Source organism: Garra rufa, chromosome 10 (assembly GCF_049309525.1).
Source record: "Garra rufa chromosome 10, GarRuf1.0, whole genome shotgun sequence".
Classification (NCBI taxonomy): domain Eukaryota; kingdom Metazoa; phylum Chordata; class Actinopteri; order Cypriniformes; family Cyprinidae; genus Garra; species Garra rufa.
The window spans coordinates 41366145-41654502 of NC_133370.1; the positions used below are offsets into that span (position 1 = coordinate 41366145).

Sequence of the window (288358 nt, forward strand, 5' to 3'; positions counted from 1 at the left end):
TGCGCCACCTGGCCCGTTCTCGAAGACTTACTTTTAGTCATTATTTGGGTAGCACACATATTCTGAATGCCTTCAGCAGAATTCAAATTAGCCATTTTAATCTAGATTAATCTAGATTAAAAAAAAATATCTATGCCCACCCCTAATATATATATATATATATATATATATATATAGTAGCTACAGGCACATATTAACTAAAGAAAAGAACAAAATGCATTTTTCAATGTATAAATATTTATCCAGCCCAGTGCAACTACAACTAGTCCTTATGTAACTAGTTATCTTCTCATGGGTCACTTTGAGTATCTGACTTTGATCTAATCGAACATTCTAAACCAGTTCAATAGAAAATTCCAGAATTTAACACCAAAGACACTTTCATGAGTATTATATATAAAAAAAAAAACTGTGGAAACTCTGAATCCACCTGTCAAACTCCTATCAAAGCCACAAGAGAACTGAACTTTTGGCCTTTTGGGTTATTGGTGCACCATGCTGATGGCGGCATCAAGCTTTAAGGATGCTTCAACAGCAGGGACTGGAAAACACATGCAATGAAAAATGAGCAGAGCTACAGAAAAATGCTAGAGGACAACATGCTGTGATCCCGATGAGCACTTGGAGCTTCCAGGACAGTGACCCAAACACATAGCAATCTTAAGGTTTCAGATGTTTAGTGTCTTGGCATGGCCCTGTCAATCCCAAAATCCAGTCCAACTGCGCATCTGTGAAATGACTTTTAAAAACTGCATATTGGAAACAAACAACTTTAATGTCAAAACATCTAACTTCATTTAAGCAAGTATATTTGACCCTGGACCACAAACCCAGTCATAAGGGTCAATTTTTTGAAACTGAGATTTATAAATCAACTGAAAGCTTATTAAATAAGCTTTTCATTGTAGAATGGTTTGTTAGGATATGAAAATATTTGGTCGAGGTACAACTTTTTGAATATCTGGAATCTGAGAATGCAAAAATCGAAACATTGAGAAAATTGCCTTTAAAGTTGTCCAAATAAAGTTCTTAGCAAAGCAAATTACTACAGTTTTTTTCAATTGCTAACAAGCATTTACCAATACTTAAAGTACTTTTTCTAAACTCTTAACACAGCAAAACCACATTTTGTTGTATAAATACCAACTCTACATTTCAAAATGCTGAATACCCTTTTCTACATATACCAACTCTATCAAAACACAGCAAACCCAATGCAAAATCAAGTCATTCAGGGCAAAACATTTCTTGGCAACATACTCTCTAAAACTGAATGAGTCATTACTTTATAGAACGTACAATAGAAAAAGATAGGGTCCACTATGCAGAAATTCAATTGGAACCTTGATTGAAATTGCTTTCCAGTGGTTGGGGGTTGGATGTGGATGGTGCCCCCATGGTAGCTGATGCCAATGATCAACCAAAATGCCAACATACATGGCCTTTGGTTAGTATGCAAGCTTGTTTCCAGCACAGAAAAAAAAAAAAAAAAAAAAAAAAACGGTAATTGTGACCTTTTTATCTCACAATTCGGACTTCTATTTTTGGAATTGTGAGCTTACATCTTGCAATTCAGACTTGATCAGAATTGTGACATACAAAAGTCACAATTACCCTTTACCCTTAATATTCTGTGGCAGAAATGCTTTTGTAGGTTCCACATATAAACAAACATAAAAATGCACGGTCCAACACACATTCTTACTCCTCTCCCCTACCTCTTCTTTTCCCTTTTTCTGATCTAACTACTCTTCTACCTCCTACAACTATTTCTCTCCCTCTCCTAGGCATTATTCTTTGTGCATCCACAAAACCAATTCGAAGAGGTCTTTTTTACTTTGTTGATGTAATGGAAAGAGCTTCAACCTCTGACTGTTCTTCCAACTGAGATTGGAATCAGCTATTTCTAAATATTTCATTTCATACTTAAAAATGTTTATCAGTTGTTACGGTATTTTATGTAGAGATATTTTTCAATAATTTTGAGCTGCTGTTGTTGCAGAAGTAGAAGCTTCATACTGTATTTAAGGTTTGGAACATTAGGTCTTCATTTCTGACATGCTGTGTTTAAGCAATTGTGAATATGACTAAAAAGACCCATGATTTTGGTTTTGGCTAAGCTTGTATGAATAGAAAATGTATGTATTTTAGAAACATTGTAATTGACTGCATATTGTGTGAAAACAACACAATTTGTGTTAGTGGTATGGTCACATCAGACTGATGTTGTGCTAATTGTGTTTGAAAATGTGACTACAGATCGGACAAAAGGATGTTAGCAATTGAAAAAAAAAACTGTACTCAAAAATAAGTTTTAATATATAATTTTGAAAATTTACAAAATATTTTCATGGAACATAATCCTTAATATTAATGATTTTTGGCATAAAAGAAAAATAAATTATTTTGACCCATACATTTTATTGTTGGCTATTGCTACAAATATACCTGTGCTACTTAAGACTGGTTTTGTGGTCCAGGGCCACATATGATCAAGAAACTTAGAAATGCACTTGATGGCTTCTTCATGGCATTATTAGATATAGATTGGCAATACAAGCCTTAATATTGTGGTGTTCTATTTTGAATACACTGCAGTGTTTTTCGTTGAGTTTTTGTTATGAATGATTGGCAACACATATCATGTTTGTGGTGCTGTGATAGATGAGTAAATGCACAGAGAGACTTTGGCTGAGTGTTGAATGAGGAGTGCTCGTACCGGAATGGGCGTGGATGAGTTTTGGCTTTATAAACGCTGCGAATGGGCTTCAGCACGGACCTCACTTGTTGAGTGATCTCTAGGAGGACAGTCTAACGCGAACCCGACACACCTAAAGACTCCATTCGATCGGCAAATGACAACGGCAATGATGAAAGGATTTGTGCTCTTCGTTTGTTTGTTCTTCACAGTTGTTCAGTCCATCACATGCGAGGCGAACAGGATAGATGCGCGCAAAAAGCACGAAAACGACGTGGCGCACCACAGCTCTGCCATAACAACAGGTAACATGTAATATTTTAATTGAACTGAGTATAAATATAATAATTTGAGCAGCAGCCAGAGTTTGATATTCAATTTAATGTAATAATAGTTACCGTGTATAACAAAATATAAATATTTGCGTGTATCCATATATTATTTATTCTAAAAAATAGTGATATTAAATTTGAATGATTTTATATAATCATGTTAAATTATTTTAAAATATATATATACATATATATTTTAATTGAATCTAATTTTAAAAAACAAAATCTAATAATTTAACCAGCAGGCTAAAACTAAAACTAAAATTTAATATTCATTAGACTGTAATTATAGTGACTGTATGTAACGTATATAATTATATGTATCCGCATATAATTGTATTATTTAAATAACAGCAAATTATAATAATTGTATGTTATACAATTGTTGTAATTGTAATACAATATAGTAATTTAACCATTAGTCTAAAACCAACATCTAATATTATATTATAGTTTACTATAATGATATTTACAGATAATGTTACAGTTACTGTACATAATATAACGTATGTAGTTGACTCTACTATCCTTCTTTCAAGTTAAAATATTACTTTTTATAATATACTAGACAACTATATACATATAGTACCCTAACCTAAACCATTTTAATATAAATTTTACAATAATAATATATAATAAATATTATAATGTATATACTTATACATATTATATTATAAAAAGTAATCGTTTTAATTAAAATAAATTAAAATATATTAATTTATTAGTCTCAAACTATAATTTAATATTAGGTTTATATAATTATATAAATATAATATTAGGTTACTGTTGCAATTACTGTGTATAATATAATGTATACAGTTATGTATCCACAATACATTTTTTATTAAAAAAATATATATATTTCGATTTATGTAAAGATTTAATCATCAGAATTTAATTTTCATTTAGTATGACAGTTATTGTTTATAATATATTGTTGTATAGTTGTATAAATTGATAACCAGCTGATTAAATGAGTATAAGAATAGGCATATGTGACCCTGGACCAGAAAAAAAGCTTTCCATTGATGTTTGGTTGTGGACAAAATTTGGCCAAAATACAGCTATTTGAAAATCTGGAATCTGAGGGTGCAAAAAAATCTAAGTACTGAGAAAATCACCTTTAAATTTGTTCAAATGAAGTTCTTAGCAATGCATATTACTAATTACAAATCAAAAAAATACCTTTTGATATATTTACAGTAGAAAATTTACAACATATCTTCATAGAACATGATCTTATGTCCTAATCGTTTTTGGCATAAAAGAAAAATAAATAATTTTGACCCATACAATGTTTTGCTGGCTATTGCTACAAATATATCCATGCTGCTTACGACTGGTTTTGTGGTCCAGGGTCACATATAAAGTATTATTTGTATCCACTACATTTGTAATAAAATGAAAAAACATTTTACATTTACCTGATCTGCTTAACTTGAGCTTTTTATTTTCAATCCTTTTTATTTGTTTGTAAGCTGCTGTGGTTTGCAGTGTTTAAATGTTCATGTGTGTGTGTGTGTGTGTGTGTGTGTGTGTGTGTGTGTGTGTGTGTTCCGCTTGATAAAACACCTGTTTGGCCTGAATCCACTGACGAATTAAGATGTTTAGTGATTTCTGACATTTCATCGTTTACTACTGAACACATGACGTTAGATCATTCACTTGCCACCTGACGACGTGTTGCTTTTCACACGTACTGTTATCAGGCCAGTATAAACATGCTTTGCGAACACAAAGCCTTCTTTTCTTCTCTAGGATTTGCAGCTAGCGTCAACGTCACTAATGAGGCTTAAAAGAAAACCGATTTCTTAGCATTTTTCCACGCACAGTCTCACTATTCAGTAGCCTGCACTCCACAGCTCCAGTGAAAGGCTCATTATTTGCAGCAGGCGTCTCATGTGAACAGGCTGACGAGGAAAAAAACGTCCACAGTCTGTTTCAAGTGCCACCTGGGTGGAATGATAAAATGTGAACTCCCTAAAAACCACAAATGTACAAATGTGTTTGCATCTGTGCGTCCCAACAGGAGCGTGGAATCAGGAGAAGCCAAAGAGACTCTTTGCCAGGACTCGCTTTCTTTCTCAGCAGAGACATCACGTGGTGGTACGTTCCACACATCACACCGTCTCCTTAAAAGTGGACGCTAATACAACAAACCCAACATTGTTTGAATGGACGAATGCACATCTGTCCTTTTGCAAGAGCAGGAACACAATATTCCTTCTTGGAAATCGAGTTTATCCTTTTTACATTAGAAACCTAAAGTAAATACAAATGTATTAGTTGTACTTCATTCTGTTTCTCATGAAACTATGTGTCCTCTAGAGACCTAAGCCCAGGCCTGAGGCCGTTTCTCCAGCCCAGACTCCAGCGCGGCGCTGCGCCGGTCTGATGGAGAGCTGCTCCTCGCTCACTCCCTGCTGTGACCCGTGTGCTTCCTGCCACTGCAGGCTCTTCAACACGATCTGTCACTGCTGGAGAATCGGACACCTCTGCCCCAAGAAGACCTAATGACCCCAAACGCGCATGTGTATCGGTGCTTCTCAGCTGCTTTTATTTTAGGACTGCATATTGGACACCAAAAGAAAGTCATGATAAAAGATGTTGTTTGGCTAGTTTATAATCTTTCTTGAAGTTTGATTGTATCTCGTTCCAAGCTTTTAATAGACATACAAACCTCTTTTGTTAGTTTCTTGATGATGACACGTCTAATTTGACTACACTCTTAAAAATAAAGGTGCTTTAAAAGGTTCTTCACAGCGATGCCATAGAAAGTTCCACAAAGTCAAAGGTTCTTTAAAGAACCATCTCTTTGTTACCTTTTTATAATCTGTAGAACCTTCTTTCACCACAAAGAACCTTTTGTGAAACAGAAAGGTTTTTCAGATGTTCTTTATGTAACTATTTAGACAAAAAGGGTTCTTCTATGGCATTGTGAAGCACCTTTATTTTTAAGAGTGTAGCTTCTACCAAGATTACTAAAGGATTACTCCACTTCCAAAATAAAAATTTCCTGATAATTTACGTTCACATCTTTCTTTTTTCAGTCGCAAAGAAATTAAATTTTTTGAGGAAAACATTCCAGGATTTTTCTCCATATAGTGGACTTCAATGGTGCTCAACGGTATCTAGTGAAACCATTGGTTACAATCTAAAAAACGGTACAATTTATATACTTTTTAACCGCAGATGCTCAAAAGCAGTTCAATACAGTTAGGGTATGTCGAAAAACTTCCATCTCAATTTCTCCTCCAACTTTAAAATTGTCCTACATTGCTGCAGAAGTACCGAACCAGTGTTTACAAAGTGAACATGCAAAGAAGGTCAACACCCTTCAAAAAAAGGTAAAACTGTGATATAGGGCGATTTTGAAGTTGGAGGAGAAATGAGATTGAATGAGAGTTTTTCGACCCTAACTGTCTTGAGTACCCATGCGCATGGCAGAGCTAGACCAGATGAGCATTTGTAGTTAAAAAGTGTATAAATATAATTTTTTAAAAGAAAATGACAGATCGTTTCGCTAGATAAAACCCTTATTCCTTGGCTGCGATCATTTAGAGCTCTTTGAAAACTGCATTTTTAACCTTCAATCTGTTAAGCACCATTGAAGTTCACTATAGGGAAAAAAATCCTGGAATGGAGTAATCCTATCATTTGTTCACAAATACCATAGAGTTCATTCCTTTGGCATTAAAAGAATATTCCATACAACTGGCAAGATGCTGATAACCACAGAAGTGAGTTTGACTCATCTAATTTTCGTTAAAACAAGCAGAAATTGAGTTTGCTTTGTGGCACTACAGGGGAAGTGAATAAGGCCTAATTTGAAGTTTTTAAAAGCAGAAAAGCGAAGCTCTTTTATTCTTTTTCTGTTAAAATGTTTGTTTTATTAGAGCTGTGAAGCTGTTGAAATGTTTTTAATAGTCATTTAAAGTTATAGAGTTGTTAAACTGGAAATAACTGTAGACAGAAAAAGTTAGCGATTTTTTTTTTTTTTTCCCAGATTGAAGTCATCTGGAAATTAATCAACACACAACCGACTGGCTCTGTTCAATTTTTTTGTGAATTGTAAGTGTTACCCATAACGTTAGCTTTATTGAAGAAAATGAGGGACAAGTGGAGGCTTGTATGCTGTTAAAGCTGGAATATTCCTTTAACAAATAAACAGAAACAATGCTGGTTACTCTTTACAATAAGGTTTCATTTGTTAGCCACATTAACAATGAAAAATCGACTAAATCATTTATTATTCTTAATTAATGTTAATTTCAACATTTACTATTAACTTGTCTGTTGATATTATTTAGTGGACCTAAGATTAATAAATACTGTAACAACATGTTCATTAATGCATTGTCTAACTATAACTTATGGGACCTTATTGTAAAGTGTTTTTTTTCTTTCAGACTTTCAGTTGCACCTTATGTGAACCACTGTTATATAACACACATGCAGCTGTGAACCAGCAAGATTTATACCTGTGCTTTTACACACTCTCATACTGCAATGTAGCACGCCATGGATCATACATGACATTGACTGTACAGTGAATGTTTAATGTCCATATGACTTGAGTTATTCGCATTCTTTTTGCACCATGACACTATTGCGACTTGTTTGCTGAATGGAGATGTTATTACAGTTAACTCTTGTAGAATTCATGCTGGCAAAAGTGTGATTTTTGTTATTATTCTCAATACTTTTCCACTCTTGTTAAGCAAGGGGCATATACTGTTTAACTTATACAGAATTAATGTAACAGTGCCTAAAAAAGCTTTAAAGAAGACAAGTCGTTTTAGGTGCAGTAAATGTGAATCTAATGTTATACTGTGATCTTTAAGATGCTTATTTCTACTGTGATGATTCCATTGTCATGTTTCTGATTTCTACACTAAAAAAAAGACTATGTGGATGTCAAGCAGATGCTATTGTGGATGAAAAGCTTCTTTGAGAAAAGTTGTCATCATTATATATTTTTATTCACTTGTCAGGTCATATTGACTGAATATTATTAGACAAAAATTAAAAACATGTTCAATGTCCTCTCTACAAATTTCTTTGTAATAAAAAACATTTAGAACTGCATAATGGTAACTTTAATTTCCTCCATATAATATTTCATCTGAAGAGATTTGGAGAAATTCAGCATTACATCACTTTCTCACCAGTGAATGGGTGCCGTCAGATTGAGAACCCAAACAGCTGATGAAAACATCACAGTCCACAAGTAATCCACAAGCTGTTTTTAGTAATAAATACATCTGTCATTAAAACTTTTTTCAAAACTTCAAACCGTTGCTTCCAACTAAAACAATTCTTTTATCCAAAAAAAAACAAAAAATCGCTTTCTCCAGTGAAAAAGTCATCTTGTCTAAATCTGGAGAGAAATATGGACAGATCAAGCACTGTTTAGTGAAAACAGTTTAAAAGAGTTCTCAACAAATATGTCAGCGAATTTTGATGTGAGAAAATAACAGGTGATGGATTTTTATTATGGATTATTGACCAGAAGAAAGAGCTTAAAGTTAATATGCTTTAATGTCGCATTTGTTTCTTATAAATTTACAGCTTTTACAGTGATGTTTTTTATCAGCTGTTTGGACTCTCATTCTGACAGCACCCGTGCAGTAATATAATGCTAAATTTCACTATATCTGCTCCAATTAAGAAACAAACTCTACATCTTGGATGGCCTTAGGGTGAGAAAATGTTCAGCCAATTTAATTTTCTGTTTGAAATATTCCTTTAAACTCTAAAAAGCATTTACCATTTGGTTTGGTGCCAGGACTAGTAAATCTCCCTTGAATACTATTTAAGCAGAGCTTGATTAATTACAAGTTGTGGACATGAATGTGTACATTATGAAAGAGACAGTGTGTGTTGCATTATTATTAGAACCAAATGAATAAAATTCTGCAATATCGGATATACGTAGTTGACTTGTGTTGTAGAGTGCATAGCTAAAGTCAGTTAAATATAGATATAACTAAACAAGCCTAAAACTAAAATTTTAAAGAGGTGTTGATAATAAAGGATGCAAATCAAGCAGCATTTTAAGAAAATAAAATGCTTAATCAAGCATAAATAAAATCAAACTGCATTTTAAGAAAATGCAAAAAATGCATTTTTGTTGTAGCAACAGAAATAAGAACTAACAAAAAATAAGTATACTTCAAGTTTGTTTTATTTAATAAATGAAGTAAAGATCTTAGATTTTATGTTTTAAGTATGTAAGTATAGTATATGAATATCAATTTACTAGTAGTACTTGTAAGTATACTATTTACTTATGGGGACTAAATTGTCTCAGTTTTAGTTTATTAAAAGGGGTCATTGGATGTTCATTTTCCACAAGTTGATATGATTGTTTAGGGACTTAATGAGAAATCTATAACATACTTTGGTTAAAATTTCTCAATGGTATTGTAAAAAACATTATTTTTACCTTGTCAAAATCAGCCCTTTTTAGAGTGAGCTATTTTGTTGCATGTTCCTTTAAATGCTAATGAGCTCTGCTCGCCCCGCCCATCTCTGCAGTGGGATGATGAGCCGTAATGTTTACTTCAGCCACATTTAGCCACGTTTAGCTGCTTGTTAACTAGCACATTATTAAGAAAGGCCATTTGCAAAGATGCAATGTCTTGTAAGCAATGAAGGTGCTTTATAGTTTGATGTAAAAGTGAGCTTAAGAGTCTTAATTTTCTCCCAACATGAGTCACTGAGCAAGCAGTGGATTAGTTTTGTTTTTGATGGTAAAGCACCACCAAATACACACACACACACACACACACACACACACACACACACACACACACACAAAACAGAAAAGAGGGGTGGAGTGAGCAGTAGCTCATTATCGTTTAAAGAGCCATGCATCGAAAGGTGAAAAAAACGTCTTGTTTTACATCACCATTGAGGAATTTTACCCAAAATATTTTGCAGACATTTCATGAAGACCCTAAAGAATCATACCAACTTGTGGAAAATGGACATTCGATATCCCCTTTAAGGACACTGTTCTGTGGTATCTGTCTGAGCTACTCCATCTATATACAGTGCCCACCACAAATATTGGCACCCTTAGTAAACATGAACAATGGCAGCTGTGGGAATAAATCCACATAGTTTATCCTTTTGATCACAAAATTCTAACCTTTCATTGAAGTAAAACAATGGAAAGTCTCATTATGAAACAAATGTTTTTCTCTAGTTCACATTGGCCACAATTAGTGGCACCATGGGGTACTTTTTATCCCTGTTTGCACCAAACCCATATTAAACGTTTGCTGTCAAAAAGCTCTTTTTTAAATTTTTATCTGATCATAAACGCCAGTTCTGTTTGAAGCTCCAGTCGTATGTGACAACTGAATATGCTGGAGTTTGTTTTTGGATGGGCGAGCAGGATTTTTCTTGAAACTCTCCTAAACAACATGTGGTGATGTTGGGGCTGTTTGACATTTTTAGGCTTTCTGGCCCTAAAACTCAACTAATCTCTGCAAATCTCCAGCTGTGATCCTTGAAGAGTCTTTGGCCACTCAAACTCTCCTCATCATGCATTAGGACGATATAGACACAACTTCTTAATTATTTCCCTGATGGTGGAAATGGGGATTTTCAACGTTTTAAGCTCTTTTCTTACAGCCACTTTCGATTTTGTGAAGCTCAGCAGTCTTGTTCTACAGATCAGAACAATATTCTTTTTTTTTTACTCCTTTGTGGTGGATGTTTAAGGGAATTTGGCCTTTGTGTTCCTCATATTTATAATCCTGTGGAACAGGAGGTCATGGCTGGACAATTCCATGCTTCTATTACACTGGTGTGCTTAAAAATGTAAATATGAATATACTTCAGAGATATTTTACTCATAAGAATTTCTAGAGGTGCCAAACACTGTGGCCAATGTGCATTGGAAAAATTCAATTGTTTTACTTCAATGAAAGTTTAGATTTTTTTTTTTTTTTGGAGTATTTTTCTGAATAAAAGATTAAAAGAATAAATGATCCAGATTTATTTTCACAGCTGCCTTAGCTCTTATTTACCAAGGGTGCCAAAATTTGTGGAGGGCACTGTAATACCACACAAAATCTGAGGTCTGGTAAACAAAGACTCCTCTGTGTCCCTAGATTGCGGGTAAAGCATAAAAGGGACAGAGCCTTCGCTATTGCTGGTCCTAGGCTGTTGAACAGCCTCTTGGCTTATATCAGATCAAGACAGTCTTTAACTGCTTTTAAATCTTCTCTTAAAACCTTTTTTTTTTTTTTTTTCTTCAATTCTATCATGAATGTGTGGTTTGCTCTCTGTGTTTGATGTTTGTTTTGTTCAGCACTTTGGTCAATCACGCTTCTGGTGTTAAATGCACTATGTACATAAAAATGTATACTTTTCCCAAATATATTGATCAAAATACGTACAAATATAAGTCAAATATTTTGTATATCACTATAAGCCAAGTATAATTTTTGTTTATTAGTACTGAGAATTGGTCCCTAAACTAAAGTGTTACCAAGGTTTTTTTGTTTTTTTTTTAAAGGCTTGGAGAGAGACACATCAACAAAGTAAAGGAGGAAGGAACCATAAAATCCTTCTTCACTTTGCCATCTATTAATATTCCATAAACTTTTTATGAACTCTAGTTAAGTAAGTGCTCTTTGATTGTGAATATTTACAACCATCCATCCCTGATCCTTTTACAAACTACGTAATATTTAAAAATAAAGGTTCACATTAATTATCTTCAGCATGACAGAACTAGTCCATAGATCTGCCTTCCCGAGGATTATAAATTTCTGTTATGGTGTTCTTCTGCAAAAATGCACATTTAAGTTTTTATAGTGATTGTCAAGGCTCTGATCTTACATGACACTCAAAAGATCATCACTCAAAGTAAAAGGAACATTTTTGCCATTCTTCATGTCTGCAAAACCTGTCATGCATCCTGCTTTAAGGAGTAACAAGAGAACACAAGCCAAACTCAAGCCTCCCACATGCGGTCTTCATGCAGATATAACTCACTTATGTGTTTGGATACCATCACTTTATTACAGAAATATCTATGAAGCTTTTATTGGCAGGGAATCAAGTACAACGCAGAGAGCTAATGCATATTTAAGCTTACAGAGGAGGATATTAATTATTACAAGTTATCATAGGCAGATGATTAAGATCACATTTTTGAAAAGCACATCCATAACACAGTGAAGTTGTGTAGTGTCCAAACTTTTTCATCTTTATTAAACTGCTGATAAGTTTTTCGTTATATTAAAATGAATGTGGCAAATATACCTTCAAACGTCAAAGTACAGTAAAAAGTACTGAATAATAGAAATTAACTACATATACTTGTGAAATTATTTTGTGGAGCTGCTTGTTAATTAAAAACAGCTTAGTTGTTGTTTATACTCTAGTAATTAAAACAGTTATCTAATATGTAATATGTTAAAAAAAGATTAAATAAAAACACTAAAAAGATTAAATTATACCAATGTACCAATTTCTAACTTTACAAATGGAATTAGAATTTTGAACCTTTATTTTCTGTCATTAATAAAAGATTCTGTGTTCTTGGTTAAATGAAATGCTGTATATTGCAAATGTGGAATGCTTCATGTCTTCACTGAAGTCACAGCATCACTGCGGTAAACCAGACACCACTCTTTACACTGAAATTAAAGGACAAGAATCATTAGTGTTGTGAATACTCAATCTGATATAATCACATCATTATTCACATGGCGCAGCTTATTGGTTCTAGTTGCATGAGCAGCCAATGTACTTGCTGCTCAATATTTAAAAACTTAAGCCTAGTTCAGACTGCATGATTTTAGCCCCGATTTTGACTCGCCGACAGGTTTTGAGAAATCGCCGACAAATGCCCGAAATCACAGGCAAATCGGTGCTCGTTCACGCGAGTGACAATCACACAGTGTGAACTATCAAAGACGCGATCTAAGAGACACCCGTGAGATACTTGGCATGCTAAATATCTGGACCTGTCGGCGATTCAAAATCATGCCGTGTGAAAGGTGATCTGACTGAAAATCACATCGGCGATTACCTACAGCCAATGAGACAGCAACATCCAGGCCAGCGGGAAGTTGGGGGAGGAGTTACGAAGGTATAGACCACAGTATCAACAAGAATAGCTTCGGCTTCTTTTCTTTTCGCTGCAAATGAGTGCACATGCAATTTGTATGACAAGCTTCTTGCGGGGTTCCATTTTTTTTTTATAATACCAGTCTCATGTGAGAACTTGCACGCCTGACCTCGCGTTGTTTCCATGTCACTTCTCGCGTGTGTTTGGTTGTGAGACGTAGTTCGCGGACCGGGACAAAGTTGTCGGCGATTCTTCCTATTGTAAAGTCATGCAGTGTGAAACCCCCTGTCGCCGATCCATCGTGCAGTGTGAACACAGCAGCGACAGAATGCTACCCCAGATAGTCATGCAGTGTGAAAACATCTGTGACGCGATTGCTTTGAAAATCGTGCAGTCTGAACTCGGCTTTAGCCAGTGCTTGCGGTAGCAGTTGCAGCAAGCTTCAGAAATCCTCCACCTTCCCCAGCTCCACCTGTATAAATCTGCTACAGGCTGATTTTATGTATGTTCTAGTTGCACACAATAAGTTCACTATAGGAAATGCTTCGTTTAAAATTAATTATGGAATAGTTCACCCTCAAGCCATTCCAGGTTTATATGACTTTCTCCTTTCAGATAAACACAATCAGAGCTTTATAATGGCAGTGAATGGCTAGTGTTGTTTTGAAGAGCAATAAAGTCGTCCATCCATCATAAAAAGTACTCCACATAGCTCCAGGGGCTTAACAAAAGCTTTTTTAAGTGAATCGATGCATTTGTGTCAGAAAAATATCCATATTTAACACTTTATAAACCGTATTTATAAATCTGTACCTTCCACTAACTGTCGTACATGCATTCACGAGAGAGTGGCGTTCGAGTGAATAACGTAGGACATAGGCGAACGTGGTGATGAATGAGAGGTGACGAAAGTGGAAATGCAGAGAAGAGAGCAAAACAATACACCGGTTACAAATTAATAGTACAAAACGAGGACTTGTCAGAGAATTTTGAAGAGTAGGAGAAGACAGCAGAGGTTTCAGATTCTTACTTTGGAGTCGAGTGCTTGGTCTCTCTGCTCTCTCAATCTATCTACAGTGCATTCAGTGGCATTTCTCAACTGTCTCGCAAAGTTTAGTTCCCATGGCAATGTTAAGATTGTGACTAACGCTCCTTGTGAGGGGGGAAGTCCCCTCAGCTGCTCCACAGTCTGGGACTTCTGGAAAACAGAAGTCCTCTCTGGTTAGCACTCAGGGAGACCCGAGGGTAACAGTACGACCTTTTTCGCTAGGCCAGTCCTCACAGATCTCCCACTCCTCCACAACATTGCATGCCATTGAGCTCCGAAAGTAGAGTGCTGGCCATATTGCGGTAGTCCAACGATTTTATTTGGGGCTCCGGAGGAGGATCAGATGTCAATAATAGTATTGGAGGGTTCAGATGCTTTAGAGGATGAGGACTTAGCTGAGCTACCTCCTGGGAAGAATGCAAAGTCAGGGTCTGCCTCTGAAATGTCTGCTATGCTTTCCCAGGCAGCCGAGGCTTTGCTGCCTCCTCCTATCTCACTACCCTTAATGATAGGGCCAATAAGGGTTACGTGGAGATCCTCCAGGCAGAGCATGTAAGGGATTGCCCACGCTTCCCATCCCTATAAGCTTATGTAAGCTTTGCCTGCTAAGACTTACAGTGCCACTGGACAGGCAGCCTCTGCCTTGCATGCAATGGCCATCCTGCAAGTCCTTTAGGCCAAAGCAGTAAAGGAGCTGCATGAGGGTAGTTCCAAGCCAGGGTTGATGCAGGAACTATGCAAGGCAACCAACTGTACGCAGTGCGGGCCTTGGCCAAGCGATGGCCACCTTGGTAGTCCAAGAGCAATCAGCAAGGTCCTGGCTTAACCTTGCTGATATGAGGGACCCCGACAAGACTCGCTTTCTTCACACCCCCATCTCACAGGCTGGCCTCTTTGGCCTTGCAGTTCTCAGCCATCCAGATGCAGACAGAGTCCATCAAGCATGTCCTGCACCGGCGTGATACCGCTGCCACCAAGTTGCCATGCACTGACCTCCAGTCTAATTGTTGCCAAGCGCGTCCCCCTGTGGCATGACAAAGCCCATGCGCCAGGCAGCTACTGACCCCTCCAAGTGGGAAGCAAAGCGGCCCTGACATGGGCGACCCAGAGATGGAGGAGACTGCTCTTTCCCAGGAGGTGGTGATGGCACCGCTCCTTCCCCTAGAGGAGAACCAGGTGGAGAATCTTTTGTTGATATTATGTTCTGGCTCACAAACAAGTGCGCATAGTTTCCGAACCGCTGCTTCTTGGGAAGCATGTACTCGTTTGTATAGACACCATTGCGGCCGCTTCGTATGTCAACCATCATGGAGGTCTAAGGCTTCCGTCGCATGTCTTGCAACTCACCAGCCATCTCCTTCTTTGGAGTCCAGGGGATATTAAATGGACGCTTTTTCCCAGAGAAAAGAGCCTCCATCCCCAGGTGGTCCAGCTGATATGGAGTTGATTGGGGGACGCTTAGGTAGACCTGTTTGCTCTCACTGAGTCCTCCCACTGCTCGCTATTTTACGCTCCCTGACCAAGGGGACCCTCGGCATGGACATGCTGGCACACAGTTAGCCCCGGGTTCTACACAACTATGCACTTCCCTCAGTGAGCCTCCTTGCACAGACCCTTCGCATCCATAATAAGCATTTTGATAGGAAAGGATGGCGAATATGAGAAAACTAAAAAAATGCATGCGTAAATCGGACTCAGTGTGCAATGACCTTTAGATTTAACTGATCATGGGTCGAAGTAAAGAGAGATGACTAAAAAATAGACCAGGCTGGAGGATTTGCTGCTCAATCTTGTTGTCACTGACAAATATTTATAATGTGCTGCTCCCTTTACACAGAGTGCGCGTTATCGCAAAATCGAAAGTAAAAGTAAACAGCGCAAGCACTGCATATTGAAAGTGCGAAAATTGTTTACAATATTACAATGTTTGCAGGTGCGGCCAGTAAAAAAAATATGGTGCTCAACTAAATATTGTACAAATTTTGTGATTGGCTATGTAGTGTGGGGCTCGGGTGGGCCAAGCTTCTGATTGGGTGGGCCAGGCCCACCCTGGTCCCCCCGTGAAGCCGGGCCTGATTCGTGGAGAATTTAGTAACGTCAATGATTCTAATAAGCTCAGGCCGGTCGCGTTCGCCTCGCGCCCGCCCAATTTGTGATCCGCTGTGTAAATCCTTCGGCTGGCCGACCGGGAAAAGTCACTGCCACTCCGCCCCTGCTTAATGACGTCAGTTGTCAGTTGCGAAAAATAAAATAACCGAAATTAACATGTCTATTTCCAATGCAGTCAAATAAATGTTCATCAGGAAAAAAAAAAAGAAAAGAAAATAACAATACAACTGCACCTGCTTATGAATATCTTTTTTGCTATTCGTTTGAACCATAATTTCAGGAAAGAGGAATCATTGAACTATTGTTAACAATGGTATTTGTGACCAACGCCCCCTAGAGCTGGCCATGGTGTTTGGCTACAGAATGTTGTTCCTTGCACCACCTGGTGGATATTATATGAAGCGCAACAATGTTTTAAAAAATCAGAAAAGGCGCCTGCAGGGGGATCCGTGATCACGCGTGCCGAATTGCAGGCTGCCACGTGAAAATAGATGCATTTTTAATGGCCAGATCTGTATTAGACATCTGCAAAGCTGCGGGCTGGGCAACACCTACCACCTTCTACGTCTGTTGGGTACTAACAGGTAAATGATGGGAAGACAGGCTCAGTGTCTCACCTGCAGCACCATTCCCCCTTAATAGAAAGCTAGAGATTTATAGAGTTTTAAATATGGATAACTTTCTTACAAAAATGCATCAATTTGCTTCAGAAGGCCGTTATTACTAACCCCAATACCACCATCCCACCCCCTTCCAGAGCCGTGTCGAGTACTTTCTATAATTGATGGATGCACTTTATTTTGCTTAAAAATTTCACCAGCCATTTACTTCCATTATATAACTTGTCATTTGAAAAATGTCCTGCCATTATAAAAAAGGGATGACATTTTTTCAAAATAACGCCGATTGTATTACCCTGTAATGTATTATTCAGTAGGACTGAATTCAAACCGTGTGGACGGACCCAACTAATATAAAAACAATATGAATGCAACAAAAACTAGATACTTTTTCATTCAGTTCAGTTTTGGGTGAGCCCTTTTTTCAGCTGAGTTTTTCTTTTATAAAGGATTAAAGTGTGAAGAGTAACTACTAATATAAAAAGGATGTGGGAAAAATATTACAAAACTTGATAATTGACTAAACCATTTTTGCACACTCTGTTTAACATGAGACCTGCTGTTTCACTGTGATTTTATGGTGCTTTTTTTGTTGATATCCAGGAAACGTTAAATGTTAAATGATCAAATTAACACCACAATATTTGTTAGATACACAATGTCATTGTATTTATTTATTTACTTTTTAACCTAACCGTGCAGCCATAGTGGTTATTTATTTAAAATACAGTTATAAATTTCACTGCGTTTGCAGGAATACTGACCACACTGCACTGGCAGCTCCAGTGGAACATAGTTTCTATGGCATAGATGAATATAGGCAGAGGCCAATTCGCAAAAGGCTGGTCTGGGAACATCTGCACGCTCATCACATACACACTCCAGTCCTTCACACTCCCTCATGAACTGCACAGGGTCCACCTAAAAAGGACAGAAAATGCTTGTATATATGAAAACAAACAAAAAAAGACCACTCATAAATGCAATATAAAAATAAAAACAGTGTGACAGAGAGAATTCTTCATCTGAAGTTCATTGTGTTGTTTACTATTGCATTCTTTCATCCTTTTTCATTTCCTCACTTCCCCCAAGGAGTGGATGTCTTTTGATCAATCTAATCAAAGGGATCTTTATACACACTGGCTTGTAATAGTTAGCACATGTCATGGAGTGAAAGGGAACAGAGTACAGTAGTTACCACTCTGAAACAGGGGCTCAGAGGAGAATTTGTGGAGGAGAACAGAAATGTGCACGACAGGGAGTCAGCAGTGACATTCTGACAGATTTCAGCCTTCCCAGTGATACATTCTGAATCCACCTAGAGTGAGAAGCATAAAAATATTACATTAGATCCACACAGTCCATGTAATGGAATAGGTTTTATTTAGTCACCTGCGTGACATTCTTCTCTGTCACAGAGCACATAAAGCAATAATGTTTTAACGAATTGACACTCTTCTTTGGTGCTTTTTGGAGCTTGTCACTGCTGATAATATAGTATGTCTTCAAAAAGAGTGTGAACATTCTTCTGTCTCTCATTTTTTTGTTCAATGGAAGAAAGGAAGTTTGATTTTGAAAAATCAGGTCCTAATGACATGAGTTGACTGGATCATTCTTACAGTTTGGTGAAAGAAACTATATTAACTATATATATATATATATATATATATATATATATATATATATATATATATTGTTCTTATCAAGGGGAGAAAATGTCTATATAAGAAAAATAACTAAATATTTGGAATATTTTAAATGTTTAATAGGTGATCTAGGAAGTTTGTATATACAGTCAAGCCCAAAATTATTCATACCCCTCGCAAATTCTGACTTAAAGTTACTTTTATTCAACCAGCAAGTTTTTTTTGACCAGAAATGACACAGGCTTCTCTCAAAAGATAATAAGATGATGTACAAGAGGCATCATTGTGGAAAAAAAAATATTACTCATTTTTTATTTACATTTGAATAAAAAGTGGCATGTCCAAAATTATTCATACCCTTCTCAATAATCAATAGAAAAGCCTTTTTTTGACTATTACAGCAATCAAACGCTTCCTATAATTGCTGACCAGCTTTTTGCATGTCTCCACTGGTATTTTTGCCCATTCATCTTTAGCGATGAGCTCCAACTCTTTCAGGTTGGAGGGTCTCCTTGCCATCACCCTGATCTTTAGCTCCTTTTTCATGATGTTGTTTACTGTATTTAGGTTCCCTGGTCCACCGGCTAAAAAAAAAACTAAAAAAAAACATTAGGTTCCCACCACCATGTTTGACAGTGGGGATGGTTTTCTTAGGGTTCAAGGCTTCTCCTTTTATTTACACAAAATGAAGGCAACATCATTGTGGCAAAACAATTCAGTTTTTGTTTCATCTGACCATAAAACAGGAGACCAGAAGTCTTCTTTGTCCAGATAAGTATTTGCAAAGGGCAAGCAGGCTTTTGTGTGCCTTATCTGGAGATATGGTGTCCTCCTTGGTCTGTGTCCGTCCGACTGTCTGCCTTGAGATGTTGCCACCAGCAGAGCCCAGATTCATCAGGATGGCCTTGGTGGTGATCCTTGAATTCCTTTTTACCTCTCTCACTATCCTCCTGGCCAGCACAGATGTCAATTTTGGCTTCAGACCACATCCTCTGAGATTTTTCACAGTGCGGAACGTCATGTATTTTTTTAATAATACTTTGGAACTTCAAAACATTTAGATATGGTCTTATAGCCCTTTCCTGATTTCCTGACACAGTCACAATGCACAGCCGCAGGTCCTCAGTGAGCTCCTTTGTCTTAGCCATGACTGTTCACAAACCAACAGCAGAGAGCTTCTGTTTTTTACCTGTTGAGTTGATTAAAACAGCTGTTCCCAATGAATCAAGGTAATTAGGATGCTTTAGAACAGCTTGGACTATTTGGAATGGTATAGAACTTTGGATTTTCCTATAGACTGTGACAGTTTGCAAAGGGTATGAATAATTTTGGACATGCCACTTTTTGTTCAAATGTAAATAAAAGCTGAGAAATATTTTTTTTCCACAATTATCTTTTGGAAGAAGCCTGTGTCATTTCCGATCAAAAAAAAAAAAAAAAAAAAAAAAAAAACTTGCTGGTTGAATAAAAGTAACTTTAAATCAGAATTTGCCGGGCTTGACTGTATATAGTATTTTCATCCATAAACTATGCATAAAAATGATATAAAATCCACCAAACTGTAAGAATGACCTAACTATAGCTTTATGTCTATATCATAGACTGTAAAAAAAGATGGACTACGCATCTCCGCTTCATTCCATATAGGAAAGTGAACAGGGGCGGAGCGGGGGGGTGGCTAATTGGGCTTAAGCCCCGAATGTTTTGTCAAAAGCCCCGAATCTTTTAGGTTTTTTGCGCAATTTTCCACCGGACAAAATTGCGATTGTTAACTCATGATTTCTGTTATGTCTGTGCGCACCAATCTTGCACTTCTATCTACTCCTCAACCAGACCACCTAAGACTTCGGGTTTTCGGCATTATGTTAAGGAAGGTCTAATCTCGGGAACGCACAAAAAAAAATCCAGGAAAACATTTACTATCTCTTAGTGTTGTGATCCCATGACCTGAGAAAATTGCGCTAAAACACTCACTGAGTTAAAAAAACTACTTGTTTAAAATAACTTCAACTTTGTTTCATTTCCTCTTGTAGGCTCTACTGGGTGATTTTTTTGTTGTTGTTTTTGTTTTTTTACTGAGTACCCTAACTATCATCATTTTCCCAGATAGTGTATAGATTTTTAGGCATTCTATTATCTCAAACAGCCTGAAAAATAGTGCATTTAGCTGACGTAATTGGGAAAAAATCTACACGGGGAGCATGCCCCCGGACCCCCCTAGGTTTGGGCTAAGCCCCGAATGTTTACATCGTCTGGCTCCGCCCCTGAAAGTGAAGCCAAAACGTCTCTATATGGCCGCTACCATCTTGGGGGAAATTACGGCTCCAAAATCATTTGGAGCCAGATTCTGCGCAGTATAGTCGTGAGGTGGAGCCGCGGTAGCAAAATCCCGCCCAAACTCCCGCAGACCCAATCGCACGATCACAATCATGACACCACACCCCGTTTTTATAGCATAAAATAACTACCTAAAAGCGAACTTTTTTGAAAAATGAACACTTGAACATGAATCAGCATTATAAGAACTACCTCACACGATGGAAACCATCTTTGGAAAAAAAATATTTGAAGTTTAATTCGATTATTTAGTTTGGCTCACGTCCCATTAGATTACATGGAGAGGGCGGGGTTCATGACCTATACTGCAGCCAGCCACCGGGGGGCGATCGGAAACTTTTGGCTTCACTTTTCGAGACTCGTGCGGCACACTTGGTCTATATACAGTGCCTATAGAAAATTATCATACCCTGTGAAAACCTTTACCTTTTGTCCCATTACACTCTGGAAAACAAAATAAATTAAGATGAACTTTTTTGAGCTGTATGTACACATTATAACCCTCATCATTAAAGTAAAAATATCATTAAAAATTCTGGAGGATTATTAAAAATGAATAAGTGAAATGCCTGGTTTAGTAAAGTGATCAGCCCCTCTAGAGTATGCCATTATAAACTTGTTCAGGAACAAGCAATCAACTTTCAGATTAAACACCAGCCTAATTGCCCCATGTGACATCAGTAGTGGTGGCGTTGATTACTTCAGAATAAAACAAGCTGTTTCTTGAATATTCCACTAGTAGTGCATGATATGGCAAAGAATTCACCATGGTTGGGAAAGTGCTTTTAAAGACCTCCGGGATAAAGTTGTAGAGAGGCACAAGATAGGAGAAGGCTACAAAAACATTTCAAAGGCTCTAGCTTTCCCTCGGAGTACTGTTCAGAGCATCATAAGAAGCGAAAAGCATATGGCACCACATGCACGTTGCCTAGATCAGGCCATCCGTCCAAAGTGGATGACAAAGCAAGGAGGACATTGATAAGAGAAGCTACCAGGAGGCCAAAGGCAATTTTGAAGGATTTACAAGGCTTTATGGTCTGTTCACTCTGCGCATGTGACAACTCCCATGCTTTATACAAAGCTGGCCTGTATGGCAGAGTGGCACGAAAGAAGCCTTTCTCGTTTGTGCTTTGCAATAACACATTTGAAAGAGTCTGATACCCTCTGGCAAAAGGTGCTATGGTCTGATGAGACCAAAATGGACCATTTTGTACTGAATTCCAAGTGCTATGTTTGGCGAAAAGCAAACACATCACACCACCCAAAACACACCATACCTACTTTGAAGTATGGTGGTGGCAGCATTATGTTGTGGGGGTGTTTCTCTTCAGCTGAGTGTGGGCGATTGGTCAGGATTGAAGGGAAAATGGATACCAAGTACATCCAAATTCTTGAGAAAAACCTGTGCCCCTCTGCTAGACAGCTGAAGATGGGCAGGTCATTCACCTTCCAACATGGTCATGACTCTAAACATACTACCAAAACAACAACAAAATGGCTTAAGGATAAGAAGGTGAATGTCCTTGAGTGGCCAAGTCAGAGCTCTGACTTCTATCCAATCGAAAATCTGTGTATGGATTTGAAAAGAGAGCAGTCCTTTGCAGCTCACCACAGAGTTTGACTGAACTTGAGCAATTCTGCAAGGAAGAATGGGCAAATATTCCCCAATTAAGGTGTGCAAAGCTAGTACAGACATATCCAGAAAGACTGATGGCTGTAATTAAAGCAAAAGGTGGCTCTACAAAGTATTAAATCAAGGGACTGATAACTTTTCCAACCTTGTTATTCTAATTTTTGTTTTGTTTTGTTTTTTTATTAATTTGCAGAACTGTTGTGTTTTTTCTTTAATTGGTTTGATGTTGTAAGATCAAAATTGTAAATGGAATTTGGAATGGGGTTTGATTTCAGGTTGTATGACAAATAAAGTAACTATTTTAAAGTTGTATGATGATTTTTCTATAGGCACTGTGCATACTATTTTATGATACATTACAGGGGGGGTGTATTGAGTGTACACAGTGTATTGAAATATAAAGCAAAATAATAGAAACAGTGCTGTGGTTTGTGCCTGGCTGTGATATCATATGCTGAACAGGTGTACATTTCTCACAAATTCCTCTTGCTACCTGCCAGCTGTCAGTAAACTGAAGCACACTCTGTGTGTGAGAGCCATCTGGCAGAAGCAGCTCGTTAGCTGCTTCATTATCATTGGTTCCTAAAAGACCAGTGGACACACCTGAAAAACAGTTTAATAAAATAACGTGTTAAACCATGACGCATATTAGAGCGATTCACCACAGAGAGCTGAACTTTTTGTAGGCAGCAGCGGTTTTAAGTGCAATAAAATTCATTAACACATAGCGTTACAGCATATTACCATTTATAGCAGATTAAAACATTGACTGCTCACTTTTTAAAAGACCTTGGTTCAAACAAATTTTTCACATAAACTTTTTTTCCATAACCACTTAAAAAAAGTTCTATTTGTAAGCTTTCAACTAAACCAGCTCAGAGATCAATCATGGCATTAAAAAAACTGAAAAACAGGGGGATAAAGACAAAGAAGCAAAACTATGTATTTTATCCTTTAGCTAATTTATACCACGAAGGATTGCAAATGATGTAGTAAAATCAGTAATAACAAGTTCAAGGGGCCCTATTAAGCTCTTTTACAAAGTCTTTATTTTGTTTTGGGGGTGCACTAGAACATGCTCTCATGCTTGGTGGTTCAAAAAATACATTATTTTTCCACATAATTTACATTATTACAATAGCTTTCTCCTCAGGCTGGCACAAATGGCTCGATTAGTTCCGGGTTTGATGAAGGCCCGCCTTCCGAAAAACTAAATCTGTTGTGATTGGTTAGCAGTCCCACTGCATTGCAATTGGCTAACAGCTTAGATAGCGTTTCAGTATTGCCACGCCCATTCTCAAAGCAGCAAGTTCTGTGTGTGCAAGCTAGATTAAAATGATTCTTATGTTTTAAATATAGATATTTAATCCATATTTAATGGATACGGCTCGCTGAAGCATCCCAGAAGTGGCTGTCCATGCTACATCGCTAAAGTTAGACAAATTCCCCACCTCTTCCCTCCCCACAAATTCGAATTTCCGTTGGCGTTTTTTTTTTTTTTTTATAAAATTCTAATGGACTGCGTTGTGACATCATAGCATCCAAAAAACAAACGCTGTAGTCCAAAGGATCCATTCGGTGTAGTTCTTATTTTTTTTAAATGAAATATCTCCCTTTGGAGTGGACTTTGAGATTTGTAACTTTGTAAATGTTTTTAATGGCCAAACATACACACCACACACTGGCTAAAATTCAAAAAATGAAGAAAAAAAAAGCCTAATAGGACCCCTTTAAGACATACTGTAGTAAAAGACATGTTCAGTGAAGACATTATTAACGGTTTTTATAATATACTATTTAGTGTGTGTATACATTCCTACATGCATGTTGTATGAATGTTATATACTGTACATGAGTCATTCCACGAAACCTGTACAATTTGAGTCCCTCTGACCTTTTTAGGTGTATTTTATCTATTGGGTCACCAAAATCTATTTTTAAAAGTTTTTTTGTATTAATTGAAATATCTCCTATAATAAGGTTTAAAAACATAACATACATTGTATCTTTATATTAGAAATGATCTTATTTTTTTATCAGTTGACACCACCTATTTTGTCATGTCCCTCATGGCCTTCTTTGAAAGTGTACTTGGGATATAAATAATAAAATTAGAAAAAGGTCCATAAATTTTGCCATTCTCATAAATATCTACATGTGCTGTTTTGCTGGTAATGTTTTTTTTCTAAGTAAATTCATGATTATTCATTAAAATCATATTATTTAGTTCCGTACCTCAGTAACCCAACAACCCCGTTACACTAATCATTCTCCCACCCAAAAAATAATGAACTGATCCTTATCATTAACAGGAAGTGACATCATATAAGTCTTCTGAACAACATTTTTAGTGGACACAGGCAAGTTACCACCTTCTTTTATAACTATAACTTATTAACAGAGTTGTGGACTGGAGTCCATGACTCGAGACTCGACTCGGACTCCAGTCCCAAATTTGATGACTTGTGACTTGACTTGACATAATCAAAAAAGACTTGGGACTCGACTTAGACTTTGACAGCAATGACTCGAGTCTTGACTTGGACTTGAACCCTGTGAGACTCAGCAAGTCTTTACTTCTAAAAAAAACTTCGGAGAGTTCTGATCAATACAGGCTGGTTACTGAAGCGTATGATCACACTGGTATGATTAGCGCAGCTTTTGGCACTGAGCCAGAGAGGGACTTGCTAAGTGAGCGTTTGTATTTATCCACATAATAGGATATTTAATGTTTTAGGGGCCGTTCACATGTCGCGCCTAAAAACGCCTGAAAAACGCTATGCGTGCCACTATTTCTTTCTTTCCAAACCGCTCTGTAGCTTTCGCTCCTGCAGCGTCTGCCTTTGCTAAGCAACCATGACCTGCACTCTCCATAAAGACGCGGACGTTTCAGCAAAGTATAAATGGATTTCCAGCATTAAAATCGCTTACAGTTGCTCTGCTATTAAATTTATTTAAAAATGGTTATTCCCGTACAGCTATGATAAGTTGTTTCTCCAACTTGGCAGTGCTTTCAATGTAGTGATGGGTCGTTCTTGAATGATTTGTTCATTTTGAACGAATCTTTAATGTGACTCGGGAAGAACGAGTCGTCTCGGGGAGTGATTCGTTCAGTTGCGCATGCGCAATTGCGCAACTATGAACAAACGACTCAAACCCAAAGACTCGAGAGATGAACTAATCAATTCTCTTTCCGGCTCAGGCAGCATAGGTAAAGCTTATGGGGCTGTCACGTGATGAACGAACGACTCAAACCCGAAGACTCGAGAGATGAACTAATCAATTCTCTTTCCGGCTCAGGCAGCATAGGTAAAGCTTATGGGGCTGTCACGTGATGAACGAACGACTCAAACCCGAAGACTCGAGAGATGAACTAATCAATTCTCTTTCCGGCTCAGGCAGCATAGGTAAAGCTTATGGGGCTGTCACGTGATGGACGAATTCCACAAACCCGGACAGATAGAGGTGAGGGAGCTAATCATAGACTGAAGACCCAGGTAAACAATGAATTAACCTTTTCTGTTTCTAATAGCATTATAGTTTTGTTTGTATTGTGATCAACGTTTGTACAAGCAGTACATGTGTTATGGAAGTAACATGTAGCTTTTTAATTATATTTTGGTAAAATGAACGAAATGAATGAAATGACTCGAAAAAAAGATTGGTTAATTTTGCTGAACAAGACTCAAAGATCCGAGTCTGTAAAATGATCCAAACTTCCCATCACTATTTCAATGTTATTAAGGGAAAGGATGAAGCGGACTAGTTGGTTCTTGTCACATGACCTGCGGTCTTTTGCGTGCTCAAGTTTGTTATTTCAAATTTCATAATGGAAGCGACGCGCTCGCAACGCGCTCGCAACGCGCTCGCAACGCGCTCGCAACGCGCTCGTTTTTTTGCATCGAGATAAACATCTCAACTTTTTAGACTCTTAGTCTTAGTCTTAGTTCCTCCCGCGCATCTGTGCACATTGGGCAACAAGCGATCTCCATCGGTCTCTGTCAGCGGCGGGGTTCTCGGCGTCTTGCTGTGTCAGATTTAAAACTTGGAGGTCTTCAACGAAGGTCGACCTCCATGTCTTCCGCGGTCTTCCTCTCTTTCTCTTGCCACCAGCTGGCGTCCACTGCATCGCAATCTTGGGGAAGCGATGTACAGGGAGGCGAAGAGCATGCCCCGCGAGCTTCAGACGTCTCTCCGTGACGACCTCCTCCAGCCTCTGACAACCACTGTGCGCCTTAGGACTTCGTCGTTAGTGACGTGATCGCGGTATGAGATTCTCAAAATTCTCCGCAGACATTTTTGATGGAAGGTATTGATCTTCTGGGTGATGCTCCTGGTAGCCTTCCAAGTCTTGCTGGCGTAAATGGCGGTGGGAACAACGATAGAGGTGTACAGTCTGATCTTTATAGCAGTGCTAATTGAGGATGATGACCAGACTTTGGACATCCGTTGAAAGACGCCGGATGCCTTGCCAATCCTGCAGAGAACGTCTCGTTCAGTGTTCCCGTCACCTGAAATGATGCTGCCAAGGTATGTAAATTCTTTGACCTCTTCAACGGTTTTCTGTCCAATCGCGATTGAAACTGTTGCTTGCTTACTGGTTTGCATCACCTTTGTCTTGCCCTCGTTAATTCTCAGACCGACTTTTCTCGCTGCTTCATCAAGACTGTTAGTCATCTCCTGCATGACTGCTTCTGCGTTCGCTATCAGCGCTATGTCGTCGGCGAAATCCAGGTCTGCCAGGCGGGCCTGGTCTGTCCAGAAAATACCCATGTGTGGAAGCGCTACCGCTCTTCTCATAACGAAATCAATTGCCAGTAAGAAGAGGAAGGGCGACAGGATGCCACCTTGCCTCACCCCGGTCTCAATGCTGAAGAAGCTGCTGTTTCCTTCTTCTGTTTTGATGCAGCACAATGAATTTCGATAAAGACTCTGAAAGACGTCTATATATTTCGCCGGGATACCATACACCCTCGCGATGCACCATAGGGAATCTCTGTGGATACTGTCAAACGCCTTCTGGAAGTCGATGAAGTTAACGATAAGAGACTGCTGGTACTCTATCGATTGTTCGACAACGTTGCGGAGAACGAATATCTGTTCACTGCAAGATCTTCCTTGACGAAAGCCTGCTTGCTCTTCACGCAACATCTTGTCCACTGCTTGCTGCAGTCGTAATAGTAGAACTATGCAGAACACTTTGCCTGGAACAGACAGTAGAGTAACTAAAAAGTTGAAATGTTGATCTCGATGCGGCGCGGACGCGCCTGGAAAAAACGAGCACGTCGCGACCGCGTCACTTCCATTATGAGCTCGCATACCACGCATCTACATTTGAAATAACGAACTTGAGCACGCAAAAGACGCTACATGTGAACGGCCCCTTAGACATTTAAATCACTATAAACCACTTATTATAATAATAATAAGAAGAAGAAATGCCATGTATATAGAAACAGCCTAATAATTGGCTAAACCTATGTATATATTTTTTTTTCCACGTGAAATATGTAGCCAACATATAAAGTTTACTCTATTCTTCCTGTTTACCAGCCACTCACTTTCATGTCTTTAAAGAAATAAATTCATGATAAATTAATGTCTGTATTACCTATTAGCAAGTGATTAAATATTTGACTCAACTGATTTATTAAAATTACTGAATCTTTAACAAATGAAACAGTGGACTTAAAATAAATTATTAATTCAATTAGGCCTATATTTGTTCACAAACAATGATTAATTCCTCAATAAAAACCACTAATTATTATAGCCTATCTTTTATAATTATACCTACTATAGACTATTATTGACTTTAAATTTACTGTAGCAATTAATACAGAGACACTAATTTGGGCAAACAGCACTAGTGACTTGTTTAGGACTTGAAGCTTAAAGTTGAGGACTTGCAACTCAACTTGGACTTGCCCGTCTTGACTTGGGACTTGAATGCAAAGACTCGAGACTTACATGTGACTTGCAAAACAATGATTTGGTCCCACCTCTGCTTAGTAATTTTGTGATATTGTGGTTGTCAAGCTTAACGACTCAACTCTGTTACATCAAATAAAGATAGAAAACTATTACTTGTGAAAATGATCTTTGATATTTTAACAATATACATGATTTATAATATATCAATATCATGCATGCCATGTGCTCTCCTGTTATTCACTACATTTAGAGCAAAAAATACAACCCCGTCACACTCAACCCTGTTACTTATTTGATCCTAACAGGGTTGTGAGATGAAGTTATCCAGTAATTTAAATTAATTATTAAATTTGATCAAAAGTCTTATACCACATGCATATGTTGAATGTAGTAATGTCCATGTTAAAGCTGTGCATGTGTATGTGTGTGTGTGTGTGTGTGTGTGTGTGTGTGTGTGTGTGTGTGTGTGTGTGTGTGTGTGTGTGTGTGTGTGTGTGTGTGTGTGTGTGTGTGTGTGCACATGTGTGTCTCAGTGTTAAGTAATTCAATTGCAATTTATATCTGTTGTCTTTCTTGGAAACATTATGAAATACAGTGTTTATAGAAAATCTTACATTAAATTTTTACAACTAACCCCGTTACCCTAGTATCAACCCCATCACACCTACATTTTTATTTATAATTTTTTAAGTCTATGAAAAATTAATTTAATGTTTGTTGAACTCTGAAGTCTGACATTTTCAGAGCAATCATAAGAATACTGATTTTAGTTTAAATTCTGAAGTTAAGCCACTTCTTTGATCAAATATTTTAGGATTTACTATAGCACAAATGTGAGATTTTATGTAACTTTCATATTTGCAAATACTGAATTAGTGTGAGGGACATCTGATTAACAGGAAAATTTTGATTTTATCACAAATAAACTTTAAAATCATATTCAGAGAGCTTCCATAGTGTCCATAACGGGGTTGAAGACTAATAGTGCCCATATCTTCAAATAATGACCAATAATAATAGGGATTTAATGCGTGAGGTGGGAAAATATGTTTTTCTGGAAGTTAAATATGTTATTAATGTTGTGGGGGTGTTCAGAAAAGTAATACATTTTGGTAAAAAAAATCAAAAAATGTGTAAGTCCAAATCGTACCAGTTTTGTGGAATGACTCACATACTACCATTCAAAAATGTGTATGTTTGTATATGTGTGTGTGTATTGTCAAATAAATCATAGCACACATACAGTAGCATAGAGCTCATAAGTTCTGAAAGTAATGAAGCAAACAAAGCTAATGATCTTACCATGAAGCCATCCATCCAGGATCACACTGCAAACTTCTAGATGAGGGTCACATGATACCCGAAGTCCTCTTTCATTGGACACCTCAATTAGGTTCACATCCTTTCGGATAGCCACTTCACGGTTAGTGTATGGTATATGTGCTATGTGGCAATTAATTATCACCTAGAATACAAATTTTGTATTACTCTATTAATAACATCATATGCATTTTTGAAACCAATATTAGACTTCATAATAACACATACCTCTCCATTTGGGTGAATTACAATCTTTGTGTTTTGCATTTGCAACATAAGCGAGCGACGTTTGAACCTGTCAGATTTGAGAGCAATGCTGAAGGTGTGCTGGATGACATCAGCTGCTAGAATGAAGTCACAGGAAGCTGGGAGTTTGAGGAGTTGTCCATCGAATGACACCAAATAGACATCTGCCACTAGAAATGCCTGATCTGGACAGAGGAAATAAAGTACAAAGCGAGATGTGAGGAAATGGACATATGGAGAATATTCACTTAAAAGGTCACCTAAATTAATTTAACTTTGGGGTACAAACAACATTGTTCCCCACTGACTTTCATTATGGACAAAAAATAAAAATAAAAGAGATTCTTTCAAAAATACCTTTCGTCATAGAAGCTTGTAAGGACATGGGGTTGATTAAAAGACGACTGAACTAATTTCTCTAATTGTCTCGTGAACAGAAAAGGCATATGAAGTAGGAAAACCTCAGTGGTCTACATTAACTCAATTAGTGGTCTAGAGCTGAAAAACATGTGTTAGACATGAAGGCCTATGAGGCAGACAGATTCTGAAATACACAAATAACTCACAGTTAACGGGACTGTCCATTATCTTCCTCTTCAGCCGGTAGAGTTCTGCTGTGGGGCTCACAGCGTTCAAGGCCAGTAGAGGCTTCAGGACAAACTCCTCCAGAAGAACTTCAGTCACACCTGCCTCCTTCGCCTTCAGCCAGGGGCCCACAGGAAGTGGCACCCTAAAGATCACCTCACCCTCACTGGAGTGACAGACAGTTGTGGAAAAAAGTTTGCAATTATATTCTGTGCATTTCTGTATGAATCACACAACTGTCAACCCTTTTTAATTGGATATTAAAGTTAGAAACGATTTTATTGTAGTTAATTGTGACCATTTTTCACCTTCCCTCTGGCCCTTACAATAATATGGTTCATTTTGGTTGTTCATGATCTTTTGCATATCTAAACCTTTTCCAGTAGTGACTGTATGATCCATCTTTTCACAGTGACGAGAACTGTGGGATGCAACTATTACAAAAGTTTTAAACTTTCGCTGATGCTCAAGAAGGAAACACAATGCACAAAGATTTAGGGTGTGGAACGTTTTTAATAATAATAAATTGTACTTTTTTTCTTCTCGGAAAAACATTCTGTGGCTAAATAAGAAAAAGCCACACATTTTTATTCTGTTCAAAAGTTTTCACCCCCAGTTCTCAATGCATATACAACCAGGGCTGCCAGGTCCCAGAAAAATTCCCAGCCCAAAGCTTACTCAAAACCTGCTTTATTCCATTAATGCACTTTAAAATAAAATTTTTTATTTGATTTATTCTATGTTTTTGACTTTAACTAGCCTTGTTTAGGCTATAGGTAGTATGTGCATTTTTAATAATTAAATCTGTATTTTATTTTATTATATTATTGTTTTTTTCTTTTCCTCTTTTTCAATTTAATGTTCAATACTTTTCATGATAAATTTTTAAATTAGGGCTGGGCGATATGGCCAGAAATATTATGACTTTTTTTTTTTCCATATCATCATACTATATCAATATTTATCAAAATATTTATTTACCATCAATATAATGGCAGGAAATGCTTTCCACGTGTTTGTTAGATCCTGAGATCCTGAGCCTTTTAATTGTTATTTTTCCCTAAAATCTGTTTTCCATTTTTTATTTTGTTTTTTTATAATTTAATACAAATTTATCATCAAAAATCGTGTCAAATTAAATGGATAAATAAAACTTAAACCATTTTTAACAATTAATGGTTTAAAAAAACATAAGATGCTGCAAGGCAAAACCTTGTGTTTGACATAAAAACATGGATGAAAAAATATCTTGGTTGAATGACATTCCTTACAAATTACATTAATAGTATTACTTTGAGATTCAATATGTTTCTGTTAAAATTTCTTCCTGTTTGCCGTTACGAATTTCAAATGAAACGGTGACTTGCATGCTCATGTCCTCTTTTAGGGAGACGCAGACGCTGAAATCACTGTAAGCTTCACATGTGTTTGAGTTTGTGTAGTAGATGCATATGCAGACTTACAAGTCCCACCCACATTTCGAATCTGATTGGCTGATAAGAGAACAATTAGGTATTAGTATTAAGCTATTAGTACTAAGAGTAATATTAGGGCGATATCAGAACTACAACAGCCGTTTCACAGTTTACAATTATAGCACTCCGCCTGCGGTACTTCTTACAGCAAGTGTCATTTTGGACGCCCAAATACACTGTAATTTTATAAATAAAAGTTTTTGTGTCATGGAATGTAGATTTAAAAGGCTTTAGGTGAGAATGTTCTTATTTGTAGTTCAAATTTGCAGTTTGTTAAGAAAGACAACATCTATTTGTTGTATATGTGTGTCGCCGTTTTCAGACATGCAGGCTCCAGATCATCAGCGTCTGTTCAGCGCTTATGAATCCGCCCGAGAGCAGTCTCGCCTCAGCCAGATCTTCTGGAATTTACAGCTGGCTCTGATGTCTCTAAGCATGAGGCATAATTTGTTTTGGGTAGCTCTAATGGTCTCAACAGACTTTTGTCTTTTTAAACTATTATTTGAATCAAGAGAAGATAGTTCTGGCAAAATCTAATTATGTTTATGGAAATTTAATGTTGTATGTCAGAGCCCTGCTTGTGTACGTTTGACTGAATTGCCTAGCAACTTTTATGATGGCTGTTAATAATATTTTATATAAAAATAGTAGTATTTAATACTTTATTTTACATAGATAATAGTAGTATTAGTATTGAGAAAAGGTGTTTGTGTTCGTGATGGTGATTTTAGTTACATTGTTCCACCATTAGATGGCGAAAAGAGATTGTTTTTAACAGTCAGCAGTAAAGACTTTCATCCTGAAAAATAAACATGGTTAGAAACTGAAGTTATTTTTAGTTTCAACAACAGCTTGATGCAGCTATCAAATGCACTGAGCAGTGCTGTCTTCAGAAATCAGACTTAACAGGTGAAAGGACAATAACATAATGACCAAGGTGAGATTTGTGAAAAAAAGCAAAGTGGGGGATACTTTCCCTCTCCAGGGTATCCCCGCCGGGGATAAAAAATAATTCAGCAGAGGCAGGGATGCATAGACCAGAGGGGCAGAAATCCCACCCATCTCCCTGGAAAATTGCACCCTTGTTACGACAAAGATAACGCCTTCCGCCGCGGACATTTATAGATGCAGGAAATCACAGTCGCTCAGTTCATCTCTCTCTTACAATACTTTACCACACACAATACAGTGAGCTTTTAATACAGTAATACAATAAGATTTCAATAAAGCAACTCAACATTCCTTCATTGCTAGTTCAAAAGTGACGTTTAAAGATTTGAATCCATGGCGGAAGGATAGAGTTCTGCACGAAAGAGGGTTTTAAAGACTGTTGTTGTTTCTTATGTACTGACACACTTGTGCTGTCGAACTGTTGTATAAACGCTATATTACACACGTAGACGTGAGATATGGCTTTATATTGGCACGCTGTGAATACCTAACACCGTGTCTACACCGGACGCGACACTTGTCGCGCCGCGTCAGCTAAAGTCTGTCTACACTTGACGCGACAAAGTGACCGTTGCAAATCATTTAAACTTTGTGTGAGCACGTCATAAATAGAACGCGGCAGCAGATTACTGTGGGGGATTTGCCGTGTCGCGCCGCGCCGCATCCAGTGTAGACAGCATAATAGGTTCTATTGTATTTTGTCGCGTCGTGTCCGGTGTAGACACGGTGTGAGGCACTCTGCCTGCGGCCGTGCCGATATACAGCTATATCTCACGTCTACTCATGTGATATTGCTCATATTTACTGTATATAGGTATATGACCCTGGACCACAAAACCAGTTTTAAGTAGCACGGGTATATTTTTAGCAATAGCCAAAAATGCATTGTATGGGTCAAAATTATCAATTTTTCTTTAATGCCAACAATTATTAGGGTATTAAGAGGAGACACTGCAGGCAAAATGTTGTTTTTTCATGCACCTATCAAGTTTGAGATTTTGGAATTTTTGGTTTTTCATAAAATGTTTTTTAGACTAGTGTAAAGAAAACATCCAAAAAATACTGTTAAGTGTTTCTTTTATAGCACTTTATCTATTTGTGTCAACAGATTTCAAGTGCAGTGTATATTTTTAAAGGCCATTTTCTCAAAAAAAAAAAAAAAAGTTTAAAAAAGTAAATCTCCACTTCAGCAACACTTACATACACTAAACTTTAAATTTGTATTCCTGTCTATATCCTGAAGGTTTTTACAGAGGATTTGTTCATATATAATTAGCTTGATTTTATACAACATTTTAGTTTTTTCTGAATTATGTTGTGACGAAATGAGATACCCAAAATTCCCGCCGTAAAAACTTTTGACTCTAATATGTCAAAAATATTAAACAAGAAATTTGAAACTGGCTTCATCCAGTGTTTAGATTTTTGTACTAGAAATGTGTGCAAATTAGCGCATATTTCATTAAATAATGCCTCGTTTGCAAATTTAAACCTAACATTTTAGAAAACTTGTAATACAAAATATGTTTGCAATTAATAAAGTAATCAATCAGCTGGGTAAGTTAGGTGATAACTATTAGTTACTGTTTTGCCCTATTCACCTGCAGTGTCTCGCCTAAGTAAAGATCATGTCCCATAAAGATATTTTAGTAAATTTTCTCTGTAAATATATCAATACATAAATTTTAATTTGAAATATGCATTGCTAAGAACTTCATTTGGACAACTGGCGATTTTCTCAGTATTTTTTGCACTCTCAGATTCAAATAGTTGTATCTCGGCAAGATATTGTCATATCCTAGCAAAACATAAATCAATAGAAAGCTTTTATTCAGACTTAGATTTATTCAGATTTAGATTTTAGATTTATTCAGCTTTCAGTTGATGTATCTCAATTTTAAAAAATGTACCCTTAAGACTGGTTTTGTGGTCCAGGGTCACACACACACACACACACACACACACACACACACACACACACACACACATACATATTAGTGGTGGGCATAGATTAATTTTTTTAATCTAGATTAATCTAGATTAAATCTTGAAATTAATCTAGATTAATCTAGATTAAAATGGCTAATTTGAATTCTGATGAAGGCATTCAGAATATGTGTGCTACCCAAATAATGACTAAAATTAAGTCTTTGAGAACGGGTTTCTCAAGCCAGGTGGCGCATTAGACCAGGGGCTCATCTCCTGTTTCCAAAATGCATTACAAACTGCTTGACAATTGCATTTACAACACAATTAACTATACAAACTTGTGTAACCAAGTACTTCTGCGCAAAAGGCTGTACGACGTGCGCGTTCCCGTAAAATACACAGGCGCGCGGGTATGGATAGCCTATCTGCGTGCATAGTCTTCCAATAAACTGCGTTGCTTTTAGAAGCGTCAATTCAGTTGTTGCATATAGTTTAATGTCTTTATTTCGGGATTATCAAAGTAAATTATAACTCAAACTTGAGATTTTACTGGGGCACAGCAGATTTTCACTGGGGCACGTGCCCCAGTAAAAAGGGTCTAGCAACGCACGCACCTGCCCTGAAGCGGCTTCATAACTGCATCCATATTTGCACGTCTTATTTGATGTGGTCATTTCACAGAAGTTGAAGACTTGTTCTCGCCTCCTACAGTGCAATTCAACTAGATATACGTCATCCGCGCTAAAATATCAAGGTGAAAGTCATCATAGCTTGCGTAGTTTAGACCCAGCTCCCAACCCAACTTTGAGAATAGATTAACGGCGATATTTTTTTTATCGCGCGATATGAGTCTCACGTTAACGCAGCACGTTAACGCCGATAACGGCCCACCACTAATACATATATATATATATATATATACACACACACACACACACACACACACACACATATACATATATATATATATATATTTATAAAACAGTTAGTTCCATTCCTCAATTCTGATTGGTCAGCAGCTGTGTCGTATTCATGATACGGCACGGCTATGGCCGCTTCACTCAACGGTTTTGTGTATCATTGAACCTCCTTAGCAACCACCCTTAGCAACGTAAACAAAGCTTTAGCTTCGCGCCGTGCCTAACAACGCCCTTCAGCCGTGATTTATTCACGATACAGCACGGCCTCTCGTACATTTTTTTTATCTAGATTAATCTCACTGTAATCTTGGAATTAATCTAGATTAAAATGGCTAATATGAATTCTGCCGAAGGCATTCAGAATATGTGTGCTACCCAAATAATGACTAAAAGTACATCTTTGAGAATGGGTTTCTCAAGCCAGGTGGCGCATTAGACCAGGGGCTCATCTCCTGTTTCCAAAATGCATCACAAACTGCTTGACAATTGCATTTACAACACAATTAACTATACAAACTTGTGTGACCAACTATTCCTACACTGCATGTACTTCTGCGTAAAAGGCTGCGCGACATGTGCGTTGCAGTTAAATACACAGACGCGCACGGGCATGGATATCTGCGTGCACAGATTTCGGTTAAACTGCATTGCTTTTAGAAGCGTCAATTCAGTTGTTGCATAAGATTAATGTCTTTATTTCGGGATTATCAAAGTAAATTATAACTCACGCGCGTGCCCCAGTAAAAAGGGTCTAGCAACGCCCCTGCCCTGAAGCAAACCCGGCGGCTTCATAGCTGCATCCATGTTAGCACGTCTCGTTTGATGTGGTAATTTCACAGTAGGCATACACACAGGTTCGAAGACTCGTTCTCGCCCCCTACAGTGCAATTCGGCTAGGTATACAACCGCGCTAAAATATCAAGGTGAAAGTCATCATAGCTTGCGTAGTATAGACCCAGCTCCCAACCCAACTTTGAGAATAGATTAACAGCGATATTTTTTTTAGGGCTGCACGATAGATCGTTTTAGCATCGTCATCGCGATGTACGCATGCGCGATAGTCACATCGTGGCAGTCACGATGCAGGGCAAAAAAAAATGTATGTGTGTCTGATTTAAAAATGTACTTTCTATATTTCTAAACTTTCTATTCACGGATCTATATTTGTCTAAAATAAAGTAATTAACTCATGTTTAAAGGTTCTTTAAAAACTACAATGTACACGTTGCTTCACCTACTTCATGCATGCAGTCTCTGCGTGCGCATGACGAAATGAGCGCGGACGGGAGAAAAGCGCCGAAATGGAAGATTTGGTCACAAAAAGAAACGCAACGTCGGTCATATGGAAGTATTTTGGATACAAAAAGGATGCTGCTGACCAAAAACAGGTGCTTTGTCGGGAGTGCCTGGCAGTTGTTGCCACAACTCGCGGAAACACTACGAATTTAAGGGACCGTTCACATGTCGCGCCTAAAAGCACTAGGCGCGCCGCTTTCTCCTTCTTTCCAAAGCGCTCTGTAACTTGAGCTCCAGTGGCGTCTGCCGTTGCTAAGCAACCATGACCCACGCTCTCCTAAAGACGCGGAAGTTTCAGCAAAGATAAATAAACAAAGATAAATGGATTTCCAAAACTAAAAATTGCTTGCAGTAGCTCTGCTGCTAAAAAAATGTTATCCCTGTAACAGCTATGATCAGCTAGCTGTTCTTCCACCTTGGCTAAGCTTTTAATGTTTTTCGTGAAAGGAAGAAGCTGATTTCCCTTTCATCAGGGTAAAAGTAACATTCATTATTAATTTCATATTAGAGCCTTGATTTGCCTGAATTGACAGTGAATAAGGTGAGTCAAACTGTATATGAAACTACCCAAAATAAGCTTTAAAAAGTATTTTATTTCAGGGTTTTGATTATACTGTACTTTTACATTTTTTTATTCTTTGAAAATGCTTACAAAATTACCCCAATTATTCTTGAATTATTATTTGATTTTTAAGCAGTTCAAAACAACCTGATGAACATAAATTAATTTGTACACATCGCAATATATATCGCAAGAAAAAAATATATTGCAATGTAATTTTTTCCCAATATCGTGCAGCCCTAATTTTTATATATATAATATATATATATATATATATTGTGACCTTGGACCACAAAACCAGTCATAAGGTTAAATTTTAAAACCAACTATTCCTACAACTATTCCTATTTTCTTGTGAGATACAACTATTTGAATATCTGGAATCTGAGGGTGCAAAAAAATTAAAATACTGAGATAATCACCTTTAAAGTTGTCCAAATTAAGTTCTTAACAATGCATATTACTAATCAAAAATTACATTTTGACATATTTATAGGAGGAATTTTACAAAAAAATCTTCATGGAACATGATCTTTACTTAATTTCCTAATGATTTTTGGCATAAAAGAAAAATCAATAATTTTGACCCATACAATGTATTTTTGGCTATTGCTACAAATATACCCCAGCGACTTAAGACTTAAGTGGTCCAGGGTCACATATAAGCTGTAGGTTAAATTTGTAGAAACACTATTAATAAAACTAAACAGAACCAAACAGAACAGGCATACATACACACTTCTAAACACACCGCTTTAACACAGATTAAATGCTCCAAATGTATATAGTGTTTTTAAAATGGATTGCAATATTTGAAACATTTTTTGCAAAACAATGTGTTTTGGAATATGTATGTGTGCTAAAGGCCACTAAACTGTATGATTTATCTGAACTACCAAACTAGTTTCGATTACCACAAACACCCACACACCCAAAACAGACATTTCTTGTACAGAAAAAATAAAATGATACAGGTTTGGAACAACATGAGGATGAGTAAATAATGTCAGAATCTTTCATTTTATGTGGTGGAGGGGTGTTGTATGGTCCAGTTGTTTCGGCTGATGTGTATGGGATGCTTCTTGAACAGTCTGTTCCAGATCACACCGCAGCATTTAAATCAAATTGAGCTCAGAACTTTGACCATTTGGCCATTCTAATTTACGCATTTTGTGGATTCTGTTGTTGATTTACTTCTGTGTTTTGGACTGTGGTCATACCGCATGAGTTTTAGATCACGGCTTGACAATCTGTTGTACAACTTAAAATTCATTGGTCCCTCAATGACTATAGCAGTCCAGACCCTCAGGCATCAGATCAGCTCCACATCCCCTCTCCAGACATATGCTTCACAGTTGGGGATGAGGTTTTAGTGTTGGTATGCTCTGTTTTTAACATCCCACTGTGTATATTTAGTAAACAGATTAACTTCGCCCCACTTGCCCACAGTATATGCTTCAGTAGTGCTTAATCAAAAATCAAAAAAAAAAAATTAAACTCTCTTTCTATGAGGGGCTTTCACATCGTAGTTCTAAGAAATCAGTTCTAGGAACTAGCCAGCATAGTGGTTCCTAGACAACCAATTATTCCCCTTGGGCCTCTTTCCTGCTTGCATTCGCACCGGCAGCAGGAACTCTGAAACAATGTCCAGTGAATGGAGGATGCTGCGATTTGAGCTGTTGTGTGTCGTGGGTTTTGTGATAACGGCGATGGAATGTAAACGCCAAATTTACCAGACTGAAAGAGGATGCAAATCTGACTAAATCTTAAAAAAAAAAAACTGCAGTGTTACATATTATTAAGGCTGAGAAAATAACACAATGCTGCAAACAACAGGTAGCTAAATTTACTGATAAAATATGCATTATTATTTCATTTTTATACCATTAATAATTATTTATTCATACTTTTGTGAAAAAAATAATAAATCTGAAATGTAATATGCAGAATAGCAATGCAATATGTGAAATGGAAGTGCATTTCTCAAAATGTATTTCTTACATTTTCTCATACATATGTGCAAAATTTAGTGCAAAATGAAAATTCAATTCTATAATTTTAATTTACCATTTCCTACACTAGTTTTAAAATGCAAATCAAAAATGTATTTTAACACTTTATAGGTTGCAAAAATAAAATGAAAACATATTACCCAAATTGATTCAAAATGTTTAACATGTCTAAGCTAAAACTGTAGCAAAATTATCATTTAAATGCTGTTTTTGGGACTGCATTTTTATTATAATACCACATGATAATTGTATTTCACAATGCATTCTGAGTCAAAGGTACAGCAAAAGGGTAGTGAAATGGTGATTTAAATTTCTTACATTTTTCTTAACTGCACCCTTGTGGTCTTTATTATTATTTCAATATCATTATGCCTCAGTTAGCTGTATAAATTAAGAGTTGTTGTTTTTTTTATGTACAGATGGGTTGCTGCTGTGTATTTATGTTGTTTTGTAAATGCATTGTCTGCTGGTTTATTTAGCTACTTTTCAGTACACACATTAAGTATGCCACTTAGTACTGTAAGACTTTAAATGTTAAAGTGCAACGCAATGTTAAAATGGTCAGCAACACAGCTACAACAAATAAAATTGATAATGGGTGTGCTAGATTTATAGTGTGTGAACAATCAAGCATTGACAATAATCAGTCGTATTGGCCATACCGAGGGGTCCCCAAATAAAATTTTGCTTAGGGACCCATAAAGGCTTGAATATGGTAAGTGTTTGGGGACTCACACCACATATTTTTTTCAAAACCTGAACTGTGTCACGATCTCTATTTGTTTAGTTTCTTTGCCTTTTGGTTTCACTTGTTCATATTTTGCCTGTGCTTTTAGTCAAACGTTTTTCAAGCTATTTTGTAGGGGTTTTTCTCCAAAGAAATAACAATAAAAGATTATGCCAAATTACCTAATGTTTTCTTTTTAAAAATGTCTTCCTTTGATTCACTTCAGAAAATAATTTATTTAAAATAAATTATTTACATTTCAGAAATTGTGAACATGCTCATTTTAGAAGAGGTGCATTCAAGTCATATTTATGAATTAAATATTATAAATAAATAGATATGACCAAAAAATAATTGACCCAATGACCCAAAGTTTAATAAAGAAATATATAAATTAATAAAATCTTATAACTCCTAGGCCATTTTTCTAACAAATAAAAAAAAAACTTTTATAGTTATGACCAGTTCTGTTTTAAAATAGTTTATGAAGAAAATGGAACAATTTTACAATTAAAAAATCCTAACTAATCTTTTTGTATATTGTATATTTTATCTATTATATAACAAACAACTAAAATCTCATGGGGCCTTTTAATATTGCTTTTTATAATGAAGGGCTTTGGTTGAGAATGACTGTGGTCAAAGAGCTGTGTGTGTGTGTGTGTGTGTGTGTGTGTGTGTGTGTGTGTGTGTGTGTGTGTGTGTGTGTGTGTGTGTGTGTGTGTGTGTGTGTGTGTGTGTGTGTGTGTACCTGGTATTCATCACGTTGTGGGGACCAAATGTCCCCACAAGGATAGGAATACCAGTAGATTTTGACCTTGTGGGGACATTTCTCAGGTCCCCATGAGGAAACAGGCTTATAAATAATGCACAATAAGGTTTTTTGATGAAGTAAAAGTATGCACAATCTCCTGTGAGGGCTAGATTTAGGTATAGGGTAGGTGTAGGCCGATAGAAAGTACGGTTTGTACAGTATAAAAACCATTACGCCTATGGAATGTCCCCATAAAACATGTAAACCCAACATGTGTTTGTGTGTGTGTGTGTGTGTGTGTGTGTGTTTACTTTATACTTTAATTTGATAGTCCCAGATATTCTCCTTGACTATAAATAACTTTGAAAGTACATGTCAACTTATTCTATCCTAACCTAACAGTCTACTAAAACTCTACTAATACTTTAAAGGGGCTATATGCAACTTTCTGAAATTTAAACTCGCGACTGACACCTGTGGCCAAAAAACAAAACTGCTCTTCCTTTCTGCTCGCTCTCGCAGCGGTCGTACGTGCACACTTCACAAGTCATCCGCTGCAAAGATGTCAACATTATGTTTACAGAGGTAAGAACAGTCAAATACATATATTGTAGGCTAATTGCTGACTAGCGGTGGTGGCAGAGTCATCTGAAACGTTTAACATGAACGCGCTTGACGTCACATCCGCAGACAGCGCGCGAAAAATCCGACCCGACAGAAAATAGGAAAAATAGGATACAGGCTTATAGGTACACCCACTGTGAGCTGACATGGTGTCAGTATGCTCATCAGGAGATGTTTGAGTCATAAATGGTCAAATAAAAAGGCTATTGTTACGTTTATTTTTGGGAAAAAGTTACATATAGCCCCTTTAATAAGAGTTAGTTAAGAGGAAGCCTAGATATTGTATGGCATAATATAACATATGATGTCTCTTACTGAAATATGTTGAAGAAAACCCATGAAAGATTTAAGTTATTGAAAAAATAGATATCATTTTATATGGCTAAAGTGGAGAGAACAAAGACGCTTCGGAAGTTTTATTCGTCCACAGGCATCTTCCGATTGTTCTCTTCTTATCGCTAGGAAAAGCAGTGAAGACTTATATCCCTTCTCTTGTTGCCCTTCAACTGAAAATTACAACCAAAAAACGTACAATAGCAACAGGTAGCGCCATTAGCTCACTGAGAACAGGCATTTCACGTCATCGAAATAATGGCAAAATATGTATAATGTTGATTTTTAAAATAACGTAAATCTTTCATGGGTTTTCTACTACATATTTCAGTAAGAGACATCATTTACGATATATTAAGACATACAGTACAAGCCTTAATACCTTGGGTTCCCTTTAACATGTAGTTGCAAAGATACTTGTCTAAACATGACCATCAAAATACATTTTGTTAAATGTTTTTTAAGGGTTACTTCATGTCGTTCCAGACCCGTAAAAGCTTCGGAACACAATTTAAGATATTTTGGATGAAAACTGGGAGCTTTGTGACTGTCCCATTGACTGCCAAGTAAATAACACTGTCAGGACCCAGATAGGAATAAAATAGTCCATTTGCCATCAGTGGTTCAATCACAATTTTATGAAGGTACAAGAATCATTTTTGTATGCAAAGAAAACAAAAATAACGAAAAAGTAGCACCATCTCTGTTTGTGTCCAGGGGATACTCTCCAAAATGGCGCTATGGTGACATGGAGGAGACGAATTGTTGAATAAAGTTATTATTTTTGTTTTGTTTGTGTACAAAAAGTATCCTTGTGGCTTCGTAAAATTATGGTTGAACCACTGATGGCATATGGACTATTTTGACCATGTCTTTCATACTTTTCTGGGCCCTGACAGTGTTATTTACTTGCGGGTCAATGGGACAGCCACAAAGCTCCCGGTTGTGTTCAGAAGACAAGCAAAGCTTTTACGGGTTTGGAAGAACATGGGGGTAAGTGAAAAAATGACAAAATTTTAATTTTGGGGTGGTTAAACGAACTTCAAGAAGCTAATTGTATACACAGTCACACAGACATACCCAAGGGGACGACATACTGGCACCCCAAACAGAGGGTGAAACACACCAGCCAAGTTCAGTGAACAACAGTAAGCAACACCTGTGGTGTTCAGATACAACAAACAGTGATGGGCCATGTTTCTGGCAGATTTACTACGCACCTTTTGGAGAACTTGTACATTAGTGCAAGCTGTCTTCTGACACCCACTAACATGGCAGCCGATCGGGCCTCCATCCACTGAAAGGTCTGCTGGCCCACCTAAAAACATGACATGCATACTCTTATTAATTGTATGCCACTCGATCAGGAGTCCAAGAGTACGTTTACATGACTATGATGTACTAAAACTGGAAAACTACTAAAACACTGTGTTATGCATGCCAGGCCAGTAGTTGGCGATGTCGCTTTGTAAAGAAACTTGCTCATGCCTATAGACTGAATATGTAATATTGCTATTACAAATTAGCATTTTGTAGTTTACACTTGTAGTGTTTTCAAAAACTTGGCATGTTTGCAGAAGTTTACAGCCCCCCAAAATGCATTGTTTGGCAATGAACGTATAAAAAGTTTTCAGTTTTTAGCTGAAATTGGTGTCATGTAAACACCCCTTATAACGGCAGGAAAACAGATAAATGCATCTTTCTTGCCATGTCCAGTGCAAAGATGGCAACATGCAACACGGTCAGCGACGGCGCCCTCAGGTGAGGATCGTGAAGTATTGCAGGCAAAAGCTCCGTCAGCTCTCTGGTCCACAGCTGTACTCCTTGCTGCCAAGCAGTGTCCAAACGCACCCCTGTCACATCGTGATACGCTCCAGCTAAAGTGGCCAGGGGTTCTGGGAGAAATTAAACCTACAATAACACTAATACACACTGACAGGCATTTTTAAAGTGAAAGGTGATGATAGGAAACCACAGTTGTTCTGGTGCATATTTGCGACTGATTTACAGCGCTGTCAAGATTCAATCATTCAATGATCAATCATTGATAATGTGACCTCACGTTTCAAGAGATAATCATTTAAACATGCGCTCATGTTTTAGAAAATAAAAGTATGTGTTTTCTATCATTCACTTAGTGCAGATCAAAGGAAATTGAGCTGTGATTGTAAATAAAATCACCAGGGTGAATTACTAGTAACATATAAAACTTGATAGGGCAAACTCACTCCTGAGCTCTTGCTGGATCTGTTGAGATATGAGATGCAGGACATGGAGCGTGTGCGGTAGGCTCTGTGTGAGCGCATGTCGGAGCGGGCCGGTGGTCCACGCTTTCCACAGAGTTCCTGCTCTCTGAAGCAGCAGAGTCTCGGCTTGTTGGGTCAGAGACAGTGGCCCCTCACTCAGCTCCAGAAGGAACATACTGTCCCCTGCCTAGAAGACAGACAGCATCAGTCTGAAATATGATACTTGATTAACATGATATTTGATATAGCATCCTTTTTGTAGATGGAAATATTTTTTTAAGGCAATTAAGACTTGCGGCATTTTTACAGCAACATTAAGGCGCGGTCACACTGCACTTTTCGTTCCATTGACTTCCATTCATACGCATGCGAATGCGTTAGACCGGAAACGCAAGCCCATGCGAAATATTTTCGCATTCCGCTGAGTTTGAAAGTTCAAACTTGGTGAACTCTGACCAACGAATTCGCATCACATGACTCTGTGTGACCAACAGGAGATCGATACATCAAAGCATTACCTCTAGCTGAATGAAAAGAACCTTAAATTTAAACATTTAAAAGTGCAGGACTGCGGTAAAGTGTAGTAGATTGTATGTTTTTACATTTAAATGTATTATTAGTGTCATTTGCTGAATTTCACTTTTAAAAAAGAAGCTGGAGAGCATGACGTCATATCACGACCGTTGCAGCAGCATCCGAAGGAATTTTGCATGCTCAATGTCTAGTGTGACCGGGGCTAAATACACAACTTGGAAAATAAAATACTGATACAATGCCACATTGTTTGGCTTTTGGTTGTAATTTTCAGTCAAAGAGAAGCTATGTATGTTTTCACAGCTTTCTTAGCAATAACAAGAGGAGAAAAAAAATGGGAAAACGTATGCAGACGAATAAAACTGCCTAAAGACCCACATCTTTGTTTTCTCCACTTTAGCCCTGATCATCATCATTTCAGATTAGGAGCGTGGATCATGTATCATTCAATTTGTTCTAGTTTTAATTTAAATCAAATGATTTGTGATATGGCTCCAAATTTCCTATATAAATCAAACGATTCACACTCCGATCTGAATAACGATTTGCGAACCCGCTGCAAAGTTCCGATCTGAATCAAATGATTTGCAATCCGCACTTAAAAGTCCCGATCTGAATAATGATTCCTGAACCATCATTTCAGATCACGACTTGGAATGCAGTTCGCCAATCATTCAATTTGCGAAATGATTCACAAACCCGCTCTGAAGTTTCGATCTAAATCCGAATTCTTGATCTGAAAGCAAACGATTCACGCTCTGAAGTTCCAATCTGAATAATTATTTGCGAACCTGCTGTGCAATTCAAATCTAAATAAAATGATTCACAATACGCGCTCCAACGTCCCAATCTGAATCAAAAGACTTGCAAACCCACTCTGAAGTTACGATCTAAATCAAATGAATCAAATGACGACGCAATGGTTTAACCAATCGGAGCGGTTCCAGTTTAAATGATGCACTTAATTTTTCAATGGCTTTCAAATTTAAAAAAAATAAATAGATTAAGTCAATAATGATTCGCAAGCCATTATTTCATATCAGGACTCGAGATCATGAATCATTCAATTTGCAAAATGATTCACAAACCTGCTCTAGTTTCAATCTTGATGATGATGCTATGCGCTCCAAAGTTCCAATCTGAAGAACGATTTGCGAGCCCGCTGCGCAGTTCCAATCTAAATCAAATGATTAGCCATCTGCACTTAAAAGTCCCGATCTGAATAATGATTTCATTTCTGAACCATCATTTCAGATCAGGACTTGGAGTGCGGACCAGCAATCATTCAATTCGCGTAATGATCACGAACCTGCTCCGAAGTTCCAATCTAAATCAAATGATACACGATATGCACTCAAACAATTCGTGCTCCGAAGTTCCAATCTGAATAATGATTTGCAAACCGAAGTTTTGATCTAAATCAAATGATTCGCAATACCCTCTCTGAATCAAAAGATTTGCAAACCCACTCTGAAGTTACAATCTAAATCAAATGATTTGCGATACGCAATTTGATGTCCTGATCTGAATCAAATGACTTGTGATACGCGATTCAGTTGGAGCACTTTTGCGACGCAATGGTTTAACCAATCAGAGCGGTTCCAGTTTAAATAACTCGCTCAATTAATCTGTTCCTTTTTTTGCGTCTTCAGCTATGTTTACACGACACTGTCAGTACTACACTGTTAGCCACTACTGGCTAATTTTATGACTAGGGATGCACCGATCCTTATCGGTCGATAACTTGCGCGTTTTGTCAGTAAAGCCGGTTCTGTAATCAGCGGTAAATGCCATCAGGTGCGTGATTTCACGTTGAGCCGTATATACTACACACAGCCGTTGTTCACTGACGAGCTGCGCACATTCACGTCGGTAAACAACGGCTGTGTGTAGTATATACGGCTCAACGTGAAATCACACACCTGATGGCATTTACCGCTGATTACAGAACCGGCTTTACTGACAAAACGCGCAAGCATTATCGGCCGTTTCGTATCGGTGCATCCCTATTTATGACATTAACGGAAAGTTTTTTGAATTGTTGCGTTTTGCGTAAAAAGATAAGTGCTTATTGAAAAAATAAACACTTATTTCATGATACATTGTCTTTCAATATCTCAAGCACTTTTCAAGTACCTCTTTGGGAATATTGCTGTTTTCAAGGGTTTTCCAGGCCTTAAATTTCAAAAGTCAAATTCAAGAACTTCAAGCACTTTAAGCACATTGTTTGAACCCTGATAAGGAAATTCCTTCAGTCCTTTTATAGTACTCTTGTGGAATAAAGATATTTTAAAGAATGTCTCAACTCTCCATGCAATAAAAAGTCAGTGGTGTCCAAAATAACACTAAACCCCATAGATGTTCACTGTATAGGTTAAAAAATAAACACAGACATTCTTCAAAATATCTTCTTTTATGGTCCACAGAAGAAAGCAAAGCATAGCAGGTTTGAACCACATGAGGGTGAGTAAGTGATTTTTCATTTTTCGCTGACCTAACCCTTTAACATAGTCCAAATTTGTAGCAGGACAGCCTGTGAGATATAGCAAACCTGTCTTCTGAATGTTAACAGTAGATGCTGAAGTCTCTGAACTCTGTCCAACAGTTTACTCCTTATCCGGGACCCCAGCTGCTGGAGCCGTGCCTGTAAAGATACAGTATCAATCCACACATTAAAAAAACAATGTTTTACAAGCTATCTGGCAGATTTATACAATGAGAGAAACTTCATAACTCTTTGCTGTCCTCACCTCCGCGGCCCACAGGCATTCCCTGCATCCCTTAGCTTGAAAGAGCAGACTCTGATTGGCCGTACCAACAGAAATAAGGGTAAGGGTCTCATTCTCAATGCCACGACCGCCTCGCTGAGCCTCCAGGGTAAACCAGTGACGTCCTTCCAAACAGAACGCCGCTCTGATATCATCTGACGTTTCTGACAGCAAGTAGAAAGACATACAAATGTTATTCATGAGAATACAGTTGAGGTCAAAAGTTTACATACACCTTATCTGCAAAATGTTAATTATTTTACCAGAATAAGAGGGATCACACAAAATGCATGTTAGTTTTTATTGAGTACTGACCTGAATAAAACATTTCACATAAAATATGTTTACATATATTCCACAAGAGAAAATAATAGTTGAATTTATAAAAAATGATCCCGGTCAAAAGTTTACATACGCTTGATTCGTAATACTGTGTTGTTATCTGAATGATCCACAGCAGTGTTTTTTTTTTTTTTTTGTGATAGTTGTTTATGAGTCCCTTGTTTGTTCTGAACAGTTAAACTGCCAGCTGTTGTTCAGAAACATAACAGCTTGTTTGCGTCTTTGTACAGATATCAGAAAGATCCCATTGTAAGGAACAAGTGGATAGTTAAAGGGGTTCTATTATGCTCTTTTACAAAGTCTTTATTTTGTTTTGGGGGTGCACTAGAACATGCTCTCATGCTTTGTGGTTTCGAAAAATGCATTATTTTTTACATAATTTACAATTATTACAATAGCTTTCTCCCCAGCCTGGCACAAATGGCTTGAATAGTGTCGGGTTTGATGAAGGCCCCCCTTCAGAAAAACAAAATGTGTTGTGATTGGTTAGCAGTCCCACTGCGTTGCGATTGGTGAACAGCTTAGTATTAAAGTGATTCTTAAATATGTTTTAAATATGGATATTTTTTCTTACAAAAACACATTGGTTCGCCACAGAGCCCAGTGAGGCACTTTTTATTATGGATCGATGCACTTTATTGGACTTGTTTTGGACTGAAAGAGAGAAACTCCAGTCTATGCCGTTCTTAAGCTTGGGAGTGCCAGGATCATTTTTAATATAACTCCGATTGCATTCGTCTGAAAGAAGGAAGTCATATACACCTAGGATGCATGGAGGGTGAGTTTAATACGCTACAGTAGTGTTGGTCCTATTGTCAGCCTGCGATCGCTGATACATGATACTATCATTATTGGCTAGTGAAGCTATCTACACTGTATAATGAATAAATATCTTACCACACACTGCACATGTCTACGGCGCGGCTCCGACGCGGCAACTGATGATTGTCACTCTAGTCAATGCTTGTGTTTACATCAGCCGCGGCTCCACATGCGTTTTGACCCTCTATACCGCACACGCCAACATAGCGGCTCCACCACAGCGACCAGAGCAGTTTGCGGACACTTTAGTCAAATGCTTGCATTTATACCAGCCGAAGCATCCCAGAAGCGGCTGTCCATGCTACCTCGCTAAATTTAGGCTAATCCCCCACCTTATCACTCCCCACCTGCCAACGATACTTTCCGTAGGCGGGGTAGATCTTGAAAAGGGATTTAAAAAAAAAAACTAAATATCTCCCTTTGGAGTGGACTTTGAGATTTCTAACTTTGTAGATGTTTTTTATACCCAAACATACGTACCACACACTAACTAAAATTCAAAAAGTGAAAAAGCATAATAGGATCCCTTTAATTTTTCATGGCATCCCTGATTATGTTTGAGGATTGATCTGAGCATTTTGTTTTGTAAATGAGGCACAGTGTCATGGAGATTTCACAAAGAAACATTTGTTGAAAGATAAAACGGTACTAGAATTGACTGCAGCTGCATCACAATCATATCATGTATCAAAGGACAGTACGTTTTTTAGGGTTAACTAGCACCATCACCTGTGTCGTATCCAGCAGCAGCTCGAAGGCATCGTTTTCCCAGCGCCCCCTCCAGCCAGAGCATGTCACTGCGATCTAGTTTTGCATTAACCTGGATCGCCACATTCCTGCCTGAAGACAGGGAACTGCAGGCCAGTTCCACACTCCAGTTTCCTACTTGCCACTGTAAATCACACACATTTGTTTTGGTATCAAGCTGAGGAAATTCCATTGTCTTTGATGGTTTTATAGTAAGCTTACACACTGAAATAACTAGAACCTCCTTCAAAACTTTAAGAAAAGTTAAAATTACTTGCAAAAATTTGGGCATTCTCTCATAATGGAACTATGAACACTTTCAGTAGCAGTTTAAGTACCTCTGTGATCAGCGAGTAGTTGGAGCGCTGACTGCTGCTGATGTTTCTCAGTGACAGTGTGAAGGTGTTGTGCTGAGGGTGTCCGGACACAGACACACGGCTGTGAGTGTACAACAGCTCCTTGCCTGAGTTCACTCTGTGAGATCCAGACCAAATTAAAGCCTGTGAGAAATTAATTAAAGCCTGATGTTACAATGAATGTTACTGCTGAACTGAATGTTTCAAAATGTAATTGTAATGATCTACCACAATTTTGAATCCTATTCATTTTCACGCAATATTAACGGTTGAGGTCTTGAAAGAAATTAATCTAAAAGAGCCGGTTGCATAGGGTTAGGGGTAAAAAAATAGTACTAAAATGTATACAGTTGAGGTCAGAGGTTTAAATCCTGCTGTAATAGTTGCATATGAGTCCTCACTATCACTAAACAAAAAAACACAGCTGTGGATCATTCAGGTAACAACACAGTATTTAGAATCAAGGGGATGTAAACTTTTGAACAGAGTCGATTTTATAAATTCATCTTTTATCTCTTGTGAACTATATGTAACCATCCTTCATGTGAAATATCTTATTCAGGTGATCCCACTTATTTTGGTCAAATAATTTACATTTTGAAAGGGGAATGTAAACTTTTGATCTCAACTGTACTTGCAGTAAGTGCAAACTAAATGTAATATTTTCTGGCACTTAATTGCATGTCATTTACAATTAAATGAATATGTATTAGTTTAAATTTGTATTAATCAATTTGTACAAAATTTTAGTGTTTGACTTAAGTAGGTACCTAAGTAACCTAGGTACATCTTTATGTTTAATTTCATAAGTACTATGAATATGGTTAAAGTGTACTGTTGAGTGTACTGACAGTATGTTTTATGGTATTGAAATATATATGTTGCATTTAAAGGGATATTTCACCAAAAAATGAAAATTACCCCATGATTTACTCATCCTCAAGCTATCCTAGGTGTATAAGACTTTATTCTTTCAGATGGAGTTGAATTAAAAAGTGTCCTGACTCTTCCAAGTTTTATAATGACAGTGAATGGCTGTTGAGACTTTGAAAGTCCAATGAAGTGCATTCATCCATCACAAAAAGTGGTCCACATGGCTCCAGGGGGCTAATAAAGGCCTTCTGAAGCAAATTGATGCGTTTGTGTAAGAAAAATATCCATATTTAAAACTTTCGTCTGTATGACAGTTAGCAGAAGCTACAGATTACAGTTATTATATATATATTATATATATATTATATATTATATTATATTTTTCCTACACAAACGCTTTACTTTAGAAGGCCTTTATTAACCCCCCGGAGCTGTGTGGAGTACTTTTTATGATGGATGGATGTACTTTATTGGACTTCTATTGGTCAAAATCTCAACAGCCATTCACTGCCATTATAAAGCTTGTATTCAACTGAAAGAAGAAAGTCATATTATATACACCTAGCCAGGCTTGAGGATAATAAGTAAATTTCATTTTTGGGTGAACTGTCCCTTTAAATATGTTTGTAAATACACATTTGTAATGATTAAGTTGCTGTTATTTACATGTGCTTTAGAATGTTAGTCAACACAATAAAATAAGTGCACTTTTAAAAAACATGACAAAAGATTATTAAAACATGATTTAAAATGCACTTAAAAGCAAAGTTAAATTACAAAGTGCATTTTTATACCATAAATATTCTATTATTTGCAAGTACAGTTTTTTAAAGATATACTTGTAAGATTTGAAATACTCTAAAAGTGTACATTCAATACAAACTGAAGTTCATGTCACTTCTAAAAAAATAAATCTTTAAAGCATTGTGTAACGACAAGAGGATGAATAGTAAAGGAACACTGAATCTGAGTGAGTATGTGATCTCACAGGCTGTGGAGGACAGAGGCCGATCTGAACATGATGTTCCAGACGATCCCTCAGGTTGGTGTGTATCTGAGTCAGAAGAGAGTGAGATGGACAGGGAGACGGAGAGACGTTTTGGGCCCCCAGCTCCACGAGGAGTGTGTGCATTCCTTTTACTCCTCCCTAAACAACAGACAACAAAAAAGAAAGATAATTTTAGATCCCAAGATCATAAATAAAATCAGTACAAAAAAGAAGTTTTCAATGCCTCAAATAATCCCCACCTGGTATTTCATGCTTTGTGTTATCCTCTTGTCCTTCCACTTGAGCTCTGTGTTTTGGGAGTAAGCCTTCCCCTCCCGAGCTACAGCAACACATCCCTCCATCTCCACTAGGTGAAGCAACGACTGTATCTGACAAAATACATACAGTTGAAGTCAAAAGTTTACATATACCTTGCAGAATCTTCAAAATGTTATTTTACCAAAATAAGAGGGATCATACAAAATGCATGTTATTTTTTATTTAGTATTGACCTGAATAAGATATTTCACATAAAAGACGTTTACATGTAGTCCACAAGAGAAAATAATATTTGAATTTATAAAAATGAACACTTGATTGTTAATAGTGTGTTTTTGTTTAGCGATAGTGATAGTCCCTTGTTTGTCCTAAAAAGTTAAACTGTCTGATGTTCTTCAGAAAAATCCCTCAGGTCCCACAAATTCTTTGGTTTTCCAGCAATTTTGTGTATTTTAACCCTTTCCAACAATTACTGCATGATTTTGAGATCCTTCTTTTCACACTGAGGACAACTGAGGGACTCAGCAACTATTACAGAAGGTTCAAACACTCACAAAAGCTTCAGAAGGAAACATAATGCATTAAGAGCCAGGGGGTGAAAACTTTTGAACAGAATGAAGATATGTACATTTTTCTTATTTTGCCTAAATATAATTTTTTGTCATTCAGTATCCTTCAGAAGCTACAGAACGAACTTACATGTTTTCCAGAAGACAAAATAATTTAAATTTACCCTGATCTTCAAATTTCTCTTAATGCGTCACGTTTTCTTCTGAAGCATCAGTTTGAACCTTCTGTAATAGTTGCATATGTCCCTCAGTTGTCCTCTGAGCAGTGATGTAATGATGCTGAGCAGTTATTTTAAATTGTAATAACATTATAACACATAATGCTGTTTTTACTATAATTTTGAATAAATACATGCAGTCTTGCTGAGCAAAAGAGACTTCTTCTCAAATGGCATTATCATAACAACCCTAAATCTTTTTAATAGTACTCTTTGTAAGCCATCTGGACATTATTGCGAAATAAACCTTGACAGGGTGAGTTGGATTTCGTATGCCCCTAAAGGGGTTCAATTTGTGATAATGATTGCACATTATCCTAATTATTACTTAGCTGCTTAGCAAAATTAAGTAATTACAGATAATAACAGTGTTTGTAAAATGGAAGTTGAATGCTGTGGTGTACCTGTCCTGGTGAGAGAAAGATACAGGCCTGCCCTCTGCTGGAATCATGATGCCAGTGCTCACTCAATGTTACAGAAACATTTACAGGCTTTCTATGCTCCCAAGAAAGACGGGCCTATAGAAACACGATACTTGTATTACATAGATTTTACAGATTCGATCTTAACAACTATAAGAAAGAAAGTTCAGCCTAGATGAAGTGTGGCAAGTACTACGGAGAGATGTATTAGAGAGTGGATTTGTATAGAAAGTACTGAGGAGGAGGCTTTGCAAATGTGGTGATTATTTGAGATCATAAAGAGTGAGAATAAATGAGCAGCTGTGCACCTGGTTGTTGTGGTCATGCCTGTGGTCAAGTCTGTTGGATAGGGCATGTATGTGAAAGTGAGTCAGTGTTGAAACAAAGGGTTGTTTCTGTTCCAATGGATCCGTTTGTCTGCTCACCAAAGTCCAAGAGCCTTGAACTTTGACCTGAACACAACACACATGAGAATTACACTACCAGTCCAAAAGTTTGGACACACTTCCCCATCAAAGAGAATGGGGAAGTGTGTCCAAACTTTTGACTGGTACTGTATATCTGAAAGATGTAATAACAAATGCCCAAACCACAACAGAACCCCTAAAAACCTCTGTCTGGCTTTACCTGATCATGGCGTTCAAACAGAATCCAGTCGACACTTAGATCACCTAGTTTTCTCTGAGTGTCATTCTCTACTCTAAGATCCAAACCCCAACCCTGAGTCTTTCCTATAGTAAGAAAGACATGTCAGCATTTCAGATTACAGTTTCTTGATTATACAACTGATGCCATGTGTGAACAGATCAGCAACTTTCTCTCCGATAGCAAGCAATGTGGCATATTTACCTGTCAGTTCTGGATAACTTTGTGGCTGTGTGACATCTGAGAAGTCGGTCTCTATTAAAACCTGATTCTCCCACTGTGCTCGGTGCGTGAGAGTGTGTGACCCTCTTTTTCCACCATAACGTGTCCTCACTGTCAGATTCCTGGGAAACAAGTGTAGCTAGAGGTACAGAAATAGCGCATTATTCAAAAGTATCGCATTTCATGTACCGCTAAGGTACGGTCACATTACTAAAACCATTATCCATTATTGTCCATTATTAGAAATGCAGTGATGCATGAAGCATTGCTTACGTAGGTGGTCGAATTTGTGTATTTTAACAGTGTTTGTGATGTAATTGTCATATGTAATCATGTAATCAATAAAAAGTAACTGTAGATTTGATAATTACAAGTGCTTAATTTTTGTAGTTGGATTACTTAATATAGATTACTGTAATCAGTTACTACCCAGCACTACAAATTAGTACAATTTCTGGTCAATTTTAGATGTCAAAAAGGTCCATTGTTCATTGTCAGTAGTGTAGTGAAAAAAAAAAAAATATTTGAGTGACTAACTTGAACCCAGTGCGAAATCTGAGTGGGAAAATATTTCACCCTCACTTGAAATTCCAGATTGTGTGGATTCCTTCTAAAAGCATTTTGCTGAACATCTGTAAATGTGACCGTACCTTCAGAAGAGATATAATACTACAACAGACAGGTAATTCCACTACCTGAGGTATTGAGTGATTGAACACCAGAACTTGTTTAAAGCCTGAGTTTGTACTGGAGATCTCCGCTTCAAAATCCAAACCTGAACCGCCAACCAGAAGTTCTGCAGTACCTTTAACTGAAGAGCGTGAGTGGCTTAACTGTAAGGAAACAACATGCAAGGCATTCTAATTAAAAACAACCATTTTCAGATATGCTAATTGAAAGCCACTTTGAGAAATGTGCATAATGTTCATAATGAGGTCAAGTGACAACAATCTAGCAGATTAAAGATGAATTTAGTAGTTTGGTGCCAGGTTAGGTTTTATTTCACATTAAGAAATGAACTCTAAAATCAAGTGAAAACTGTGCTCATAATAATGTACTCTTATATGTTATATCAGCTCATGAATTATCATAACAACAGTTATAACACATTATAATACTTGTGTATTTGAGGTTATAACTTTTAAGATTATGATTATTTATAACCCACAATGGACGGCATATTAAATCTACTTCATTTATAATGGACTATATCATATTACACTTATTTTTTACATTATTATTTTGATGGTCCCCCAAGTCTATTGACTATAAGCAACTTTCCAACTACATGTCAACTAACACTCCTGACTCAGGTTAAGGTTAGGCTAGATAGAAGGTTCAAATACTTCCAAAGTTACTTATAATCAATCGATTTGTATCAATAATACAAATGTGTCATTTTACACATTCATCTGATTTGATACCTGATCTCATGGCTCTTTGAGAAATATTATTATTATTACTTATAAGTGGTCTTTGTATACATTAAGTAAAGTGACATACGTAACACGGCAAGATATGAGACTTATATATATATATATATATATAATTTTTACTTATTTGTGGTTATAGCTTTTAAGAGTATTATTACCTCCTCATAGTTATAACGTAATTATAAGGGTATAATAATACTATAACCTTAATACTATTAACTTAATACTATAACCACAAATAAGTAAAAATTATAATACATTAAAACTGTTCTTATAAATACTCATGAGGTGATACAACATACTATGAAGTTGTTGTTTTTTTATAATGCATTATGCATTCATTATAATGCCTTAATACCCTTATAATGTATTAGAAATACAGGCATCATAGAAAGTATTACCAAATCCTGCTTAGCAATGCCCAACTGGATTCTTTTTGGTTGAACAGGTAAGGAATAAATTATTGTGTAGATCGCACTCTAAAACTGACCAATATCAGTGTAATTTACTTAGAAACGGTTTCTACCTGAACTCATGACCAAAATTTTTACCTGTGGGAAATTTTTCACAAGATGCGAAATACATACCAATAAGTATATATCACTGCAGTTTCCAACAAAAATCAACACTAGAGGTGGTAAAACAGCGAGAACTTGTAATCGTTTTCGTACAACGTTAATTACAGCTCCATATATTTCGCTTTTTGGACGTAACAAGCTTGCTTGGTAACTCGGCCGGCACAGAATTAGACTTAAAAACCATGAATCGAAAAACAAGCTAAAACGGCATGATTGTGTGTGTTTTTATGTCACATTCGCTTTTGTTCTTACTATCAGGTAGGTTCAGGTGTAGTGCAGATGGTACGATATTTTAAAACGGCACAGAGCATTAGAGTTATAGCGCCATTCAATGGAGATTTCAAGTCAGAACTGCGGTGACATGTAAAAAACCAACGTCACATAAAACATACCATATGTACGTTCATCTGTTCCGGGGGAAACACTCTTTTAGCGCCACTCATTGGACATTTCACACTGAATATATAATAAAACGTACATGGCACTATGTATTTTGCATATTTGCGAAAACCTTCCCAGAGGTACTTTTTCGTCTTGCGATGGCAGTGCAGCATTTAACACCACTGTGGTATCACTACGTTAAGTACATGAAGAATAGCGATGCAAATGCTAGCTAGGGAAGTACTGAATGCACCTTTAAACTGTTTGGAGTACTATTCCTTTCAAAAAATTACCACGGTAATTAAAAAACATTAAATCTGATTGTGACATACCTGTGATTTTGAGTGAAACTCAAATGGCAGGTACGGATGTAAAGCTGATATGTTGTGGGAAATGTTCAACAGTAGTCCAACGCTAAAAAAGTAGGATAATTAGTTGGATTAGTTACATTTCACCAATAAGACAAGATAAGAGAGACAAAAAAATACATTTTGTGATATTTCCTACAAGACTACTTTACCTGGAGGTATTGTGGTGACCTTGAAGATCAAATGAGAAAGCTGAACTGCTGGAGTTATAAAGACTGGTTCTGATTCCAACCTAAACAAACACAGGACGGGTTCAGATGTTCCTCACCATATGATACAAACACAATCCAATGTTCATAATGACCACTGAACCGTTCTTCAAAAGTAGGAAACGCTCTTGAATGTTCTCACCCACGTACCTTCAGTGAGTCTTCCTGGTCTTGCCCAAAGCAGGCGCCCAGCAGGTGGCCTATGTCGATCCCCTCTGTGCAGTTCACCTGTAAAAACAAGCCTCCGTGCCTTCAGTTTGCTTTGCTCGTAGGAGAGGAGTGTGGAATCAGAGGCATTTCCCTTCATCAACATGGGAAATGACCCAGAGTGTAAAAGGGGTTTCTGGGGCATCCATATGGATATTAATGCATACTAAACTGATGCTTGCTTATTCTTCAACAAGTGATTATTTCTCTGTGTTTAAGTGATCCACATTTAACCTATAAGGTTTCAGGACTAGCACATTCATCTATTCCACTGCAAAAATCTGCTAGTTCAGGAGTTCCCCGACTTACTTTCTTCTGTGAAACTTAGTTCACTTTCAGAATAAAAATTTCCTGATAATTTATTCACCACCATGTCATCCAAGATGTTGATGTTTCATTCTTCAGTCACAAAAAATAAGGTTTTTGAGGAAAACATTCCAGGTTTTTTGTCCATATAGTGGACTTCTGTGGCCAATGGTTTGAAGGTCCAAACTGCAGTTTTATTGCAGCTTCAAAGGGCTCTACAAGATTCCAGCAGAGGAATATGGGTCTTATCTTTCTTAAAACAATGAAAATGTACAGTCAAGCCCGAAATTATTCATACCCCTGGCAAATTCTGACTTAAAGTTACTTTTATTCAACCAGCAACTATCAGAACTTATCAGAAAGTTTGTATTCTGGAAGTGAATACACTTCTCTTTTAAGATGTTTTAACAAAATGTCTCAGTTAACACAATGGAAATCAATGATAACCAGATGTGTTCTTCTTCTTCAACAACATTCTTGATAATATCTTTTGTGTTTCACAGAAGAATGAGGGTGAGTAATTTCGTATTTATTGTATTATTATATTAAAGGGATAGTTCACCCAAAAATGAAAATGTGATGTTTATCTGCTTACCCCCAGGGCATCCAAGATGTAGGTGGCTTTGTTTCTTTAGTAGAACACAAACAAAGATTTTTAACTCAAACCACTGCAGTCTGTTAGTCATATAATAGCAGTCAATGGTTACCAAATGTTTAAGAGTAAAAAAAACATACACAGACAAACCAAATTAAACCCTGCGGCTTGTGACGATACATTGAGGTTGACACAAAACGACTGGTCTGTGCAAAAAACTGAACAGTATTTATATCATTATTTACCTCTAATCCACCGTTCTTCTGTCCTGAGCGTGTTCACCTAGCTGGCGCGTGGGAGTAGATGCACGCGTGGAAGTAATCTGTCACGCGTAAACGTCACTCATTGTTTACATAGTGCATATTAGCCTCTCAAAATGGTAATTACTTGTGCTTATCCTGACTCTGGAAACCGATTAAAAACTAAATGATTATGTTTACTTGTGCAAACTCATCTGGGAGTGTTGACTATTTTTTACCAACTACATTGCCAGATCACGTTGATGTGTCACACGCCGGTTGTTGTGAACGCACTCCATAGAGCTGAATGTTCCAGTGGATCAGAGGTAAATAATGATATTTAAATACTGTTCAGTTTCTTGCACAGACCGATCGTTATGTAACTCAAGACCTCAATATATCGTCATGAGCTGCAGGATTTAATTTGGTATGATTTTATTATTCTGTGGTAATTTGTAAATCTTGGATGCCCTGGGGGTAAGCAGATAAACATCAAATTTTCATTTTTGGGTGAACTGTCCCTTTAAATAATGGTATAAATGAAGTTGTTTAGCAGAATAAAAGACTGACTGTCATACTCATAAAAAGACAAAATACCATAAAAGCCCCATAAAGTAGTTCATATGACTTATTACTCATTATTCGCTGAACATCTTGACTTTCGTCAGCTCAAATCTTGTGAATTCATTAATACACAGCAACTTCTTTGTTTGCTTACAGCCAGGAAGTTCAGCCAATTCAATGGCATAGAAGAGGAACAAGGAGGAAAAGAAACTGCACAAACACTGCATTTGTTCTTGTGTGTCAGCTGGTGTAAATGAGATCTGAGATCTATGGGAGCCTTTCAGCGATTCACAATCTCTGAGTGATTCTCTAACCTGAGAGTGTCCAGTAATTTGTGTGTTGTGGTGTGAACTCTGCTCCAGTGTGGCTGTTAGGCCGCTGGCTCCTGCATGCAGCTCTAGCTGGGCACAGACGCTGCTATCATTCCAGTTCACATTCACACCTGCGCTGCTGTTCAACGGAAGCCCTACTCCAATAGACAAAGACAGAAATGTGTTACACTCCACTACACAGCCATAACAAGAGTTTGCTAATGTTGCTGAACATACCTGCAGAGCAAAGCCAAGGGGAAGAGGGCGACAGCTGGGTATAAAACCTTCTGCTCCCACAATGTGATAAATTACTGCTAATGTTTACACACAGTGACTCTTCCACAGCAACTAGGCATAGTAAGGCACTAAGATCTTCTCCAGACTTCCTCTCATGCTGATGAGTCAGTTCCAACCCATATACAGCATCATCCACTACTACAGTCAGCTCTCCTGCACCACAAACACACAACAACATGAGAGTAGCAAGCCCTAACATGTACAGTGCTGCTTGAAAGTTTGTGAACCCTTTAGAATTCTCTATATTTCTGCGTAAATATGACCCTAAAACATCATCAGATTTTAAATTCATATTTTTTTTTCCTGAAAGTTGACAAAGAGAACCTAATCAAACAAGCGAGATAAAAATATTTTCTTTGTCATTTATTTATTAAGAAAAATGAACCAGTGTTGCAAAAGCTTTCAGTATCTGGTTTGACTCCATTTTGCTGCGGTAACTGAAGGTAAAGTTTCTTGTAAATGCTGATCAGTCCTGCACAATAACATGTAGGAGGTTTAGCCCATTCCTTAGTGCAGAACCACTTAGCACCTATGAACTGCTTGCTTAGGTCTTTCCACAACATTTTAATTGGATTAAGGTCTGAACTTTGACACTAACTTTGTTCTTCTTTAAACATTCTTTGGTAGTATGACTTGTGTGCTTGGGGTTCTTGCTGCATGACCCACGATCTCTTGAGACTCCTGATGTTTTCCTTTAGAATTTGTTGGTATAATTCAGAATTCATTGTTCCATTAATGATGGCAGGCTGTCCTGGCCAAGATGCAGCAAAACAGGCCCAAGCCATGATTCTACCATTATGTTTCACAGATGGGATATGATTCTTAAGATGAAATGCAGTGTGTTCTTTTCTCCGAACATAATAACTTCTTATTTAAACCAATAAGTTCTATTTTGGTTTCATCCATCCATTAAACCTTTCTTCAATAGTCCTCTGGCGTCTCCACATAATCTTTAGCAAGCAATTTTCTTTTTGGAGAACAGTGGCTTTCTTCTTGCAACTCTGCCATGCACACCATTGGTTTCTTAGTGTTCTCCTGATGGTGGGCTCATCCACATTAACATTAGCCAATGTGAGAAAGGCCTTTAGTTGCTTAAACATTACCCTGGGAACTTTTGCAACCTTGCAGACTATTACATGTTCTGCTTTGGAGTGATCTTTGTTGGTCGACCACTTCTCGGGAAGGTAACAGTGGTCTTAAATTTCCTCCATCTGTAAACAATCTGTCTGACTGTGGATTTGTGGAGTCCAAACTATTAGAGATAGTTCTGTAACCTTTTCTAGCCCGATAAACAACATCAACTCTTTTTCTGAGGTCCTCAGTAATATCCTTTGTTTGTGACTTGATTCACTTCCACAAACATGATCAGACTTTGATAGATCCCTGTTGTTTGAATAAAACGTGACATTTGATAGTCATTGCACTGATTGAAAACACATCTGCACAGATGGACTCTAATTTCACCTTTAAATTAACTGCTAATCCAAGAGATTCACATACTTTTGCAGTGCACAGATATGTAACACTGGATAATTTTTCTTAATACATAAATAATAAAGAAAATATTTTTCTCTCACTTGTTTGTTTGGGTTCTCTTTGTCTACTTTTAGGACTTTTAGGTGAAAATCTGATGATTATTGGGTCATATTTATGCAGAAATAAAGAAAATTCTAAAGGGTTCACAAACTTTCAAGCAGCACTGTACATATGAGACAAACACATTCAATTAGATGCTGTATTTGAGCTGTGAACCATGTGTAAAGAAATGAATAAATAAACTTAATTTCGTCCCAAATTTTTGGTTTTAGTTTTGTTCTAAGTCAACCTCCCTGAATGATATTAAACTTTCTAAAACTCAACTTGTTTCACTGAAAAGTGAATTTGCACACTGAGTAAATGCATCAGCACATTAATCTTGGATTTACCTTCAGTTAGACCCTTCGACTGAGTTAGTACTCCAACCAGACTAGCTGAATTAGGTAAAGAAGCAAGATCTTGTATTGAATTGAAAATATCTGCTGAAAGAGATAGTTGCAACTCTTGATCATCCGGTAGAGCTCCACTCAAGTGAGCACTAAACGTCTCTTCTTTCTTTTTTACTGTACACTGCAAGAAAACACTAAAGAAAAAAGATAGATGTTAAAAAAGAAATGGAAAGAAAAGGGTAGCAATAAAAAAAAATGATGATGAGGCACAGTGAATATTTCATCCCACACTCAGACATAAACGCTGATATCTGTTTACCTTTCCGGGGAAGAATTAGCACTTAAATGAATACGACCATCAGAAGTGACCCCTGGGAATAAGGTCTGATGAAAACCAGTATGGAAGCCCACAGTATTAATGCCTTTTTCCACCTTGTTGTCTAGAGTAAAGTGAAGTGTTGCATTTTTTTCATTCGCCTTCAGGCTGATAGAACTGCTGATGTTTCCAAGAGGAGATACTGTTATCGCTGCTTGTGCCTAGAATATCATAAAAACAAGCAAAACACTCAACATCAGCTCATACCATCATCAATAGATCTCAGAACTAAGAAATATGCCATTAATTACTTGCAAAATGCCAGTTTATATGGTATTTACATGGTAATTCTTGGTGTCAATTGTTACTTTCCCATCAGAATGATATTCAAACTCGCTGTTATTCCTGTGACTCCGGAGCACCTCAATATCTAGGCTGACAGAGGTCGGGAAATCCAGCTGGAAAAAGACTCTTTGTTTAATTCTACTTACAAAATTGTAAAGGCACAACACAACAATGCTGTTAAAAAGTCTGAATTTGATTATTTTAATAATAAATACATTAAAAATTGCCCTTATTGTAGTTTTTGTTCATGACAGGCCGCTTTTATGGATGCATTTTATCACAGCAATGTACTGTATATTGTCAAGGCATTGTCAAGGCATTTCGCATGATGGTAAACTAGAACAGAGTACTAGACATTTGCTAACTTGATTACAAAGATTACAGGCAAGTAAAAATAAAGTATGCATCATTTACCTGAAACAGCTGGGACAGGTTGGCTTTCATTGTAATACCTTGCTGAGATGTAGTTAGGTCATGAAGTTGTATTTGACCAAAGGCTGTAAGTATTTCATCATTTCCAGTCCACAGCCTGCCCTGAATTTCATGAGCAGTCTTCACAAAAAGGTGAAGATGGAACATTGACAGGAACAAAGACAAAATGTTGACCAATTTTAAAATTACGATCCTATATAAGATTTAAAGTGATATAACGTGGCACTGTTCTGAGATACATAAAATATTTCTGTCAGTTTACCTGATGGTTTTGGACAGTGACACAGATCTTTGAGTCTTGGGGAATTCTCTCAGTGCTGAAAGACTGGACAATTGATGAGCACACCTAAAATAAACCACAGTGTATAAGTGTATCATTGGATCATTCATTCAACTGATTTGTTCAAAAAAAAAAAAAAACACTGATTCATCCTTCTCAGGCTAAATACTTTCTAGACCTGCCTTTCTTGTGAGACTTTTGACCTCCTCAGCATTGAATGCTAGAATGAGTCTGTTTAGTAGGTCCACATGGCTTCATCATAATGTTTCAACCCCACAGTCATAGCACAAAAATACGAAATTTTAAATTAATTTTAAAACTTAAATATTAAATATAGACGCATATTACAAATGTTATAATAACTGACTTGCAGAGCAGTGAATGACAACTGTCTGTGGTCTCCCATTGGTTTATCTATTGGAAAGTTTAGCATTATGTGAATAATCTACAACAGAACAACAGAAAACATATGCTTCCATCTCCAAAAACATTTTCGTCTTGCATTACATAATGAAATTGATCAAGCTCCGTGCAGATTCATTTTCACTCATTCTTTTTCATGTTCTGACTTTTTGATTCAGTGACTGAATTATTCACTCAACCATTTATTTAAACAACACCGATTCATTCAGGAACTAAATAAATGATCATCTTTATGTTTTATGAGTGAGTCACTGAATCATTCACTCAGTTAATTCGTTCAAACAGTACTGAAAAGAAATTTGATGTGCATTAGTGAGTCATTGAATCACTTACTCAACCATTTAAAAAAGTAATTGAGGAACACAACTACTGTGTTTTTCAAAACTGTTAATTCTGTTTTGGTTTTGTTTGGAATTGTTTTCACTGCTACAACAAAAATAGACAAAAGCAACTGGCAATATTGTGTCTAAAATGAAAATGTGCACCCTAATAATATCTTGTTTACTGAACTGTTGTATTATACCTGTTAGCATTGCGTGTATGGCCTTAGTATTTACATCAAATTTTAATTAAGCTAGCCAGTAAGCTCACATACTCTGACATACTGCCAGGACTTAAAGGGACAGTTCACTAAAAAATGAATTGCCCCAGGATTTACTCCCCCTCAAGCCATCCTAGGTATATATTATTTTTGGCAAACACAATCTGATTTATATTAAAAAATATCCTGGCTCTTCCAAGCTTTATAATGGCAGTGAATGGGTGTTGAGATTTTGAAATCCACTCGGCACTTACTTTTACAACAGTTAGCAGAAGCTAGAGATTACAGTTTATAAAGTTTTAAAAGATATTTTTCTTACACAAATGCGTCAATTCGTTTCAGAAGACATTTATCAACCCTTCAGAGCAGTGTTGAGTACCTTTTATGATGAATAGATGCACTTTATTGGACTTCAAAATCTCAGCACCAATTCACTGCCATTATAAAGTTTGGAATAGCCAGTACACTTTAAATATAACTCTGATTGTATTCGTCTGAAAGAAGAAAGTCATATACACCTAGGATGGCTTGAGAATGCGTAAATCATGGGGCAATTTTCAGTTTTACTATTCCTGTAAGCTTAATTCTTGGGTAAATATGTTGGGTGACTCTACCATAACAGTATGGCTCAATCCCAATTCTACCCCTTACCCCTACACTTAGCCCTACCCCTCCGTTTGGCGCGTTCACGTGAAGGGGTAGGGGTGTCTCATTTCTCTTTTGGTTGGAGGGGTAGGGGTAAGGGGAAGGGCCAGATAGCCCTCCAAACGAAGATTTTTCAGGACCTCACTTCAAACGAAGGGCTAAGAGAAATTTCCAACATGGCTGCTCACTCGAGCAAGCAGACTCGTAAATATAAGTAATTTTTGCCTTTAATAAGGATTTTCATGACAATGTTTCATTATATGTATATTACCTTCAATCTTGTGTTTGTGTTTATGGTGTTGTTTTGTAAATAAACGTTTGCAAAAAAATCGCTAAAGTTTGCTAGCAGATAGCACTGATTGCACGATCTTACAAAATATATTTTTATGTCATATACACTTGACTGCATGTTAGAAACATGAAAGACCAGTGGCACGGCAATTTGCAACGGTGGTGTAGTGGAGGGTGTACGCAGGTATACGGTGTATACACACTTCCACTTTTTAAATCCCCTCTGATGCGCATTATTCAGTGTCCTGCATTCGCCAAAATCATGGCAGTCCACCACATCCAGTCATGTGAATAAATGTAAATATTCGCTCAAAACACCCAATAAAGGCAGTGATGATGCAGTCAGGACCGTGGAGCCGGCTTGCTTTGAAATGTATTTAATGATTGCGCCTAATGCACCTGCGCCCGATACGTCTTCCGCACCAGTAATTTAAATCAGTACATAATAAAAAAGATACCTTACAAATAAAAAGAAGCTGATTTTTACGATCAGAAATTTCTTAAACCAGTGAACCCCTGTAAACATTTTAGTCCAAGGATCCAGAAAACGAATGCGTTCAAATAGAAAGTTCAAAACGAAATTCACAAATGAAGCATATATACTTCTCCAGGCACCACTACACTGATTAGCAATTTGCCGCGCATGTGATAATGCGTTGTTTGTTTTGCTTACGGCCACATGTGAATGAACGGTGCGTACACCGTACATTTGTACTTTTTGCAACATGACAACATTTTGACATCTTGGAATGAGTGATAAACATCTGCGCATGTCCTCTGACGTAACATTAGGAACTAGCGACAACGTATGATGACGTATCACAGTGTTGTAGTGGTGTCCCATTTCTTAGGGGAAATATTTTAGCCCTTCCCCTTTACACTTTGTTTCAAGGGACAAGGGGAAGGGGCGAGGGGTAGGCGAAGGGGTAGAAAATAGAATTGGGATTGGGCCTTTATATACTGTAATACAGCCTATTAACATAACTACTACACAGTGTGTTGATAACTTTTAAACTCACATATGGCTGCTGTGGCTGAAAACCCAGAGTAAGGACATGAATAGCCTTTTTGTTTCCATGGACAAGAACCTTTGACTCCAAAGTGTAAACCTTCTGATGTAGATCACTTGTGAATGTCTCCTGGAAGATGAGACTCTGAGGGAGAAACTTGAATGGTTGTCTGTTGGAAGAAGCAAACATAAAATGTGTATGGATATAAAGTAACACAGCACTGTGGATAAAGTCTTAAAGGGGTCCTATTATGCTCTTTTACAAAGTCTTTATTTTATTTTGGGGGTGCACTAGAACATGCCTTCATGCTTGGTGGTTCGAAAAACGCATTATTTTTCACATAATTTACAATTATTACAATAGCTTTTCCCAAGGCTGGCACAAATGGCTCGGTTAGTTCCAGGTTTGATGAAGGTCCGCCTTCCAAAAAACGAAATGTGTTGTGATTGGTTAGCAGTCCCACTGGGTTGCAATTGGCTAACAGCTTAGACAGCATTTCAGTCCTGCCACGCCCCTTCCCAAAGCAGCGAGTTCCGTGTACAACTGTGCAAGCTAGATTAAAGTGATTCTTACATTGTAAATATGGATCGCTAAAGGAGGCTTTTACTGACCCCTCCGGAGCCATGTGAGGCACTTTTTATTATGGATTGACTTTTTTTTTTACTTTTACAATGGAGAGAAACACTTCTATGTCTATTTCGTTCTAAAGCTTGGGAGGAAGGAAGTCATATACACCTAGGATGCATGGAGGGTGAGTAAATAATACGCTACAGTAGTGTTGGTCCTATCGTCAGCCTGCAAGATTGCCGATACATGGTATTATCATTATTGTGCTAATTTATTTAATTATTTACATGCCCGAAACCAGCTCCAGCATAACGCTAGTGAAGCTATCTACACTGTACGATGAATAAATCTTTTACCACACACTGCACATGTCTACGGTGTGGTTCGATGCGACCACCGATGATCGTCCCTCTAATCAATGCTTGTGTTTACATCAGCCGCGGCTCCGCATGTGTTCCGACCCTGTGTACCGCACACGTCAATGGCGCGGCTCCAGCACGCCTACCGGAGCAGTTTGCGGACAGCCAATGCTTTAGCCAATGCTCGCGTTTATATCGGCTCGCTGAAGCATCCCAGAAGTGGCTGTCCATGCTACATGGCGAATCCACCACCTCGTCCCTCAAAACACACCAACGATTCGAATTGCCGTAGGCGGGATTTATTTGAGTGATATTCTAATGGACAGTGTTGTGACATCATAGCATCTGGAAAACAAACACTGTAGTCCAAAGGAGCTGTTCGTTGTAGTTCTTGAAAAGTAAATTAAAACTAAATATCTAGAAAAGTGGACTTTGAGATTTGTAACTTTGTAGATGTTTTCTATGCCCAAACATACGCACCACACACTGACTAAAATTCAAAAGGTGAAAAAGCATAATAGGACCACTTTAATGTTCCTACTGCTGTCACCATTATCATTATTGTCCTTAGTCGCTTTCATATTCCAGACAGACCTGAAGTTTAACTTCCATCTTTTCTGGTAAATCTTCTTTTCCTTCCGTATCTCCTCTATGGCACCCTCCATCTGTAGCTCTGCATAAGGGTTTTTGAGATCCGACAGGGTCATTGTCATCATCAAAAGCCTCTTCTTTAGCTTCTGCTCAGAAAGAAAACAATAATAAAGTCCAAAACAGCTAACATTCCATGTGAATGTGAAAAGAAACCTGGTTTACTGGTACCTTATCCAGAGTACTGAGAACTGCCGAGATATTGAGGTCTTGCTTGCCATAGCCTGAACTTATTTCCAGAGTCTTCACCTGCTTGCCATTGACTACAGAGATTTGCCCGTGCAAAGCTGGTGTCCAGGCTGTGCTAATGGAGTATGAAGCTTTAATACCACGCTTGCCAAGCAAGTTCCATCCACCAACCTTAAAGACACAATACACTTAAGATCGTGCACTTATCCTGAAGTTTCTTCAGGGAGTCATATGAACATTTCTACAGCTAAACAGGGTTAGGAATGAGGTACCTTAAGAGAAATAAAAAGTGAGAGGTGATAGATGGTATACACACCTTAATATAACTGACAGTTGGTGTAAAAAGGTGTAGCTGGCCTTGTCGTTCTTTGCCCCTGTCCTTGTGGAAACCCTCCACTGTTACACTTCGGATGTTCACCAGTTTCCGTGTGGTGACCTCAGAGCTGAACTGTGTGATGCCACGCTGGGGCTGAGTTAGTTTTTGAACTATGTATACGTAGAGCCAGGGGGTATCCATGTTGAATGAAGCTATGGATATAATATATACAAATGACAAGTACAGTTTTACATGAACTAGCATATTAACATGAACTGTATGAATTCATTGCACTCTTTCAAATGGGCCCTTTTCAATAAAATCCAGGGATGCACTCCACGTCAACAATAAGACAATAATTATTTTTATATTTCAGCTAATAACTGATAAATTGCTAATTTTATACTGACTTGTCTAAATCAAAGCCCACCACAACCCATATAGTCTGAGGTATATCTGGTATTTCGACTTTAATTTTTTTTTTTAAAGCTGCTTGATTTCAAACTTTTTTAAAAGAAACTGGGAGAACTGATCAATTTACGACGATTTTTTCAATATTAAAGAATTGCATGTTCTTCAGTAAAAATAAAAATGCTTTTGAGATGAGAAAATAAATATTTTAATCTTGATTTAGTGTAATAATTTAATATATTAAATATTAATTTAATATAAAATACTTAATTAAAATACTTTTAAGTTTTTCTATGCCACCTTGGAAGGTGAGAATCACTGGTCTAAATAAAGCTCAACTAAAACACTAAAAGCTACATTTAATCACATTATCCCCCAGTTTCACAGACAAGGCTTAAGTCTAGTCCCAGACTAAAATGTAAGAAACTTGCACTGACTGATTTTAAATTTTATAAATGCCTTTGTTTTGGCTGAACAGGATGAACACCAGTAATGTTTTTTGTCTAAGGCATGTTTATAAAAAAATACTTAAACGTCCTTATTTGACCTATGGCCTAATCCTGTCTTAGTCTAAGACCTGTATGTAAAACCAGGCCTAAATGCTTCAAGTGAATTTAGTATCACAACAGTGTAATGTACATTATGAAATATGGTTATTAATTTTGAGACTAGCTGAAGAATACTTTTTAAAGTGTTGTTCAATATTAATATATAGATTAACTAGATTAACTTTAGGTGAGCTTTAGATGACAGTAAATGTAAAAAATGTGGGAAATTATCATGTACAGTTAAAAAATCAATGCTGACCAATGTTATAAAAAGAAATGGTATTGATGTATTGTCTATCTCGAATATCTACAACAAATGGGAGAATGATTCTGGTTAGTGACCATCAAGGGGATATATATTTACACACCTTCCCACTTTTGAAGGGAGGTCTTTGTTGACACATCCTTCCAGTGAATGCCAGCTACAAGAGGCATCTGATTATTGTAGTTGATTTTCAGGTGGGTGCTGCTCTCAGATTTTTGTTTCTTGAAATAAGAATGCAGAAGCTGAGTTCTGTAATTCAGTCCTCTGTCTAGAAGTCGCAGACTGAGCTGGAAGAGGCAATATACATTACAATAGAACATATTCATAATTAAGACCACAACTTAAACATCTGATAATATGTGAGAACACATTTGATGTACATAGTCTACAGTGGAGATCAAAATTAGAGAGCAACCTATAATTTCCTAAATTTCCTGGTCACTGGTTAGTCCTATTTGAAGTAATCACAACAGGAGTAAAATGACCGTTTTAAGCATATTTAATAAATTAATTGTATTCTGAAGCTTTTGAAGCTTTTGAAGTTGGAGGAGAAAATGAAATGGAAGTGTCTTGAGTTCATCAAGAGCTAGACAAGACAAGCATCTGAGGTTAAATAGTATATAAACTGACATTTTTTTAGTAAATAACTGATTATTTTGCTAGATAAGACCCTTTTTTCTCAACTGGGATCGTTCAGAGCCCTCTGAAGCTGCATTTTAAGACTGCATTTTGGAAGTTTCAACTCGGGGGCATCATTGAAGTGCACTATATGGAGAGAAATCCAGAAATATTTTCCTCAAAAAACATAAATTCTTTATGACTGAAGAAAGAAAGACATGAACATCTTGGATGACAAGGGGGTGGTAAACTATCTTTACATTTTTGTTTTGGAAGTGAACTTCTCTTTTAATCTGGCACCTGGTGCTAATTTCCTTAATTATATGACAAACCCTATTTTAATTGGTAGCATTCCTCCAATTTTCACTGAGATTGCAAGATGGTGGACTGCTCTAAGATGACTGAAACCCTGCGACAGGAGGTTGTCCAGATGAAGACCACAAGGATGAGCCTTTCAGCCACTGTAAGGGAAGTTGGCCATTCTAAATCGGTGATTTCTCAAATATTTCAGGTTTACAATGACACTAATTCATAAAGTCCTCGCCACCTAAGACAAATGCACAAGAAGACAGCGCAATGGGGAATTGGCTTCAGTGTTGAACAGGGTAAGAATCGACACTGCCCTCCAAAAGTTTGGAAACACCCCTTGTAAAGTGTGGTTTTGGATGATATCAGCATAGTGTGAATCATCTTTGGGCAATCCTTCAGGAGGCTTGGAGTAATATATCAAGTCAATGTTTGAATAAACTGACAGCTTGGATGCCTAGATTATCCAGAGCTGTAATAGCTGCTAATGTGGGATATTTTGATGAATCGAAAACTTTTTTTTTTTTTCTATGTATAAACTGTTTATGTAATAAAATATGTTTTCGTAGTTTGTGTTGTCCCTTGTGTGCCCCAGTGCAAAATTATCACAAATTAAAAGGATACATGACAATATTGTCAAAACCCCCACTTTTCTAGGGCATTTCCAAACGTTTGGAGGGCAGTGTATCTTGGCACATGAAAAAAGGCTAAGCTCAGCTTTGCTGAGGAGTTTGTTGTGTGTAGAGAGGAAAACTGGTCCAGAGTTCACTTTAGTGATGAGATCAGATTTTAATTTATTTGGGTCTGATGGGAAACATTTTTTCTGTGTCAAACTGAGGAAAGATTGAAGCCCAAGTGTGTAAAGAAGTGTCATGGTTTAGGGGATGTTTTCTGCAACAGAGTTGGGCCTCTTGGCAAAGTGAATGCAAATGTTTATCAGAACCTCCTTCAGCAACATGCAATACGTTCCCTCAAGCATCTCCTAATAAGCCTGCAATTTTAATGCAAGACAATACTCCTGTCACACTGCAAAACAGGTAAGCAGTCCCTAGAAGCTGAATTAAATAACGAAATGGCCAGGCCAGAGTCCTGATGTAAATCCGACTGAAAATCTCTGGAAAATCCTTGCTGACAAAGTTTTGGTTAAGAAACCCACTACATTTACCAAACTACGAAAGAGAGTGGAAGAAGAATGGACCAAACTAACATTGTCATGTATCTGGTCTGTCTTCTCATCATGAACTCTTGCACACACATTCTGGACTGCAATCCCCATAAGCCACTGCACCAATCACTGCACACAGCTGCTCCTTGTTTCCCACTGAACTGATTGCTGCACACACCTGTTTCACATTTACCCACATGCATTTAAGCCACTCACACACACAGCCACCTTGCGAAGTTTTATTGTTCCTATGGTCGTAATTCTAAGCGTTTCTTTCTGTGTTGGATTTCCCGTGTATGACTCTGGACTGTGTACCCCGTTGACGATTCCTGCTACCTGCCATTGCGACCATTGCCTGAGTATCGAACTGTTTACTGGATTTCCTACGTTGTTCCTGTCTTCCGGTGATTACTCTTGATTGTTGACGATTCTCAATAAATGCTGCAACTGGATCCGCACGTCTCTGACTCTCCTTGTGACAAACATTCCTTTAAATTTTGAGCGATGAAAATTAACAGCATTTCAGAAAAAAATCAAGCATTTATAGATTGTTCTCCAATTTTGACCTCAACTGTAGATTCAATCTGAATGGTTTAGTAAAGCTGAACCTCCACAGTGTAACTGGTAAGGCCAGGTCCAGACTGGTTTCTGAGGGACTGATTGAAGAGGATCCTGTGTTTGTTGCTGCTCTGGTTCCACTGCTTTCCATAGCTTACATCAAGTGATGACTGAATGTGGATTGGGCTCCGTTCATGTTTAAGGTGAATCTGTTGGTGGAAACAAAGTTGCCATATATTTGCATATCTATCATGAATCAAATTAGAATCAATTGCAGAAAGTTTTTTAAACCTATGAAACCAAAGAGTACATTTGTATTTGTGAGACAATAAATTTGACCTTGTGGTTTATGTTGGTGAAATGGGAACAGTGGAGTTCATGTGCCGCTGTTATACTGTACGTCTGGATTGGGTCAGACTCGCTGTGGAGGTTCTGGGTCATGTGACATTCCTGCATGTTCTGTGAATCCTCTGAAAAACAAGTAAGTGAATGAAAAGTCTGTTGTGTTGTTGTCTTAAAATGATTGCGTTATTTGTAGAAATCACTTACCTTGTACACCATACCTGACCCTCACAGCAGAGTTCCACTCTGGGCCCTTTTGCTTCAATAACCCAAGAGCTCTGAAGCTCACAGCACTCGGCAAAAGAAACCCGGCATCTATAGAATAATGTCTTTGGCCGTCTTCCAGACTTCTCTCTAGCTGCACTGTGAAGTGAAGCAGAACATAAAACTGGCGGCAAATCACATCACTGTAAATTAAGTTCAAAAGAAATAGAGCACAACTTTATGGTTCTGAAAAATAAAAATCCCATTCATTTTATCAAAAGAGGAATTGAGTTTTAAGATGTATAAATCTTTCAATGTTCTTTCATAGATCTAGCATAACCTCAAATTTTAAGCAATGAAAAATTCATATTTTGGAGGAAACTAATAAGTGATTTCTACTTCTTAGAACTCTACACTGACAAATCTTTTAAATCCCTATTGAATGGATCTACCATAACCTCCATTTTTAAGCAATGAAAAATTAATGTTTTGGAGAAAACAGATACGAGTGACTTTAACTTCTTAGAACACTGACAAATCTTTTAAATCCCTACGGAATGAAAAATGAGAAAATGAATGAAAAAAGTACCTTTGGAAAAAGTTTTATAAAATTCTTGCCTGAGAGCGATGCGTCCTTATTGAATACATTTTTAAGCAAGGCCTGTGTTATGAACTTCCTGCTGCGAGCATGTGTGGTGTTGACTGAGAGAGAGAATGGATGCCCATCTGCTACTACTTTGGCATCGAGATGAAAGTGGGATCTCGTCTCTGAAGCAAGATTCGCAGTCTCCAGTAGTCCCTAGGGCACAATGGTGAATGATTTAATGAATCATGTACTTGATTTAAACAAGATTCTTGAAAAATATAACACAATAGCTTTTAATGAAACTTTGAAATTACTAAAAGCGGATGTTCTTCTCACTTACCTTGATAAAATAATGGTGGATATTGTCTATGAGTAGTTCAATTCTGCCTGAATGTTGGTTGTTTAATTCTTCAAGCTGCGCTGTGATAGAAAAGTATAGAAAAATATTCTAAATATTAACAAAAACTATTTTATATTGTCAGTGCAATTGTATTGTATTCTAGTTTAAAAGCTGTCCATAAGGAAATCTGTTTTGAAGTGGTTTTGAAACCTTGAATGAGAATGTTTTTCAGAGGATGTATTATTTTCAGAATCAGCCGTTTCGGACTGAGATTGACATCCAGGGACACATCTCTAGGGATAGTGGATTGCGGTGTACCAAGAAACAGAAGCAGAGTGGCTTCCAGTGGCATCCAGGAATTACGCTGTCAAAGATCCACAAGAAGCACAGACTAATGAGAATGGCATTTTAAACCTTTTTAACTTATAGACATTTATCAGATATGTTCTCTACCTGGGGTACAAAAGTATAGGCTGCCTCCAAGAGGTACTGGTTGAGACCTTTGTCCAGTTTTTGCAGTCTGAGAGTAAAAAGAACTGGACCCAGTGGTGGAAAGCCTTTTCCCATCAGTGTCATGGGATAAGTGACATCAGAGCATAACTGCCATCCAACCATCTTAGACCCTGCAAAAAAACCATACGAATATGTCAACACCAAACGTCATTTTGATCTTTCCACAAAGACAAATGTAAAGAACTGTATATATGTGACCCTGGACAAGAAATAAACAGTCATTAAGTAGCACATTTGTAGCAATAGCCAACAATACATTGTATGGGTCAAAATTATAGATTTTTCTTTTATGCCAAAAATCAGTAAAGATCATGTTCCATGAAGATATTTAGAACATTTCCCACCATAAATATATAAAACTTAATTTTTGATAAGTATTATGCATTGCTAAGAATTTGATTTGGACAACTTTAAAGGCAATTTTCTGTTTCTATTCTTCAATTTTCTATTTTTTTACACCCTCAGATTTCAGATTTTCAAATAGTTGTAGCTCAGACAAATATTGTCCTATCCTAACAAACTACATCAATGGAAAGCTTATTTGTTCAGCGTGTAGATGTATAAATCAATTTTTAAAATTAACTCACATGTTTTAGGAGTACAAGTGCTCTTCTCCTTGAGATTTCTTGTAGCTATAAGCTCCTCCTTACTGTCCCCGCTCACACGAAACATTCTGGAGCTATTCAAGTAGACAATCAATCGATAATTTTAGAGTCAAGATAAAACAACAGTTTATGGGTTAGTCACCAACTGTCTGAAAATTAAGAAAAGGAAAAATGTTTAAGAACATATATAATAGAATGTACTCCTAGTATTCAGATTGATTTCATAGGGTTTTAAACTATTGTCTTTCAAGAATAAAATTTAATGTTCTGTGGTGAAAGTATTACATACATAATAACATTGTGATTACACATTAAATACATGTAAGTGTGTGCTTCTCAATTATTATTTTAAAAAATTTAAACAACCTTGTTTACAAAGCTTATGAATAATTATTAAATTTACTAAATTTACACAAGAAATTTTGATGAATATATTTTTGGCAGTGGCTATTTGCACTGTAAATAGCGATAGATGCTATTTACACTAAGTGCAAATAGCTATAGATTATATTTATCTATTATATGTATAATACTTATTCCAAATAGACTTAATTATCTGCACTCGTAGTACATTAAAACAGTATGCAGTAATTGCATACTGAGTGTAAATTATAGTTTTAATTCAATATATTATATGGTACTGCCTTATTGGGACAATATGCCCTCCCTATGTCACGACCACACACAAAGGGAGAAGGTGAGTATCTTTCAAGGTATTTATTAACAAACGTGCACAGTTCAACACACGTGCAAACGGGTGAATAATGTCTCTGTGGTCAAATCTTCAAACAAACACAACAGGTGAGTTCAAGTTCATAAGGATCATAGCGTTAGCAATAGTCACTTCCCTTTAACACGATAAACGTGTATCACAGGAGAACATCAGAGCAATCCACGAGGAGCACAGGAGAACATCGGAAGAATCCACGAGGAGCACAGGAGAGACAACAGGAGGGGGAGAAGATCCACAGAGAAACATCCATGCAACTTTGATACCAGCCGATGAGTGAGTGGCAGAGGTAGGTATATAAAGGGTGTGGTGATTGCCGGTGCAGGTGACGGTGATTAGTATTCTGGTGATGGTTCACGGGTGTGCTGTGGTGGTGATTGGCTGGTTGGTGGAGGATCGTGGTGATTGGGGCTGAGGGAACGTGCAGAGGGTGTGACATCACCCCCTCCTCCACGGGTGACTCCTGGCACCCAAGAACGGCGACGGGGACGACCACGACCTCTGGGAGCTGGGCGTTCGGGATGTTGGCGGTGGAATTCCTCGAGGAGAGTCGGGTCCAGGATGTCGTCACGGGGTATCCACGATCTCTCCTCGGGTCCGAACCCCTCCCAGTCCACTAGGTACTGGAGCTGGCCGTTCCGCCGCCGGGAGTCTAGGATTTCTTGGACTTGGTAGATGTTATCTCCAAGGATCTCTGGCGGGTCGGGAGGAGGAGGTGACTCCGACTCTGTGGAGGAAGGGAACAGGGGTTCAGTGTGGCGCTTGAGTAGGGAAACGTGAAACGAGGGGGCGATTCTGTAATGTGGAGGTAGGTTTAGACGGTAGGTGACAGGGTTGATCTGTGAGTGCACGGTGAAGGGCCCTATGTAGCGGGGACTCAGCTTCCTACTGGGCAGCCGGAGGCGTATGTCTCGAGTGGACAACCATACCTGGTCCCCGGGGAGGTAAACTGGGTTGGGTAACCTACGGCGGTTGGCATGTTCCGTATGCCTCCGTACTGCCCGCTGGAGATGGACGTGCGCTGAGTCCCACACCCTCTCGCTCTCTCGGAACCAGTGATCTACCGCGGGCACCTCGGAGGACTCTCCAGTCCATGGAAACAGAGCTGGTTGATAACCTAGAATGCATTGGAATGGGGTTAGACCAGTAGAGGTTTGACGGAGGGAATTTTGCGCATACTCAGCCCACGGTAGATACTGGCTCCAGGTGTTTTGATGTTGGGAACAGTACGTCCGAAGGTAGCGGGAGATTTCCTGTATTTTCCGTTCGGTCTGCCCGTTCGTTTGAGGGTGATATCCGGATGACAGGCTGACTGTGGTACCCAGAAGTTGGAAGAAGGCCCGCCAGACCCTGGAAATGAATTGGGGTCCCCGATCGGACACGATGTCTTCTGGGAGTCCGAAGTTCCGGAATACATTGTGGAATAGTGCCTCTGCGGTTTCTAGTGCTGTGGGGAGACCTTTGAGAGGTATTAATTTGCAAGCTTTCGAGAATCGATCGACTACCACTAAAATTGTGGTGTAACCCTGAGAGGGGGGCAGGTCTGTGGCGAAGTCAATGCCCAAGTGTGTCCAGGGTCGGCGGGGAATAGGTAACGGTTGTAATTTACCTTCGGGTAAGCGGCGTGGGGTTGTGTTGACGGCGCAGACCGAACATCCTTGGACGTACCGTTCCACTTCCCTGCTCATGTTGGGCCACCAATATTTCTGCTGGAGGAGCGAGAGGGTTCGCCTGCTGCCAGGATGTCCTGAGCCGGGGGACGTGTGCGTACTATCCAGCAGAAGGGGTCTGAGACGGCTTGGGACATAGACACGACCCGGGGGAAGCTCCGGTGGTGCAGGTTCCTCGAAGGTGGCGGCCCGTATATCTTCATCCAGCTGCCATAGTATGGGTGCGAGAAAGACAGATGGGGGTAGAATTGGATCAGGATCGTCAGAGGTAGGTTCAGGTGAGTGCATACGTGATAGGGCGTCTGCTTTGGTGTTTTTGTGGCCGGGTTGGTAAGTAATGTGGAAATTGAATCGGGCAAAGAATAATGACCAGCGAGCTTGGCGGGCATTTAGTCTCTTGGCGTTCTGAATGTACTGGAGGTTCTTGTGGTCGGTTATTACGGTGAAGGGGAACTGGGCTCCTTCCAACCAGTGCCGCCACTCTTCGAGGGCGAGCTTTATGGCCAGCAGTTCGCGGTCTCCAATTCCATAATTCTGCTCAGCTGGGGTAAGTTTTTTGGAATAGTACGCACACGGGTGGAGGGATCGGGGTTCATCAGACCACTGGGACAGCACGGCTCCTACGCCCACGTCCGCCGCATCTACCTCCACCACGAAGGGCCTTGAAGGGTCGGGGTGCTTGAGGATGGGAGCGGTGGTGAACATTAGTTTTAGACGGTCGAAGGCTTGCTGAGCCTCTGGAGTCCACTGTAGTACCCGGCGACCTCCCTTTAAGAGGGAAGTGAGTGGAGCCGATAGGAGGCTATAGTTCTTTATAAAGCGTCGGTAGAAGTTAGCGAAGCCTAAGAAACGCTGAAGCTCCTTCACCGTCCTGGGCTCCGCCCACTTGGCCACTGCGTCCACCTTGCCGGCTTCCATGTGAACTCCCTCCGCAGTGATCACGTATCCGAGAAAGGAGATGGTGGGCTGATGGAATTCACATTTTTCTAATTTTAGATAGAGTTGGTACTCACGGAGGCGTTGGAAAACCTGACGGACGTGGTCTTGATGTTCCTTTAGGTTACGTGAGTAAATGAGGATATCGTCAATGTAGATGATTACGAATCGATGGAGGTAGTCGCGGAAGATTTCGTTCATGAAATTCTGAAATACGGAAGGACTGTTAGCCAGGCCATAGGGCATCACCTGATATTCATAGTGACCGGTGGGGGTGATGAAGGCGGTCTTCCACTCATCTCCTTCTCGGATACGGATCAGGTTGTATGCACTGCGGAGGTCGAGTTTGGTGAAGACGCGGGCTTCCCGTAGTTCCTCCAAGGCAGCTGGCACTAGAGGAAGTGGATAGGCGAATTTCACCGTGGCGTCGTTGAGCACCCGGTAGTCAATGCAAGGTCTGAGCCCACCATCCTTCTTGGGGACGAAGAAGAAACTGGATGCTGCTGGGGACGTGGAAGGTCTGATGAACCCCTGTTGGAGAGCCTCCTGGATGTAATTCTCCATGGCTTCCTGCTCAGGACGTGAGAGGGGGTAGATCTTCCCGTGGGGTAGTTTGGCGCCTGGCAGCAGGTCGATACTACAGTCCCAGGGCCGGTGCGGTGGTAGTTGTGTGGCCCGTTCCTTGCTGAAGACATCGGTGAAAGACTGATAGACGGGGGGAATGGTGGTGGCGGATTGAGTGGCAGGGCTCTCTATGGTGGTGGCGTGCAGAGGGATAGGACGGTATGGAGACTTTGCATCTGACGAGGAAGGATGGTAGCCGTGGTCCTCACACGTTGCGCCCCACTCCAGGACCTCTCCTGTGCTCCAATCTATGCGGGGTTGGTGCTTAATGAGCCATGGTCTGCCCAGGATGACATCCACGTTGGCTCGCGGGAGTACTAGGAGGGTCAGATGTTCCCGGTGGTTGTGTTGGGAGACGAGGGTCACTTTTCTGGTCCGGCGAGATATCTTACCATCGCCCAATGGTGAGTTTTGGATTGTGGTTATGTGGTATGTGACCTCATTTTGAACGGTGGGAATTCGATGTTTAGCAATGAAGTGTGATGAAACAAAATTGCCAGCCGCTCCGGAATCCACGAGCACATAGATGGGGAGAGTACGAGAGTTTACTATTAGTTTAGCGGTAATATGGGGTAAGAGAGACATGGCCGGAGTAATAGATACGGTACTCACCATTGGACGAGGCGGGCGGACTGGACAGGCACTGATGAAGTGAGAGGCTTCTCCACAATATAGGCACAGATGATTATTAATTCGTCGTTTCCTCTCCGCAGGATCCAGGCGATAGGAGTCAGTAATCATAGGCTCCTCCGCGTCTCGTTGGGGTGACGGTGTTCGGAGTGGAGGGAAGCTGGGTACAGACTTTGTAGAAGGACACGCTGAGAGATGTTGAGAAATGCCTACTGCCTTCTTAATAAAGGTTTCCAGCGGTACGTTGTCATCGTAAATAACCATATGCTTGCGGATCTGGGGTTTAAGCCCCTTACGGTAGGCTGCTAGGAGAGCTACTTGGTTCCAACCACTGGTGGCCGCTAGGGAGCGGAAGCGCAGGGTGTATTCATGGATATTGGACGCACCTTGATTCAGAGTGATCAGCTCGTCGTGCACCGAAAGGGGAGTGAGCGCAGCTCCAAACACGTCCTTGAAGTGGGCAACGAAAGCATTATAGGAGATTAAAGCGTCGCTCCGTGAATTCCAGAGTGCGTCTGCCCATTGGAGTGCCTGTCCAGTGAGGAGGGAAATCATAAAAGATATTTTAGAAATTTCGTTAGGAAACTGGTGTGCGTTGGCTTCAATATAGAGGGAACTTTGCAGGAGGAAACCATTGCAACCACCCGGGTCTCCGGAATAACTCATGGGGCGAGAGAGGGGCGTGTTGGAAATCGTCGTTGGAGCAGCAGGTAGAGATTGACGAAGGACGTTTACCATATCCGCAAATGGATCGGGGGTGTCTTCGGTGATAGCGGCACTCGCCTCCATGAGTGAAGCGGTGAGTTAATATTTTATGGGCTGGTATCCTGTCACGACCACACACAAAGGGAGAAGGTGAGTATCTTTCAAGGTATTTATTAACAAACGTGCACAGTTCAACACACGTGCAAACGGGTGAATAATGTCTCTGTGGTCAAATCTTCAAACAAACACAACAGGTGAGTTCAAGTTCATAAGGATCATAGCGTTAGCAATAGTCACTTCCCTTTAACACGATAAACGTGTATCACAGGAGAACATCAGAGCAATCCACGAGGAGCACAGGAGAACATCGGAAGAATCCACGAGGAGCACAGGAGAGACAACAGGAGGGGGAGAAGATCCACAGAGAAACATCCATGCAACTTTGATACCAGCCGATGAGTGAGTGGCAGAGGTAGGTATATAAAGGGTGTGGTGATTGCCGGTGCAGGTGACGGTGATTAGTATTCTGGTGATGGTTCACGGGTGTGCTGTGGTGGTGATTGGCTGGTTGGTGGAGGATCGTGGTGATTGGGGCTGAGGGAACGTGCAGAGGGTGTGACACCCTACACCTACCCTAACCCTAACCGATAATTTATTTTCAACTCTTCAATTATGTCCTTGTATTTTTACTGAAAATAAATGCCTTTCTGATATGATATGAGATTTGAAAAGGGAGAAAACCAGTGTTGACCATCCAATCACACATTGGTGGGCGGAGTTAGTGTAAATAGCCTCTGCCAACAAGGCTACAACAACTACATTACTAACTAATAATAGGTTTACTGAGGCAAAAGTTGTAGTTACGAGTGAATGTGTTTCCCTACTAAAGTGTTACTCTAATAATATATCAAAATGTATTATATAGATTTGTAAGAACATGTAAAAAATGTTCATACCTGAAGCTCAGTACATCCATGACATCTTCTGGAGTATTAAGAACCACCTTCAGACTCTGTCCATGGTGCAAATATACAGCCCCATCCAAGCTGGTGAAGGTTTTGAGTTGAGTGGCCCACTCTAATCCCGCACGGCCGAATGCTCCATCCACTCCAGCTCTCACAGAGATGGCGACCAATGCACTGTGTAAAAGGACAAACAGGAGATGACTTGCCATCATGACTTTAACTAGACAGCACACTGACATTTTCAAAACTTCATCAGACATACTTTGGTTTGACATAGCCAGCCAGCGAGAAATGTGACCAATTCTTATAGTTAGCGATGCCCTTAAGTCTGAGGGAAAACAGAGTGGACATGTTGATGCTCAGCCTCATGGGTAATCCAGAGAGAGATGGTAAAACCAAGTCCTCTGCCAGAACAATTGGCCTTTGGCTGATTTTAATCTCCTGACCCTGAAAAGGAAAGAAAAGTAAAAAGTAAAAAAAAATACTATAGACATACCAATAACTAAACAACAACTACTTTATGGTAAATAAGCAGTAATTTAGGAGTTTATTGAGGTTAATAGTTAGTTATTAGTGAGAATTGGACCCTAAAGTGTGACCAAAGTGGGTATTAAACCCATAATACTCCTTTACTGCTTGACAAAAAATGTCTTACCTTTAACAGCTTGACAACAACACCAGCTGTACTTAGTGACAGCTTTCTCTGATATGCATAGAGATCATCACAGGTCATAAAAGTGAGGTCCTTGCCGAACATCTTTACATTCATCCAACATCGGAAGCTACTGTCTCTTTTCCTCTGCTCTGTGAACTTAAACAGAAATATTGGTCTTGCCTGATGTGGAGCCAAATAACAGACACAAAACCACTATCCGCAAGACTCTCACCTTAGTCTTGATGGAACTTAGACCTGTGGACAGACAGCCATCACTGCCTCCTTGTTCCTCGTCCCTGTTTCGTCCTTTCTGTTCATGTCTCATAGAGTCTGTTTGACCCTTAGGTCTGGAGGGATCAGCAGATGCTAGAGAATGCTCCTCAAAGATTTTCTTCAGAACAGGCTCTAGGTTTTCCATTCTTAGGCTAATCTAAAACAATTAAAATAATTACTACCATTAAACTAAAATATATGCTGCTTCAAAACTAAAATAGTTAAATAGCTATTTGTTTTGTTTGTTTTTTTAGCCAACATTAACCAATTTTTCACATGGCCTAGACAAGTGGTTGGGTTTACTTATTTAACTCTGAAATGGTATGTATCTTTGACTGAATATTCAATGAGAAAAAATACAGAAAAATACATGATTTTAGCCCTTGGTTAGTGGCAATATATGACTCAGCCCCCAAAAAAGGAAAAAATAAAATTAACTATAAATATAGCTGCAAGCAGCAATTATGGGGCCAAGCACTAGGTAAGCAATGCAGCATGCATCAGAGCAATAAGTAATTGAAGCCATTTTAAAATGTTGATCAAATGGATGAATCATAAAAATAACCACTAGTATTGTGATTTAATGGGTTATCACATTTGTTATCAAATCAGTGTGGTGTGTTCAGTATGAGGTGACAATGATGCATGCAAAGTTTGGTGTCAATATGTCAAAGCTTTGCAGAGATAAAGCCTCAGCCATTTTGGCATCATGGCTCAAATTTGTTGCATTGCTATACAAAAATGGTTTCGTGTATCGACGTAATCCATAACTTTGTGTCAGCACTGTCTGAAGATGATCCGATTTTGATGAAAATTGGATGAACGGTCTAGGAAGAGTTTGAAAAGGTAGGTTTCAACATAAGTCCAAATTGCGGACAGGAAGTTCTCTATGTTCTCTAAGTTATCTATGTTGCCGGCATGACCCAAGGAATATTTTGAGACCAGTTTGATTATAATAGGTTTATGCAATCAAAAATCATTAGTATTTTTGGAAATTTCATAATTAATGGTAATGAGTGATTTACTACTCTTGAACAATATGTGGCACTGTTATTGAAATGATGTTGCATGGTCAGTTTGAGGTGACAACGGCACACAAAATTTGGCATCTTTCCAGAAAATTTGTTGATGCGCTAACTGAAACCCGTATATATATCGACACGAAACGGTTTGACTAATCAACTTGAATTCCACAATGTTTTGCCAGCATGGTCTGAAAACGATTTATGAAAATTGGACTAATGGAGGAGTTCGAAAAAGTAGGTTTTCAATATTAATCAAAATGGAGGACAGGAAGTTCATCAAATTATGGCATAATTGGTATCAATGTTCTCGGCATTATCCAAGGAATATATCAAGACCAGTTTCCAGTTTCATTACAATATGCTAAATTAAACAAAGTTATTACAAATTTCATTATTACTTTTGCCACTTAACTTTATGAGTACAGTCAGGCCATGGTGTCGAAGGCACATACAGAGTTTCATAACAATACATAAATGCATTGTAAAGATGCGATTTTCTAGTCCAATGAGATTAGGAACTACTGTACACTTCCATTCCGGCGTAATAGTCAAGGAAGTTTGCTGCTGTAATATTGACTCAGCAGGCGCAGTAATATCATGCAGCACCTGAAATTAGTTCCCAGCTATGTTAGCATTTGCACATCTGCTGCATGATATTACTGCGCCTGCTTCGGCCATGTTACAGCAGCAAACTTCCTTGACTATTACGCCAGAATGGAAGTGTAGTTCCTAATTTTATCGGCCTAGAAAATCGCAGCTTTACATTTTCCACCGGTATTAGAACACGATATAACTACAGAAGAGTCAAGTTTTAAATAGGACAAATATCGAAACTCGTTGTTATTATTAAAGTTATAAGCAAAAACAGCAATTTTTCATATCTTCTGACCACTAGGTGGCACTGTGCCAAAACACTGCAGGTAGCCTCGGGTCATGCTTGTTATAACACACACCAAATTTGGTCTCAATATGCCTAACCATTTTGGAGATATAGCATTACGTCCATTTTTGCGTGCTTTTCATAGAATTCCTTTGCGTGTTATTCAAGAACAATTTGACTAATCAACTTGAATTCCATAACTTTTTGCCAGCATGGTCTGAAGATAAAAATCAGACAAACTGTCTAGGATGAGTTTTAAAAAAAGTAGGTTTTTCGAACAATTAAAAAACTAAGCCTTACATTTTTTAAATTTTGGACTTCATTCGACTCAGCATGAGCCAAGGATTCAGATATAAGATTCGGATACAACAGATGCCTATGCAACTTCGTTGCTTGGCCCCTAACTATTAACTATACACCTGCACAGCCTAAATATAGAGGTCATCAAAAATTTGGTCCCTGTTTTTGATGACAGAACATGATCCTCATACAAGGGACCTACTTACTAAAATTTAAAGACAGCTCTATATTTTCCATGTTTAAAACTATGAAAGCCCGTTTCTGCCACAAAATAAAAAATAAAAAAAAAGGTAATTGCAACTTTTAGCATTTTTATTTTTTCTCAAAATTGTGTGATACAAACACACATTCGCAAAGAAAAAAGTCAGAATTACGAGTTTATATCTTGCAACTCTGATTTTATAACACAATTGTGAATTTATAATTTGAAAAAATGAAAAAGTCTGAAGTTTATAAAAAAGTCTTTTTGATATGAAAAGTCACAATAAGCTATATTTATTTTTATTCAGTAGCGGAATGGGCTTCCATATAAAACTACAGATTGAAAAACCCCTCATCTAACTGTCCTCATGCAAAAAAGTAATTTCAGATGTAAAAGCAAGTTACTGCAATATGACAAATGAATATGAAGACAAACCATTTTTCATTAGAATAGTGCTCACTGATGAACAGTAAGACTAGGAACAGTATAGTAAACAGTAAATGGGCTCAATTTAGATTCGTTTTGTGGAAAATACAGATTTCATTTTCACCTCTAGAAGATTGAATGCTCTGCCCAAGATGTGAACTGTCAGATTTGCCGTTGCATAACGTGGAAGAAAAGATTCAGGGGAGAAAACTACAGCTCCCTCGATGTTAGCAGCAGCCACTCCTGTAGAAGACATACAACTCAGACATTACAAAAAGGAGAAAATCAGTGTTATAAACAGAACATTATTGTAAACAGATGGAAGTGTTACATTATTTGTAGTACCTGTGTCCACTGTGTAGTCCATATGTGAAGAATATTTCCATGGTTCAGCTTCAAAGTCTTTACTTAAGATATCATCTGGTAATGACTCCATCAGGTCTTTTTTTAGAGGGTCTTCTGTTTTCTGGATGTTAAATAGATGACTCCAAACATACGACCCAACTGAGGAGATATCATAGAGAATGTGTACAAATGTGTCTCATTTTACAGTCGAAGAGTGTTAGAAATATGAAAGTTGAAAATATGCAACATCTTCCACTGCAAAAAATATTAGTCTCATTCTCAGGAAATGGTGACCACTGATGTAGCCAATATTTTATTGTTATTAATAAATAAAAACTGTTATTTAGACAAAAACAAAATCAAAATTGTTAGTTAATTTAAAATTCAAAAAGTCATTCTTTCACAAAAAAAAAATGTAACTTCAAAAGCACCTCATGTTTTTTTGGATACATTTTTGTTTAATTATATTTATATTAAATTGTTTTTAGGGCGATATTTTAATGAACATTTTTGCAATGGGTTTCAACACCCAACCCCATTTTAAAGACTTGGTACTAAACATGTTTTTATTTTTTACTTCAGAAATGTGTGATTTATTTTAAGTCACACCAAACAGAGTAATACTACCACAATTTACTATTATGTATCAAACTTACAGTGTTGAAATAATATAGCACACTTAGGTTAGTAATAATAAACTATTTGATAACTTAATACCTTGACTAGACTTCTCATTACTTAATGTTGTCTTCACAATAGTGAAAATCTCCTGGTTTGGACAGTGCATGAGCTGTTGATATGCTGCGATTCTGACCTCCACATTCTCCTGCTGGCTTTGAAATGCCTGAGTAAGAGCTGTCCTCTACAAACATAAGAAAGAACATGCCATAATAGACATAACATCAGTGCAAGCAGCACATGCATGCATGTCCAGTGCTATATGTCTCTTAAACTGTACGCTGACGCTCACATCATGATGGCAGGGGATTCTCCTGAATGCTCGTACAGCCGCCAACCGAAGTTCCAGTGGCACAGACTGATTCTGCACACAGCGGCTCAGTGTGGGGATGAGATCTGATACAGCCGCTCCTGCATTCTCCACTGCTTTTAACACATGCAGCAGCTGCACAACAGACACAGAACAGTTTAAAGCAATATTCCAGGTTCAGTATGTGTCAAGCTCAATTATTTGTGGTATTATGTTGGTTACCACAAAAATGAATTCACTTGTTCCTTGGTCCTTTTCTACATAAAAAGCAAACATCTGGTATACTAAAAGATTTTTCTTGTTGTCGGTATTAATCTATATTATGCCATAACCATTCTACCAATTGGTGTTTACTGATTTACTATTTAGGCGTCTTTTTCTTATGAGGCTAAATTCGGACTGTCTCTCCTTTTCAAGCTAGAACCGCCAAACTCATGTCAGATGTTCAGACTGGTCTGACTAGGGTTGCTATATCTTTTTTAAAGTAATTATGGTTTTTGTAAACTGGACAATCCCACAAGCTTTTACTGAGGGTGTCTAAACTTAAAGGTGCCATAGAATTCATTGATACAATATTTTAAATTGTTGTCTGATATCTATATAGAAGGTATATGGCATAGGAAAGGACAAAGCTTCTTCAGAAATGGTTTTACAGGTCCATTTACAACCCTAGGATTTGTCCCTAGAATGAAACGGTCTGTTATTACATTATCTGGAAGGTTCATGAACAATAATGATGAGCTCTGCTCTGATTGGCTGTTTCACAGAGCACTCATTTCAGAAGCTCGCACATGGAGGAAAATATATATTTATGCTGCCTTCATGTGCTATCGTAATTATGGTAAATACCAAAATCCGACATCGAAATTGCACATGAACACCCACTCACGTTGTAATTTCCACTGGAAAGCTCGAAATTTTTTATGATACCCGAGTTGCCGAGATGGGATAAACTTTGACCTTTCAACATGGCGGACAGCAACGAAACTATACTGAATGGTAAACATTGCATGATGTTAAAAGTTAAAAAAACTTATATAGGCTATATAAAATATATATACTTATATAGGCTTATATAAAAACTTATATAGGCTAGCTAAAACAAAACCATTAGTTAGTATTGTCTTTTAGTATTGTCTAGTAAACTATACTATTCATGATCAATAAGATATACAGCCTATCATTTAGCATTTGCGTTTTGATGCATCCTCTTCTTCCTGTAGCAGATGCATTAGGGAGTTTATAACCGTTTTAAAACTTTTACCCAAATAGCATGTGAGGACAAATTCCGAGTCCGCCATGTTTCTCTTCACTACGACAACAAAAGCACCTGAACACGACACACTGGTAATTTCCACTTCACAAGTGGAAAGCATCATCTTTTCCATATCACATGAAGGCAGCATTAATCACAGAGCTTGAGCCGCTATTAATATGTGGTTCATTGAAACTGCCGTTTTGAATCCACAATCCTTTTACTTTCATTTTTGTGAGCTCTGTGTAATGTGATTCTGCAGCCACAGTCCTTACTTGCCACATAAGTTTAAATGCTTGTTAGTGATGCTCAGGATCTGTAAATCATTTGCCATCATCCCCACAGTCATCTCTCCAGCTCTTTCTTCTCTGAGTGAAATCTTATGTGCCGCAATGTAACAGACTACCGCTAGCAGTAAAGCTAACCATGTCCCTTCAGTGGCTCGTCTTATTTTAATAGATCGCCTTATTTGTTTTCCTTGCCTTTCTGAGTAAGGTACAGACACCAACCCATCCCTGCACTTAATATCTCCTGCACCAACCCTGCTGAAAAAAAAAAACTGCTAATACCAGCCTAGGCTGGTTGGCTGGTCTTAGATGGTTTAAGCTGGAAGTAGCTGGTTTTAGCTGGTCTCCCAGCCTGGCCAGCTAAGACCAGCCTGACCAGCCTGCCCAGGCTGGAAAAGTGGCCAAAACCCCTCTAAAACCAGCCTGCTTTCCAGCTATGACCAGCTAAAACCAGGCTGGTTGACCAGCTAAAACCGGCCAACCAGCCTAGGCTGGTTTTAGCTGTTTTTTTCACCAGGGAAGCTGAAACATAACATTTATTCCCGTGATCTGCCATTTTCGTATTGTCCTAGCTTTGTTTTTTTCTCAATAGCCTACCTGCAGAACTACTGATGACTGGGCTATGCAAATGTTGGGGGCGCAACTAGGGGTGAGCGGGGCACAACCTAACACAGGGTTAATTGTAACACGCGTGGTTTAAATATTTCCACACATGCTAGCATAACCAAATTTACTAGTCAACACCTCTTGACTGGCAAGACGGCCGCGAGCGGAAACCCAAACAGTGAAAGTGAGTTGTTCAAAAACTTTCTTTTTAGTAAACTCTGTGTACACAAACAATGTTCTCAATGCTCGAGTTCAAGTGTAGAGACCCAGGCGATACTTCAAGCAAAGTTTCATGGTGTGTCGAGCCTTCTTAGTGTTGTAAAAACATCGATTTTGATGCGCTCAAAGTTATGCCCCTAGTACTCCCATTCACCGGCCACTGACCACAAAACGAAATCACGGTCAATCTCAAAAACGGCTCGTTTGTCGTAATTATGCTTTTAGATATAAGTTTGTCTCGTTTACAGTAAAAAAAAAAACAGCCCAGGTTGCATTTTGCATCCAGGTTTCATGCTGAAATGTGCTAAATCGTGCTAACAACAAGTTAATCCATGCTATATTGTGCTATATCATGCTATCAACATGCTAATTCATGCTAGCAACATGTTAATTTATGCTAAAATTTGCTAACTGCTAGTAACCTATTAAAACATGTTAGCAACATGTTAAATCATGCTAGTAACATGCTAAAACATGTTAGCAACTTGTTAAAGCATGCTAACAACATGCTAAGTCATGCTAAGACACATTAAATCAAGACAACAACATGTTAAAACATGTTATGTTAGCAACATATTAAAACATGTAGGCAATTTGTTAAATCATGCTAGTAAATTGTTAAATCATGCTGGCAATGGGCTAAAACATCCTAGCAGCATGTTACAGTTTTTTACAGACGCTAGGACACATTTCTCAATACTTAGGTCACTTTTGCAAAACTCTTCACACAGTGAGCACAACAGAAGTCTATGTGGGCTAAACTGAGGATCAGTTATCATTGTTTTGGCACAAAATGCATTCAATGACTACATCTCTCAAATTTCATGAATTCTTTTCTCACTCAGACACAACAACTGCCAAAAATCTTTGTACGTACAGGACATTTTGCACGTGCTTACATACTGTTTTCAAAACTGTTAAACTTATGTTCAAAACAATAACATAATGCAAAAATGAATAAGACAGCAAAATTCAACAGCAATATTTTATTGAAACATCTTTCAAATCTAAAAATGCGAGTAGATTAGCATTACTATTGTATCTGTATCAGTGGATGATGTGTATACAAATTCTTGTATTTTGGAATTACTTAGTGCAAAAAAATAAAAATAAATAAACAACGAAATATTGAGGAATTCTGCATCATGTCTGATTCATTCCAGTACCATATATGGCAGTTATAAACAATATATATTGCAGTTATAAACAGAGATGTGTCCTTGTTTTACACAAGAAAACACTGTGTAATGCTACATGTTGTTAGTGTTTTTTAGGTCATTGTTTTGTGGGTGACAAAGTGTGTTTGTCGGCTGTCAACCTTTGCCAGTGTTCTGGAAGAATGAGTTTATTTGAGACCTGAATAAAGTGTTTTGGTAGTTGTAGTGCATTTTGAATGTGAATTGAACTGCTTTGCCAAGCTGAAAGTCGGTTAGGAGAATTGTGTGAAGAGTTTTGCAAAAGTGACCTAAGCATTGAGAAATGTGTCCTAGCGTCTGTAAAAAAAAACTGCAAAACATTGTGTTAAAATATGCTAGCAGAGTGTTAAAACATGTTAGCAAAATGCTAATTCATGTTAACAGTGAGTTAAAACATGTTAGCAACATGCTTAGGTATTTAAACAATGGCTAGAACATTTTAACTACAAAAATCTTCAAATCTGCAAACTTTCAAACAAGGCTTTGTCAAGCCAACATCAAAGTTTGTTTACTAGTATAGTATAGTATTGAACCTTGAATAGTCCTTTAATTAAGTTGTGTAGGATACCTCTGCTGTCTGATGGTTAATTTTCATTTTTCTACTGTACCTCTGTGATCTTCAAATGATCATCCACTTCACATCCTGCCTCAAGACTTTGCTTCAGAACATGGACAAACTGTTGGACTTCAGCGATTTCATTACATGGACCCTGTTCTTGTTGACAAAAACTCTGGACCAGTGAAGACACAACCAGTAGTGCTTTTGGTCGGATAAGAGGTATCTGCAGCAAAGCCTGGAAGAGAAAAGACCAGCAAATCCACATGACAACTTGGTCACACTCTGTTTAAGACACAACTTTCACTTTAGTAGTATAATTAATATAACTGAACCTAAACACGTACACTGAGGTGACTAATCAAGGATGAAGTGGGGTGGGAAGCAAAACTGATAGTATTGAGGAGAGGTAGGACATGTTCCTGGTCAACTTCTTTGTTGAGTATGAGGTCTTTAGTGACAAGGACGCAGTCCTCAGTTCCACAGGCTGACAGAGTATCTGCAAGGGGTTGCCTGCCATGACACCAAAATCAACATTACCATAAGAAATAAAAATATAACATAAATTAGAAATGTGCTGTAAATGTTGTAAAATTAAATCAAAAGTTCAGTGTAATGTAGTAATTACAGTCAAGCCCGAAATTATTCATACCTCTGGCAAATTCTGACTTTTATTCAACCAGTAAGTTTTTTTTGTTTTTTGTTTTTTGACCGGAAATGACACAGGCTTCGCCCAAAAGATAATAAGATGATGTACAAGAGGCATCATTGTGGAAAAAAAAAATTTCTCAGCTTTTTTTTACATTTTAACAAAAAGTTGCATGTCCAAAATTATTCATACCCTTTGCAAACTGTCATAGTCTATGGGAAAATCCTAAGTTCTATACCATTCCAAATAGTCCAAGCTGTTCTAGAGCATCCTAATTACCCTGATTCATTGCGAACAGCTCTTTTAATCAACTCAACAGGTGAAAAACAGAAGCTCTCTGCTGTTGGTTTGTGGACAGTCATGGCTAAGACAAAGGAGCTCACTGAGGACCTGCGGCTGTGCATTGTGGCTGCTCACAATTCAGGAAAGGGCTATAAGACCATATCTAAATGTTTTGAAGTTCCAGTGGCTACAGTGCAAAGTATTATTGAAAAACACAAGACGTTCCACACTGTGAAAAATCTCAGAGGATGTGTTCGGAAGCCAAAAGTGACACCTGTGCTGGCCAGGAGGATAGTGAGAGAGGTAAAAATGAATCCAAGGATCACCACCAAGGCCATCCTGATGAATCTGGGCTCTGCTGGTGGCAACATCTCAAGGCAGACAGTCCAACAGACACTGCCAGTGTTGGGTGTAACGCGTTACAAAGTAACGCGTTACTGTAATAATATTACTTTTTTCAGTAACTAGTAGTGTAAGGCATTACTCGTCTGAAAAAAGTAATATTATTACAGTTTTCCCGAGCTAGTTACTTGCGTTACATTTGCCAGTAGCACCTTCATCACACACAAGGCACACGACAACACAGAGAACAGAAGGGAAGGGGAGGGGGGCGTGAATGGAACAGTGATTGGTCTGGGTTTGGCACGAGGTATCATTAAATTATCACCGATTGGTCGACACCCGGCAGCCAGCAGCAGAGCGGCACTTGCAAATAGAGACCTGCAAACCCGCGGGACCCAACGCAACAGAGTGCGGCGCGGGACAAAACTTGATGGGCAAGTGCGTGTGCTGGTGCGGGCGGGTAGAGACTCGTGTGTGTGTGTGTGCGGGATGCGGGAAATTAAAATGATTCGTGGGACTTCCGCAATATAGAAATATCTAAACATAAAATATCTAAAAAAACAAAAAAATGTTATTCATCTATTGCACAAAAGCAGCAAGAACAACATATATGATTAGTAAGCGCAAGAATAGGCAGTTTCGATTTAAAATCGAATGTTTTAAAATGTAGCCATCTGCTGATTTTTGGAACGCATCGCCAATCAATGGTGTTTAAGATAGAATTCACTCACTGCTCAAAAGTTTTGAACAGTGCTGAATATTGCGTGCTTACGAATCACAACACACAAACTGTAGACATTTATGAAAGATGAATTGTGCATAATATCCATTGTGTTATAAGAGCTTTATGAGATCGCGTATGCACTGAGATGTCAGCTTTAAAGGAGCTTTGTTTGTTTGCATTCTGCCGTGGATGCACGCAGTAGGTCATGTTTGCTTTTTTGTTAAGAATAACAGTGGTTTGTGTAAGAAAAAAAGTAACTAGTAATATAACTAGTAATATAACTAGTTACTTTCTCCAGGGAGTAATAAAGTAAAGTAAGGGATTACTATTTTTGAGAGTAATATGTAATATGTAATATATTACTTTTTTGAGTAACTAACCCCAACACTGGACACTGCACACCGCTGGGTTCTCTCATGCAGACCAAGGAGGACAACACTTCTCCAGATAAGGCACACAAAAGCCCACTTGGCCTTTGCAAATGCTCATCTGGACAAAGAAGAAGACTTCTGGTTTTCTGTTTTATGGTCAGATGAAACAAAAATTGAATTGTTTGGCCACATTGATGTAGCCTTCATTTGGCGTAAAAAAGAAGAAGCCTTCAACCCTAAGAACACCATCCCCACTGTCAAACATGGTGGTGGGAACCTAAAGTTTAGGGGGTGTTTTTCAGCCGGTGGACCAGGGAACCTAATCACAGTAAACAGTACCATGAAAAAGGAGCAATACATCAAAATTCTCAACAACAACATCAGGCAGTCTGCAGAGAAACTTGGCCTTGGGCACCAGTGGACATTTCAGCACGACAACGACCCAAAGCACACAGCAAAAGTGGTGAATAAATGGTTAGCAGACAAAAACATTTACATTTTGCAGTGGCCCAGCCAGAGTCCTGACTTAAATCCAATTGAGAATCTGTGGAGGGAGCTAAAGATCAGGGTGATGGCAAGGAGACCCTCCATCCTGAAAGAGTTGGAGCTCATCGCTAAAGATAAATGGGCAAAAATCCCAGTGGAGACATGCAAAAAGCTGGTCAGCAATTATAGGAAGTGTTTGATTGCTGTAATAGCCAATAAAGGCTTTTCTATTGATTGTTGAGAAGGGTATGAATAATTTTGGACATGCCACTTTTTGTTCAAATGTAAATAAAAGATGAGTAACAATTTTTTCCACAATGTAGCCTCTTGTACATCGTCTTATTATCTTCTGGGAGACGGCTGTGTTATTTCTAATAAAAATAAATAAATAAATAAATAAAAACTTTTTATTACATAAACTTGACTGTATGTAATAATTGTTGAAGGACCAACCAGTCATCTCTACATTTGAAGGAGGCCTCATGCCACAAGTCTCTCAACTGATGGGATGACAATGCTCTCAACTGGAGCACCAGATTCAGGAGAAGCTCTGATTGCTAAAAGTGATAAAGAAAAGTGAGAGAAACTTGGTATCTTGAATGAAAGAGTCACTTTAATACTGTAAACTGGTGTCAGACCTGTTGCTGATCTGCGAGATGAGCACACAACCTCCTCACTGTGTTGGAAACCTCTTGAACTGATGGTCCACCGTGTCTGCCTGAGATTTGGCCATCAGCCTCAAACACAATACTGGTGAAGTAACCGCTGTTCTGCCCTGAATTGACAGAGAACATGATTATAATTTACATATTCCACTTTTATAACCTTTTATAACCTTTTATATTTCAACATTCAATTGTATTTTAATATCCAGTTTACATACTTACGGTAAGTAAAGTAAAGAGAGGCTACTTTTATGGAAACTGACCAAAGCATTAAAATCTAAAATTCTTGCATAGCAAATGAATGCATAAATCGCTTTAGCAGCATACTGGACATTATTTTAATAAAACAACATAGAGCCATATAGTATGACAGTGTTTTACTGCCACATTAAAAAATGTCAAAATCTAAAATTTCAAGAATAAAGTCATAATATTTTGAGAATAAAGTCGAAATATTTAGAGAATAGAGTCGAAATTATGAGAATAAAGTCTTATTTTTTTGAGAATAAAGTTAAAATGTTTAAAAAATAAAGTTGAAATTACGAGAACTAAAAAGTAGCAATTAAAGTTATAATATTTTGAGAGTGATAAAAAGTAAAAAAAATAAATAAATTTTAATTAGAGATTGAAGTCATAATATTTCGAGAATAAGGTTGAAATAATGAGAATAAAGTTGAAATGTTACGAGAATAAAGTCGAAATATTTCAACAAAGTCTAAATGTTTCAAGAATAAAGTAAAAATTATAAGAATAAAGTCAAAGTGTTTTAAGAATAAAGTCAAAATTCCCAGAATGAATTTGTAGCAATTATATTTCGACTTTATTCTCGAAACATTTCTACTTTATTCTCGTAATTTTTACTTTATTTGTGAAACATTTCGAAATTATTCTCGTAATTTCAACTTCATTCTCGAAACATTTCAACTTTATTATCGTAATATCGACTTTATGCTTAAAATATTTCAACTTTATTATTGAATCATTTCAACTTCATTCTCTCAATTTCAACTTTATTCTCAAAACATTTCGACTTTATTCTTGAAATATTTTGACTTTATTCTCAAAATATTTCAACTTTATTCTCATAATTTCGACTTTAATCTCAAAACATTTCATTTTAATTCTCAAAACATTTCAACTTTATTCTCGGAATTTTGATTTTATTCTCATACATTTTGAATTTATTCTCATAATTTCAACTTGATTCTCGAAACATTTAGATTTTATTCTTGAAATATTTTGACTTTATTCTCAAAACATTTAGACTTTATTATCGTAATTTTGACTTTATTCTCGAAACATTTAGACTTTATACTTGAAATATTTTGACTTTATTCTCAAAACATTTAGACTTTATTATCGTAATTTCGATTTTATTCTCAATACATTTCAAATTTATTCTCGTAATCTTTACTTTATTTTTGAAACATTTTTACTTTATTTTCAAAACATTTGACTTCATTCACGAATCATTTAGAATTTATTCTCATAATTTTAATTTAATTCTCGAAACATTTCGAATTTATTCTCAAAACATTACACTTTATTCTCAAAACATTTGACTTTATTCTCAAAACATTTAGACTTTATTCTTAAAATATTTGACTTTATTCTTAAAACATTTACACTTTATTCTCAAAATGTAGACTTTATTCTCGAAACATTTAGACTTTATTCTCAAAATGTAGACTTTATTCTCGAAGCATTTCAACTTTATTCTTAAAACATTTGACTTTATTTTCGAAACATTTAGACTTTATTCTCAAAATTTTGACTGTATTCTCGAAACATTTCGACTTTATTCTCAAAACTTACAATCTATTCTTGAAAATTTTGACTTTATTCTCGAAACATTTAGACTTTATTCTCAAAACATTTAGACTTTATTATCGTAATTTCGACTTTATTCTCAAAACATTTTGAAGTTATTCTTGAAATATTTCAACTTTATTCTCAAAGTATTTCAAATTTATTCTCAAAACATTTAGACTTTATTCTTGAAATATTTTGATTTTATTCTCAAAATATTTCAACTTTATTCTCATAATTTCGACTTTAATCTCAAAACATTTCATTTTAATTCTCGAAACATTTCAACTTTATTCTCGGAATATTGATTTTATTCTCATACATTTTGAATTTATTCTCATAATTTCAACTTGATTCTCGAAACATTTAGATTTTATTCTTGAAATATTTTGACTTTATTCTCCAAAGATTTAGACTTTATTATTGTAATTTTGACTTTATTCTCGAAACATTTAGACTTTATTCTTGAAATATTTTGACTTTATTCTCAAAACATTTAGACTTTATTATCGTAATTTTGATTTTATTCTCAATACATTTCAAATTTATTCTCGTAATCTTTACTTTATTTTTGAAACATTTTTACTTTATTTTCAAAACATTTGACTTCATTCACGAATCATTTAGAATTTATTCTCATAATTTTAATTTAATTCTCGAAACATTTCGAATTTATTCTCAAAACATTACACTTTATTCTCAAAACATTTGACTTTATTCTCAAAACATTTAGACTTTATTCTTAAAATATTTGACTTTATTCTTAAAACATTTACACTTTATTCTCAAAATGTAGACTTTATTCTCGAAACATTTAGACTTTATTCTCAAAATGTAGACTTTATTCTCGAAACATTTTGACTTTATTCTCAAAATGTAGACTTTATTCTCGAAGCATTTCAACTTTATTCTTAAAACATTTGACTTTATTTTCGAAACATTTAGACTTTATTCTCAAAATTTTGACTGTATTCTCGAAACATTTCGACTTTATTCTCAAAACTTACAATCTATTCTTGAAAATTTTGACTTTATTCTCGAAACATTTAGACTTTATTCTCAAAACATTTAGACTTTATTATCGTAATTTCGACTTTATTCTCAAAACATTTTGAAGTTATTCTTGAAATATTTCAACTTTATTCTCAAAGTATTTCAAATTTATTCTCAAAACATTTAGACTTTATTTTTTAAATATTTTGACTTTATTCTCAAAGCATTTAGACTTTATTTTTTAAATATTTTGACTATTCTCAAAGCATTTAGACTTTATTATCGCAATTTCCACTTTATTCTCGAAACATTTTGAAGTTATTCTTGAAATATTTCAACTTTATTCTCATAATTTGAACTTTATTCTCGAAACATTTCGACTTTATTCTCTAAACTTTCACTTTATTCTTGAAAATGTTTACTTTATTCTCAAAACTTTTGACTTTATTTTTGAAACATTTCGACTTTATTCTCTAAACTTTCGCTTTATTCTCAAACATTTTGACTTTATTCTCAAAACATTTAGACTTTATTCTTAAAATATTTGACTTTATTCTCGAAACATTTTGACTTTATTCTCAAAATGTAGACTTTATTCTCGAAGCATTTCAACTTTATTCTTAAAACATTTGACTTTATTTTCGAAACATTTAGACTTTATTCTCAAAATTTTGACTTTATTCTCGAAACATTTCGACTTTATTCTCAAAACTTACAATCTATTCTTGAAAATTTTGACTTTATTCTCGAAACATTTAGACTTTATTCTCAAAACATTTAGACTTTATTATCGCAATTTCGACTTTATTCTCGAAACATTTAGAAGTTATTCTTGAAATATTTCAACTTTATTCTCAAAGTATTTCAAATTTATTCTCAAAACATTTAGACTTTATTTTTGAAATATTTTGACTTTATTCTCAAAGCATTTAGACTTTATTATCGCAATTTCGACTTTATTCTCGAAACATATTGAAGTTATTCTTGAAATATTTCAACTTTATTCTCATAATTTGAACTTTATTCTCGAAACATTTCGACTTTATTCTCTAAACTTTAACTTTATTCTTGAAAATTTTTACTTTATTCTCAAACCTTTTGACTTTATTTTTGAAACATTTCGACTTTATTCTCGAAACTTTCACTTTATTCTTGAAAATTTCAACTTTATTCTCAAAACATGTCAACAATATTCTTGTAAATATTCTTGCGATTTATTCTCAAACTATTATGACTTTAATGTTGTAATTCTAGATTTTTTTGTTTACGTGGCACTTAAACGACTTTGTAATATTGAGACCTGACTTCTGATTTGTATCTGTATGCAAATACCACATAATTATTCAGATAACTACAGAGTCACATATTGCATATTAACTTCACCATTTCAGAATTCTTGTATTACATTAAGGACATAATCTTTATAATCTTTAGAGTCCCAAATGGAGATCAATTGCACATTTTTATTATAGAATCAGATTCATGATTTGTGAAATTAAATTTAGATCTCTATTTGAACAAGTCTGAAAGATTTACAAGAACCTAATGATCCAAAGAGTTGGCTAAAATGATCCATTTATGAATTGTTTGTTGCTATTCTTATGCATATAGTTTACATTTCCTGCAGACTTTTTTAACAGTTTGGAAATGTTATTAAGTTTATTAAATAAAGGGCTCAAGAGAGGTGTAGAAAAGATTAGTTCTCTTGTTAAAATGTAGTCAACATAAATATTTATGCTCAATTAAAGTAGAACTATAGCATTAATATAGTGACATGATCAAACGGAATTGACAAAATCAAAAGCTTAGTGTTACCCAAATCCATTGGAATCACTTCAAGGGTTCTGAGGAGAGTTAGGCTTGAAACAGTTTTAGTTTCTGTTGCTTCTAAGAGGCCTGGCAGGGGAACCAGTGACACAGTTTCTGTACAGTTGACCTTCTTCAGCATTGTTCCATCATAAAGCTGGATGCATGCAAGGCCGGCGCTCACCGTCTAATCAAAATAAAGAGCAACTCAAACTAAAGGAAATTCACACTGGGTCAGTTGCATGAATGTTGGATATAGTATACAAAAAGTGGGGCCCACCATGCCCTCCCTCAGGGGGACAGAGTGCTTCCAAAACTGATCGATTCTGTCACTGAGGCACTGCTGGAGATTTCGGCTCTTCACCACTGACGGACCCCTCTGTTCATAAGAACTCATACATGTCCCATACACATCAGTCTGTAGAGAAATCATAATTCAACATCATTAATATAATGCTAGTGCTCATACTTAATAGAGTCTTTAAATATTTTTGAAAAAAGATTCTTATGCTCACCAAGGCTGCATTATTTGATGAAAAATAGGATAGTAATACAGTTATATATTCTTACAATTGAAAAGAACACGTTTCTATTGTAATATACACTACCAGTCAAAAGTTTCTGAACATAAGATTTTTAATGATTTTAAAGAAGTCTGTTCTGCTCACCAAGCCTGCATTTATTTGATCCAAATTACAGAAAAAAAAACATTTTGAAATATTTTTACTATTCAAAATAACTGTTTTCTATTTGAATATATGTAAAATGTAATTTATTCCTGTGTTCAAAGCTAAATTTTCAGCATCATTAATCCAGCCTTCAGTGTCACATGGTTCAGAAATTATTCTAATATGCTGATTTGCTGTTCAAGAAACATTTATTATTATTATTATCAATATTTAAAACAGTTGAGTAATTTTTTTAGGATTCTTTGACGAATAGAAAGATGGAAAGATTCGCATTTATCTGAAATAAAAAGCTTTTGTAACATTAAACACTATTAAATAAAAGCTTTTTTTAGAAAGAAATCATAGAAATTTACACTTTTATTTAGCAAGGATGCTTTATATTGATCAAAAGCTATGATAAAGTCATTTATAATGTTACAATAGATTTCTATTTCTATTTCACTTTCTGTTCTTCAAAGAAACCTAAAAAAAATTCTATTCAGGTGTTTTCAAAATATTAGAATGATTTCTGAAGGATCATGTGACTGAAGTAATGATGCTAAAAATTCAGCTTTGAAATAGCAGTAATAATAAATTACATTTTAAAATATATTCAAATACAACAGTTATTTTAAATATTTAAAATATTTCAGATTTGTTTCTGTTTTTGCTGTACTTTTGATCAAATAAATGCAGGCTTTGTGAGCAGAAGAGACTTCTTTAAAAAAAAAAACAATCTAAATGTTCAAAAACTGTTGACAGGTAGTGTAATTTAAAATGTAATTTATTATGCTGTGATGCCAATTTTCAAAAATCAATTTAATATACAGATTTGGGGCTCTATTATTATTATTATTATTAGTGTTGAAAACAGTTGTGCTATAACATTTTAGGATTCTTTGATAAACATTTATTTGAAAACTTTAAAGTTTATTTATAAAAGAATTCTTTTTAACAACATATGTCAACTGTATGCAAAAAGTGAGCATATGATTTTATACAAACAGGCGTGCAAAGTGAGTTACAGTTCTTCTCACCTCTCTGACTGTCTCTGTAGCTCGCCCAGAGTGAGAAGTCTGGAACATGCTCAGAATGGACCTCTTGATGTTGAGGGTCCACACCTGCTCAGCCTCCTGTGGGCAGAGCTTTGTGACCTTTCCCCCCTCGAGCCAGAACCGCAGGGGGTTCTTCTCCAATGACTCTCTGAGAAATCAAAACACCAGATGGACCTTCAACCTCTTAACACTCATAGCTCTCTACAGCAGCAATAGTGTGTGATTACCAGTGATGTGGCATCAACTGAATTCTAATGTTATTTAAAATGTTTGTCACCTAATTATTATATCTGACACCTTGAAACATATTATTTATGATTATACCAAATTGCATGCAATTTATTTGTAATAATTGGATGCAAACACAGAAAAGGTCTTGTTAGAAGTATTAAAAAAAAACTTAGATTACCTTATGTTCTTCAAGCGTAGCACCGAATTGTCTCTTTTCGATGAGCTCTGCTTTATTTGTATGTTCCTTAGCTACAAAATATGGATGACAAGATTATTATATATACATAGTTGAAATCAAAAGTTTACACACACCTTGTAGATTCTGCAAAATGATAGTTATTTTACCAAAATAAGAGGGATCATACAAAACGCATGTTATTTTTATTTAGTACTTACCTGAATAAGATATTTCACATAAAAGACGTTTACATATGATCCACAAGAGAAAATAATAGTTGAATTTATAAAAATTACCCTGTTCAAAAGTTTACATACACTTAATACTTAATACTGTGCTGTTACCTGAATGATCCACAACTGTGTTTTTGTTGTTGCTGTTGTTTAGTGATAGTTCATGAGTCCCTTGGTTGTCTTGAACAGTTAAATTGCCTGCTGTTCTTCAGAAAAATCCCTCAAGTCCAACAAATTCTTTGGTTTTTCAGCATTTTTGTGTATTTGAACCCTTTCCAACAATGACTGTATGATTTTGAGATCCATCTTTTCACACTGAGGACAACTGAGGGACTCATATGCAACTATTACAGAAGGTTCAAACTCTCAGTGATGCTCCAGAAGTTAAATGATGCATTAGGAGCCGGGAATGAATTCAAATTTTGGAATCTGAAGATCAGGGTAAATTGAACTTATTTTGCCATCTGGGGAACATGTAAGTACTAAATGAGCAGTACTAAATGAAAAAATATATATTTAGGCAAAATAATAAAAATGTACACATCCTCATTCTCAGTGGTGTAATGTAACGAAGTAATAATAATTCATTACAGTATTTAAGTATTTTTGGGGAGTATCTTAGTTTTTATTTTTCAACCTACTTTTACTTTTACTCCACTATATTTCCTAATTAAAATGTATGCTTTTACTCCGATACATTTCCCAAAGCATATTCATTACTTACTACAAAATAGTCAGAAGTCAGCAACTCATCTCAGTCAGAATTGTGAGATGTAAACTCGCAACTGTGAGAAAAAAGTTTTTTTTTTTTTCTTAATTTTGCAAAACTGTATGAAAAACAATTATCTCACAAAAGCATTGCGTTCTATCTAGAAAGTGTATGCTCACAAAAATATTGGGTCCCACTTTACATTAGGCGGCCTTAACTACTATGTACTTACATTTAAATTAATCATTTGATACAATGTACTTATTGTGTACATACATGTTTTTACATTGTATTTATATATTTTTAAAATCCTATAAGTAATTACATTTGTAATTAATTTTTGCAATTACCACTGTTAAACTATCCCTTACACCCTAACCCACCCTTAAACCTACCCATATCACCAAACCTGTCCCTAACCTTACCCATATCCCACCTTTATAGAAGCAAAAGTGTTTTGCAATGCAATATGACCACATTAAGTACATTGTACTTATTTTTTGATGCAAGTACATAATAGTTAAGGCCACCTAATATAAAGTGTGACCAAATATTGCCTTTCCCTCAAAAACATTTTGCATTTGCACTGAAATTTAGTTTTCTTTCTTTCACCTCTTTATTTCTGTCACACAAAGTTTTTGTGAGCAAACACAAAGTTCATAAACTCATAAAAAGTCAGAATTGTGAATTTTATCTTGCAAAAGTCAGAATTGCGAGATAAAATTCACAATTCAGACTTTTTTCCCGCAAATGCGAGTTTGTATCTCGCAATTCTGGAAATTCTGGCTTTTTTTCCCAGAATTGTGTGATAAAAAAAACTCAATTCTGACTTTTTTTCTCTGAATCGGCTGATAAAAACTTGCAATTGCGAGAAATAATGTCAGAACTGCAAGATATAAACTCAGAATTCTGACTTTTTTTCACAGAAATTGATGATATAAACTCGCAATTGTGAGGAATAATTTTCCTCACAAATGCAAGTTTGTATCTCACAATTCTGGCGTTTTTCTCTGAATTGGGTGATTTAAACTCATAATTGTGAGAAATAATGTCAGAATTGCGAGATATAAACTCAGAATTCTGACTTTTTTCTCAGAAATTGATGATGTAAACTCGCAGTTGTGAGAAATAATTTTCCTCACAAATGCAAGTTTGTATCTCACAATTTTGACTTTTTTCTCTGAACTGGGTGATATAAACACAATTGTGAGAAATGAAGTCAGAATCAGAATAAACTTGCAATTGCAAAAAATAATTTGTATTTACTTGTACTTGTTACTTTTAATACTTAAGTACATTTAAGATAAAAAAAAATACTTTTTATACAATAAATATCACATACTTTAAGACTTTTACTCAAGTAATATTCTAAATGGTGACTTCAACTTATACCAAAGTCATTTTCTGGTAAGATATCTGTACTTTTACTTAAGTATGGCTTTCAGGTACTTTATACACCACTGCTCATTCTATTCAAAAGTTTACACCCCTGGCTCTTAATGCATCACTTTTTCTTCTGAAGTTATAGTGTGAAAAGGTGGAGTCAGTTTTGATCCCTCTTATTTTGGTAAAGTAATTAATATTTTGCAGATTCTGCAAGGTGCATCTAAACTTTTGACTTAAACTATGCATATGTAGAATGACTGATAGAACAGAACATACCTTTAATATTATTTCTGGACATCCTGGTCGGACATCAATGTCAACAACACAGTCCAAAGCTAACTGACTGCCTCCTGATGAAGGACCTTTCCATGCACCGCTTATGGTTGTACTGTATCTATATGTGTGCCTTTGTCCTTTCTGCACATCTGTAAACATAAGTTAGATATATATTGATATTTCTTGACCCAGAAGTGAGTTAAATTAGACAAAACCTTGAAAAATTCTGTTTTAAAACATTGCATATGAATAGCAAACATGTTTATTAAAATTGTTTATATGTATATACTCTTACCTGGGCAAGTAGACTTGCAAAGTTGATCTTGGTGCAGTCTGTGGCAGTCAGCTTGTAAAAAAACATTAACAAGTTAAAAACCATCTTGAATGTATAAGTACTAACACTTAAAGAAAACTTTGTATAGAAACAAACATACTTAACCTTCTATAATATGTAGAATTATCTATTTGCTCTTAGTAATCAAAGGGAGGATATTAAAGAATATGATATTAAACACTTACCACTGAAAAAGATGAGCAACATAATTAAGCAGAGATCTTGGAGAACTAGACAAACCGGAGACATTGCCATAAGTGATTGGATCAAAGTAATACCCTGCACTTCATAGGAGAGACCATTACTAGGAAAAAATAAGCACATAAGTGAATGGATAGATGTTGAGTTAAGCCTTTGTAAAAACCCACTGGACACTCAGACACCAATCACAGGACAGATGCCCACCAGGGGACCATCCAGCTAACAAAATCCCGCAGCATACCAATGGACAGCTTGAACGGAGCCTTTGCCTTCTCATAACATGCTCACGATTTTGCAGGAATTTAGTTAGAGGTTTTGTTAATGTAATTCTTTTATAACATTATCTGCATCACATTTGTACTTTCAAATCCTCCAATTTGCCTCATTCACTTCCATTGTAAGTTTATACTTTTTTAGCATTTAAAACCCCTTTTAATGTTTTATTTCTTTATTTATTTTCTGTGAAATCTTTGATTTTAAAATGAACAACTATAGTTATGTTAGTATAATTTCAAAATAAATACTTACTGGACTGACTGAGGAAAAGTAACTTGATTATCCACACATCCATAATTTTTCAATTAAAGCATCAGATACACTACCGGTCAAAAGTTTGAACTTTTATATATATATATAAGTCAGATAAATGCTTGGTGAGCAGAATTCTTAAAAAAAAAAAAAAAAAAAAAATTATATATATATATATATATATATATATATTTTTTTTTTTTTTAAGAATTCTGCTCACCAAGCATTTATTTGATCATATATATAGCAAAAGCAGTAATATTGTGAAATATTTTTACTATTTAAAATAACTTCTTTCTATTATATATTTAAATGTGTAATATATTTTAATATATTTTACAATGTAATTTATTCCTGTGATCAAATCTACATTTTCAGCATCATTACTCCAGTCTTCAGTATCACATGATTTATTATTAATTATGATGAAATATTTAAAACAGTTGAGTACACTGTTTTTCAGGATTCTTTAAAGAATAGAAGGATTTTTTATACTTTTATTTGGCATGGATGCTTTCAATTGATTAAAAGTGATACTAAACACATTTAGAATGTTACATAAGATTTCTATTTCAGATAAATGCTGTTCATCTAAATGTTCTATTCACCAAAGAAACCTGAAACAATTCTACTTAGTTTTCAACATAATAATAAGTGTTCCCTTCCGGAGGGAACTCTACGCTGCGTCCTGGTGGACACTTTGGGAACTGCCTTCAGCGTGACCGGTTCTGAAACGAGGTATAGAATAACGACAGTGAACTTGACACTGGCCGGCGCCAGCCCGTGACGTCATCAGCAGGTGCCTGCTTAGTATAAAAGCAGGTGCCTGAGAGCACAACACCATCTTTTTGTCTTCAGAGTCCTTCGTTCTAGCGAGTGAGTATAGCGATGCCTAGGAGTAATCTATTTAGGAAGTGCGCGGATCCGTGTCAGAGAAGTCTGACACCTGATGACGCGCACGACCTCTGTGTAATGTGTTTGGGTGTTGAGCACGCGCGCTCCGTTCTTGAGGGAACGGAGTGCGTCCATTGCGAGGGTTTCTCTATGAAGAAACTTCGCTCTCGTCTGGCCCTTTTTTCGAGGGAATCGGGCCATCCATCTACCCCACGCGGCTCCGGCCCCGCGGCAGCTGAGGCTGCTCGGCGGCTGAGGTCCTGGGGTTCTCAGGTGGAGCTGGCTGACGAGTTTGAGAGAGGAGTAACTCTCTCGCGCCCGTCAGCCGGAGATGAGGAGGCGCTGCTAGCGGAAGATGTGTTGTCTCTCACATCTTCCGATCCTGCAGCGAGTGCTCTGCTGGCTTTGAGCCAGGGCGAGCAGGAGGCTGAGATGGAACAAGATGATATCTCTGAGTCCATACAGCCCCCTTGCCCCGCATATGAGGAGCTAGTGTCTGTCATGGACCGCGCGGCTACCCGTTTAGATCTACAGTGGAAGCCCGCTGGGGAAGAGGCCGCTCTGGGCAGGCTGGACGAGCGGTTTCTTCCCGGCTATGACAAGCCAGCTCCCGCGAGCCTCCCATTCCTTCCCGATCTCCATAAAGAGATCGAGAAGGCATGGGACAGGCCATATTCGGCCCGCATTTACCGACATCAGCATGTGAATTATGCTGATGTCGAGGGAGTGCTGGAGCACGGATATGCGTCGATGCCCCCCATCGAGCAGACGTTCGCGAACTATCTCTCGGGGGGAGGGACATCGACCCTCAAGGCTCCGACCCTGCCTTCCAAGCCGCTTAGAGAAACATCGCGGCTGAATAGCAGGGCATTGGTCTGGGGCTTTCCCCGGAGGAGGTGGCCGAGCTGCGCCACACCACAGATCTCTCTCTGAGGGCCACCAAGCAGACAGCGACCGCTGTGGGCAGGTCCATGTCGGCTATGGTGGCCACAGAGAGACATCTGTGGGTGAACCTGGCGGACATCGAGGATAAAGAGAAACGCTAGAGTCTCCTCTCCGGTGCCCCTCACTTTCGTTCGGCCACCTGCCCTTTCTTTCCCCCTCACAAGACTCTGGGGCTGGGCCAATGATGATACTTCAATCTGATGGCCCAGCAGGTGAACTATAAAGACACTTTTTATAAATAAAAATGTTCAACTATGTATGTGTATGTTTCCTTTTTTCTGCCAGCTTTGCTTGGGTGATTTTTATTGCAGTGCTTGAGCTCTTCTTGAGCTCTACTGCCACCAAGTGCCGAGTGTAGCCAGGTCTCCCCTCGTTTAAAAGAAAAACAGTGTGCAGAGACCTCCACTCGTGGAAAATCCCTCATGGGTTAAGCGTTGTCAGGTTTTTAAAAAAAAAAAAAAAACCTCCGCTAAGAGTAAGCTTGGTACAGAAATGATCTAACATACATATACATACAAATATGTAAAAAAAAAAAAAAAAGCCCCGCTTTGAAGTAAAAATCCTATATATTTAGCTGATAGGCCCTTTCTGGGCCTCGCTAAAATTATTCTCTGGTATTGTGACTGAAACCCAATCTGCCAGAACTGAGTGTAGCAGGCCTAGAAGGCCTCCTCTCTGTGATATCCTCTATATAGGGATATATAAATACTTCTTAGCGCTGAATGTAGCCAGGTCATTCTTAGACCTCCATTCATGAGAGCTTTTTTACTGGATTGAGTGTTGCTAGGCTCCCTCTATGTGAGGTATTTCTGTTAAGCCTCCACTTTCCAGAAATACAGGCCGAAAAACACAAGGTTAAAGGCAGCTTGTGAACCCTTTTTCGTGGACCTGTCACTATAAGCGTGGAGTGTAGTAAGGCCTCCCTTCCCTGAGAGGGTGTGTATACCAAGGCCTCCACTCGATAGAGCTTCCTCAGTTGAACGTCGTCAGGCTTGTTACGCTCGAGAGAGCTTGTAACCATTAAAGCCTCCCTCACTGAAAGCTCCGCTTCCGGGTTTTGCTATCGCCCGGGAATAATACAGGTGTTTTCCTCGCGAAACGCTTAGAGCACCTTCTCAAAACCACGTTAGTGGTGTCTGCTCACACAATGGTTTTGAGCATTCCCTAAAATCCACACGAGTGGTAAGTGCACTACAAAAATAGGCACTTTACTAAAATCCATATTTATGGTGAGGATCCCTCCCGTAAAGGCAGGGTCCTTCTTCAAATCCCTCACGGGTTGGACCATGCAGGATAAACCTCCGTGCCCATTCTTTGAGTTGGTTCCAAAACCCTTAAGTTTTTTCAACTCCTTTGATAAGCACAGTGTAATAGGTCTCCCCTCTGTCACAGCCAACAGTACTGAGACCTTCACTCTCACAGTTATAGCAGCTAGCAGGCCCATGAGTGCCTCGCTGACTATTTTTTGGGGGAAGTGCAGTCTTCCACTCACCAAAAACTAGTGTTGTAGGCTTCTCTCCCTGGAGATGTAGTCTCGGAGCCTCCACTACACAGAGCTAGATGATAAATGAGAATTTTTCATTATTGGCGCTGACTGTGAGTATCTGCCTTTTCTTGAGCGTCGAGTGTAGTCAGGCCTCCCCTCGCCTAGAGCGTTTCCTGAGGCCTCCACTCTGAAGAGTTTCCCTAGGGAGAGCGTCGTAGGCCTCCTCTCGTTTTAGAGAGTCTTTCTGCTGAAGCCTCCCCTCTCCAGAAGCTCCGCTTTCAGGCTCTGCTATCGCCTAGAGACTGCAAATCTGGTGATCCTCGCTATGCTCAGGGCACCCATTCAAAACCACATTTTGTGGTGTTTGCTCACGCAAGTCTTTGAGCACTCGCTAAAATCCACGTAAGTGGTAAGTGCACTACTTAGGCACTTCACTAAAATCCATACTTATGGTAAGGTTCCTCCCGTAAAGGCAGGTTCCTTTCTGAAATCCGATACGGTATGGACCACGCAGGGCATTCCTCCGTGTCCATCTTCTGAGTTGGTTTTTTCAAAAACCTTTTAGTTTTTCCAACTCCAATCCAGATAGCACTGCTAGCAGGATTGAGTGTCGATGCCTTTCTGGCCTCCACTCTCCAGAAGAGCTCCAAACGAAGGTAATTCTGTCGCACAGGCTAGTCAGCCTCGCGGATGACCTTCAGGTTTAGAGCGTAGATAGGTCATAAGACCTCCGCTCTCAGAGTTCTTCTTTGCTAAGCACGGAGGTGTGTTAGGCTCCCTCCTTGAAAGCCTCCACTCTCCAGACTCCATTCAGGTAGTACTGTCGCATGGGCTATTCAGCCTCGATGGACACCTGCAGTGTTGAAGTGTAGCAGGTCTTGGGACCTCCACTCTTAGAGTCCTTCTGCTGCTCGCAGAACATTGCCAGCCTGAGTCCTTCGTTGCCTCCAGAGACTCACTAGAAATAGGCGGTCCGACTGCACAGGCTATTCAGCCTCACGGACCACCTCTAGTATTGGGTGTAGATAGGTCACGGACCTCCATCCTTAGAGTTGTCCTCTGCTGGGTGCAGAGTGGTACCAGGCTTCTTCTTTTTACCAAAGCCGCCACTTTGCAGAAACTCCACTCAGGTAGTTCTGCTGCACAGGCTATTCAGCCTCGCTGACTACCCTCAGTGTTGAAGTGAAGTGGGTCACGAGACCCCCACTTTTAGAGTTTTTCTTTGCAAGACACAGAGTGCTTTTCTGGCTTCCTTTGAAGCAGTCACTCCTCTTAACTCCCTGTAGGTTGTTCTGCTGCACAGGCTACTCAGCCTCACTGACTACCCCCAGGTTTTGAGTGTAGAGGTGCCGCGGCACCTCCATTCTTAGAGTTGCACTCTGGAAGGCACAGAGTGTTGCCAGGCTTCCTTTCGGCGAAGCCTCCACTCCTCAGAAATCTCCATAGCCGAGCTAGCGTGGCAGGTCACTGGGCCCCAGCGACTCTCGCTGAAGCAGGGGTGATTTTCCTTCCTGACTCCTCATTCAGTCAGTTTGATCACCTATCCCTCGGCATGGCGGTGTTGGTATAAACGTTCCCAAAGTGTCCACCAGGACGCAGCGTAGAGTTCCCTCCGGAAGGGAACGTCTAGGTTACGTATGTAACCCCTGTTCCCTGAGGACAGGGAACGAGACGCTGCGTCTCGTTGCCATGCCTCGGGCCCTGCTCAGACCTCCGTCCGACAAAAAGATGGTGTTGTGCTCTCAGGCACCTGCTTTTATACTAAGCAGGCACCTGCTGATGACGTCACGGGCTGGCGCCGGCCAGTGTCAAGTTCACTGTCGTTATTCTATACCTCGTTTCAGAACCGGTCACACTGAAGGCAGTTCCCAAAGTGTCCACCAGGACGCAGCGTCTCGTTCCCTGTCCTCAGGGAACAGGGGTTACATACGTAACCTAGACGTTTTTTGAGCAGATTTAAAATGTATTAAAATGTATTTATTAAAAATGATTTCTGAAGGATCATGTGACTGTAGTAATGCTCTTAAAAAATCATCTTTGAAATCAGAGGAATAAATTACATTTTAAAATATATTCAAATCGAAAACAGTTTAAACAGTAAAAATATTTCAAAACTTTACTGTACTTTGTATCAAATAAATGCAGGCTTGGTGAGCAGAAGAGACTTATTTAAAAAGCATTAAAAATCTTACTGTTTAAAAACTTTTGGCTAGTAGTGTATGATACATCAGGTTTTTAAAGAACGTATCTCTCTTTAAAACTTACAATTAAAAAAAGAAATCATAAAACTAAGCATCTAAATATCATCTTATTAAGACATATTGGGTCAATCCGTGTCAGCTCAACCAGAGGTCCCTGGCTCAAATTTTTGATTTTGTTCATATTTATTTTGAAGAAAGATAGACGTGATAGTACCCCTCCACCTAGGAGCGCCTCCTGGTGCTCTCAGAGGAACCTACCCGTAGATTGTAATCATCAATAAGGGAGTGATCCAGGATGTCCCTAGCCGGAACCCAACTTCTCTCCTCCGGACCGTAACCTTCCCAGTCCACCAAGTACTGAATTCCTCGTCCCCTCCGTCTCGAGTCCAGAATGCGACGAACCGAATAAGTAAGTTCCCCGTCTACGAGACGCGGCGGTGGGGGAACAGGGGTAGGCGGGTTAATGGGTGAATGAAAAACGGGTTTAATTTTGGAAACGTGAAAGACGGGATGAATTCTCCTGTACGCCGGAGGAAGTTTGAGGCGGACTGCCACCGGGCTAAGAATCTTGGTGACAGTGAATGGGCCTATGAATTTGGGTGCTAATTTGTTAGAAACGGAGCAGAGCGGAATGTTACTAGAAGAAAGCCACACTTTTTGACCAACGACGTATACGGGAGGCTTAGACCGGTGGCGATCGGCCTGAACCTTGGTGCGAGCTCTCACCTGGAGAAGAGTCTCACAGGCTCTTCTCCAGGTGCGCTGACACCTCTGGACGAAGGCGTGGGCAGAGGGAACCGCGACTTCGGAATTCAGACTGGGAAAAATAGGTGGCTGGTAACCTATACTACACTCGAAGGGTGAAAGGCCCGTGGACGAAACTGGTAACGAGTTATGTGCGTACTCAACCCATGAGAGCTGTTGGCTCCAGGAAGACGGGTTCTGAGAGACCAAACACCGTAAGACCCTCTCAAGATCCTGATTTGACCTCTCAGTCTGCCCGTTGCTCTGAGGATGGAACCCAGATGACAGACTAACACTCGCCCCCAAGAGATGACAGAACTCTCTCCAGAATCTGGAGGTAAACTGGGGACCCCTGTCGGAAACCACGTCAATCGGGAGGCCATGAATGCGAAAGACGTGATTCACGACAGTAGCCGCTGTCTCCTTGGCAGAAGGTAATTTGGGTAAAGGAATGAAGTGGACCGCCTTCGAGAACCGGTCCACTACGGTCAAAACAACCGTGTTGCCCTGGGAGGGTGGGAGACCGGAAACGAAATAGAGTGCGATATGGGACCAGGGTCTCGAAGGGACCGACAGCGGCTGAAGTAACCCTTCTGGGGGACGATTGGAAGTCTTAGCACACGCGCAGACTGAACAAGCCAAAACAAAATCTCGGGTATCGCGGGCTATAGATGGCCACCAAAACCTCTGTCTAACTAGAAACTTGGTACGATTGATTCCTGGATGGCAAGCCACGTTGGAACAATGGGCCCACCGGATAACGTCTGACCGTAATCTCTCCGGCACAAACAACCGACTCGGTGGTCCCCCGGGCGGGGGCGTTACCCCTTCTAAGGCTGCGCGGACCTTAGCTTCCACCTCCCAAGTGAGAGTAGAAATAACAAGTCTCTCCGAAACAATACGCTCGGGAGTGGAAGGGCGTTCTGAACGATCGAAAACACGAGATAACGCGTCGGGCTTGATGTTCTTAGACCCTGGGCGATAGGAGATGGAAAAATCGAAACGACCAAAAAAAAAAAGAGCCCACCGAGCCTGCCTGGAGTTGAGACGTTTGGCGGACCTGATGTACTCGAGGTTCTTATGGTCGGTCCAGACGATAAAGGGTACCCCCGAACCCTCTAACCAGTGATGCCACTCCTCCAACGCTAACTTGACCGCCAACAGCTCTCTGTTACCAATATCGTAGTTTTGCTCGGCAGTGGACATACGATGTGAAAAAAACGCGCAAGGGTGCATCTTGTCGTCCGAGGAAGAACGCTGGGATAGAACCGCACCTACCCCCACCTCTGACGCGTCAACCTCCACCACAAACTGGCGTGTGGGATCAGGGGCAACAAGAATGGGGGCCGAAACGAAGCGGCTCTTGAGGTTGGAGAATGCAGCGTCAGCCGCATCCGACCACCTGAACGCCGTTCTGGAGGAGGTTAAGGCAGTCAGAGGCACGGCTAGTTGGCTGAAATTACGAATGAAACGTCGGTAGAAAATGGCGAACCCCAGAAACCTCTACAGGGCCTTGCGGGAATCAGGGGTTGACCAATTCACCACAGCCTTAACCTTGTCGGGGTCCATGCGTATTCCCTCGGACGAAACGATGTACCCTAGGAATGGAACAGACTGTGCGTGAAAAACGCATTTCTCCGCCTTGACAAAAAGCCCATTCTCTAGCAGCCTCTGGAGCACTCGCCTGACGTGCTGAACGTGTTCCTGGAGAGAAGAAGAAAAAATCAATATGTCGTCCAGGTAGACATAAATGAACTGATCGACCATATCTCTCAGCACGTCATTAACGAGGGCCTGAAAGACCGCGGGCGAGTTGGACAAGCCGAAGGGCATGACCAGATATTCAAAGTGCCCCCTGGGGGTGTTAAAAGCGGTCTTCCACTCATCCCCCTTCCTAATGCGGACCAAATGATAGGCATTGCGCAAATCCAATTTAGTAAAAATAGAGGCTCCCTGTAACCTCTCGAAGGCTGAAGACATCAAAGGCAAAGGATAAGTATTCTTTACCGTGATGTTATTCAGCCCTCGGTAGTCAATACAAGGTCGCAGGGAGCCATCCTTCTTTTTGACAAAAAAGAACCCTGCCCCCGCGGGTGAAGAGGAAGGACGAATGAGCCCGGCTGCCAGAGAATCAGAAATATATTTCTCCATGGCCTCCCTCTCAGGAGCAGAAAGTGAGTATAACTTGCCCTTGGGCGGAGACGTACCTGGCAGTAACTCTATAGCACAGTCATAGGGACGATGCGGAGGGAGAGAAGCGGCTCTGGACTTACTGAACACTTCCTTCAGGTTGAGGTACTCCTGGGGCACGTTTGACAGGTCCACTGACTCCTCCTGCAACAAAGAACAAGACACAGATGGACAGGCAGACATAAGACAATTGGAAAAAACAGGTCTCCCCCACGAAGAGACGGAATTCTGGCCCCAGTCCACTTTGGGGTTGTGGTGAGCCAACCACGGGTGCCCCAGCACGACCGGAATCAAAGGAGAGGTGGTGAGGAGAAAGGCGATCTCCTCCCTGTGGTTACCGGAAGTAACCATAGTGATGGGCACCGTGGTGTGGGTGATGCATGGAAGTGATTGTCCATCTAAGGCGTTGACAGATATCTTGGACTGGAGTGGAATGATGGGAACCTGAAGCAGAAGGGCAAAATCACAGTCCATAAAATTACCTTCTGCTCCGGAATCCAGTAAGGCCTAGCAGTTCTTGAAGTGGGTTGCCCACTGAAGTCTCACCGGGAGGAGAGTCATGGACGATGGGTTGCTATGAGAAAGACCACCCGACAGTAACCCACGTTCTACTGTCGGGCTTTGTCTTTTAACGGACAGTTAGCTAGGAAGTGTCCCGCCGAACCACAGTACATGCAGAGCCCCTTTGATCTTCTACGATCCCTCTCCTCCCGGGAGAGCCGAGCTCTACCGACCTGCATGGGTTCTTGATCGAACGCGGGGCTGACCGTGTTGCCCGTCGCGTTGATGGAATGAACAGGAAGCTCCGGCGGTGAAGAGAGACGCTTCAGCTGATCGCAGCGCTGGAGGCGGGAGTCCACCCGAAGGGCCAGGGAAATGAGTCCATCTAAGTCCACAGGAAGCTCGAGGGTGAAGATCTCTCTTTGAACACGGTCAGCCAACCCATGCAAAAACATGTCCCACTGCGCCGCCTCGTTCCACTTGCACTCAGCGGCCAGTGTGCGGAATTCAATGGAGTAGTCAGATACGGAGCGATCCCCCTGTCGTAAATCCGCCAACACACTGGCCACCTCGCGTCCCATGACGGCGCGGTCGAAAACCCGTCTCATTTCTTCTGACAGCGTTTGGAACGAGGCACAGCAGGGATGTCGATTCTCCCACACTGCCGTCCCCCGCTGAGCGGCCCGACCAGAGAGTAGTGTTAACACCAAGGCCACTTTCGACTGCTCTGAAGCGAAAATGATGGGCTACAGTGAAAAATACATAGAGCACTTAGTTAAGAACGCTCTACAAAGATTAGGCTCACCCGTGTAGACTTCTGGCGTGGGTAGGCGGGGCTCGTTGTTGGTACTGCGAGCCTCCGGAGCGGGCGGGGGAGGCGGTGGTGGGGTGGGCGCAGTGGGCAATGTCAGTTGTTGAATCTGGGTGGTGAGCTCGGATACCTGCGTCACCAGAGCCTGAATGGCACGTCCTGTAGTCAGCATCTGTTCCTCTTGAAAATCCATCCAAGCATTGGTGGCCGACAGGAAATTTCCCAGCGTGGGTGCATCAGCTGAATCCATAATTGGTCAGATCGTTCTGTCAGGTCTGTGAGAACAGAGAGACAGGATTCACAAGCGTGATGCAAGTAAAACAGTTTATTAAGGAACAGAGTGAAGAGAGATAGGTCAGATGGCTGGAGAGTGCAGGTACTGAAGACTGGTGACGCAGGATCAGTGGACAACCCAGGCGGAGATCCGGAGCAGAAGCGTCAAAGCCCAGACGAGCGAAATCCAGCAAAGGGAGACCAGGAGGGAAACAGGAACGATCCGAACTGGAAACAACACCAAACGATCTGACAATGGGGACAGGACAGAGCTGATCTTAAATAGAGGTGGTAATGAGCCGCAGCTGAATCCGATCAGCTCGAGACAAACAGCCACACCCACACACACACACAGACACCTGCGCGACACACACACACACACACACACACACACACACACACACACACACACACACACACACACACACACACACAGCAAAAGAGGAGAAAGTGATCTCATAAACCGTGACAACTTGACTCTGAATCTAAAATTGCCATTTTGACCTCCCTCTACAAAATAGTGGATTACTAAATATAAAATATTCATCTATGGTATTTAATATTTTGGCTTTCATCACTATACACGTCTATCTTACCTCAGAATGAATATTAGAAAAATCTCAAATTTAAGCTAGAGAAGTTTTTGAAATTTGGTTGATTTGACACGGAATGGCCCTGCTTTATTGGTAAAAATAGAGTGACAACTGAATACCTTTAGTCTTTATTACTGTTCTTTACTGCATCTCAGGTATTTGTTCCATAATATCGTATGTCATACTACATGAGCCATTAAGAGTATAATACTCAAAAAAAACAAAAACTTGCAAACTTTTATTGGTTTATTTTACTAATATCTCATATGTCAGGTTTTACAGGGTTAAATCCTTTAGTATGAGTAATAGTAAGATATTTTAAATAGTCTATACATTAGACACAAGTTAACTGAGAACCTTTAAGGAAAAGAAAGGTTTGTCCACACTCTCAAGTACATTTTACTGGCACCATCTGCTGGGCTAGCTGTGCAGTTAAGGGTCAGTTAAGGGTGCCTGGGAGTAAAACAAAAACGTCTTGAGTGCAAGTGCAAAATTTTCTTAATCAGTAACTTTTTTATTTTATTTGCAGACCTTAGTTTTACTTCCTAAAACAAACGTCAACATAAGAAACAAAGTTGCATAAATATTGTAACTTTTCTCAAAAGAATATTGTATTGTAATTGTGTCTAATATTGTGAACCCAACGTGTGTCTGTATGTGTGTTGTGCACCATGAATTACACAGACAAACACACATAAAGCAACTATGCAGCCATTATATTCACTGACCTACTAATACCATATTCCATCATTCCTTTCATTCCTCCACAGCACTTCCTATTTTTCCACTGCACCTTTAAGTAATATGTTGGACAAAAAAAGGGAGGAGGTCATCATGCATGATTCACAGCATCTGTTGGAGCTTTTAGGTTGCCCTACTTTATATGTAGTGACTGTAAATCGCGTGATCCTGCTGTGTTTTGCATGGCTAGTTGTTCTGTGTAAAATACTCTTGACGCCAGACTCCATCTGGTCTTTGGGTAAGCGATTAAAAGGCCTGTATTGATGGCCTTAGTCTAATCTAAATTCATTATGCGCCGGTTTATGCATAGTGGATGTTGTTTGGAAACTGCAGGAAAGTGGAGGATTTATGTTTTAGGATTAGAATGCCACTTCAGAGATCTTCAGACATCTTCTTGAGAGATGAATGGGTGTAAATGGGGCGTGTCGTGACCAGCCCCTATCTTTGGCGTAAACTGAAAAGAAATAGCCTAAAAAAACAAGAAACAGACCAAACATTGAATTCCATGAACTAAGCACTGCTTGTCCACGAGGGCTGGCTTGCCTTGTAGATTAAGTTCCTATGGACTTATCAAATATCAAAATGAAGTGTACGCAGTCTTCCACTTCTTCATTCATAGTATGTCACCAACTGATAAGAATTAATTTGAGTGACGTTAGATGTGTTATTATCCCAGTCCTATCTTAAACTCCAGAAAGGTCATTATTCAATTATTTTGGCTTACTATTATATGGTCTATGGTCCACGCCCGTATTGCGCGTCAGTCACCACGTCACTTAGTGCGTGTTGGTCTTTGGCGAAATTACAGATCGTACTACGGCAAAGTTCGTGTATGTGTGTCGATTAAGGTCGTGAAGTTGCTTGGTAACCTTCCTGGAGCGTCCTGTCACGCATTATAATTAATATTCATGAGCTCGCCGTGATTCGTTTATTCGCGTTCTGAACACCGCCTACTCACCCAGATCTGACTTTCAGCCAATCCGTGGAGAGTACTCAGAGAACGGCGCGTTACGTAATAAATATTCATGAGCCAATCCTTCCTCGTAGTAGGATCACTAAACTCGCTACCGGGGGCGTGGCGTGGGCTTTGCCGGTTCTAGCAGCAGACACAATGAAACGAGGGGCAATGTAGGACACCACGTTGGGGCTTGAAACGCAGACACGCCGGTAGCGTATTGTTTTGTTTTAAACTTCTTTTCGGATATTTTTTATCGTTTATTTCACTTGTTTTGTTTGTGTTTACTGTAGATAGATAGCAGAGGCCGCTGCTGATGAGAAAAAACGAGTTGAAAGTCTTTGGAGAAGAACCGAACGGGCTCAGGAAACGAGGCTTTCCATCATAAGTTTTGCTTTGTCGTTCAACGCAGTCGCGATAAAATGTCGTTCGCCTATTCGGATTATCTGGCTGCCGAGTGTCTGGTGTCGATATCCAGCGGTCCCGTCCTCCATCGACCCACCCCGGTGTCTGGTGCAGCTCAGGCCCCTCCTCGGGGCCTTCCTGCCGGGGAGCCAGACGGGTCGAGCGAGGACAGGGAGGTACGGGAGACGCTCCGGTTAGAGGGGGCCAACATGATGACGGTGGCGGAGATCCTCACCGACCTGCATGGCAAGTTTCGTCCTATGTCGGCCTACTCCGAAAGCAGCAACTCGTCATGCGGAGAGAGCGGCTACACCACGTTGTCTGACTCCACCACCCCAACACCAACCATGACCCCCTCTGCAACCCCTGTCCCGGGACAGTACAATAACACCCCTCAGCAGATTTGGGGAGGAGGGGGCGCACCCCGCTCCCCCACCAAGCGTCACCCCTGTACTTTCGACGGGTGTGACAGGGTGTACGGAAAATCATCCCACCTGAAAGCGCATATCAGGACCCACACAGGTAAGCTGGAGCACATGGGAGGGGATGGTGGCTATAATGCTGCATTTATCATTTTGTATTCATTCGAATGTATACAAACAGAATTTTACTGTTAAAAGTACTCTATCTATGCGAGTATAGCTCTATATTTAACCTTACGCATTTATAAATACGCACAGTATGAAATTAACGTTATAGTTTTACAAACTGCTCACGTTGCGTGTATAGGTTTCAAATTTCACTGTTAGATAACCAGATTATGGAGAGTTTTAACCACCGCCTGTGTTTTATTATAGTTCTGGGTTAGAGTAACTTTTAATTATCGGCCGTTTGTTTGTTGACTGTCAGGGGCTCCTTCTGTCAACTCTAACCAACGACCCTGGATAGAGACATTAAAAGTGATTTTGTGGATAATAATGTAATTCACTACTCGTTAGTTTAACAAAAGAGTGGAAAACTTCCAACTGTGGCCTCCGAACAAAGAAAGTTTATGAACAAAGGAAGGAGCGCGTGAGGGAGGACCGAGTATAGTAGTGTAGTGACGAATCTCATATTTGCATATGAACGGCGCTCGGGCACAGAACGCTCGTGTGCGCGCCCGTTTACGCGCAGGTTCCCATTTAAATGCACTTTCTGTTATTTGACTACAGCTAAAAGGGCTATTTAAGCCACACACCTGGCCTCTCTTCATGGGGCCTTTACAAATGGTCTATTACCAACTGTATTTGTTCATGAATTGAAGTGGTACTTGGAGAAAAGGTGATAGCTTGAATGGCAAGCAAAACTAGTACACTACCCTAAGAAATCTTTAGTAGCCCACGGTATACTAATGATATACTAGTACACTGATAAACATTAGTGCAGTAGTTCGTACACTCCCAGAATACATCATCTAGTATGGTACAAATTAAAGGCTAGTACACTAATGAAACACTAGAGGTGCATTCCATTCAACCGTAATAAGTGCCCTGTGAAGTTGACTTTACGGGGTATTCTGCCATCTTATGTGAGTTTCCAATCTCAAGAGAGTCCCCCAAATACAAGCCACATCTACACGTTATGCATATTAATACAAAATGTGCGTGACTGCAAAGAAAAAGCATGAATGTTGACTTTAAGTGTTTTCAGGTATATTTTATGTTTCATGTGTTTGTAAAACAAAATTAGACTTTGGAGTCCTATTAAGTACACAATAATGACTATTAATGAAGCACAACAAATTACAGCTACAAAAACTATCCCCAAACAGTTTCTCTTAAAGTCCCCATGAAATCAAAATTAAAGTGTTTGGCTTTTAGTATGAATATGTTAGCCTAGATAAGCTAGTGTGCTCCAAAGCAATACAGGATGTAAGCATTCTAAACTTGCAGTTGCTAACTTCCACCAATATGGATCAACAATTTAAATGACATCACCCTGCACTTCAGCTTCTCATCAGAATTTATGTCCAATTAAATGCTCTCTTGAATCTGAAGTGTCCCGCCCCCTACACTACAAATAGATGCTGAAACTGCAACTGAAATTGGTCACTTGTTCACAAAATTTGTTTTTTTCTGTTCGGTGAATGGCATGAAGTGCACTATAGGGATGGGGAACGACGCAGTGTAAATATTGTTTCCATCGGGGTGAAAGAAGTCTGGTTTCACACACACACAATCTGCTCCGGTCCAGGGGTCCGTTCTTCGTACGTCGCTAACTCAGTTAGCTGGAATGGATTGTTGTGGATTTGTCCTGATCTTGGATTGTTTCGCTCTTCGATGCGCATCTCGGACTTGCTGTCATAGCAACAGGTCCGTAAGCTTAAACCTGCTCGGGAGCAGGTTTATTTCATGTAAACAGGATTTAAGCTGCGCTCCTGGCGGGTTATGATTGGTTGAAATGGCGAGGTCACATCTGATTGGTTAAAGAGCACGACTGACGCGTACTGACTCACGTGGGAAAAGAAAAGTATCTTGCAAGGAAAGTGTAGAAAATAATTACAACGACTCACACGAATGATGACCACAGCTACACACACACACACACACACACACACACACACACCACGATGTCGAATACGGCTTTACAGAGCTCAAACTAATTTAAACAAAACGCTATTGGCTATTAAAAAAAGGGGGCAGGGCTGTTTGATATGTCTCGCCCTATCTTCTTGTTTTAGTTAAAACTACATCAACCTATAGAATAACGCAGGTTGTTTTAAAGGGATAGTTCACCCAAAAATGAAAATTTGATGTTTATCTGCTTACCCCCAGGGCATCCAAGATGTAGGTGACTTTGTTTCCTCAGAAAAACACAAATGAAGATTTTTAACGGAAACCGGTGCAGTCTGCCAGCCATATAATAGCAGTGGATGGGCACTTTAAAAGTAAACAAAAACATGCACAGACAAATCCAAATTACACCCTGTGACTCGTGACGATACATTGATGTCCTAAGACACGAAACGATCGGTTTTTGTGAGAAACTGAACAGTATTTATATCATTTTTTACCTTTGATACACAGCCATGTCCATCTGTCATGAGCACGAGCTCAGCATCCGGCTCGTTACGTGTGCACGCGCTCTGGCGTAGAATACGCAAACGTCGTAAGGGGAAATCAGTGAAAAGTCCCAGATGAGTTTGCGAAAGCAAACGTAATCTTTTAGCTTTAAATCGGTTTGAACAATCAGGATAAGCACAAGTAATTACCATTTTGAATAGCCGCTATACCCACAATCTCTTTGCTCTGTGTAAACAATGAGTGTCGTATACACGCGACAGATCGCTTCCGGCGTTTGCGTATACTACACCAGAGCGCTACACATGTCACGAGCCTGATGCTAAACTCGTGCTCAGGACAGATGGACGTGGCTGTGTATCAAAGGTAAAAAATTATATAAATACTGTTCAGTTTCTCACAAAAACCGATCGTTTCGTGTCTTAGGACATTAATGTATCGCCACGAGCCGCAGGGTGTAATTTGGATTTGTCTGTGCATGTTTTTGTTTACTTTTAAGGGTCTGGTGCCCATCCACATCCATTATTTGCCTGACACACTGCATCGTTAAAAATCTTCGTTTGTGTTCTGCTGAGGAAACAAAGTCACCTACATCTTGGATGCCCTAGGGGAAAAGCAGATAAATATCAAATTTTCATTTTTGGGTGAACTATCCCTTTAAAGCTCTTCAGTGGACCTTCAAATAAAATTACTTTAAAAATATATATTTTGTAACTAGAAAACAAACAGATAAGTTTTGTAATTTTTGGAATACGATAGGTATGCCTTATAGCAAGGTGGCAGTTGGAAGCTAGAAATAGTAGAAAGACCGCAGTACATGCGACAGTGTTAGTGAATCCAGAGGCAGAGGCTTTGGTGATCATTCCCTATTTGGTTATTTTATTATGGGGTGTAACTTGTAGTAGTATCTCCGGATGCAGTCAGATACTGATGTTCAGTTCGAAGTGCTTTGGCAATGGCACAGAGAAGTCAAAGTGGAGAGGGAGTTTTACCCACCAGTCATTGCGCATCCCTTTAGCACTAAAAAAAGTTTGGATAAAATAAAGCTGAGTTGAGGCACCAGCATTATTATTAAGTTCAATTAGTCCCACATGTGGGATATGAAGTGCATCAGAGGCAACATTTGCTGTAATTATTGTGATTATGGACAAAAGACAAAAACATTGTCATGTTGTCATATTAAACATGGCAGCAGACCATTATCACTCAGTTTAGCGCTTTAAAATATGACCATTTATTTGAATTAAATGTGTAATAAATGTACATGTATGTACATTTTAAATGTAATATACACATTAATTTTAAATGAATATTTGTGACCCTCTACCACTAATCCAATCTTAAGTCAAGTTCTATGGAGATATTTTGTAAATTTCCTACCGTAAATATATCCAAACTTAATTTCCGATTAGTTAATTATTAATTTGGACAACTTTAAAGGTGATTTCCTCAGTATTTTTTTTACACCCTCAGATTCCAGATTTTAAAATAGTTGCTTGTTTATTTAGCTTTTAGATGTTGTTTAAATTCCATTTAAAAAAAAATTGACCCTTATAACTGGTTTTGTGGGTCAGGGTCACATATGGTAATTGTTATTTATTTACATAAGTATTTAATGTCGTCATACCTCATACACCTTTAACATGCATGACTGTATATACATTTCACCTGAGTGTGATGATGTTAAAAGGTGTTCAAAATTACACATTTTGTCAAGTAAAGTGGACTTCAAAAGATATCCAGTGCTCAAGGAGCAGTAAGCACTTCATAGGCCTCTTGTCAACTGGAAAAAAAATGACTAAAAACAAAAGTTGTTTTAAGTTGGCTATTTTGCCATCCAACACACTTTTTAGTTGTGGTATACATCTAAATTACATGCACACTAGTGTTTTAAAAAAAAAAAAAAACTAATTAGAATATAGTAATAATAAAAATAAAGATGTAAAGTTATTGTTATTCTTATGACAGTAATAGCCATACATTGTAAAACAATTACACTAAAATAAATAAAAATGAATGTTTTATAGGTATATAAAACAGCAGGGAACTTACAATAACTTCTTTTCTTAATTTCTACACTTGAAAGAGATATTTTGAATTTGGACTGCGCTAACGTTACCCATGTAAAACGGTAGCTGTCAGTAATTCATACTGCAATTTGGTGCTTTTATTTTGACAGAAAACTCCAGCTTCATTGTAAACAGGCTTACAAAAAAAAACATACAGTAAAATGGTGTAATGATCTGCCTCGAAATTAAAGTTAAAATGCATTCCTAAATGCGTGCTAAATTCACTGCACATGCAATAAACAAGTTTTTGCATTTTTATTTACTGTAAACAGAAACGTTGTTAGTCGTGGAAAACATCAGATTAAGAGGTGATTGCTTGAACAAAGTGAAGCAAAAACAGACTTGATGAAGGGATTAAGGTAGTGTTGGGCGATATGCTCAATTTTCATATCGTCCTATCGTCAGCCTGTGAGATCGTCGATACACGATACTATTGTGCTAATTTATTTAATAATATGTAAATGTGTCAATATGTAATAAAGTCCTTATTCGTTTTGTAAGGGTAGTGCATGTGACTTGTGACACAGTTGTGCGTGTACAGAGCGCTGACGGTAGTTCTGCCAGAGTTTACTTTCGTTTTCATTCTCTGCTATCTTCAGGGAGCGGTAAATGTGCGTGTGTGAATGTAAATTAATGTATCTTTCTTTACCTGTCATATTGCGATAATGTTACCGCTGTATGTCTGATCTTTGTCATCAGTTCATGTTGTAGTTCAGTTCATATAGAATGTGGAGAAGCGATGTGCGTGTAATTCACGTGTATATGTTTAGCGCCGTTTTATCGCATCGTAATTCTAGGTAACGCATATAGGTGTTACTGAGGTGAATGTTTATGTTTACTATATACAGACGGATTCTGATATATTGTATTTATTTCAGCCTAAACCACATTTTACTACCTCTGTTATCCTAATGACTGTCACTTAATCTATGTACACTGTATGATGAATAAATCTCTTACCCATTTTGCTTGTGTTTATACCGCGGCAAGTTTCTGAAGCATCCTAGAACCGACTCTCCGCGCTGCATCGCTAAAGTTAGGTGCCTTTTTGACGGATAATGATAATTATCGTCAAAGGCATCAGCAACAGGCGATATCTCTGACTATCGTCGATACACGATACTATCGTCTATCGGCACAACCCTAGATTAAGCCATATTGTGTTATCGGTTTTAGTTCGTTTGGCACGTACTGTGCCAAAGCATAATGGCCCAATTCACAAATTTTAAAGAACTTTTATGTTAGAATATTTTTAAAATTGCTGTCTGAGGTTCATCAATTTGTATGCTTTATATCTAAAATGGTAAATAGTGCAGGTGCCATGCCATTGCTAACTTTATAGTGCACTTGTGCATTTTATACACTATTAGTATAAGAGTTGTGGATCATCCCTGTTTTCTGTCCAGGTGAGAGGCCCTTTCCATGCACCTGGCCCGACTGCCAAAAGAAGTTCGCCCGTTCCGACGAATTGGCCCGACACCTGCGTACCCACACCGGCGAGAAGCGTTTCCTGTGCCCGCTCTGCGACAAGCGTTTCATGCGCAGTGACCACCTCATCAAGCACGCTCGCCGGCACCCCAACTTCCACCCCTCCATGATCAACCGCAAAGGTTTGGCTCAGGGATCCGCTCCGACCCAGTCCATCATCACCGCCGCCACCTCCTCCTCAGAGTACGCCAGCACTGCCGTGTAGACGCCCCCTCAAAGGGGACCCCTGTCTTCTGCACTGTGACCACCTTCTCTCGGACGCTGCAGCTTGACTCGATCACCGTGCATGCTGGGATCCTCTTAAGCTCAGTCCTCACATCCACAGGCCAAAAATGAAGAACTTCACCACGTCTTCCTCCCAAACCCCTTAGCCCAAACAGTGACGACCAAAACGGGCGAGAGGGACACAAACGCTCAAGCACATTCCCGAGTCGCGTGATTAAACGATCGCATGACCGACAAGTGATGCCGAACGCAAAATTGCTCTTAAATCGCTTGCTTTGGGTGGAATAGATTCATCGGAAAATTGTGTAAAATACTTTTTCGGATGCATGCAGACGAAATGGCCACCAGCGGTAGCACAATAATTTTCATGGGTCGTCTTGGTGTATCACTTGTCAGCCATGTTTTAGAATCCTAAAAAGGATGCGTCACAGTTTAAGGGAAAGTTTACCTGTTCTTTGTCTTTTTACAGTCGCTCTATCATCAAAATGTTCACAAATCTGTCTTTTTGTATAGCCAGAATGGCGAATCCTTTCTGGTTTTGCATGTGCACACATGCTGTATGACATAATAGCCAGAATTAAGTATTTGTGTGTTACTCATGTGCAGTGACCTTATGCATTCTTAAACCTCGTTGGCTTTGCTAAACTTTTAAGTTGTGATGTCAAGATGAATATGATTCTTGACTCCCTCTAAAACCAAACATTGATTTAACCGAAATGGCCAGTGCGTTTCTTCTGGGTAGATACACTGCCTGTAATGCCGCATTTCCACAGCTTTCCCTACTGAAAATCGTAATAAGTTATTGTCATCTTAATTTTCTTTCAATTAGTAGTATCAGCATGGCAACTGAAACAGTCATTTCTTTTAATTAATTAATATTATTAGACCATGCATTTATTACTATGTTATTATTTTCCGCTTGGAGGAACTCTTTTGTTTGTTCGTGTAACGTTGACATGTTGGTACATGTAGCAATGTGTTTAATAGTAATGTGGATACGTGTAGATAAATATCTATGCTTGCAGCTTCAATGGTAAAGATGTTATTATATGAACTACTAGAAGTAATACACCTTATATTGTGTGTGACAGTACACGCTTGAATAGAATAGTGCTGCTTGTGTGCGAATGTTTGCGCATTGCATTCGTGTGTGTGTGTGTGTTCACACAGGAGAGTCGGGAAACGTTCTCTCTCCGAAACTGTCCCGCTTGTGGACCTCTTACAACTATCTCAGAGAACAAAAAAACACATCAGGAAACTCAGAAAGCCTTAAAATCCTTTGACTTGTTTTGCACCATTGTTTACTGTCGGATATTTTCTACAGGTATGCCGTCAGGCCTCGTTCTTCTCGACTAAAGAAATACACATGCAATATTGCACTTTTTTCTTACTGGTATTGTCAACGATGCTAGTCGTCTGCTAGTGTGATGGGTTTCACTGTATAGATGCTACTGCATAGTGCTCAACTAAAACGAACACTGTGGAAGGCGATAAAGACCTGTCACAATAAATCAATACATTCGTCTAAATGTGCACCTTCGTTTGAGTGCTTAAACCAGTGTGAGGAAAATGGACTTGATTTTTGTAAACTTTAGTGAACTTTTCACTTTCGTTTGTATTTTGCTTTACATTTGGAGTGTAACGGATACGACAGATCTGCTCGCAGTTCGTCTGGTCTCAAAACTACAGCTGTTTTTAATGGTTCGCCGTACCATTTCCTAATCATGCAATATTCAGAGCGCTTTAGGTAACTGCTGGCAGTAATCTGAAGCGTGATGACAACTGATAAGTTCTCAACCACATTAACAAACCAAACCTGAACAGTATATAAGACTCTGTCAGTTCTGTAGCTCATGAAATGATGTGTTCCTCACAATTCTTGTATGTCTGGCCGGGATTTTTGTCTTTTTCTTTGTTGTGTCGTCTTTTAGTAGTTGTTTTCCTGTAGCGAGCCGTCTCTGGATCTGTTGACGGCATCAATGGTACACTGTGTTAGGCTGCGGCGGGCTTTGTGTGCGATTCTCGACAGACTGAGACCTTTGTGATCGCGTCTTTTGATTTTCACTCACAATGCCCCCTTTTAGCGATCCGGGTTCAACTTTGCATTCGATATCCCTCCCATTGTACTCGCCACGTTTGCAGCTAGTACTCTGGACAGCCATCACAAACCACTGGATCAAGTCTTGATTTTTATTGTTTTGTGTGTTTTGTGGTCTTCAATTTCAGTTACTATCTTTTGTATTTGATTTGATGTACTGGAAAGTTGTTTTCTTATGCTTTGTATTGGTTTACGTACTGTAGATGTCTATAAACATAGCTTTCTAGATGGCTTAGCAATCGTATAGCGGAGAAACTGCGTATTCCATAGTTCCTTCGGGAGAAATGCTGCATCGTTTGCTGTGTTCGAGGCATCTGACCTCTGCGGGTCAAACTCAAGTGAACTGAGATGTGTATGTGTGAGTGCGGCTGCTTTTAATCATGATGCTAGATTGAGAATATGTAGAGTGACGACTTTATTTTGAGAACTGCTTTGTTGCTTGGTGTACAATCTAGATCTTGTCCATCAGTTTTGACACACTAAAATGATTATGCACTGATTGGCGGATTGTCTGTAGCGATCACACTAAAGGATGTCTGATGAGATCTCCTGAGGTCTCGGTCTACAGCCATGCCTCATATCAGTGAACCGATGGGTTTTGTCAATACAAAAGCTTCCATGTTTCTCCTCAGGTGATAAAACGTAATGCTGAAAACCTCTGTCCTTCATGAGTGGGACCTAATCTTAAGCGTTCTTTTCATTCTTTGTTTTGCTTTATTCTGCCATTTGTTTTTATTTATTACATGCTTTTGTTTTGGTGTGCTTGAAAATATCTTTTTTTTTTTTTTTTCAGTACTTTATTTTATGGTATGAGACTTGATTAATATTTTGATTTGATTCGTTGTTTGCCTCCAACAAAAACAAACTAAAAACCTTCCAGTGCTTTTTAAATAATAAATAAATGGATTAAGAATTATTTTGTGTTTTGGTGTTTATTACTTTTAAATGAGAATACTTAAACTCATCATATCATGTGTCCTCAAGTACATACAGGACATTTAAGCGTGACATGCTGTACTTCATCTAAAACATTTTTATACCCAACCAGATGTCCCTGGAAGATAGACATGTATAGTAATGAAAGCCAAAATATTAAATGTCACGGGTGTATATTTACAGCATAATCCACTGTTTTGTAGTGGGGGGGGGTCAAAATGGCAAATTTAATTTTCAGATTCAGAGATTAAGAGCCAAATTACAATGGGTAAGAATTATGGCAGAATCATAATGTTATTCTTACACAGAGATTGGTAGGTCTGTTAGTAGAATCTCTTGACTTTAGCAAACTTTGTTGCATTATGTGCCAGTGGTGATCATCCAAAAATGAGGAAACATACGGTGGCCGACAGAGGCCAACGCGCTGCAAACAAGAAAACACATGCAAACAGAAAAAAACGACAACAAATTAAGAAAACATCTTCATCAGTTTGACAACACAGGCGCTGCAAATCCTCGCAACGCAAACACAAATACGGAAACGCGCTGCAAATTCTCACAACACAACCAAACTCAGAAACGCGCTGCGAACCCACGAGGGCGCTGCAAACTAACAAACGCGCTGCATATAGCACGGTCCACAACGGAAATGTTTCAGGGGGACCTCAAAAAGTGACGAACTCATCTGGGACCTGATTATTTATATCACTATATTACCTGATTATTTATATCACTATCACCTTTAAGTGATACTGTACTGTCACTAAAAGGCGATAGTTCACCGATAACACCTCTGCTCTGACCAACAGCCACTGAAAAAATAATCAGGTCCCAGATGGGTTCGTCACTTTTTGAGGTCCCCCTGAAACATTTCCGTTGTGGACCGTGCTATATGCAGCGCGTTCGTGTGTTCGCAGCGCGTTTCTGAGTTTGGTTGTGTTGTGAGAATTTGCAGCGCCTTTCCGTATTTGTGTTTGCGTTGCGAGGATTTGCAGCGCCTGTGTTGTCAAACTGATAAAGATGTTTTCTTAATTTGTTGTCGTTTTTTCTGTTTGCATGTGTTTTCTTGTTTGCAGCGCGTTGGCCTCTGTCGGCCACCGTAGAAACAGGACTTTTCAAGTTTTTACTCCAAAGTTTGTTTGTGTAACTCGAGAAGTATTAAAGATATCTTAATGCCCTTTTGGATAATGGGTCCTAACAAACTTGTAAAACAAGTAGCGTCTGTATACAAAGTGACAAACATTTAGTTTTTAACCACTGAAAATAGGTAATATTCAACAATCTGGACAATGGAGCCTCAATGAGATCCTTATAACTCTGAGACTGATCAATGTAGGGCCTTGAAAATGAAGATTTCAAAAGAAATGTTTATTAAAGGGAGGGTCCAATGCCGTTTCATGCATGTTAAGTTATTTACACTGTTAAAGAGTTGGATTCTCATGCTAAACATGGCCAATTTTTCAAAAAAAAAAAAAAAAAACTATTTGGACATATAACAGTATTTCTATGACGAATATACACTTCCGGATTTCTTACAAGTTTCGGAAAGTTTTTTTAGATCATGGTTCTTCATGATGTCCTGAAGTGTGGAACTCTTTGTATGGGCATTTCTCCCAGAGGAGAGACATGCCCATACACATTCACCAGAGCGAGAGCCAGAGCGTGCCCATCAACGCGCTTCATTCGGCTGCACTGCTGCGCGGGACTTACTCGGGAAGAATGTTTATAAAGTAGTGTGGTTTTGGTTGTAAGGCAAAGATAATGTTGCTCAGCTTCCCGAAGAACCCAGCGTTACGTGAACGGTGGATGCAGTTTGTTTTTCCGGGGCAGAGTTTTGCAAGTATGTTTGTTGACGAACGTTTTATAAACAAGGCCCAGTTCGATGCTGGATTTGCACATCGTTTGATACTGAAAGATGAAGCGGTCCCAGCTATAAAAGATCCCGGTCATGATTCAGAATTGCAGATGGTAAGTGAAACGGCATCAAATGTCTGTGTTTGGTTGGCATTCGATGCGCGTATTGTCAATCTTTAGCTCTGCCCACAGAGCGCCTCCAGGAGCTTGGCTGTTTTCGAAGAGAATCGTAAAGCTGTGTCTTTCTTTTATAAATATGATAAAACTAAAGACTTTTTAAAGATGTGAAGGATGCAGTACTACTCTATAGGTACTCAAGATTAACATAAGATTGGGTGAATGCCTCCTTTAAGAACTACTGTAGAATTTAAAATCAAATTGTGACATATCTAGTTATGTGACACATCAACATTATTTTATTCTTCAGACTTTCTTCTTTAAAAGAAAATAAGTATATTTTTGCAAAGTGACCCACATTTGGTTTTTGACCACTGAAAATGTGAACAATTTTAATGATTTACTCCTGAAGTCATACTGAAATTCCAATATCTCTGGAAGTAAACCATACGGGGCCTTAAAAATGAAGACCCAATATCTAAAAGACATGTAAACTTTGGAGTAAAAAAAAAAAATGAAAGTGTTGTTTACCCAGTTTTGCATGATCACCAAAGATTGTGAAAGTCAACTGATTTTGCTAATAGACTTACCAATCTCTGTGTAAAAATAACTTTATGATGCTGCCATCTTTATTTTTACCCACTTGTAATTTGGTTTCAAATCTCAGGTGAAAGTTGCCATTTTGCCCCCACCCCCTACAAAATAGTGAATTACTCCGCAAATATTCATCCATGACATTTAATATGTCGGCATACCTTTCTTCAGAAAAAAAAATATGCAAAAATTGAGCCGGGGAGGTTTTTGAAATTTGCTTGATTCGACATGGAATGACCCTATAATTATTATGCATGTTTTTTGACCTAAAAACCTACATTCTAATTGAATGCAACATTCTATGTTATTGGTATTTTATGCACACATTAAATATTATTGTATACATAACATTATATATTATGGGCAATTAATTTCAGAATTTCTTAGTATTTGATTTGTTGTACCATTACTACAATAATAGCAGCGTTTGAGGTGCATGTTTACCAGAATGATTTAAGAAAGATCCAAAGAATGTCTACTTGTGCAACAAGTTAACACGATCAATGCCACACATTTGTTTATTTACCTGATCTGAAATGTTTTTTGTCACATTTTCTTTGTAACAAAAAAACATTTTTCCATATTTTCAACCCTACTGCATGTAGGGAAAAAAACTAGAATTTTGTCAGTAATTTTCTCTTAACCATACGAAGATTTATTGTATCATCATCAAAATGTGGAAGAATCACCATTAGTGATTAGTGACCATTAGTGTGCAAATTGGTACAAATGCTTTGCTAGCTTTTTTTTGGACCTTCAACCTGCTGATCCCCATGGAAGTCCACTATATGGAGAAAAATCCTGAAATGTTTTCCTCAAAAACCTTAATTTTTTTTCGACTGAAGAAAAAAAAAAAAAAGTCATGAACACCTTGGATGACATAGGGGTTAGTAAATTATCAGGACATTTTTATTCTGGAAGTTAACTTCTCCTTTAACCTGTCATCTGATTACATTTTCTTAAGACGTTTGACATGTTCTTTATTAATTGTGCAAGAGCTTAATCAGAGTTCATCTCTCGGGCTGCTCTCAGAGATGGGCGTTGGGCTCTTATCACCACGACTGCGGTCTCCACGGATGTGATGGCGGTCCCAATCAGTGGCCACAGTCTCATCGTCCCAGATGGTGGAGGTCTCGGTGTCGCTGAAATACCCTGGTTCCCCAGTGTAGTGCGTGGGAAAGAGCAGCAGGGGTTGCACAGAGAAAGCCTTCAAGTTCCTTTGTTTAAAATGAGACATGTATTCCTTCCTACACAGGAAATATTGGAGTTAGTTCTCACTATTAACTAGTTGCTTATTAGCATGCATATTACTAGCATTTTAGCTGTTTATTAGTACTTATTAAGCACATATTACTGCCTTATTCTTTATGACCAAATTTTAGATCCCCTAAACTTAACAACTACTTTAACTAACTACTAATAAGCATATATTATTATTTGAATTAGACCTCAAACTAAAGTGTGACCACTGTCTCTGTAATGGATTTAAAAAAAGAAACTGAGCGCATGTAGGCCATGCCCACACCGGGGGGAAAAACAAACCAATGCTATCGACTGACTTTGTATTACGGGACTCTGACTCCTTGTCATTTCTGACTTACAACAAAAAAACAGAACAATGTCTAAAAGCTGCTATGAGACAAGGTGTACAGTAAACAAGCTGAAAAACACAGAACTACTTTTTTATAAGCTGTCGACCCACAAAAACTTTTAATTTTTAATTTTTAAGGACACAAATAGTTGTAGATGTCAGGGTATTTCTCGTTGGGCCATTCAGTTGGATCATTTCTCTAACTAAAGGAAAGTAAGGAAAAGGAAGCACTGATAGAGACCAATAAAATTTAGTTTCTCAATATATCTTCTCCTTACAGGGTGGTGAAATAATACTTTGACATGGTTAAAAATAATGAAGGTTTACTGTCGCCGTTAAATTTCCCTCCAGCGGATGTAGTTCTGAGAGTAATATGACGCATTTGCGCTCTTGTTTTTTAGGTCGACAGCTTATAAAAAACAGTTCTGTGTGTTTCTAACTTGTTTACTTCACACATTGTTACATAGCAACTTTTAGACATTGTTCTGATTTTTGGTATAAGTCAAAAATGACAAGGAGGCAGCTTCGCGCAATACAAAGTCAATGGAGAGCATTGGATTGTTTTCAGATTATAACGCGTGTCGCTCTGTCTCCTATGCAAAGTGCAACTTAGAATACAATAAATGTGAAAAATACAGTATATGTCAATGATTTGCAATTTAATGGAGAGATGGAAATCTCTTTGAGTCTGGAACGACGTGACGGTGAGTAATTTATGACAGTATTGTCATTTTTAGTTGAACTGTCCCTTAAAAAAATGTTAATTACTAACATCGTCCAACACTTACTTGGGGTGCTTGTTAAACATAACTGGCAGAAACTCATCCACGGGCAGCATCTTGCTAAGTGGCTGGGCCTCCAAAAGCATCTTTGCCCCCTGCAGTGAAAGGGCATAGCCAAGCGTCCAATAAGAATAATCTGGGATCACCAGGTTCTTCACTCCCTCCACCCAGTGCTCTGGATGCTTAATTTGCAATCGTTTACGCCCCACATAACTTAAAGAGAAGAGAAAAGAGGGCAAAGACAATGGGCACTAATGCAAATTTCTAATTATCAATTAAGCTTTTTATATTTTGTTAATGAAACATTTGTGGACCTCAAGAATACCAGTGACCACTTTGTGGAAGCTAGTGATGGATCCATATAAAGAACTGAAGAAGTTCTTGACCATAATAAAGTGATCATAATAAAACCACAGCTCACATTAAGTCCCACTGGAGGTCTGATTGTTTCACATCCTCCATGATGGTGTTGAGGCGGCTCTTGAAGTTGTGCTCAAACCGGACATCATCCTCCAGTACAAGCACCTGCTGTTGCTGGAGCTCCACCACCTGAGGGCGACACACAACAAAGAAAAAGTCTTGGGCATAAAATTACTCAATTTAGTGTTTACAGCATTGAAAGCCATTTGGCATTCATATTATACTCTTAAAAATATAGCTTTCAAAGGGGGTCCCAGCGATGCCATAGAAGAAGCATTTTCGGTTCTCCAAAAAAACTAGTTTTCTTAAAAGAACAATTTTTGGCTTAGTGTAAAGAACATTTTAATAATCTGAAGAATTAATAAAAGGGTTCTTCATGGAACCATAAAGAACCTTTATTTTTAAAGGGATACTTCTACCAAAAATGAAAATTACTCCATGATTTACTCACCCTCAGGCCATCCTAGGTATACATGACTTTCTTCTATCAGACAAATTCAATCAGAGTTATATTTAAAAATGTCCTGGCTCTTTCAAGCTTAAAAATGGCAGTGAATGGTAGTCCAGATTTTGAAGTAAAATGAAGTGTGTCCATTCATCTTGAAAAGTACTCCACAATGCTCCAGGGGGTTAATAAGGGCCTTCTGAAGCAAAGTGATGCGTTTGTGTAAGAAAAATATTCATATTTACAAATTTAGAAACCGTAATGTCTAGCATCCGCTAACTGTCACAAAACCAAGTTTAGTTTTACAGCAAAGGAAAACCAGTCTCCTCCTATATTGACATCCTCTGACATTTTTCTTTACAAATCCTCGTTGACTGGTGTTTTTGTCATATACACCCGGCTTGAGGGTGAGTAAATCATGGGGTAATATTACATTTTGGTGAACTATCCCTTTAAGAATGTAGTTTGCATTTAACTGCAGCATACACAAAAGTCTGTTAATGTTTCAACTGATTGTAGAGTATGCTTTGCTGTGTACCTTTTTCCAGATGTTGTAATGACTAAGGAAGCAACCGATTTCACCCTTAGTTAGCACACGATCAGAGTAAGGATCTTTATAACCAGGGAGCATCTCAATTCCCAAAGCTCTTAGCTGAGTTGAATTCAGTGCTCTAATAGAGAGGAGAAACAGGATAGAGTCATATTTGATAATGGCATGTGGTGTAACAGAGAAATATACTTTGTAATTAAACTTTGTAAGAAATGAAGGACAAAAGACTGAACATTGACATAATGTAACTGGTGCAAAAATGTGGGTTATAATATCATACTTGCCATCCACCGCTTCAGTGAGGGTTGCGTCTATGCCCAGCACCTCCAACGAGCGCAGCATACGATCTCTACGATCGTCCCGGCGCTTTAGATTAATCAAATAGACCTTGCAAAAGAGGAAGATAAGAGTATTGCATTGACACAGACTGAAGATGCAAAGTTTTGCAATATTCCATAGTTAGTTGTCAGTATCTATACCTGATTGAATGCCATGGTGTCTTTAGGTTTGAAAGCAATGTGCAGAAAGCGTGAAGTTTCCATTTTGAAGTCAACTGAGAAAGATAAACTTTAAATTATTTGTCTTTTAATCACAAGGAAACATTTCTGGTACAAAAAGGTCATAGTAATTAAAGGAATTAATGATTGGTGTTCACTGGATAATATATTTAGAATGATAATAGGGGTCGTCGGATGCAAAACTCACTTTTGAACATTAATGTGTGTTGGCAGCTGGTGTACACAACCACCCTACAATGATAATAATCCACCCAGTGGTATTTTTTTAATCTTTAATTTTTTTTTTAATCAGGTCATTCTCAGGTTCTTGTCGGTGTATCGAGGCCACTCCCACGATAGTTGATTGACATGAGCGCCTTACCTTAGACCTGCCGTCACCGAGCTGAAACAGTGACTCAGGTGCAGGGGAAGACAAGAATGTCTCAGATTGAGCGATTGAGGTGTTCTGTTGTTAGATGTAATAATGAACATAGCAGTCGTCATTTACTCCAGACATCTGAGCCACTGAAGACGCAGAGAATTAATGTTACTTTTGTTTTGAAAGGAAAGCGCCGATCCCGATCTACATATGCGTCTTACGTTCGTGCGAATCATTCCTGATGCAGCTTCACCCACAGCAGAAGTAAGTATAATTAAGCAATAAGGTACGAGAGGCCGTGCTGTATCATGAATAAATCACGGCTGAAGGGCGTTGTTAGGCACGACGCGAAGCGGAGTGCCTGCAACCCCTTCAGCCGTGATTTATTCATGATACAGCACGGCCTCTCGTGCATCTTTGCAAATGCATAAAATAATTTTTATGCATCTTTGCAAATGGCCTTTCTTAATAATGTGCTAGTTAGCAAGTTTTGCAGCTAAACACGGCCAAAAAGTAGGAATTACGGCTCATCATCCCATGGCAGAGAGGGGCGGGATGAGCAGAGCTCATTAACATTTAAAGGAACATGCAACAGAATAGCTAGATCTAAAAAAGGGCTGATTTTGACAAGGTAAAAAGTGTGTTTTTACACTACCATTGAGAAATTTTAACCAAAGTATGTTATAGACTTCTCATTAAGGCCCTAAAGAATTACATTAACTTGCGGAAAATGGGCATCCGATGACCCTTTAAAAGGAAATAAAAGAATTTTAATTGAAGGCCCAGTTCTCCACATGGTTAGTCAATTATTTTTGTACTAACTTCCCATTTTATTGAAAGTGAAATGAGCACTTAAAGGAGAAATTCACTTTCAGAACAAAAATTTACAGATAATTTACTTACCCCAGTGTCATCCAAGATGTTCATTTTTTCAGTTATAAAGAAATTATGGTTTTTGAGGAAAACATTTCAGGATTTCTTTCCATATAGCGGACTTGATGGTGTCCCTGAGTTTAAATGGAGCTTTAAAGGGCTCTAAACGACCCCAGCTGAGGAAGAAGGGTCTTATCTAGTGAAACGATTGGTTATTTTCCAAAAAAAAAAAAAAAAATGGCAATTTATATACTTTTTAACCTCAAATGCTCAACTTGTCTAGCTCTGCGTCAACTCTGTGTATTCTGTTAAATGACAGTTAGGGTATGTCGAAAAACTCTCATCTCATTTTCGCCTCCAACTTCAAAATCGTCCTACATAAGTACTGACCCAGTGTTTACAAAGTGAATGTGCAAAGAAGATCAAACGCTCTTTACAAAAAAAGGTAAACCTGCGATGTAGGTTGATTTTAAAATTGGAGAAAAAAATGAGATGGGCGATTTTCGACATACCCTAACTGTAATGAACCATAGAAGTCCACTATATGGAGAGAAATCCTGAGATGTTTTCCTCAAAAAACATAATTTCTCTATGACTGAAGAAAGAAAGACATGAACATCTTGGATGACAAGAGGGTGAGTAAATGATCTGTACATTTTTGTTCTGGAACCCGTGCTAAATGTGCCAGAAACTGTTAGGATCAGGTTGAAACAAGCAGGGAAAGTCATTTTGAGCTTGTTTGTTGGAATGTGTGAGAAGAATATGCAGAGCTCTAGGTGCTACACACAGTGGGAAAAGCACAACATTTTATTGTTAGTTCATCTGGTGTTTTGAGTTTTCAAAGTACAGTGAACTCTTTTAACGTGCAGATTTCAAAACAAAGTCAAGCTAATCTAAAGACAGGGCCAGAAAGAACAGAGAGAATGTGTGAGAGGTGTCACAAAGGAGTGAAAATCCTCTCTTTCCTGTGAAAACGATATAGAAAGGCATACAGTGAAGTGTTTGTGTTAGCTGGGTATAGAGACAGAGGTAGAACAGGAAGTGGTGAATAGATGGCCCACACCTCTGCTTCACAGTTTATTCACTCACAAATACACTAATACTGTATTTAACATCACCTCAGCACTCATTTACTATAGGCCTACACTCTTAAAAATAAAGGTGCTTAAAAGGTTCTTCACAGTGATGCCATAGAATAACCATTTTTGGTTCCACAAAGAACCATTCAGTTAAAGGCTATTTTAAAGGACCATCTCTTTCTTAACTTTTTATAATCTGAAGAACCTTCTTTTGCCACAAAGAATCTTTCGTGAAACAGAAAGGTTCTTCAGATGTTAAAGGTTATTTATGGAACCATTTAGACAAAAAAGGTGTACATCACCAGAAAGTCCCTCAGCTTTCTGAGTGACCTGTAAAAACCCTTGTCAGATGTTCACATTGTTTTGTGATTAAGCAGATTTAGTGATACACACTCAGTGCCTCGGTGACAGTGTGGCTGAAGCTCTCCACCTCCTCCTCCAGAGTCTGCTTTGTAATCAAAGGCAACGGCAGGTAGCCATAATGCTCTTTGTTACATATGAACATCTGCACACCTGTAAAGAGAAACATCTAAACACTTAAAAAGTCGTGTGGCATCATTAACACATCATTTCATACATATTATAGTAGTAGTGGCCTGAATGAGAAAACAACTCAAAATCAAAATCTTTGAACCAGTTACTGTGGCAAACATGAGTGAAATATTTTGAGTCAAAGTTAATATACTAAAACAATAAAACAAATATAACAGATACAAGAGTGGCCAATAGGCTCCTTTTTAAATAGCTTACTTTCATACATTAGAGTATAAGTATAATGTAATTGTTACCTGCTTGTCTTGCAGAAAATGCAAAAGCCATGATATCATCCAAGGCCCAAAGATAGTGACGGTGCACAGGGTAAAAGGCCAGGGCTGCACTAGCACTGCGGCGCAGGTCTATCAGCATTGTGGAGTGAATCATGGGAACCGGATGGCAACCGGTACGATTCCAGTTCCGAATAGGTACATAATGTGGTGTTCGCTTATAATACCCCTGCAGGGAAAGATTTAGTAGAGCATGAAAAAAATTATAAAATGCTCAAATACATTATGCAAACAATAAAATACAATTCAACTATTTTAAAAACTTTTACACATGAATTAATTCTGTAACACTTAAAGGAGTAGTTCACTTTCAGAACAAAAATTTACAGATAATGTACTCACCCCCTTGTCATCTAAGATTTCAGTTCATGTCTTTCTTTCTTCAGTCGTAAGGAAATTATGTTTTTTGAGGAAAACATTTCAGGATTTCTTTCCATATAGTGGACTTCTATGGTGCCCCCGAGTTTGAACTTCCTAAATGCAGCTTCAGAGGGCTCTAAACGATCACAGCCGAGGAAAGAAGGGTCTTATCTAGCAAAACGATTGGTTATTTAAACAAAAATACAATTTATATACTTTTTAACCTCAAATGCTCATCTTGTCTAGCTCTGTGTGTACTCTGTGTGGAGATTAGCTAGATAAGACCCTTCTTCCTCGGCTAGGATCATTTAGAGCCCTTTGAAGCTGCATTTAAGCTGCATTTTGGAAACTCAAACTCAGGGGCACCATAGAAGTCCATTATATGGAGGGAATCCTGAAATGTTTTCCTCAAAAAACATAGTTTCTTTACGACTGAAGAAAGAAAGACATGAACATCTTGGATGACAAGGGGGTCAGGACATTATCTGTAAATTTTTGTCCTGAAAGTGAACTACTCCTTTATTTATTATTATACTACAGTTAGTTGCGGGTTTCTTCTGCAGGTTACATTGATACGCCAGTAGGTGGCGACAAGTGACTGTATTATGGGTGAATCACTGAACGGTCAATCAGTCAAACGAATCGTTCAAAAACACTATCAAGGAGGAACTCAGTCAGGAATAAAACGCGTTTCTGTGTGGCGCTTGATCCTGCTTTGGCTTGTTGTTTCCATTGATGGAGCAAAATAAACCGTGGAACTTGTCAAAAATGTAAGTTACTCAGTATTAACTACTGAAATGCTTTATAAAGAAAAGTGTGTTCGACTTGTCCGGACACTTCCCATAGTGAAGCACAAGCGGTTTTTGCCGACAAAGTGGATTAGATTAAATGCTGATTAGTGAAATATCACAGTCAGCAGCGCAGAAGTGCACTGCTCTTCCAACAAAATAGACAAGTTTATAATCTAATCCATAAACACTAAACATTTTTAGCATTATTAAAACTGCACACTGAGTGACTGATACCATCTTTGTCATGGAAAACACGGTTCGTACTGAGTTCGCAGTTTTAACGTGGACTATGTTTGCTTAAATGTATTTTCAAGATCTGAGGTAAATTATCTATTGTTGCTTTCAGTATGGCTATAAATGTCACGCGATATTCAACCTCACGTTAGACACTTTTAGCATTGAATAAAGCACATAATCAGTACCTGATATGTGACCCTGGACCACAAAACCAGTCTTAAGTCGCTGGGGTATGTTTGTAGCAATAGCCAAAAATACATTGCATGGGTCAAAATGATTGATTTTTCTTTTATGCCAAAAATTATTAGGAAATTAAGTAAAGATCATGTTCCATGAAGATTTTTTGTAAAATTCCTACTGTAAATGTATCAAAATGTAATTTTCGATTAGTAATATGCATGTTAAGAACCTAATTTGGTCAACTTTAAAGGTTATTTTCTCAGGATTTAGATTTTTTTGCACCCTCAGATGCCAGATTTTCAATTAGATGTATCTCGAAATATTGCCAAATATTGTCATATCCTAACAAACCATACATCAATAGAAAGCTTATTTACTGAGCTTTCATATTATATATACATCTCAGTTTTGTAAAAGTTAACCTTATGACTTGTTTTGTGGCCCAGGGTCACATATTATAAATGCCATCCCTGCTGAAAAATCCAGCTAATACCAGCCTAGGCTGATGGCTGGTCTTAGCTGGTTTAAGCTGGAAGTAGCTGGTTTTAGCTGGTCTCCCAGCCTGGCCAGGCTGGTCAGGCTGGTTTTAGCTGGTGGTTTCCCAGCCTGACCAGCTAAGACCAGCCTGACCAGCCTGGCCAGGCTGGAAAAGTGGCCAAAACCCCTCTAAAACCAGCCTGCCTTCCAGCTATGACCAGCTAAAACCAGGCTGGTTGACCAGCTAAAACCAGCCAACCAGCCTAGGCTGGTTTTAGCTGTTTTTTTCACCAGGGATAGTTTGTATGTTGTTGTTCCAGCCGCGACGTCACAGAAATAGAAACCGTTTAAAATCATGGCTAGTCAGGACAAAAACTCCTAACAACATGGAAAATATTATTTTTATGTACTTAGGAAATTCATTTAAAAACTTGTAATTATTGTACTCACAGTTGTGAAAATGTTAAATACCCTTTGAAAATAACAGATTTGTTAAATACAGTTTTATTTATCATATGTTTTCCTATTGATTGTTTTATTTTTAATGTGTTGTTCTAAAGCCATAGTTTTGTTATAATATACTAATATGTTGCTATTTGCAATAGTTATTTACTATTGTATTGAAACATTACCGTATTTATCCTCAAACATCACTGTAAGTATCAGTTATGATATTAATACATGGAACCCACAACAATTAAAAACCAAAACATTGTCCCTGTTTTTTAATTCGTATCACAAGTGAGATTTCAGTGATATTTTGACCATGCACTGAACTAGGTAATGTCCCCGGTTTTCATTTCAGAAATCTGGTCACCTTATGCTTGACAGCTAACAAATGATTGAAATGTACATGTGGCAACAAGAAACACATGTAATTTAATAGCTTATGTATAGCTTAATACAGTGCCTGTATGTACAAGAAAGCCTTCATTATTAAAATATCAATAAAGTGGCCAGTGCAGTGCTCCTTCACTTATGGAGTGTTTTCACAATGCGTCACCAGACATAGTGGCCGTGTTCTAACAAATAACTAAATGTAACAATGCCAAAGAACGAAACTAGCATATTTTGCTGATTATTGCTGCTGAAAATTGTCAATTATTGTCATGTTTTAGGCTGTACTAATTGGTTGGACCAGGATGAACATTTGGAGTACTATAGACAGAAAATACTTAATAGGAAAAAAACTATATGAGGAACAAAAGATGTTTGTGGTTGGCCAAACTGAACCAGGATTTCCAGCCCAAGAATCTTGACAACATTCGTGTTTGTTCTCATCATTTAAAGTCAGCTTGGTGAAATATTAGGCTAATATCTTCATTAATACTGCTTGTATCTTTACCACATATTAACTTTAGTTAGTGGATCATGAACCAAACCAACCACCCACAAGGTGAATCACATTACAGACTTTGATTTAATGCAAATCAGAATTTGAAAATCAGCAAAAAAGCATCCATATGTGCATGAATCAAAGTCATTGCAATGACAACTGTAGTGTCCTGTACCTGTGAGGTCATTCCACACCAAAAGTTGGAATAGAGTGTTCTTGACTCCAGCATTGGAGCAACCAGTGTCCGATTCTCAGCAATCAGTTGATTCAGCACTTGTGTGTTTGTCAGCAGGTTATCACTGTCTGCAAACTAGAGGACAAAATATTTTAACAATCATACAAAATAATCATTCAGCTCAGCGGTGTTCAACTCAGCGGTATTGACGATTATCGTGATATTTCAAAAATGAAATATCGTTATCGTGTTAAGTATAATCAATCAGACGGTAGAAGGCAATGGATTGTGTACAAGTTTTGAGCATGTTGATCATTCAGAAGCCATGGAAGTTTCTATATCAAATATAATACAGTAGGCAGTGCTTTGCATAATCAAATCAATTTTACACTAGGCGCTTATTTCAATAGGGCTGTAACGCCATATTCTCATCAAAATCTGAGAGCTGTTTAAGGAGTAGTTCCCTTTCAGAAAAAAAAATTACATATAATGTACTCACCCCCTTGTCATCCAAGATGTTCAAGTCTTTCTTTCTTCAGTCGTAAAGAAATGTTTTTTTTTTTTTCTGAGTAAAACACTTCAGGATTTCTCTCCATATAATGGACTTCTATGGTGCCCCCGAGTTTGAACTTCCAAAATGCAGTTTAAATGCTGCTTCAAAGGGCTCTAAATGATCCCAGCCGAGGAAGAAGGGTCTTATCTAGCGAAACGATCAGTTATTTTCTAAAAACATTTACAACTTATACACTTTTTAATCTCAAACGCTCGTCTTGCCGAGCTAGACAAAACGAGCATTTGAGGTTAAAAAGTATATCAATTGTAAAAAATTTTAGAAAAAAAAAAACATCGTTTTGCTAGATAAGAGCCTTCTTTCCTCGGCTGTGATCGTTTAGAGCCCTTTGAAGCAGCATTTTAGAAGTTCAAACTCGGGGGCACCATAGAAATCCATTATATGGAGAGAAATCCTGAAATGTTTTACTCAAAAACAATTTCCTTACGACTGAAGAAAGAAAGACATGAACATCTTGGATGACAAGGGGGTGAGTACATTATCTGTAAATTTTTGTTCAGAAACTACTCCTTTAAAGGTACCATGCGATTACTCTACTTATTTCAAACATTAAAGGTGCCATAGAATGGAAAACTGTATTTACCTTGGCATAGTTGAATAATAACAGTTCTGTACATGAATAATTTTTGCCCATTCCTATGATATATACCTTCTATGTAGATATTAATTTAAAATATTGTATCAATGCATTCTATAGCACCTTTAAATATGATGTGATAATACAGTCAGTACAGAAGGAGTTGTAGTCTTACCAGGATGTAGTCTGCCCACTGAGCTCTGGCCGATGTGAGTGCAGCCTGCCTCAGCTTCATCACATGGGTGAACCGAGACTCCATCCAATGCTTAGGGCCCATTTCATCCACATAATAACTATATAAAAAAAATTAAACAAGAACTGAATGCTTTACACAGGCACAAAATGGTTCTCCTTTGGTGATTATACATCAGTTCTGTACAACATTATAAGTTATGGTACTTATGTTAGATAGTAAGTTCCAAAAGAATGGTTATGAAGATATAGTGCTTTGAAATATAAGGTAATGTCATGTGTTTTCACCTCTCCTCCTCCTCCATGGTTTGCAGATGTACTGAATGATACAACTGCTCCACTCCAGAGAGCCATTCATGCAGCATTGCAGTTGTGTTGTCAATATTGTGGTCGGTAGCGGCCCTGACAAACAGAAAGTTCATGTTAGGACCAGAATTAACCCATGTTGCATTTTATTTTTTCCAACATGATCGTCTTGTCATTCAAAACATTTATTCATACACTACCATTTAAATGTTTGGAGTCAAAAGCATTAAATGGATCAAAAGTGACATTAAAGACATTTATAATGTTACAGAAGATTTCTGTTTCAAATAAATGCTGTTTGAACTTTCTATTTATAAAAAATAATTATTTATTGTATTAAAATGAAAATCGACTTCGTTCAAAATCATTGAAAAATCTTGTTGATCCCGAACTTTTAAAATGCCAGTCAATGCCTGAAACTGTTGCACAAATTAGACATTAAAGCAAAAACAACTTGCAATAATAACAGTTTGTTTTATTACTTCCATTAATAGTTTGAAATAAAGATAGCAAGTGATATACTTAAAATAAGTCCTTTATGTGTTTTGGTTTTCAAAATGGTTAACAGAAGTAAAAAAAAAAAAAAAAAATCAGTGAATATCTTTTATAATATTAATGATAAGTTAAATAATACATACGTTTATTAAGTTCATTAATTATTTTTAAATCAATAATTATTAACTAATTAATCATTAATACAAATATACTTATAAACAAAGAAACCACACAAATTATTATAAAAATCAATTATATTAAAAAAAAATATTATTGTTCACATTTTTGCCATTTATCGACGTGACAACTCCCTGCACTTTCTCCTTCATTTCTCCTTTTGCCCATTCACACATTCTTTCACTTCACTGTTATATTTACTTTTCAAGCTTGCCCAGATTTTTCAGACTGATGTAATTTTAAGTCCAGAGCTTACTTCAATGTGTGGTCAAATACAAAACCACTGACACATGTATTATATATCTTAGACTGTGTGATAATAGTACTAGCACTTTATGGTAACTTTCAGCAATAAATCATTAGAAGCATGCAATGCTTAATAAATCAGCAATATCAAATGTGTGCAGATACAAAAATGCATTTATCAAAGTTTATATCAATATCAGACTATCTATGTAATGTCATGTTAAGCTTTGTAAATACTGTATAATAATCAGGGCTGATATTAATGTAAGTTTTCATTAAGTGTTACCATGATATGTCCATTCAGCTTGATACATCTCCTTATTTAAAAAAAAAAAACAAGCTATTTTTCATAGAAAATAATTTTGAAATCAATTTTGAAGCATTTGAAAGGATATATTCCATCAACATGACACAAAATCGTTTACCAGATAGAGATGCGGTCCTTGGGATAATCCAGCCTCTCGATACATCCCAGATAATAAGGAAGACTGTGTTCGCTGTTACGGGCCAAAACCGCAATGACTACTTTAGGCTTGAGTAGAGGTGTTTCATTCAGGACAGGCTCCAAGTCAATGAATGTATAAATAAAGCCAATCCATGTCTCTAATAGTAACAGTCCGAACAGAAGCTTTCCAGATGCTCTTAGGTCCGTCATAGTGTCTGAATGTGCAGAAGCATGCCGTACTATAGGATACCAGTGAGAGAGGTGAAGACACACTGACTGGGGAGGTTTGAGTTTGCTCAGCCTATATGCAATGCAAGTACACTCATTTGAGTGAAAGAACTGTAAAAGAAAACAAACTTGGATGCAAATAAATTAATAAAATAAAACATTTAGTAGTGCAATTATAATATTGTATAAGCTATAAAAATGGTTGAGTTAGTTGAGTTTTTGTTCTTAAAAGGGAAAACATTTAAACACTTTAGAGAAAATGTAAAAATAATTTGAAGAAAATAGCATAATAAAAAACATTTCTATTGGAATAATAATGATTTTACATCATTGTTTGTTTTTGTATGGTACCTTTTATACTTGTTTTATCAAACGTTGTATATATGTATATACGTTATATATATTATATATTTATATTTTATGTAGTTTAATGTCTAATGCAGTTTGAATGTTTTATTTTCTAACTGTAAAAAAAAATTAAAAACATTTTCAATAAACAGCAGGTTCCCAAATTGACAACTTGCCTGTATATAATATGACAGTGGCTCAATGTGTATTCAAAAAGTTGCATTACTAAGGACTGACCAGCAGATGGAGAAAGTGACATGTCTTTAAAAGTATGTTTCATATTAATAAATTATTCATGTTTTTGTACACTGTCCAGAGTATTCATATTTTCGTCATATGTAAAATACTTTTTGTGTCTATGGACTTAACAGCATAGTCATAGTCAGTCAGGTAATTACTAATTAACTTTATAAAGAGATGGTTGAAAAAAATGAAATTGCTGTCATTATTTACTCATGTCGTCAAACCTTATGTCTTCATTGGTCATTAAAACTGTGACTTTCTTTCTTCTGTCTTTTTATTTCTTTATCTGATTACCAATATTCTTCAAAATACCTTCTTATTGTGTTCCACAGAAGGAAGAAGGTCATGTGGGTTTGGAACAACATGAGGGTGAGTAAATGATGTAAAAAATAAGTAAATGATTAAAAACTCACAAGTTTTAGATGTTTTTATTTATTATTTCTTTGTAAACAATGCATTGCACAAGCCATTCTAAATTTCTTAACCCACGACTGGAAAACATTACTGTCTAAAAGTATTTTCCTTTATTTGTGATCTTATCTGCATAATTCCATCTCCCATATTATGCCCATTATTTGCATCAGTGCTTGATCCAGGAATGTGGAAGAATCCGGATCTTGGCTTTGCTGTCACGGGTCATGAGGCGTGTAACGTGATCTAGGGTCAGTCCAGCAACAATTTCTCCATTGACTTCTAGAATCTCATCTCCAACCCCCAGGAGTCCAGTGTAGATGTTCTCTGTTGTACTGTCTCCAACCCGTTCCACATAGATACCTATAAAACCAGCATAAATGATTTTGATCAAGTAACTTTAAATCATTTGATTCATGGAGGCAAAAGTAGGAAAACTACAAGTCGAACCTGAGTCAGGTCTTCCTTTGCCCCTGGAGATGACAAAGCCAAAGGGTCCATTGTTGGCAGGTCTGATAAGTTCTATCAGTAAAGTCCCATCGGGAAAGGCCTGCACCAGCCGCCCCAGTGGACCTGCTGCTCTGGAATCTTCTAGTGATTCCTTTATGTTTTCTTCCTTCTGAAGCACCCTGAAAAACAGGTATCAGCAGTCCAATCTAATATTTGACATATCAAGTATGGTTTTACAGCAGAATCAAGAGATCACATAGCCAAGGTTTAATTCTTTCATGCTAAAATCGTATAGAGACTTTATGACATGCAATATTACAGACCTTGGTGCCAAACTCAGTGGTAGTGGTAACTCTCCTAAAATAGTGGAACGTTCAAACTTCCTCTTTGGGGACTGTAGGCTCTGGACAGAAGATGCTTTACGTAACTGAGCCAAAGGAGACTCCTGGTGGCAAAGAGCAACATCACAGCTTTGAAACACAGTATTCTTATAATATACATTTTTACTGTGTTTAAACCTTTGTCATTGCATGGACATTGTAGTTTAGAATGTTGGCACACCTAACATCTGTTTTGGTGTCACTAAGTACTTTTATTGCAGAATGGATGAAAACATGAAAACATCTCATATTTCACCTCAAAATCAAAAGAAAAAAAAATACACTATTATTCAAAACTTTGGTTCGACCTAATGTTATTGAGTCAGACTTGTAAAAGGTTGCTGGTTTGAGTCTCAGGTCCAGCAGTAATTGTCGGTGGGAGTAGTGAATAACTAGCGCTCTCTTTTACCCTTAATACCATGACTGAGGTGAGACCCTTAAGCAAGGCACCGAACCCCCGGGTGCTGCAATATAGCAATATGGCACTGCACTTGGATGGGTTGAATGCAGAGCACAAATTCCGAGTATAGGTCACCATACTTGGACACACGTCACTTCACAATTACCTGAAATCTGATGACCTGCACCAGCTCATCAAGGACTCCATGGTTGTCAGGTCTTGTTGTACCTATCTGGATTACTCACCTGACTGAACACCCGACCTGTGATACTTACATAGTTATGCGCAGTCTTCAGTCTTTCTCAGTAAGCAACTGACAACGAATTACCAACACACCGGCCATGGGACTGTGCCATTGACCTTCTGCCTAGAGCAACCTTACCGAAAGAGAAAATGTATCCCCTGTCCATCCCGGGGAAGAAAATAATGGAGTATATAGAGGAAGCTCTTAAGCAGTTGTTTTTTTGTCACTTCACAGACATCTGTTACCCCCTTCCTCTGATCCCGGGCAGCCCTGGAACAATTACATGGAGCTCACATCTTCTCCAAGTTGGACCTGCAGAGTGCCTACAGCCTCATCCAGATACGTGAGGGTGCCGCTTGGACAGAACCATCCTACCCCCGTGGTGGAAGCATCGACCTGTCCTTGAAAGGGAAATCAAGGTTGGGGTGAGAAAGGGTAGGAGTGGTACAGAAATCTTCTTTTAATTCTTTGGAGGCTAAGGTGGCTACAGAGTTTCAGGACAGAGACTGTTACAGAGGAGTGAGGTGAGTGAAGAACTAATCTTACTTAAATTGGAAATGAATCGTCAATAAAAGTTAGCAAATTCATGGAAGTGTTGGAGATCTTTGACCTGAGAGGGTTGAGGCTAGTCCTTAACTGCTTGGACCTACTTCTCGTCCATCTGAATGCTGTGCTCATTGATGACATATCAAAGGAAATGGATGGCTTCTGGTGGAACTCGCACTTCTCGCACTTTAGAAACACTTCTTGAACTTCAGAGTGGAAGACTCTCTTCGTAACACCTTCAGGCCACTACGAGTACTTGGTTATGCTGTATGGGCTTGCCAACTCATCCTCCATATTCCAAGGATGGCTGCTTCGTCATCATCTACATCTATACCACCGGGGTAGGTGCTGTTCTGTCTCAGCGGCAGGGTGAGCCTCCCATACTTCATCAATGTGCCTTCTATTCCAAGAAACTGTTTCAGGCAGAACGCAAATATGATATCATTAACCGCAAACTTCCTGTAATCAAACAAAGAAAAATGAATGGAGACACTGGATGGAGGTAGCCAAACATTCATTTGAGGTCATCACAGACCATAGAAACCTGGAATATCTTTGTGAAGCAAAGAGACTGAATCTTCGCCAAGCACAATGGGCATTCTTTTTCACCCGCTTCAACTTTACAGTATTCCATAGATCTGGACACAATAACCAAAAAGCTGATGCTCTTTCCCATATACACAAACCACAACTGGATATCTTACCTCCAGCCATCATCCTCAGTCCCATTCTGTCAGGAGTTGCTCAGTGTGTGCCATCTCAAAGGTGCCTCATCAACTGTCTGCCAGGAAGCTGGTCCCACTACCTATTTCCCTTAGACCCTGGTCCTATACTGAGATAGACTTCCTCACAGACTTACCATCTTCAGAATCCAACACCTGTATCCTGGAAATGGTAGACCGCTTCTCAAAGGCCTCCAAGCTAATACCCCTCTAGGGTCTGCCAACTGCCTTGGAGACTGCAGAGATGCGTTTACAGTATGTTTACTGGCACTTTGTTTTCTGTTTTCTGGCACAGGTTTGTCATTGATTCCCAAGGATATCGTCTCAGACAGAGGTCCTTAGTTCATTTTTTGAGACTCAGTGCACATCCCCCTACAGAGGGCAGTTCTGAAACAAAAGATCCAGGCTCATGCCAGAAGAACTGCTACATTGTAGTACCATCTGGGACAAAATGTCTAGCTTTCCACCAGGGACATCCATTTTCGACTGCCCTGTCGCAAGCTAAATCCCTGATGCATTGGTCCCTTCACCATCCAGAGGCAGCTCAAAGTTACTTACTATCTAAAACTTCCTCCTCACTAGGATGAAGGAAACCTCTACTAAGTCAAACACCATTCTGGACTCCCGACAACAGGGCAGCCGTCTAGAATATCTCGATGACTGGGAGGAATAAAGCCCATAAGAAAAATGCTGGGTCGCTCATGAGGACATCCTTGATCCATCTCGACTCACTGAGTTCCACTACAACTCCACATCCCAATCGCTCAGTGCCCAGAGGTAGAGGCCATGCCTGTTGTCATCCACCTTGGTAATCTGGAGCTGCCCGTGGAGGGGGTACTGTCACAGTGTCCTGACAAACCTCTCAGCTCCACCTACCAGTAACCAGAATTCTGATCACCCGCACCAGCTCATCACGGAATCCTACATAAGCACTTAGCAGTCACTTCACAGTTGTCTGGTCTCGTTGTTCCCTACAGGACTGCTCACCCGACTACCTACCTGTGATTCCTGATTTCATCCAGTTTTCAGTTTTCTTTGATTGGCCTACCATCCGTTCTTTCTTCCTGCACCTGTGAATTTAAAAGGACTCTTACCTTCAGCTAAGTTACATTTTTTACCTATTGAACCAGTCACTTACCTGCTTGCATTGCTTGTGTTCCTGCCAATCTGTTATTAAACACCCATTTTGGAACATATCTGTGTTCTTTTTTAATTGTAACAAAGGCTGCTTTTATTTGATTAATAATATGATCAGTAAATGATCAGTAAAAACAGTAATATTGTGAAATATTATTACAATTTGTGAAATATTATTTAGAATTATTGTAATTTAGGACTTTATTGGTTACAATCACATCAGAATATAACAAATACTAGTATGGTGCAGAAAATATTTTGCCATATAAATAACAGGTTTGTCATTGATTTGTTATATAGAAAGAATGAGGTGGAATATTGTCATGAGCGTAATACCAAATAAAATGCATATTTATTGTGATTTTAGTGTGACATATGACCCAGACAGGTTTTGTTTTTACCCTACTGGTATTAAGGCTAATTCACACTGCAGAGAGCGACTAACACAAGATTCCACGACCTGACAAGCAGCGATTGAACATGTTCAGTCGGCCAAAAAAAGCGGCAATCAACAGCAACAGACATTGATCTGACAAAACCCGATAAACATCTCTGTTACTGTTGGTTAGTGTCTGACTGTATGAATTAGTCTTAAGTATTCTATTTTCTATAACCTTTTTCCCCCAGCAAGTAAACTCAGTTAATGTGCATCTTATGCCAATTTGCCTCTTTAAATAGAAAGCAGTTACTTCTAGTTTGTTCTGTTCGGTCCACAAGTCCGTGTTGTAAGTCTGCAGATTTATTGTGCTCTGCAGATGAACCACATGATATGTTTTGCAATTTCATTATACAAAGCCAGAGATACAGTCCAAATGATCTCTCATGATATTGCAAGGGTGGGGTGCTACTGTTGGCAGACTCTGTAACTCTCTCTTTCACAAAGAAAAGAACTTACTGTGTGGAGAGACTGGAGAGAGGGGGTCCTCTTCAGAGGGACTAGGCTTCTGTGTGTAGGACTTGAAGAGGCAGAACTGTACCGGGCAGCGGGAAAACACAGGTGTTCCATGCTGTTGGACCGGCTACCCTTCACCAGTTTACCCATACTGTTCAGTCCCATGGATGAGAAAAAGCGACGGAGAGATAGCTTAGGCCGCCCTTCTCGCTCCCCTGCTCTCCTACACATAGGAGAAGGAATGAGTTTATAATAAAAGCTGTAAATGACTACAAGATGTTTAACTTGTACTTAAAGTTAAGTAAACTCTAATTCTACAGGTCGAGCAACATAAAGCAATACTACCACTACTACCAATACAAATTATGTTTTACCCCACATCAGTGAAATGGAGTGATGTGACAACAGATGTACCATACTAATCTACAAATGTGCAGTTACACATGTGAAGTGTAGACAGCAGATTGCAAATTTGCGCATTGTGAATGTAGTCACAGATTGCAGATTTGCCCATTGTAGTTGTGGTCATGCCATATACTGATTTACTAGTTCTAACTTATCTAATTTTAAAGCAGGAAACTTTAAGGACACTCCTTCAGGTGAATTTTAATCTCTGTAGGAACCTTTGTTTACTTTATAATGGAATTGTCAACATGTATATAAAAAACTACAGTTATCTCTAGCCCATAGTTAAGATCACACTTTCTAAATAAGGGATCTCTTAAGATATAGTTTACCTAGACATAGCTACACTATCATCCCAGTGTATTTCAGCTTTTCGGTGCTCTGCTCTCAGAAGTTCTGCCCTCAGGTCTTCTGCCTTGGATGTACCCATAGCTCTCAAAGCTGGGCAGCAGTCTGAAGGAACAGGTGCTGTGCAAGTGCTTCTGGGATCCTTGCAGACACCCTCACCTGCCAAATGACCTGATGCACAACAAATGAATGAGCAAAGCTTGTTGGAGTTGGCATCAAGAAACCAGTTCTGAATGAGAATGTTTAAACCTGTTGTTCATGTAGATCAGGGATGGGCAACTTCGGTCCTAGAGGACCACTAAGGAGCCCTAATCAAACACACCTGCCTGTAGCTTTCTAGTGATCTTGAAGACATTGATTAGCTTGTTCAGGTGTGTGTGATTAGGGTTGAAGCTAAACTCCACTGGGACAGTGGCCCTCCAGGACAGAAGTTGCCCATCCTTGATGTAGATGCAGTGTCTCACTAGCTAATTTGGAGCATTGAGAGAAGAACAGAAAAACTTCAGCAAACTTTCAGCAGAAAAACTGTTGGTAGGTATGACATGCTGAGTTATTTTGAGTTAGCTAGTGGGATGCCACATTTCATCATTTGACCCAGGGTTCCTCAGATCTTGCCTTGGAGGGCCAATACCCTGCAGAGTTTAGCTCCAACCCGAATCAAACTGACCTATCTGTGATTTCTAATGGTCCTGAAGACCTCGATTAGCTTGCTCAGGTGTGTTTGATCAGGGTTGGAGCTGAACTCTGCAATCATTGGTCCTCCAGGACAAGATTCGAGGAACTCTGAATTAGCCATTTTTTAGGTAAACTTACCTGAGACTAGGTCACCTGCAGGGTCCCATATTGTTAGAGCCTGAAGGTCTGTGGTTAGCACAGAGGAGGAATACCTGAGAGAGGATGGTCTGGTGCAAGAAGTCAGCACTGAGGTCACTGGATGAACCTGAGGGGAGGCACTGATAGTGACAGTGAGGTGCTCTTCAGGTTGTATATTTTCGAGGTGAGAGCTCCCATCCAGCTTGTGGTCAAGGTGAATTAGGCGGTACTGAACTGAGGGCATTAACTTGACCACACGTTGCCCTGTCGGCCGAGTCTTAGAACCTGATTTCAGAGCCGATTTGATGGGGAGGTGGGGGGGAGAGTCCTTGGCATCCCTAGAGAGATCCTTATTCTCAAGGTCAGGTGAGGTTTCTGAAGCACCTTGTGCAGGTGTCTTCGCATTAGAGCGAGTAGTTTTATCCTCCAGACTTGACCTGGTTTTGGAGTTCCTTCTCTGAGCCCATAGATCCTGACTTCGAGCATATGGACCATTGCTGGTTTCACCTCTGCTTTCCCCTTTCCTGCTCCGTCTTCGAAGCTTCCCAAAAGCTGACGTGCTCTCTCCTGCACCTCCGACACCTCCCCGCCCCACACTTTCTGCCAGGCTGACTCCTCCAGTGAAAACTATACTTTCCTTGAAGGTCGGGTGGTTGGTTCGGCGACATGGTTGGCCAGGGGGGACCCATCGAGGACTTGCCTTCTCCTGAGAGTCTCCAATACTGTGTGTTGACTGGGAATGACAATCTTTGGTCTGTGCAGGTCCCAAGATGCTTCCACAGGCTTCACATGTCCTGAGAATTTCGTCCTTTGGCACCATGGCAGCCAGACACTCTCCTTCCTTGGTTAATATGGCAACAGGGATACCAACATTGACCCAATTTATTGCCGCCCCCCTGCCTTCCTCTGGGATGTTGTACACCGGTTCTGCCTTTTGGGTGGAGTGGGATTTCTCAGTCACCACTGGCCCACGTTCACGCACCCGCTCAAGGTATCGCCGCTCAGCCTCTTTTTCTGACTCGTCTTCAAAACGTACTCTCGTGGGCGACTGGCCATATCGACGCGAGCGCACCCCACGTTCAAGGGTTCTGCCTCGGATGTCTGGTGACTGAAGAGGTGAAGTAACCTCCTCTTGAGCCGTGACAAGAACAGCACTGTGCAGTGTAGATGACACACTGATTGGTAAGACCTCCCTATAAAGTAGATACAAGAGCTTTTAGAGAACACCCAGAGATCTGCAATCGCTATCTGTATCATTACATTATCCCTGTTACATCACTGCATAATGTTACATAATTATTATTTAAACCTGAATAAAAACAAACAGCAAATGCATTATTGGTTTGAAGTTAAATAGATTACCATGAATAAAAGCTTTTGATTTATTTGATTTATCATTTTCTTTTATTTGTGTTCCAATCGAATGTATCAGGATTTATAAAATATGCCAAACATGTGATTATATAACACAGGAATACAACGTGGAATGAAGTGCTTAAATGGATATTTTTTTGTATCACAGGATATGGGTTGTGGGATTGCTTTTGTTTGTTCACAGTGAAAAAGTTAGCAGATGACTTTAAAAAGACAACCATGATGTGAAAGAACAACAAGAAGGCAATAGAAAGTGTTGAGGTGACTTACAGGCCTTCTCTTTGACCAAGGCAAGTGGGAGCTTCACTCTTAGAGTTTTGAGAACGTGCTTTAAATCGAGCTCTTTCTAACAGACGCTTTGCTTGTTCATGACGTGGACTAAGAGTTACTTCAGTCATGGAGATCAGAGGTCTGTCCAAAACAGAAAATATATTTCACAAACACTCTCTTGAGTCAGTGTAACGACTATTCAAAATGCAATAAATGATTTTGTCAAATGTTTGTCTCAAAAGCCATCCAGACCTATGAAAGGCTTACTTCAATGAACATTAGATGAACATTAGACTGTCAATATCATGATCTTGCAGCATACTTCCCACATATCACAAATAAACATACAGAATGTCAGAAGCTTAAATCTGTTTTATGTAATCTCTTTCATGGGAATGTTATCTGCATGCCTTAATCTTAAAATGACGAGATGTTTGTCTTTCACATGGATTTGTATTCTGGCAGGGGTCTACCACAGTTGAGTTCAAATGAACAACTGTATTCAATGATGAGCTTGATTGGGGACCATGTGTCTTACCTATAGTTAAACACAGGGTCCTTTGTGATGATTGTTGAGTCCCAATCACCTACTTTGTAGGGTGGTAAATCTGTACAAAAACACATACTGTTGTACAATAATTACCTCAAACCCATGTGTGACCATAGACTACTAAACCAGTCATAAGGGTCAATTTCTTGAACTTGAGATTTATACATCATCTGAAAGCTGCATTTATTCAGCTTTCCATTGATGTATGGTTTGTAAGGATAGGACAATTTGGCCAAGATGTCTAAATGGCCAAAAATTCTAAATATTGATAAAATCATTTTTAAACTTGTCCAAATGAAGTTCTTAGCAATGCGTATTACTAATTAAAAATTAAGTTTTGATATATTTACGGTAGGCAATTTACAAAATATCTTCATGAAACATAATCTCTACTTAATATCTTAATTTTGGCATAAAAGAAAAATTAATAATTTTGACCCATACAATATATTTTTGGCTATTACTACAAATATACCTATGCTACTTATGACTGGTTTTGTGGTCCAGGGTCACATTTGATACGTGTTAAAATTTTATTGACGTAAGGATGCTACGTGCAAGTGGAAGAATAGTACAAACCCACTGAACCAATATCCTGTAGTCCTGCTGTTACACAACACTCCAGAATACCAAGCTGGCAGATTTCAGCCCATCTATCCCTACGTCGTACAGTATTAAAACACTGTTATCTCCACTGCTCTACTTTCTCCCGAACCCTTCCCCCACATCTGTAATTATGGTGACAGGCAGCCACATCTGTTCTGAGAGATCATACTAACCTCCCTGCTGTGAGTTTTGGCTCAGTGACCCATGGGTGATTAATGCTGGTTAAATCATAAATACAGTGAAAAATGGCACAAGGTAATTAAAGGAACACAAACACAGATAATTTGAAGAATCTTGGGATCAAAAGAAGATTGTACGGTCAAAAAAGGACACTTCCAAATATCTTTTGTGTTCTACACAAGAAACAAAGTCATGACTTGAGGTCAGAATTTTCATTTTTGGGTGAATTATCCCTTTAATCTAAGGCAGGGATAGGCAACATCGGTCCTGGAGTGCCGATGTCCTGCAGAGTTTAGCTCCTACCCCAATCAAACACACCTTGAACAAGTTAATCTTTAAGATAACAAGGTCTTCAAGATTACAAGGGCTACAGGCAGGTGCGTTTTTATTTCAGAGTTGGAGCTAAAATCTGAGGACATCGGCACTCCAGGACCGACATTGCCTATCCCTGACCTAAGGCCTTACCTCTGTGCGGCTCCTTTGGTGGTTGATACTGTCCCTCTGCATGCATAGAAGTTGTGTTCTCAATGGCATCAACTTGGTATTTGTTCATGTATGTCTTGTTCATCTCAACTTTCTCCGCAATAGACAAAGACCCTCCCCTAAAGCACACAGTCTCCCAACTCTCTGCCTTCCACAGCCCACCAACTGGATCTGCTGTTCCAGTCTCCTTCTGGAGACTCCTAAAAGCACTTTCCAAGCTGTCGGACCTCTGCAGCTCTTTGTGAACAACTGCACCCACAGTCTTTAGTTTTGCCTTCCGTTTTGGAGCCTCCTCAGTTGTGGGTGGTACATCCTTTGGAGTCGCCAGTGTGGAAGAACTCTCTGGATTGAGAAGTAACGTCTCTGGTCGTGCCACTCGCCAGAAGCCCTTGGGAGGAGCCCAGTGCCTGGGAGAAGATGTTGTAGACTTCATTGCAATGTCCCCTTGAGGCTCGCCAGCTACACCCACTGCAATGTTCTCTAGGCTAGACCCTTTACAAAGCCCACGGGATGTTTCTAGTTTACCTTGAGATGGGCTGTGTTTCCCAATTTTGTTGCAAGTCTCTTTTTCTCCTTGCATCCCAGAGTTTGGTTCTTTATCACCAGGGCTTGATGTATTGCTCTGCTCTGTGTATTCCGTTTGACAAGGAGACAACGCTTCATCATCTTGTTTTTTCTTCGCTGATTCTTCTGCGGATCCCTCAGGTAATAGATCATCTCTCTCCATCCCCTTTAACTTTCTTTGGGACACAGCTTTAACTTTAGACTGCAGGGCAGAAACGGCTGAACCAGGGGCAGGAGAGACGGAGGGGAAAGATGCATTGGATTTCAATAGATCAGTGGGTCCACTCTGAGGGTCATCTAATAGCTCAGCATTTTGATCTTCCACACTCTGTAGTGGTTGTGTCCCAGAGAGATCCTCCGTTTCTTCATCCATTTTGCAACGAAGGGACACTTTAAAGGAAAAAATGCCAGACACAAATTTAAACAAGATGAAGTGGAAGATTTTGCAGAGCCGCTGTTTATGAATTCCATGTTAGTAGATTAAACATTCTTGGATCCCTCTTACGCACAACAAACTATGTAAGAGTTTTGCATAATACCAAAACTTTTTTCATAGTGTTAGATTATCCACAACAAGCGATAGAAATGAATAGAAGTTTGAACAAGGTTACATTATTGAAGATAGTGAAAAATATATCACAATGGATGTATAGTGAATAGAATCCTTAATAGAAAACTAAAAAAATTTAATTATTGACACAGGTTTCTAAACTGTAAGTATACATGAACAGTCTCCAGTTTGTATGTACTGGTATCCAAAATTAAGTTATAAGAATTAAAATATTGCATAATTTATGCATAGGTTTAGGTAAACCATGACAGAGATGATATAGATGAGGATACAGGTAAATAAGATTTATGAAATATTGCTTAAAATAAATATTTGTTGTGAACAAAACTGTGATGGAGAATTTGTAATTATAACACACACATACACTGCTCAAAAGTTTGGGATCAGCAAGACTTGTAATTTTTTTATGAAGTCTCTTACGCTCATCAAGCACTGAAAAAATGATCAATTGAATTTACAATTTTTTTAAGATAAGTTGTTAATCAATTTATTTTAGCTGTATTTAAGTAAAAAAAAATTGTTTATTTAAATGAATCTAAAATAAATTGATTGCAACCACTTACCTTTAAAAAATTAAGTAAATACAATGCATCTTTTTTCTCAGTGAGGCTGCATTTATTTGATCAAAAATACAGAAAAAACCTGTAATATTGCAAAATGTTATTACAATATAAAAATAATGTTTTTTCATTTTAATATATTTTAAAATATAATTTATTCCTGATGCAAAGCAGAATTTTCATCGACTGTCACTCCAGTCTTAAGTGTCACATGATCCTTCAGAAATCATTCTGATATGCTGATTTATTATTGGAATTATCAATGTTGGAAACAGTTGTGCTGCCAAATATATTTTTGAAACCTGTGATCTTTTTTTTTTTTTCAGGATTCTTTGATGAATGACAAGTTAAAAAGAACAGCATTTATTCAAAATATAAATCTTCTCTAAACTATGTAAATCTAAAATATCTCTTTTTATTAATTTAATACATCCTTGGAAAATAAAAGTATTGATTTCTTTCAAAAAAAGAAGGAATAGAAATGTACTGACCCCAAACTTTTGAACAGTACTGTATATTGTTAGAAAACCTTTCTATTCTAAATAAATGCTGTTCTTTTTAACCTTTTATTGATCAAAGAATTCTGATAAAAGTATCACATGTTCCAAAATAATATTAAGAGGCACAACTGTTTCCAGCTCTGATAATAATTCAGCATATTTATGGCACTGAAGACTGGAGTAATGATTCTGAAAATTACAGATTTACAATTACAGATAGATACAAATGTTTATGTACATTAAAAAAAAAATTCACAATATTGCTTTTGTTTTCTGTATTTTTGAAAGAAACTTTAAAAAAAAAAAAACATTTAAAATCGTACTGATCCCAAACTTTTGAGCGTATATATATTTGAGAGTATGTATACATGTCAGCATCAATACATTATTATGACACACATATTAAAATATTTATACTATATAATATCTTACCTTATTTTCACTGATGGTCCATTCAAGTCTGTTAAAGTTCACAGGTGCAGAATAAATCGCATTGACCCAACATGCAGAATCATTCCTGTCTCTCCTTGCCCAGTAATACTTCAATGGCCGAAACCAACAACAAATGTTACCCGGTGATATGAGGAATTACTCCCATGATGCTCCTCTTCGTTCAGCTGTCACCAGCACCTATCACTGCGCATCCACTGGTGGTAGATCCCATCTCTAACCTATGAGCGCTCGCTCAATATTCATGATTGGTCTGTTAATCCCCACAGAAATCAGACGGATTAGACAAAAATGGAAAATAAATGCGTACTTTAATTCCTTTGATGTCAACTGCAGCAATCCATTGCATAAGTTGGTACAATTCACAGAAATGTTATTTAAAGTGCACTCAGTATGTAAAGGTCACGTGTGACAGATCAAGTATTTTTTAGAGAGATGCTAGTGATTGCAGTTGAACAAAAAGATAATCCCCCTGAGAAACCTAAACATTTTCCAGTGTTGACAAATACATAAAACAAGACGGTGCTAGATGATTGTTTATTATGATCATAATATTCATGAGGCTGCATTTTATTTTAATGTCTGCAACAGTGTGTCTCCTCCCTTCCGATATAAACTCCCTTCATTTGTATACAATACTACATATGCCATCTAAAACAATAACCTGTCAGATTGATTTCTCTGTATCATATTTTAAGCTTTAATATTTAGTATTTAAATGAATATTTAACGCTTAAATGCTTAAGCACAGAACATGTTAGACAATTTGATCAGAACTTAATCATTTGTAATGTAAACTAGACATAGGCCTATATTTAGGTGAAAAACAATGATGTTTTATACATATATATTTTAACAATTAATATTATTAATTCGAATAATTGTTCATGTATTTATGTTTTTGTATTTTCCTGTTCAGTTCATAATTTTTCACGTTCACATTTGTACTGGCTGATTTAAAAAAAAAAGAATTGCACTGTTTTATAATCTATCTGAAATATGTGTGCAAAAGTTTCATATGGAAGCCCATTTATGCCATGTCAGAATAAATTATAATGCTTTATTAAATCATAATTGTGACATAAAGGCCCGGTTTCACAAACAGGGTTTAGGCTAAACCAGGATTAGACCGTAGTTCAATTACAACATTTAAGTATTTTTTATAAACGTGCTTAGAAAGAAATATTACTGATGTGCATTTTGAGACAAAACAAAGGCACTGATATATTTTTAGATCAGTCAGTGCAAGTTTCTTTCAGTTGAAACAGCTCAGACTTACATTTTAGTCTAGGACTAGGATTAACCAGGTGAAAAAATCTAAATTATGGCATAAAAAGTCATAATTAAGAAAAAAGTTGTCATAATTATATTATAATAAGTCATAAGTATATCATAAGTATGACTTTATATCATAATTTAATCTGTTTATGTCATAATTGTGATTTATTGGCCTGGTTTTACAAACAGGGTTTAGGATAAGCCCTGGACATTTAGGACATTTAAGTAGTTTTTATAACATGCCTTAGAAAAAAAAAAAAAAACATTAGTGGTGTGCATCTTGAGACAAAACAAAGGCACTGAAATATTTTAAGATAAGTTAGTGTAAGTTTCAGTTTCTTTTCAGTATGTCATAGTTTCCACTTATATTCTAAGAAATATGACTTGTTACGTCCGAATTTCGACTTAGCGTGTCAAAATTGGGCTTTTTACCTCATAGGACTTCATAATTTTTACTTTTTATGTAGTAATTATATTTATATATATAAATTCTGTTTCATTTTATAAATATGACTTTTATGTGCTCATTATGTCATAACTTTTCATTTCATAAAATTGACTAAGTATGTCATCATTTCGTCTTTTTGATATAATTTTCATTTTTCATTTCCTAAAAATTAATTGGTATGTCATCACTGGTTTTTTTATGTCATAATTATGACTTTCATCTCATAAATATGACTTTTAAGTCAAAATCAATGCCAGAATTTTAACTTCCATTGCCATTTTATGTCATAGACAAAACAAAAAGGGCCAAGATGGCTGCACTGGTCTCTTAACGTAGTCAACGGTGCTCTTTTGGATATTTGGAGGTAAATATCAAACTAAGAAGATGAAATACTCCAAGGCACTCGTATAGTAAAAAGCCTGTAATTAACTTGGCTAAATCGTTAAAAAAAAAAAAAAAGTTAAAAGTGTAGATCTACGCGTTTCAGCTTCACAGCCTTCTTCTTCTTTTAAAGACTTAGCTCAGTTAATTAAAGGCTTTTTATTATATGAGTATTTCATCTTCTTAGTTTTATGACATAGCTTCCACTTCTAATCTCAAAAATATGACTTGTTACGTCAGAGTTTCGACAGCATGTCATAATTTTGTCTTTTTATCATATAAATATGACTTATGTCATTTACTTCTTTATGTAGTAATTATGATTATGATTTTAATATCAAATTTCTGTTTTATTTTATGAATAGGCCTATGGCTTTTATGCGCTCATTATGACTTATGTCATAATTTCCACTTTTCATTTAAAACATTTGACTTAGTATGTCATCATTTTGTCTTTTTGTCATAATTTTAACTTTCATCTCATAAATATGACTTTTAAGTCAAAATTAATGTCAGAATTTTAACTCCCATCCCATAATTATGACGTTTTATGTCATAGCTTCCACTTCTAATCTCAGAAATATGATTTATTACCTCAGAATTCCGATTTACGGTGGCGGAAATGACACCGTGAGCCCGAATGTAGCGGCGCTGCTCCACCAGAGGAGGCGCCCTGGTACTCAACAGTTTCTTCTCTTCCTCGGTTAACTCGAGCGCTGCCGCCGCTGGTTGCTGGTAGTTTTACGCGAGGAACTCCCGAACTACTTCGGCAACCCGTTGTAACGGTCGACATGGCGACCGAGGAAATAATCAAGCGTTTTCTTAAGAAAAGATGAAGATAGCCGATACACAGTAAGAATGAGTGAGTGCGTGTGCACTTGTTATTTTGCTCTTATGGCTTGCAGAATAGCGCATTTTGCGTGCATTATGTGTTGGTTTCTGGGTGTGGACCGCACACTGCTGCTAACGGCTAATCTGATAGCACGTTTGCAGCATTTAGCCGCCCGGCTAGCCTTGGGTACCTTTGGTTTGAGCTTTTTTTCGTGTTTTCAAGCAGGTTTGGGGCTTGATTGCTGGTTAGCCATATGCTGGTTTTGGCGTTGTCTTTGTCAGCAATTTGGATTTCAGCTTTGTGTTGGATTGAAATAGCAATTCGGTAGCCAGTGTAGCTTATTAGCTTAGGTAGCTGAACTGAATGCTGTGTTTACACGGGCCTCCGCTTACAAAAATAGCTATTTACAGTAATCCACGTGATTGTGTATTTGCATCTATTCTTACCACATGCCAAGTTTCCGCTACAGTGTTTTGACAGTGAGATGGAAAATAATCGAGTGTTTTGGTCAGGTTCAGCGGTTGCTGTGTTACATAATCGCGGGATCTCTTGTGGTTTAGCCTAAACAGATAACCCGTAAGAATGCATATTTCGCCTTTATCATGTTCCTTACGCTCTCACATTAGGAAATGTGCAACAAACACTCTTTAGAGTCTGTTCAAATCATTATCTATACTCACAATCCTTGTAAGAAATTAAGACCGTGTTATTGCTATTAGCGTATTGATAGAGACAGGAGCCAGTGAGCATTGTGTTAGCTCGATAGCTAATGGAGATCGACAGAGGAGAACTATATTACACTTAAACAGTTTGGTTTATTTTCGGCAGGTAAATTGTGTTAATTTTACCATGTTGCTATCAGTCATGTACATACGAGTATATGTAATGCTTAAACATTCAAAATGGTTAAACTATATTAAGTTGAGTTTATTGACAGACGAGTTAGCGGTGGGTAGCCTGTTTACTTGAGGCAAAATACCACAGGTGACTAGGGTAACAATTTTAACTTATAGATATAGCCATACTTTTCCCAGAGACAACTGTTTTATATTATACGTTTTCTGAAATGTTATGTTTAAATATGCTAATTAAATCGCGTCCAATTAAATATGCACTAATTAGCATACGTGACCAGAACAGAAATCTGAGCATTGGATAAAAGCGAGGTTAAAATGTTTGTTTCATTTTGTTGACTATAGAGTTGGGGACTTTGGATTTCTCTTATCACTTCTTAAATCAGAAAATTGCCAGGGAAAATATTTGTAGATAGCAATAAAACTGTAAAGTTTGGAGTAAGTGCCACTGAAATGGAGATTTCTGGCTGAGAAATTAGGGGAAAAATCATTTTGGGAGAATGTCTTTGAAAGATGTGTATTGTGTTTGAAATCTACAGATGCAAACAGATGAAGTGTAATAAAACAAACACCTAAATAAACACTTTGGTTTGGATGTCTTCTGTCTGTTGGTTTGAAAAAAAGACATCTTAATGGAAGCACAATAGTCCAAAATCTCAAAACTGGCCTGTGCATGAGAAAAAAAGGTTTTGTCTGTAATATCTTGCCTTGCTGAATTAAAGGGATAGTTCACCCAAAAATGAAAATTATAGTTATGTACTCACCCTTCAGACATCCTAGGTGTATATGACTTCCTTCTTTCAGATGAATTCATTTGGAGTTATATTAAAAATTGTTCTGGCTCTCACAGGCTTTATCATTTCTCATCATTAGACCAAAACAAGTTCAGTAAAGTGCATCCATCCATAATAAAAATTGTCTCGCAGGTGAATAAAGGCCTTCTGTAGCGAATCGATACATTCTTGTAAGAAAAATATCTAAACTTAAGACATAATAATCACTTTAATCTAGTTTGCGCCAACTGGTTGTACAAATGGAAGCTATTCCAGGCGGATGACGCAGAGTGACAAACATGGATGCACAGCAGAGAGACCAAAACAAAACAATGGTCACAAACAAGGATTTGTAAAGAAAAATGTCGGAGGATTTCGATATAAGCCAAGCGGAGACTGGTTTTCCTTTGCTGAAATAAGGAAACTTTGCTTCCTTTGCTCCTGTAAACAAACGATGGTTTTCACAAGACTCATCATCTGCCCGAAACTGTGTACAATTGTAAGCGCAAGCTAGAATAAAGTGTTAATTACGTTTTAAATATAGATATTTTTCTTGCAAAAACGCATCGCTTCGCTACAGGAGACCTTTGTTCACCCACCGGAGCGATGTAATGCACTTTTTATTCTGGATGGATGCGCTTTATTGGACTAGTTTTGGACTGATAAAGAGAAACATCCACCCATGCCATTCTAGAGCTTGGAACTGGCAGGATCATTTTTAATATAACTGCATTCGTCTGAAAGAAGGAACTCATATACACCTAGGATGCCTGGTGGTTGAGTAAATAAAGCGCTCATTTTCATTTTTAGGTGAACTAACCCTTTAAGTAATGCTCCTCTTTCAATAAAGGTTAAACAATGTATTCTAATAATATATAAATGTTTAAACTGTAGTCTTTTTGTTTGTTTTCTTGTTTGAGTAGCAACAGCTGCCAGATGTAGCTGATCTACAAAACACCAGTCGGTTCCTGTATTCAACTGTGTAATTGTGTTGGTTAATAATGAGCATCATGTGAACCCATCACTAAAGATAGACTGTTTTCAAATTTCCATATTTGTCAGATTATTCATCAGCTGCATCTCTTTTGTTCCAGGTTTCAGGTTTCACACCATGTGATGATCACCCGGGACGTGTGAACTTATTTAAGAACTCCTGTGTTCAGAAGATTTTTTGATTCCAGTGGAATCTTTCATTTTTTTCCACATCTATTATTCCCTTTTTGTTAAATGACACACCCAATCACACATACACCCGCACGCGCACCCATGAGAACCCCCCTCACTCTTGTTTACATGTAGAACAACCTTGCTACGATGCCTGTACAAGCTCCACAATGGACAGAGTTTCTACTGTGCCCCATATGCACCCAGACGTTCGAGGAGACGGTGCGCCGGCCCATCAGTCTGGGTTGTGGCCACACCGTTTGCAAGATGTGCCTCAACAAGCTGCACCGCAAGGCTTGTCCCTTTGACCAGACGGCCATCAACACTGACATCGAGCAGCTGCCCGTCAACTCGGCGCTGTTACAGCTGGTCGGGGGTCAGGTGAGGCATTTCAAACATGTTTACTGAGTAGCATAACTAGGGCTGTGAGGGTGGTGGATTTTTTACCACCATGGTGGTAAAAGGCCAACCACTGGCGGTTCTTCTGTGTTTTGGTTTAGTTCCTAATCCTTAGTCCCTCCTTCCTTTAGTTTAATCACTATATTCTATATTAATGTGCTGCACTGAAGGATGTGAACACTATTCACTCGCACTGCATGCACACAAAAACAATACTTAGCACAGATACTTGCCAATGCTACATATTTAGTAATAAAATGGCTTCAATAGCTAAAAAAAAAAATACTAAAACGCTACAATGACATGGTAGTGATTTTGAAGTAATGAAAGTAATAGTTCACCCAAAAATGAAATTGACTCCTTGATTTACTCACCCTCAAGCCATCCTTTGTGTATATGACTTTCTTCTTTCAGACAAATACAATCAGAGTTACATTAAAAAATGTCCTGGCTCTTTCAAGCTTTTTAATGGCAGTGAATGGGCTTTGATATTTTGAAAGTCCACTAAACGGCTTTCATTCATCATAAAAAGTGCCCTACAGCCCTGAGGGGTTAATAAAGTAAATAAAGTGAACTAATACACTTGTGTAAGAGAAATACTCATTTGGATGATGTACGCATAGAGTAAACTCTAGTCTGTCAGTCATATAATGGCAGTCTATGGGACCCAAAACTTTGAGAGTCAAAAAACATACACAGACAAAACCAAGTTAAACTCTGCGGCTTGTAACGTTACATTAAGGTCTTAACACACAAAACAATTGGTTGGTGCAAGAAACGGAACAGTATTTATATAATTTTATTTTTACCTCTGATTCACCACAATGTCCAACTGTCCTGAGAGTGTTCACAACAAAACATGATATAAATACCGCTCAGTTTCTTGCACAGACCGATTGTTTCGAGTGTTAAAGGTCCCATATTGTCAAAATCGAAATTTCCTGGCTTTTTTCATGATAACTGAGGTCTAGGGGCTATGTAACTACCATATGAGTTTCAAAACAGTCAATCCACAGTAAACTGCACACAGCCTGCTTAAAGTAGCTGTTCATTTTCACGAGCCGCTGTGACTTCCGTAACGATGTGACGTCCGATCTACTCAGTCACCGCCTTCAGTCACCACCCCGAGCACCAATCACCCGTCACACCCTCCTTTTGTCAAACCCAGACAATATCGTGTCCATAACATTGCTAAGCAACAACAACACGAAAACAAGTCGAGAAAACCCTGTTCAGTCGATAGATGTCGAAACTACATCATTGCACAGGCTTCAGAACAACGTGAATATAAGAGACCAGAGGCACGTCAACTTCAGCCTCTTTCACACAGCGATTCCGGTAAATACACGGATAATGTGTCCCATGATTTGTTCCGGAATTGTTTAATTTGGTTCGTTCACAGTTGTTTTCCGGAATCTGTGCGTGCTTTACACACAACCCATAAAGACATGTGACGTTTGGATGTGAGATGTAATGCGACACCTACGTTTCACTAAACTGAAACTAACCTGAACAAACTGTGCTTCAGCGCTGATAGTGAGGAGCTGGCTCTGCCCGATCGCCGCTTCATTCCACTTTGCACGTATTTTTTCGTTGTGAAGAGTCGCAGGGTAACGTGCATCACTACAACACTGCCTTTATGGTTCTGGCTTTTGTTCACAGCGCTCGTTCCCGTAATTTTCCAGAATCAGCAGCGCACATTGTGAAAGGGGCTTTACTAAAGCAACAGTTATGTAGCTTACTGCATTCGGTGTTTGAAAAAGAAAAAAACATTAATGATCATTCTGAAAGCAAGCTAGGCTCTCTCTATGGCTCTGGGCTCGGCTAAAGCATACATGATCGTAGTTAACTGTGGTTGGCCTGGCTGTGCGTCACTCAGAAAACAACAGGCCAATCAGAAGAGAGGCTCATGAATATTAATTAGATGGGCCAAAATCGACCTGTTTTTGACAGAGCTCCTAAAAAAGGAGCTGTAAAAATATATTGAGATGGATTTTGGCACTTATACCGCAAATATATATTCTTAAGGACATCAACAACTAAAATAAACCTCCAGAAATGTGTACAATATGGGACCTTTAAGACTTCAATGTATCATCACAAGCCGCAGGGTTTAATTTGTTTTTTTTTTTTCTGTGTATGTTTTTGTTTTTACTCTCAAATCTGTGGATCCCATTGACTGCTATTATATGATTGACAGACTGCAACGGTTTGAGGTAAGAATATTCATTTGTGTTCTACTGAAGAAACAAAGTCACCTACACTTTGCCCTGTTGGTAAGCAGGTAAACATCACATTTTTGGGTGAACTATCCCTTTAAAGCATGCAGAATACTATATCTAAACACATGTTGCCAAAATAACACATCGGGAGACAGGCAATCCTCTCTTCAAGCAATCCTCTCTCATAATTTTCCTTCTATTCCAAAGCAGCTGCCTATAGTTAGAGTTCTGAAGAGCGATCTTATCTTTCACATGCACAAGACATTTAATCTACAGACGAAATTAGTGCCATGTGTGAATTCTGCTTTATACTGTAGATCAAACTGTTCCTTACCTTGCCTAATGAATACGAACTGTGATAAAGTTAAATATGTGAAAAGTGAAAAACAAGATATTTTTGAAGCCTAGGAACACACAGTGTGACCGTAAAATTCTCTAATAAATGCTTATATAGCCTAAATAAATAACCTGCAAAACTTACAAGGGTAAGATGTGAGTGATTATTTGGGAAGAGAAACAAATGATTCCATATGTAGTCCAGTTTTCCATTTGTGGGGAATCCGGTGACCAGATAACAAGCCAACATAAATTTATGGGCTCACGTACCCCTTGTTCAGCACAAATCCAAGTGTTTCCATTTTCACAGTGTTTAGTTCTAAAGTGTTATTTCTTTTGTAAACAAAGCTTTGTGCTTAACTTGTGTGCAGTTATTACTATTTTATTTTTTGCATACCACCGCGGTAGCGCTCTACCACTGTGGAAGTGTGGTTGTCTCCCTCAATAGCGCAGCCCTAAGCATAACCACAGTTTTTCAGATCTATCACTGTGTGCTTAATTAGGGCCCGAGCCCAAAAGGGCGAAGGCCCTCTTGTTCTTCTAAGGATTCTTTTTTTTTTTTTTTCAACCTTCCGGGCACTTTTGGGGGCCTTAACATACTCAAACTCTTGAAAATTTGCACACACGTTGGAATCTGCCGTCGTCCGGACGCCACAGAGGCTGGGACCCGGGCGTGGTTCAGGGCCTCTACAGCGCCCCCTGGAACACAGTTTGAAAACTTGATGTACTGTGCGCACATACTTGAACGTACTGATATGAAACTCGGTACACATATAGATCTCACTGAGCCAAACAACTTTTGTACTCTGTCATGGGCTCCACCCAACAGGAAGTGAGATATTCAGGGCTGAGTAAAAAGCGCATGCTCTGGAATTTGAAATACTCCTCCCAGGATTTCCATACGATTGTCACCAAACTCGGTCAGCATGATCTCAAGACATTGGGGATGCTAAATTGCGAGGGGATTTTTAATATCTTGAGCGGTTTGGCCGTGGCAAGGCGTCAAAACATTTTAACCCGATTACGATTAATGAACGATTATTTTATTCATTAATAAAATTATATTTAATTATATTTAAATAATATTTATTTTTTTGCCCTCATAGTTCACTGACAAGTTTTGTACAGTAAATATGCTCACATATTACAAGTGAGAGATTTTTGAATGAAGGGTGCACACACTATCTACTATCTATGATTATTTATTGAACATCAGTGTTGAACAACTGAAATTAAAGCACACATTGCTTAAAACGAAAAGTCACATTTTTCTTAAATTAGTGAAAATAAATAACTTGCACTTTTGGAAACAAAATAAATTATTTATAAAATAATAATAAATATTAAAAGTAGAAAATATGCAGTATCTTTTCTAAATAAAATTACTCTTGTATATCCTGTAAATACTTTTTACTGTATAAATACTGCTTAAGCTCTCCATTGACACGTCGGCGGAATAACGTAGCCTAATGGAGCTGGGTTACGTGACTCCACACACAGTAGGGAAAGTAATTGAAATAATTGACCTGGAAAAATTTGATCGATTATAGGTTCTGAATGTCGATTTCGATTACTTTTCGATTAATCGCCCAGCCCTACTAATAACTGTTGCACACATTGCCTGATTCTGATGAAACTTCACCAGTTTGTCCGTTGTATGATGCCGATTACATAAACGTGACTATTGAGTCAAAGTTATAGCGCCACCAACTGGCAGCAGGAAGTGTGTCATTTTCAAAATGCTTTGAAATCAGCCTCTTAATTTTACTCGATTTTCTTCAAACTTCATCAAAATAATGTAAAAACACGGCCGATGAGAATATGTAAAGGGGTCGATGATAGATCAAATGCTGTTGCCATGGCAACGTGTCAAACTTGAAAATTAGGTTCCTGTCTTTTCGAGGCAGATAACATGCTTAGAATTTCATGAAACTCAACACACATTAATATTAATGATAGTTAGACACTGGCGAAAGGTCATAAATGAGTGTGGAGCAGGCACTCTATAGCGCCACCTTTTGACAAAAGTTGGAGGGTTAGTTGTAGCTACAGACATCAAACTCGGTCGGTATATTGGTCTCATCAAGCCGGACAACTTTCTAATTTACACCCATTAGCTACGACCAACAAGAAGTCGGCTATTTTGATTTGAATGTGGATTTTTGGAAAAATATAGCTGTGAATAAATTCATATCACTCATAGCAGAATCAGACAGTTCACACCAAACTTTGTCAATATGATGCCAAGATACTGAAGATGCTAAATTGTGAACAGCTTTGGGATATCTTGAACAGTGTTGATGTGGTGATCTCTGAAATTAACAGTAAAAATTGCATAATTCTAACTCATCAAAAAATTTTACATATAAAGAACAAGAAATTCTTTGGAAATATGTGTAGTTTCTAAATGTTATCATGCTCAGAGTCCCCAAAAACATTAACCCCCGGTTTCACAGACAAGGTTTAAGCCTAGTCTAAGACTAAAATGTAAGTCTGAGCTGTTTCAACTGAAAGAAACTTGCACTGACTAATCTTAAATTATATCAGTGCCTTTGTTTTGTCTCAAGATGCACACCAGTAATGTGTTTTTCTAAGTATGCTTATAAATATTACTTAAATGTCCTAATTGAACTATGGACTAATCCTGGCTTAGTCTAAGCCCTGTCTGTGAAACCAGGCCTAAAAGTGTCATATATGTTTTTCAGATTAAGGCTCTAATACCAGGGATGAACACTAGAGGTCCTCATAAGATAAGGAATCGTTTGATCTCTAATGCTATTTAGCTCATTCTCAGTGTATAAGAATGACAATAATGCATAGAATCAGTTGATATGTACTGTACTGTCAGTGTACTTTTACATAATTATTTTGTATAAATGCTTAGAGCATTAAAATCTTTTTGGAAATCTTTAAAGGAAATCTTTAAATGATTTATATACATACACTCACTGATAGGATAAAAAAATCTTAGTATGACACTATACTGTTCAGTTCACTTAATTAGAATGAGCAACAAATACATCAACTAAGTTAATATGTATTTATTTTTAATATATTTGTTTAATTATTTCACAGATGCTTATAGATCATTAAAATAATGGAATAGATCATAAAACATGTTGGTAACTATTTAAAATAGGCTCTCTTTTGTTAACATTAGTTAATGCATTAACAAACATGAACAAACAATAAACAATACATTTTTACTCGATTTTCTTAACTTCATCAGAATAATGTCAAAACACGGCCGATGAGAATCTGTAAAGGTGTCCCTGATGCATCAAATGCTATTGCCATGGCACATTTAAAAAACATACATTAAAATATTTGTTTTCTGTGTTTTTGAGGCAGATAACATGCTTAGAATTTCATTTTCCATTTTCAGTAATTTTATCTTTAAAGTGCAGCATCCAAACCCTTTAAAACTTGTTTCATACAGAGAACTAGTCATTCTAAGGAGACATTTCATTTTCATGGATATACAAAACTCTCTGAATAAAATAATTTAAAAGCTATCAGACATCTTTTTTCTCTCTGCCTTTATTTGGGTGTGTGTGTGTGTGTGTGTGTGTGTGTGTGTGTGTGTGTGTGTGTGTGTATATGTGTTGAGTGTTAGAGTGAGTGGAGGGGGAGGGGATGAGAGGGAGAGACAGAGAGAGAGAGAAGGAGGGAGAGGGGAGGGTGGTTTAAAGGTTACTTTGAATGCATGTGCCCACTGGCCACCGTTTTCCTGATGCTACCGGGATGGCGACTGCGCAGAAGGCGAGGGCCCGTTCATCGCTGCTTGCAGCTTTAATTTAATTTGTCTTTTTCTCTTAGGTGCCCAAACAGCAACCTGTGGCGCTCATTACGTGTCCAGAGGACACCAAGCATTATGATGAGGCACGGCAGTGCGTTGAGGAGCTGGCCCTCTACCTCAAACCCCTCAGCAGTGCACGAGGTAACCAATATGCTCGCATTTGCTCTTAAAAGTAGTCATGCAACTCAGTGAATTTTAAAAAATCTAAATTTTTACCAAATTGAAAAATCAACATTTAAATAATAAATGTTGAGTTTTATACAAATATTTAAATTTCACATTAGCCAGTTTTATATCAAGTTTATAATATGATGTTTATACTCCAATTTCTTGTTGAAATATAAGCATTTAAAGTGTAGCTGTAACAAACCTGTTTTCATTACAACTTTATTTAAAGGGGTCATCCGGTGCCACATGCACTTTTACAAGCTGTTTGAACTGAAATGTGTGTTGGGAGTGTGTGTACACAACCACCCTAGAATGACAAAGATCCGCCCAGTAGTTTTCTTTTAAGTAAAATAATTTACCTCTTCTCATATCGAGCCGTTCTCAGATGCCTGTCGTTGTGGCGTAATGATGACAGAGGCCTCTCCTGCCGTAGTTGATAGACAGCAGTGTTTTAGCATAGACCCGCCCTGAGTGTAAACTGACAGCACTGAGGGAATGTGACCGCTGATCTATCTAAATGGGTTCATGTTTACGTGAATCATTTCTCACCATACTCCTTCATAAACGAGGATCAGTATAAAGCTTAGCTTTGTAACGCTAGATGGTTTAAAACGGTGTCTGTTAATGATTAAGATGTAACCTTAACGCAATACCTGCAAACGTGTCTACAGCCTGCAACTGCACATGAGTAAAGACTATAACACTCACATTTAAGTATTTCAATATAAGGACGGGTTAAGTTATGTTAACCGATCACTTTTTTGCTCTTGTTCACTCAGCTATACCTCAGTAAACACACCGTGTTCGTCTCCACAGTAAACACAGTAAACACATCACGTTAGTCTCCACAGTAAACACAGTCAACACAATGCGTTCGTCTCTCTCAGTACTCTACTCTGCCAGTACATACAAAGATAAATCAAAGTGACATTAAGTTCACTAACCATTCAGACAGCTCCAGTATAAGCCGTAATTGCCGAACATCTTTGCGGTGTCATCTTGTTTCGGTTCCAACTCCGGTTTTTAAATTACATTTTCAATGGATAGGGTTGTACAGTATCTTCAAAGCCCCTCAAGTGCCATTTCCCCCCAAACTATACAACTATACACCCAACTGTTGTCTAGGCAACACCCCGTGTGCTATGTAATGACACGCCCCACAGAACTGAAGGGGGGAGTGAGCAGAGGTTCATTTCATTTAAAGGGCCAGGTACTGATATCGCTTGCTGGGAACAGAGGCATTTTTTACCCGGTAAAATGAGTGTTTGTTTTTTTTTACACTACCATAGAGAATTTTTAGGTATGTTACAAAGAATTTTTAGGTATGTTACAAACTTTTTATTTGGACCCTAAAGCATCATATTAACTTGTGGAAAATGGGCATCGGATGACCCCTTTAAACATTCATTAAATAATGAAGATGTTACTAACAGGTTAAGTGAAATTACATTGAATATGTAATGTATTTCTCATATTTATAAATTATATGTAGGTTACCTGACATCTTTCTGTGATTGCAACACATAACAATGAACAATTACATAACACATGATACATTTTAGGTTCTTTCAACATACCTTCTGGTGTTCATTTATGTTCATTTTGTGCTATAATTAGTAGTAAAGAGAAAGATATTATCTGTTCATGTGGCGCTTGAACTGAGGCAGTGACATTTAGTGTTTAAATTTCACGATTGAATTGACTATTTGAAAGCTTTTTTTTAATAACAAAAGGAAGCACAAAGCTTATTGTGATCGATTAGAATCACTAGCATCCACACGTCTGACATTCTGTAGCTTACTCATGATTTAGAAAAGAAATAGTTGCTGATATAGTTAGAATGCACCAACGGACAAGCACTAAGTCAGCAGTCAATGATTTTGGCCTGCTGAAACCTAAAATATATATTTTTTGCAATTTCAGCCAAAATTTATCAGTTGCTATAATTACATTGCATCACTACTTTAAAATTGCCATGTAATATAAATTTGTGACAGATCATTTATTTCCATATTGCGTACGTCCGATTGAAACAGATTATCCAGAAAGAAGAAACTGTAGGCCAGAGACTTGGTTCTTCTGTCCACCAGTTGTTGATTGGTGGATGTGAGTGTGAGGTTGCAGATGTAAGGAAGCGACAGGAGTTAAGCAGACTAAATGATTGGAGAAGTGCAGCATGTCACTAGAGAGAAGTCTGTCATTTCATCAGAAAATTGAGTTAGTATATTTTGATTTAAAAATGCAGCCTCACAATTTGTTTTTTGAAAAATGAAATGTGTTTGGACAAATCACTGTAAGATCAATAATATACATTTAGAAATTAGGGTGTATTTTCATTTCATGCCAGCTGTAAACCAGTATAATGGTCATGGGCAATTGATTGATGCCTATTTTTGGCTGTATTTAGGAGTGGGGTTAAGTAATGCTGCTCAGAGCATGCTGAGCCGCCCCATGCAGAGGAAGCTGGTGACTCTGGTGCACTGTCAGCTGGTGGAAGAGGAAGGACGGGTCAGGGCCATGCGGGCAGCCCGTTCTCTGGGCGAAAGAACTGTTACTGAGCTCATTCTGCAGCACCAAAACCCCCAGCAGCTCTCCTCCAACCTGTGGGCTGCTGTCAGAGCAAGAGGCTGCCAGTTCCTAGGACCCGGTAAGATGACACCTTAAAAGCCGGTTCACACCTACACAAATGGTCATCGCAAAAATTCAGTCTTGTGGACGTTGTAGTGTCTTACATGGTACTTTTTTTTTATTTTTAGCCATGCAGGAGGAGGCACTAAAGCTGGTGCTGTTGGCCTTGGAAGATGGATCTGCTCTTTCCAGGAAAGTTCTGGTCCTCTTTGTGGTCCAGAGACTGGAACCAAGATTTCCTCAGGCCTCCAAAACCAGTATTGGACATGTAGTTCAGCTCCTATACCGTGCCTCCTGCTTCAAGGTAGGTGCCCTTTATTCTGCACTTGATCTCGTCTGAGCTTTTCGCAAGCATTTTTATGTCTGTCAGGTGCAAATCATGCTCTTAATGTGCAGATGAACTTTTTCATCACCTCAACAGTTTATTCGCAAAAACTTTAACAGCTGTAGCTCTGAGCTTTTAGTTAAATCTCTTCTGTATTGCAGGTGACTAAGCGGGATGAGGATTCATCGCTAATGCAGTTGAAAGAGGAGTTCCGGACATATGAGGCACTTCGGCGAGAACACGACTCTCAGATCGTACAAATCGCAATGGAGGGGGGGCTCCGCATCGCCCCCGATCAGTGGTCTTCTTTGCTGTACGGAGACCAGTCTCATAAGTCCCACATGCAGTCCATCATTGACAAGGTATAACAGCTGTTTGAGAATTTCCTGTACTCTTTCAAATGGCATACAGTGAGGGGGAAAAATTATTTGATCCTCTGCTGATTTTGTACGTTTGCCCACTGACAAAGAAATGATCAGTCTATAATTTTAGATTTGCATTTTAATGAGTAAAATAAGTATTTGATCCCCTATAATTCAGCAAGATTTCTGGCTCCCAGGGGTCTTTTTATACAGGTATGGTGCTGAGATTAAGAGAGTGCTCCTAATCTCATCTTGTTACCTGTATAAAAGACACCTGTCCACAGAAGCAATCAGTCAATCAGATTCCAAACTCTCCACCATGGAAAAGACCAAAGAGCTGTCCAAGGACATCAGGGACAAGATTGTAGACCTACACAAGGCTAGAATGGGCTACAAGACCATCGCCAAGCAGCTTGGTGAGAAGGTGACAGCAGTTGTTGCGATTATTCGCAAATGGAAGAAAACACACAATAACTGTCTGGGGCTCTATGCAAGATCTCACCTCATGGAGTTTCAATGATTATGAGAACGGTGAAGAATCAGCCCATAACTACACAAGAGGATCTTGTCAATGATCTCAAGGCAGCTGGGACCATAGTCACCAAGAAAACAATTGATAACACACTATGCCATGAAGGACTAAAATCCTGCAGCACCCACAAGGTCCCTCTGCTCAAGAAAGCACATGTACAGGCCCGTCTGAAGTTTGCAGATGAACATCTGAATGATTCAGAGAAGACCTGGCTGAAAGTGTTGTGGTCAGATGAGACCGAAGTCAAGCTCTTTGGCATCAACTCAACTTACCATGTTTGGAGGAGGAGCAATGCTGCCTATGACCCCAAGAACACCATCCTCGCCATCAAACATAGAGGTGGAAACATTATGCTTTGGGGGTAGGGCTGGGCGATATTGCCTAAAAATAAAATCCCCGATTTTTTCACAAAAAAAATCCGATTTACGATTTAAATCGATTTTTTTCCCCCTACTACTTTTAGCATGTAAAGAAACCCCAGCTTTTCCACAATATATATGGGCACCATATATTTTGCAATATACATTGCAACTGCATCAGTGATCGCTTTCCACCAGGCCCCATTCTTATCATACCAGACACAGTAAATGTTTGTAAGACAAATAAATATGAGATGGGAGGAAAACATATATTTCCATGCTTTTCTCTTGCACTTATATCGTATACAAAAATATAAAATTTTGAACACAGAAATATTAAATGATTTAAATAACTGCAGCGATCTGCCAGCAGGTGGTGGTAAGACACTGATTCAATTACTGAATCATATCATTCATTTGATTCCTTTGAACGGATGGTTCATTCAAGGAATAAAGCAAGTGACTCTATGAATGGGAAATTGAATCATTTCACTAGATTCGTTTAAAAACGCACGTTCCTTCATAAACGAAACAGCGCTGTGTTTGAGTGGAGATGCGCGGCGGCTCAGCTGTGACTTGTTTCAGACCACTTTTGACGACGAAATAGAGCAAAATCAGGCAATAGTGTTATAGTTAGACAATGTAAGTCACTTAATAATAACTTCTTGTTTATTTAACTGTTGTAATAAATCAATATCTCGTTTACAAACTCCCCTAAAATGATTAAAAGCTGTCACTCATCTTAGTTCGCAATCTCACAAAGCTCTATTATAACAAACGAAGCTACTGCCCATTCAGTCTCTTATTTACACTCTCTCTACACTTGAGATACATTAGTCAACGTGCAAAACACATGGAAACCTTTGAAGCTCCCCTCAGCGCAAATACAAATATGCTGGTCGGGTCAGTCGCACATAGTGCTCCTAAATATTTTTTCATAGTCGTACGCAGTAGTTGTTTTTTTTTGTTTTTTTTTTTTTTTTTTTTGCCCTTGAACTGCTGGTCGCACCGGTGCGACCTAAGATTCTTTTTAGTCGCACCATTGGTAAGTGCTATGTAATGTAATGTAACAGGCTAACTTGCTAGCAAGCAGCTAATCATGTCCCCTTAGTGACTCGCGTTATTTTACCAGAATGCGCTATTTGTTTTCCGTTCTGAATACAGCGGTTAATTAGGCGCGCCATCATGTGGTCTGACAATATTGCCTCTTAATTATTCTGCCAGTGGTGAAATTACAATGTATCTAATATTTTTATTAAAAAATCGCGATACCTCGATTTTATAAAAAATTAAATCATCTTAAAACGTAAATTCGAATTAATCGAAAAAATCGAAAGAATCGCCCAGCCCTATTTGGGGGTGTTTTTCTGCTAAGAGGACAGGACAACTGCACCGCATCAAAGGGATGATGAACAGGGCCATGTACTGCCAGGGCATTGAAAATGGGTTGTGGATGGGTATTCCAGCATGACAATGACCCAAAATACACGGCCAAAGCAAAAAATTAGTGGTTTAAGAAGTAGCACATTAAGGTCCTGGAGTGGCCTAGCCAGTCTCCGGACCTTAATCCCATAGAAAATCTGTGGAGGGAGCGGAAGGTACGAGTTGCCAAATTTCTGCCTCAAAATTCTGTCTTGGAGAGGATCTGCAAAGAGGAGTGGGATGTGTGCAAACCTGGTGGCCAACTACAAGAAACATTTGACCTCTGATTGCCAACAAGGGTTTTGCTACCAAGCACTACAAGTCATGTTTTGCGAAGGGGACAAATAAAATTACCAATAAAATTATAAACTGATTCTTTCTTTGTTAGTGGGCAGATGTACAAAAACAGCAGGGGATCAAATAATTGTTTTACCTCACTGTAAATAGTGTTGTCTCAGAATAGTGGATAAAGGGAATATGACTGTTTGTTTTTCAGTTGCAGACCCCAGCGTCATTTGCTCAGAGTGTGCAGGAGCTGACCATCGCACTGCAGAGAACGGGTGACCCTGCTAATCTCAACCGGCTGAGACCTCACCTAGAGTTGCTCGCTAACATTGACCCCAGTCCAGGTTTGTTTAAAAGAATGCCACCCACCCCAAAATTAATTGAATTCTGCACCTGTTCATTTCTGTAATCAGTTTTGCTTTATTCAGATGCTCCTCCTCCTACCTGGGAGCAGCTGGAGAAGGGACTGGTGGCGGTAAAGACGGTTGTGCACGGCCTAGTGGACTTTATCCAGAACCACAGCAAGAAGGGTGCCGACACGCAGCAGCCACCCCAGCACAGCAAATACAAGACGTACATGTGCAGAGACATGAAGCAGAAAGGAGGCTGCCCAAGAGGAGCTAGCTGCACTTTTGCCCATTCGCAGGAGGAGCTGGAAAAGTGAGTGCCGTTGTAACATCTTGCATGTCTGCTAAGTGTTAACCCACAAACCTGCTTAATAATCAGAATCTTGTTTGTTGTTCACTCTGCAGGTATCGTAAAATGAACAAACGTCTTGCTGCACGAGTGCCCTGCACCCCTGGCCTGCTCCCTGATGAGGTGGTCCAGCTAGAGCCTGGACGAAAGGCCTCTGCCCTTACCAACGGTGGCCCTCTTCCCCAGCTCATCCCTAGAGGACCCACCGACCCCTCCACATATGACCTCTTACTCAAGCCCAAGATGGACGCCACTAGCCTGAGTGCTCCTGGGTCTCCACCCGACTCGTAAGCCTTGGCTTCTCAGTTCCCTGCTTTTCTGTTATGACTACCGTATCTGAATGCTTTAGACTACGAAACTGCTGAGTTAGTGAGAAGTTGTGCTTAATAATAGGTTTGACTCATTTCTGCCTCTTATTTCTCTTAAGTTTGGATAAATCTAGCTTGGCTCTGACACCACACCCTGTGCCTCACCCCAGGGCGGAGCACTTACCCATGCCTAAGCAGGTGTCAGTCGTGCCCAGAGGTGCTCCACAGATGTATCCACAACAGCAGCCCGAGCTCTTCTATTCAGAGCCAGCCAGACCACCTCCCTCAGGATCTCAGTATGATGCTCAGTACCCAACAGGTGATTGGATTTGCTCATATGGATGGTTGTCTGAAAGATTATGAAGTCTCTGCTCCCAAGATTCTTAGAGCTCTTTAATGGCAGAGTTTCACACAAAATTGATCTTCATGTTGTTCCAAACCTGTAAGACATTCGTTCATCTTTGGAGCACAAATTAAGATATTTTAGATGAAATCTGAGAGCTTTAAGACCCTGCAAAGACAGTAACGCAACTACCACGTTCAAGTCCTAAAAAGGTAGTAGGGACTTCATCATAACTTTTGTTTTCTTTGCCCACAAAAGTATCGAAGCTTCATAACATTACGGTTGAACCACAAATGTCACATGGACTATTTTAATGATGTTCTTACTACGTTTCTTGGCCTTGAACATGGTAGTTGCATTGCTGTGTATGCAGAGTCAGAAAGCTCTCGGATTTCATCAAAAATATCTTATTTTGTGTTTTGAAGATGAACAAAAATTTTGGTCTACAAACGTGTAGGTAGTTCTTAGTTCTTTAATAGAACAGTAACGATTTTTAGATAAAAGCTCCCTGTTTTAAAAAAATGTAAGTCAATGGCTATTGGCACTTCAAGAGTAAAAAAAAAGCAAGTCAGACAACACAAAATTAAGCGAAACGATCAGTCTATGTAAGAAACTGTTGTAATTATTTACAACACTTTTATCTGTAATCCATAGCCTCAGCCGGAGCAATGTCCAGTTTGTAAATGAATCATTCTTTTAAAATGTTTTATTAGTGAACTAGATGAACTAGTTCACCCAATTTGAATGAGCTGTCTGAAACTGAAACTTAAGCCAGATTATATTTATTAGTGTTAAATAATTTTTAAAATTAACTTAAAGTGAGCATTAAATGGTGACAAAGGTTGTGTAAAGAAGCGAAATGAGCATAAACAATTAAAAATCCAACATCATCCAAAATATCTTCATGGGTAATTAATATCCGAATGTTTTTTGGCATAAAAGGAAAAATTATGATTTTGACCCACACAATGTATTTTTGGCTATTTCTACAAATATACCTGTTACTTAAGACTGGTTTTGTTGTCCAGGGTCACATTTATCACTGTATATGTGACTAAGTGCAAATCTTATTTATTGGCAAATTTTCTTTGCAGTGTGAAAATATGTGACCCTGAACCACAAAATCTGACTATATAGGCTATAAGGTTACATTTTTTGAATTGATGCTTTTCATTGATGTATGGTTTGTTAGGATAGGACAATATTAGGTCTAGATGCAACTGTTTGAAAATCTGGAAACTGAGGGTGGGAAAAAGTCTGAATATTAAGAAAATCGCTTTTAAAATTGTCCAAATGCAGTTCTTAGCAATGCATATTACTAATAAAAATTAAGTTTCGATGAATTTTCAGTAGGAAATTTACAAAATATCTTCATGAAACATGATCTTTACTTAATATCCTAATGATTTTTGACATAAAAGAAAAATCGATCAGTTTGACCCATACAATGTATTGTTGGCTACTGCTACAAATATACCCGTGCTGCTTACGACTAGTTTTGTAGTCACATATTAAAACAACTCTTGACATCAGGCAAACACTCGTCACACTTTTGTCTGCCGTTTATTCAAATCAAAATGTTTATTGCACCAAATTGTGTAACTCTATTAGTTTTGCCATGTCATAATGCTTATAACCTTTGTTTTCTGACAGGCAACCCCTACCCATACCAACCTCCACAGTATGTCCCGCCCCGCTACATCCGTAATCCTCCTCCCCCGGGCGAGTCTGCAGTGCCATCTTACCCAGAGCCCTACCCGGGTTACGGCCCAGATCGCCAATATCCGAGCCACCACTCTGGTCCCCCTTTTTCAGCCCACACATATGCACCGCCCTCCCATTACAGTCGCAGACACGGACACTATCCCGCACCCCCACCTCCGTTTGCCCCACCCAGAGACGACTTGGTCAGGATGAGCCCGGTTCCTTTGGATGTTCCCCCAGCAGCTATGCCTCCACCTCCAGGAGGGGCTGCAGGATCTTTGTACCACCCCCAGGAAGCGTCATCCAGAGACAGATACCCACCGGACGGGTACTATCACGCTGGACCGCACCCCAGCCAAATGAGGTCCCACATAGGAGTGAGTTTTGTTCTTTTTGAGGTTTTCGCATGTTAAACAGAAGTTCCACATGTTTGATGTGCATGTCTATAACATTTGTTGTTTAGAAATTAGGTTTTAGTCCCCGTATGTCTTTTTATATTTATGTCACATGAAGAGTGATGTTTTTCTCCAAATATCAGCACAATTGCAAATGTGATATTGCTTTGATGAACATAACAGAAATAACAAGTTAATATTAAGTGACTTACATTTTGGACACACAACTTTTTTTTTTTTTTTTTTTTTTTTGTATTTCAACAACGAAAATAGTTTCATTGCAATGATCTCACTATTTGAATTTATTAATTAACTTTAAGAATTTGACACAAAAAATGATGCATACATATAATTAGGTTAGAAGAGTTGCCCTTATAAAGGTTAAAAATGCCAATAAGAAGTAAAAAAAAGTAAATTTCTGTTACCTCACCAAAGTAACCACCTCACAGAATATGGAGATTTAAAGCTTTGGGAGTCTGGCATGGCAGTCCTAAACCTGCCAAAATACCAGTGCAATGACTCGGGATGGGCATTTCTGATCATATTTCATTTCGATTAATCCACAGGTTTGAGAAACGAGTACTCGATTAATCGGGGGTGGAGTTTAAGCAAGGGGCAGTCGTTTGCGTCACAGTATACAGTAAACATTTTAAAGAAATAACAGCATGAGGTGAAGCAGAAGCGCTTTTTCTACATGACGCATTGTATATAAAATTAATCACATAGCCTAGATACATAAATATGTAAGTGTTATATTACAAATTGTATTTATCTACACAAAATACATGTGAGCTTGAACTACGTGCCAATCATAAAGTAGTGGATGCGCTTCACCCGTTACTTTAAAACAACGGCAACTGAAGCCCCTGGAGTCAATCGTTCGTCATTTTCATGCTCGATCGTCGCTGATGGGTTCGAGTAATCGATTAATCAAGTACTCGTGCACATCCCTAGCAATAACACGCTCTGCAAAATATTGTCTAATTATTGTTATTGACAAAATTCCAGATAATATCAAGATATCGCTTTTTAGTCATTATCACACCTACCAAGAGAACAATACAATAATGTATTATCATTATTATATGATGTATGGATGTGTGTGGAATAATTAAAATGATTAAGAACATTTTAAAAAAGCCAGCTTAAGCCCAAGTTTCTGAATTATGTGATACTTAACTAGTTTAGTGAGTTAGTCAAAAGTGTAAAACACAAACATTTACTTATGAGTTTGCATTTTGAGTCAGACTCTGTGATGTCAGTGCATTATCCAAAGCCGTTATTATGTTCACAGATGAATCCAATACTGAATGATACTTGTATCCAATTCAAAATGAAACAGGAACCATTGCTCTGATTGCAAATTTTTGATTAGCAAGACTTTTTTTTTTTTTTTTTTTTTTTTTATAGAAGTCTTTTTACTGACTGGTTGTTCATATGATTTCATGTACACTACAACGTTTAAATACTTTACAAAAATTAGGAACTAATGTATTTCTGGATTTTTATCGAAATATTCTATAATTGTCCAAAGTAATATGGCTTCTAAATGGTTAATTTTAGGGGTAACATGGTTAATTTTTTTTGCATTAACTTAAAATGAACTAATAATGAGAAATTTGTCTGTTACAGTATTTGTTTTTCTGTTACAACTGTTTGTTTTATTTTGTTTTTAGTTCCAGTCAGCTCAGGCCTCTTGAATAATGCTTTTATTTGGCAGATTTAAAATTTAATTCTAGTAATGAATTGGCAAATGTTGGCATTAACATTTAATGGCATGGCTAAGAATAACAAATGCTTTAGAAGTATTTTTTTTTTTTAGTTCATTATAACTGATGTTAAAGGGATAGTTCACCCAAAAATGAAAATTTGATGTTTATCTGCTTACCCCCAATGCATCCAAGATGTAGGTGACTTAGTTTCCTCAGAAGAATACAAACGAAGATTTTTTACGAAAGCCGGTGCTGTCTGCCAGCCTTATCATGGGTGTGGATGGGCACCAGACCTTTAAAAGTAAACAAAAACATGCACAGACAAATCCAAATTACACCCTGCGACTCGTGACGATACATTGATGTCTTAAGACACGAAACGATCGGTTTTTGAGAGAAACTGAACAGTATTTATATCATTTTTTACCTTTGTTACAACGCCACGTCCATCTCTCCTGAGTAAGCGTTCGGCATCAGTCACGTCACATGAGCACGCGCTCTGTGGTAGAATACGCAAACGCCGGAAGCGATCTGTCGCATGTATACGACACTCATTGTTTACACAGAGCACAGAGATTGTGGGTATAGCGGCTATTCAAAATGGTAAATACTTGCGCTTATCCTGATTGTTTAAACCGATTTAAAGCTAAAAGATTACATTAGTTTGCGCAAACTCATCCGGGACTTTTCACTGATTTCCCCTTACGGCGTTTGCGTATTCTACGCTAGAGCGCGTGCTCATGTGACGTGACTAATGCCAAACTCGTGCACATTACAGATGGACGTGGCTGTGTATCAAAGGTAAAAAATGATATAAATACTGTTCAGTTTCTCTCAAAAACCGATCGTTTCGTGTCTTAAGACATCAATGTATCGTCACGAGTCGCAGGGTGTAATTTGGATTTGTCTGTGCATGTTTTTGTTTACTTTTAAAGGTCTGGTGCCCATCCACACCCATGATAAGGCTGGCAGACAGCACCGGGTTTCATTAAAAATCTTCGTTTGTATTCTTCTGAGGAAACTAAGTCACCTACATCTTGGATGCATTGGGGGTAAGCAGATAAACATCAAATTTTCATTTTTGGGTGAACTATCCCTTTAACATGGAAAATTACTGTACATTAAAGACCTTTTTATTTTTTATACTTTTTTTTTTTTTTCACCTTAACCAACTCAAGTCAGTTATTCAGTGTAAATTTCCCAATTTGATTTAAATGTTCTCCTCCGGCAGGATCCATACAGCCGCTCTCAGCCCAGTCTGGATGACTTGCATCGCAGGCGAAAGGAGCTGCTTGTTCAGCTTGAGGAGAGAAAAGTAATTTCTCCTCCACCCTTCGCTGCTTCCCCAACTCTCCCTACACACCCGTTCCCCAACGACTACCCTCGGGAGGTGAGATCTGAATGACATCCTCCTGTCCTTCATAGATCATGAATACAGTGCTCAACATTGCTCCTTTCATTTTATGAATTCTCAATGTCTGCAGTATTTGGAGGACGGCTCTAAAGCCTTTGGGAGTCGGGAGCCTGACTACGCTGGCCAGTATTCCCCCTGGTCATGTGACACAATAGGATCATACATTGGCTCCAAGGATGCTAAACCAAAAGATGTCAGTAGTGCTGTGGAGATGATGGCAAGTGATCTATCTCACATTTTGTTTTCACACATCAAATAAGACTATCAATAACAGATTTGATTTGTTTCCTTCCTGTACTCTTCTATAACAGAATGCAGAGGGGAAAGTTCTCCGTGAACCTCCGCTGGACACCCAGCGGCGCTCTGCAGAAGCCAAAGATGACGATCCCATCATTCCCTTTGGTCCGCTGCCCACAGTGTCTCCTTTTGGTGCCATTTCACGTACCTCTAAAACGGGTTACCAGACCACTGGGCCTGTACAGGCCATAGCATCCTCACAGGCCTCGGGCTCCAAACACATGACCATGACAGGTGACTGGACATCTTTACCTAATACTTCATCTTCAAGTATGGAAGCCTGTTTCTGCCACTGATGTAAAAAATAAAAAAGTTAATTGCGACTTTATTCTCACCCTAATTTTGTAACCAAAAAGTTTATAACGTGCAATTGTGACTTTTTTTTTTCTCTGAATTGTGAGATATAAACTCTGAAATTCTGAGAACATATCAGTTTTTCTTCCCCTCGAAAATGTGACTTTATAACTCACAATTGCGAATTTAAATTGCACAATTTTAAGATTAAAATGTAAGAATTGCGAAATATCAACTTGGATTTACAAGGAAAAAAGTCAGAATTGCAAGATATAAACTCACATTTTGAGAAAGAAGTCGCAATTCTTTATTTCTTTCAATTGCGAGTTTCTCACAATTCTGACTTTATTTCTCGCATTTGTAAATTTATATCATGCAATTCTGAAAAAAAAAGTCTGCAAGTTTGTATCATGCAATTTAGAGGAAAAAAGTCAGAATTGCGAGATATAAACTCACAATTCTGACTTTTTTCCTCTAAATTGCATGATATTTCTTACAAATGTAAGCTCATATCACGCAATTCTGAGAAAAAAGTCTGAATTGTGAGATGAAAAAGTTTTAAATACTAATTAATTATATAAAAGTCTGCACATAATTTCTTCATGAAATACAACTGCTGTGTTTTAGTAGTTCTGCCTTGGTAACAGAGTGCAGAGGTTTAAAGGAGAAGTCCGGTGTGATATTGACCTAAAGTGTAATGAATCATTTGTCTCAGTGTATGTTCCTGATTTAAGCTTTGCTCACACATTTTTGCAAATGTGCTGGAGAAATGTCATTTTGTTTTTGGTAAATAGTTTTCTCCTCACAGCAGACTATCCGTATGGAAACCACAGCGGATGGGGTGGAGCGTCATACCCTCAGCACCAGAGCATCAACTCTCAGGGACACTTCAGCGAGCGGTACTTAACCTTCCCTTTTACACTTTCCGACCAGTGTTCATCTCACCAATGAAATGACTAACAAATATTTAAAAAAGCTGATTTCTTTTTTGTTTTTTTAATTGTTATTATTAAAATGTTGTAATTAATAACAAAAACAAGATGAAAAGATGCATTATGCCAATACTACATATTTTAAATTACAATATAATTGTAATTAAAATACCCCATGATAGGGTTTATATAATGTATAATTTAATGTTTGAGAATACAAGATATGATTATTTCCTGTGTTTTTGCCAGTCTGCCCGTGTCTGCCCCTGACCGCGAACAGCTCAAGATTGAGCTCCAGCAAGTCAACCAACAGATCAGTCAGCAGACCCGTGGCATGGAGGTGTGTATAAAATCTCCATCCAAATCCACAGCTCACAATGTCTCATATTCATTAATATTAATAAACATTTCACATGCATACACAGGCTGCCAGTAACTCTATGCTCCTGCAGAGGGAGGCGTGTGCGCTGGCGTCTCAGCCTGCGGCTGGAGTAAAGTGGTCTTCAGGCAGCGCTGTGTCCAGTGAGCAGCTCAGCATGGAGCTCGATCACGTAGAGCTGGAGATCAAAAAGCGAACCCGTGAAATCGCTATGGTGAGTCAAACTCCCACCGATAGTGTTTATATATTCTCATATGAACAGTCTAAGCTCACTGAACCTGTTTTCATGATTGAAGGAGAATCAGGTGGCCCATGAATACAAGCTTAAGGCCACTGAGAATGGCCAGCCTGACCGTAAAGCCCAGCTGGAGGAACTCTCTTTAGCATTGGGGTGAGTGAGGAAACTTCTTCACTAGCTTTTTAAGATTTTGTTCACACACACAACACATTTTTGCATTTTATTGCATTACTTTTGCATTGTTTTTCTATATAAACATGCACTAGAACCAGGAGAGTCCAAAACCTGCTGCTGTAGGGTCGCTGTCCTGCAGAGTTGAGCTCCAACCCTAATTAGCCACAACTAAACCAAGATCATTTGACTAACTAGAAACACTTTTTCAGACAGGGCCATGTGGGTTTGGATTTTTTTCCCTTCATTTAAAAACCGCATATTGTGTTTAATTGTGTTATCTTTGATATAATATTTAATTTTGTTTGATGATCTGAAACATTAAAGTGTGACAAACATGCAAAAAAAAATCAGGAAGGGGGCCAACACTTTTTCACTTTTTCAAAAACCACTAGAACAGTGTTATATATTTTGCTGACTTGGGTACTTGCATTGTCCCAAATGTTTCAAAGAATGTTTAATCCAGAGAAATGAGCAATTTTACTTGGTGTAACAAACCGTGTCATTGCATCACCTGCCAATGACGTCATACACGCTTGATTTTCCGGTTTTATTTTGTAGAAAACATGAAAACCCCGAAGACGCTTTAATACGTTATGGATTTTACGAGACGGGTGACAAATGCACAGAGTAGCATTATAACAGAACTTTCAACACACTCAAATGTATCTAGTATGATAAATAGGGTTGTTTTTTTCCTACATACACATGACCGGAAGAAGCTGTCGACTGTGTCATAATAAAAGCTCCGCTGCTTTCGAGCCATGTATCATGCTCGTCCTTTATTAGCAATCGCTCCAGCGTCCTCGTTTCACTTCCACAGCTTTTAGCCCCGCCCTGCTTCATACTACAGCAGAGGTCGCGTTAACCGAAAATTGTCCGTCATTGACGGAATTTTTTTTAGAAATGACGGAAAAATCTGAAGGCCGTCCGTCACTTTGACAGATTACACTGAGGATGACCTATTGTAATTTGTAGCTGTAATTCCCACTCCTGTCCAGTTGGTGGCGAGTGCGCTCCAGTGTGGCAGCAGAGCACTGAATCCAGAACAAAAACGAAACTGTACATTAGGGGTGGGACGATACAGGTAACTCACGATTCAATTCTGTGGCGATATGTGGCCCACGATATCGATAATATCGCGATTCACGATATCTACGATATTCAATATATTGGAAGAAATTTCATCAACGATATATCACGATATATGTGACTGAAAAAGAAAAAAATACCCATAATAAGGAAATCTTATGCATTTATTAATGCCAACATTTCCAACACTGTGCAAAGAAATATGCATTTGCATAATAACTCACTGCCTCCTGGTCTTAAATGTAAACACTGTACAGCTAGACAGATAAAAGTGCCTGAACATTAAAAAACAACATGAACATTAACTAACATGTGTAAACCATGATACTGAAACGTCAGTAGTAAGTTACTGTAAAGTGCTTTATGTTAACCTGGACAGTGGTCTCATCAATGCATATTCTTCTTGAGGAACACTAACGCCTGTTTCACACATACTCCATCTGCAGTGTGTATGCAGTCCTTTTGCAGTCGTTTTGCTTTCACACAGGACACGTTTGCAGTCCGTTCCTGATCCGCGGCTGTTTACCACAAACACACCATTTATCCGTTATTTTGATTTCAAATACAAACGTGCTTTTTCAGCATTGTGATACTCTTTTATCACAGTACACTAATACAATTCTAGATATATTCACGTTTAAACTCAACGTATAATAAACAACGTATTATTCAATGCACTTGCACAGCAACCGCGTGCAGTGTGAACGCTCTAATCCGTTAACATGGGTGCGGAAAAAAATACTCAACGCATTAGCACTGCAGACGGAGTATGTGTGAAACAGGCGTAACTGATCAGCATACTCAACTAGCGGGTGCGTCTTTGATTTGTTTTTCGTTATCTTCCGCCATTCTTCTCACTTCTCTTTTTTTCTGTGCTTCTTCTCTGATGTTGTAAGATAACTTGTGTTCTTCACTGGCCGCTGCTTCCGCCACTTTACGCCTATTTACTCGAACAGCGCCCCCCGCAAACAGAATGGTAGATATTGGGTAGTGACAGTGACACTGACGACGGGTAAATTAATCATTTGTGTTGTAATAAAATATCGATATTGGCCGTTAGTGTATCGATTATTTATTGCGACAGAGCACAACAATATATTGCAATATCGATTTTTTCTCCCACCCCTACTGTACATGCGACTACAAAGAAGCTACAACGATCTATCACGCCACATTATAGAGCGCCAAAACGGTATTTATTGCTTGAATTTCCTAATGAAATCGACATAATTTGAAATTTAAGGCTTGAGACAGGATGTGGTGTTGAACATGAAAAGTTAAACAGTCTCATCTGTTTATCTGTTCTCTTCAAAATAAATGCCTATATTTTAAATCTATATTGTCCTGAAAATGTGAAAAAAAAAAAACCATAAATGCAATTAAATGTGGTATTAAAATTAAAATATAAAAATTAAAATGACGGGTAATAATGGATTATGACGGAATTTTTACGACCCTGTCCGTCAAAATGACGGGCAATGTTAGAGTCTAACGCAACCTCTGTACTACAGTGACCTTGCATTGGCTGTGTGGATGAAATCAACAACTCTCATGAATCCACAATCAATCACAGCATAATCAAACTACGCCTTTGTTACGTTGTTTGTTTTCAATATGTGCCCTCTAGTGGTGAAAATGTACATATTTTGCTTTTAATTCAGTGATGTAACGGCTAAATTAGCTGAATTTAATAAAAAAAAGTAAATGGTTGAATGTAGGTAAACCTGATTTAATATCTTAATCATCCAGATAGTTGATTAATCATTTTAATAATGTTAGATTAGTCAATTATCAAAATAATTAGTAGCCTGTATAATAAAATGACAAAGTGCAGTGTCCCATACAATGGCGTAGCAAGTCAGACCCGGGCCCATTTGCAAAAAATTTGTAAGGACCCCCCTAATCATTATGGGCTCCAACTCGGTTAACTTGTTGATTTTTCTTAAGTACATAACGTTATGTGAGTATTCACAAGCTGTTTTATCTAAGGTATAAATGCTTGGAAACAAGTCGGTTTAAGTCTATTCATTATTTGTAGCAAGTTTTCAGGCGAAAGTTTTCACATTAACTTTACGCAATATAACATGGTTTTATTACATGAATTCTTTTGTTTTAGCAAATTAAAGTAGTAATTTAAAGCAATCTATAGATACAATTATCATGTCTGTGAGGCAAATATTCGCTGAGTTTCGGATCACTTTTGTGAAGCGCTCCTCCCCAAGACTATTTTACAAAAGCATAACGTTTGTTGATATTGAGAGTGCACAAATAAAAGTAGACCTTTTGCAGTTCCGAATAATGTATTACTCTTACCTTTATGAGCAACATTGATGGTGTAGTATTTTAGGTTTCCACTGTTATTAAGAAAAAAATGCAAGTGCTTGCGCTGGCACTTCCATGTCCTACAAAGCTTCCACTCTCTGCACAAACGATTGGATATGCATCTAACAGCGCACATTTATCTAGGTTAAATGTTTAAATACATTTTTTGAAATGCAACAAGTGTTTTATGTCTATAGAATTTATTTTAGGCAAGGCTAAATTGATCAAACATGCTCAACTAATTGCCGCTGGCTGCTTGTTCGTTACTTTAAAGTGTCACAACACCCCCCTGTTTCAGAGGTGCTTTTTCACACCTCTGGTTTAAAAAACTTTCTGAAAAGGGGCGGTGTTCACTGGGGATAAGGGGTGGGGTACAGTGTGGAGACAAGGCGGAGACTGCATTAAAGTGGGAGTGACAATAAGTGAATAAATTCAGTTAATTTGCACAGAATGCACACCGACAATGTAAACACACGCACGCCGAGAGCAGTGTGGAAGTGGAGGACTTCTACCCACCAGAATCCCCACACTTAGATCAAAGTGATGACAGTGCAGGTCCACTGCCTTATCCGTTTGAAACTTTGGACCCTCACGCGCATACACAAGAACGCAAAGACAAACCAGATGAAGCGCCGATAGAAGTGTCACACTTATAGCGTTTTATATTTTAGTAAATTAACAATTTTAAGTTTATCTTGTATATGAACGCTACAAAAGTAAAGTTGACAATTGTTGTTTCGCAGACACTCTATATGTAGTTTGAAATTAATATAATACATGTTCATCATGTTGTTATCTAATAATAGGTGTTCGTGTTCGGAGTCAGAATATATACATTATATATAAAGTTTGTGTATATAGGCCTATATATAAAATACATATGTATATTATTTTGAAACAAAATAAATGAGACTCAAACATTGTTAACAAACGTGCATGTTTATTTGAGCACTTCCGACAGTGAACAAGCAGCCTACAAAACGCTAAAATAATCAAAGAAATAATACATTTAAATAAGAAAATAGCCTAAATAAGAATGTTAAATAGGCTATTAAACAAACTACTAAAACCTCGCCCGGACCTTTTCTGACAGCTCATCAGAATTACTGGCCCGAATCCGACTGGAACTTTTTCTCTTCCCCATTACACAGCTGCTGTTTTAATAGCAAAGAGATTTACATTTATTTTCGTTTATTTAGTTTATAAAGTTAATTTAGAAATATATTTGGAACACTTTTTATATGTTAAATTCAAGTTTTTGTTTTTTAAAGTAAGGACCAAGCGGCCAGCGACAGACAGATCAATTTAGCCCTCTCAAGTAATCACGATTTAAATTTAGACCCACAGATATAAAAAACTTAAAGCATATCGCAATATTAGTTTAATTGTTTAGCCTAGTTAAATGTGTGCTATTGGGCGCATATCCAATCGTTTGCGCGGAGAGTGAAAGCTGGAGCGCACTTTGCCGAACATGAAGGCGCCGGTGCGATGTGAAACTTCATTTTTGCTCATAAAGGTAAGAGTAATATATCATCCGGAACTGTAAAGAAATAATTAAAAATAATTAAAATCGAAAACAAAACTCTTTCATTAGCTATAGGCATTAAAGGAGCGTCCGATGAGCAGATGGCCAGTCAGGATCGTCAACTTTGTCTTTGCGACAAATACTAGTTTATTAAAAAATAATTTGAATATCTCCTTACTTTTCCACCCCGACACATTCATGTTTATTTTTGCTGGGGCTTTGCGGCCAGCTTTAGCCTATTTTTAAGAGTCCCCAATTCCAAAAACTGTCCGGTACGAAATGTTCCTTACAGACAAATTTGCTGTGTGTTTTCGTAGGACTCTTTAAACCAGCAGCGTGCCGCCAAACTGGTCGCGTCGAGGGGAAACGAAAACAACTCTTTTGTTTTGTCACAGTGAAGAAAGGCACAAACATGAACCATGACTCTGAAACAGCAAGCCAGCTATAACGTAAACTAGTGACACAAGTGCTACTGTCCAATGCATAAATACTGCAAATGCTCATGCAAAGCACGGTGCGGAGATTGGATTAGACGAGTCCTTTGTCATGTATAATGTTACACTGCTCATTAATAATGCTTGAAAGGGGGCGTCAACCCAATGACGTAAATGGGTACTGTACAAGCCACGCAGCCAATGAGCGCTAAAAAAAAAACTGCGTCTAGTCACGGCCTCAAACGTAACTTTTAGAACCGGATGCATGAAATGGTCACAAAAAGCGTAAAAATGACCAGTTTCCACTTTGTAATATATTTCGTGACAGGTATTACTGTTTTAAGCAGTGTACAACATGTATACAGTCGTGGCCAAAAGTTTTGAGAATGACACAAATATTAGTTTTCACAAAGTTTGCTGCTCAACTGCTTTTAGATCTTTGTTTCAGTTGTTTCTGTGATGTACTGAAATATAATTACAAGCACTTCATACGTTTCAAAGGCTTTTATCGACAATTACATGACATTTATGCAAAGAGTCAGTATTTGCAGTGTTGGCCCTTCTTTTTCAGGACCTCTGCAATTCGACAGGGCATGCTCTCAATCAACTTCTGGGCCAAATCCTGACTGATAGCAACCCATTCTTTCATGATCACTTCTTGGAGTTTGTCAGAATTAGTGGGTTTTTGTTTGTCCTCCTGCCTCTTGAGGATTGACCACAAGTTCTCAATGGGATTAAGATCTGGGGAGTTTTCAGGCCATGGACCCAAAATTTCAACGTTTTGGTCTCCGAGCCACTTAGTTATCACTTTTGCCTTGTGCTCCATCGTGCTGGAAAATGCATTGTTCTTCACCAAACTGTTGTTGGATTGTTGGAAGAAGTTGCTGTTGGAGGGTGTTTTGGTACCATTCTTTATTCATGGCTGTGTTTTTGGGCAAAATTGTGAGTGAGCCCACTCCCTTGGATGAGAAGCAACCCCACACATGAATGGTCTCAGGATGCTTTACTGTTGGCATGACACAGGACTGATGGTCCTCACCTTTTCTTCTCTGGACAAGCCTTTTTACAGATGCCCCAAACAATCAGAAAAGAGGCTTCATCTGAGAATATGACTTTGCCCCAGTCCTCAGCAGTCCATTCACCATACTTTTTGCAGAAGATCAATCTGTCCCTGTTTTTTTTTTTTGGAGAGAAGTGGCTTCTTTGCTGCCCTTCTTGACACCAGGCCATCTTCCAAAAGTCTTGGCCTCACTGTGCGTGCAGATGCGCTCACACCTGCTGCTGCCATTCCTGAGCAAGCTCTGCACTGGTGGCACTCCGATCCTGCAGCTGAATCCTCTTTAGGAGACGATCCTGGTGCTTGCTGGACTTTCTTGGACACCCTGAAGCCTTCTTGACAATGCAGTGGAAAGTTTTTTTTCGGGATTAAGTTAATTTTCATTGCAAAGAAGGACTATGCAATTCATCTGATCTCTCTTCATAACATTCTGGAGTATATGCAAATTGCTATTATAAAACCTTAAGCAGCAACTTTTCCAATTTCCAATATTTAGGTAATTCTCAACTTTTGGCCACGACTGTATATCTGTTAACATCTCAAATGTGTTTTTGGATTTTGTGACCCTTTAAAAAACAAAAACTTGTTTAGCAAACATAAAATCTTCCAGACATATTTCTAAATGAGCTTAATAAAGAAACAAAACTAAATCTAGCCACTTTGCCATTCAAATCCAAAACTAAAGTATTTTAATGGCTGCAACACAGGCTCTGTTCTGATAAGTTTTTGGACAAGGGCAGGACTCGGACCTGAGCGTCAGGGCTGGGCCTGTGCAGGACTCTATTCTTTCCATCATTTGAATTAAAAGTTCCCCCTCGGCCCATATGCACCTGCATACTCATACTCAGACGCTACGCCTCTGGTCCTGTGAATGCATGTCGTGTTGTACAGTAAATTGAGACAGAGGCACACTGTAGCATGATACTATGATATTTATTCGAAAGCAGATCGTGGAGACATTTTATTTGTTGACAATCAAAAATCATCATATCGCACAACCCTACTACACTGTGACTTAGTCTTGTTAGCTCAGCAGTCTATTCCCTCAGGCTACCATCAGCAAACACCTCAACAGCCTCTCGTTTGTCTGTTGCTTTGTTAGCCAGTAGGCATGTTTGAATAATGTTTGCACAAATACACTCAATCTCTCTTTGTCTGTGCTGCTCTTCTCTCCATCAGTGAGGTGTCTAATGGATCCAGTGGCATGAAGCCAGCCAGTAGTATGGGTGGATCTATGCTCTCGCTGACCAACAAGACGTCGTCTCTCACCCTCTGCTCCGCTGACCAAGCAGCGAGTAGCTCAGACCTTCAAAAGAATGGTGTTGTTCACTCTTGCTCTTAAGAGTGTATTCACACGCACACACACACACAGACAACCTCTCCAGAAGTCAATATTCCTTCTCGGAGGGCTTTGAAAATCATCTCTTGAGTAATTCGACCAGTTTCAAGAGATGCAAGATGTGTTTTTAATATTCAGACGGAGTTGATATGAGGGACACGCATTCTCACACACACACACACACACACACATACATACACACCTGCATGCTGCTACATGCATGCACCGACACAAACTTCTTTGTTGTTTTTTATTTAGAAAAATGAGCAGTATCTGCCGTGATATAAATTTTCTTTCTTTTTGTTCTGTGAATGAGCTTTTTGTTTTAATGACTTCTCATCGCCTGGAAACCAGGGCATCTGAATAATGCTTACTTTGTTGTTTTCCCTATATATCAAGAACGAACAGTCAACCCAAAGCTAGCACGAACAGGACGACGCAAACTAGTGGAATCAAAACGAGAATCGAGCGCACTCTAAGAATCGGGGCTAGTTGCCGATTGCGCGGTTGGGGCTCGGTGGAAACGTTCAACGCCCTGGATCTCTGCAGCCTTGAATATGATCTGACTCACCAGGTTTAAAGTAGCATGGAGAACCTTTTATGAATCCATTATTATGGACCGTTAACACGGGTCTCCCCACATGACACTCGACCGTGGCAGTGTATCGCTGTAATGGCAGTTCGATTGGGCTCTGGATGACACAAGGGGGAAGAAGAGATATCTTTCTAACTATATATAATCAGTTGTCAGGTTTTGTTTAATTTATGGTTTGGCTATATAACTGTTAAGGAATTTGTAAATGTGTGGTGACACGTGTCTAAAGCGTTCTGTTTTATAGAACGCAAACAGATGTCTTGAAAAATGAGCACTTTTTTCCATGTTTTCCATGAGTGTGTGCTTTTTAGTAGAAGAGGTGCGACAATTCGCTTCCCTTGTGTCCTTCAGAGCCCTGTGGTCGGGATGAGTTTTGTTTCTCCCATCGCCACAGCCATTTCGGAAGATTACAGCCTAATAGGAAATTGTTTCATCCGTTTTCCCTAACTTCTGTGAAGTTGCATATTTGGCTCTCCTGGTCGAGTTTGCATATTCGAGTTTCGCCATTAAACCGCTGCATTGAAGTACGCCAGGGCAGTAGTTTCGACAACGCTGGGTCCCGTTGCGCTAAACGATCGTGTTACAGTTTTGACACTGACAAAAAATTGTTAAAGGGGGGATAGTTCAACCAAAAAGTATAGAAGCCTGTTTCCACCACTGAATAAAAAAAAAATTAAAAAGGTAATTGTGACTTTTTATTTCACAATTCTTGACTTTTTTTTCTTGCTAATTCGAGTTTACATCTCGCAATTCTGTTAAGATATAAACGCACAATTGTGAGTTTAAAAAGTCAGAATTACTAGATGGTCAGAATTGCCTGATATAAACTCACAATTGCGAGAAATAAAGTCAGAATTGTGAGATATAAACTTGCAATTCAGACTTTTTTATTGCAAGTACGACCTAGTATCTTGTAATTCTGCGAGTTTGTATTTCACAATTCTGACTTTTTCTTAGAATTGCGTCCTATAAACTAGCAATTCTGACTTTCTCAGAACTGAGATATAAACGCACAATTGTGTTATAAAGTCAGAATTGCAGGATATAAACTCACAACTGTGAGAAATAAAGTCAGAATTGTGAGATATAAACGCGCAATTCTGACTCTCTTGAAATTGTGACCTAGTATCTTGCAATTCTGCATTTTTTTGCTATAGTTTGTATTTCGCAATTCTGACTTTTTTCGTAGAATTGCGTCCTGTAAACTCGCAATTATGACTTTTTTTTTCTCAGAATTGCGTCCTATAAACTCGCTATTCTCACTTTTTTCTTAGAACTAAGATATAAATGGATATAAATGCACAATTCTGAGTTATAAAGTCTGAATTGCTAGATTTAAAGTCAGAATTGCAGGATATAAACTCATAACTGCGAGAAATAAAGTCAGAATTGTGAGATACAAACTTGCAATTGACTTTTTTCTTGCAATTGCGACCTAGTATCTTGCAATTCTGACTTTTTTGCAATTGTTTGTATTTGCAATTCTGACTTTTTTCTCAGAATTGTGAGATATAAATTCACAACTGAGTTATAAAGTACAGTTCTGAGGAGAAAAAAAGACTGATATGCTCACAGAATGGCAAGTTTACATCTCAGAATTCTGACTAACCCGCAATTGCGACTAATTCTGACTTTATTAGAATAAAGATATACAAGTTTATATCTTGCAATTCTGACTTTGTAACTCACAATTATGAGTTTATATCTCACAATTCTGAGAAAAAAGTGAGAATTGTGAGAAGTCACAATAACCTTTTTCTATTTTTTATTCAGTGGCAAAAAATAGGCTTCCATAAAAAAGGGACATTCTGTCATGACCAAAAAAAAGACAAAACAGCTCCACAGAAGAAAGCAATTCATACAAGTTTGGAACAATTTAAATGGGAAATAAATGAGACAATTTCTTATTTTGGGGGGTTGAACTATCCCTTTAAATAAAAATCCAGACAGATGTTCATTATAGATGAGCTATTTAATGTCTTTTAGGTTCTTTACAAACTTAAAATTAGTTTGGAATCAGAGACGATTATGAATGTCTGCTGAATATTTAATGCGACTCATTAATCGAGGCCTGTCGAGTTTATCCTCCATCAGCCCGCTTTGACTTAAACGTGTTTTTACGCGACGTATTGAACGACTGTTTCCAAACGAGGCCCCGTAAACGAAGAAGTCTGAAGTCTTCCTATAGTGATGACATTCTTCACGTGTGACATTTTGTTCTAGTCTCTTGAGACCGACTATGATATACAGCTCCAATTTTGGGTGCAACCTCTTAACGTGTAAACTTTTGTGGTTTTTGTGCTATAGCCGTGGTGATCTAGTTGATTTCTCTTATTACGATGACTTGTAGTCATGGTCATTATTTGATGTTCTTGCTCGTCAAAGAGCACACGCAGCCTTTTCAAGCAGTCGTCGAGATTGAAATCGAGCTGTGCCGACACGCGGAGATGACGTAGACCTTGCTGTGGAGGTTTTAAACGTATCGCGTGACCTCCCCGTCGCAACATTCTCCAGAATGTCGTCTTCCTCCATGCTAAATTGTTACCTCCTCCCTCTCCTCGATGTGGAAAATGAATTCTTGTAGTGTTTTTATTTCATGCTGTTGGAAATCCCATGAACTAGTTCTGAGATGTGCTCTGAATAATTTAGCTGAGCTTCTTGCTTCCCTTCTGGTGAATCTGGCCTCTGATTAAATCTAGATCTTTACACGTTCTCCCACAAATTAAAGTGAAATTCCTAAAAACATGTCCAGGTCACAGTTCAGCAAGAAATATAAGACCAATAATGTTAAAGCACATCTTTGTCCCCCAAATGATCTTAAATTCTGAATTCCCATCACATTACTCTTACTTCAATATAGTATTTTTATACAGTATGCTTCACACATAGTATGCATTTTTCACTGCACCAACAAGTAGAAAAGAAAATGCCAATGCAATATAAATACCGCATTGGCGTTTTATGATTTCATCCCATAATAATATGACCTTGGGAATACTCTTGTGAGGCTTCATAGGATTCACCCACACTTTATAGATATTTCTTAGCTCTATGCCCCTTACCCATCCAATTAGCAAATATGCTCAATGATCAACTTTCAAAATTAGGTAAACATTTTTCTAAACTGAGGAAAGTTACACCAGGAGGACATACTGCGCTCAGTGAATTCCCTTTTATATTCAAACGGGGAAAATAAAACCGCACACCACTTGCAATTTTAATCTTGACGTCTCATCGATTGAGACGCATTTACGTGGCTAGGCTTTTATACGGATTCTGCTTTGGAGTCTGAGAATTTTCCTCCTCCCTGCCGTTATCCAAATTTTCGTGAGCTAACACGCTCTCGCCACCGCTAACGTTGGATTTTCTTTGATTCTGTTTGGCGTCGCTAATCGCTGCTACGACAGGCAAACGTTTAGCCGGCGCTTGGTGTGCTGAGATTTTTTGGTTTGGCTTTGAGTGCCCAAAGCTGTACTAATGTAAGCATTCTCCAGTGATGCACTGCCAGGATGCTGCTTTTATTTGAATCTTTGGATTGTATGGGAATGTGCTATCTTGTATTTAATATTTGGCACTTGCTTGGGTGCTTTAGAACTTTTTTTTTTTTTTCTTTCTCTCTAATGATCAGTGATCTCACTGAGCTAATTAGTTCTGCGTGGATATTTTTCGTTTGTTTTACAAATTAGTGTCAACCATCCACACATAGCAATTTACTGGAAACGACTCGGTAAGGCTCATTTACAGTTTTGTGCATGAGGTTGTTTTCCTCAAGTGAGAAATTGCAGGATAATGTGATTTTCTTTGAGAATGGGTCTGTTCCTAATGGATGATATTCATTTCTCTTGACTGGATTGTGTCTGTTTTGAGCGGACCTGTTGAATTCATTTAAATGAAGCGCAAATTAACTCATTTTGAACCTTGTAACACTGTTATGGCTGTCTTTTTTTGTCGTTTTGTTTTATTCCTAACTTTTTGGGAAATGTAATGGCTTTTTTATGATTACTTCCAAGTTGTCTTGTAAAATCTCTTAAATTAAGGTACAGGCTCAATTTCAACAAGGAAAGGTTTTATATATAAATATATATTATACTCCATTAAGGAATGTTTAGAACCATCTTACTCCAATGTGGATGTAGCCATTATTACGCCATTTTATGACTTTGTAAAAGAATTCACTGTGTGAAAATTGGTTTGCATTTTTGTATAATACAATCTTTTTTGTTTGTTTAAAAGGAGAGAGGGAGGCGAAACTGGATGTTAGAGGACAAGATTAAAAAAAATAATTTAACAGAAACCTGTGATATTGAGAAGAAAATGTAACTTGTGTACAACAATGATTCTAAATGAGAGGGATGGAATAAACAATATTGGTAACACTGCTATAAAAATGTGTGCTGGCTCCAGTTTTGTGATTTATTTTAGTCCCAAACACAGCGCTTGAGAGTGTGAAATACAAACATCGCTAAAGAACAGCATTTTTGGTTTAGCCAACAATTTGACACATTTCAGCAAAATAGAAGAGTCAACAAGAGAAACGAGAGCATGTCACCACTGAAAAAAAGTTAAGTTCGGCCAGAAATTAAAATATTGTCATTAATTACTCACCATCATGTCGTTTCAAACCTGTAAGACCTACGTTCATCTTCGGAAAACAAATTGAAGGGGTCATATGATGTGGTTTCTTGTTTTCTTTGGAGTGTTACAAGCTGTTTGTGCATAGATGAAAAAAGCTGCAAAGCTTAAACTCTCAGCCACACCTTCCTAAAACAGCTTGTTCAAACACGCCTCCGCAGATTAGCGTAACACCGCCCATATGTATATGGAAAGAAAGGAGGTGTAACTTTTACCAGCTGTAGTAGTGTTGCAGCCGCCATGTTGTGGAGACGCAGCGTGTTTCATTGCGAAAGTATTTTGTTTGGCTGTCCAAATGAGAGGACAACTAGAAATCAGTGTTTTAAATTATATTTACAACCGAAAAACGTGAATATTCGAGTGGCTGATGCGCATTTAACGGAGGACTGTTTCCTGAACCTGGGAGAGCAGCTTACAATGCCAGCTGTACACAAAGGGTTAAGGCTATAAAGTGGGGCAATTCCAAATGTTGCAAAGACAGTCTGTGCTTCTGACTGACGGCCTGTAAGTATGTTTTCATATTTAAAGAATTCAGTACTGACTATTCAAACGCGAGTTTTGAGCAGTGTAGAGTTGTGCTTGTAGTTTCTCGTTCTACGATCGCAAGTGCAGACATGCTGTTATGTTTATGTGGCGCAACACCTAAAAAGACAGTATGAGTCATTATAATCAGTAGCTATGTCGGTATTGGATGCAACGAATGCCTCGTTTATAATGGGTTTTATTGTTTAGGTCTAGTAGTGGGTCGTTCTTGAACGATTCGAATCTTTAAAGTGACTCGGGAAAGAACGAGTCATCTCAGGGAGTGCATGCGCAATTGCGTAACATACTATGAACGAATGACTCAAACCCGAAGACTCGAGAGATGAACTAATCAATACTCTTTCCGGCTCAGACTGCATTAGTTAAGCTTATATGAGGCTGTCACTACATGAACGAATGACTCAAACCCGGACAGATGAGAGGTGAGGGAGCTAATCATAGACTGAAGACCCAGGAAAACAATAAATTAATCTTTTCTGTTTCTTACAGCATTATAGTTTTGTCTTGTTTGTAGTGTGATCAACATTTGTGTAAGCAGTAGATGTGTTAGGGAAGTAACATGTAGCCTTTTAATTATATTTTCTTAAAATGAACGAAATGACTCGAAAAAGATTCGTTCATTCTGCTGAACGAGACTCAAAGATCTGAGTCGGTAAAATGATCCGAACTTCCCATCACTATTTCTGTCTTGTTGTGCCGAGAAACAGCATGATAAGGGGCGTAACATTTCCATCACTTTCCAGGAGCAACACTAATGTATATGTGGAAAACTGTTTTTTGAACCTCAAACTTCATAAACGCACTGCATTATAACAAATACACAAAATAATGCTCTTTTTAGCAACATCATATGAAACATATTTTTGATGAAATCAAAGAGCTTTCTGGCCCTCCAGAGACAGCAAGGGTCCTTCAATGTTCAAAGTCCAGAAAGGTACCAAGAACATGGACAAAATAGTCCATGTGACATTTTTGAAGCTATGCAAACACTAAAAATAATGACTTTATTCAACAATTCTTCTCCTCTTTATCACTCTAGAACCATATTGGAGAGTATCATGATGCATGTGTGCGCTCTTCTCTGAATATAAACAATGCATGTGCATGGTTCTGTTGATGTAGAACACGTGGTACTCTCCAATATGGCACTAGGGTGATGCAAAGAAGTTATTTTGCACGCAGAGTATTCTCATCGCTTCCTCTTAATTTGTGTTCCGAAGATGAATGAAGCTCTTACAGCAGGGCTATTCAATTGGCGGCCCGCCAATCATCTCCGTCCGGCCCGAGGGAGCAGCAGGTGGCTTGAATGGTTTTTGCACTAATTAGTTTGTCCACTAGGTGGCGGGCCAGCCAAAAAAGAAAAGCAAGAGAGCCAAGAACAACAACAATCTACCGGAGATCGCAACATCAATAGACGGCAGATTTGACAAGCCTTGTAGGGCTCCAGACTGCGACCAAATTGGTCGCATTTTTTCTGCCGGTGCGACTAAATTTTGTGAGCGGTCGCACTGGCGCGACCACCGCGTTATTCAACTCATAAGCACTGCTATTTCTGTTTCATATGAGAAACATTAAACGGCAAACGAAGCGAAAGAGAAACCAAAGCGTGCCACGTTTGAGTTGCGCAGCGCGGACCGTTTATCAGCTCGGACCGCAACGCCAACACACTTGTCCAAGTTCAGAACAGCATCGGGAACCAAAGTTGATTTTGCGACACTGTTACTGCACAGTGCTGCGAGATCCAGTGAAAAGTGTTTGAATTCGCCCAGAATGAATTAAGGTTGCTGAAAGATCAGTGAGAATCATTCAAATTCTGCTCAGAATTCTGTTATTAACAGCGCTGATGTAGGCTATGTCAGAAAACCAGAAGTCACACCAACTTAAGCAAAGTCGAATGTTATTACAGTATTCATTTCAGGGTTTGTACAACCTTTTTAAGCACTTTAAAGCTCTTATGATCCAATTTGAATGTTATTTTGATGGCCAAAATATACTTTGTGGTAAACAAACACGTATGTAAAATTAAAAACATAAAATAACGATTATAACCAGTATATGGCAATAATAATCTGTATATTTTATGCATATACAATTTATAGTTTATGTGAAGATTGTTTTAAAATCACCTAAATTAAAAGCTGTTATATATTTCAGAGCCTATTAAATGTTGGGCTTTCAATTCTACTGTAATGTTGAATGGACATAATTATATGTAAAACTGAGAGAAAATTCATTTAATAGAGACACCAGAAGCAATATTGATATCAATACTTCATTAATAATAGGCTACTTGGTAAAAAGACGCTATTAAACACATATTTAAAAATACTTTGTTGTTTCTACCTTAATTTGGAGGTTCATTGTGAAATTATGACAGTATAAATATATAAATATGCGATTATTCATGATTAATTACAAAAAATGTGTGATTTTTTTTTTTTATTATTGATTGACAGACAGCACCTTAACCTTTTATAGATGTTGGTGTTGGTAATAGTTCATTTTAGTGAAAATGCATTTCAATGTAATTGTATAGGCCCCCTAGAAAAAGATCGGGACGGCCCCCATCCCCTTGGCCCGCTTCAAATTTCCAGTTCGATAATCCGGCCCTCAAATGGATCTAATTGAATAGCCCTGTCTTACAGGTTTGGAAAGACATAAGGGTGAGTAATTAATGACAGAATTTTTATTTTTGCGTGAACTATCCCTTTAAGCTTGTCTGCCATGTCTAGTGTTTCAGAATTAAAAAGTGTACAAAGTAGCAGTACTAAACTGTCCCTGTTCTCCTATTTTTATGAATATTTAGACCATTACAAATATTACGCTTTCAACACCAAGTTCCAGTTTTAAAAAGGCAATAGCAGCATGTAAATCACCCATTCCCTTTAATTCAAAACTTTCATAAATAACCACCTTTTCTTTCACAGTGAGCTTAAAACCTGTCATTATTCTAAAAGCAAACCTTGTAGATTTTGATTGCTAGGTTATCCTTTCCAGATTGGATAAGTGAGATGAATCAGCTTCTGATTGGTGTGTAAATCACTAATTTGGTCCATGTCTTCTGCTGTTAGTGTGAATCCAAAAACCTGTAAAGTAATTGAGAAGCTGAATTCAAATTAAATTCAAAACTCAATCCAAACACTGAAATTGGTAGTTAAACTAATACTGTCTTTGAGATCATCCTTCATATTGTAACCTGTTAATATCCCGTACATATTTACATTCAGATGTAATGCCATTTTTGTATTGTTAAATCACAAACTAGAGTGATTGAGACTCTCGTTGCTTTCCAAGCTCACCTGAACAGGTGGTTTTCTTGGAGATTTGTTCATTCCACAAGAGTTGGGTCCCAGCTCACATGTCTCCCATCATGCAACAAACTCAGCGCTGCCATATCTGAATCATCCAAGCTGAACTCAAACACCTGAACAGCACAATGTTATGAGTGCACTTACAAAAGGATGATCTCAAAGAGAAACTACTGATGTCTTCAATCATGATAAATTACAAACTGAAAAAAGTATTCAAAGATCACTAAAAACAAAATGTATATAGCTGCAAGCCAGGGTTCAAACGATTTAAGACATTTAAACACATGAAAAAAGACATTATATAGCAAGCCTTTTTTTCCATTTACCATAGAAATATTGTGTTCTGTATCGTTTATTACTTTCATAGCATCAGCTGTGGTCCGATCGCCTTAAAACTTACGCTTTGCATGCTTGTTTGGAATCACCTGTCGCATGTGCTTACGAGGTTTCTTGAAGTTTTGAGTTTTTCTTCAGACTTTATAGGATTTGGGGTCAATTTGGACAGGCCCCTTTCCTAAACGACCCCCTTATAGCGTCCCAAAGGGAAAATTTAAACATTTTTTGATAACTATTGACCTAGAGAGTCCAAAAGATTGTACTGCAGTGGGTTTTTTTTTTTTTCAGATTGAGCAAAAAACCTGGGACTAGTATGCAAAGTATTTTTTTTTACACTTCAATCATTAAACAACAATTTGACTGACAGCAGTGGTTCCAGAGGCAAAGTTGTCAGAAATTAGGGGTTCTGTCAAATTATATGAATATTGTATGTGTGAAAAAACGCGCAATGCACAATCGTTTATGCACTTGAAAAACGCGATTACTGTCTAAAAGGTGCTCAAGATTCATCTGCCATGTTTTTTTTTTTTTTTTGAGATACGCAAATGTACTTATAGAGACTTGTGGCACTTTGGACCAAGACCATGCACAGCGATTTTCATGTTGATAGGACAAATGGTCGCATAGGTTTGGCCATTTTTATGTTTTGTATTATAGCGCCACCAAGTGGCCAAGACACCATTTTTGTCCTGCGACCTCAGATTGAGCTCTTACAAAAGTGTTCTGAGTTTGGTTAAGAAATAAGCAGTGTAAGTACTACCATTCCTCCAAGTTTCAAGTCCTTACGACTTACAGTTCGGTCTGCACAATCAGTTTTACGTGGAGATTGCTGATTCATGACCATTTTAACAGCTACAATAGGGTTTCAGCACTACACACTTGAACCCCTAAAAATAATTAATAAAAGAATCTGCTTAGTAGACCATAGCTCTGCATCTGTAAATTGGTACAAAACAAATATTAATATTATTATTATTTTGTATTATTTTGTACTTCTTTGGACATGGTTTAGTAAATGGGGAAAAGCTGTAGTTGTTTATTTGCAATTATATATATATATATATATATATATATATATGTATGTTTTATTTTGGTAAATTGCATTGTTCATTAACAAATGTATTATTTCAGCTAATTACTGTCAAGTTTGTTGATATAATTTTGTAAAACATTATACACAATTACAACAGCTTTAATATCTAGATACAAACTTACTTGGCAGTTTTCATGTACCCTTTCTGGTTTGGTGGACTTTGGAATTGTGACAACTCCATTCTGAAACGAAATGTAGAACTAAATGAATGAGTAACATCATAACTGCTGCTTCGGAATTATATTTGCATGACATTCTGGAAAAGAAAACTAAATATTTCGATCAAAAACTACTAATATGTAACATTTATTTCACAAGTATTACAAAACTATACAGTGTTACAGTCTACTACGTGACAGAATGTACCTGAATACTCCAGCGGATACATATTTGTGACGCACTACGGCCGTATTTCTGGGCAAGCTCCATGATCGTTGGATGAGTGAGGGCTTGACCTTTGGCTAAAGGACAGTAGCCTTCAAAAACTATGTTCTCCTTCCGACAATATTCAACCAGCTCCCGTGGCTGCTGGAAGGGATGAAACTCCACCTGCAAGTAAATAAAAAAAAAAACAGTGCGAGGTTTTTCATTTATATATAGCCTTGTTTTCTGTAATTATGTTTTAATTTGGAGTAAACAAATAACTTTTTTTGTTGTAATAGCACTGAAAGTGTAGAAAATAAATATATCACATAGAATAAAGATTATCATTATATTGTAAACTGGATAATTCTACATAATTGTTTAGAACCATTTTTTTTTATGAAGTTTAGTTATTTCGGGCATGTTTGAAATGATTGTATTTTTTAATTGTATATGTTTTATACAAATAAAAAAAGTCAAAATTTCTTGATTTTTTTTTAATGTAACTTCATTTTTAAATGTTAGCACTTTAGATTAGGGAACACATATTCACTTATAAGAGTTTGTACTCAATAAACTCCTAATTTGCTGTATTGAGGAGTATAAAGGAGTAGTTCACTTCTAGAACAAAAGTTTACAGATAATGTAATGTAAATAACTGTAAATGTAAATAACATTTCAGGATTTCTCTCCATATAATGGACTTCTATGGTGTCCCTGAGTTTGAACTTCCAAAATGCGGTTTAAATGCAGCTTCAAAGGGCTCTAAACGATCCTAGCCGAAGAAGAAAGGTCTTATCTAGGTCTTAAAAAAAAACGATTGCAATTGATATACTTTTTAAACCTCAAATGCTCGTCTGGACTCTGTGTTCTAGACAGTTAGGGTATGTTGAAAAACTCCCATCTCATGTTCTCCTCCAACTTTGAAACCGCCCTACATCACTGTTTTACCTTTTTTTTTTTAAAGGGTGTTTGGCCTTCTTTGCATGTTCACTGTGTAAACACTGAGTCAGTACTTCTGCAGCAATGTAGGACGATCTTGATGTCAGAGGAGAAACGTTCACGCAGAGCTAGACAAAACAAGCGTTTGAGGTTAAAAAGTATCTAACTTGTAATTTTTTTTTAGAAAAAAACCTATCATTTTGCTAAATTAGACCCTTCTTCCTCAGCTGGGATCATGTAGAGCCCTTTGAAGCTGCTTTTAAAAACTGCATTTTGGATGTTCAAACTCAGGGGCACCATAGAAGTCCACTATATTGAGAGAAATCCTGAAAGTTTTTCCTAAAAAGTTTTATTTCTTTACAACTGAAGAAAGAAAGACATGAATGACAAGGGAGTACATTAGCTGCAAATTTTTGTTCTGGAAGTAAACTACTCCTTTAAAGGATCTATAATATGGTCATGCAGAATAAGATAATATTACATACTTTAAAAGTACTAATAAACAGACAATATGCTACTAATATACATGTTAATAAGCAACTAGTTAATAGTAATTAGTGTTCCCTCAAATAATTATTCTCAACCATTTAGCCATACCTGGTTAACATGAGGCACAATTCCACCACGATCCTTTAACTCGTCCAAGTGGTGTATGAGAAAGTTACTCACTCCAATGGCATGACACAAACCTACAACGAGGGAGAGGGGATATTACCTACAAATGGTCATGTCTAAATTTGAGAATGAATCTAAAAGAGCATGAACCTTCATCATAAAGCTCCTCCAGAGCTCTCCACGTCTCTGCTCGAACCTCACGACTGGAAGCGCCTGGAACCATGCAGTCCGGCCAGTGCATCAGATACAGGTCTGTGAAAAGAAGTTGATTCAAAGTGCTGTTTACACAGAAATCTGACACTTTCAAGCTATTTTTATTTACCTAAATAATCAACCCCCAGTCTGGCACATGAGTCCCGGCAGGCTTGTTTGGTGCTCTGGTAGCCGTAATCTCCAGGCCATAGTTTGGTGGTGAGCCAGAGCTCCTCTCGTGGTACTCCACTCTCAACCACAGCTTTTCCCAAAGCCTCTTCGCAACCATAACGCTTGGCTGTGTCTATATGCCTAATGCCACACTCCTGTAGAGCATAGAGCACTGCTTCATGACTGTAACCTCCAACATGAGATGTTCCTGATGAATGAGAGAGAACAGTACTTAAAGGCAGTAACTGTGTAGTAACAATAAAGATATTTGACACTGCTAAACTGTACTCTTTACCAGTAATGTTTTGTGTATGGGCCATTCTACAGAACTGGTTCAAAGTCAGAGTTGGAAACATGTATTTTCAGAAAGTTTTAAAAATATTAGTCCTCTTACCAAATTTGTCACTACCGAAACAGTAATTTATAATAAATCTATAATATATCCTTGTAAAAAAATTAAATAAAAATACATTGAACCAAACACTATCGTAACATCTTTAGTTGATAATTCAATATACTACATCCCATGTTTTGGTCATGACTTCACATATTCGGTAGTGACAGTAATGTTTTGGAAGTGACCACATCACATTACAGAATTTTAACTTGCATACTAAAACACTACAAAAACGCACTAAAAGAATACCAAAAGAATTGCATAAATGTACTGTTTTTTTATTTCCCCCAAATAAAGGATTATGTATCCCTTTTGTCACTAACGAAACAATGATGAAATGTTTTGGTCGTGACTGTTACGGTAGTGACAATTTTATGTGATAACACTCAAAAACAAAAACAGAAGATGACCATTTTAAATTCTTTTGAACCTAGTTCAGAGATGCTAATCAGCAGAGTTCTGAACAGTGTAGACATAAAAACTAAATGTTATGGAAAAACTCCCCAAAAAAGTGTTTAATTATAGACACGTGGTGTTCTGTAGAGACATTCTTTAAAGTTACACACAGATTTTTCATACTTCTGAACACATTTACCTCAAAATGATTGGACGTACTTACTCGACATAAAAGAGAGAGAAATATTACCTCGTCATAAATGTAGGGGTGTAGTTAAAATCAGTCTCAGTCAAATGAACTTTATTTAGAAAGAAATATAACTTTTTTTTTATCTTCACTTTTAAAAACAAAATGTTTTTAAAAACAACAATGGAATAAAATGCTAAAAATATTTCAATATCATTTTAATAAATTAAAATGTAAGAGTTCATCCCAATTGAAAGTACCTAGTAAAAGATGACTGTATATATTAGGTTACTGATATTTTAAATATTATTGTGGGTTTAAATAGAAAATGAAAAGAAATTAGGAAACATCTAAGATTTGAATACTTAAGTGCTTCTGAAATGAGCTTGTTCTCACCCAAACCCAGAATGGGAATGTTCCGTCCATTGGACAGCGGTACAGTAGGGCAGGACAGCATAGTGCAGCTGTTGGGAATTGTCACCATATTGCAGTCTGCAGCACTTTCTTCAGCTTCTGGAGAGACTTGTATTACACAAAACGATTCGAGGTCTAATCATTGACGAAATCCGTTTCAGTGATGCAGCTCGGTCGCTCACTCACTAACGTTACTGCTATCTGCTGGAAAAAACGTATGTCGTGAAGTTGCTTTGCGTGTAAAACGGGGATACACAGCGTAAAACATTAAAACTACCTCAAATGATCTACCACTACCAAACTTCCCTCAATGCAACGAATCTTTTTAATGAACTGGTTCATCTTGGCCACAATAAAAGATTCATTCTCGAAACGGACTGAACCAGTGGATCATTCGCACATTGTCGACTCCCTGAATCAGTGAACCAACAATAAACACCATTATAAATAAAAAAAATAAAACTCGTCGAAATAGTAATGCTCAACCTTTTAGCCTATAACGAAATTAAACACTGAATCGCGTTTTGAACTGGTTCCGACTCTGAACCGATTCAGAGCTGTTCACTAGTAGATATACTCAGTACGCATGCGCGACCAAGTAAACTTCCTTCTGGGATCTCTTGATGTTTTGTTTCGTTTCAGAAAGTGCATGTAGTCATGCTTGACCGATCTGGAGAGTATATTTGCAACACACATGCGGTAAATCGTCGCATGCAGTGTTTGCTAGTCTTCTGGCCTTCAAGTATTAATCAAAATGTTTATGAGTCACACAAAATTAGTCACACAATAATTTAAGTACTTCAAACTGTTGTCATGTACGTGTTAGCACGTTATTCTTTGTTTGGTGTGTTTTCTCTATTTGGAGCCTTTTATTTGGGCTCTGCAAAGGTGACAGTGAAATTGCCTGAGAGTGCAATCAGTGATATACAAGGTTTACATACACTTTGCAGAATCTGCAAAATGTTAATTAATTTACCAAAATAAGAGGGATCATACTATGAATGTTAATTTTATTTAGTACTGACCTGAATAAGATGTCACATGAATTACATTTACACATTTGTAATTAAATTACAGTTACTTCTGAAAAATGCCAGCGATTACAAAGGGGATAACATCTGAATTTTTTCACACACTCACCCCCACTTACAGATTTAATTGACTTCTTTCAGAAATTGCATTGACTGCTCTAAAATGAGACACCAATGTTTCAGAATCAGGAGTTTAGAACACAGAATAGGACACATGCTTATTCGATAACTGTTTTATTTCCTATTTGGGTTTAGAAATAAACTTAATTTTTAAGATTGTTTTTTCCAAGGCATTGTTAGATGCTTGTGTTTCCTGTCATAACTATGCAAACATTTAATTTCAAACCCAGTATCACAGCTATTAAACTATTTCTTATGATGTTATTTATGTTATGATCTTGTTATGACATATAGTGCAACTGTGCTCACGGTGATCCTAGTTTGATTCCCGTCTCGAGGTCCTTTGCCGATCCCGCTCCCCTCTCTCCTCCCAGCTCTTTCCCTGTCCTCACTCTACTGTCCTATCACAATAAAAGGCATAAAAAGACCCCCCAAAAAAGAAAAAAAAAAGTCTGAATTTGTGGTGGCTGTGCTTTAAATTAAATTATTACACGGTACTGTGGAATGCTTAATTCTGATTGGTCAATCACAACATTCAAGGCAACTTAAGTCAGAGCTATATGCTTGAAAAATTTTCTTGGCGGAAGCTTTTTGTTTGGTTAGCTAAATAATTAAAGCTTAATTCAATATTATGTGGACAATTTCTTAATTCTGTCATCCTGGTATCGTGGACTCACTCTATTGTTTCATACAAACGCAGCTGCTGCCATTTTTTTTTTTTTTTTTTGTACACTGTAATGGATTATAAGATAGCTAACAAACTAGTACTACCTTAATTATTTATGTGGTGAAATGTTGTGTGAGAAAACTGGTAAGTCTGCACTGTATACCTAAAATGTCTCATTTGAACATGCCGTTTGTTAGCAACTGATTTCTTCATGGAAGCTTTGCGTTCAAATATTTCACTCAGATCAGTGTTTCGTGTCTAATAGTTTTGACCTAAACATCTAAATAATCTATGAAGCAGTTGTGTAATAAGTGGGATAATGTTGTTGATAATGTAGCCAGTTGTTACCGCAAAATAAAGAAGTATATTATCCCTTACTTAATTCAAGTGATGAAGGATTTTGAAAGTCTGACAATAATCAATGTTGAGTGCTACTGTAAGATTAACTCTGCCTCGTTTAAATGTTTCAAAATGAATAATAGTTGAAAATATTCGAAATTTAGAAAAGTAATCAAAAAGTAATTAAAAGTAATGTTACATTACTTTTATAAAGTAATTGAAAAGTTACACTACTTATTACATTTTAAATCAAGTAACTTGTAATCTGTAACCTATTACATTTCCAAAGTAACCTTCCCAACACTGTATATATATATATATATATATATATATATATATATTAGGGGTGGGCATAGATTATTTTTTTTTAATCTAGATTAATCTAGATTAATTTTGGAATTAATCTAGATTAATCTAGATTAAAATGGCTAATTTGAATTCTGCTGAAGGCATTCAGAATATGTGTGCTACCCAAATAATGACTAAAAGTAAGTCTTTGAGATCGGGTTTCTCAAGCCAGGTGGCGCATTAGACCAGGGGCTCATCTCCTGTTTCCAAAATGCTTCACAAACTGCTTGACAATTGCATTTACAACACAATTAACTATACAAACTTGTGTAACCAACTATTCCCACACTGCATGTACTTCTGAGTAAAAGACACAGATGCGCAAGGGCATGGATATTAGTGGTGCAACGGATCACAAAACTCACGGTTCGGATCACATCACGGATTTGGAGTCACGGATCGGATCATTTTTCGGATCAGCAAAAAACAAACAAAACAAAACAAAAAAGTTTGTTTTTTTACTAATTACTGAATGCTTACTTTAAGTAGGCTACTTCTAATCCACAGCAAACACTACTAGCTGAACAATAAAGTCAGTAACAAAACAAGAACAATTACACAAATATCAAGTGTAAATGAATACAACATAAAGTTACTTATAAAATCAATAACCTTAGAATGCAGGTGCGGAAATGTAATAATTAATTGTAAAATGCCTAGTGCTTCTCACTGCAGGTATTTATAGGATGCTGTCTCTTTAAGGCCAAATGCACGTACCGAATACTGGCACGCATCTCTTTCTCAGCTGTTTCTGTTCACTGAAAACATAACCGACTGTGTTTACCAGAATACCAAAACGGGTATTAAGACATGACTTTGTATGTACGTTTCCGTTCAAAAATAAGTTAAAGAGGAATCAATCTGTGTGAATCGCGCCTCTCTCTCTCTCTCTCTCTCTCTCTCTCTGTGCGCGTGCTCTCTTTAGGTGTGTGCGTCAGCGTGCGTGTTCCCTTTTTAAATTGGTAAATTGGCAAGACAAAACATGTGCCAATTATAAACTTTTACTCTATGATGGTTAAACTTAACAGTTAATCCGCGAATCACATGCGTGCCGAACCGGTTTGGTCCGTATACGGATCACGGATCATCATACACTCAATTCGGCTAGGTATACGTCATCCGCGCTAAACTATCAAGGTGATAGTATATATATATTAGAGGTGGGCCGTTATCGCGCTGCATTAACGTGAGACTCTTATCGGGCGATAAAAAAAATATCGCCGTTAATCTATTCTGGGTTGGGTTGGGAGCTGGGTCTAAACTACGCAAGATATGATGACTTTCACCTTGATAATTTAGCGCGGATGACGTATACCTAGTCAAATTGCACTGTAGGAGGCGAGAACGAGTCTTCAACTTCTGTGAAATTACCACATCAAATGAGACGTGCAAACATGGATGCAGCTATGAAGCCGCTTCAGGGCAGGTGCGTTGCTAGACCCTTTTTACTGGGGCACGAGAGTTATAATTTACTTTGATAATCCCGAAATAAAGAGATTAAACTATATGCAACAACTGAATTGACGCTTCTAAAAGCAACGCAGTTTAATGGAAGACTATGCACGCAGAAATCCATGCCCGTGCGCGTCTGTGTATTTAACGGCAACATGCACGTCGTGCAGCCTTTTGCGCAGAAGTACTTGGTTACACAAGTTTGTATAGTTAATTATGTTGTAAATGCAATTGTCAAGCAGTTTGTGATGCATTTTGGAAACAGGAGATGAGCGCCTGATCTAATGCGCCACCTGGCCCGTTCTCGAAGACTTACTTTTAGTCATTATTTGGGTAACACACATATTCTGAATGCCTTCAGCAGAATTCAAATTAGCCATTTTAATCTAGATTAATGCCAAGATTTAATCTAGATTAAAAAAAATTATCTATGCCCACCCCTAATATATATATTTCTCAGCTTTTTATTTACATTTGAACAAAAAGTGGCATGTCCAAAATCATTCATATCCTTAACTGTCACGGTCTATGGGAAAATCCAAAGTTCTATACCATTCCAAATAGTCTAAGCTGTTCTAATGCATCCTAATTACTCTGACTCATTGGGAACAGCTGTTTTAATCAACTCAACATCTCAAACACAAACAGTCCAACAGACACTGCACACCGCTGGGCTCCACAGACGCAGACCAAGGAGGACACCACTTCTCCAGAACACAAACACAAAGGAACACAAAAGTCCACCTGGCCTTTGCAAATGCTCATCTGGATAAAGAAGAAGACTTCTGCTCTTCTGTTTTATGGTCAGATGAAATAAAAATGTTATTGTTTGGCCACAATGATGTAGCCTTCATTTGACGTATAAAAGGAGAAGCCTTCAACTCTAAGAACACCATCCCCAAAACACACAGCAAAAGTGGTGAAGAAATGGTTAGCAGACCAAACATTAATGTTTTGCAGTTGCCCAGCCAGAGTCCCAATTGAGAATCTGTGGAGGGAGCTAAAGATCAGGGTGATGGCAAGGAGACACTCCAACGTGAAAGAGTTGGAGCTCATCGCTAAAGATGAATGGGCAAAAATACCAGTGGAGACATGCCTAAGGCTGGTCAGCAATTATAGGAAGCTTTTGATAGCTGTAATAGCCAAAAAAAAACTTTTCTATTGATTATTGAGAAGTGCATGAATAATTTTGGACATGCCACTTTTTGTTCAAATGTAAATAAAAGATGAGTAATATTTTTTTTTCCACAATGATGCCTCTTCTACATCATCTTATTATCTTTTGGGAGAAGCCTGTGTCATTTCCGGTCAAAAAAAAAAAAAAAAACTTGCTGGTTGAATAAAATTAACTTTAAGTCAGAATTTACGAGGGGTATGAATAATTTCTGGCTTGACAGTATATATGTAGTAGAGTGAGGTATAGCCCCAGAATGATTGGCTGGTGTTACTCAAACGGGTTAACCAATCAGTGGTTGTATTTTGTTTTGATTGGTCATTTGTGTACGTTTCATGAGCCAATTGGTGCCCATGTTGTGAATATAAAAGAGGGAAGTGTTTGGCTGCTCGGGATGCATCATCCTGGGTACCGCCCCTTTGTGACATGTGGCGCTTTGAGGGCTAGCAGTTGGGTCATCCTCCTATATGGTGTGCACCAGCCGTTGGCTAGTTTTCAGGTTAGTCCCAGTTTCAGAAAAAAAAGGCTTTTTTTGTCTGTTAAATGGAGACTTATTTCCATGGTTGGTTTTTAGTCATGGACGTGCAAGTAGCTGTAATTCGGCATGGTGAGCAACCATGTGCATTGCAACATCTCAGTCTTCTCGGTATGTATGATGAGTTAATTTGTTTTAACAATAGTTTCTATGAGTAACTTTTTCTGTTTAATATCTGGCAGGTTTGATTGCACGTCCAGGGGTTTCCAATGATTTTAATTGAAGCCTAGCAAACATCAAGGAATGTGACTGAACTGCTGCTCTGTTTTTGTCCTTTTTTTTGTCAGTTTTAAAAGTGTTGTCTGGGACTCAACTTGGTCCCTTTTTTTTTTTTTTTTTTTATTGTGTTTGAAGCACTGGCCCAGGATTGTGCTGTCTGCGCACAAGTTAGCTGGTAGGCTAAGGTTCTGTACCCTGGCTCTTTTCGGCCATGTTTCCCTCCTTGATGCCAGTGGCTGTGTTTGTGTGTTGTTATTTTATGTAAATTGTTATCGAGTTGATTTCTGTATCGGTTTTGTGTGGGACTTAGGTCTTTAATGTGAGAGGGGTTGGCTATGGTAACCTGTGTGTCCACATTGAGTGCTGTTTAACATTTTTCGTTTGGGTTTTCACAAGTGTGTTATGGTTGAGTGTGGGGTAGAAATCTTAGGTCTCTGCCAGCCACCTCTCTTTCTTTAATTTACTATTGTACTATATTTGTATGTTACTGGTATTGTGTTTGTGATCTGAGATGAGACCTTGTGTGACATTTGTATTGATTCTCTTTTAATTGTATGTTAAAGATATTTGTGTTTATATTTGTTCACCTCTCAATGCTCACCCTGCCTTTGGCAACGAACCTGTGTGCCCTTGCATAGGGTTGTTATTCCCAGTGTGTGCCGGTTTGCGTAGTTGACAAATAGTTAAATTGGTTTTCTATTGGTAAGCTCTGTACACCTGACCCCTCATGCCATATATACACAACAGTTCGTTCTGGTTCTCAAATCTGATTGGTTGAGAACCGTGAGATATTCTACTGGTATCATTACAGGAATTATGTGCCACAGCATGTATGGAAATGCCATCCTGGAGTAGCTGGACTATCTGTGCAACCTGACTGGGTTGAGGGTACTGCCTCATGCTACAAATAGTGAGAAGGACCTTAAGAAAAACATAATACTAGAGACAAATTAGTCTGGAAATATACACTAACAATCAAATTTTAAACAGTACGATTTTAATGTTTTTTTTTTAATGAGTTTCTTCTGCTAACCATGCCTACATTTATTGGAGGCTAAAGACATAATGTTAAAGATTTCTAGATTTGGGCTGAAATGCATGTTGAAACACATAGAATAACGTGTAGTAGAATCTGGAGAGAACGCCCCAAATCGTAGCCAAATTTAATTTAAGCCAATCCAGTGCCTGTTGGAGAGAGTGTGGAGAACAAGTAGCCACACATACACACATATTTTGGGACTGTCCTATTCTGCTGCCTTACTGGACAAATATATTTGGTCTCATTAATAAAATTGTTGAGGTTAATTTGCCCAGACACCTTTTAATAGCTATCTTAGGAGTTAAAACAGATTTAAAGGAACCGTATGTAAGAAATTTATGTCAGTTAATCATAAAATGGCCCTGACATGTCACTAGACATTAAGAAATCATGTTCATTTCAAATACTTGTATCACTGACAACAGTGGTCCGTCCAGGATATTGTCATTTAAAAGTGAGAGTTGAAGCCCTCAACTGATGTTATTGTTGTCATTTTGTGTTTTGGTCTGAGGCGCCACCCTCCAGCTATCTACCAATCACGAAGTCAGTAGAGTTTTGTGAGACGGGTTGCCAGCTCTGTCTGCTCTAGTTACAGCTACGAACGGTGTCGGATAAAACATGTATAACGTTACAAACCTAAAAGACCTCGTTATGAATCCGAAATTCGTTGTGACAAAGTCCGAAATAAAACAAGGATTGGTATAGGAGATGCCTTTGAAAGATGGAGACGGCTGAAAACGGAGAAGAATTTGAAGATTGACGCCAACGTTGCTGATTTTTTTTCCTGGACAAGTAAGATTCATCTATGTTTGGCTAACTTTGCTTCCGTACACAGTGGATTTTCCACGGTCGGCAGTACTAAATGCGTTCATAAAAAGCTTTATATCGCACCACTAGCAGGGTTTATGTTCCGACTGAACTGTGGTATTACAGTACATCTTTGCGAAATATTTGGCTAATCGCCAACTGTAAATTTTTGCGATACATAATTACTTCGCAAAACATCTCTTGTGAAGCATAAACATAATTAACAGAAGAAAAACAAATTACTGTGTAGGACTCGTCACTTGAAGCTCCTTGTTGCAGCCTACTCTTGCAGCTTAGCTGGCAACCTCGAGTCAGGGGGGAGCGGGAGGGGATACACCGTTCTACAGTATTTTGAAAGTGATTGCAGTACCAGTTTTGGCCACAATCCTACATACGGTTCCTTTAAAAAAAGTGAGAAGAGTAGATATCTCCTTTGCATACTCCTTGTTGCAGAAAAGAACATTACAATTAAATGGCTTCAGAGAAGGCCTCCGACACTTGAGGATTGCTTACAGACTGTGAGGGAAATCTATGGGATGGAAAAAATAACGTACAGTTTAAGACTCCGAATGAACCGGTTTGTTGAACAATGGAAACCCTTAATAAAAGATCTGGGTGAAACATGGGGAGGAAGTTTTTAAATATACCCCATATTTATTTTTGTATTTTTTCTTTGAATAGATCGGCTGGTGAATTCTGTCAATTTGATATATTTTGATCTCATCCAAAGCTGTTGTTCTGTGTTTATTGTTTTGTTTTGTTTCAGTTTTTTTTTTCTTTTGTTCTTCTTGTCATGCTGTGAAATGCAGTTTTGCTACAAAACTTTGTAAAAATTTAATGTGAAAAAGAATTTCATGTACAAATTAAGATACTTTGTTATTCTCATATGTCTTGCAAGAAGATGTTTGTTAATAAAAAAAAAAAAGAGTAAAAAAAAAAAGATTTCTATTTCAGATAAATGCTGTTTTTCTGAACTTTTTATTAATCAAAGAAACCTGAAGAAATTCTACTCAGCTGTTTTTAATATAATTATAATGTGTTTTTTCAGAAGCAAATCAGATTCGGTCCATGTTTTCTGCTGTTAGTGTGAATCCAAAAACCTGTGAAGTAATTGAGAAGCTGAATTCAAATTAAATTCAAAACTCAAAACCTGTAACTTAATCCAAACACTGAAATTGGTAGTTAAACTAATACTGTCTTTGAGATCATCCTTCATATTGTAACCTGTTAATATCCCGTACATATTTACATTCAGATACAATACCATTTTTGAATCATTTTATGTTGTTTATGTTGCTTTCCAAGCTCACCTGAGCAGGTGGTTTTCTTGGAGATTTGTTCATTCCACAAGAGTTGGGTCCCAGCTCACATGTCTCCCATCATGCAACAAACTCAGCGCTGCCATATCTGAATCATCCAAGCTGAACCCAAACACCTGAACAGCACAATGTTATGAGTGCGCTTACAAAAGGATGATCTCAAAGAGAAACTACTGATGGCTTCAATCATGATAAATTACAAACTGAAAAAAACAATTCAAAGAGCACTAAAAATAAAATAAATACAAAAAACAGCTTAGTAGACCATCTGCATCTGTAAACTGGTACAAAACAAATATTAGTATTTATTATCTACTTTTGTGGACATTGTTTAGTAAATGGGGAAAATCTGTAGTTGTTAATTGTGCAATATATACACTGCCTTCAAAAGTTTGAGATCAGTAAGATTTTTAATGTTTTTTTTTTTTTTTAAGAATTCTTGTATGCTCATTAAGGCTGCATTTACTTGATCAAAAATTAATATTGTGAAATATTATTACAGTTTAAATTAATGGTGTTCTATATTAATGTATTTTAAAATATAATTTATTCCTGTGACGCAAAGCTGAATTTTTATCAGCTATTATTTCAGTTTTCAGTGTCAGATGATTCTCCAAAAATAATTCTAATGTGTTGATTTATTACGTTCATTATCAGTGTTGGAAACAGTTGTGCTGATTCATTCATTTATTTATTTTGGGACCTGTGATACTTTTTTCAGAATTCTTGATGAATAAAGGGTTAATACGATCACCTTTTATTCAAAATATAAACCTTTTCTATGTGCTATCACGTTTTATCAATTTAACACATCCTTGATAAATAAAATTATTAATTTCTTTCAAAAAAAAGAAAAGAAAAATGTACTGACCCCAAATGTTTAGATGGTAGTTTATATTGTTCCAAAGAGTTTTTTATTTTTATTTATTTATTTTTTATAAATGCTGTTCTTTTCAACGTTTTATTTGTTATAGGATCCTGGGAGAAAATAAAATCACAGGTATACTATAAAGCAACCCAACTGTTTTTAACATTGATAATAAATCAGCATTTTAGAATGATTTCTGAAGGATCATGTGACACTGAAGACTAGAGTAATGATGCTAAAAATTCAGCTTTGTATCATAGGAATAAAGTACATTTTAAAATATGTTCACGTAGAAAAGGTATTTTAAATTAAAATAGTATTTCACAATATTACACTTTTTCACTGTATTTTTGTGCAAATAAATGCAGCCTTGATGAGCATAAGAAACGTCTTCAAAAACCATTAAAATCATACTTATCTCAAACTTGAGCGGCAGTGTATATATAATTTTTTTTTTTTTTTTTGTTAATTGCATTGTTCATTAACAAATTTATGTAGTGTCTCAGCGCGAATCAGACAATTCAGATGATTTGATTAGAAGATTTGAAACACTTCTACAGACCCAAATTCCACAAGAGGTCCCGTCATAAATCTGACGTTTGATACCCTGGTGCCAGCCAGCTTGAAGGAGCTTTGAATAACTTGCAACATTAACACAAAAGGACACTTGTTGATAATCCCAAGGAAGGAGCTCCCCCACCCAGGACACTGAGATTCCTTCCCTAACCTTTTAAACTTCCAGCTCAGAGAACGTTCCATCAAGTTCCCAATATGGCACAAAAACTGCCTTTTCATATACTTATGCACCTAAAATGATGCTATAGGAACTTATGAGCAACTAATCATTTCTATGCATAACTCCCTATCATTTATGTAAACCATACATTTGTCTATTATGTTCTAATCACTCGTTGTGCATGTCCTTTTTAATAATTGAATAATGGTTTATATTAGTTTGAAATTGCATTCTCGAAATGTTTCTATTATTCAATTCTTTGTAAAATGTATTACAGTCTTGTAATAGAAATCATGTCCAAATTTAACTCTGCAAAGAGCGGGAAAATCGGGACCACGGGACTGATAAAATAACATTGTGATTTATGTTTTGGGAGGAGAAACTAACAGTACCCTGAGTTAGGACAATGCTTTAATTGGTCAAGACACCATTTGGGACGTGTCCAAAAGCTGAGTTTAAATACTCAGGACACCATAAAATTTCGCTTTTAGTTTTAGCTTGCTTTTAGCCATGTACTCTCACTCCCTTACTCTTCACGCTTCTTCGTGCCGCCGCGTTTCGACACTGCTATTTAGCGTTCTTTGAACGCTCCCTGGCTTGCATGCCAGCTGCTCCTCTAAAGGAAACATGAGGAGATCATTTCACTTCTGACTTTTACTTTAATTCTTTTATTTCTTTCTGTTGAGAGTTTCGTGATCTAGTAAAGTTTTGCCGTAAGCCGTGACCCAAACGTCTGTGCCCACCTGAACTTTAACCAGCGCACAACTCCGCATCCTCAGCCAACGCCCAAGACTTCACAAACGACCACAGAACTTTCAACCAGTCAGCAACCTCAAGAAGCCCCCTTTCAGGAACGACGCGACGAAAGGAATTCCCTTAACACAAAGGCAACGCAAGTACAACCTCCAGATTCTAGCTGAACTGGTGCATTTGATATAAAGTTTAATAACCTAATTGAGAGAATCAATACGAGGGTTAATTAAGTGATTGATGGTTGTTCAGGTCTAAGCAATTGCAAATATTGGTATAAACTTGGGACTTTATATTTTCATTCCTTTAACTCATTCTTTCCTCACTTTCTCTTTCTGCAACCTGTGTGAATGTGTGTGTTTATGTGTTAGATTAGTTTATATGTCTTAGGTTTGTCCGATAAAATCTTATTGTTAATAGAAAAGAGAGGTATCTTGTGTTTTGTGCTTACAAGTTAATGTCTTGAACTGTCGATCTTGCTACTGTGCTGATATATAGTGTTAACACTATATTCTGGATAGTAATATCCATTGTAGAGTTACTTTATACGGCTCGTTCCATGAATCGCGTGCCAGCCGTAAAACAGTGATTCTGTTCAAATTCCCTACTGAATCATAATCGATTCCCTTTGAGCTAAATTAATATGTAATTACAGAAACAGTACATTTATTATTACTCTAAAGTTTGATGATATAATTTTGTATAACATTATACACAATTACAACAGCTTTAATATCTAGATACAAACTTACTTGGCAGTTTTCATGTACCCTTTCTGGTTTGGTGGACTTTGGAATTGTGACAACTCCATTCTGAAATGAAATGTAGAACTAAATGAATAAGTTACATAACATTATAACATCATAACCACTGCTTCAGAATTGTATTTGCATGACATTCTGTAAAAGAAAACAAAATATTTAGATCATAACTTGCTTTACTGTAATATGTAACACATTTATTATACAAGTATTATGAAATTATACAGTGTTACAGTCTACTACGTGACTTATAACCCTATTTTAATCTTACTTTTATTTGAAGAGTAACAGATCTTAAGTTAATAAGAAACAGACGTTTAAAGGTTAAGGCTGATTAGATGATTTTCATTTTTGAGTGAACTATCCCTATAAACATACATGAATATTCTTAGTGCAAAGAGTTGCTCCTAGTGACGAATTTCTAAGAAATATCTTAGAAATGTGGGTGTTTCCTCTTAAAATGAAAGAAAAGATCCTAGTAAAGAAAGAAGCAATTCGGAAAGCATCTTAACCCTTAAAATAGGTCTTAAGGTCCAAAATTGTTAGGAGTACAGATGAGGACTTTTATGAGGCTTAAGAGTTTCTTTAGCAGTGGAGAAAATTGACATTAAATACAACATTAACAGTCTGGTAAATAAAAAAATATATAAACATATATATATATATATATATATAAACATACATATATAAACACACATATATAAACATATACATATATGTGTGTGTGTGTGTGTGTGTGTGTGTGTGTGTGTGTGTGTGTGTGTGTGTGTGTACCTGGTATTCATCACGTTGTGGGGACCAAATGTCCCCATAAGGATAGGAATACCAGTAGATTTTGACCTTGTGGGGACATTTCTCAGGTCCCCATGAGGAAACAGGCTTATAAATCATGCACAATGAGTTTTTTTGAGGAAGTAAAAGTGTGCACAATCTCCTGTGAGGGCTAGGTTTAGGTGTAGGGTAGGTGTAGGGCCATAGAAAATACGGTTTGTACAGTATAAAAACCATTATGCCTATGGAATGTCCCCATAAAACATGTAAACCCAACATGTGTGAGTGTGTCTGTGTGTGCGGTAAAACATGAAAAATGTTTTAAAAAGGAAACGTTATAAAGCCATTTCTAAAGCTTTGGGACTCCAGCGAACCACACTGAGAGCCATTATCCACAAATGGCCAAAACATGGAACAGTGGTGAACCTTCCCAGGAGTGGCCGGCCGACCAAAACTACCCCAAGAGCACAGTAACGACTCATCCAAGAGGTCACAAAAGACCCCAAAACAACATCTAAAGAACTGCAGGCCTCTCTTGCCTCAGTTAAGGTCAGTGTTCATGACTCCACTATAAGAAAGAGACTGGGCAAAAATGGCCTGCATGGCAGAGTTCCAAGACGAAAACCGCTGCTGAGCAAAAAGAACATAAAGGCTCGTCTCAGTTTTGCCAGAAAACATCTTGATGATCCCCAAGACTTTTGGGAAAATACTCTGTGGACTGTTGAGACAAAAGCTGAATTTTTTGGAAGGTGTGTGTCCCATTACATCTGGCGTAAGTAACACAGCATTTCAGAAAAAGAACATCATACCAACAGTAAAATATGGTGGTGGTAGTGTGATGGTGTGGGACTGTTTTGCTGCTTCTGGACCTGGAAGACGTGCTGTAATAAATGAAACCATGAATCCTGCTGTCTACCAAAAAACCCTGTTAGTGACCTCAAGCTGAAGCAAACTTGGGTTCTGCAGCAGGACAATGATCCAAAACACAAAAATGAAGACTTTGGAGTGGCCTAGTAAAAGTCCTGATCTGAATCCTATTGAGATGCTGTGGTTTCATGCTCGAAAACCCTCCAATGTGACTGAATTCTGCCGAGATGAGTGGGCCAAAATTCCTCCACAGCGGTGTAACAGCCTCATTGCAAGTTATCGCAAACGCTTGATTGCAGCTGTTGCTGTTAAGGGTGGCATAACCAGTTATTAAATTTAGGGGGCAAACACTTTCACACAGGGCCATGTGGGAGACCCTACACTTAAAAGTGCTCTTTTATTTCCTTCTTGGACAACCAACCAATCACAGTCTTCAAAAGGATGTGTCATAATTAGCAACGGGGTCAACCCTGCCTCCACACTAAGATAAAAGTTTTTGTCTTTTTTTCACTCAGAGTTGCCCTTAGATCCTGAAAGTCCTGAATCACTCTTAAGCTCCTACGTAGACATTTTTAAGATAAATTAGGAGCTTTCTGAGAGGATTCTTGAAAGCTTTAAGAATACAGGCCCTGGGACCAAATCCCATCTATCCAAAAATGCTGGCAATCTGCCTTAGAACTTAAACTTTTTAGAAACACTCTGCATTTATTTGCACACATATGCTTTCCCACGCAACTTTTTTGGTTTTGGAGGTTATTCCAACTCCAAATTTTCCTTGAATTATATTCTTGTTTTCATTAACAAGTTGGGCAAGCTGTTTTTGCATCCAGTCTGGTTTTCTTTTAAGTTTGCATATCTTACTATCAGCCATGATTATTCTATTATTTTAATAAAAAAAGGGTGTTTATATGCATTTCAGCTAATTGTTTATGAGAAACACACATGCAAAAGGCTGATAATCAACTGAACATATACTTGTTTAATTAGTGACGCTCAAATTTTTTTTATTTGAATGTGGCAACATTTTTAAAAAAACTTTATTTGAATATGGCAACATTATATTGCGCTCTACAATATTTCTATCTCTCACAGAGACTCCTCCCCTATCAGCCAATCACTGTGTGCATAGTTAATTGCTGACATCATCCATAGCAACAAGGTCAACTCCACTCTTACTCTTAGTTTAAGACGTCTCTCTATTCCTTAGTACGAGTTTGTCTCAGCAGCTTTGTTAATAGGTTTTAAGAGAAAACTCTTAGCTAAAAACTTTTACTGCTATTTAGAAGAACTCTTAGTGCTAAGATAAAATATTTTGAGAATGCAGGCCCTGGTGAGGATATACTGTAAAGCAAACCGTACCTGAATACTCCAGCGGATGCATATTTGTGACGCACTACGGCCGTATTTCTCAGCGAGCGCCATGATAGTTGGATGAGTGAGGGCTTGACCTTTGGCTAAAGGACAGTAGCCTTCAAAAACAATATTCTCCTTTCGACAATATTCAGCCAGCTCCAGTGGCTGCTGAAAGGGATGAAACTCCACCTGCAAGTAAATCAACAACAGTGCAAGGTTTTTCATATATATATATATATATATATATATATATATATATATATATATATATATATTAGTTTTGTTTTCTGTAATTGTTTTAATTTTGAGTAAAAAAATTACTTTTGTTGTTGTATAGTGTAGAAAATAAATATACTGTTTTGGTTTTATCATGGAGAATAAAGATTATCATTATATTGTAAACTGCATAATTCTATATAATTGTTTAGGACCATTTTTTTAAATGAAGTTCAGTTATTTTGGGCATGTTTGAAATTATTGTATTTTTTTTGTTTTGTTTTACAAAAAAAAAATGTCCACATTTCTTGATTTTTTTTCTTGATGTAATTTAATTTATTTTATTTTATTTAAAATTTTTGTAAACACTTTAGCTTAGGGAAACACATATTCACTAATAACTAAGAGTTCTCACTCAATAAACTGCTCAATTTGCTTCTTATTGGTAGTAGTTATGTTTTGGTATTGATTTAGTAGTTCACTTCTAGAACAAAAGTTTACAGATAATGTACTCAGCCACCCCCTTGTCATCCAAGATGTTAATGTCTTTCTTTCTTCAGTCATAAAGAAATTGTTTTTTGAGGAAAACTTTTCAGGATTTCTCTCCATATAGTGGACTTCTATGGTGCCCCCGAGTTTGAACTTACAAAATGCAGTTTAAATGCAGCTTCAAAGGGCTATAAATGATCCCAGAATGGTCTCATCTAGCGAAATTTAAAAATTAATATAATTTTTAAATATTAAATGCTCATCTTGTCTATCTCTGTGTGAGAACTGTGTATTCCGTTTCATGACAGTTAGACTAGGTCCGAAAACTTCTATTTCATTTTCTCTTTCAACTTTAAAATCATCCTACATCACTGTTTTACCTTTTTTTGTAAAGGGCATTTGACTTTCTTTGCGTGTTCAAAGGACAATTTTGAAGTTGGAGAAAATGTGATGGGAGTTTTTTGATATAATCTAACTGTCATGAACCAGAGCCCACGCAGAGCTAGGAAAGATGAGCGTTTGAGGTTAAAAAGTATATAAATAGTTTTTTTTAACGACCAATCGTTTCACCAGATAAGACCCTTCTTCCTTGGCTGAGACCATTTAGAGCCCTTTGAAGCTGCATTTAACCACATTTTGGACTTTCAAACTCAGGGGCACCATAGAAGTCCACTATATTAAGAGAAATCCTGCAATGTTTTCCTTAAAAAAATAATTTCTTTCTTTATGTAAATTTTCGCTCTGGAAGTGAACTACTCCTTTAAGGGATCTATAATATGGTCATGCAGCATAAGACATTATCACGTGCTTTATAAGTACTAATAAACACACAATATGCTACTAATATACATGTTATTAAGCAACTAGTTAATAGTAATTAGTGTTCCCTCAAATAATTATTCTCAACCATTTAGCCATACCTGGTTAACATGAGGCACAATTCCACCACGATCCTTTAACTCGTCCAAGTGGTGTATGAGAAAGTTACTCACTCCAATGGCATGACACAAACCTACAACGAGGGACAGGGGATATTACCTACAAATGGTAATTTCTAAATTGTAGAATGAATCTAAAAGAGCATGAACCTTCATCATAAAGCTCCTCCAGAGCTCTCCACGTCTCTGCTCGAACCTCACGATTGGAAGCGCCTGGAACCATGCAGTCCGGCCAGTGCATCAGATACAGGTCTGTGAAAAGAAGTTGATTCAAAGGGCATTACAAAACAGTAATCGAGCTATGAAACTCTACCTTTGACTTAACAAGTCACACATTTACCTAAATAATCAACCCCCAGTCTGGCACATGAGTCCCGGCAGGCTTGTTTGGTGCTCTGGTAGCCGTAATCTCCAGGCCATAGTTGGGAGGTGAGCCAGAGCTGCTCTCGTGGTACTCCACTCTCAACCACAGCTTTTCCCAAAGCCTCTTCACAACCATTACGCTTGGATGTGTCTATATGCCTAATGCCGCACTCCTGTAGAGCATAGAGCACTGCTTCATGACTGTAACCTCCAACATGAGATGTTCCTGATAAATGAGAGAGGACAGTACTTAAAGGCAGTAACTGTGTAGTAACAATAAAGATATTTGACACTGCTAAACTGTACTCTTTACCAGTAATGTTTTGTGTTTGGGCCATTCTACTCTTCAAAGTCAGAGTCTTTTTCAACAAATTTTGTATGTATGCAAACTTGATAATATACAACACACACTTTTAGTAAATGTGCAGTTAATTCTCATATTGTATTTTCAGAATGATTTGGAATATTTGTCCTCTTAACAAATTGGTCACGACCGAAACAGTAATCTATAAGAATTTAATTGACATTAACATTTGTTACGGGTAGGTGCTGGATCGACAAGATGAGACACGATATCACAAACAAACAAAGTCTTTACATAAAATCCAAGGAGCAGACTGATCAGGAACATACAATAAATCCACACACGAAGCAGTAACATAAAGCAAAGACTGACAGAGAACTGAACTCAGAGACAGACTAATAAAGGGTAACTAATAATTGAAGACAGGTGATGGGGATGACGTTAACGAGGACTAAACCAAATAACACAGATCAACAGGGGGAGACAACCAAGTACCTAAACAGACATAACTATAACATTACGCCCCCCTCCGCATAGGCACGTCCTCGCGCCGTACTAACAGAAACAAAACAGACAAGGGTGTAAAAACAGAAAAACAGAGTCCATGAGGGAGGCAGCGTCGGCGGAGGACGCAACCCCGGGAGGGGGACCAAAACAAGAGTCCAAGGGGCAGACAAGACAATCCAGGGAGGTGTCAAAGGAGGGAGGAGCCATGGTGGAGGAAGGACCGCCGACTCCAGGGGGGCGACCGACAGAGGCGGAGCAGCTGGCAGAGGAGCCCGAGGCGGAGATGGAGAGCCGAAGATCCAGGGCGACACCGCGGATCAGGAGGGCCAAGGCGGAACTGGAGGCTCTGACGACCGAGGCAAAGGCGGAGTTCCGGAGGTCTGCGGCGGAGCCAGAGCGACAGAGGATGGAGGCTGTGCTGGAGGGAGGGAGGAGTCCGTAGGGAAGGCATGACGAGGCACAGCCGGAGGAGCAGAGTCCTGAGGTGACGGAGGGACGACGACTGACCAGGGCGGAGCCGGAGAGACGATGGAGCCCGGTGGAGCTGGTGGACTGATGGGCGACGGTGGAGATGAGGGCGTTGAGAGCCGTGCTGGAGCCGCAGAGTCGGAGGGCCGAGGTGGAGATCTGGGCTCTGAGGCTGGAGGCGGAGCTGAGGGATCCTCCAGCCATGACACCGATGGTAACTGGCAGCCCTGTGGCGAGCCCACTGCACCGATGGTGGGCTGAGGGTGAGCAGAGGGGCTGACAGGGGACAGCGGTGGCCAGACGGACGGAGACAAGAGCAGAAGGGGGGGGGGGATTTCTGACTGACAGATGAATCGTGACAGGTAGGTATTTCAGAAAAAAAAAATCAATTAAATCCTCAGAATGATTGTCCAAAACATCAGAAAAAAAAAATCAATTAAGTTCCCAGAGTTGTTATCCAGCTCACCCCCAGCGGTGTTGCAGTGGGCAGGGCTCTCCGTTGCCCTCACTTGCTCCACGTTGACTATATATATATATATATATATATATATATATATATATATATATATATATATATATATATAAAAGGTAAATCAATAACAATTACAATTTTAACAATATCTCAAGAGTGATTTGTTGTATTTTGAATTGTAAAAGGCAAAAAGTTGATCATACTGATGTGATGATAAATAAACAAAGGGAAGCAAGGTAGGTTCCTCGTCTACGAGTCGCGGTGGTGGGGGAACCGGAGCTGGCGGATTAATGCGTGCGAAAAACACTGGCTTAATTTTGGAAACATGAAACACGGGATGAATTCTCCTGTACACTGGAGGGAGGTTGAGGCGGACTGCCACCGGACTAATGATCTTGGTGACAGAAAACAGTGACTGTAATGTTTTGGTAGTGACCACATCACATTACAGAATTTAACTTTCATATAAAGGAGTATGTGTTTTCTTTTGTCATTACCGAAACAAAGATGACATGTTTCAGTCGTGACCGTTACTGTAGTGACAATTTTATGGGATAACACTCAATGATGACAATTTAAAATACTTTTGAACCTAGCTCAAAGACGATAATCAGATGGTGTTTGGCCATACTGCACAGTGCCAAGTTTGGTGAAAACCTAAAGAGCATATCAGCACAAACACCTCATACCAAAAGTTACACATGCTGGTGGAGGGCTGATGATTTCGGCCTTGTTTTGTAGCCACAGGATCTGGCCACCTCACAGTCATTGAGTCGGCCATGAACTCCTCTGTATATCAAAGTATTCTCGAGTCAAATGTGAGAAATCTGTCTGACAGCTAAAGTTGGGCCAAAATTGGTTCATGCAGCAGGACAATGATTCCAAGCACACCAGCTAATCCACAACAGAATGGCTGAAAAGAAAAGAATCAAGGTGTTACAACAGCCCAGTCAAAGTCCAGAGCTCATCCTGACTCAAATGTTGTGGTGAGAGCTGTGCATAAGCAAATGCCCACAAACCTTATAAACTGGAACAACTTTGAAAAGAAGAGTGGTCCAAAATTTCTCCAGAACGATGTGAGAGACTGATAAAGTCACATGCTTCAAATTATTGCTGCTAAAAGTGGATCTACAGGCAATTTATTCATAGGGTGTGATAACTTTGTCACACATGGCCGATTCCTCTTGGCTGTATTTTTCTTAAATCAATTATGACACTGTGTGATATGTCATGTGGTGTTATCTGAGGATTTATTTTACAATTTTAAGACCTGCCAATGACCATATCATTTTTTATTATGTCCTGATACAGAAAACCATGAAATTCAATAGGGTGTCCTAACTTTTTCACATGACTGTTTATATACGGTGTTTATATTTCGGTGTAACCTAGAGCCATAAAACTATTACCACACATTTGTAACAAACGGCTGTTATTGACGCGTGAGACTGACAGTGTTGTATTTAACTAGATCTAGAAACACTTTGTTATTGCATGCGGATGTCATAATGAGCTTGTTCTCACCCAAACCCAGAATGGGAATGTTCCGTCCATTGGACAGCGGTACAGTCGGGCAGGACAGCACAGTGCGGCTTTTGGGAATTGTCACCATATTGCAGTCTGCAGCTCATCTGCTCTTCTGTGGAGCTTTATTACATTACACAAAAAAATTCGAGGTGTAATCATTAACAAAATCCGTTTCAGTGATGCAGCTCGGTGGCTCACTCACTACTGCTCTACTGAACTACTGTCATGAAGTTGCTTTGCGTATAAAACGGGGATACACAGCGTGAAACCTTAAAACTACCTCAAAAGATCGACAAGTATTAAACTTTTCTCAATAGAACGAATTGTTTTTTTGTTTTTTGGGTCAAATCTTTTTAATGAACTGGTTGAACTTGGCTACAAAAATAATTCATTCACGAAACGGTCTGAACGAGTGGCCGAGCGGATCATTCGGACACTGTTGACTCCCTGAATCAGTGAACCAACAATAAACACCATTATTAATAAAAAATAAAATAAAAAACCCTTTTAGCATATAACGTAATTAACGGAAATAATTGATGACGTAATTGCGCAACGACGTAGAGAACCACTGAATCACGTTTCGAACTGGTTCCGACTCAGAACCGACTCAGAGCTGTTCACTATAAGATATACTCAGTACGCATGCGCGACCAAGTAAGCTTCCTTCTGCGGTCTCATATGATGGGAATACCATGAGGTACTTGATGTTTTGTTTTGTTTCGTTTCGTTTCAGAATGTGCATGTAGTCATGCTTGTTTCTTATGACCGATCTGGAGAGAATGTTTGCTGCACACATGCGGTTAATCGTCGCATGCAGTGTTTGCTAGTCTTCCGGCCTTCAAGTATTAATCAAAATGTTTATGAGTCACACAGTAATTTAAGTACTTCAAACTGTTGTCATGTACGTGTTAGCACGTTATTGTTTGTTTGGTGTGTTTGCTCTATTTGGAACCTTATATTTGGGTTGTTAAAGCTTTTAATGCATCTAGAGAGCTTGAGAATAGAGCCTGCAATGGTGACGGTGAAATTGCATGAGAGTGCAATCAGTGATGTACAACAGTGTTCCCATGGTCATGGAATTTCTGGAATATCATGGAATTTCAAAAGGTCTATTCTAGACATTGGAAGTCAGGGAATTTTATTAAATCATGTAATATCAGGGATTTTAGTTTGTTGCTTTAAATTTTAGTTTCCAATTTCCATTTATCAAAATGTAATTTTTCTATGCCATTTTTTTTTTTTATAAACTGGCAATCACTTAAGTCAAATCCAGTAACCAGGCTGTACCAGTTAACCAAGGCAAACATGCCAGGAAAATTTACATTTCAAGAACTTTGTCTACAAAATGACCGATTCAGGTGTTAAAAGTAAAGGATAGAAAAGCAAAAACTAAATGTGAAGAAATGGAAAGACAAACAGAAAGTCCTTCAGAGCATTTAACCTCTGAAAGCATAAATAACAAATTAATTTCTGTAGAGAAAAATTTCAAAGTGCATTTAAAAGCAAAAAAAAGTAGCCTCTATGTGTGTTTTGTACTAAAAAAAAATCTGTGAACAAGTAAATAAAGCTTGCAAACGGATGGATCCGTTCATTATAGGTCATGGAAATTCAGCTTTTTAGTCAGTGAAAGTCAGGGAATTTTATATTTGGCTTAGAGTAGGAACCTTCTATAATAAGATATGAATAAGATATTTCACATACAAGATGTTTAAAGTCCACAAGACAAAATAAAAGTTTAATTTATAAAAATGAACCTGTTCAAAAGTGATTCTTCGTGATAGTTGTTCTTGAGTTCCTTGTTTGTCCTGAACCGTTAAACTGCCCACTATATTCTTCAGAAAAATCCTTAAGGTCTAGAGCTGTGCAATATATCGAAATATTGCAGTTGCACATATCACAACATGCATATCGCTATAACTTGCAGTATTTGGAGCCATGAACAAAATACAAAGAGAAAATCACTCACGATTAAGAATCAAGTGTATGTAAACTTTTGAACAGAGTCATTTTTATAAATTCAGCTATTATTTCCTCTTGTGGGCTGTATGTACATTTCTTTTTATGTGCAATGTCTTATTCAGGTCAGTACTAAAAAAAAATATACCTCTTATTTTCATCAAGTAATTAACATTTTGCAGATTCTTCAAGGTCTACGTAAACTTTTGACTTCAACTGTAACTATCTTTAATAAAAATGCTTCCCACTTTAATAAATTCCACCAATGAATCCAGACATTTGTAATTCCATATATCCCGGTGTGGTCCATGTGGAAATGTGTAAAGCATGTTTAGAGAAATAATTAACCAAAAAAAAAAAAAAAGTCACTTCGGTCAATTATGTACCACAGCACGTATGGAAATGTCATACTGGAGGAGCTGGACTAACTGTCAACCTGACTGGGTTGAGGGTACTGCCTCATGCTACAAATAGTGAGAAGGACCTTAAAGGATAACTATTGCCAAAATGCAACGTGGGCTGTTTTTTTTTTTTTTACTGTAAACGAGACAAACTTGTATCTAAAAGCATAATTAAAGACAAACGAGCCGTTTTTGAGATTGACTGTGATTTCGTTTTGTGGTCAATGGCCGGTGAATGGGAGTACTAGGGGCATAACTTTGAGCGCATCAAAATCGATATTTTTACAACACTAAGAAGGCTCGACACACCATGAAACTTTGCTCGAAGTATCGCCTGGGTCTCTACACATGAACTCAAGCATTGAGAACATTGTTTGTGTACACAGAGTTTACTAAAAAGAACAACTTACACTGTTTGGGTTTCAGCTCGCAGCCATCTTGCCAGTCAAGAAGTGTTGATCTCCGAATGCGAATGAATGGACTCCATAGGACGAAATATTAGGCTTATATGAAGCTCTTTTTACAACTAGAAGGTTAATATTGTTTTTCACTTGCGACAAAATTAATTAGCCGTGCATTTATATGGAAATATGCTTTAGGAGCTATCCATCCTCGCACTCGGCGATCGACACCTCTTGACTGGCAAGACGGCTGCGAGCGGAAACTCAAACAGTGAAAGTGAGTTGTTCAAAAACTTTCTTTTTAGTAAACTCTGTGTACACAAACAATGCTCTCAATGCTGGAGTTCATGTGTAGAGACCCAGGCAATACTTCGAGCAAAGTTTCATGGTGTGTCGAGCCTTCTTAGTGTTGTAAAAATATCGATTTTGATGCGCTCAAAGTTATGCCCCTAGTACTCCCATTCACCGGCCGTTGACCACAAAACGAAATCACGGTCAATCTCAAAAACGGCTCGTTTGTCGTAATTATGCTTTTAGATATAAGTTTGTCTCGTTTACAGTTAAAAAAAACAGCCCAGGTTGCATTTTGGCAACAGTTATCCTTTAATAAAAACACAAAGCTAAAGACAAATTTGTCTGGAAAGACAAGCAAAGAGCAATTGTCTGTGGCCACCACTTACAAAACCATTCCCTTTTTGGGTTTTTGTCTTGCTGTTGCCTCTCCAGTGCGCTTGTTAAAGTTTATTTGACTTGGTATTATATTTTTTGAGCAGTGTGTGTGTATATATTTCTGCAAAAAACTGTCCACTGAAGAAAGCAAATTCTACAGGTTTGCAAGATCATGAGAGTTAGTAATGCATCTCTTTAGACCTCTTGTTTACTCTTGTCATTAGGATTCATTGGTGCTGCTGCAGGTCATTGGGCCGTGTGCGGACCAACTTCATCATCGCATCTATACTATTGCTGCTTCTGGCCGGAGTCTCTCTGACCTTCTTATTGCCTAATAATGAAGACATCCGCATTCTCCGAGAGCTTCGTAGGAGTTCCAACACCTCACTTACCTTACCGGACCCTGAGGATAGTTTTACTATCATTATGCAAACGTACAATCGCACCAATGTACTCCTCAGGCTCCTCAACCATTACCAGGCTGTGCCTCACCTGCAGTGCATCCTCATAGTGTGGAACAACCCTAGCGAGTCGCCACCCAGGAAACTGTGGGACGAACTCGGCCCACACCCAGTGCCCGTCATCTTCAAAGAGCAGAGCGTCAACAGAATGCGCAATCGCCTTCAGTCGCACCCTGAGGTCAAGACTGATGGTAGGTTTGTGATTCTCACATCGACGAGAAATGATTTGTCAGATATTTGACCCAAAAATGTCTAAATCTTAAAACCTAATCGCTTTTTTCCATTTAGAGCTAATGACACATGAGATTGCATACCATAATAAAATAAATGATCTTTTAAAATATAAATTAAAATGCACAAAGTGTACATATTTTACACATTAAATTTTTTTTAATTAAGAGGGACAGCGCAGATTAACAACACTTCTGTATATGGGTCAAAGATGAGATGTTCCATTTTGGTGTCCACATCAAATTAAAATTACAAAAGTGATTTTATATACATAGGATTTTAAATAACATAACTGTTATTTTATATTAAAATACTTATACTAAAAATACTAAATTTGATCACATTTTAAATTATTAAAAACTTGCTGACCAATGGGTAAAACATGGTGGTTTGAAGGATTGGTATAGATTTAAAATGACAATTAATAAGTGTTTTAGAGCTGTACTGTGAACCTTAAATGTAGTATTTTAATGTCATCTATTGATTCTTGATCTAAATATGCCTGACACGCTTTATTGGTATATAAACTATTGTTAAACTGAAAAATTTTTTAGTGGGTCTCATGGTAAAAAAATGTATGATAGTGATCGGAAAAAAATAAAATGAAATGGGACACATCACGAAAATATCCAAAATAATATACACACACACTACCAGTCAAAAGTTTTTGAACAGTACGATTTTTAATGTTTTTAAAATAAGTTTCTTCTTCTCACCAAGCCTGCATTTATTTGATGCTAAACACATTTATAATGTTGCTGTTTTTCTTAACTTTCTATTCATCAAAAAACCCTGAAGAAATTCTAGTTAGCTGTTAAAATAATAATGTGTTTTTTTTTAAGCAGCAAATCCGAATATTAGAATGATTTCAGAAGGATCAGGTGACTGGAGCAATGATGCTAAAAAATCTGCTTTGAAATCACAGGAATAAATTACATTTCAAAATATATTCAAAAGTAAAACGTTATTTTCAATATTTTTCACAATTTTACTGTTTTTGCTGTACTTTGGATCAAATAAATGCAGGCTTACTAAAATCTTACTGTCCAAAAACCAAAAATCATAATTAAAAAATATTGTAACAAACAAACAAAATAATAAATCTTATAAGTTTTTTTTGTTATTTCGACATGACATATGACTTATTAATTCCTAAATATTGCGTTTTTGTGGAGTCATTCAGCATTACAGTTTACAACCTGAACCTTTTTATTCCTGTATGCTGGTTGGACCATTTCTAGACATTTTTTTTTTTTACCTAATGCCCTGCAAAGTTACCAAAATAATTCAATTCAAGTTTATTTGTATAGCACTTTTCACGATACAAATCGTTGCAAAGCAGCTCTACAGAAAATGCAGGTTTCTACAATATATTTATAGGAGAAATAGAGAAACAAATAGACAAATAATAAGGATAGCTAGATTTAAACAGAGAGAGTGTGTCTGAACCCCAAACATTATCAGGAAGGCTATTCCAGAGTTTGGTAGTCAAATGTGAAAAAGCTCTCCCTCCTTTAGTGGACTTTGCTATCCTAGGTACTACCAAAATTCCAGAGTTTTGCGACCTTAGGGAGCGTGATGGATTGTTGCGTGGCAGGAGACTAGTTAGGTATGCAGGAGCTAAACCATTAAGGGCCTTATAGGTAAGAAGTAATAAATAAATCTAAATCTGTACCGTATTTTATTTTTAATAAATGAATAAAGATGATTTGTATTTCATATGGATTTGAAACGACATTAAAGCGAGTAAGTGAAGACAGAGAACATTTCAAGGAACAGTTCGGTCAAAAATGAAAATTGTCATCATTTATTCACCCTCATGTCATTCCAATCCTTTCATTCTCCTGCAGAACAGAAAAGATATTTTGAAGAAAGTTGGTAACTAAACAGTATTGATGACCATTGACCCTCCATTGTATAAATAAAAAAACCTGAGAAGTTTCTGAAACACCGAAAAGTGTTGGAATAACATGAGGATGAAAAAATGATAAAACAATTGTAATATCTCTTCATGTCATTATCTTACTAGAGTGTCATTACGACAATGTATTTGGTTTGTTGTTGTCTGTGAGACTGTACTGACTGTCACTGTCCTTCATCTGGGCAGCTGTTTTGATGCTAGATGATGACACACTGGTCAGTGTTCCTGATATCAGCTTTGCATTTTCTGTCTGGAAGGTAATAGGAAACCTTATCTGTGCTTCACTAAAAATATTTGCGCTTTCTTCAGAGACACATACCCTAACTTATCTTTTATTATTATTTTTTTTAATAGCAATTTGCCGATCAGATTGTGGGTTTTGTTCCACGGAAGCATGTGACCACAGCATCCGGTGTGTACAGCTACGGCAGCTTTGAGCTTCAGGATCCAGAACAAGGTGGAGGCGACAGGTGAGACTATGAATAATGCAGCATTTCCAGGTTAATGCAAAAGTGAAATTAACACTGTCAACATAGTCAAATTAACTTTTTAAATACGTGTTCCAGGACATATTGGGTGTGAGTCTTTGGTGCACGTTATTCAGAAGGAATAAATAAATCAAAACTCACTTTGCTTCTGAAACAACTTTTTTTCAGAAAAAAACACCGGTCATATAACAAATATTTCACAATCCAATCAATTCCTGTCAGAAATATGGGTCAATGACATGTTCGTTTTTTGTCCTATGAATTTATTCAGACCTATAAAAATGTAAAATAGCAAATTATGTCATAGGATTCCTCCAGGCTGTTGTGAAAGTGTCTAGGTCAGTAAGCAAATGTCATGTGGTGTGACTCCCCAAGAATTTATGAATAAATAATATCTGCAAAGATGTGTTTATCTTAAAAAAAGACAAGTGATTCAATTAACATTCTTTTGAAAAATTTCAAACCATTTAAAAATTAACACGAATGCAAAGAGTGCATTTCTGATAAATTGGTACATGGGTCAAAGACATTAAGATGTCCATGTCAAAGGAGTTTTCAAAAGTGATTTTATGTCAATAGCAAGCACATTAAATGTAAGTAAAGTGTCTACTTTTAAGGTTTCAAGTATGTTTTTGGAGAATAAAATGTCATTGTGACATAACGTTACATTTGTCATTCAGTGGAACATAATATTTATGTAAAAATTCAAACATGCTTATTCTGACTTGTACATATTAAGATATATAAAAGAATAGGGGTGTTTTATTGTTTTTATTGTGTTTTAAATGAGTAAACAATTCTTACTGACAAATGGGCAAAACCTAGGATAGTGGCAAATTTTAAAAATGAAATGAAAGACAAATTACAATGAAAGTAAATATGTCATAAATTGATTTTTGTTGTAAATACACAGTGATTGTTACACTGACATTTTAGTGGTTGTCTTCTGTAAATCAGTGTTGTTTTCGTCAACGATGACGATGACGAAATCATTTCGTTGACGCCACTTTTTTTCATGACGATAATGAGACGATGACGAGATAAAAATGGCTCGTTGATGACTAAAACATGACGAGACGTGTGTGAGTTTTTGTTGACGAGACGAGAATAGACGAAAATGTTAGTGGGTGGTCCGTCAGACGTTTAAAATGCATGACATTTCCGCTTATTGTGCATGCCAATCAAAACCTAAAACGTATCTGCCGCTATGGCAAGCCGTTTTAGCATTAAATACTCTTTGCTATACTAGTATGGCAAGCCGTTTTAGCGTTCCATCCTGGTTTGTCTTTTATGTTTTAAAACATTCCTTCATTATTGTAATTATTGGTGAAAATAGTCGATCCGGAAGCTCACATTGTGTTGAACTATAGATCTGCTATTTTCAGAACTTACAAGTGACACTACCCAACAGCAAAATACTTACTGACTTACATTAATTTGTTAAAAGACTACTTTTTCCTCCTTTTTTGATTAAAACTAGACTAAAACCTTTTTGACTTTTCGTCGACTAAAACTAGACTAAAACCTTTTTGACTTTTCGTCGACTAAAATTGGACTAAAACTATCACATATAGAAGTGACTAAAATTTGACTAAAACTAATAAGCATTTTAGTCCAAAAGACTAAGACTAAGACTAAATCTAAGATGACTGTCAAAAACAACACTGCTGTAAATTAGGGAAACATGTATGATATGTATTTTTTGCTCACAAAAACAAAAATGCAATTAAATTATACAGTAAACTTATTTATATTTTTTTGGAAAAACAACAACAATTTAAAGCAGTATTACACTTATTGTTTTTATGCTTAAACCCTTTTTCGTCTTTGACCCACATGTATTTTAAACAGGGCTGATTTTGCTAACTGAATAAAACAAATTGACGTGAAATACAATAAAAATATTATATAAATATATAAATATTATTAATAAAAATAAGAATGTTGCCTTGGCAACTAACTGAAATTAAATAAGTAAGTTGAAGTATTAATTAAATTAATTTAAAACTGAAATTAAAATAAAGCTAAATATTTAAATATTTAAATATTTTTTTATGTAAAAAGCAAAAGCACTTAAAATAACAAAAAATTACTAAAGCTAATATAAAAGTTCCAAAAATGAATGAAAATGACAAAAGCGCATACTTTTTTTTTTAGTTTTAAAAATTAAAACTAAAAAAAAAAACTTAAGTTAAGTTTTAGTTGAAGTACTAAAATGACTAAAACTGAAACTAAAAATGTTTTTAAAAAGCCCCAAAATGCCCATGAAAATGATAAAACACAACAAAATTGCTAAAATTAATAAACAGAAAATATATAATATTATAATTCTAGAATTCACATGCAAGTAAGACTATGGCCAAGATTTCCGGGTTCATTAGCCGCTATAGGGAAATAATGAGAATTATAATACAATGTGTAGTAAATGGTAAAACTGTTTGCAGTACAAACCATTGTGCTTCTAATTATGATAATACATTAAAAAAAAATGGTATAACACACTAATTTGCAATATCAAGCAGCAAAAATAGCTCGACGTGGATGAGACCAGAAGCCAGACCCATAACATTTACAAATGGTCGAGCCCACTCTTATGAGAAGAAAAAGAGTTTTAAACTTTTTTAGTTTTTTCCCTAGATTTGTCCTCTGTTGTGGACTGGTTTACATGTCATTGACCTATATATCAGAGTATGACTGTAAAATGTGCGGCTTCATAATACAGCATAATACATGTCATTTTATGGTTCCTGTAGGTATTCAATGATCTTAGTGGGTGCTGCTTTCTTCCATCGGCGCTTCCTGCAGCTGTTCCAAGAGCAGCCGAGTGAAGTGCATGCTCTGGTGGACCAAACGCAGAACTGTGACGACATCGTCATGAACTTTGTGGTGGCACGTCAGCTCTCACAGGTGTCCGGACTCAAACGGCCCTCCGGGGTGTTCGTGAAGCCCGTAGACATGCAGAATCTGGAGAAGGAGGCCAGCAGCGGGTTTTTGGGCATGTGGCACCGAGCGGAGCACATGCTGCAGCGCTCCTACTGCCTCAACAAGCTAACGCACATCTACGGGAACATGCCGCTCCGCTACTCCAATATCATGATCTCACAGTTTGGCTTCCCCAGCTATGCTAATCACAAGAGCAGGATATGATTTGAGAGACAGGTACAATCTCTATTCAGAGATATTAGATCATCTTTTGTGGACAAATAGCAATTCATCCAAAACCCTTTTATCACAAGTTTGACTGAATTTTGCAACTCTAACATTTTCACATTCTCTAATAGTTTTAAAATTAAAATAACTAGAAATGTAGGCCTTTTTTACTTGAGATTTGATGCATGTCCGTATGATACAGACCAAATTTCATATAATTATTAAGCTGTATTATTTGAAGTCACATATTTTATTATTGTTATTATTAAAAGGGAAAATAAAGAAATAATTTACTTTAAAAAATACTTTACTACTTAACATTTCATTCAAAATACTTTATTATAATTATAATATTGTTTAACTGCAACAAAAACAATCTGCAAAACTTAGGCAGACCGTCTATATTGTTTTTTTATTTTGTTTTGAAATTAACTTATGAATAATTGTTTGTGAATAAAATAGTATAATAGTAGACTTATGTGGTAACCAGTCATTTAAATGTTTTTTTTTTTCAACACACTGGTTTTACTTCAGATTCCAGATTTTCATTGGATTTCCAAAGCAGCGACCCAACACACCACAATTATTTAACGAAAGTAAGAAAAATGAGAACTGAAATAAAAATCACCATAAACTACATAGGATCTGTGATGAAAAACATTTATTTGACAGCGGCTACTTGGAGAAACAATGAAAGTACAAAACAATAAACACCAGAAGATGTGTGCAATGCATTACATGTCACATTTGACCTGTTACAAAACTGGCCAAAATATAACATGCCAAGAAACACATCTTAGAACATCTTATCTTGTATTAAACTGGGATCAGAGCAACAGGAAAGCACTTTAACTCTCATAGTAAAAAAAATGTATGCTTTCTTTAAAAGCCAGTAGCATAAAGTTTGCATAATGGAACTGTTTGATACATTAATTACTTTACTTTTGAATTGATGTGTTCAGAAGCAGAACGCAAACATCTAGCGTTATTCTACTCAATGTGATTAAAAGAAATTAGCACAATGTACCTGGTGACATATAAGAAGATTTAGATTTGAATCCGTGGCGGAAGGAAGTAGTTTCGCACAAAAGAGGCCTTTTAAAGGCACTTATTTTAATTTATTTATATATATATTTTTAAGCTGTTGTATAAATGCAATATCACAAGAGTAGATGTGAGATGCAGCTGTATATCGGCACGCTGTAATTACTATCTCGCGTCATCGGCACGAGTCTACTATCTCGCGTCTACTAGGGGTGGGGAAAAAAATCGATTCTCCGGTGCATTGCGATTCTCTCTTCAACTATTCTGAGATTGTGTTTATTTCCCTGTATATGACACGTGTGCACAGTAGAGATGTGGCAGGATTCATTGCACAGAACTTGCACTTTGAGATGAGTGCACATTGCTTAACAGTGTGTGCTTCACCCGCTGTGTTTTACTTTAGATATGCTTTCATTTATGCCGTTTGGAACGCAGTACTATTAAATGCACAAAACTCGAACACTGACAGACTTTCATGTGCGCTTTGTGTTTTTTAGCCCTAAAGCTCGGTTATGGCTGTGGTTAAATGCACTTGCATTTGCAAATACTTTTATATGAAATTAATGTACACACAGTTATGTTTTCAGAGCAGGACAAAACATCTGATATATCGAAATAGATCTGTGCATTAGTTTGAATGCAGCTTGTTAAAGCTGCCACAGTTTATGATCTCATCAGTAATAATCAATCGGCAATAATGCTGAGGAAAAAGTAAAAAAAAAAAAAATTGTCTGTAAACTTTCTGATACTTAAAGAACACTTATTTTAAATAAGTAATTGTTTTCAAAAGTACTCTGCTCATATAATAAACAAAAAAAGCATATTTTGCACAAAATAAATTTGATGTAAAATGTATATGAAAATGTAGCCATGTTCAGTAATATTGAAAACTGAGATTGTGACGCATCGTGATATTTAGTTGATAATAAAAATCATAATTAAATTGAATTGTGAAACCATCAAAGATTCACACCCCTACCCCTACTAGGATGGCAATACTGACATACAGAGATTCCAACTATAAACAAAAAGCATAGAAATGCCAATTTTACATTTTGTTAAAATGTAAAGTTGTAAAGATGTATTTGCACAGCAGAAGAATTAATTAAAGTGTAGATTAAGAATAGTTTTCGAATCGGATTTGGGCCGGAATGTGAAGTGCCTGAAGATTCCCACCGCTAACATCTATGAGTGCTTTTTCCTTTTTTTTTAGCAAGAAAAAAACACTTCATTATTAGCCGAGTGTGATGTCACTGGAGTCGCTCTTGGCTTTCTTTCTGCAGTGTCGGATCAGCAGTCCAGCAGCGGTCAACAGCGACACTGACCCTACAGCCGGCAGTATGACCACAGGCAGGTCAGGCATTGTTGAGATGTGATGTTGTGCTGGATTACAAGAGTAAAGAATCATCAGAATTAAGAATCATCGCTGTGACTGGAATATTCGATTTCAGTACTCACTGAATAAGCTATGATTAGTGCTATCTGCCTTATTTTTCCTGTAAGAGCGGGTGCGAACATTTGTACATTTTATAGGTCTGGCTTCCAGTCTCATCTACGACAGCTATTTTTAGCTGTACAAAATAGTTTGTTTTGCTGTTTGATGTTGCAAATTGTTGTCTTACCATACAATTTTAATGTATTATCTTAAAGGGATAGTTCACCCAAAAATGAAAATTTGATGTTTATATCTGCTTACCCCCAGGGCATCTAAGATGTAGGTGACTTTGTTTCTACAGCAGAACACAAACGAAGATTTTTAACGAAAACTGGTGCAGTCTGCCAGCCAAATAATGGCAGTGGATGGGCACCAAACCTTTAAAAGTAAAAAAATAACATGCACAGACAAATCCAAATTACACCCTGCAGCTCGTGACGAAACATTGATGTCCTAACTCATTTTTTTTTTTTACCCAAGCCACAGGGTGTAATTTGGATTTGTCTGTCCATGTTATTTTTTTACTTTTAAAGGTCTGGTTTGAGTTAAAAATCTTTGTTTGTGTGCTGCTGAAGAAACAAAGTCACTTTCATCTTGGATGCCCTGGGGGTAAGCAGATAAACATCAAATTTTCATTTTTGGGTAAACTATCCCTTTAATTTTGAACACACTTGTTTGTAGTGCAAACAGTTTTACCCTTTACTGCATGTTGTTATTGTTCTCATTATATCCTTATCCACCTTACTCTTCACCACAGAATTAAACCTTTCGGTGAGACTTCTGGTTCATTAGCTACTATAGGGAAATAATAAGCTGTTTTATACAGCTAAAAATAACTGGTTGCGGATGAGACCGCAAGCCAGACTTTTTCAAATATTCATCCACATGAGAAAAATAATTTAGATAGCGGCTAATGAACTGGAAGTGTAGGCTTATTTCCGTGTTGAAGAATAGGGTGGATAACTTCAATAAAGTCCAGATAAAGAGCAGGGTCGAGGTCAATTCAGGAATAAACTCAACAATTCCAATTCAAAGAAGGAAATGGAATTGGAATTGGAATTGGAATTCAACAACAATTACAGGAAACAGTTGGAATTGAATTGGAATTACAGGAAGTGGAATTAAATTCACGGAAATTCCACTGAGTTCTGTTTATTGCTTTTTCTGAGCATTTATTTGTGATTGCATTTAGAGACATACATTTGAACTTTATTTATGATGCTTTACAAATACCAAGTAATGTATGAAATGGAGTTGATCAAATGCAAGTAAATAAAAATGAGAACTGTACATTATGAATTAATAATTGAATGACAGTGGTGATAAGTTTCTGGATGTACTATACATTCAATATATGACTACCACATAATATATGTCTTAACTCACAAAAAATGAGTCATGTTCATTCATGTATTTCATTCACTTTTTATTGCATCAAATTCTCATCACTTCCTGCAATTCGGCATGTGAAATGATCATGCCTAACATACTAAACATACAGTACTTTGTATTTCTTTTATATGTTTGTTCTTTGTTCTTTTATATACTATTAAGCAAATCAAGTCAAATTATTTTATTTAGCAACTCAAGTGGAATTTATTTGATTTCAATTCTGTTTCCTGACATTCCAATTCAATTTCCTGTCAGCTGCATGCAATTCCAATTCCAATTCCATTCCAGGAAGTGAATTGGAATTTACCTTTCATTCTCAATTCAATTCATGAATGGCCCCAACCCTGATAAATAGTGTTGTAGATATTTTTATTTGTTTAGATTCATGTATAATTTTATTGCTAATAAAAATACACTGTAGCTTCTCCTTTGGCTATGGCCTTTTTCATTGTCTTAACTCGCTTTGCTTGAGATATGCTGGGTACAAAACTGTTCCTGGGAGTAAGTTCGGTCATACTTTGGGTACTAGTAACACACAATACATTTTCAACCGAATGCCGAATTCAAAGAGTATGGCAAGCTGGGTATAAATAATACTAATATAAAACAAGTGCAAATAGATTTTCTATGCAATGAAATTTCCTAAGCATGATCTCCAGAATGTTTAAAACTCACCTTTGACTGTAATGTTAATTGTGCTTCTCTCAATGCCGAAATCATTTTTTGCTTCACAAATGTAAATCCCTGCATCTGTTATTTGGATTGATGAGATGTTTAAAAGCACAGGTGATTCGTTCAGACCTACTGTCACAAGGCTCTGGGACTGTCTGTACAGTTTCAGTTGTGCTGGCCCACCCTCTGAAGAACAGATTATGCTTATGTTCTCTCCTTCCTTGGGCTCTTCTGTAGGGCTTAACTTGATTTTGGGGATGTTTGGAGGACCTGCGCTTATGTTCTCTCCTTCCTTGGGCTCTTCTGTATGGCTTAACTTGATTTTGGGGGTGTTTGGAGGACCTGCATTTAAATAAAGGTTAAAGATCATGGCAAGGTTTCAAAATGATAAGACAAGACAGCTGAGTTAATTTACCCACCTAGGACCATAATTTTTATTAGTATTTGCTGGCTTCCCATGTCATTGCTTGCGTCACACTGGTACCAACCTGCCTGAGACCTGGAAGCATTATTTATTATGAGCTTGTGGTTCTGGCTCTGGAGTTCAGGTTCAGTCTTCCCTAGTTTCCACCACGAGATTGTTGGTTTGGGGTTTCCTTCTGCATTACATGTTCCCTCCAGATGTTCGCCAAGATTCACAGAGGTATTATTACTGGAAAGCGTTATAGTCCCTGGACCGTCTTGGAAAGAAATGCAAAGTTTTCATTGATGACACATGAAAAGTAATTTAATTCTTGGTAATAAATTGCTAAAGGAATGCTAAATTGACAGCACTTGAGGCATGATATTGATTACCACAAAAAATTGTTTTAATTTGGGTTACACTGAGGTGGAAGTGTATGGGGTGTTAAAATACTCACTATTTGTTTCAATAAACAATATGTGTGTAAATATTATTTAAGTGTGAAAAACCATTTACCAACCTTTTCTGTGTAAAGTTATAGCCAATATTAAAAACTTAGCTGCTATGACAGTGTAAGGCCTAAAACAACTACAGTAATACAGTTAATAAATATGTTTTAATAGAAGGCTTAATGAAAGTGCTTTTGGAAAAACCAAAAGCTTAATATTTCTCATGCAAAAAATGGCCCAATTCCGCTTGAGAGTAAGTAAATAACAGAATTTTCATTTTTGGGTGAACTATACCTAGGGTGACCAGACGTCCCGTTTTTTTTTTCCTGTATTTCAGCTCTTATTTTGAAAAACTCATGTTTTGTTCCGTAATTTAGAATTTCTTTACCCATGGGGAATCAGAGCGAGCAGTCGAAGGTATTCAAATATAACCAAGCTCGTCATAGAACAAAATTACTATCCAGTCACAAGGCGGGATAGGACAGTTGTTAAAATGTCTATCGTGTGGAGTTTCTCAAGTAAAAACAAGCTGTTATGACTTAAGTGAACGTAAATAGGTGGGTGAAAACCGGATGTGTGTCAGTGTACGTCCATGCATTCGGTTTTAAAGGGACAGCAGCCTAATTAAATACCTGTCTGTCATTAACAACAAAAGATGCTACATAAATGTATGCATGTTAAATAAATCTACTATCTACAATTTAACTTGTACTAAACCTGGAATATTGCTTTAATAATGTCTTACATTCAGCAGTCGTTGTTCTCTCCTGACCATAGAGATTCAGGATTGCCTTGCAACTAAAATTCTTGCCCAGATCATCGACAGAAGGTGTGTAATTAAACACAGAGGAATAATTCTGAACATGGTCTGAATAAAGTACATCAGGTTCTTCCATATAGAGGGTCTTATCTCCACGAAGCTACTCAACGCGAAACTTTTCCAAAGGGTAAATGTTGGGGACTGTGCAGATGAGCTTCTGTTCTTGGTTTGCTATGAGACTCTTTATTTTGGGCAGTACGGGATCTTGTGGAAATGCTGCAAAAAACACACTTCATCGTAACAGCATCCAAATCATTTAAACAATAAATACTGAAATGGTTTATGTTTTTTTTTTTTTTTTTTTCACTCTCTGTTTAGATCATCATAGCTTTCAATTTAAATAATAATGTTTACATAAAAAAGAAATAAATATAATCATCATAGAAACACACTTGCTGTTAATTTCGCAGTTAATTTTCGATAATAATCATTCAGATAATGAAAACTGAAAATAATTAAAAGCAAATCAGGAATAGGTAGATACTAGTAACAAAAAACAGATACTACATTATTGAAATATTTATACTCAAGCATTAGAGCTAATCAGTGCAGGAGTAGGTTCGTGGAAAATAAATGCTAGTGAAGTTTACTAGTGCATATTAATGTTAAATTGGCTTGCCATATCCATATACTAATGACTATGCCTAATTAAGAGTACAGCTGAAACTTTACTTACAGTACACATCTATCCATGATGTTTTCTGTCGTTTATCTTGCTGACACATAGCAGTGCACACAATTGTATCACTATGTTCAACAGAGAAGTTCCTGATCAGCAGTCGGGAAACAGTCTGGTTATTTTTAACATCTCCACCGACAAATTTATTTAGTGCTGCAGTCCACACAAAGGTTGCATTAACCGGACAATTCTTCATCTGACAGATCAGCTCCAAATCCTCACCAACATGAATCACTGTATTTTTCGGAGTTAATTCCAGATTGAATTTTTTTTCTCCTGTGGAGCAAAATGCGTGCTGTCAAAATAATGAAATGTGCAACGTTAAAATTGATTAAACATCTGTGTGAGGTCTTCTTACCTGTTATTACATTGAGAATATTAATCCACAGTGCAAAAGTGATGAATTTCACTCCACACATCTTGCTGCTGTTGTGTTTCACTCATTCAGCATACAAATTCAGAAATAACACAATAATGTCGTAGGGTATTCCCACCAAGGCTGTTTTCTGACCAAGAAACTGATCAATCATCCCACCTATTTCTTTATCTTCTGTTTCTCCAAAACGTTATGGCAATTTTTATTTTACCCTAATCAAATCAGGATTCAATCATAATGCATATTCAACATATGTGTCCTTTTAAGGTATCCAACTATGTCTCCTAGGTGCATTTCTAAGTATTTCATGCAAATTATTTTAAGCTAGGTCTTAAAAATAACATTTCACTCTTGTCTTGCACACCCACATTGAACAGATTTCCTGTTTGTTATGGTCAGTGGTTAGATCTGTGCCTTGTTTATTTTTTGTTTGTTTTACTTCTAATACACACGTCTTCACTCAGCCTCAAACCATTGGCAAGACATGTTTAACCCTCAACTTTATTTCTTCATGCATTTATTCATAATAAAATGTCCTCCTCTGGCGAGGTGTATACTGGATCATCTGGACATGTTAGTCTTCTCTAACTATGATAATACCTTTGACCAGACAAACATTTTAAGTACATACATTTTAAGAATATCCAATGAGGATCTAATTAACCATATACAAATACAGAGTAATAGAAGTTACCTAATAACAAATAATCTAATAACCCAATCTAATCTTTAATCCTACCTGATACTTATATTCCTTCTATCAGTATCCTAAAATTAAAAAAAAATGAATAAATTTTCCAATTTTACCACATACACATTCAAAATCTTATTTTCAAGCAATGGAAAATTACAAACAGAATACTCAGTAGTAAACTGCTATAACAGACCAGAGTCAATATGTAGTATTATCTTCTACTTGATTTTTAGGTCATATTGGTCTAGGACAGGGGTTTTCAAACCTGTCCTGGAGCCTCCCCTGCCCTGCACATTTTGTATGTCTCCCTTATTAGGCACACCCAATTCAGGTCTTGCAGTCTCTACTAATGAGCTGATGATTTGAATCAGGTGTATTAGATGAGAGAGACAAGCAAAATGTGCAGGGCAGGGGAGGCTCCAGGACAGGTTTGAAAACCCCTGGTCTAGGAAATTAATAAGCTGATACTGCTGCAAAAGAAGCTGTTAATTTGTTTATAGCATCACCTAAACTTAACAGCTACCTAACAAACTATGAATAAGCAGCAAATTAGAAATGTACTGAGGGAAAAGTCATAGTTAATAGTGAATAAGTGTTACCTATTCTAAAGTGTTACCATTTGTTACCTTTTAATGCACACTGCAACCCAAATGTTCAAAAGTCATTACATAGATTAAGTAAACTTAATTTTTCCAAAAAGTTCTACTATCTTAGATATTTGAAGTTCCTGTATCTTTTTGAGTTAATAAAACTTATTTGTTTTAAATAATTTGAACAACTTGATGAATCAAGCACCATTATAAATAATGAGTATAATTTCACTGTACTTATCTCAGTTTTTTAACATTAGTGCGTGCATCTGATGTGCGTTTTGAGTTCAGGATTAACATTTTGACGTTTAATGACCCTCTGACATGTCCTGTCATGGTTGAAAAATACTTCCAAAATGAAAGTCGAACGGACGTCTTTGACATTATCTGGCCATGAATTCCATGCATCCTTGGACATCTAAATTTGTCATCTTCTGGATGTTTATTCTTCAGTGCTACTTCCGTGCATTAAGTACAAAATGAGTTGTTCCAATTTAGCAGACTTTAAATTGACCATATACACTATTGCACATTAATTAAATCTACATAACAAATACATATTACACAGTAATTGATTCTACATCGCTCTTTGTTGAATCAACAATAGAAATTAACAAAACTAATGGTAATGTCAGTAAATCAATGTTACACTATGCTGTTGATTCTACATCACTGCTGTTGAATTGTGATGTAGAATTATAATTATAAAAAAATATATAAAAATGTCCTAAAAAAAATAATTGGTAATATAATTTAATCAATGTTAATTTGATGTTGGTTCTAAACCACTTTTTCTTGAAACACTGAAAATACAACTAAAATGTCAACATAATGTCAAAATAATGTTGCAATCTGATGTTCCAAGGTAATGTTGAAACAAAATTTATTTATTTTATTTTACAGTTTTACACAATGACAAAAATACAGAAAATAAAACTCATTAACAGGAGGGTGCTTCTCAAGCATAGAGTATAGATGCAATACATCGATATTTGTAAAGTATAATATTCTTTCTCATGTTATGTCACTTAAACTTCAAAAAATAAAAAAAATCTATCAAATGTTGTTGTAACTATAATCAGAAATTTCCTAATAAAGATGTGTGCAAGTTTTTTTAAGTGCTTAAAAAAACAGGTGGTTTATTGAAACACTTTAATAACTTTAAATTAATGTTAGAATTAAATCAATTCTTATTAGATTCACTAACAATAAATCAAATGGAAATGGGAGAAATGCAACACTGATGCACCCAGAGAAGTCATGCATGTCAGGTGGTTCAACAAAAAAGACATCTGTCTAGGATGCACCTGTGTTTTCTTTCTAATAAGGAAGCATAAATTAGACTATTGAGAAGTGCACATGCAGAACTAAAATGGGTGTTAACCAACTAGTACACATTTTTTTAAAACTGTTTTGTAAACAGTTGTTTTTCAACTATTTTTAAACATACTTACTAAAATCTTGGAAGCTCAGGCCAAACCAAGCCCCAAGTGGATTAGAGCAAATGTCTAAAGCAATTGTGAATGCCCATTTTGGTTTGACACACCCCACTAGTGTTCTGCAAAGATTCATGCCTGCACCCTCTTATGCTCATCAACTACAAATCACTGTTAGTTCAAATTAAAATCAACACCAATTAGTACCAAATTTGAATGAAACTTCGATTTTAACTGTGTAGAAAACATATGTAATATTAGACAACAAAATCTTGTTTTGCCCACTGCTGTTATATCCATAAACATTAACCAAAATAACAAAAATACATTCACAGTTAACCACAGCAGTAAGCCAATGTCCATGAGCATCAGACTGAAAAGTGACAACCCTCCCAGGGCAATTGGTAAGGCATATGGCGGCACCTGCTGATCAATTGGAGCCGTGACTGAACAAAATTGTCTCCCCACTGCATTTTCCAAAAAGCTGCATCTTCTTCAGTAGAGTGAGTCTCTTGTAGAAAAACAAAAACAAAATGTGACTTCTGCCCCTTACAAAACAAAAATATTTCTTTACGTTTTACTTTGTCCTTTAGTCCCCTTACATTTAATTTAACGAACAAAAAGATAAACGGGGTTTAAGTGAAGACATACTTCACTGGAACTCACAGTGAACAAACAGAAAATGTCACTAATGAGATCTGAAAAATGTAATTGCAACACAAAAAGAGTCTCAAAAATCAAAATTTCCCTTTTTCTGAAAAATTAGTTTTTCCTCAGTGAAAGTGGTTCCTATATGTATTAAATTATCCTAGTCGGTGCTACGTTCTTCCATCGGCGCATCCTGCAGCTGTTCCAAGAGCAGCCGAGTGAAGTGCATGCTCTGGTGGACCAAACGCAGAACTGTGATCGTTACTCGTTGTAATTGCATTTTTACAAGTAACAATTCAATTAGAGAGCTCTACAAATTAATTTGTACTAGTCATATGTCTCTGTTGATTTCTATTCATTTTTAATTACAGAGCTCTACAACAGAATTTTAACTAGTAATAATTTCAATTAGAGAGCTCTACAATTAAATTCTTTCTAGTAACAATTCCAATTAGGTAGCTCTCTAAACCAAATTGTACTAGTAATAATTCTAATTAGACAGCTCTCTAATTCAGTTTTTACTAGTAAGAATTCCATTAAGAGAGCTAATTCAATTGTTACTAGTAAGAACTGAATTAACGCTTTGTGGCGTCCAGTGTAGACAGACTTTAGCTGTTGCGACGCGGCGCGACAACTGTCGTGTCCGGTGTAGACACGGTGTTAGAGAGCTCTTTAATTCAATTACAGAGTTCTGCAATTAAACATATCTTAAATGGTTTTCTACTAGTAAAAATAGAATTATTGAGCTCTGTAATTGCATTTTTACTAGTAATAAAATAAATTAGAGAGCCCTCTAATCGGAATTGTTACTAGTAAAAACTGAATTAGAGAGCTCTGTAATTGGAACAATTACTAGTAAAAATTAATTTAGAGAGCTGTCTAATTGTAATTGTTACTAGTAAAAATTCAGTTGTAGAGCTCTGTAATTAAAAATTAATGGAAGTCAATGGAGACATATGTCTAGTAAATATTTATTTGTAGAGGTCTCTAATTGGAATTGTTAATAGTAAGAATTGAATTAGAGAGCTCTCTTGTTATTATTCTTACTAGTAAGAATTTAATTAGACAGCTCTCTAATTGGCATTGTTGCTAGTACAAATTTAATTATAAAGCTCTCTAATTTAATTTTTACTAGTAAAAATGCAATTATGACGAGTTAGGCTAAAACGGCTTGCCATAGCAGCGCCCCTACTGCCTCAACAAGTTGACACACATCTACGGGAACATGCCGCTCCGCTACTCCAATATCATGATCTCTTATTTTGGCTTCCCTAGCTATGCTAATCACAAGAGCAGGATTTGAGAAACAGGTACAATGTCTATTCAGAGATATTAGATCATCTTTTGTGGACAAATATAATCTCATCCAAAACCCTTTTGTCACAAGTTTGCAAAACTAACGTTTTCACATTAATTGATAGTTTTACATTTAAAATGGCTGGACATTTAGGCCTAAGTTCTTAATGTTTACTTGAGATTTGATGCATGTCCCGATAAATGCCAGTAAACAAACAATATATATATATTGCATCCCAATGTTCATACTATCCATCCTAAATAGTATGTGAGATTACAATAAGTGTGTCCCAAAGCATAGTATGCTGAAAGAGTTTGTCTTTATGAAAAAGTATCAGGTGGTCTACTATTTTAGGTTGATTTTTGAAGTGTGGATCCGTTCACACTCTAATGCAAGGGTCACCACACTCGGTCCTGGAGGTCCAGTGTCCTACAGAGTTAAGCTCCAAAATCAGACACACCTGTACCAGCTAATCAAGGTCTTAAAGGGGTCATCGGATTTGTGTTGGCAGTTTGTGTACTGTACACAACCACCCTATAATGATAAAAATCCACCCAGTGGTATTTTTTAATCTTTAAAAGTATTATCCCCTTTTTAAAATCAGGTCATTCTCAGCTTTTTGTCAGTGTGACTGCATACAGACAGAGACCACTCCCACGATAGTTGATTGACATGAGCGCCTTACCTTGGACCCGCCCTCACCGAGCTGAAACAGTCCGACTTCGATCGCCATCGTGTGACTCAGGTGCAAGCATGGTGGATGTGCACGACCGGCGGTTAGGCAGAGATGGTTAGAAAAAAGAAGTTTAAGTTACTAATTATCAGCATTTACTCTGCCAAAAATATTTATGTAATATTATCTGTCTTATATTTCATCTGCAACAGCAATGTGAACTTTTATAAAACCTGTTTGGTCGTCAAAATATGAACATGAAAAACCGGCGAATGGCAGATCAACGTGCTGCTACTTTTCTCTCCAATACGGTAGGATGTTAAATTAAATTAAATGTGGAGGATGTTAACTGTGACAAGATGATTGACAGGCCAGTTTAAGATGCAGTTGTGTGACGTTATAGTATGCCCCAAAGCTTGCCTGCTCTTCTACTACAAAAGTGTGTACCAAAAGAGTACATCATTTAAGGGTGAAGTGTAAGTAGGGACATTGGGATGCAGCACAATTAAAAAGTCTGTGTTTAGGCTTGTATAAAATCTCTGTGATCTCGTGACCAATGACATTTGAGGCTTAAAACGTCACAATGAAATGCCTAAAGCAAGGAGACTGATTCGAATCTTTGACCCAGCTTCATTCATTATCAGGAGATGCGAAATATGAAAGTGGCTGCTATAATTGGTAGGGTCTGTGTTTGAGGCTTTGAAACTTTGAATCTTTTTTGATACAATAAGGGGAAATGCCTCAATAGCTTCACAAGGCTTCATCTGCCCATCTCTATCCTTCACTAATACAGTATATTAGTGACTTCACCAACATAGTATAAAGTAGATTAAGGTGATTTATTAAAGAATTTATTTTAGTTAAGCTAATTATTAAGCTGTTTTAGTTTGAATCTTGTATAAATGTATTATTACTATTAATATTGTTATAAAAGGGAAAATATAGAAATAAAATTATTTTAATTATTTTTAATAAAAAGGAGGCATACAGAATTTACTTTTAATAAATATAATGTACTACTCAGAAAGTTAAATTCAAAATACTACCGCATCATAATTACTTTTACTGTGACAAAATCCGCAAAACTACATTTATATTTCTTTTTTATAATTATTATTTAGTTTTGATATTAACTTATGAATAATTGTTTGTAAATAGAAAATCGTACTTATGTGGTAGCCAGTCATTAAATTTTTGTTTTGTTTTGTTTTGTTCTTTAACACACTGGTTTGACTTCAGGATTCAGATTTACATTGAATTTCCCAAGCGGGGACCCAAAACAGTACATAATTGTTTAGCGAAAGTAAGCAAAATGAAAATGTAAATAAATATCACTATAAACTACACAGGATCCGTGATAAAAATAGTTTATTTAACAGTGGTTACATGGAAAAACAATGAAGGTACATAAAAAAATAAACAACAGCAGATCTGTGATTTTATCTGTCATATTCAACTATTGCAAAGTGAACCAAATGTACATAATATGCCAAGATACATTTCCTGAGAACAAAGCTGGATCCTGTCAATAGAACATCTTATCTTGTATTAAACAGGGGTCAGGAAAGTGACAGGAAAGCGCTTGAACTAAAGTGAAACTATTTCATACTTCCTTTAAAAGCCTGTAGCGCAAAGTTCACACAATGGAAGGGTTTGATACATTAACTTTCACTTTTGAGGTTGAAGCAGAATACAAACATTCTTGTATCCCCCTAGAGGAAATTAGCACAATGTGTTCACAATGCCTGGTGACCTATATATGGGCCACTCTACAAAATTAGTTGAAATTGAAAGTTGGAAAGTTTTTGCACAAATTTTGTATGTATGCAAATTGTATAATATACCAGGTAAACACTTCTAGTAATTCTGCAGTTAATTCTTATATTCTTATAAAGTTTTGGAATATTTGTCCTCTCCCCAAATTTGTCACTACCGAAACACAGTAATATATAATTTATTAAGAAGGGTAATATTGACCTATTAAGATTTTGCTTACACCTTCTTTGCAATTATGTTTTTCTATATTATTAAAAGGTTTTCAGAGGTAAATCAATAACAATTACAATTTTAACAATATTTCGAGTGTGTTTTATGAGATTTGTTGAATTTTAAATCCAAATTTTCTTTGTAAAAGGGAAAAAGTTGATCATACTGATTTCATTTGAACAAAAAGTGTCATGTCCAAAATTATTCATACCCTTTGCAAACTGTCACAGTCTATGGGAAAATTCTAAGTTCTATACCATTCCAAATAGTCCAAGCTGTTCTAAAGCATCCTAATTACCTTGATTCATTGGGAACAGCTGTTTTAATCAACTCAACAGGTGAAAATCAGAAGCTCTCTGCTGTTGGTTTGTGGACAGTCATGGCTAAAACAAAGGAGCTCACTGAGGACCTGCGGCTGCGCATTGTGGCTGCTCACAAGCTAGGAAAGGGCTATAAGACCATATCTAAATGTGTTCCAGTGGCTACAGTGCAAAGTATTTTTAAAAAATACAAGACGTTCCACACTGTGAAAAATCTCACAGGATGTGGTCGGAAGCCAAAAGTTACACCTTTGGCATAAAACAGGAGAAGCCTTCAACCCTAAGAACACCATCCCCACTGTCAAACATGGTGGTGGGAACCTAATGTTTTTGGGTGTTTTTCAGCCGGTGGACCAAGAAACCTAATCACAGTAAACAGCACCAAAAAAAGGAGCAATACATCAAAATTCTCAACAACAACATCAGGCAGTCTGCAGAGAAACTTAGCCTTGGGCACCAGTGGACATTTCAGCAATACAACGACACAAAACACACAGCAAAATTGAAAAGAAATGGTTAGCAGACAAAAACATTAACGTTTTGCAGTGGCCCAGCCAGAGTCCTGACTTAAATCCAATTGAGAATCTGTGGAGGGAGCTAAAGATCAGGGTGATGGCAAGGAGACCCTCCAACGTGAAAGAGTTGGAGTTCATCGCTAAAGATGAATGGGCAAAAATACCAATGGAGACATGCAAAAAGCTGGCCAGAAATTATAGGAAGCATTTGTTTGCTGTAATAAGCCAATAAAGGCTTGTCTATTGATTATTGAGAAGGGTATAAATAATTTTGGACATGCCACTTTTTGTTCAAATGTAAATAAAAGCTGAGAAATATTTTTTTTTTTCCCACAATGATGCCTCTTGTACATCGTCTTATTATCTTTTGGGAGACGCCTGTGTCATTTCCGGTCAAAAAAACCTTGCTGGTTTAATAAAAGTAACTTTAAGTCAGAATTTGCCTGGGGTATTAATAATTTTGTGTGGATAGATGTTTTTATGGAAGCTTGACAAATTGCAAAAAGACTGAAATGGTCTGTGATCAAGGCTTCTAATTTAGTTCTTTTGAAGTCATTTTTCCACCCCTTTTTGCTAAGGATGCTGGAAGGAAAACAAAAGTAATTGTGCTTAGAAGTGTTCATAATGTTGTATAAATTTAGACAGACATTAATGTTATGATAGCTTCTAAAAAGTTTTTTTTTTTTTTTTTTTTTTTGTCTCCCTTCCTGTGTCCTTATCTAAAAGGGGTGAAAATGGACTTAAACGAGACTAAACTAAAAGCCATGATCACAGACCATCTCAGGAAGGCACATGAGAGCTCAGTCAACACTTACTTAATTATGTACGGCCATTATATACAAAATGAAAAGGACAAACTTTTTTTTTTTCTATTCTATTCATTTAGTTAGTACATTTACAGCATAATTGGGTTTATCAGAGCTTCTGGGATTTCCACAATGGCACTGTATTAAACTGCAGCAGTATATTTCAACACCTAGAGTGCTGGATATCACGTTTGATAAACTGATAACCGAAACAGGAAGAGAATGGACAATGCCTGTAACAATTAGCAGGTTAGGTGAACCCCAAAAGTATTGTTGCATTGTTTTCGGAGGAAAGGGGAAAGTCAGCATGCTTTAGAGTCTGAGGGAAAGGCGTTTTCCTTTATTTGTGCCAAACTTTCATCTGAAGTTAGATTTGTTCAATATGATAAAACAACAAATGTGTAAAACTGCATGAATATTCTCTGCGTTTTTAGGCTATTTGCTGAATGCTGTGTGCAGTTATGTGCAGACTTCATTTGGCGAGTTAACAATCTACCTTTGCAATAAAAGCAGTAATACTGGGAAATATTATTATAATTTAAAAGAAGTGTTTTAATATATTTTCAAATGTAATTAATTCTTGTGATGCAAAAGTTGAATTTTCAGCATCATTTATATATGTGTTACTGTCACTTTTGATCAGTTATTGCATTCTTGCTGAATAAAAGCATTAATTAGTTCTTATATATATATATATATATATATATATATATATTTATTTATATATATATGTGTGTGTGTGTGTGTGTGTGTGTGTGTGTGTGTGTGTGTGTGTGTATAATTTTTTTCCTCCCAAAACTTTTGAAACTGTTTTCAACGTTGATAATAACAGGAAATGTTTCTTCAGCATCAAATCATATTACAGCAATTTCTGAAGGATCATGTGACACTGACGACTGAAGTAATGACTGCTTAAAATATAGCCTTGTCATCAAAAAAATTAATTCTAATTATAAAAAACACATTTTTTCTTAAAATTAATTAAAAAATAATTTAATTAACAGCAATATTAATTTAAAAATAATTAATATTGCTGTTTTAATGTATTTTGAATCAAATAAATGCAGCGTTTGAGAGTGTAGTCTGACGACATTTTACTACCACTGTAAAAAAATAAAAAATTAAGGTATTGAAGTTATAATATTTTGAGAAAAAGTTAAATTAAGTCAAAACATTACGAGAATAAAGTCAAAATATTACGAGTATGAAGTTAAAATACTAAGAGAATAAAGTCGAAATTAAACAACGGCAGCAGAGCAGATAATAGTAGAAATTAAAGTTATAATATTTTAAAGGTGCCATAGAATGGAAAACTGTATTTACCTTGGCATGGTTGAATAACAACAGTTCTGTACATGGACATGACATACCATGAGTCTCAAACGCCATTGTTTCCTCTTTTTTGTATAAATTTGGTGTTCGCAAAAGACCACTGAAAAATAGGTTAATCCTAGCATAACAATCGCGTTAATAGTACCGCCCCCAACATTTGCATAAACCAATCATCAGACGTTCTGCCGGGAGGCTATTATGAAAAAACAAAGTGAGGACAATAGCGAAAATGGCAGATCACGGAAATAAATGTTATGTTCCAGGTTGTGCAGGAGATGTTTAGTGCAGGGATGGGTTGGTGTCTGTACTCACAAAGCAACAGAAAACAAATAAAGCATTCTAATAAAGTAAGGCGAGCCACTGAAGGGACACGGTTAGCTTCTTGTTAGCGCTAGCCTGTTACATTGCAGTACATAAGATTTCACTTACCACATAAACAGAGAGATGACTGACGATGCCGAATGCTTTGCAGATCCTGATCACTGCTGACAGCATCTAAACTTGTCAAATGTGGTAATTACTGTCTGTAGCATAAGGTTACACAGAGCACTTGCGATCGCCGATGTCAAAAGTAAAACTTAAAAGTTATCGTGGATTCAAAACGGCAGTTTCAATCCCCCTCATATTAATAGCGGATCGAGCTCCATAATTAAATATATATTTCCTCCATGTGTTTCCTTACAGCTGTGTGAGAGCGAGTCGCTCTGTAAGACAGCTAATCAGAGCAGAGCTCCTCATTTAATATTCACGGACCTTCCTAATAATAACAGAGCATTTCATTCTAGGGACAAATCCTAGGGTTGTAAATAGACCAGTAAAACTGTTTCTGGATCATTTTTACCATTTCCTATGCCATATACCTTCTATGTAGCTATCAGAGAACAATTTAAAATATTGAATAAATGCATTCTATGGCACCTTTAAGAGTATACTAAAACGCCATCGTACATGAGAGGCTTTTTTGATAAGTATTTCAAACCTTTGACCTTTAGATGCAGCTTCAAAGTATATACTCTGTATTTGGAAACAATCTATGAAATATTAAACTTATAAGAAAATAATACTGTTAGTCAAAAAAATTACTAAATAAATACAGAAAACACAGCCCAGCTTTGTATTCACCTGTCCATGAATGTTTTATAGACAATGTCCAGTTGCATGTTCCTTACAGCAGACAAACACTTCATTTTGTTAATGTGCTCTTCATCCGTTTAGACGAGTGCGATGTCATTGGAGTCGCTTTTGGCTTTCTTTCTGCAGTGTCGGATCAGCAGTCCAGCAGCGGTCAACAGCGACACTGACCCTACAGCCGGCACTATGGCCACAGGCAGGTCAGGCATTGTTGAGATGTGATGTTGTGCTGGATTACAAGAGTAAAGAATCATTAGAGTCAAGAATCATCGCTATAACTGGAATATTCCATACTTACTGGATAAACTATGATTAGTGCGGGCACGACCATTTGTACATTTTATGTCTGGCTTACAGTCTCATCCCTGACCAGCTATTTTTAGCTGTTTTTGCTGCTTTATATTACAAACTAGTGTCTTACTATATTATTTTAATGTATTATCTTAATTATGAACACACCGGTTTGTAGTGCAAACAGTTTTACCAATGACTGCATGTTGTTCTTGTTCTCGTTATTTCCCCAATTCACCTTTTTCTTCAACACAGAATTAAGCCTATCAGTGAGACCAGTGGCGGACTGGGACTAAAAAACAGCCCTGGACTTTGACTCGGCTCAGCCCACAACAACAGTGTGTGAAAGCTAATCAGCAACAGACACGGGTCTCAAAATACTTAAATCTTAACCCATGATGTTTTACCTTCCAAATTATAGCATTATCTCTGATGTTGACTAAAACATGTGTTAAAAGCATAGTGTAGAATACTCACAGAAATAAACAGCACTCTTTTAATGTCTCTCTGCTGAAAAATATGCAGGTAAAAAAAACGGGGTTTATGTATTACGTCATCTATTCCATGCAATCTTAAACTATATTTATTACTTACTAATCTCTTAATTAATTTGTGCAAAAACATACGGCACTGCAAAAACTGTTCATCTAACCAAGTCAAAAAAGTTGTTTCCAGCTAAGAAGTATTTTTGATCTTGTTTTAAAACTTAAATTCTAAGCAAGAGCAGACGATGTTATATTATTAATCTTATTTTGAGTATATTTGTCTTATTTTGAGAATTCTTAGCAAGTGCAATTTGTCTTATTACATTGGCAGACTATTTCACTTAATTTAAGAAGCTTTCGACTAACCTAACCCTTAAAATACTTGATTTTAGTCGAAAAATTCTTAAATTAAGTGAAATAATCTGCCAATGAAACAAGACAAATGACACTTGGTAAGAATTCTAAAAAATAAGGCATATATAGCCTACTCAATATAAGATTAATAATCTAACACCTATATAAGTAACAAGGTTAAAAATACTTCTTAGCTGGAAACAAGATTTTTTTTACTTGATTAGATGAAGTTTTTGCAGTGTGCACAAAAACGGTTTAATTACTTATTAAATATTTCTTCTGCCTTCATGTTAATGCTGCGGCATGTTTATATCCTGTTTTTTTTCCCCTCACCTTCTCAGCCCCACCCTTTTCTTTCCTTTTTTTCGCATTACCAACACCTGCAGTATCACTTGCTGCGTCCCAATTCGCCTACTTATACTACGCCCTAAAAGTATGTACTCTTTTTGTGAAGAAAAAGTACATACTTTTGAGTATGTAGCAGAATAGTAGGCGAGCTTTGGGACATACTACTTCGTCATAACTGCTTTTTTAACGGACACTCTGTTGCTTAGTTACCTGAATCCTCTCACTGTTTAAACTGCCCTGTCAATCATCACAGTTAACATTATCTACATTTCGTTTAATTTAATTTCCTACCGTATTAGAGAGAAATGAAGAGGCACGTTCTTTCAGGAGTCTTTCATGCCGAGAACTCTGCTCGTGTTTGCATAATTATGCATTTAAACGTTAATGACCAAACATATCATTATAAAAGTTCACAATGTTGCTGCAAATGAAATATAACGAGGATAACATTTAAAAATATATATTTTTTATCAGGTTACACACTGATTATTTATCACTCAAACTCCTTTCTCTACCTGTCCGTTGGTCGCGCATATCCTCCATGTTTGTAGTTTTTTAACACTTTTTATGCGTGTTTGTAGTTCTAATCGAATCCTCCGTTCACCGCGCAATGTGTTGTGGGCAATATTAGCCGTTAGAGTATGCATTGATCCGCACTTCGAATTCTGAAGTCAAGTAGTAGACCATCCGGGAATCTTTGGAATACTTTTTTGAACATACTACGATTTGGGACATACTAATTCTATTTTCGAATACTATTTAGGACGGATAGTATGCGAATTGGGACGCAGCACATGTTCTTTCTCCCATCTGCACTTCACTTGTAAACGGTTGAGTGACAAGCATTGACGAGTGAGCTTGCGCATCTATGGGCTTGTAGGCGCATTGTTGCCACCTATCGGTCTTGACATGGAACAACAGTAAATTATAAGCAAGAAAAAAAACGGTGACGGCTGCACAGAGGAGGCCGACGGCCGTTCTGCTGCAGCGTCCGTTCTGGTATTCTCCAGAACGTCCAGACGGCCAGTCCGCCCCTGAGTGAGACTTCCGGTTCATTCCTGTTTTGTACAAAAATAGCTGGATGTGGATGTGATCGCAAGCCAGACCCATAACATTTACAAATACCCAGTTTCATGGGAAAATTTGGATAGCGGCTAATCTAGGCTTACTTCTGTGTTGAAGAATAAGATGGATAACAATATAGTCACAGCTATAGAGTGCTGAACATATTTTTATTCTTTTATATTCATGTATAATTTGATTGCTAAATCCACTGTAGCTTCTCCTTTGGCTGCAGGTTTCTTTTTTTTTTCTTTTTTTTTTTAAACTTGCTTACTTGAGATATGCTGGGTTCCTGGGAGTAAGTTTAGTCATACAATGGGTACAAGTAACAACTTTTTTGTGACACACAAGACATTTTCTACACAACACAGAATTCAAGGAATATGGCAAGCTGTTTTAACGTAAAATGTTCCCAACATTACTCATCAAAATTGATTTTTTTACTAGCAGCAAATCAGTTTGAAACAACTTTTCAGAGTTTTCTGAGAGGCCACAGGAGCTCAGCAGTCATCAGATCTGAGAACTAAGAGCTGAAGACATGAAAGTTGCTTATTATGATAAGTTTAAATAGGTAAGTTAAAGCACTAAAATTACTAATTGAAAATAAAACCAGGTCGGCGACACGAATCCAGGGGGGGGGGGGGGGGGTTGGGGGTTGGGGGTTGGGGGTTGCTTTAACCTGCGGACTAAAAAACAACCCGCAGCAGTGGTGTGAAAGTAGCCCAAAACATCTGTAAACCTGTGGACTTGGCAACACTGAAAGCTAAGCTAAAAGTAAATGAAACCAACATGGTAATATTTAAATAAACACAAACACTAATATCAATGACTAAAATTAAATTGGAAATGGTTAAAATCATGAAATATCGACATCGTGTTAAAATTAAAATAACTAGAAATGTAGGCCTTTTTTACTTGAGATTTGATGCATGTCCGTATGATACAGACCAAATTTCATATAATTATTAAGCTGTATTATTTGAAGTCACATATTTTATTATTGTTATTATTAAAAGGGAAAATAAAGAAATAATTTACTTTAAAAAATACTTTACTACTTAACATTTCATTCAAAATACTTTATTATAATTATAATATTGTTTAACTGCAACAAAAACAATCTGCAAAACTTAGGCAGACCGTCTATATTGTTTTTTTATTTTGTTTTGAAATTAACTTATGAATAATTGTTTGTGAATAAAATAGTATAATAGTAGACTTATGTGGTAACCAGTCATTTAAAGCTTTACTTCAGATTCCAGATTTTCATTGGATTTCCAAAGCAGCGACCCAACACACCACAATTATTTAACGAAAGTAAGAAAAATGAGAACTGAAATAAAAATCACCATAAACTACATAGGATCTGTGATGAAAAACATTTATTTGACAGCGGCTACTTGGAGAAACAATGAAAGTACAAAACAATAAACACCAGAAGATGTGTGCAATGCATTACATGTCACATTTGACCTGTTACAAAACTGGCCAAAATATAACATGCCAAGAAACACATCTTAGAACATCTTATCTTGTATTAAACTGGGATCAGAGCAACAGGAAAGCACTTTAACTCTCATAGTAAAAAAAATGTATGCTTTCTTTAAAAGCCAGTAGCATAAAGTTTGCATAATGGAACTGTTTGATACATTAATTACTTTACTTTTGAATTGATGTGTTCAGAAGCAGAACGCAAACATCTAGCGTTATTCTACTCAATGTGATTAAAAGAAATTAGCACAATGTACCTGGTGACATATAAGAAGATTTAGATTTGAATCCGTGGCGGAAGGAAGTAGTTTCGCACAAAAGAGGCCTTTTAAAGGCACTTATTTTAATTTATTTATATATATATTTTTAAGCTGTTGTAAAAATGCAATATCGCAAGAGTAGACGTGAGATGCAGCTGTATATCGGCACGCTGTAATTACTATCTCGCGTCATCGGCACGAGTCTACTATCTCGCGTCTACTAGGGGTGGGGAAAAAAATCGATTCTCCGGTGCATTGCGATTCTCTCTTCAACTATTCTGAGATTGTGTTTATTTCCCCGTATATGACACGTGTGCACAGTAGAGACGTGGCAGGATTCATTGCACAGAACTTGCACTTTGAGATGAGTGCACATTGCTTAACAGTGTGTGCTTCACCCGCTGTGTTTTACTGTAGATATGCTTACATTTATGCCGTTTGGAACGCAGTACTATTAAATGCACAAAACTCGAGCACTGACAGGCTTTCATGCGCGCTTTGTGTTTTTTAGCCCTAAAGCTCGGTTATGGCTGTGGTTAAATGCACTTGCATTTGCAAATACTTTTATATGAAATTAATGTACACACAGTTATGTTTTCAGAGCAGGACAAAACATCTGATATATCGAAATAGATCTGTGCATTAGTTTGAATGCAGCTTGTTAAAGCTGCCACAGTTTATGATCTCATCAGTAATAATCAATCGGCAATAATGCTGAGGAAAAAGTAAAAAAAAAAAAAATTGTCTGTAAACTTTCTGATACTTAAAGAACACTTATTTAAATAAGTAATTGTTTTCAAAAGTACTCTGCTCATATAATAAACAAAAAAAGCATATTTTGCACAAAATAAATTTGATGTAAAATGTATATGAAAATGTAGCCATGTTCAGTAATATTGAAAACTGAGATTGTGACGCATCGTGATATTTAGTTGATAATAAAAATCATAATTAAATTGAATTGTGAAACCATCAAAGATTCACACCCCTACCCCTACTAGGATGGCAATACTGACATACAGAGATTCCAACTATAAACAAAAAGCATAGAAATGCCAATTTTACATTTTGTTAAAATGTAAAGTTGTAAAGATGTATTTGCACAGCAGAAGAATTAATTAAAGTGTAGATTAAGAATCGTTTTCGAATCGGATTTGGGCCGGATTGTGAAGTGCCTGAAGATTCCCACCGCTAACATCTATGAGTGCTTTTTCCTTTTTTTTTAGCAAGAAAAAAACACTTCATTATTAGCCGAGTGTGATGTCACTGGAGTCGCTCTTGGCTTTCTTTCTGCAGTGTCGGATCAGCAGTCCAGCAGCGGTCAACAGCGACACTGACCCTACAGCCGGCAGTATGACCACAGGCAGGTCAGGCATTGTTGAGATGTGATGTTGTGCTGGATTACAAGAGTAAAGAATCATCAGAATTAAGAATCATCGCTGTGACTGGAATATTCGATTTCAGTACTCACTGAATAAGCTATGATTAGTGCTATCTGCCTTATTTTTCCTGTAAGAGCGGGTGCGAACATTTGTACATTTTATAGGTCTGGCTTCCAGTCTCATCTACGACAGCTATTTTTAGCTGTACAAAATAGTTTGTTTTGCTGTTTGATGTTGCAAATTGTTGTCTTACCATACAATTTTAATGTATTATCTTAAAGGGATAGTTCACCCAAAAATGAAAATTTGATGTTTATATCTGCTTACCCCCAGGGCATCTAAGATGTAGGTGACTTTGTTTCTACAGCAGAACACAAACGAAGATTTTTAACGAAAACTGGTGCAGTCTGCCAGCCAAATAATGGCAGTGGATGGGCACCAAACCTTTAAAAGTAAAAAAATAACATGCACAGACAAATCCAAATTACACCCTGCAGCTCGTGACGAAACATTGATGTCCTAACTCATTTTTTTTTTTACCCAAGCCACAGGGTGTAATTTGGATTTGTCTGTCCATGTTATTTTTTTACTTTTAAAGGTCTGGTTTGAGTTAAAAATCTTTGTTTGTGTGCTGCTGAAGAAACAAAGTCACTTTCATCTTGGATGCCCTGGGGGTAAGCAGATAAACATCAAATTTTCATTTTTGGGTAAACTATCCCTTTAATTTTGAACACACTTGTTTGTAGTGCAAACAGTTTTACCCTTTACTGCATGTTGTTATTGTTCTCATTATATCCTTATCCACCTTACTCTTCACCACAGAATTAAACCTTTCGGTGAGACTTCTGGTTCATTAGCTACTATAGGGAAATAATAAGCTGTTTTATACAGCTAAAAATAACTGGATGCGGATGAGACCGGAAGCCAGACTTTTTCAAATATTCATCCACATGAGAAAAATAATTTAGATAGCGGCTAATGAACTGGAAGTGTAGGCTTATTTCCGTGTTGAAGAATAGGGTGGATAACTTCAATAAAGTCCAGATAAAGAGCAGGGTCGAGGTCAATTCAGGAATAAACTCAACAATTCCAATTCAAAGAAGGAAATGGAATTGGAATTGGAATTGGAATTCAACAACAATTACAGGAAACAGTTGGAATTGAATTGGAATTACAGGAAGTGGAATTAAATTCACGGAAATTCCACTGAGTTCTGTTTATTGCTTTTTCTGAGCATTTATTTGTGATTGCATTTAGAGACATACATTTGAACTTTATTTATGATGCTTTACAAATACCAAGTAATGTATGAAATGGAGTTGATCAAATGCAAGTAAATAAAAATGAGAACTGTACATTATGAATTAATAATTGAATGACAGTGGTGATAAGTTTCTGGATGTACTATACATTCAATATATGACTACCACATAATATATGTCTTAACTCACAAAAAATGAGTCATGTTCATTCATGTATTTCATTCACTTTTTATTGCATCAAATTCTCATCACTTCCTGCAATTCGGCATGTGAAATGATCATGCCTAACATACTAAACATACAGTACTTTGTATTTCTTTTATATGTTTGTTCTTTGTTCTTTTATATACTATTAAGCAAATCAAGTCAAATTATTTTATTTAGCAACTCAAGTGGAATTTATTTGATTTCAATTCTGTTTCCTGACATTCCAATTCAATTTCCTGTCAGCTGCATGCAATTCCAATTCCAATTCCATTCCAGGAAGTGAATTGGAATTTACCTTTCATTCTCAATTCAATTCATGAATGGCCCCAACCCTGATAAATAGTGTTGTAGATATTTTTATTTGTTTAGATTCATGTATAATTTTATTGCTAATAAAAATACACTGTAGCTTCTCCTTTGGCTATGGCCTTTTTCATTGTCTTAACTCGCTTTGCTTGAGATATGCTGGGTACAAAACTGTTCCTGGGAGTAAGTTCGGTCATACTTTGGGTACTAGTAACACACAATACATTTTCAACCGAATGCCGAATTCAAAGAGTATGGCAAGCTGGGTATAAATAATACTAATATAAAACAAGTGCAAATAGATTTTCTATGCAATGAAATTTCCTAAGCATGATCTCCAGAATGTTTAAAACTCACCTTTGACTGTAATGTTAATTGTGCTTCTCTCAATGCCGAAATCATTTTTTGCTTCACAAATGTAAATCCCTGCATCTGTTATTTGGATTGATGAGATGTTTAAAAGCACAGGTGATTCGTTCAGACCTACTGTCACAAGGCTCTGGGACTGTCTGTACAGTTTCAGTTGTGCTGGCCCACCCTCTGAAGAACAGATTATGCTTATGTTCTCTCCTTCCTTGGGCTCTTCTGTAGGGCTTAACTTGATTTTGGGGATGTTTGGAGGACCTGCGCTTATGTTCTCTCCTTCCTTGGGCTCTTCTGTATGGCTTAACTTGATTTTGGGGGTGTTTGGAGGACCTGCATTTAAATAAAGGTTAAAGATCATGGCAAGGTTTCAAAATGATAAGACAAGACAGCTGAGTTAATTTACCCACCTAGGACCATAATTTTTATTAGTATTTGCTGGCTTCCCATGTCATTGCTTGCGTCACACTGGTACCAACCTGCCTGAGACCTGGAAGCATTATTTATTATGAGCTTGTGGTTCTGGCTCTGGAGTTCAGGTTCAGTCTTCCCTAGTTTCCACCACGAGATTGTTGGTTTGGGGTTTCCTTCTGCATTACATGTTCCCTCCAGATGTTCGCCAAGATTCACAGAGGTATTATTACTGGAAAGCGTTATAGTCCCTGGACCGTCTTGGAAAGAAATGCAAAGTTTTCATTGATGACACATGAAAAGTAATTTAATTCTTGGTAATAAATTGCTAAAGGAATGCTAAATTGACAGCACTTGAGGCATGATATTGATTACCACAAAAAATTGTTTTAATTTGGGTTACACTGAGGTGGAAGTGTATGGGGTGTTAAAATACTCACTATTTGTTTCAATAAACAATATGTGTGTAAATATTATTTAAGTGTGAAAAACCATTTACCAACCTTTTCTGTGTAAAGTTATAGCCAATATTAAAAACTTAGCTGCTATGACAGTGTAAGGCCTAAAACAACTACAGTAATACAGTTAATAAATATGTTTTAATAGAAGGCTTAATGAAAGTGCTTTTGGAAAAACCAAAAGCTTAATATTTCTCATGCAAAAAATGGCCCAATTCCGCTTGAGAGTAAGTAAATAACAGAATTTTCATTTTTGGGTGAACTATACCTAGGGTGACCAGACGTCCCGTTTTTTTTTTCCTGTATTTCAGCTCTTATTTTGAAAAACTCATGTTTTGTTCCGTAATTTAGAATTTCTTTACCCATGGGGAATCAGAGCGAGCAGTCGAAGGTATTCAAATATAACCAAGCTCGTCATAGAACAAAATTACTATCCAGTCACAAGGCGGGATAGGACAGTTGTTAAAATGTCTATCGTGTGGAGTTTCTCAAGTAAAAACAAGCTGTTATGACTTAAGTGAACGTAAATAGGTGGGTGAAAACCGGATGTGTGTCAGTGTACGTCCATGCATTCGGTTTTAAAGGGACAGCAGCCTAATTAAATACCTGTCTGTCATTAACAACAAAAGATGCTACATAAATGTATGCATGTTAAATAAATCTACTATCTACAATTTAACTTGTACTAAACCTGGAATATTGCTTTAATAATGTCTTACATTCAGCAGTCGTTGTTCTCTCCTGACCATAGAGATTCAGGATTGCCTTGCAACTAAAATTCTTGCCCAGATCATCGACAGAAGGTGTGTAATTAAACACAGAGGAATAATTCTGAACATGGTCTGAATAAAGTACATCAGGTTCTTCCATATAGAGGGTCTTATCTCCACGAAGCTACTCAACGCGAAACTTTTCCAAAGGGTAAATGTTGGGGACTGTGCAGATGAGCTTCTGTTCTTGGTTTGCTATGAGACTCTTTATTTTGGGCAGTACGGGATCTTGTGGAAATGCTGCAAAAAACACACTTCATCGTAACAGCATCCAAATCATTTAAACAATAAATACTGAAATGGTTTATGTTTTTTTTTTTTTTTTTTTCACTCTCTGTTTAGATCATCATAGCTTTCAATTTAAATAATAATGTTTACATAAAAAAGAAATAAATATAATCATCATAGAAACACACTTGCTGTTAATTTCGCAGTTAATTTTCGATAATAATCATTCAGATAATGAAAACTGAAAATAATTAAAAGCAAATCAGGAATAGGTAGATACTAGTAACAAAAAACAGATACTACATTATTGAAATATTTATACTCAAGCATTAGAGCTAATCAGTGCAGGAGTAGGTTCGTGGAAAATAAATGCTAGTGAAGTTTACTAGTGCATATTAATGTTAAATTGGCTTGCCATATCCATATACTAATGACTATGCCTAATTAAGAGTACAGCTGAAACTTTACTTACAGTACACATCTATCCATGATGTTTTCTGTCGTTTATCTTGCTGACACATAGCAGTGCACACAATTGTATCACTATGTTCAACAGAGAAGTTCCTGATCAGCAGTCGGGAAACAGTCTGGTTATTTTTAACATCTCCACCGACAAATTTATTTAGTGCTGCAGTCCACACAAAGGTTGCATTAACCGGACAATTCTTCATCTGACAGATCAGCTCCAAATCCTCACCAACATGAATCACTGTATTTTTCGGAGTTAATTCCAGATTGAATTTTTTTTCTCCTGTGGAGCAAAATGCGTGCTGTCAAAATAATGAAATGTGCAACGTTAAAATTGATTAAACATCTGTGTGAGGTCTTCTTACCTGTTATTACATTGAGAATATTAATCCACAGTGCAAAAGTGATGAATTTCACTCCACACATCTTGCTGCTGTTGTGTTTCACTCATTCAGCATACAAATTCAGAAATAACACAATAATGTCGTAGGGTATTCCCACCAAGGCTGTTTTCTGACCAAGAAACTGATCAATCATCCCACCTATTTCTTTATCTTCTGTTTCTCCAAAACGTTATGGCAATTTTTATTTTACCCTAATCAAATCAGGATTCAATCATAATGCATATTCAACATATGTGTCCTTTTAAGGTATCCAACTATGTCTCCTAGGTGCATTTCTAAGTATTTCATGCAAATTATTTTAAGCTAGGTCTTAAAAATAACATTTCACTCTTGTCTTGCACACCCACATTGAACAGATTTCCTGTTTGTTATGGTCAGTGGTTAGATCTGTGCCTTGTTTATTTTTTGTTTGTTTTACTTCTAATACACACGTCTTCACTCAGCCTCAAACCATTGGCAAGACATGTTTAACCCTCAACTTTATTTCTTCATGCATTTATTCATAATAAAATGTCCTCCTCTGGCGAGGTGTATACTGGATCATCTGGACATGTTAGTCTTCTCTAACTATGATAATACCTTTGACCAGACAAACATTTTAAGTACATACATTTTAAGAATATCCAATGAGGATCTAATTAACCATATACAAATACAGAGTAATAGAAGTTACCTAATAACAAATAATCTAATAACCCAATCTAATCTTTAATCCTACCTGATACTTATATTCCTTCTATCAGTATCCTAAAATTAAAAAAAAATGAATAAATTTTCCAATTTTACCACATACACATTCAAAATCTTATTTTCAAGCAATGGAAAATTACAAACAGAATACTCAGTAGTAAACTGCTATAACAGACCAGAGTCAATATGTAGTATTATCTTCTACTTGATTTTTAGGTCATATTGGTCTAGGACAGGGGTTTTCAAACCTGTCCTGGAGCCTCCCCTGCCCTGCACATTTTGTATGTCTCCCTTATTAGGCACACCCAATTCAGGTCTTGCAGTCTCTACTAATGAGCTGATGATTTGAATCAGGTGTATTAGATGAGAGAGACAAGCAAAATGTGCAGGGCAGGGGAGGCTCCAGGACAGGTTTGAAAACCCCTGGTCTAGGAAATTAATAAGCTGATACTGCTGCAAAAGAAGCTGTTAATTTGTTTATAGCATCACCTAAACTTAACAGCTACCTAACAAACTATGAATAAGCAGCAAATTAGAAATGTACTGAGGGAAAAGTCATAGTTAATAGTGAATAAGTGTTACCTATTCTAAAGTGTTACCATTTGTTACCTTTTAATGCACACTGCAACCCAAATGTTCAAAAGTCATTACATAGATTAAGTAAACTTAATTTTTCCAAAAAGTTCTACTATCTTAGATATTTGAAGTTCCTGTATCTTTTTGAGTTAATAAAACTTATTTGTTTTAAATAATTTGAACAACTTGATGAATCAAGCACCATTATAAATAATGAGTATAATTTCACTGTACTTATCTCAGTTTTTTAACATTAGTGCGTGCATCTGATGTGCGTTTTGAGTTCAGGATTAACATTTTGACGTTTAATGACCCTCTGACATGTCCTGTCATGGTTGAAAAATACTTCCAAAATGAAAGTCGAACGGACGTCTTTGACATTATCTGGCCATGAATTCCATGCATCCTTGGACATCTAAATTTGTCATCTTCTGGATGTTTATTCTTCAGTGCTACTTCCGTGCATTAAGTACAAAATGAGTTGTTCCAATTTAGCAGACTTTAAATTGACCATATACACTATTGCACATTAATTAAATCTACATAACAAATACATATTACACAGTAATTGATTCTACATCGCTCTTTGTTGAATCAACAATAGAAATTAACAAAACTAATGGTAATGTCAGTAAATCAATGTTACACTATGCTGTTGATTCTACATCACTGCTGTTGAATTGTGATGTAGAATTATAATTATAAAAAAATATATAAAAATGTCCTAAAAAAAATAATTGGTAATATAATTTAATCAATGTTAATTTGATGTTGGTTCTAAACCACTTTTTCTTGAAACACTGAAAATACAACTAAAATGTCAACATAATGTCAAAATAATGTTGCAATCTGATGTTCCAAGGTAATGTTGAAACAAAATTTATTTATTTTATTTTACAGTTTTACACAATGACAAAAATACAGAAAATAAAACTCATTAACAGGAGGGTGCTTCTCAAGCATAGAGTATAGATGCAATACATCGATATTTGTAAAGTATAATATTCTTTCTCATGTTATGTCACTTAAACTTCAAAAAATAAAAAAAATCTATCAAATGTTGTTGTAACTATAATCAGAAATTTCCTAATAAAGATGTGTGCAAGTTTTTTTAAGTGCTTAAAAAAACAGGTGGTTTATTGAAACACTTTAATAACTTTAAATTAATGTTAGAATTAAATCAATTCTTATTAGATTCACTAACAATAAATCAAATGGAAATGGGAGAAATGCAACACTGATGCACCCAGAGAAGTCATGCATGTCAGGTGGTTCAACAAAAAAGACATCTGTCTAGGATGCACCTGTGTTTTCTTTCTAATAAGGAAGCATAAATTAGACTATTGAGAAGTGCACATGCAGAACTAAAATGGGTGTTAACCAACTAGTACACATTTTTTTAAAACTGTTTTGTAAACAGTTGTTTTTCAACTATTTTTAAACATACTTACTAAAATCTTGGAAGCTCAGGCCAAACCAAGCCCCAAGTGGATTAGAGCAAATGTCTAAAGCAATTGTGAATGCCCATTTTGGTTTGACACACCCCACTAGTGTTCTGCAAAGATTCATGCCTGCACCCTCTTATGCTCATCAACTACAAATCACTGTTAGTTCAAATTAAAATCAACACCAATTAGTACCAAATTTGAATGAAACTTCGATTTTAACTGTGTAGAAAACATATGTAATATTAGACAACAAAATCTTGTTTTGCCCACTGCTGTTATATCCATAAACATTAACCAAAATAACAAAAATACATTCACAGTTAACCACAGCAGTAAGCCAATGTCCATGAGCATCAGACTGAAAAGTGACAACCCTCCCAGGGCAATTGGTAAGGCATATGGCGGCACCTGCTGATCAATTGGAGCCGTGACTGAACAAAATTGTCTCCCCACTGCATTTTCCAAAAAGCTGCATCTTCTTCAGTAGAGTGAGTCTCTTGTAGAAAAACAAAAACAAAATGTGACTTCTGCCCCTTACAAAACAAAAATATTTCTTTACGTTTTACTTTGTCCTTTAGTCCCCTTACATTTAATTTAACGAACAAAAAGATAAACGGGGTTTAAGTGAAGACATACTTCACTGGAACTCACAGTGAACAAACAGAAAATGTCACTAATGAGATCTGAAAAATGTAATTGCAACACAAAAAGAGTCTCAAAAATCAAAATTTCCCTTTTTCTGAAAAATTAGTTTTTCCTCAGTGAAAGTGGTTCCTATATGTATTAAATTATCCTAGTCGGTGCTACGTTCTTCCATCGGCGCATCCTGCAGCTGTTCCAAGAGCAGCCGAGTGAAGTGCATGCTCTGGTGGACCAAACGCAGAACTGTGATCGTTACTCGTTGTAATTGCATTTTTACAAGTAACAATTCAATTAGAGAGCTCTACAAATTAATTTGTACTAGTCATATGTCTCTGTTGATTTCTATTCATTTTTAATTACAGAGCTCTACAACAGAATTTTAACTAGTAATAATTTCAATTAGAGAGCTCTACAATTAAATTCTTTCTAGTAACAATTCCAATTAGGTAGCTCTCTAAACCAAATTGTACTAGTAATAATTCTAATTAGACAGCTCTCTAATTCAGTTTTTACTAGTAAGAATTCCATTAAGAGAGCTAATTCAATTGTTACTAGTAAGAACTGAATTAACGCTTTGTGGCGTCCAGTGTAGACAGACTTTAGCTGTTGCGACGCGGCGCGACAACTGTCGTGTCCGGTGTAGACACGGTGTTAGAGAGCTCTTTAATTCAATTACAGAGTTCTGCAATTAAACATATCTTAAATGGTTTTCTACTAGTAAAAATAGAATTATTGAGCTCTGTAATTGCATTTTTACTAGTAATAAAATAAATTAGAGAGCCCTCTAATCGGAATTGTTACTAGTAAAAACTGAATTAGAGAGCTCTGTAATTGGAACAATTACTAGTAAAAATTAATTTAGAGAGCTGTCTAATTGTAATTGTTACTAGTAAAAATTCAGTTGTAGAGCTCTGTAATTAAAAATTAATGGAAGTCAATGGAGACATATGTCTAGTAAATATTTATTTGTAGAGGTCTCTAATTGGAATTGTTAATAGTAAGAATTGAATTAGAGAGCTCTCTTGTTATTATTCTTACTAGTAAGAATTTAATTAGACAGCTCTCTAATTGGCATTGTTGCTAGTACAAATTTAATTATAAAGCTCTCTAATTTAATTTTTACTAGTAAAAATGCAATTATGACGAGTTAGGCTAAAACGGCTTGCCATAGCAGCGCCCCTACTGCCTCAACAAGTTGACACACATCTACGGGAACATGCCGCTCCGCTACTCCAATATCATGATCTCTTATTTTGGCTTCCCTAGCTATGCTAATCACAAGAGCAGGATTTGAGAAACAGGTACAATGTCTATTCAGAGATATTAGATCATCTTTTGTGGACAAATATAATCTCATCCAAAACCCTTTTGTCACAAGTTTGCAAAACTAACGTTTTCACATTAATTGATAGTTTTACATTTAAAATGGCTGGACATTTAGGCCTAAGTTCTTAATGTTTACTTGAGATTTGATGCATGTCCCGATAAATGCCAGTAAACAAACAATATATATATATTGCATCCCAATGTTCATACTATCCATCCTAAATAGTATGTGAGATTACAATAAGTGTGTCCCAAAGCATAGTATGCTGAAAGAGTTTGTCTTTATGAAAAAGTATCAGGTGGTCTACTATTTTAGGTTGATTTTTGAAGTGTGGATCCGTTCACACTCTAATGCAAGGGTCACCACACTCGGTCCTGGAGGTCCAGTGTCCTACAGAGTTAAGCTCCAAAATCAGACACACCTGTACCAGCTAATCAAGGTCTTAAAGGGGTCATCGGATTTGTGTTGGCAGTTTGTGTACTGTACACAACCACCCTATAATGATAAAAATCCACCCAGTGGTATTTTTTAATCTTTAAAAGTATTATCCCCTTTTTAAAATCAGGTCATTCTCAGCTTTTTGTCAGTGTGACTGCATACAGACAGAGACCACTCCCACGATAGTTGATTGACATGAGCGCCTTACCTTGGACCCGCCCTCACCGAGCTGAAACAGTCCGACTTCGATCGCCATCGTGTGACTCAGGTGCAAGCATGGTGGATGTGCACGACCGGCGGTTAGGCAGAGATGGTTAGAAAAAAGAAGTTTAAGTTACTAATTATCAGCATTTACTCTGCCAAAAATATTTATGTAATATTATCTGTCTTATATTTCATCTGCAACAGCAATGTGAACTTTTATAAAACCTGTTTGGTCGTCAAAATATGAACATGAAAAACCGGCGAATGGCAGATCAACGTGCTGCTACTTTTCTCTCCAATACGGTAGGATGTTAAATTAAATTAAATGTGGAGGATGTTAACTGTGACAAGATGATTGACAGGCCAGTTTAAGATGCAGTTGTGTGACGTTATAGTATGCCCCAAAGCTTGCCTGCTCTTCTACTACAAAAGTGTGTACCAAAAGAGTACATCATTTAAGGGTGAAGTGTAAGTAGGGACATTGGGATGCAGCACAATTAAAAAGTCTGTGTTTAGGCTTGTATAAAATCTCTGTGATCTCGTGACCAATGACATTTGAGGCTTAAAACGTCACAATGAAATGCCTAAAGCAAGGAGACTGATTCGAATCTTTGACCCAGCTTCATTCATTATCAGGAGATGCGAAATATGAAAGTGGCTGCTATAATTGGTAGGGTCTGTGTTTGAGGCTTTGAAACTTTGAATCTTTTTTGATACAATAAGGGGAAATGCCTCAATAGCTTCACAAGGCTTCATCTGCCCATCTCTATCCTTCACTAATACAGTATATTAGTGACTTCACCAACATAGTATAAAGTAGATTAAGGTGATTTATTAAAGAATTTATTTTAGTTAAGCTAATTATTAAGCTGTTTTAGTTTGAATCTTGTATAAATGTATTATTACTATTAATATTGTTATAAAAGGGAAAATATAGAAATAAAATTATTTTAATTATTTTTAATAAAAAGGAGGCATACAGAATTTACTTTTAATAAATATAATGTACTACTCAGAAAGTTAAATTCAAAATACTACCGCATCATAATTACTTTTACTGTGACAAAATCCGCAAAACTACATTTATATTTCTTTTTTATAATTATTATTTAGTTTTGATATTAACTTATGAATAATTGTTTGTAAATAGAAAATCGTACTTATGTGGTAGCCAGTCATTAAATTTTTGTTTTGTTTTGTTTTGTTCTTTAACACACTGGTTTGACTTCAGGATTCAGATTTACATTGAATTTCCCAAGCGGGGACCCAAAACAGTACATAATTGTTTAGCGAAAGTAAGCAAAATGAAAATGTAAATAAATATCACTATAAACTACACAGGATCCGTGATAAAAATAGTTTATTTAACAGTGGTTACATGGAAAAACAATGAAGGTACATAAAAAAATAAACAACAGCAGATCTGTGATTTTATCTGTCATATTCAACTATTGCAAAGTGAACCAAATGTACATAATATGCCAAGATACATTTCCTGAGAACAAAGCTGGATCCTGTCAATAGAACATCTTATCTTGTATTAAACAGGGGTCAGGAAAGTGACAGGAAAGCGCTTGAACTAAAGTGAAACTATTTCATACTTCCTTTAAAAGCCTGTAGCGCAAAGTTCACACAATGGAAGGGTTTGATACATTAACTTTCACTTTTGAGGTTGAAGCAGAATACAAACATTCTTGTATCCCCCTAGAGGAAATTAGCACAATGTGTTCACAATGCCTGGTGACCTATATATGGGCCACTCTACAAAATTAGTTGAAATTGAAAGTTGGAAAGTTTTTGCACAAATTTTGTATGTATGCAAATTGTATAATATACCAGGTAAACACTTCTAGTAATTCTGCAGTTAATTCTTATATTCTTATAAAGTTTTGGAATATTTGTCCTCTCCCCAAATTTGTCACTACCGAAACACAGTAATATATAATTTATTAAGAAGGGTAATATTGACCTATTAAGATTTTGCTTACACCTTCTTTGCAATTATGTTTTTCTATATTATTAAAAGGTTTTCAGAGGTAAATCAATAACAATTACAATTTTAACAATATTTCGAGTGTGTTTTATGAGATTTGTTGAATTTTAAATCCAAATTTTCTTTGTAAAAGGGAAAAAGTTGATCATACTGATTTCATTTGAACAAAAAGTGTCATGTCCAAAATTATTCATACCCTTTGCAAACTGTCACAGTCTATGGGAAAATTCTAAGTTCTATACCATTCCAAATAGTCCAAGCTGTTCTAAAGCATCCTAATTACCTTGATTCATTGGGAACAGCTGTTTTAATCAACTCAACAGGTGAAAATCAGAAGCTCTCTGCTGTTGGTTTGTGGACAGTCATGGCTAAAACAAAGGAGCTCACTGAGGACCTGCGGCTGCGCATTGTGGCTGCTCACAAGCTAGGAAAGGGCTATAAGACCATATCTAAATGTGTTCCAGTGGCTACAGTGCAAAGTATTTTTAAAAAATACAAGACGTTCCACACTGTGAAAAATCTCACAGGATGTGGTCGGAAGCCAAAAGTTACACCTTTGGCATAAAACAGGAGAAGCCTTCAACCCTAAGAACACCATCCCCACTGTCAAACATGGTGGTGGGAACCTAATGTTTTTGGGTGTTTTTCAGCCGGTGGACCAAGAAACCTAATCACAGTAAACAGCACCAAAAAAAGGAGCAATACATCAAAATTCTCAACAACAACATCAGGCAGTCTGCAGAGAAACTTAGCCTTGGGCACCAGTGGACATTTCAGCAATACAACGACACAAAACACACAGCAAAATTGAAAAGAAATGGTTAGCAGACAAAAACATTAACGTTTTGCAGTGGCCCAGCCAGAGTCCTGACTTAAATCCAATTGAGAATCTGTGAAGGGAGCTAAAGATCAGGGTGATGGCAAGGAGACCCTCCAACGTGAAAGAGTTGGAGTTCATCGCTAAAGATGAATGGGCAAAAATACCAATGGAGACATGCAAAAAGCTGGCCAGAAATTATAGGAAGCATTTGTTTGCTGTAATAAGCCAATAAAGGCTTGTCTATTGATTATTGAGAAGGGTATAAATAATTTTGGACATGCCACTTTTTGTTCAAATGTAAATAAAAGCTGAGAAATATTTTTTTTTTTCCCACAATGATGCCTCTTGTACATCGTCTTATTATCTTTTGGGAGACGCCTGTGTCATTTCCGGTCAAAAAAACCTTGCTGGTTTAATAAAAGTAACTTTAAGTCAGAATTTGCCTGGGGTATTAATAATTTTGTGTGGATAGATGTTTTTATGGAAGCTTGACAAATTGCAAAAAGACTGAAATGGTCTGTGATCAAGGCTTCTAATTTAGTTCTTTTGAAGTCATTTTTCCACCCCTTTTTGCTAAGGATGCTGGAAGGAAAACAAAAGTAATTGTGCTTAGAAGTGTTCATAATGTTGTATAAATTTAGACAGACATTAATGTTATGATAGCTTCTAAAAAGTTTTTTTTTTTTTTTTTTTTTTTGTCTCCCTTCCTGTGTCCTTATCTAAAAGGGGTGAAAATGGACTTAAACGAGACTAAACTAAAAGCCATGATCACAGACCATCTCAGGAAGGCACATGAGAGCTCAGTCAACACTTACTTAATTATGTACGGCCATTATATACAAAATGAAAAGGACAAACTTTTTTTTTTTCTATTCTATTCATTTAGTTAGTACATTTACAGCATAATTGGGTTTATCAGAGCTTCTGGGATTTCCACAATGGCACTGTATTAAACTGCAGCAGTATATTTCAACACCTAGAGTGCTGGATATCACGTTTGATAAACTGATAACCGAAACAGGAAGAGAATGGACAATGCCTGTAACAATTAGCAGGTTAGGTGAACCCCAAAAGTATTGTTGCATTGTTTTCGGAGGAAAGGGGAAAGTCAGCATGCTTTAGAGTCTGAGGGAAAGGCGTTTTCCTTTATTTGTGCCAAACTTTCATCTGAAGTTAGATTTGTTCAATATGATAAAACAACAAATGTGTAAAACTGCATGAATATTCTCTGCGTTTTTAGGCTATTTGCTGAATGCTGTGTGCAGTTATGTGCAGACTTCATTTGGCGAGTTAACAATCTACCTTTGCAATAAAAGCAGTAATACTGGGAAATATTATTATAATTTAAAAGAAGTGTTTTAATATATTTTCAAATGTAATTAATTCTTGTGATGCAAAAGTTGAATTTTCAGCATCATTTATATATGTGTTACTGTCACTTTTGATCAGTTATTGCATTCTTGCTGAATAAAAGCATTAATTAGTTCTTATATATATATATATATATATATATATATTTATTTATATATATATGTGTGTGTGTGTGTGTGTGTGTGTGTGTGTGTATAATTTTTTTCCTCCCAAAACTTTTGAAACTGTTTTCAACGTTGATAATAACAGGAAATGTTTCTTCAGCATCAAATCATATTACAGCAATTTCTGAAGGATCATGTGACACTGACGACTGAAGTAATGACTGCTTAAAATATAGCCTTGTCATCAAAAAAATTAATTCTAATTATAAAAAACACATTTTTTCTTAAAATTAATTAAAAAATAATTTAATTAACAGCAATATTAATTTAAAAATAATTAATATTGCTGTTTTAATGTATTTTGAATCAAATAAATGCAGCGTTTGAGAGTGTAGTCTGACGACATTTTACTACCACTGTAAAAAAATAAAAAATTAAGGTATTGAAGTTATAATATTTTGAGAAAAAGTTAAATTAAGTCAAAACATTACGAGAATAAAGTCAAAATATTACGAGTATGAAGTTAAAATACTAAGAGAATAAAGTCGAAATTAAACAACGGCAGCAGAGCAGATAATAGTAGAAATTAAAGTTATAATATTTTAAAGGTGCCATAGAATGGAAAACTGTATTTACCTTGGCATGGTTGAATAACAACAGTTCTGTACATGGACATGACATACCATGAGTCTCAAACGCCATTGTTTCCTCTTTTTTGTATAAATTTGGTGTTCGCAAAAGACCACTGAAAAATAGGTTAATCCTAGCATAACAATCGCGTTAATAGTACCGCCCCCAACATTTGCATAAACCAATCATCAGACGTTCTGCCGGGAGGCTATTATGAAAAAACAAAGTGAGGACAATAGCGAAAATGGCAGATCACGGAAATAAATGTTATGTTCCAGGTTGTGCAGGAGATGTTTAGTGCAGGGATGGGTTGGTGTCTGTACTCACAAAGCAACAGAAAACAAATAAAGCATTCTAATAAAGTAAGGCGAGCCACTGAAGGGACACGGTTAGCTTCTTGTTAGCGCTAGCCTGTTACATTGCAGTACATAAGATTTCACTTACCACATAAACAGAGAGATGACTGACGATGCCGAATGCTTTGCAGATCCTGATCACTGCTGACAGCATCTAAACTTGTCAAATGTGGTAATTACTGTCTGTAGCATAAGGTTACACAGAGCACTTGCGATCGCCGATGTCAAAAGTAAAACTTAAAAGTTATCGTGGATTCAAAACGGCAGTTTCAATCCCCCTCATATTAATAGCGGATCGAGCTCCATAATTAAATATATATTTCCTCCATGTGTTTCCTTACAGCTGTGTGAGAGCGAGTCGCTCTGTAAGACAGCTAATCAGAGCAGAGCTCCTCATTTAATATTCACGGACCTTCCTAATAATAACAGAGCATTTCATTCTAGGGACAAATCCTAGGGTTGTAAATAGACCAGTAAAACTGTTTCTGGATCATTTTTACCATTTCCTATGCCATATACCTTCTATGTAGCTATCAGAGAACAATTTAAAATATTGAATAAATGCATTCTATGGCACCTTTAAGAGTATACTAAAACGCCATCGTACATGAGAGGCTTTTTTGATAAGTATTTCAAACCTTTGACCTTTAGATGCAGCTTCAAAGTATATACTCTGTATTTGGAAACAATCTATGAAATATTAAACTTATAAGAAAATAATACTGTTAGTCAAAAAAATTACTAAATAAATACAGAAAACACAGCCCAGCTTTGTATTCACCTGTCCATGAATGTTTTATAGACAATGTCCAGTTGCATGTTCCTTACAGCAGACAAACACTTCATTTTGTTAATGTGCTCTTCATCCGTTTAGACGAGTGCGATGTCATTGGAGTCGCTTTTGGCTTTCTTTCTGCAGTGTCGGATCAGCAGTCCAGCAGCGGTCAACAGCGACACTGACCCTACAGCCGGCACTATGGCCACAGGCAGGTCAGGCATTGTTGAGATGTGATGTTGTGCTGGATTACAAGAGTAAAGAATCATTAGAGTCAAGAATCATCGCTATAACTGGAATATTCCATACTTACTGGATAAACTATGATTAGTGCGGGCACGACCATTTGTACATTTTATGTCTGGCTTACAGTCTCATCCCTGACCAGCTATTTTTAGCTGTTTTTGCTGCTTTATATTACAAACTAGTGTCTTACTATATTATTTTAATGTATTATCTTAATTATGAACACACCGGTTTGTAGTGCAAACAGTTTTACCAATGACTGCATGTTGTTCTTGTTCTCGTTATTTCCCCAATTCACCTTTTTCTTCAACACAGAATTAAGCCTATCAGTGAGACCAGTGGCGGACTGGGACTAAAAAACAGCCCTGGACTTTGACTCGGCTCAGCCCACAACAACAGTGTGTGAAAGCTAATCAGCAACAGACACGGGTCTCAAAATACTTAAATCTTAACCCATGATGTTTTACCTTCCAAATTATAGCATTATCTCTGATGTTGACTAAAACATGTGTTAAAAGCATAGTGTAGAATACTCACAGAAATAAACAGCACTCTTTTAATGTCTCTCTGCTGAAAAATATGCAGGTAAAAAAAACGGGGTTTATGTATTACGTCATCTATTCCATGCAATCTTAAACTATATTTATTACTTACTAATCTCTTAATTAATTTGTGCAAAAACATACGGCACTGCAAAAACTGTTCATCTAACCAAGTCAAAAAAGTTGTTTCCAGCTAAGAAGTATTTTTGATCTTGTTTTAAAACTTAAATTCTAAGCAAGAGCAGACGATGTTATATTATTAATCTTATTTTGAGTATATTTGTCTTATTTTGAGAATTCTTAGCAAGTGCAATTTGTCTTATTACATTGGCAGACTATTTCACTTAATTTAAGAAGCTTTCGACTAACCTAACCCTTAAAATACTTGATTTTAGTCGAAAAATTCTTAAATTAAGTGAAATAATCTGCCAATGAAACAAGACAAATGACACTTGGTAAGAATTCTAAAAAATAAGGCATATATAGCCTACTCAATATAAGATTAATAATCTAACACCTATATAAGTAACAAGGTTAAAAATACTTCTTAGCTGGAAACAAGATTTTTTTTACTTGATTAGATGAAGTTTTTGCAGTGTGCACAAAAACGGTTTAATTACTTATTAAATATTTCTTCTGCCTTCATGTTAATGCTGCGGCATGTTTATATCCTGTTTTTTTTCCCCTCACCTTCTCAGCCCCACCCTTTTCTTTCCTTTTTTTCGCATTACCAACACCTGCAGTATCACTTGCTGCGTCCCAATTCGCCTACTTATACTACGCCCTAAAAGTATGTACTCTTTTTGTGAAGAAAAAGTACATACTTTTGAGTATGTAGCAGAATAGTAGGCGAGCTTTGGGACATACTACTTCGTCATAACTGCTTTTTTAACGGACACTCTGTTGCTTAGTTACCTGAATCCTCTCACTGTTTAAACTGCCCTGTCAATCATCACAGTTAACATTATCTACATTTCGTTTAATTTAATTTCCTACCGTATTAGAGAGAAATGAAGAGGCACGTTCTTTCAGGAGTCTTTCATGCCGAGAACTCTGCTCGTGTTTGCATAATTATGCATTTAAACGTTAATGACCAAACATATCATTATAAAAGTTCACAATGTTGCTGCAAATGAAATATAACGAGGATAACATTTAAAAATATATATTTTTTATCAGGTTACACACTGATTATTTATCACTCAAACTCCTTTCTCTACCTGTCCGTTGGTCGCGCATATCCTCCATGTTTGTAGTTTTTTAACACTTTTTATGCGTGTTTGTAGTTCTAATCGAATCCTCCGTTCACCGCGCAATGTGTTGTGGGCAATATTAGCCGTTAGAGTATGCATTGATCCGCACTTCGAATTCTGAAGTCAAGTAGTAGACCATCCGGGAATCTTTGGAATACTTTTTTGAACATACTACGATTTGGGACATACTAATTCTATTTTCGAATACTATTTAGGACGGATAGTATGCGAATTGGGACGCAGCACATGTTCTTTCTCCCATCTGCACTTCACTTGTAAACGGTTGAGTGACAAGCATTGACGAGTGAGCTTGCGCATCTATGGGCTTGTAGGCGCATTGTTGCCACCTATCGGTCTTGACATGGAACAACAGTAAATTATAAGCAAGAAAAAAAACGGTGACGGCTGCACAGAGGAGGCCGACGGCCGTTCTGCTGCAGCGTCCGTTCTGGTATTCTCCAGAACGTCCAGACGGCCAGTCCGCCCCTGAGTGAGACTTCCGGTTCATTCCTGTTTTGTACAAAAATAGCTGGATGTGGATGTGATCGCAAGCCAGACCCATAACATTTACAAATACCCAGTTTCATGGGAAAATTTGGATAGCGGCTAATCTAGGCTTACTTCTGTGTTGAAGAATAAGATGGATAACAATATAGTCACAGCTATAGAGTGCTGAACATATTTTTATTCTTTTATATTCATGTATAATTTGATTGCTAAATCCACTGTAGCTTCTCCTTTGGCTGCAGGTTTCTTTTTTTTTTCTTTTTTTTTTTAAACTTGCTTACTTGAGATATGCTGGGTTCCTGGGAGTAAGTTTAGTCATACAATGGGTACAAGTAACAACTTTTTTGTGACACACAAGACATTTTCTACACAACACAGAATTCAAGGAATATGGCAAGCTGTTTTAACGTAAAATGTTCCCAACATTACTCATCAAAATTGATTTTTTTACTAGCAGCAAATCAGTTTGAAACAACTTTTCAGAGTTTTCTGAGAGGCCACAGGAGCTCAGCAGTCATCAGATCTGAGAACTAAGAGCTGAAGACATGAAAGTTGCTTATTATGATAAGTTTAAATAGGTAAGTTAAAGCACTAAAATTACTAATTGAAAATAAAACCAGGTCGGCGACACGAATCCAGGGGGGGGGGGGGGGGGGTTGGGGGTTGGGGGTTGGGGGTTGCTTTAACCTGCGGACTAAAAAACAACCCGCAGCAGTGGTGTGAAAGTAGCCCAAAACATCTGTAAACCTGTGGACTTGGCAACACTGAAAGCTAAGCTAAAAGTAAATGAAACCAACATGGTAATATTTAAATAAACACAAACACTAATATCAATGACTAAAATTAAATTGGAAATGGTTAAAATCATGAAATATCGACATCGTGTTAATCAAGACTGATTGAACAAACCGATTTCCCATGCAATAAAATTTCCTCCATCACTCACCTTTAACTGTGATGTTAATTGTGCTTCTCTCAATGCCAAAATCATTTTTTGCTTCACATATGTAAATCCCTGCATCTGTTATTTGGATTGATGAAAGGTTTAAAAGCACAGCTGATTCATTCAGACCTCCTGTCACAAGGCTCTGGGACTGTCTGTACAGTTTGAGTTGTGCTGGCCCACCGTCTGAAAAACAGATTATGCTTATGTTCTCTCCTTCTTTGGGCTCTTCTGTATGGCTTAACTTGATTTTGGGGATGTTTGGAGGACCAGCGCTTATGTTCTCTCCTTCCTTGGGCTCTTCTGTATGGCTTAACTTGATTTGGGGGATGTTTGGAGGACTTGCGGTTATGTTCTCTCCTTCCTTGGGCTCTTCTGTATAGCTTAACTTGATTTTGGGGATGTTCGAAGGATCTGCATTTAAATAAAGATTAAATATCATGGCCGGGTTTCAAAATGATAAGACAGCTGATTTCATCCCAAATTAATTTACCCACCTACGACAGTGATATTTATGCGTATTTGCTGGCTTCCCACGGCATTGGTTGCGTCACACTGGTACCAACCTGCCTGAGACCTGGAAGCATTATTTATTATGAGCTTGTGGTTCTTGCTCTGGAGTTCAAGCTCAGTCTTCCCAAGTTTCCACCACAAGATTGTTGGTTTGGGGTTTCCGTCTGCATGACATGTTACCTCCAAATTTTCGCCAAGATTCATAGAGGTATTAGTACTGGAAAGTGTTATAGTCCCTGGACCATCTAGAAAAGAAATGCATACATTTCATTGATGATACATGAAAAGTGATTTAATTCTTGCTAAAGGAATATTTAAGTACTAGTTAGTCATGTCATTAATGCTGTTGTTTGATCTTAAGAGGATAGTTCACCTAAATTCTGTCATCATTTACTCACTCTGAAGTTGATTGTAGCCATTGATTTCCATATATATATTTTTTATATATATATATATATATATATATATATATATATATATATATACAGTCAGAATATTATGAGAATAAAGCCGAAATTACAAGAACAAAGTCGAAATATTACAGGAACAAGAATTACAAGAATAAAATTTAAATATTACGGGCATGAAGTCAAATATTTTGACAATAAAGTCAAAATATTTTGAGAGTAAAGTCAAAATTACAAGCATTAATTCATAGCAATTACAAGATTAAAGTTCTAATACTTTAAGAGTATATTCTAGCCAATTGCGCATGCAAATAGCCTTGATTGCGAGCACTGGGTGATATTCCAAAATCTAATCCTAATTCTAATCGAAAAGACGACTGATTCACATGAATACAGCGATCTGCGACCTGCAACATTAAAGAGCGTGAAAAACACATTATTGCAAGACACATTGTTTGTATTTCGCTATGAAAAAACTGACAAATTTTGAAATCCGAGACTTTAAGTACCAAAAGCACAAAGCTTATTGCTATTATTGGATGGCTGGCGCACTAAATAGGCCTTATGAATGCAATTGAATACGCAAAATACTATTTCCAAGCATACTGTACCTGCGAGCATAACACATGGTATGCTTTCTTAATCCCACATATATTCAAATAAATTCTGGTGGCCTGGCAAATTCTCCCGTGCTTCCAATCTGGGTTATTTGCATGCACAGGCTAGACTTCATTCTCAAAATATTTCAACATTATTCTTGAAATATTTTGATTGTATTCTTATAATTTCAACTTTATTTTTTAAATATTTCGACTTTATTCTAAAAATGTTAAAAATTTAATCTCGTAATTTTCTATTTTTTTTATGTGGCACTAAAATGCCGTCATAAAAAAGAAACTCATACAGGTTTGGAATAACTTGAGAGTGAGTTTTTAACGCTTTAACTTGTATTGAACCTGGAACATTCCTTCAATAATAACTTACATTCAGCAGTTGTTGTTCTATTGAGCAACTGTTGATCATTGAGTTTCAGAATTGCTTTGCAACTAATATTCTTGCCCAGATCATCGACAGAAGGTGTGTAATTGAACACAGAGGAATAATTCTGAACATGGTCTGAATCATGTACATCAGGTTCTTCCATATAGAGGGTCTTATCTCCACGAAGCCACTCAATGTGAAACTTTTCCAAAGGGTAAATGTTGGGGACTGTGCAGATGAGCTTCTGTTCTTGGTTTGCTATGAGACTCTTTATTTTGGGCAGTACGGGATCTTGTGGAAATGCTGCAGAAAACACACTTCATCATAACAGTACCCAAATCATTTACACAATAAATACTGAAATGGTTTACGTCTTTTTCAGTCTGTTTAGATCATCATAGCTTTAAACCTAAATAACAATAATGAGAATATAAAAATAAATAAATATAATTATCATAAAAAACACACATACTGGTTATTTTCTATTGCCTAGTTTAATTGGTTCCAATTGCTACTGAGACAATCAGCTTTAAAGGGATACTACATGCAACAATGAAAATTCTCATCATTTTTACTTGCTGTTATGCCATTCCATATGTGGAATGTGGAAGCAAAGAGTACTGTCACTTCTCGTTAGAGTTTCACAAAGTTTGTAAAAAATTTACAGGAGTATCGGTTTTTAGATAAATAAATGCTACTAACGTTTACTAGTATTTATTTATGTAAAATCAGCTTGCCATATCCATATACTGATAACTGTCTAATTAAGAGTATAGCTGAAACATTACTTACAGAACACACGTATCTTTGACGTTTTCTGTTGTGTATTTCTCTGACAAGTAGCTTTGCACACAATTGTATCACTATGTTTAACAGAGATGTTCCTGATCAGCAGTTCGGAAACAGTTGGGTTATTTTTAACATCTCCACCGACAATATTATCCAGTGCTGCGCTCCACGTAAAGGTCACATTATCCGGACAATCATTCATCCGACAGATCAGCTCCAAATCCTCACCAACATGAATCACTTTAGTTTTTGGAGTTAATTCCAGACTGAATTTGTTTTCTCCTGTGGAAAAAAAAAATGTGTACTGTCAAAATAATGAAACATAGAAGGTTAAAATGTATTAAACAAAGCTGTGTGAGGTCTTCTTACCTGTTATTACATTGAGAACATTAATCCACAGTGCAAAAGTGATGCATTTCAATCCAAACATTTTGCTTTCGTTGTATTTCACTTATTCAGCATGCAAATTCAGAAATAGCACGATAATGTTGTTGGATATTCCCACCACGGCCGTTTTCTGACAAAGATACTGATCAACCATCCCGCCTGTTCCTTTTTACTTTCTCTTTCTCAAAACAAACATTATCCATTTGGCTCACTTATCAGACTCCAAGCCACACCTGCTCACATTTTCCTCATATCTCCAAGTTGTGCATAATAGTACTGGGCTTTGCCTTTTTGAAACAAGTCTTTTTGTACAGCTCAGATCACCATGTCACAGTCTTTGAAAATGAAGAGATCTTTGTAATTGCAGTGGTTTAATGCATCTAAAATATATTCCACTTAAAGTAAGTTCCAGTTAAAATTACAACTATCTGTACAAAATGTTTTAAAAATCATGATATCTGTACAATCATATTACTAAACAATTGAATCAGCTTTATATGATCATACATACATACATACATGTATGCTTCTTGCAAACACACCCATACTGTCACACACTCATGCACAGATGCACAACTGCTAAGCTTTTCATTAGAATTGTGATTTTCTAAAAAAAAAAAAAAAAGACAGCAGATACGTTCCATTTTGGATGTAGAAAAAAACTTAATTACTGAATACATTTGTGAACAATACATTAGACTTATAGAACTTAATTTCTCAATTTAAAACACTTTAAATATATTATAAACACTGTAAGCCCAGAGTGTGATTTTCTTTTTTAACATTTTATCATTTTTAGGAGAGATTGAGGTATCCGTCCATGGTCAAAAGGTCAGCTGCTATGGCCATCAGTGTATAATCATAGACTTAGTACTGAGCATATTCAGACTGAAGGGACTGTGGAGAGAAAGAGAGAATGAAATTAATACACTGATATGAAAGAAAGTGTGCAAAGTATACTAAAGGATGGAACACTAAACAGCTTTTTAAACTTGAACTGATTTGAACAAAATAGTGCCCGGTTTCACAGACAAGGCTTTAGCCTAGTCCTAAAATGCATGTTTGAGCTGTTTTAACTGAAAGCAACTTGCACTCATATTTAACATATGTCGGTGGCATTGATTTGTATTGAGTTGCACAAACCTGGCACACCAGGTGCATGAATGCATGTCGAAGACTGACACGGAAGGGAAGAGATTGTTGAATAAAGTTGTTATTTTTGTGGGGGGGGGGGGTGGGGGGGGGTTTGTGCACAAAAAGTATTCTCTGAGTTTCATGTTCCAAAGATGAACAAAAGTCATATGGGTTTGAAACAACATGAGGGTGAGTAATTAATGACAGAATTAATGAAAGTTTTGTCTTTAAATGTAGTAATTTAACCTTAAATGAATCCTGGCTTAATCTAAGGAAGGAAAGGGAAAGGAAAGGAAACACGGACTGAAACCACACCCATGTATCATACACTTAAAGACTTCGAAAATGGATAGAAACCCTGGGCATCACACACTGAACAACTGAGGGTAACACACTAAAAGTCATTGCTAGGAAATGCATGACACATGAAAACAATGTGTTTTAAAATCAGCATAAAATATCAAACATACTGTATTTGTTATCCTTGGGCTGGATGGAATAAAATTCTAAAGTAAATAAAGTCTGTGCTCCTCATTTTTCTGTATTTTCACTATTTTTCTATAAAATTGTTTTTCTGACTTTTTGAAACTAGCATTAACTCCAGATTGCAAAAATTGGGCAAACGTTTTGGAGTGTATTACAGACTTAATGGGTAAAATGGCCAACATCCAAACACAGGAAAACACAATTATCTTTAAAAGTGCTTGATTTTGGCTTTTATAGTGAGTCAATTTAAGACTCAAGTAATAGGAGTAGTCCACTTATGGGGTGTTTACACAACCCAGTTTTCAACTAAAAACAGATAACAGTGTTATGGTAGCCTGGAAATACAAACTTTGGTCACAAATTAGTATGGGGACCAATTCTCATATTAACTATAAGTTTTGACTCAATAAACTCCTAATTTGCTGCTTAATAATAGTAAGGTAGTTGGTAAATTTAGGTATAGGATAGATTAGGAGATCTACAGTGAGGGAAAAACCTGCTGATTGTTGCCCACTGACAAAAAAATTATCAGTCTATAATTTTATTGGTAGCTTCATTTGAACAGTGAGAGACAGAATAACAACAAAAAATCCAGAAAAATGCATTTCAAAAAGGTTTATTTGCATTTTAGTTAGCGGAATAAGTATTTGACCCTTATCAATAAGCAAGATTTCTGGCACCATAGTGTCTTTTATACAGGTAATGAGCTGAGATTAGGTGGACTCTCTTAAACGGACTGCTTGTGATCTCAGCTTGTTACCTGTATAAAAGACACCTGTCCACAGAAGCAATCAATCAATCGATTCCAAACTCTCCACCTTGACCAAGACCAAAGAGCTGTCCAAGGATGTCAGGGACAAGACTGTAGATCTACACAAGGCTGGAATGGGCTACAAGACCATCCTCAAGCAGCTTGGTGAGAAGGTGACAACAATTGGTGTGATTATTCACAAATGGAAGGAACACAAAATAACTGTCTCCCTCGGTCAGGAGCTCCATGCAAGATCTGACCTCGTGGAGTTGCAATGATCATGAGAACGTGAGTAATCAGCCCAGAAAGACACAGGAGTGATCTCAAGTCAGCTGAGACCATAGTCACCAAAAAAACAACTGGTAACACTACGCCGTGAAGGAAGGTTCCCCTGCTCAAGAAAGCACATGTACAGGCCTGTCTGAAGCTTGCCAATGAACATCTGAAGGATTCAGAGGAAAACTTGGTGAAAGTGTTGTGGTCAGATGAGACCAAATTTGAGCTATTTGGCATCAACTCAACTTGCTGTGTTTGAAGGAGGAGGAGGAACGCTGCCTATGACCCCAAAAACACCATCCCCACCGACAAACATGGAGGTGGAAACATTATACTTTTGGGGGTGTTTTTCTGCTAAGGGGACAGGACAACTGCACCGCATCAAAGAGAGGATGGACGGGGTAAGAACCTCCTTTCCTCATTGAAAATGGGTCATGGATGGGTATTCCAGCATGACAGTGACCCAAAACACATGGCCAAGGCAACAAAACAGTAGCACAAGAAGAAGCACAGTAAGGTCCTGGAGTGGCCTAGCTAGTCTCCAGACCCTAATCTCATAGAAAATCTGTGGAGGGAGCTGAAGGTTTCGAGTTGCCAAACGTCAGCCTCCAAACCTTAATGACTTGGAGAGGACCTGCAAAGAGGAGTTAGACAAAAAATGCCTCCTGAGATATGTGCAAACCTGGTGGCCAACTACAAGAAACATTAGACTTGCCACCAAATACTAAGTCATGTTTTGCAAATACTTATTTCACTCATTAAAATGCAAATCAATTTATAAATTTTTTGAAATGCGTTTTTTTGTTTTTATTCTGTCTCTCACTGTTCAAATAAACCTACCATTAAAATTATAGACTAATCATTTTCGTTTTTGTCATTTTTGCAGATTTGTGAATGAGATCATTTTGACAATTATGTCTTTATGGAATGACTGGACCTCAGCCACAAAATGTGCAGAACAACCACATCCATACTCCCCAAAATTACTAGTTTATTGCCATGAATTTGTGTTTCTGATGCAGCTCAAATTTTATTTGTATTTGCATACATTTAAAGGGATAGTTCATCCAAAAAGGAAAATTCTGTCATTAATTACTCACCCTCATGTTGTTCTAAACTCGTAAGACCTTTGTTCATCTTTAGAGCACAAATTGAGGTATTTTTGATGAAATCCGAGAGCTTTCTGACCCTGCATAGACAGCAACGCAACTACCAAGGTCAATGCACAAAAACATGTTTTCTTGATATTGTGACATCAAGAAAACAAAAATAACGACTTAATTCAACAATTTCTTCTCATACATAGTGGTACTCCTGTAAATCAGATTGGTGGCAGACTGACCCGGAAAGGAAGAAATCATTGAATAAAGTTTTGTTTTCTTTGCGCACAAAAAGTATCCTTGTAGCTTCATAAAATTAAGGTTGAACCACTGATTTTACATGGAATGTTTTAACGACGTTCTTACAATGTTTTTGTGCCTTGACCATGGTAGTTCTGTTGCAGTCTGTTTCATCCAAAATGTCTTAATTTGTGTTCCAAAGATGAACAAAGGTCTTACAGTTTGGAATGACATGAGGGTGAGTAATTTAAGGGGTCTTATTATGCTTTTTCACTTTTTGAATTTTAGCCAGTGTATGGTGTGTATGTTTGGGCCTAAAAACATCTACAAAGTTACAAATCTCAAAGTCCACTCCAAAGGGAGATTTTTTGTTTTTAAAAAGTCCCTTTTCAAAAACTACAACGAACAGCTCCTTTGCTCTACAGCATTTGTTTTCCAGATCCTAAGATGTCACAAGGTGATCCATTAGAATATCATTCAAATAAATTCCAACTACGGAATTTCGAAACGATGGCGGGTGGGGAGGGACGAGGTGGGGGATTCGCCTAACTTTAGCGATTTAGCATGGACAGCCACTTCTGGGATGTTCAGCGAGCCGCAGGGTGGCTGGTATAAAAGCAAGCATTGACTAAAGTGTCCGTAAACTGCTCTGGTAGCCTGCTGAAGCCGCAAAGTTGACGTGTGCGGTATAGAGATTTGAAACACATGTGAAACACATTTTTTGGGTGAACTATCTCTTTAAATAAAGTGAACTGTGTAACATCACCTTTTTTGTTCCACGGAAGAAAGAACATAATTCACGTTCAGAAATTTTTACATGTGAATTATAAAATGATTATAAAACTCTTGCATAAAGATCACAATTATACTATTTAATTGTCACATAAACAAAGTAAGGCCAGAAGAAAATTGGAGGAAAGCCTAAAGTGAAGGAAAATACGTAAAACAGAAGAAGTAGTAAGTGAAAACCAAGCACCAGAGAGATGAGAGAGACGGCCAGAT

At 37.5% G+C, this 288358-nt stretch overlaps 11 protein-coding genes and 1 pseudogene across 15 annotated transcripts in view; 4 read left to right on the plus strand and 8 right to left on the minus strand.

The window, feature by feature from the left end:
* The first annotated feature begins 2770 nt into the window (after positions 1–2770).
* asip2b (agouti signaling protein, nonagouti homolog (mouse) 2b) lies at positions 2771–8121 on the plus strand. The gene is made up of 3 exons (XM_073848760.1): positions 2771–3003; positions 5060–5136; positions 5359–8121. The coding sequence occupies exons 1-3, from the start codon at positions 2856–2858 to the stop codon at positions 5542–5544; spliced, it is 411 nt and encodes a 136-aa protein (XP_073704861.1). The 5' UTR covers positions 2771–2855; the 3' UTR covers positions 5545–8121.
* A 3958-nt stretch (positions 8122–12079) lies between these two features.
* On the minus strand, positions 12080–103379 carry LOC141344897 (uncharacterized). Its single transcript, XM_073849791.1, has 63 exons — positions 103310–103379; positions 103086–103136; positions 102791–102939; positions 100187–100257; positions 99760–99925; positions 98335–98472; positions 98064–98241; positions 93420–93556; positions 93235–93338; positions 90275–90440; positions 89980–90165; positions 85791–85943; positions 85538–85682; positions 84821–84979; positions 84600–84718; positions 81602–81799; positions 81370–81525; positions 80977–81161; positions 80706–80888; positions 74437–74528; positions 73790–73959; positions 73547–73700; positions 73337–73416; positions 73029–73209; positions 72414–72569; positions 72204–72334; positions 71915–72073; positions 69321–69504; positions 67994–68205; positions 67660–67848; positions 67435–67577; positions 65924–66083; positions 62987–63070; positions 62707–62844; positions 62289–62405; positions 61951–62168; positions 61632–61825; positions 59647–59859; positions 59451–59567; positions 57338–57429; positions 57131–57210; positions 56943–57024; positions 54914–55051; positions 54201–54357; positions 53979–54082; positions 53660–53803; positions 53334–53447; positions 52124–52252; positions 51864–52022; positions 49985–50146; positions 49629–49791; positions 47718–47899; positions 47519–47611; positions 44416–44620; positions 43895–44082; positions 43408–43505; positions 30586–30770; positions 30002–30204; positions 29756–29918; positions 23013–23122; positions 18102–18221; positions 17668–17824; positions 12080–12692 (listed from the first exon to the last, which is right to left on the minus strand). The coding sequence occupies exons 1-63, from the start codon at positions 103377–103379 to the stop codon at positions 12688–12690; spliced, it is 9039 nt and encodes a 3012-aa protein (XP_073705892.1). The 3' UTR covers positions 12080–12687.
* A 12956-nt stretch (positions 103380–116335) lies between these two features.
* Positions 116336–124902, plus strand: LOC141344072 (Krueppel-like factor 9). 2 transcript variants are annotated; one of them, XM_073848806.1, is made up of 3 exons: positions 116336–116399; positions 116481–117114; positions 123067–124902. In XM_073848806.1, the coding sequence occupies exons 2-3, from the start codon at positions 116610–116612 to the stop codon at positions 123351–123353; spliced, it is 792 nt and encodes a 263-aa protein (XP_073704907.1). In that variant the 5' UTR covers positions 116336–116399; positions 116481–116609; the 3' UTR covers positions 123354–124902. The 2 variants fall into 2 exon arrangements, with proteins under 2 accessions (XP_073704907.1, XP_073704909.1); XM_073848808.1 differs by having other exon boundaries at positions 116485–117114.
* A 5073-nt stretch (positions 124903–129975) lies between these two features.
* On the minus strand, positions 129976–143187 carry colgalt2a (collagen beta(1-O)galactosyltransferase 2a). The gene is made up of 12 exons (XM_073849758.1): positions 142958–143187; positions 141597–141710; positions 141292–141409; positions 139969–140103; positions 136377–136581; positions 135982–136101; positions 133240–133313; positions 133041–133147; positions 132749–132881; positions 131767–131894; positions 131352–131558; positions 129976–130219 (listed from the first exon to the last, which is right to left on the minus strand). The coding sequence occupies exons 1-12, from the start codon at positions 143185–143187 to the stop codon at positions 129976–129978; spliced, it is 1815 nt and encodes a 604-aa protein (XP_073705859.1).
* Positions 143188–144208: 1021 nt separating this feature from the next.
* Positions 144209–156795, minus strand: LOC141344353 (uncharacterized). Its single transcript, XM_073849227.1, has 10 exons — positions 156635–156795; positions 153990–154961; positions 152727–152796; positions 152189–152329; positions 150545–151737; positions 149716–149902; positions 148982–149201; positions 144981–145102; positions 144658–144836; positions 144209–144570 (listed from the first exon to the last, which is right to left on the minus strand). The coding sequence occupies exons 2-10, from the start codon at positions 154942–154944 to the stop codon at positions 144377–144379; spliced, it is 3261 nt and encodes a 1086-aa protein (XP_073705328.1). The 5' UTR covers positions 154945–154961; positions 156635–156795; the 3' UTR covers positions 144209–144376.
* Positions 156796–162318: 5523 nt separating this feature from the next.
* On the plus strand, positions 162319–193323 carry rc3h1b (ring finger and CCCH-type domains 1b). Its single transcript, XM_073848761.1, has 18 exons — positions 162319–162763; positions 169159–169279; positions 171714–171953; positions 172063–172238; positions 172421–172621; positions 175431–175563; positions 175648–175879; positions 175972–176202; positions 176343–176542; positions 178220–178647; positions 181609–181767; positions 181862–182008; positions 182103–182322; positions 183191–183281; positions 183564–183654; positions 183740–183907; positions 183990–184084; positions 191712–193323. Exons 1-18 carry the CDS (start codon positions 162533–162535, stop codon positions 191872–191874), a joined length of 3327 nt encoding a protein of 1108 aa, XP_073704862.1. The 5' UTR covers positions 162319–162532; the 3' UTR covers positions 191875–193323.
* Positions 193324–200313: 6990 nt separating this feature from the next.
* Positions 200314–206501, minus strand: LOC141344061 (uncharacterized oxidoreductase ZK1290.5-like). 2 transcript variants are annotated; one of them, XM_073848789.1, is made up of 8 exons: positions 206041–206497; positions 204624–204872; positions 204452–204553; positions 204284–204375; positions 202748–202930; positions 202504–202563; positions 200941–201065; positions 200314–200727 (listed from the first exon to the last, which is right to left on the minus strand). In XM_073848789.1, the coding sequence occupies exons 1-7, from the start codon at positions 206126–206128 to the stop codon at positions 200970–200972; spliced, it is 870 nt and encodes a 289-aa protein (XP_073704890.1). In that variant the 5' UTR covers positions 206129–206497; the 3' UTR covers positions 200314–200727; positions 200941–200969. The 2 variants fall into 2 exon arrangements, with proteins under 2 accessions (XP_073704890.1, XP_073704891.1); XM_073848790.1 differs by lacking the exon at positions 200941–201065 and having other exon boundaries at positions 206041–206501.
* Positions 206502–214750: 8249 nt separating this feature from the next.
* On the minus strand, positions 214751–226877 carry LOC141344917 (uncharacterized oxidoreductase ZK1290.5-like). Its single transcript, XM_073849809.1, has 8 exons — positions 226496–226877; positions 223198–223446; positions 223008–223109; positions 222840–222931; positions 221221–221403; positions 218215–218274; positions 215100–215224; positions 214751–214889 (listed from the first exon to the last, which is right to left on the minus strand). Exons 1-7 carry the CDS (start codon positions 226581–226583, stop codon positions 215129–215131), a joined length of 870 nt encoding a protein of 289 aa, XP_073705910.1. The 5' UTR covers positions 226584–226877; the 3' UTR covers positions 214751–214889; positions 215100–215128.
* A 259-nt stretch (positions 226878–227136) lies between these two features.
* Positions 227137–240477, plus strand: extl2 (exostosin-like glycosyltransferase 2). 3 transcript variants are annotated; one of them, XM_073848191.1, is made up of 6 exons: positions 227137–227198; positions 230153–230580; positions 232728–232798; positions 232896–233011; positions 235783–236188; positions 238437–240477. In XM_073848191.1, the coding sequence occupies exons 1-5, from the start codon at positions 227194–227196 to the stop codon at positions 236174–236176; spliced, it is 1014 nt and encodes a 337-aa protein (XP_073704292.1). In that variant the 5' UTR covers positions 227137–227193; the 3' UTR covers positions 236177–236188; positions 238437–240477. The 3 variants fall into 3 exon arrangements, with proteins under 3 accessions (XP_073704292.1, XP_073704293.1, XP_073704291.1); XM_073848192.1 differs by having other exon boundaries at positions 238507–240477; XM_073848190.1 differs by lacking the exon at positions 238437–240477 and having other exon boundaries at positions 235783–236484.
* LOC141344580 (vascular cell adhesion protein 1-like) lies at positions 237066–275742 on the minus strand (annotated as a pseudogene).
* vcam1a (vascular cell adhesion molecule 1a) lies at positions 273649–288132 on the minus strand. Its single transcript, XM_073848224.1, has 6 exons — positions 283352–288132; positions 282986–283264; positions 282197–282496; positions 280790–281050; positions 280296–280706; positions 273649–277045 (listed from the first exon to the last, which is right to left on the minus strand). The coding sequence occupies exons 1-6, from the start codon at positions 283410–283412 to the stop codon at positions 276897–276899; spliced, it is 1461 nt and encodes a 486-aa protein (XP_073704325.1). The 5' UTR covers positions 283413–288132; the 3' UTR covers positions 273649–276896.
* A 69-nt stretch (positions 288133–288201) lies between these two features.
* cdc14aa (cell division cycle 14Aa) overlaps positions 288202–288358 on the minus strand; it is a 20937-nt gene continuing 20780 nt past the window's right edge. The window contains exon 14 of the mRNA XM_073848225.1: positions 288202–288358. This exon is cut by the window's right edge and continues 386 nt beyond it. Coding sequence (XP_073704326.1) covers positions 288225–288358 — 134 coding nt within the window. The 3' untranslated portion in view covers positions 288202–288224.

Coding starts and splice junctions, on each gene's coding strand:
- rc3h1b (XM_073848761.1), top strand. CDS start 162,533: ATGCCTGTACAAGCTCCACAATGGACAGAGTTTCTACTGTGCCCCATA. Junction 175,880..175,971: donor TCGCAGGAGGAGCTGGAAAA/GTGAGTGCCGTT, acceptor TTCACTCTGCAG/GTATCGTAAAATGAACAAAC. Junction 178,648..181,608: donor AAATGAGGTCCCACATAGGA/GTGAGTTTTGTT, acceptor CTCCTCCGGCAG/GATCCATACAGCCGCTCTCA.
- LOC141344353 (XM_073849227.1), bottom strand. CDS start 154,944: ATGGATGAAGAAACGGAGGATCTCTCTGGGACACAACCACTACAGAGT. Junction 151,738..152,188: donor CTTGGTCAAAGAGAAGGCCT/GTAAGTCACCTC, acceptor TCTACTTTATAG/GGAGGTCTTACCAATCAGTG. Junction 149,202..149,715: donor GATAGTGTAGCTATGTCTAG/GTAAACTATATC, acceptor TCCTATGTGTAG/GAGAGCAGGGGAGCGAGAAG.
- LOC141344072 (XM_073848806.1), top strand. CDS start 116,610: ATGTCGTTCGCCTATTCGGATTATCTGGCTGCCGAGTGTCTGGTGTCG. Junction 117,115..123,066: donor GCATATCAGGACCCACACAG/GTAAGCTGGAGC, acceptor TTTTCTGTCCAG/GTGAGAGGCCCTTTCCATGC.
- colgalt2a (XM_073849758.1), bottom strand. CDS start 143,187: ATGACGGACCTAAGAGCATCTGGAAAGCTTCTGTTCGGACTGTTACTA. Junction 141,711..142,957: donor AAGGACCGCATCTCTATCTG/GTAAACGATTTT, acceptor TCTGTTTGTCAG/GGCCGCTACCGACCACAATA. Junction 136,102..136,376: donor ATTTTCTGCAAGACAAGCAG/GTAACAATTACA, acceptor TTCTCTTTACAG/GTGTGCAGATGTTCATATGT.
- vcam1a (XM_073848224.1), bottom strand. CDS start 283,412: ATGTTTGGATTGAAATGCATCACTTTTGCACTGTGGATTAATGTTCTC. Junction 283,265..283,351: donor TGTTCTCAATGTAATAACAG/GTAAGAAGACCT, acceptor TTTTTTCCACAG/GAGAAAACAAATTCAGTCTG. Junction 277,046..280,295: donor AATTAACATCACAGTTAAAG/GTGAGTGATGGA, acceptor CTTGTAATCCAG/CACAACATCACATCTCAACA.
- extl2 (XM_073848191.1), top strand. Junction 232,799..232,895: donor TTGCATTTTCTGTCTGGAAG/GTAATAGGAAAC, acceptor TTTTTTTAATAG/CAATTTGCCGATCAGATTGT. Junction 233,012..235,782: donor GAACAAGGTGGAGGCGACAG/GTGAGACTATGA, acceptor TGGTTCCTGTAG/GTATTCAATGATCTTAGTGG.
- LOC141344061 (XM_073848790.1), bottom strand. CDS start 206,128: ATGGTGACAATTCCCAACAGCTGCACTATGCTGTCCTGCCCTACTGTA. Junction 204,554..204,623: donor ACTGGGGGTTGATTATTTAG/GTAAATAAAAAT, acceptor TTCTTTTCACAG/ACCTGTATCTGATGCACTGG. Junction 202,564..202,747: donor GTATCCGCTGGAGTATTCAG/GTACATTCTGTC, acceptor ATTTCGTTTCAG/AATGGAGTTGTCACAATTCC.
- LOC141344897 (XM_073849791.1), bottom strand. CDS start 103,379: ATGGCAATGTCTCCGGTTTGTCTAGTTCTCCAAGATCTCTGCTTAATT. Junction 80,889..80,976: donor GCTGGCTATGTCAAACCAAA/GTATGTCTGATG, acceptor CCTTTTACACAG/TGCATTGGTCGCCATCTCTG. Junction 72,570..73,028: donor TAAGGACGCATCGCTCTCAG/GCAAGAATTTTA, acceptor TTCACTTCACAG/TGCAGCTAGAGAGAAGTCTG.
- LOC141344917 (XM_073849809.1), bottom strand. CDS start 226,583: ATGGTGACAATTCCCAAAAGCCGCACTGTGCTGTCCTGCCCGACTGTA. Junction 223,110..223,197: donor ACTGGGGGTTGATTATTTAG/GTAAATGTGTGA, acceptor TTCTTTTCACAG/ACCTGTATCTGATGCACTGG. Junction 221,404..222,839: donor TTGTGCCTCATGTTAACCAG/GTATGGCTAAAT, acceptor ATTTACTTGCAG/GTGGAGTTTCATCCCTTTCA.
- asip2b (XM_073848760.1), top strand. CDS start 2,856: ATGACAACGGCAATGATGAAAGGATTTGTGCTCTTCGTTTGTTTGTTC. Junction 3,004..5,059: donor CAGCTCTGCCATAACAACAG/GTAACATGTAAT, acceptor GCGTCCCAACAG/GAGCGTGGAATCAGGAGAAG. Junction 5,137..5,358: donor AGCAGAGACATCACGTGGTG/GTACGTTCCACA, acceptor TGTGTCCTCTAG/AGACCTAAGCCCAGGCCTGA.